Source organism: Scomber japonicus, chromosome 8 (genome assembly GCF_027409825.1).
Source record: "Scomber japonicus isolate fScoJap1 chromosome 8, fScoJap1.pri, whole genome shotgun sequence".
NCBI lineage: Eukaryota > Metazoa > Chordata > Actinopteri > Scombriformes > Scombridae > Scomber > Scomber japonicus.
In genome coordinates, this window is record NC_070585.1 from 12,475,636 (window position 1) to 12,727,960 (window position 252,325).

General features: G+C 40.5%; 13 protein-coding genes and 1 pseudogene across 15 annotated transcripts; 9 read left to right on the top strand and 5 right to left on the bottom strand.

The window, feature by feature from the left end:
- Window positions 1-37,859: 37,859 nt before the first annotated feature.
- Window positions 37,860-40,025, bottom strand: hbegfa (heparin-binding EGF-like growth factor a). Its single transcript, XM_053323509.1, has 6 exons — window positions 39,814-40,025; window positions 38,817-39,068; window positions 38,516-38,711; window positions 38,243-38,398; window positions 38,021-38,107; window positions 37,860-37,910 (listed from the first exon to the last, which is right to left on the bottom strand). Exons 1-5 carry the CDS (start codon window positions 39,854-39,856, stop codon window positions 38,035-38,037), a joined length of 720 nt encoding a protein of 239 aa, XP_053179484.1. The 5' UTR covers window positions 39,857-40,025; the 3' UTR covers window positions 37,860-37,910; window positions 38,021-38,034.
- Window positions 40,026-42,937: 2,912 nt separating this feature from the next.
- Window positions 42,938-44,857, top strand: gdf9 (growth differentiation factor 9). The gene is made up of 2 exons (XM_053323505.1): window positions 42,938-43,313; window positions 43,932-44,857. The coding sequence occupies exons 1-2, from the start codon at window positions 42,938-42,940 to the stop codon at window positions 44,855-44,857; spliced, it is 1,302 nt and encodes a 433-aa protein (XP_053179480.1).
- Window positions 44,858-46,429: 1,572 nt separating this feature from the next.
- Window positions 46,430-50,340, top strand: LOC128362669 (cytochrome b-c1 complex subunit 8). Of its 2 annotated transcripts, none has more exons than XM_053323512.1 (3): window positions 46,430-46,539; window positions 48,396-48,567; window positions 50,152-50,340. In XM_053323512.1, exons 2-3 carry the CDS (start codon window positions 48,414-48,416, stop codon window positions 50,244-50,246), a joined length of 249 nt encoding a protein of 82 aa, XP_053179487.1. In that variant the 5' UTR covers window positions 46,430-46,539; window positions 48,396-48,413; the 3' UTR covers window positions 50,247-50,340. The 2 variants fall into 2 exon arrangements, with proteins under 2 accessions (XP_053179487.1, XP_053179488.1); XM_053323513.1 differs by having other exon boundaries at window positions 46,503-46,539; window positions 48,375-48,567.
- A 2,058-nt stretch (window positions 50,341-52,398) lies between these two features.
- Window positions 52,399-60,385, top strand: hspa4b (heat shock protein 4b). Its single transcript, XM_053323493.1, has 19 exons — window positions 52,399-52,678; window positions 53,332-53,389; window positions 54,089-54,229; window positions 54,804-54,926; window positions 55,266-55,365; window positions 55,802-55,935; window positions 56,051-56,295; window positions 56,412-56,488; window positions 56,598-56,749; window positions 57,012-57,118; window positions 57,226-57,359; window positions 57,528-57,712; window positions 57,843-57,932; window positions 58,323-58,478; window positions 58,604-58,729; window positions 58,863-58,970; window positions 59,066-59,185; window positions 59,308-59,469; window positions 59,837-60,385. Exons 1-19 carry the CDS (start codon window positions 52,572-52,574, stop codon window positions 60,041-60,043), a joined length of 2,532 nt encoding a protein of 843 aa, XP_053179468.1. The 5' UTR covers window positions 52,399-52,571; the 3' UTR covers window positions 60,044-60,385.
- Window positions 60,386-65,325: 4,940 nt separating this feature from the next.
- On the top strand, window positions 65,326-67,409 carry gnpda1 (glucosamine-6-phosphate deaminase 1). Its single transcript, XM_053323508.1, has 6 exons — window positions 65,326-65,732; window positions 66,062-66,163; window positions 66,342-66,524; window positions 66,635-66,819; window positions 66,994-67,168; window positions 67,287-67,409. The coding sequence occupies exons 1-6, from the start codon at window positions 65,609-65,611 to the stop codon at window positions 67,340-67,342; spliced, it is 825 nt and encodes a 274-aa protein (XP_053179483.1). The 5' UTR covers window positions 65,326-65,608; the 3' UTR covers window positions 67,343-67,409.
- A 611-nt stretch (window positions 67,410-68,020) lies between these two features.
- On the top strand, window positions 68,021-74,458 carry LOC128362668 (NEDD4 family-interacting protein 1-like). The gene is made up of 8 exons (XM_053323511.1): window positions 68,021-68,197; window positions 69,499-69,592; window positions 70,811-70,950; window positions 71,080-71,167; window positions 71,503-71,627; window positions 71,742-71,808; window positions 71,917-72,025; window positions 72,704-74,458. Exons 1-7 carry the CDS (start codon window positions 68,162-68,164, stop codon window positions 72,021-72,023), a joined length of 657 nt encoding a protein of 218 aa, XP_053179486.1. The 5' UTR covers window positions 68,021-68,161; the 3' UTR covers window positions 72,024-72,025; window positions 72,704-74,458.
- Window positions 74,459-76,701: 2,243 nt separating this feature from the next.
- On the bottom strand, window positions 76,702-78,670 carry fgf1a (fibroblast growth factor 1a). The gene is made up of 3 exons (XM_053323550.1): window positions 78,505-78,670; window positions 77,297-77,400; window positions 76,702-76,890 (listed from the first exon to the last, which is right to left on the bottom strand). Exons 1-3 carry the CDS (start codon window positions 78,668-78,670, stop codon window positions 76,702-76,704), a joined length of 459 nt encoding a protein of 152 aa, XP_053179525.1.
- Window positions 78,671-80,481: 1,811 nt separating this feature from the next.
- On the bottom strand, window positions 80,482-106,945 carry nr3c1 (nuclear receptor subfamily 3, group C, member 1 (glucocorticoid receptor)). The gene is made up of 9 exons (XM_053323217.1): window positions 106,674-106,945; window positions 104,851-106,055; window positions 89,998-90,158; window positions 89,646-89,762; window positions 89,271-89,552; window positions 88,337-88,481; window positions 87,328-87,458; window positions 86,604-86,761; window positions 80,482-85,711 (listed from the first exon to the last, which is right to left on the bottom strand). The coding sequence occupies exons 2-9, from the start codon at window positions 106,053-106,055 to the stop codon at window positions 85,559-85,561; spliced, it is 2,352 nt and encodes a 783-aa protein (XP_053179192.1). The 5' UTR covers window positions 106,674-106,945; the 3' UTR covers window positions 80,482-85,558.
- A 4,253-nt stretch (window positions 106,946-111,198) lies between these two features.
- On the top strand, window positions 111,199-120,277 carry LOC128363130 (BTB/POZ domain-containing protein KCTD16-like). The gene is made up of 2 exons (XM_053324042.1): window positions 111,199-112,018; window positions 119,826-120,277. Exons 1-2 carry the CDS (start codon window positions 111,199-111,201, stop codon window positions 120,275-120,277), a joined length of 1,272 nt encoding a protein of 423 aa, XP_053180017.1.
- Window positions 120,278-126,983: 6,706 nt separating this feature from the next.
- Window positions 126,984-129,038, bottom strand: LOC128362704 (uncharacterized; annotated as a pseudogene).
- An 11,204-nt stretch (window positions 129,039-140,242) lies between these two features.
- sh3rf2 (SH3 domain containing ring finger 2) lies at window positions 140,243-156,434 on the top strand. The gene is made up of 11 exons (XM_053324045.1): window positions 140,243-140,381; window positions 140,583-141,006; window positions 145,321-145,587; window positions 146,968-147,063; window positions 148,217-148,609; window positions 153,988-154,097; window positions 154,253-154,423; window positions 154,657-154,931; window positions 155,027-155,322; window positions 155,437-155,735; window positions 155,878-156,434. The coding sequence occupies exons 2-11, from the start codon at window positions 140,584-140,586 to the stop codon at window positions 156,056-156,058; spliced, it is 2,511 nt and encodes an 836-aa protein (XP_053180020.1). The 5' UTR covers window positions 140,243-140,381; window position 140,583; the 3' UTR covers window positions 156,059-156,434.
- A 670-nt stretch (window positions 156,435-157,104) lies between these two features.
- kif3a (kinesin family member 3A) lies at window positions 157,105-171,653 on the top strand. Its single transcript, XM_053324104.1, has 17 exons — window positions 157,105-157,242; window positions 158,723-158,996; window positions 159,393-159,537; window positions 160,805-160,889; window positions 161,014-161,119; window positions 161,527-161,666; window positions 162,161-162,358; window positions 162,540-162,714; window positions 162,821-162,919; window positions 166,484-166,640; window positions 166,741-166,921; window positions 167,359-167,469; window positions 167,560-167,685; window positions 169,305-169,358; window positions 169,492-169,560; window positions 169,676-169,806; window positions 170,638-171,653. Exons 1-17 carry the CDS (start codon window positions 157,237-157,239, stop codon window positions 170,684-170,686), a joined length of 2,106 nt encoding a protein of 701 aa, XP_053180079.1. The 5' UTR covers window positions 157,105-157,236; the 3' UTR covers window positions 170,687-171,653.
- A 9,402-nt stretch (window positions 171,654-181,055) lies between these two features.
- atrx (ATRX chromatin remodeler) lies at window positions 181,056-208,961 on the top strand. Of its 2 annotated transcripts, XM_053324097.1 has the most exons (35): window positions 181,056-181,230; window positions 182,487-182,549; window positions 182,688-182,737; window positions 182,821-182,942; window positions 183,030-183,110; window positions 183,270-183,370; window positions 183,494-183,561; window positions 183,909-184,590; window positions 184,972-186,274; window positions 186,363-186,435; window positions 187,055-187,203; window positions 187,295-187,465; window positions 187,593-187,716; window positions 187,825-187,924; window positions 188,214-188,390; window positions 189,363-189,504; window positions 189,617-189,726; window positions 189,999-190,145; window positions 190,263-190,440; window positions 190,769-190,906; window positions 190,989-191,164; window positions 191,261-191,378; window positions 192,656-192,786; window positions 193,050-193,144; window positions 193,276-193,412; window positions 194,415-194,565; window positions 194,665-194,765; window positions 195,556-195,664; window positions 195,911-196,088; window positions 196,253-196,444; window positions 203,546-203,695; window positions 205,365-205,481; window positions 206,200-206,295; window positions 206,474-206,602; window positions 207,353-208,961. In XM_053324097.1, exons 2-35 carry the CDS (start codon window positions 182,529-182,531, stop codon window positions 207,575-207,577), a joined length of 6,042 nt encoding a protein of 2,013 aa, XP_053180072.1. In that variant the 5' UTR covers window positions 181,056-181,230; window positions 182,487-182,528; the 3' UTR covers window positions 207,578-208,961. The 2 variants fall into 2 exon arrangements, with proteins under 2 accessions (XP_053180072.1, XP_053180071.1); XM_053324096.1 differs by lacking the exons at window positions 181,056-181,230; window positions 182,487-182,549; window positions 182,688-182,737; ... (3 more) ...; window positions 183,494-183,561; window positions 183,909-184,590 and having other exon boundaries at window positions 184,927-186,274; window positions 193,276-193,421.
- Window positions 208,962-213,619: 4,658 nt separating this feature from the next.
- Window positions 213,620-219,362, bottom strand: fgf16 (fibroblast growth factor 16). Its single transcript, XM_053324115.1, has 3 exons — window positions 219,059-219,362; window positions 217,398-217,501; window positions 213,620-213,865 (listed from the first exon to the last, which is right to left on the bottom strand). Exons 1-3 carry the CDS (start codon window positions 219,360-219,362, stop codon window positions 213,620-213,622), a joined length of 654 nt encoding a protein of 217 aa, XP_053180090.1.
- Between the last annotated feature and the right edge of the window lie 32,963 nt (window positions 219,363-252,325).

Here is a 252,325-nt window from a genome sequence, read left to right on the forward strand (position 1 = left end):
TGCATATTTGTGCTATAACAAATGTTTTTGCTTTAAATAGTTCTACTGTAGGTTCTCCTTCTTAATCATTTAACATTAATCAACATTTTCCAGACATATCTTTCCTATTATGTGCAACTACGGTGAATTCCAGTCGTACACACACACACAAAACAGGCACCATGACATCACTGGACTCTTTCCAGTATGTCTGTTATTGTTATGGTTCTGTGACCACATTCTACCTCACATTACGATGAAACACACAGAGAACACAAACACACATACACACACACACAATCTGTAGGAGTCCCATCATCCCTGCCACACCCAGCACTGGAGCCACATTTGATGTGGACCCACTAGGGGGTTGATTGGTTAGTGGAAAACTCCTCTCTACATTGTGTTTGTGGTATCATGAATGTAGAAAAGAGTGGGTGGCATGGGCCAGGCAGCTAGATAAGAGGCCGAGTTTTAAGTGACGATAAGACAGTTGTTTGGAATAAAATGTGCAATGTGTTTCCTAACATTTTCCAGTGGGTGCCCTCTGCTTGTGTGGCCAGAGAGGATGTCAATAGTTCATGAAAGTGAAATTGTAAGTATTGATGACTGTATGTCTGACTCGGTGAGATATAAGGAAGCGCTTTGTGTGCCAGTCAGATTGTCCATGACTTGTCTGTGTGTGATGTATTGATCAAAGGGAGAAAACCAGATCATGAGATGAATGTCTGGTCTCTGCCAGACATTGCTATTAGTAACCTCTATCCTTAGGCGGCCTTATTTTGATCATAGAAATATCCACAGAGATAACAGATTAGTCATAAAAGGCAGCCAAAGCCAGCAAGTACACATTTTAAGAATCAAAAACTGACACAACTGTCCTACACACCAGGAGTTCCCAACATTTTTGTTTTATGAAGTCATGTCTACTTGTGATCCATCCTCACTGCTTTCATATGCACATGTTCTCCACCAGAAATCTTCAGTTATCTTATTAGAACAACGTTAGGAACCAGAAAAGGTTAACTATGTTTTACTGAAGAAGACAAAAAACAAGATTCAAGAAAAGTCAGTCAAAATAAATATAAATGATGTGGCTAAATAACTAACCCTAACTTATTAAACACCTTGTGACTAAGATCTATTTTGTGACTCACTGGAGGGGTCTTAGCCCACAAGTTGAAAACCACTGCTATATACCTGCTGTATGCGGTCAAATTGGCTTGATTGGCTTGCTCTGAAAAAATTCAGGTGATGTTTCCTTTCGTATTTGATGGTTGCTATTGGCAGCCTTTATTGCTGCCTTTATTGCTACTTCCTTGCTGTCATTGCTGTCAGCGATATCTGATAATCCCGACTTTATTGAGTATCAGGCCATAAAAAACAGAGAGAAGACTGTCATTTATGAAGAGAGTAAAGAACAATTCACTCTAGGGTTGCCGTACCTGTAGGCCCATACCCATAAAAGGCTTGCTTCCTGGTGGAAGAGGGCAGGGCTATGCACTATGAGTGTGTGTGTACGCGTGTGTGAGTGAGTGAAGCAACAACGGGAGAGATAAGAGAAAGGAGGGCTGTATGAGACGGTAGTGAACACCTGAAGTATTCCGTTGCCTAGCAACCACAGAGCATAATAATGACTCCATGTTGCAAGTCCTCAATTTGTGTGTGGGTGCCCTGTGTGTCATACAGACCTCCCTCTCTCCACCAGGTGGTGTGCCTACCTGTCTGACTGAGCAAGCTGCACGTCATCTCCTGCAATTGCTTCAGCCTGAACTCCTGTAATAATATTAATCAGCCACAAATTACACAAATATTTACTCATTTTTTTTGGACCTGGTAGTGTTATTTCACAACTGCTTATGCCTAAAAAGTATAGAAAAAAGTTTGCCTTTGTGACCAGGACAGTGATATTTTGAAATCCACCTATTTCCAGTGGGGAAAAAGGTGAATACACACATTTTCAATCAAATAAAGTCAGAAAATAATGATGGGAGACTATATTTGATGAAATCTTTTACAGGATAATCATAAATCTCACAAAACAACTAACTTCTTAATCTTTGTGGTCACTTTCTGTAATTTTAGTATAAATACATGATCATTATTATTTGTTGTTTTTTCTGACTTTATGTAAATGAAAATATGCAGATTCACCTGTTTTCCCATTGGTTATGGGTACATTTCAAAATTTCATTGTCCAGGTCACACAGGCAAAGTTGAAGGGAATATTAGTCATTTTCTTTTTAGGCATAAGCAATTAGGAAATAACACTTACTACACAGGAACAAAATGATGTCCTCAAGCTTCATATGACTCACCTGTACAACTGCACAACTGCACAATTGCATTTGTTTCAAATTATTGATTTATGGCCAAATGTTTAGTCACACAGAGAAGCTTTAGACTAATATTACTGTAATATGAGCCACATATAATGGGCTAGAAAAAGGAGCTCTGAAAGAAGATGTTTTCATTCATAGTGGAAATCATTGGTCTAGACTAGTCTAGTCCCTTTAGTGTCCCAGGACCCCTCATGTCTAGGGAGGAAATTATTACTTATAGTATAAGTCTTTCCTTGTCTCCTAGACTGGGGAACACACACACACACACACACACACACACACACACACACACACACACACACACACACACACACACACACACACACACACACACACACATAAACACACTCGCATTATCCCTGCAAAGAATGAGGTAGCCAAAAAATGATGTCATAGCCTGATCACTTTACCCGTCCTCCTCCCAGGACCGAGATGGCAGATCAATGAGGAATGGAAGGAATGAGAGAGAGGAGTCCACGTGCAATTTGTGTGTGTGTGTGTGTGTGTGTGTGTGTGTGTGTGTGTGTGTGTGTGTGTGTGTGTGTGTGTGTGTGTGTGTGTGTGTGTGTGTGTTTAAGTAGTTTGTTAGATCCAGAGACAGAGAGAGACACTGAGAGGGAGGTGAGTTATTGACGGGAACAAGCTCTTTGCTGCCTGTATCCTGAATCACTCAGAGCTGATGACATGACTAATTTCTTATTGATACCATGCCATGTCAGCTATTTGCTACACTGCTTCTTAAAGCTCTACATATTGAGTTGGATAGCACCATCAGCCCACATGGGCCGCAGCCAAGTGTAGCAAGGTCTGACTGATATTAACATGAGGGAATCTCCTGGGAATTAGCCTTTGGTCTCGTTCAGTGGTAAGGTTCATTACGGGGTGGTGTGTATAGGTCACTGGATTCCTCCAGCATGAGGTAAAAGTACTGAGTCATAAAAGGGTGGCCCTGGCCTAACAGACTGTAGACATCAGACATATAATAATACTAGCTTACTATTAGACATTAAAGCAGACACCAATAACAGTAATGTACCAGTCTGCTTGATTTCTCAGGAAACATAGTCATATTTATGAGACCCTGCTCTTAAGTATCTCTATCACCTACTTTATCACTAAGTACAACAAGTACAGAGTGTGGAATCTGAACATGGTCAACAATCCATGCCATAGAGAACTTGAGATCCTGCATCACAACAATATAGGCAACTATGCAGTTTAAAACCAGGGCGGTGTCAAACAGCTGGCAGAGACTTGGGTACAAATATTGGACAGAAGATGACGAATTACCAGACAAGGAAAGGCAGAGAGGTGGACGTCACGCACACTTGGACTTCGTAGTTTCATCATAATATCCACAAGTTAAGTGGGTCAAAGTTAACCAGTAGAAACTGCACTACATGGGTGCCCTTCTGTGAAATGTCTCAGTTCCAAATATAGACATGGGGAAACAACCAGCACATACATAAAGAGGTAGGAGACACATTCATTATATTCACCAAAATAATGACAATAATAGACTGTTTGAAAACACAAATATCTTTTCTTCTCTTATTAAATTTAGTGCAATTTTTCACAGTACTGCATCCCAGTAACACCTGGTATATGATAATTGTATAAACCCTTCAAATATATGCATGCTATTTAGGCAACAACTTATTACTGACGGTAAAGTATCATTAAATCCATAGGAACTCTCTTTTAACAAGATCTCATCACACTACCACTACCACTATCACATGTAATATCATACTGGAATTGCTTTCGGGATGACTTATAATTCCTTATTTTAGCATTGTTTGGCACCCTAGAGACTAAAACACATCTTCATTTTATTGGTTAAATAAATATCCATAGATGCAAATTTAAGAGGTAAGAAGACTAAAGTCGTGGTCTTCATGAGGGAAGGCAAACAGTACTATTGATTTTAATCATTTGCTATTAATACAAATTTTGTTTTTGTTTTGTTTAAATATTAATATGACTCTAGTTGGAAATATGTCTGTTGTGAATTGCACAATGTACTTTGTTGTCATTTTGTTTTACAATGAACATCAAAGATTTAAGATCTAGATTCTTAAACCCGCATTGACTCATTGTTTTTGCCACTTGGGGGCACCATAATCAAGCTGTAAACACAACATTGACATATTATCACCCTTTATGTTGATATGGTGAAATCATTAGCAAACAGTAGCTAACTTACACATCCATCAGACTTGAGGAAACATTAGCATCCATTTGGGGTTGTGTTTTTGGCTAAATTTCCTTTTTCAGTTTCCCTTTACTCAGCTGTTACAGACGCTTTAAATTATATTTATTGTTTTTAAATCTGTAAATCTAGCAATTATTCAATAAATTTGCAGATATTAGTGCTATTTGTGTTAAAATATGTGATGTATCATGCACCATGTATCTTTCACCACCCTTCACGTTAATCTCATACCAACAAGCTTTTCTACATTCCAATTTCAAATGACTACTGCACATAAATTACACAAATGAGTCCTTTAGATTGAGTGTAAAAGGACCATCAGAGTCCTGACCATCCTGAGTACCCATGGAGTAAACAAGACAAGGCAAGCATGGTAAAACTATTTGTGCAGGATTTGACACGATAACTTGTCATGAAGATCTTTGCCCTGGGATTTTTTTGTGGTAAGAATCAGATAAATGTTATATGTGACTTCCCTAAGCAAGGGTGATGTATTGTCTGGCAACATGACATGGTTTGTTAATGTTTTTGTTCTGAAGAACAAACCTAAATGCTTAATATGAGTTTTTAAGCAATTTTCCTCAGAAATCAAACATGGTAGAATGCAAAACATCTCATATCAAACTTTAAACAGCCTAATCTCAGGTTTGTTATTGTGTTAATGGGTGGAGGAACATTGTGATAACAGTTCGATGAGCACTCAGTCATACCTCCCCCTCAGCACTAAGTGGCACTGCGCAGGCTTTTAAAAGACATGATAGAGACAAGACATCCAGCACCAACCATGGAAAAATAAACATCAGCTGTCAATAGGGTATGTTTTGGAAATTATGATGCAGGTTGGTGCACACACAATTTAAGGCAGGACAGCATGATGGCTCAGTGATACACAATAAGCCTTTATCACCAATGACATTTTGACATGACAAATACAGTGCATCCGGAAAGTATTCACACCCCTTCACTTTCCCCAACATTTTGTTATGTTACAGCCTTATTCCAAAATTACTGAGTAGAGACTTCCATCTGGCCACTCTACTATAAAGGCCTGATTGGTGGAGTGCTGCAGATATGGTTGTCCTTCTGGAAGGTTCTCCCATCCCCACAGAGGAACGCTGGAGCTCTGTCAGAGTGACCATCGGGTTCTTGGTCACCTACCTGACTAAGGCCCTTCTCCCCAGATTGCTCAGTTTGTCTGGGCGGCCTGGTGGTTCCAAACTTCCTCCATTTACAAAGACCACTGTGCTCTTCGAGACCCTCAATGCTGCAGAAATGTTTTTGTACCCTTCCCGAGATCTGTGCCTCAATACAATCCTGTCTCGGAGGTCTACAGACAATTCCTTGGCTTGGTTTCTGCTCTGACATGCACTGTCAACAATGGGGCCTTATATAGACAGGTGTGTGCCTTTCCAAATCATGTCCAATCAATTTCATTGTAGAAACATCTCAAGGATGATCAGTAAAAACAGGATGCACCTGAGCTCAATTGTGGGTGTCATAGTAAAGGGTGTGAATACTTATATACATGCAATATTTCAATTTTTTATTTTTAATACATTTGTAAGAACTTTTTTTTCTTTGTTATTATGGGTTATTGTGTGTAATTTGATGATTTAGAAAAATAATAAGGCTGTAACATAACAAAATGTGAGCAAAGTGAAGGGGTGTGAATACTTACTGGATGCACTGTATGTAAATAGTACAATAAATGATAGCAGAATTTCACATATCTGCTCCAGTTTTCAGGGTCCTACTGTTGAGCATACTGGCTCACTGTCACATTGTCATGACTTACTGGGACAAAATAACTAAGCCATCATTAGTATTACTGTAAAGTAATATTGTAGTATTACTGTAAAGTAATACTAATGTATGCTTGAGTAAAAGTATGCTTGAGTAAAAGTATAAGTATAGCAAGTATACTACGGACCATGTACATGTAGTGTACTAGAAAGCATACTAATTTAATACCTCTTCGGACTAAATTGGAACATTTTTAAGTTTATAAAAGTATACTTTAAGTATACTTTATACGCTCATTTTAAGTTTACAAAAGTACACTTTCAATTATACAACAAGTACACTCATCTATATACTACTAGTGTACTAGCCTTTTCTTTATACTTTTCAGTATAAGCCAAGTATACTTCACTATACTATTCTTAAGTATATAAAATATAGTATATAAAAAGTAAACTTCAAGTATACTGCCTCAGTTTTAGTAATAAAATAAGTATACTCGTAATACACTTGAATAAGCTACTTTTTGCTAAGGGAAGTTGAAATGAAAAGGACAGGCTTGTCTTAACAGCAGAAAGTTTGGTGTTTAGTGACTATCATTACGCACTAATCGTCACTGCACTATTTTGGCAATGAGTATAAAATAAATTAATCTATGTTTTGAACTGGCAGCAATATTACAAGTGTGCATGAACAGACATCAGTATCTCTGCAAGTCCAGACATAATTTTGATATTAATTCGATTTTTATTATTGTTGTGAGATGTAATCAGCTTTGTTGCATGATGTCACCATGAAGTCTAGTCAAGTCAATTTTATTTATATACCGCCAAATCACAACAGAAGTTAGCTCAAGGGACTTTTTACATAGAGCAGACCTAGACTGCACTCTTCAATTTACAGCGACCCAACATTCCCCCATGAACAGGCATGTTTATTTTATGTAAAGACCTTTCTAATTTTCTGTTACGCACTGCACAAAGGTCGAAAGAAAATATACAGTGTCTTTTGGTCGGTAACACTACATGTAAACATAACTTTGCTTGAATCGTAGATAAAATTAAGAATGATTCAGATTCAGATTCAGATAATTTATTGTACCCTTAGGTAAATTTGGTTAACAGTGAGTGATTCATGTCATGTTGTTACGCCCACAGACAGACAGTACATACCAAAGCATGCCAATGAGCTATTGGTATACAGGGGATGGTTACAGCTAGTCAAGTTTGCATGCAATCAATCTTTAGCATAAGCTGATTTGAGTTTTGTAAAATGTTGCCATGTCTACACTTTCTCATGCTTTCATCTCCATAGGTGATGATGTAGGACATATGTCGAAATAGCAGCAGAAGGGAAAAACCGGAGACATGTTTGGGTTATTGTAGTGCTGCGAGTCAGCAGGGTGGAAGCAGGCGGAGAAGGCCTTCTATTGTTGTGGAGAAAATGGAAACTCTCACACTGCCAGATTCCATCCTACCAGTGTGGTCACGGTGGCAGCACTCTGATAAGCTTCTTCTGAATTGATCTCAAAGAGCCTGTTGTCCTGATCTACCACATAAAAAATATTTCACTCTTTTGAATACCTCAATGGCCGATTTCCAGACAACAGCCTGCAGGCTTGTGAATGCGTACATTGATGTCTGGTTGATCTGATAAAGCATTTGATTGACAGGTCACCTGTGGGAAGTGCCATTGTTCTTCTGTATGTATCTGCCGATTGAAGCAGATGGGGTCTTGCACCTGGTTGAACTCTTCAGTGCCACACTATTATGATAGGCTCTCTACTTGCGTCAAGTACTGCAGTCACTGCTGGCAGGCTGTCTTCTTTTCTCCACCCACAGCATCCATTCCACAGTATCAGTGGATTTGAACACAGAATCAGAGTTTGGATGGAAACCATGGCAATGACTTCTTACCACAGCAGTGACTGGTCACCACAGTCACCACAGCACTGGGCAAAGCTTCTGTAGACAGTTACAGAACCACAATGTTTTCCTCCACTGGTCTCTAAAAATTATCACTTTATGGCTTCTGAGCTTTTTTTGATACTGCAATCTTGAAGCCTTCTTTACAAAAGATTTTTCTATCTCTTTTTCTGTGTGATATTTACACTGCAGCCTGTCCAAACAACAGTTGAGAATTGAATCTGGAAGTATTTATTTTGGATATATATTTAGCTTATGACCACCGGCTTGGATCATGCCAACCATGCTAACTAGCTGGGGTAGAGCTATATTTACAGAGGGCTGGGCATCCATCATCGCAGTGCAAAAGCACGGACAGCCACAGAGCGAGGAAGGGAAAGTGTGGCCCATCAGTCACCACAGTCCAATCCCAGGGCTTGCCTATTTAAAACACCTCACAATTTGACCACAACAGTGCCACAGGTCACACTGTACTACCAGACCTACAGCGCAGGTTAAACATCTGCATCATTACAACATACCACCTGTAAGCATGCACATGTGCATACCTATACCCATTCTCTAAATGCATGTTTTTTAGCATGCACATATACAGTACATGCATCCTCAGTGAGCCCAGACTGGAAGGTGTCGGGTGACAGAAGAGAGGGGAGGTGAGAAAAAAAAGCTGATGGTGACACCTGGGCTTTCTGCCCTGGCACACTGCACCTGAATGACATCACTCAGACACAGACAAAATAACACATCAACTGTCAAATACAAGCGGGATAGACTGTCTGATACTGCAAATAGACGAGCAGACAGAGAGGCAGGCGCACAGCCTGCAATGACAGATAGTGTTAAAGCAGACAGACAGACGGACAGGCACAAGGTCAAAGAATGGCTGGCAGACATGCTGTGTCACTGCTCAAGACAGAAACTGACTTTCCTGCATTAAGTTGTTGTCTTTGACTTGTAGCACGAGTGTACTTATGTAGTAATGGTACATGACAATATGATACTTTGCAGCAAATGTGTTTGTGCATACAAATGTTTGCTGCTGTATTTTTTATGTTTTTTAAAACATTTTCACTTTAATACATTTTGCTGCAGGTACGGCATAACACTTTAGTAAGGAATGAAAAGGTAAAGGAGGATTAAGACAAAATTTAAGGGATGTAATTACTTTGCGATTTGGCAAGATTAAACTCTAGCTTTTGTGCATTTTTGTTATTCCTGTGGTGGTTTTTCCTTTATTTAGTTAAGGATAGCCAACTTTTTGTGTTTATCAGTAATGCCCTGCCTTAGTAAAGTACAGTGAGGTGCTCGATACAACCACAGTCTTTTGTGCTGACCAGTGAAAAGCCCCAGCGGAGCATTTGGGGCTTACTGTAAGTACCTTGTTTACCACAATAACCATTGTTGAGGTAGATGACAGCAGTTGCTATCCATCCCACACAGATTCTCCCGCCCTCTCTTGGGATTTAAATCACATTCAAAGCAAACTTGTGACCCCCCAGTCACAAGATGGCTTCGTACCCAGCATCAAGTTTGCACCCAGCTTCTGTTCTAAGCTCCATGTGTGGAAGTGTATATGCACTGATAATGTAGGTTGCACTAATGCATTGCAGCATGGTTTCTGATGGGTTGGCATCTTCAGTGTGGGGGCAAAGTCGTTAGCACGTCGGAGTAGCGAAGAGACCTGCCATGTAGGGACATTTGTCTGTGAGCTTAGAAACACTGAAACCCAAGAAGCCTCTCAAATCCCCCCAACTGACTGCCTCTGGGGTATTAATAACACTCTCTCTCTCTCTCTCTCACACACACATACACACACACACACACACAGATAGACACAGACTCCCATCCATCCACTGATCAACAATTATTCTGATGGGGGCTGGAAAAGAGTGTTATCACACGCTTAATCCTTGGATAGTGAAAGTTTAAAAAACATGTACATTCACCCCTCCTCCACAATTCTTACATACTTCCACAGACAAATACACCTCAAACAAAGAGTAAGGGGTTCATGTTAATGTCGGGGTCATGTCTGGGCTGTAATAAGGGTGTGTGTATGTGTCCAGTTTAATGACATCATGTAAATGAACACCCCCAGCTACCCGCCGTCTCCTGACCATGTGAATGCACGAGCCTCCTGGATGGTGAGGTCATGATGGTCTGTAGATCCTTGTCATGCAGGGAGGGTGACTGCTAAATAGAGAGTAAGGGCTGGGGGGTATGCTGGCTATGCACACCCAGTATACTGTGTATACTATGTATGGTTCCCCCACCTTCACCTTTTTACTCAGTGCACCCACTTCCAACACCAGCTGTGTGTGCATTATTCTGCTGCTAGTGGCAAAACTGCTCTGCTTGTTGTATAGTTTTTAGATAGACAGATATAAATGCAACACAAAAAGGCCAAGATTGTCTTGGCAGTAAACTTGAGTCACAGCTGCTCCAGTCGGCAAGAGCTGTGTTTTATGACCTCTGAGCTGAGAACAGGGACTACACATACAGTTGCTCAGATACGTGCTATAAATCGTGTACGTGTTGATAGCTGTAATCTGTGACGTGTGTTTGTGTGGTGTGTGGTGTCACCGGCTCAAGAAACAAAACTAGGGGGAGAATGAAACAGGTGGTGAGAGTAAAAGTGTTTGTATTTATCGCCAAGTGTCATATATAAGGTTTATTGTCATTATTCTATATATTATCATGGCCCTAGTATTACTTTGGAAAAGTACTCCAACAGCGCTTTGGAAAAGTACCACAAACCACAGGGACAGGGAAGCCTGCGCTGCATTCCTGAGTTGTGAGAGTGGTAATCACTCAGTGTGATGTCATCACAGGTTCACAGGTCCTGCTCACATTCATGCCCAGACAGAGCACCGGTGTCAACACACACACACACACACACACACACACACACACACACACACACACACACACAAACACACATTCATCGGGAAGGAATATTTTATTTCCTCTGTGGAGATAAGAAAATGTTCCTCAAGACACATTATAGGAACAAATAAAAACGATGAAGACAAATCACTTTATTACAACATCAATGTATATGTATAGAGATTCATGGTTCCCATATAATGAATTGTCTGAAAGTGTGCAAGCATTACCTGCAGGCATTTTGTGATAGCCTTGCTCCCACATGATGTGTGTATAATTAATCTCCTTCAACTCCCAGACAGTGAATCCTTATAAAGATGCTCTGAGTTTTCTCAACCAGCAGGTTGGCATTTGTGGTCTTGATATATCTCAACAAATTATCATGACATCATTTGATACTCCAATGATTTTTTCGGACTAATCACATTTATGTTCCCCTCAGGATAAATTGTGATTACTTAGGTGAACCCTTAACTTTTCCTCTAGCCACATCATCAGGTTAAATTTTAACCTATAGTTTGACAAAATATCTGAAAACTTATGATATTCCCATCAGCCATGTTTATGCAAACACACTAAACTAAAACGATGAACATGGCAAACATTCTATCTACTAAACATCAGCGTTAGCATGCTAATGTTAGCAATTAGCTAAAATCACTGCCACTATAGTCTCAGAGAGTGGCTAGCTTGTTCAAACTATAACAGTGGCCCAGTTTCCAATCATAAACTTCTCAAAGTTGTATTAACACTGACATTTCTATTGTTGTCCAATAATCTGAAATGTCAGACCCATAAAATTACACTGAACGGACCAATACAATAGCTGATATTATCTGTGATTCAGGTGAACTCTTCTCCCTTGATTCATCACAGTGGTCAGCTTCTGTGTGTCAGCAATGTCATCAGACTGTCTGTCTGCTTGGATTGGGTTTATTTCCAGTATTGTTCATGTCAAACAGAACATAGCTGTCTCCCACACATCCTCTGCATATTTCACGTAATCCATGAGGTGCAGCTGAGACCAATGGAATACTCACTCTGTGGATGTGAGTGTGGTCCATGATAGAAAAATAAACAGGAACTTTTCATCATGGGAGGCGTCGCTCAGTCAAGGAAACCCAGGCAGACAGTCATAGTTGTGACAAATGGTTTTTCTCTCCAAATCAACACACTCCTCTTCTATATATCCATTTCATGCTGGCTTGTGAAAAAGTAAAAGAAACCACACGTTTCCAAAAAAGAGCCTGGAAAGCATGCTTGTGTTGGCAAAATGCACCATTTAACTGCTGGGCTTATAAAAAAAGACTATTTGTCTCAGGGATTCCCCTCACATACTACACACACACACACACAGTAACTGCCTGGCTTGTCTGCAGAGACATTTAGTCTTTCAAAAGCTCAAAAGCAGCATTGTGTAAAGGTCAGGAGAGTCTGTTGAATGGAGATCTATCGTTGTGACATTCTCCCTTCTGTGAGAAAGCCAGATCCTGTTACATAGGCACTAGAGGAGAGCTGGATAAAAGGCATTGAGTGGTGTGTGTGTGTGTGTGTACATGCTGGAGCAACAGAGCACAGACAGTGCTACAGACTACTAAGATTCTGATCTTATTATGACTGTGTATCTTAGAGGCATCAGAGATGAGTCAGTAAATCATAGGGGTATCAATGATAACTTTCGTCAAAGGGTGTCTTCATGAAACAACCCTCCCATGAACACATAACTTATCCTGATACTGGCTCTATTAAATATTAACTGAGGTGGGGTAAGTTACGCTCTCTCTGGGTTGTAAGTGAACTTTCAGGTGCAGAAACAGTGATATGAGCTAATACTGAATAGGCCATTAGGTTAGTTTTATTTTTAAAAAACAACTGTTCTGGTGGTGGAAGAGCCCTTTTCAAAAGTTATCATAGATTTTGTCGGCCTAAAACTAGGAAAAGTAACAAGTTTTTGTTGACCATCATGGATGTGACAAAGGCTGTCCCTTTCAGAAACATTAAAGCTAGAATTATCATAGAGGCATAAGTGGGTTTCTTTTCAGTTTGGGTTACTGTAATAAGTGCAGCATGTCCAGGGAACCATCTTTGTGTCAGGTGTTTTCCGGGATGTCTTATGAGCTTGGTATTTAGCGCGTAGTTTCCTCAACATATTATCCCCATGTCAGGGAGTACTTGAACAGGCTCATCAGACATTGAAAACCATGATCAAAACCTACAGTGTTGAGTTCCCTGGGGATTGGGATGTCACTCTCCAATTTCTGCTTTTTGCTATAAGAGATTCTGTGAGTGAATCTACAGGTTTCAACCCTGACTTTAAAGGCCACATATGGTGCTTTTCCACTACACAGTTCCAGCACTACTCAGCTCAACACGGTTCCAGGAACGACCTTTTCCATTACAAAAAGGTACCTATTCAACGTGGGCAGGGTCGTCATAGCACGGCTCAGCGATACTGCTGTGACTTCCTTTTATACGCGACACAAACACATAAACAATGGAGGACATGCAGGCGATGGTGTACTTGCTGCTGTATGTGGCTGTCACACACAAAGCAAGAAAATTGAGCCGTATGGCTGTAACGCTGTTGCCGGTATTTAAAAATGCCGGGTTTGATTCTTGTGTGGGACGGCTCATGACTCTTCCAGCGACAACTCTTCTGACCAATCAGTGGCCGGCAGTCTGTTGACATCACATTTAGTGTCGGCTCGGCTCGCTTGGAACCTCAGCAGAGCAGGTACTAAAAAAGTACCAGGTACCAGATACTATCCCTAGTGGAAACGCAAAAAAAAACGAGTCGAGTCGAGTTGTGCTGGAACTGTGTAGTGGAAAAGCGCCATTATAGTCTGCATGTCAGGTTGCTAGGGAAAATCTCTAACAAACTGTGACAAAGTGGGTGAGAGCACACCATTTGTGAAGAACGACAGCGTCAGCCTGAACGATGGAGGTGATAATATTGCACCTTTGTTAGCTATTCTAGTGTTCAAAACACTATGCTCAGGCTGATATGTTGCACTTTGTTGTGACTATTCCGTGCTACTTTTACCTCTGGAGCTCCCATCCAACGATTCAGCCAGACTTTTTTTTGGTCCATGTCTAAAAATAAATACGTTCACATGTGATTTTGTTGTTCTGTTTTTTTTTGCCACAATGTTTGGGGATATGTGGTCTTTTACATATTTGAAAAGAAAATATTGTATTGTCACTTTCATAGAACTGGCTTCTTTATTTTTTTGGCTTTTTGCCTTTATTGATTAGTAGAGAGAGACAGGAAACAGGAGGCGGAGAGGGGGAATGACATGCAGGATAGGACCGCTCGGTGCAGGATTAGAACCGGGGTCGCCTGCAGCGAGGACTGTAGCCTCTACACATGGGGCGGGTGCTCTACCCACTGAGCGATGCTCAACCGCGTGTCCAATTCGCTTTCTGTGAAGTTCTTCTTTTTTCCCGTCTTACTCATTCTTTTGTTTTAATTTTCTGATCATGCAGAGAGGGGAATCTCAGGTGCAGGGCCCATTTGAATATGATTTGCGTATTTAAATGGGGGCATGGACAGGGAGGGGTCGGGTACTCCAACACGTGCGCTCAATTCCACGTTGATTGGGATGTACAAAGGAAATGTGCTTGGATTCATGCGTACGCACAGATTCATACATCTGGATGTTTTTGTGCGTACAACATTTTCTGGATTTGAACATACGCCATGTTTCAGTAGGAAATCTAAGGATGTCTTTGTACATGAGGCCCTAGGTCCTTGCTCTTGTGCCACAGCGAGTGTCTGGTCAGAGTGTGTCATTTTGTGATCCGTATACAGTTTTGAAAAAGGTTGGCAACAAAAACTATGTGATCAGCACTCCTGAGGCCCTCAGGCTGAGGGTAGGCAATAAAACAGATTATGGTTATTATCACTATTATTAACCTATTAAAGTAGTACCATCCTCATTCATGTGGACCATCTGTTGCCTATGCAACTATGGGACAGATATCAGATGTGGATATTAGTGGAGAAGTGGACCCTGTTGGGTTCTGTTTGAGGAACTCCAAAGTGTCGAGATCACTTGAGGCTCAGCTGGGGCATTTACCGTCACAGTGGCAGTCTCAATTCAAGGCTCTGATAGCTGAGTTCCTCTCCCTTTTCCAGGATGTCCCAGGGCGTACAACTTATTGACTATAGGAAAGTAAATCAGGTGACCAAAGCTGATGCCTTCCCCATTCGCAGATTGGAAGATTGCACAGACCACATAGGTAGAGCTGAAGTTGTGTCCACATTGGACTTATTGAAGAGTTAATGGCTATCGCCAATGGGCTGAGCTCAGTCGTGATCTATATTAACAATGTGGTTGTGCACAGTAGCACATGGGTGACAGCTCTTTAAGAGGTTGCAAGAGGCAGGGCTTGTTGTAAATTTGCCAAAATGTGAGTTTGGAAAAGGGCAAGTAACCTACCTTGGACATCATGTGGGTCAGGGAAAGATTGATGCCCTGGCATGCAATGGTAGAAGCCATCTTTGATCTTCCCTCACCAAAGAGCAGGCGAGAAGTCATGTAGTACTGGGTATGTATGGTTTCTACAGGAGATTTGTTCCAAACTTTGCTGCGGTTACTGAGCTGTTAACAAACCTCCCTAAGAAAGATGCCAAGTTTGTTAGGACTGAAGCCTGTGACCGTACCTTTGTTCATACACCAATATAGCCGAAAGCTATATTGGCACATTAACCTATGTGGCTTGCACCCAATTTTGATGCACTGTTCAAACTTGCAGTGGAAGCATGTGACATTGGCATGGGAGCAGTGCTCTTGCAAGCAGATGCAGCCAGAATAGACAGACCAGTTGCTTGCTACTCAAAAAAGCTAAATATACATCAGAAAGCTTATTAGACTATTGAGAAGGATGCTCTAGGTCTTGTCTTGGCCTACTGTGTGCTTGGATATCGGGAGCTGGTGTTGGGGGAGTTGTCGGAGTTGGCTTTTGGTGAAATTTGGTTTTGTTGATTGGCAGCAGAAAGGAAAAACACTGAAACTGAGACCTTCCACACACCACCCCTTGCATTTTGTATACACCTCAACAAACTGAAAAAACTAGATCCGAGAGCGGACTGGCCGCAGAGACTGATGAAAACCAAGACAGACATCAAGGGGACTGTCAGGTCGGAGTCACTGCCCTTGGAGCATGTGAATAGATGACTGGGTGAGTCCCAAACCCAAAACCCCTCCAGTTAGGAAAGTGATCACACTAACCCAGGTAATCGAAGGTCTCATATCCACATTCCATGTAGGGATTTGCAGGTGCCTGTTAGGAGCTAGGTTAGCCTTAGTAGGCTAAGTAACAACAAACAAGCCAAGGGTAGCTAAGCAACGGTAACACTTTGTTTATTTTACAATCAGTCAGGAAAAAGCTAGGGAAATAAAACAACAATTATCTGTATGGGTATGACAAAATATGTTGTTTATAATTAAAAATAAATAAATAAATCTCTGAACCAATTATTCAATAATTAGTAGCAGGAGGAAAGCAAATCTCTTAAGAAAGTGAACCACAGGAAGGACAGGGAAATGTTTCATGTAACACACGAAGACCCGCAAATTGGCCTTTTCACATTTACTTAATCTGTATCTTCGTCTTTTTTGTCTTTTTGCCCCTGTATTCTTTTTCACTCTGTCGCCTCTATGTTTCATTAATATGTATTTTCTAGTATGTGTATTTCCAGTTTGGCAGCAAGTCAGCGGCACAGCAAATATTTACTGAGGAATGCCTGAGGAATAAATTACAGGAATGGCAGAAATAACAGAGCTGACAAGCTGGCAGTAACAATCTCTGTTACTGAGCTGCAGTTACACTTTCATTTGGATTTGGAACTATGATGTGATTTTTTTTAAATTCACATCTGTGTTATGGTAACTTCAGGCAGTTTTTTTTTTTGCACATCTAAGAGTAGTGGCATGGCCAGTGGTGTTTCCTGTAGGTGTGTCTGAATCCATTCCACCTACCTGAATCACTAGATCAGCTTAACCAACCCTAAACTGTAAAATATATGAACGCCTTATCTAGACTTTATCTATTGAGCTACCAACCGTTAGAGCCCAGGCCAGTTTTATGGTAGTTCATATAGACATTCACCATTCACTGACTATGACTGAGAGTATAGGTAATAGAACTACATGTGTACTAGATTATGTGACATTTTTGCTTTCATTTGTCCTCTATTCACTGATTAAAAATCATAGGAATGTCTTAACATTCAACTGCTTTAAAGTTTTAAGAGTCTGACTGATTTTCTGCATAGATAATGTTAGATGATTGAATGTTGGGGCACATCCAGGGTTTGGAGAAATGTGAAAAAGTCCTGTTTAAATCATTCATCATTACAAAAGAGTAGGAACGGCATTACAAAATGTGTGTTTAGAAAAAAGAAAATGTGGCAACAACTAATAAAGAGAAAAGTTTGCCATTAAATACTGAACACATCCAACATAACACAATTCAATACAATCCCTGCATGAGACCTGATATGGTTTTTCGTTCTCTTTCATGTGTCTGCATGGCTTAAATGACAATAAAAATCCTTGGTCCATGATCCCAAGTTATTGTTCAGCACGAGTAGAAAAAAAGGGATATGGGTCTGGGTACATCTCACACCCAGTGCAACTTCTCTTATTTCTTGTGCCATGTCACTTTCTCAATTGTCACCACCTTGCATCATACCACTTTCCTGATGTGATGCAATAGCACTGAGTCACTAGTTGAATGAACCCTGGTTCAAGTTGAAGTTTCCTGTGAAAGATTCAGTGATGTGGTTGTTAGAAATGTCAAACATACCTGACATGCATGTGCAAGGCCTGAGACAAACACGTTATGGAAACAATTTAGATAATCCTTGGATTGTTGTGCTACTGTGAGTATTTAGAGGAATGCTGTGCAACCTCGAAAGTATTCCACCCTCTTAAAAGACATTCATGAGTGCTCTGGCTATTGTTATAGTAAATGCATGTGGACATCTCATCCATGCTGTTACCGCATTGTTTTCCCTTCTCAGTTGCCAGCAGCTTCATCGTGAGATCAAACTTCAATAAAGCCTTGTATGACCACAACAAGGTTTTCACCTGGTCTTTGCCACCCTGGAGAGTCAGAACATACAGAGGCGTGTGCGATCAAAGGATTAACCACACTCAAGACTGATGCTCTTTCATGTCAAACAACAGTGTGGCCTCTGACTGAAAGCTGCTGAAAGCATTTCTGAAATATTCTGGGTGAGAAATGTGATATGTTTGTTGGAAAAGGAGCTTTGAAGTTACCTGAGTGCTGCTTCATCATGCATTTACTCAGGTTACAATAGCTGGCATCTGTTCTAAAACAGAGAGAGAAAAAAACACAGCTGTGTAAAACAGTGCAATCTCTGTGAGTCAGGTTTCCTTGTGTAAATCATGTTCCCTTCAGGTCTTACTGGTACAGAGGTGAAAGAAGGTGGCCCGAGGATACACTTGGCACACTTCCTCTGCTCTCCCTCCTTTATTGGCTCTCTTACATCCGGCCACCTTCATCACATTCCGGTGTTTTCGTGTCATAACGTGACTTTCAACTGAGTGTGCGTGTGTGTGTATAAAGTGTGTATGTCAATGTGGTGAGCGATCATCCCACTGAAAAGATAAGTCATCCCCTCTATTACCTCCAGTATTAACTTAAATCAAAAACCCTTTGTTTTCATGGTTGCTAAACCTAAAGCAAACTTAACCCTTAACCCTAACCCTAACCCTTTTTTCCCTTTTTTCCCTTTTTTTCACTTTAAAAAAGGCAGTACACAAGTCCACAGGTTAACCAAATTTATCTGAGAGACAAAATGAACAAAATCTGAGACTAAATTTAACCATAAACTTTACTGTAGATTTGTCCATGCCAGTGGTCCCACAGTGCATTGTTCAGAAACCCCAATTGTTTGACAAACTACAACAAAAACCCACTGCTCCGTCGGCCTGTTGCTCCAAAAATACACACCGTCCCTGGAGCTTTTTTTGGTCTAAATATGTATTTGACTTACAAGTGATCTTTTCAACCCAAACCATGATTTTTCCCTAACCTTAACCAAGTGGTTTATGTGCCTAAACCTATCCAGAGCTTAACCACCATTGTCACACCATAAAACTGTTTAACAAGCGTGTCAAGATATTTCATATATTATATTCATGATATTTCACAGACCATTAACCATTCAGCAGGACTGGGACAGAAGTATGTAGCCTGACATGAAGAGACAGAATACAAGCATCAAATGTAGACAACTGAATCCCAAGAAAACAACACATTTTTTTAGTAGTACACAAGACACAAATCACATCACATCATAAAAAACAACAGTTCAAAATTCAGTGATTAAAAAATGAATAAAATAAAAGGTTAGACATACCAGATACCAAGGAACTCTGAGCTTTGCCTTAAAGCTAAAAGGATTTGACCCATCCTTATTTAAAGTAGGCAACTGACTGAATGACAGAAACAGCAAAATACATGCTTGTTGACATATCATATCTCCACTTACACACTGTTAAATGTCAGCCATGAACTCTGAAAATAAAGTGATAAACTTAAGTCATGAATCAAACAACAATGCGACTTCTAAACTGACAGTGCTTTAATGATCCACATTAAACTTATTTCCATTGGTAAGTCTTTGAAATGACCTTATCTCAGCATGTAAATGCACTACACATTTACCATCACTGCATAATAAATCCAAATTTAAAAGCCTTGGTGCCCCACCGTCTCCTAACATAACAATGTTACATAGTCATGTTGCTTACTAATGTTTGGCATGCCTGCTGTGCGTTGGCTGTGGCAGGAACATACTTTAGAATATAGTAAAGCTGTAACAGGATTTTACACACATACCATAGACACAAAGCAAAGGCTCATAAAGCAAAGTCTCTCTAACGGGAAGCTCAGCTCTCAAAGCAATAAAACTTTTAAGAAATGCTTCCATTTGGAGACCAAGAATGCCAAAAACAACCAGGAAATGTTTCTTTGAGAGCTACTGTATGTGTAAAAATACAGGCATAAAACTGAAATATCAGTTTCGCATTGGTTGTGCCCATACCCAGGGGGATTGTGGGAAAGTACTACCACCATGCCAATGGCTCCCCATTGTGGAATTGTCTGGATGTCTGTGTGTATTGTCTGCCCGCCTTCAAATGCCCAGGCAGTGCTTATTTTTTCCATTTATTCATTTGAAGGTCAAGAGTTCTACAGTAAGACACACAAAGATTTCTTCGATGAGGCAGAAAGCTGGTTGAAAACCCCCTCCTTTTACCCTTTTATCCTCACAACAATCACACTTCCTCACTTCAAAGACTTTGTTATTTCAGCTTTTCCGTGTTTATGGAGCACAGACTGAATATCCAATGTTGTACACGGTTAGCTAGTGAGGCCATATCCTTTTAAACTGTACTCTACCATTAGCTCAAACAATCTATAAACATCAGCTATGTTCTGTTTATAAGTTTTTAGCTCAAAATTATCATCTGCGTGGAGGCCACCAGCATTTCCATGGCATCAGAGTGATCTCACTGGGCCACCCTCTCTTGACGTCTCTTCATTTGTCATTGCTACCAGTGTGGGCCCTCTGCTCTGTTCTCTTCTTTCCCTTCTCCTTTGACAGTACAGTTTCAAGGCGGCACAGGAACTGGTCAGGGAGGAATGTGGTGGCACAGCGGCGTGACACAGACAGAGCACCCACACAGACACAACAGAATTGGAAAGAGGAGGAGGAAAAGAAAAAAGGTGCTGTGTCCATGAGGTGCTGGGACTTTCTGACTGGGGCATTTGAGTGTATTAAAGAGAAAAAACTAATTATCAGTGGGTGACAAAGAAGTAAAGATGTTAAAGTAACCACAATGGTTCAAATAAAGCAAGGAAGCTGTTTGTGTGTGGCCTCCTACATTCCCAGCTGTCATTTTTCTTATGAATAAAAAGTCAGTCTATGACATATTGAATCAATGAACCATGTGTTTTGTTCTTTTTAATTGTATGTGTTTTTACAGTGTGTATGCAGGTGTGTGTATTATTGGTCTGTATCTTAGGCTGTATTCACACCGAATCCAGGAATGTGTGAAAAAATGCAGTCTTTCCACTTATTTGTATGCGCACAGTGTGTTAACACTGCAACCACATAGGGCTCACCAAAAAACCACAGCGGAACAGCAAGAAGTTGATCCAGACCCAAGTTTTGCCAGAATGCAACCTACTTGAATGCACGCGCATACTCTTTGTAATGTGAACGCCGTATTTGACAGTTTGCCTCATGATCATTGCAATGAAAGATATTGCACCATGAAAACTTTACAAAGTTGTAAAATCCTGTGTGAGTGTTACAAACTGCTGCACAGTGTTTTGTATTCTGATAAGTCCTTAAGTGACTTTGACTCCAACATGACATCCTGGATCATATTTCATTGTTCATTCAACACGCCCCCACCACCGAAACTCCCTGCGTCATAGTGCTGGACTGCTGGGTTTGGTCTGAATGCAGCTTTACAGTAACTGAGGAATCCACTTATGGTTTGAGGGCTCATAACAGGCCAAACTATTTTTGAGGGATTAGTTTTTGGATGTGCTTGATTTTGCGTTGTATAATGTGAGCAGGAGTGTGACGATGTCCTGTGTATGTGTGAGACAGTAACCGATATGTTCATGTGATCAAAGTGTACTGACCGCCACGTGTCTCTTAGTTTATCATCTAATTACACCAGGATACATAATCTGTACATGTCTAAATATTTTCAAAGAGGATTTCAGTCACATTGTAATCTCATGACCATGAAGGGAAAAAAACAAAAAAGTGGTATGCTTGCTGGCCACTGAACTTTCTGCACTTTGTGTGAACCATATAATGCTCACAGATGACAACAAGTCAAAGACTTTGGGGCAATTTGTAGCAACTGATTAACCAGTGACTAGCAGTAATGACTTTTCCTTACATCTGCTTTGAAAAGGTGTGAAACCATCAAAAGTAGAAAGCAGCACTCTTTTATCACAGTCTCCAACCACATTAAATCCTGGCCTATATCAAAGGCTTTTTATGGCAGCTACTCTGTGTTTCCACAAGGTAGAGCACACACATCCTTTCTGGTGCAGGATCAAATTAAAGAAGTAGAGTCTGCACTTGATTCATTTTGTTTGCAGTGTGTATGAGAGATCATCAAAGTTAAATCTGTATGTTTGTTTTATGTACCAAAAAAGTGTTTAAAGAGAAGGGAAGGTTGAAAGTGAGTATTAACTGTTATATTTCAGTGAGACTCAACTAAAGCTTTATGCGTAGAATGGTAGTGATGAAAAAGAAATTGTCGCAAATAATGCTGCTAACACCATTGCTTTTTGTGACAGAATGTAGTATGTGCTGTCTTAATATTGAACACTAGTGATGAAAACTGTGGGGTGTGTTGAACAATGTTGAGGCAAAAGCCTTACTTTTAGTCAAATAACCAATCCATACTCACTCCAAATGTAATCTATTTTATTTATTTGTAAAGTTACCAAGCAACTAGCCTTTTAATGAACTAGAAAACAACTTCTGACTAATTTGTGTGCATCACTTAGTCATACAAAGCACACTGAGTGTCCCTGTTGTCAGCTAAACACTTGTGAATAATCACCACCTAATGTTCAGACATGAGTTTCTGTCTCTCCACATCATCTTCTTCCCCCAGTTTCCTCTTTTGTTTATTTTTAAGCCATTTAGAGTTATGTATTTTTAGTGTGTTCGTTGTTACTTTGGGCTACTAACACCCACTTCTAAAGAAAGCCTCTTAAAATAGCACTACTGACAGACAGCTGGAAGAAAACCTAGCTATGTTGGTATGGGACAGGGTACTGGAAAAAAAGGAAAACAAAGAACAATCTTTGTGTTTATGCAAGAGAGGCTTTTTCTTGGGTGTGTAGGGTCAACAGTGTGTCGTCAGTGTGTTTGTGTGTGTGTGTGCGTGTGCGTTTGTGTGTGTGTGTGTGGTGGATGTGTGCCTGTGTGCCCGTCTGTGTTTCCGTTTGTGGTACTTATGACTATGCAGTAATCAGCCAGGAGGAAGAGCCTGTCCAAGTGCAGACAGCGTATCTCCTAGAGCCTGAAGATCCAGCCAGTTTCTCACACAGTCAACACACATGCACGTGAACACACACACACACACATATCTATGACCCCATTTGACAAACTATAGACAACAATATGTTTCAATTACAAAAGCATAAAAAAAACAGGAAGAAGCAAATGAAAATTTTAACCAAATGGAATGGGTAGTGAAGTAAGTGAAACATATGAAACAACAGTACCACAGTGTTTACTGTAACATAAATAGACACACAATGGTCTTGACAGAAGGTTTATTTTTACCAGCTGTAAAGCAAACTTGATATGGTGATAAGAGAATGGAGAACTGTGTCAGAGAGGATAAAATATAAAAATATGCAGGGCATGTGTCAGGGAGGAGTGAGATAAATGTCAGCAAAACAAATACCAAAATAATCTTTGCCCTGTCTTTTATGCCAGTTTGTACCAGCATTTGTGTGTTGCACATAATACTTTGCAAATGGACAGTGCTGATCCCTTTATTAGATTGGACAAAACTGTGTTTATATCTTTGGTATCTAGCCTACCCTTTTGTTTTCATTCAGATCACAAAGTAGATGCTTAACACTTAAAGAAAAATACGTGTGAAAAATTAGATCAAAGGTCACTGAAAATTATTAAACTATTTAAAGCTGCATTAATCATTTTTTGGCCATTTGGGTTAAGAACTCCACAAAAAACTAATATGGCAAAGTGTTGATACCGCTAATGTGTTAGCAAACATTTTTTGTTTACACATTCAACAGAAATGGAGAAGTGCATCAGGATTAATTTGGAGTCATCATACTCCCAATCTGATAACCTGAAGTCCGAGATCCCTTTTTTGTAGCTCTGTTTTGGCCAACACCAACCTGAGAGACAAATCTGGCTCTTAAGTTGCTAAATATTCCGCTTTGTTCACCAGCTAGTTGCTAACTTGAGTCTTTCTTTTTCATCTTCGCTTCCTCCTTTTTAAGTTCAGACAGGCTAAGGCGCAGAGCATTACAAGGTCTGGGGAGCACATTAAACTTGCTATGCAAGGTTCCAGTGGAGATGATACATTTATCAGATATTACTTCTATTAGACCTGACAGACTAAAGTGGGAACTGTAGGATGATGGGAGCGGCATGGTGAGAAGTATTGATCTTTGTAACCTTGTGTTTCAGATGAAAAACATGTATAACATCTGAAGTGTAGTGGCAATAATGCTCATTTTAATATGAAAAAAAGAAGTACTACTAAAAAAAAAAAAACATCACCCTCCTCAGCCATGAGTAAAGATGTGAGTAATATAATAAAAGTGGATGAAACATGAATTATTTGACAATACTCAGCTATCTTGGGAAATTTCACTGCTCAGGAAGTTGACTAACACACTCAATGATAATGATGAAGGAAAATGATGAAGGCAACAAAAAAAAGCCACACAGACAAAAGACTATCTTCTAGATTTCACAAATAGAAAATGATAAGAGACAGACCCAATTGAAAATAGGGTGTGGAGGCTCCTGGAGATGACTGAGTAACCTTGACTATGAAAAGTCTAACCTCATCTTCACTGTCTACTGTAAGCCTATGGTGACACACAAGCACACAAACACTTCTTTCAGTCTCATAAAGAGAGAAACATCTGTAATCAATTACACCCACCCACCCAGCTATACAATCCAATAATGACTGTAAAACGCAAAACAGCAATTTTCTTTTATGATGTTGTTTTCCCTGCCTGGCACTGCTTTCAGTAACTATAGAGATGGACAGCATAGGCTGGCACTGACTCTTGAGAATGGTGTGAGATCCAGTGGTCTTAGTGGAGGAATAAAATCTTCCACTTTGTTCACTGGATGCACAACAGCTGGGTTACCCTGTCAGCTTTCTCTATATAAGGTGGTATAGTGAGGTCTTACACAAACTCACACACACAGGAGTGACAGGAATTTCAGTCCTGGACAGTAGCCAGTACCTACTCATGGTTTCTGCAACAACCACTCTTCAGGCCCGGGGCCCAGCGAGGCTTGATGCAAGTCCAAGGTGAGGCAAGTCTTTTAAACAAAGACTTGTGATGTGGTGATGTCATTTCCTGGCAAGCCATGACTCTTTTTGATGTGGGTGCTTTGCTGGTGGATGAGGGGGCGAGGCGATACCCCACTGGGACGGACGTAGGTCGGAGGGCTGTTAATGAGCACAGAAGCTGGAGGATGTTGTGGTCGGTCACAAAGCGGCTGTTTGGTTTACCAAACTCATTTCCTACTCAGGCCTCTGCAGTGCTGAGATGTAATCCCACAGCTGCTACTGACCTGAATGTTAGGTAAAAAAAATGAATACACAGAGATATGGAGGGAGTGTTTAAGGAAGGACAGACTTCAGTGACAATAAAGATGTCAGTAAGGAGTCTGTAATTAGAGTCAGGGAACTCCCAGAGTTGCAAACACACCTGCAGTCTCAAACAATTGCACCACTGTGTTGAAGGAGCACAGAGGCCTATGGGAGACTGCTCAGCTGTGTGTGTGTATGTTAACACAGAGAGAAAAGAGATAAAGAGAAAATGAAAACAGGTGGGAAGGACTGATTGAATTCCACAGGTGACAGCTCTGAAGCTTAGAGTCAAAAAATAGCATTAAAAACACAAACAATATTTAAAGAAGTATTATTTTAGTGATGTTACCCTCATCCAAGTATACAATCAGGTTAGAAAGGTTCAATTTCACTTAGAGATTAGACGCAGAAGCTGAAGAACCAGCTCCAACAAAGATTCACTGCTGAATGTTTTAATGTTGTCATGTTGTCTCATATCTTTGTTAGTTGCACTTTAACATGCCACAAAGAATAACATTCAGCGGCAGCCAAAAGCTGGCATTCACATACAGTTTGTACCTGAAAGATCAAATATCTAGTCAGTAGTTTTTTCTTTGCTTGGAAAATCTACTGCGAATATACGCAGCTGTCACAAAAGTTCAGCTTTGAGCTGTCGTTGACAGCCAGTGGTTTTTCTTGTCTTATGTTGACATACGTACGTATGAGGTTATTTAATATTGTGAATAAGCCACCTACCACTTTTTCAAACAATGTGTGACTTTGTGACAAGCAGTGTTTAATATTACTGTCTTGGATAAGACAAAGACTGTACAAAAGAGGAATCCCAGAAGATGCAACAATAACTAACTTGTTAGTTGTTTGTTAGCAGGAATTACTACTGAGAAGTTTTTAAAGCTGCATGCGATCCCATAATGCCCTAAAGTAGTGATACAGTCATGTCCCATTGAAAATGAACATCAAAGCATTTGTATCATCACTTGGACAGGGAAGTTCTCATCACCTGCCTGTGTCGCCAGTTCAACATGCTCACTGACCTAATGACAAATAGATAAGTGAACAAAAAATATGGATGATGGTCAGTGACAGACGCTCAACAACTGCTGAACATTATCTGACATTCACCTCTTAGCTTGGTGTGTAGACAAGGCAGTGTCTAAGTGTCTAACATTTTAAGTTCACTTACAATAAAATTGTGACCATTTTGGACAGTTGGGTTGATTCCAACTAATCCAGCTCACAGGGGAAGGATGAGGACATATAAAAACAACAACTGCTCCCACAGGGATGTGTCACATTCTGATGGGGGCCCCATTGTCCCCCGACAAAGCTTTGGTGCTATGTCACATTCCCGAAATCCATGCTGGGGAAGGGGCCTAAGAGAAGCAGAGATATTTTTCACACCAAGGCACAAAGCCTCGGTGGAGACACAAAGCCACAAAGCGTCGGTCTCCGTGACTCACACATGGGGAGGAAAAGAGACTGAGTAATCACAATAATAACCACAATCATCCTGTCGTCTCGACAGTTCCTACTAACTGGGACTCATCACCAAATCAGTACAGTAACGCAGAATCAAATCACTCCTCAAGATGAGACCATATTGCTGTTGAATCAGCTGTCGGTGTGTGCTGAGCATGCTAATTGTAGTGTGTTACTAATCACTTCCATCTCTCAGCTAGTAATGGGGTAGATTTTAGCAGGGCTTTTCACATGGCTGAGCCCACTAAAGTGGCCCTCTGGGGCTTGACTTCACTGCCTTGTGCAAAGCTGGCTGTCGTGTGCGGTTTGTTGATAAAGACAGAGCAATCTGGATTGGGAGATTAGCTGTGGTGTAATGGTCAGAGATGAAAACTAGATGTCATCTCTCTGCCAACCAAGCACTTCCATGGGCTCAGCCCTTTCTCCCTATGTGTGTGTGTGTGTGTGTGTGTGTGTGTGTGTGTGTGTGTGTGTGTGTGTGTGTGTGTGTGCGTGCTGGCAGAGGTCAGGGGCGCGTCTGCCACGAGCTCAGCTCTCGCTCTGAGAGAAGCCATCATCCATGACCTCATCCAAGGAAAAATCCCCCTCTCCTGCCTTCCTCTCCTCCAGCAGCTGAGCTCTGAGCGCTCCCTCTACATTCCTGCTCTCTGAACAGCTCCCACACTGTCTCGAAGCTGCAGGAGGAGAGAGTGAACACACAGAGTAATAGTGGGAGGAAGGATAGATGGAGAACAGCAGAGGGGAAAGTCTTGCTGAGGTCACGGACCCCACTAATAGCCTGTGGGCTGCTTGAGCGGCCTCACACGGGGGAATGTAAATGGAGATGAATACAGTTGAATCAAAAGACTGAAGAGAGGGAAAGTCGTTCCTTCATTGGCTTTACATTTTCCGGATCTTGGTTAGGAGATTTCCATCATACATTGAGCAGAAGGAAACTTGGACCCCAGGACACCTTGCCATGGGGCTGTGCTTATTGACAGTCCAACACATTTAAACACTGTTGGTCAGTCAGACCACCACTGTGGTCTAGACTGAAATACATCAATAACTATTAAATGGATTGCCACATAAATTCATGGTCCCCAGAGGATGAATCCTAATGACATCAAATGGAGTTTCCATTAGATGTATTGGCACAAAATTATGTACAGACAGTCATGGTTCCCAGAAAATGAATTGTAGCTCCAGCAGGTTGACTTATGCTATAGACTTATACTCGAATATTTAACAGTTAATATAATTAACAGTTATAAAAAACACTGTATTCATCTTACAGTGCCTCTTCATGCAGCCCCTCAGTTCAGCATGTCTGAAGCAGACCACTTTAGCTCCTGTCTCTCTTTAGCTCCTCATGAGTCCACTCTGTTCTGATAGGCGGCTGTAAACAGACGTAGTAGGATTTAACTTCCTTTTCTCGTTCTTTACTTGAAACGTCAGCTTCTCAAATACATCCTTATGTTTCAAGGAAACTATAAAAGAAGGAAGGGTCATTACATCACTTTGTAGCGCATGAATAGACATTGGTGCCAAGTCTGAGGACTTTCAGTTCAGCTGACATTGAGATGAGTAGGATTGCCATCTCCCTGTTTATGACCTGAAATTTTAACTGGTTATTAAACCAGATAGCAGAATAATTGGGAATTTGTTGCATTGGTTGATGTATATTTCCTCATTTATTTATTTTTTGGCTTAAAAATGTTAACATAGTTCTGAGAGGTCACCAGTTCAGCCAATCATAACCAGAGCCATTAATAAACTGTTCTGATTATAACTCGTTCTTGATGAATGAAAACATTCTTGGCAAATGCTTTCGCGTTCGTCCGTCTTGCGCCGGTCCAAGAATTTCACCTCTAGCGGCACAATACGAATGCCCCCGGACGTCCCTCTTAATCATGGCCCCAGTTCAGAAAGAAAACCCACAAAATAGAACCGGAGTCCTATTCCATTATTCCTAGCTGCGGTATTCAGGCGACCGGGCCTGCTTTGAACACTCTAATTTTTTCAAAGTAAACGCTTCGGACCCCGCGGGACACTCAGTTAAGAGCATCGAGGGGGCGGCGATAGGCAGGGGCTGGGACAGACGGTAGCTCGCCTCGCGGCGGACCGTCAGCTCGATCCCGAGATCCAACTACGAGCTTTTTAACTGCAGCAACTTTAAGATACGCTATTGGAGCTGGAATTACCGCGGCTGCTGGCACCAGACTTGCCCTCCAATTGATCCTCGTTAACTATTTAAAGTGTACGCATTCCAATTACAGGGCCTCGAAAGAGTCCTGTATTGTTATTTTTCATCATTATTATAATTGGACCTGCTCTGTTTGGTCATGTATCATGATGTAGCTATCTTGGACCAAAAAGTGGAAAACAAACATGCAGATTTAAATAATATCAGGACAACATCATGTATTTATTCATTTATTTTCTGTAGAAGCATTTTTCAGTAATAAAGCATAGATTTGACGGGTTACAGTGGAACTTGCCATGCCCGCCAATTTAACTTCTATAGAAGTGACACCAAAGTCTGACACCAATGCAAAAATCAAATGCTGTCACAGTGGCATAATGAGCCTTTATTTTATAGTATCCATGACATGTTTGAGACCAACTGAGCTCTGAAACACAAACAACAACAGCTTTGCATCAAAGGTTATTGAAAGAAAAGCTGTTTATTGGCATGTTTTGACCTTCAGAGAACTTTTTATGTTCACCTCAAATTTTGAACCTTTGACCACGTTTAACATAGACATGCTACATCATAACAGTATATAAATAACATAAAATCTCCAAAAAGCATATTATGTATGTTTATGAGTACCGCAAATACCTGCTGCATTTTGTCTTTAGTACAGTTAACCGAATACTAAACTCACTGACCAATGATGGTTACCATGGTAACATTATACCTCAGCAATGTTGACATTGTCATTGCATGCATACATGCTGATGTTAGCATTCAGCTCAAAGCACTACTGTGTCTAAGTACAGAGCAGAGCTTGGCTGTAGACACTCAGTGGTAACCCTTATACAGGGTCAAACTTGCTCACTCCCCTTAGAAAGGACAAGGGTCACAAATCAAACATAGGCAGCCGTGATAACCACTAAGCCCCTGTCACCATCACAAAGTCTGCTTACTACAATACAAAATTCCTAGGTTTATCTCTCCGACTGATTGACTGGAGGCATTATTAGGACAGTGAAACCCGTTTTTTAGTGATTATATCTGTCACATTGCATATAAGATAGAAATGGCCATTCTTTTTGTAATTCTTTAGAGGGGCAGAGGATTTTAGAGGATTTCTGCATCAGGGATATTCCTTCACTCTTTCCTAACATTCCTTTTAGGATCAAACTGGAACAATAAAGATTGCTTAAAGTGTTTGTCAAGGGGGGTTGGTGGGTGAGGTGTTTCAGTTTCAACAGCAGCCGACCACAAAAGAAACACTGAAGAGGAATGCGAGCCCACTCCTTGTGGTAACCAGAGCCTGCTGCCGTCTGCTCTGACATCCGTCCGCCTCTCCTTTGTCATAAGCTGTGGTGTCAGCCAGCTCAACTGGCCAGCACGCGTTGGGTTGATCCTCTAAAACCACCATTAGGTGCCTGCTTCTGCACACACACACACACACACACACACACACACACACACACACACACACACACACACACACACACACACACACACGTTGGGCGGATATGGGAGGAGTTTTTTACTTAAAAAAACCGCAGGGCATACTGTAAGGGGTAGAGAAAACAGATGAGTCAAGCATGCAGTCACCCAGTCTTCCTGTCTATTTGCCGGCATGCTGTTGTTTGTGTGAGTTATGTTGTTCTATGTGATTGTGTGTGTATGTGTGTGTGTGGTAATGGTCATTAGGTGAATGGTCAATTACATCCAGTTTCTTCTCTTGCTTTCTCCTCACTCCTTTCTTCCTCCCCTCCTCTCTTCCTTCCTGTCTCCTTTCCTTGTCCCTTCTTAACCCAACGCCAACCCCAACCCCTCTCTTTCTCTCGCTCTTTCTGTCTCTCACTCTCTCCACTCCTCTTACCCAGTAAGTAATGCGATGCCACCATCAGCCTCCTTGGGGCCTAAATAGCCCACAGTGAGGGATTTAATAGTGTGACTATGATACATAACAAGTGTCTGTCCTGCAGGGTGACATCAGCAGCAGGGAATCTGCTGGTATCCCTGCCCAGCTCCTGCTGGCATCAGGAGCAAGTGGAGAGGGGCAGAGCTTAGCCAAGCTGCTTTATCAACACTACTAACATAGAAAGCAGCAGTATTGAACAGGGGTAGGGTTGGTCATTTGGGGGCATTTGACAAAGTCTGGCAAGGGGTGCACTAAATCATGACCTCGACCATATTCAATCCAACTAAATGTAAAGTTATTCTTGAGGTTTTAATGTATGAAAAGGCATTTACGGTATTACAGTACTTATGTTCGGCATTTTTGCTGTAATATTCACTCTGTGTATTTGTATTCTGTAATACAAATACACTATCTGGCCAAAAAAAAAATCTCCACCAAAAAAAAAACGGTCACACACTCTAATATTCTGTTGGACCGCCTTTAGCTTTGATTAGGGCACGCATTCACTGTGGCATTGTTTCAATGAGCTTCTGTCACAAGATTTATTTCCGTCCAGTGTTGCATTAATTTTTCACCAAGATCTTGTATTGATGATGGGAGAGTCGGACCACTGCGCAAAGCCTTCTCCAGCACATCCCAAAGATTCTCAATGGGGTTAAGATCTGGACTCTGTGGTGGATAAGCCATGTGTGAAAATGATGTCTCATGCTCCCTGAACTACTCTTTCACAATTTGAGCCTGATGAATCATGGCATTGTCATCTTAGAATATGCCCGTGCCATCAGGGAAGAAAAAATCCATTAATGGAATAACCTGGTCATTCAGTATATTCAGGTAGTCAGCTGACCTCATTCTTTGGGCACATAATGTTGCTGAACCTAGACCTGACCAACTGCAGCAACCCCAGATCATAGCACTGCCCCCACAGGCTTGTTCAGTAGGCACTAGGCATGATGGGTGCATCACGTCATCTGCCTCTCTTCTTACCCTGATGCGCCCATCATTCAGGAATAGGGTAAATCTGATCATCAGACCACATGACCTTCTTCCATTGCTCCAGAGTCCAATCTTTATGCTCCCTTGAAAATTTAAGCCTTTTTTTTCCGATTAGCCTCACTGATTAGTGGTTTTCTTAAGGCTACATAGCTGTTCAGTCCCAATCCCTTGAGTTCCTTTTCGCATTGTGTGTGGAAATGCTCTTACTTTCACTATTAAACAGAGCCCTGAGTTCTACTGTTGTTTTTCTACGATTTGATTTCACCAAACGTTTAAGTTTGGTGAAATCAAATTGTAGAAAAACAACAGTAGAACTCAGGCCTATGTTTAATACGGGCATGCACGGGCATATTCCAAGATGACAATGCCAGGATTCACCAGGCTTAAATTGTGAAAGAGTGGTTCAGGGAGCATGAGACATCATTTTCACACATGGATTGTCCACCACAGAGTCCAGACCTTCACCCCATTGAGAATCTTTGGGATGTGCTGGAGAAGGCTTTGCGCAGTGGTCCGACTCTCCCATCATCAATACAAGATCTTGGTGAAAAATTAATGCAACACTGGATGGAAATAAATCTTGTGACATTGCAGAAGCTTATAGAAACAATGCCACAGCGAATGCGTGCTGTAATCAAAGCTAAAGGCGGTCCAACGGAGTGTGTGACCTTTTTGTTTTGGTGGCGACTTTTCTTTTGGCCAGGCAGTGTATATTACTCCACCTTTTCTGCGCACCCACACAGAAGAGAAAATACAGTTGTTTATCAAGTTAGTTAGCTTTATTAAGGGTAAAGTATCACTTGGCCTGGCACTCTAGCCAGCTAATTGACTACTAGCTCCATAGTTAATGCTTAGACAAGAGTGATATTGATGTTCTCATCTAACTCACAGCAAGAAAGTGAGTCCTGGAGTAGATGCGTGGGTTAGCTGATGGGAATGCTTGTGCTAGCTCATCTGATTGAGAAAAGTTTATGTTCACAGCAATATATTTATTTTATTTTCATTTCACTTAGCTGTTGGTGCAGTGGTAAAAAAAAATATGTTAGACATTAAGAGAAGCAGCTGAGCTTGATGAAGTAGTGGAGGGAGTGTGCATGACTCAAGAATGACCAATTTCTTCATCTAACAAATGAGGGGTGTTGGTCAGTAAGGAAATATATTCTAAATTAATGAATGAATGAGTTTTCATCACTAAATATTTCTGCCTCTTGTGGGCTGCTCTGGCTGCAGGGACCTAAGCACACAGTCAGGCTCACAAGTAAAAGGAAGAAGAATAAAAATGAGACAGGAAAAGGATGAGGAAATGGAGGAGGGGATAAGGATGTATGCAAGACCGGAATAAAGACTAAATTGGGCAGACGACAGGAACTGAAGGGTAAATCAAAGTAAAGAGCCAGAAAAGGAAGAGTGAGATATAGGCAGTGACATAAAGATGATTCTCCTTTGACTCCTTAATCCTCTTAATCCACCAGCAGACCAAGACAAGTCACCACCTTCCCAAGTAGAAGTTCTCACCTTGACCCATTTTCCATCCAACTCTCCTCATCATGCTCCCACTCTCATGTTACCATGTCGACCTTATCTCACTCCTTCTCTTCATTCCTGTCATCCTCCCCACCCTCCTCCTCTTTGGCTATCATAACTGTGTAACACAGTGTGTACAACACTCTGATCTATTGCAGCCTCTTTTTGTCATCCAACAATGGCTGTGATGTTGTCACCACCTCATCAATCCGGCCAGAGTGGCATGCTGAGGTTGGGTGGGCGCTTCATTTGGACTTTACAGTAGCAGTTGGGGTTTGTAGTTTTTACTACATCATGCTAACAAACACACATTGTCTAGCACATTACAATAATGACAAAATGTACTTTAACATTTAAACCAGACTCTGACACATACACAAACACAAACACTCATTAATTCTGGGTAATAATGAGTTCCTGTTGATTATATCCAGTAAGAGAATGATTATATTTCCAACTGTTGGCGTGCGCACTTCCATTTCAGTGTGGAAACTACCCATTGTTGCTCCTCAGCGGGACAGGAAGCACCTTTCACAACAAACACACCATCCTCACACTGATTCAATCCAATGCAACCACTACATCATCCTATTACTCAAGTCCACTTGAGCAATGTATCAAGATGACAGAGTGGTTTACTTCACTAATGGATTTAGATCTTTTCATAAAAGCTTTAGAGTATTATTAGAAGGCTGAAACTATGCAACAGTATAATTTAGCACACCCACATACTTCACTAATACACAGTAAATATGCCATCAGCAAAGTGAGTGATTCTACTCAATGGACATTTTCATTTGGTGACGTGCATTAGGAAAACAAAATCCAGCAATTACACCTGTAATGTTATCACAACAAATTACAGTTAGTTACTATTGTGTAACACAATATTAGTTAGGGACATTAATATGAGTCTTTTGTGATACCGACAAAGGTACCTAAAATGGATTTTGGTGGGCACACCTTGAAGCAAACAACTGTTTCCAAAGCTGCCTCAAAAACAATAGTGATCTTGATACACAGATAATTCCCAGGAGAGAGTGGTACACAATAAATTCTTCCACTTCCAATGAGTTTTGGCCAACCTGGAAGGAAATGCCTTCCACAACTCTTTGAGTCTCTCTAGGAACATGCAAGAACACTCACACGGCAAGGACACGGGACATGCAGAGTTGGTGTTGAGCTGTTATTCTGACCCTACAAGGAAAATTCAGGAGTGGTGCAGATGGGGCACCATACCGGACATTATTTCCTGGCTGTGGTCCACCAGGCCACTGAGAAACAGAACACAGCGAACTCGCCTCTCTCTCAGCATTCTGGCTCTTTGGTGTCCATCAGCCCGGGAATAGCAGCTATGTGAGCATGACTGCACAGCACTATTTCTGTGTGCTCTGCTACTTGACATTGAGAGGCCAGGATTATGTGGCTCCACTACTGTAAATGACTATCCCCTGTCACACAAACACATATACACATGTGTATGCGTGTGTCTGTGATAGATCTCCATAGGTGCTGCATATAAAATCCTGTGACAAGTAAGTGTAAAATGAGCTACATGTATGTGTTATAAAGAAACAAAAGTCATCAGCATATCCAAACTGTAAAACACAGGCATCATCAAATGTTTGAGGTAAAATGACTTGTTGAGCATTCGCGCAAAAGTGCAAACTGACCAGATACAAATATGTGAATATGTGCATGGTTTGCTTTTTTTCCTGAGAAAGTTAAAAGCTCAATTGCTGCTTTTCGGTTGCTCAACAAGCCTTGAATCAGGTACCACACCCTTATGTTTCAGCTGAACATCTGTCTTTCACTATACCATCCCCCCAATGTGAACATGAGTTCTACAGAATCTTGTTTATTCAGTATATATAGAAAGTATGGGAATCAAACCCACAGGCAGTGTTGAAAATGATCCCATAGTAAACATGTAAACACACGTTTTGCTGTGGATTTTTGCTTGTAATGGTTTGGTTAACCCTTGTAACCCACACGGATGCAGTGCAGAGGCATTACTCTACCACATTCCCACTCACACACAAACACACACACACACAGTGTCAGTGTAACAACATCCGTGTAGGAGGTGACTTCAAGGGGTGACTAACATTTGGCTGGGTCTCAGCCTGCCTTTGAGTCCAGCTGGGTCTTTTGACTGTCCTTACCCTCATTAAACCTGCGTGCGGCATATATGACAGCATTGTTGCATCCTGCTAGTATTTGCCGTGTGGTCTCTCTGAACCCTACGGCATTCAGGGCTGGTTGAGGCCTCTGATGTTATAGTTGTTGGTGCGTCTTTGAACATGACATCTGTTGGCTGTGTGAGTAATAGTGTGTGGTGCTGTGGGCATGATGTGTTGTGGCTGAACATCAGGTGTTCCTGGGCCTATACGCCACACATCTGCTCCCCTGAGGCTCACTACATACACGCAGCGGAAAGTGAGTCCTGACCGCACTCAGTGTGAGTGATCTGTCACTGACGATGATGCTGTTGTCAACACATGAAACTGATAATGTCTTCGTTTTACACATGGTCTAGGGTTAATTTAGCAGTCAAATATTTATATTTATCTCATATTTATAGAAGTGGCAACACTGCTCAATCAAGATAAATTTAATTCCCAACCAGATTTAAACATAAACTGGGAAAACTTTCTACCTCCGTATCTCCAGAGCCCTGACTAAAAATATTTACTTTTTGAGCTCTGAACATAATAGCACTAATGGCCAGGATACAGGTGCTTTGGTTAAAAGAGGCCAGTCAAGGCAGCGACAGAGGAAATAAAAATATTATGTTAACTATTATATTACAGCTCCTGAATGGGCCAAAAGAACACACTGGTGTTATCATTATCCCAACTGGACAGTCCAGACATTTTAAAATATCACATCAGTGTGTGTCCAGACTCAGGAAGTGAAGCAAGGAGCTAAAATAAAACTTGACCTTACAAAACTGATCATCTGAAACTCCTATTAGTGTGAGAAACACTCTGACAGTTGGGGATTTGTACACATATGAGTCATGAAGTAGAAACAACAATATGAGTCGAAAAAATTAAATTTCTTTTTTTTTTATTTTGCTCTGAAAAAAAATCACATGAATAAAAATCACTTCAGAACTGCAGGAAGGTTTTGAAAGGGTGGAACTCTTGAATTCACATTTTTTTAGCTTGACATCTTAACATTGATCTGTGGGTGTTTCTTTTTTAATGGTGGTAAGACAACATGAAAAAACAACATACTTATACCAAATACTACAATTATTTAGCTCGAGGCGCCGCCCCCCACATTTCATATCTGACACCCTTTTTTTAAAATTTCTTAGCCATATAGACACATATAGACCTGTACAGACACAGAATGTGAGTGCACAGTTGTGTTGTCTATTATCAATACACAGTCATGAGAGGAACAGTGCACTGTATTGCAATAATAAACATTGAGCGATCCCCGAACCTGCAGGATAAGTCTGAGTGGGTAGCTCAGATTTGACTGGTTGTACTATATCTGTTGAGTGTAAGCAGTGACTGTTCTTAGTGAAACAACCCTTGGAAAAAAAAAATTCTATATATATATATATATATATGTATATATATATATAGTGTCTTATCAGTGAGTTGATCAATTTATTAATGACAGTGCTATTGATCATCTGCTGAGTGCCAAAATTAAAAGACAGAAAACAGAAATTAACGCTTCATATCTCTTTTCATTAAAATACTTATCTCCAGGTTTGCTATTTCTATTTCATAAATAAATAATGACCAACAAGAAATATAAAAACAACTGTAACATCAGTTTTCAAAAAAAATGTTGAAGGTGGTTAAAAATCTAATCATAAATACAGTTTAAATAAATAAATTAAAATATAAATACAACGTTTTCTGTACACAAAGAAAACAAAAACAAACAAACAAACAAACAAATAAAATAAACAGATGATTGACTTGTGCCGGGAAATATACAATGGTTTCTTTGAGACACAAAAAATCCAGGTGAGTGCTCATTATGGATGATTTAAAAAAATCTTCGTTCAGTTCAGTCTCCGACCTCTCTTCACATAACTGTGAAGCAATACAGATTATGAACATGTTCTTTCTTTTCATTCCTTCGTGCTCATCATCTTAAGTTCGTCACATCTGCAGTCCATCCTGTGGGCCTTTCCATATTCCAGTTTCATGTGGGCGTCCTCTTCCAAGGTCTCCAGGAACACAGTGAGATGCCCATTTTCTTCTGTAGAGGGAGAGGCGGGCACATTCGGTTCCCTCCTTCATGTACGTTCTTTTCCCCTCGGATGTCCTCTCTTTTTTTATTTTGAGGTAGAGTGGCCACATCTTTGCCTAACATAAAAAAAGGAAGTGAGTAAAACCTAATTTCATTCAGGCGACAAAGAGGAAAGAAAAATGTTTTGTCAGTGTTTGTGTTTGTGGCCCTGCTCTTCACTACTCACCCTTCTTTGTCTCTTCAGTGGTTGGACGCTAACCCTAGTTTGACCTTCTCCTCATTCTCTACATCATACGCTCCTCGCTTGTGAAACCTGTAATCAAACCAACAAAAATAAAGGAGCTTGCTCAGACTATTCACCGAGACTATTACTAGTTCCAGCTAAGTCTCTCTTTATCTCTGTGTGTGTGTGTGTGTACAGCTATGCGTGTTTGTGTGTATTACTCACCTGAGCATTAGTAAGAGGCCTATGATGGTGAGGCAGATGGACGACAACACCACAGCCACCACAGCCAAAGCTGTGGTCCGGTTGTAGCCCTCCTGAGGTCTCTCCACGGGCAGAGTGAAGAACTCACACCTTTCCCCAGAGTAGCTCGGGTGGCACCTGCACAAGACACAGAGAGATAATCGTTACAGTGGTTAATAATTCAGTGGAGCATTCTACATTTTTGAAAAGAGGGAGTGGTGGAGATGAACACATAGACATGGACCTGATACTTACACACAAGAAGGGGAACGGAGTGCCCTCAGGTACTGGCAGGTGCCATGAATGCAGAAATCCTTATACTTCCTCAGGCAAGGATTCCTCTTCTTTCCTTTGCCTTTCCCCTTTTTTCTCCCCTTTCCTCTCCTTCTGTTTCCATCAGTGCTTTCCTCCAGGATGGCAGATGGGTCTTGGGGTTTGCTTGACATGGCAACTAAGCAAAAACAAACAAACAACAGTTACATTTCATTGTCTTTGCTCGAGAAGCTTGTGAAAACTGACATTAAAGTAGTGAAAATTTTGAAGAAAACTCCCTTACCTCGTGGCGCCTCTAGTTCAGAATCCCCAGACATGCCATCTTCATATTCATCTCCGTAGTAATCATATTCATCATCGTAGTCCTCTTCGCCTCTCTGATCATACTCCACTGTTGTTGCACCCACACCTCTTCTGTTCTCCTCCTCTGACCTCCTGTCTTTGGTTGTGTCCATAAAGTTGATAACAGCCGTGTGCCGCTGCCTGTCGCTCTCATACCTGTCAACTGCAGCACCATTGGCCAGTCGGGACACCGCTGGAGGAGAAAATGAGAATTAAAGACGTTAAAAATCCATGTAAGTTTGATTTCATACACTCTTTAACCTGAAACACCACAGAAACTCTTCTGTTAGGGGACAAACAGCATGCACAGGTTAGTGTGCCAAGGTGGGTGGACCTCTACAGGCAAGTTGAAACATGTTAGGACGCTCCTGGCTGGTTTCTTGTTTTTTCAGTGTATCCTGGTCTTGGTTAGGTTCCCTTTAACACATATCCAGATACAGAACCGGCACCTCAAGGGGTTGGAAGTTATTTACTGCCTTGCTCAAGGACACTTCAGCAGAGTGAAAACTGACCAACACTGGGGACTTGAACTAGAGAACAGACCCTTTCTATGTGTAAGTTTTGTAAGGGGAATGAATTGGGGGCAGAATAAAAGTTGACATATAACCTCACTGTACACACACACACACGAAATGCATGGACAGACAGTTAGCTAATGTCAGGCAAGAATATGAGTTAAAAATAAATGTATCCAGTTACATAAAGCATGCTCTAAAATAGAGAGATGATCCCACTAGCTCCCGAATAGCCTGGCATCATGAAAATCGTTGCCTTAAAGGTTATGAAGTTTACAAGACATGTTATAGCTTGAGAGGTTTACACTAATAGCCGAGAGGAGGACGGTATCACAGGTAGACACAGAAGTGGAATGCCATAATAAACCATCAACATTGACAGAGGCGGGCTGCTGATATAACGTGAGCGCACATGAAACTTACCCAAGGCGTGAACCAGCAGGAGCACAACACTCAAAATCCTCATGATGCCAAAACTTCCAATGACTTCTTTACAAGATATGTTTAAAGGATGATCTACAAGCTGTATTCCTTCCTCTTGCTCCGGTTTTAAATAATCCCTTTTCGTTTTTTTTCGGTGAGTTTGTGTGATTTTATTCCGCCTGATTACGACCTCTTGGCGTTGTTTTTTCTCAGAGGGCTGATGAGTCTCTGCCGGTACAGCCTGAGAGGAGTGGAAAGAGAGAGCGTCCGTTCAGAGGCTCCGTGGTATTTATGCTCTCCACTCCACCACGCCTACTGCCTAGTGTGGAGGCTGCTGTGCCAATGTATGAACTTGTGCTGAGAGGATATAAACTTCAACTTCAGGATACTGAGAGTTAAAATGTGTTATTGTACAGGCATCCATTATTGCATAAATCTCCTGATCATATGTGTTGCCATATGGAGCCAATCTAAAATCACACTGAAAATTAGGCCTACTACAGACCATCAGGGACTAGTGAAGGTGATATTGCTTACTGGGCTATAAAACACAGTTGTTTATGTTTTAGGGTTATTTGTTCCCATGGAGGTAGATAGAAATGACCTTTATAGGAATATTTTAGTGGAGTATAAAATATGGATATGAACACCTGATACTCTAAGCATTGACTCTCATTTCTGTAAGCCTTCAATCTTCCCCTTTGCCCAATGTGAAACTGCTTCATTCATGTGAATTTCAGAGAATTAACAAAAATAGTCTCAGTATTTGGTAACATGTTCCTCTTCTTTGGCCTGAGGGAAATTACGGTGTTACAGCTCCAAGTCTCACAAGGAACACACACAAAACAAATGCCAATAAAACAAAATAACAGAATAAAGACCAACATTTCCATCATTGTAAGTGTCTTTATTATTTTTTTCTATAATCACTTTTTTTTCTTTTTTTTTTTAACCTCAACTTATTCTTGCAGTCTACACCGTGGATTTAGGGATTCAGTGCTGTTAAATCCAGATGAGTCCAATGCCTGTAATGGTTTACTAAAGATACCCAGATACACAAATGCTTGGCTTTATAAACTAACAAGCACTCAAATTTAAGTAAACCAAACAGAGTAACTTTAGGAACTAGTGACAGCCAAAAAAATGAATAACTGCACAATGAAAATTATAGTTATTATTTTTCTTAATAATAAAATAGTGTGAGGAGTTGGACATGCAATGATACACAGTTTATGTGCGCCACTGTGTGGTCAAACTAGGAACTACAACCTAATTGTTCAGAGAATGTGAGCCTTTGGCTATACGTTCACACAGCAGTGACCTGAATCCGATTTGTTCGCACAAATGTGACCCACATCTGATTTGTTTCTGACAATGTGAACAGCACAAGTCGCATTGAATCTGACATTTCCAAATCCTTCCTTTTTCTTCCTCACCGTCTCTCCCTCTCGTATGTTTTTGTGGGTGTGCTGAGAATACCAAGTGGCTGCTCCATCAGGGTGTGTAATTATCTGGCCTGCTGTGCTGCCATGCTCCTGCTGCCTGCCTGCTTGAGTCCAGCCCGAGCCCTGCAGCCTCAGCCTGGACCAAAGTCCACTGCTGTGCAGCAATTGTGTAGCTTTTGTTCTCTAATGTGTTGCTACAGTTAGGCTACGTTCACACTGCAGTTAAAAGTTACATGAATCCGATTTATTCGCTCAAATGTGACCCATATCTGATTTGTTGACAATGTGAACAGCACAAGTCGCATTGAATCTGACATTTCCAAATCTGATTCAGGCCACTTTCAAATGTAGTACTGAATCAGATACATATCTGAACAGTCAGGTCGCATTTAAACAAAATACATTATTCAGATGATCTAATAATCAGACCAGCAATAGCCTAATGAAATACTGCAGTTAATGATTATCATTATTTCTTTAATTTGGCTCCAATATATTTTGGCAGCTCGGCCAGCAAGATGGGAGGAAATAAGAGCAAGAACATTATAGTGATATGTAAATTGTGCCCAGGTAACAAGAGTCTGTTGCCCTGTTGCAGTGATGTGTTTGAAAAGCCTATAGTCTATGTAGTTTTATAACTTGTATGTGGGCATATGTTTTAGAAACCACTTTAATACAATAAAGAGCTTTAAATGAGACATTGTGTCTCTTATTCCTGCTATAAGTGTAAAGATTTACAGATTATGGGCCAGACTTGGCTGTGTGATGATGGTACACTCATTATATTTAAAGGAGGTCTTGACTAAAACAAGATGCACAAGGAATCATGAAGGGGTTTTCATTTTTGGTATCAAGTTACTTTTCTGGGAAGGTAACTAGGCCTATAACTAGTTACTTTTTATTGTAATTAATTACTTCTTTTTTAAAGTATTTTTATGGCACAGACACCTTTTATTAGTAGTAGAGAGACAGGAAAGAGGGGTGTGTGACATGCAGCGACGGTCCTCCGGCCGGGATTTGAACCGGTGTCTGCTGCGTAGGCTATGTAGCATGCGCTCTTAACCACTCGACCACCTGCGTAATAACCCCATTACATAATATCCTAACTTACTTTAAGAATAATGTGAAACATTAGCTAGCCATTTAGCTGTTTAAGTGTAACAGTGTTAGCTAAGGTTTTTCTTTTTCTTTTTTAAAAATCATGTATTGCAAGTGATCATGACCCGCCCTCCACTGCCTCTGATTGATTACTTTGTTGGTAGGGTTCATTAGGTTAAGGCATGATTGGTTAGAGTTAGGGTAAGAATATCAACGTCAGCCAATCAGAGACAGAGTGGGCAGGTCAAACCTTCGCCACCTTTGCTAAAAAAAAAGGTTAACAACATCACTGCACTTTCATAGTGAGATACATTTCTTCTAAAATTACAAAATTACTAGTTCCTTTAACACAGCACAATGTGAGGGATATTGTCCGTGAAACATAATTTAATACATTATTGCGTGCAAAGTTAAACTGATACTCAGAAACCCTGGTAGTCTCTTTACCTGACATGATAATGAGTCATATGTTGATTGCCAACACCTGTGCGTGTTGATCAGCGACTGCACTTGTGTTGTCCTGTTGACCTCGCGCTCTCAGCGGAGAGTGTCTCTGACTTGGACTGGTTTCGTTGTTTATAATGGAAAAACAAATGCTGATGTCAGCTGTCCTTCGTTATTGTCGCACTGTTATGTTACTGCTGCTGCTAACTTGTGGCTCATCGCTGGTTAGATCTTCTCTTGCCACCTCAAATACGTTGCACAAGCTGGGCGACTTCACCCAGTACCCCTACGGCAGCATCTTCTCCCCGCTGGTCAAAGCCCTGTCAGAGCACGGAGGGTCGAGATGGAACCCAGACTTGAAGAAAAAGATTAAACCTGAGCAAAGTTACATGAAATATTTGACGGAGGTTTACAAGAGGTCACCCAGAGTGCAGAGGAGTTTGGATGGGAATAAAATCTACAACACACTCCGACTGATCAAGCCACAAGATGAATGTCTTGCAAAAAATAAAGGTGAGCAAGTGAAACACAACAGAGCATGAGTTTACATTGACAGTACAATTCAGTGTACATAACATTCACAGCACTGACAGAACTCGAACAGAAAGCTGTTGTTTAGGTCTCTTTAAAATATATATTTTTTTATTAATTATTGATCAAAATATTATTCATATAGACCTTGTAGTTACAGAGATATACTATATTCATTTTGGCTGTCATTTACGAGCAGGACCCTGAGCCAGAGGCCTAGGGAGGAAGAGGTTTAACATGGATACTGCACAAATTTAGTTAAATGAGAATATATTTAAAAACTTTTTTAATTATTACTTATCATGAGACAATATGTTAAATTTGCTACTTTTTTGTGGGGGTTTTTTTGTATAATTTATAATAGTTATTGGAGTCAACAAACATTATTTGACACTTGACTCATTTCAATATCATTGTTAAAAGGGTAATTTTCAACATAGGTTGTCTGTAGGGCATCAGACATCATGCTCTTGAAAAAAGGTATATGCAAGATGGCTGTTTGCTCTGGCTAAATCTTTTTTTTTAATAATGAGTACAAAAGCATTTGTCATGACATACGATGGTGACACGGCACTCTGTGTTTTCTCATATTTCCCTCAGAGAGTTTCATGCAGGATCTTTCGTACAGAATTGATCAAGTAAGAAAAAAAGAGCAACTTCTGAAGTCCGCCCTGCTGTACAACTTGGACAACGTCAACTCTGTATGCTACCTGAGTATCAAAGAGCAGGAGCATTCAAACCAGTGTCCCCTGTGTCCCGGGATCCACCACGCTCTGAACTTCACAGACAGTACGATAAGGAGAAACTGGGTGGAGGTTGACGTCACCTTGTTTCTTCAGCCTATGCTAAGGTTTCAGAAGCAGAATATACACCTTCTCATCAAAGTAACCTGCCCAGAGGAACAAAAAAACAGGGGTGACGGGCATCAAGGCCCGCTGGAGTTCACCATGAGGTCCCCTCCTCTGCTTCTTTATCTCAATGACACCAGCAAAGTTGCCCATCAATATACTGGTGGGTTACAAGCCAACGCTAAAGCAAGTCAAAGGCCATCCACTGCTGCCAACACATTTCACAAGCAGATGTTTCTCAAACCAGAACAGAGGTTTGGGCGCAAGAGGAGATGGAATAGGGAATCTCCAAAGAGCAAACGGGGTGATAAAAGCCTGGATATCCACCTGCCTGAGCTTCTTCCGAGCTCTGAATTCCCAACAAGTGACTGTGCCTTGTATGATTTCAGGGTGCGGTTCAGCCAACTCAAACTGGATCACTGGATTGTTTTCCCACCAAAATACAACCCCAGGTACTGCAGAGGCATCTGCCCGAGGACCATGGGCTTCATCTATGGTTCACCTGTCCACACTATGGTGCAAAACATCATATATGAGAAGCTTGACTCCTCTGTGCCAAGGCCCTCGTGTATTCCCTCCCATTACAGCCCGCTGAGTGTCATGATCTGTGAAGAGGACGGCTCTTATGTCTACAAGGAGTTTGAAGACATGGTTGCGACCAGGTGCACATGTCGCTAAGCCTGCTAGCAATATGTCTTTTTTTTTTTGTTGTTGTTTTGTTTTCCTCTTTTACAAGCTGAATGGAGCATCACGACCAACCTCTTCGACAGTCATCACAGGTGGACGGTATCCAAGTATCACACATTCTGACCAGACTTGGTGATTTCATGAATGTGTAAAATCATTGTACATGAAAGAAGTTTGATCTGGACCAGGTGTGTTAACTTAATCACCTGTGCTTACTTAATCCAAAAGTATTTTATCCTACATAACAGCCAGACATAACATTTATTTTTGTTAAGGCAAAGAAAGGGTGCATTAGCATCCTATTCTTCAATTTACTGTTTGCAATATTGGTATTGAATTTGACACACTTAAAGAAGAAAAAAGTGTGATGTATGATTTTTTTATATTTATTTTTTTTGTTAACTTATTTTGGGTGGGTGGTCTGTCATTATTCTTTAATTTAACACAAATGCCAAGTTTTAAGTAGACCTGTTCTGGACAAGAGATGAAAAAGCTGCCACAAACTGTTATCAAACCTTTTTACATATCGTTTTATTCATGGGGATTACAGACAGTTGTCTGAATGGCGGCTGTCTTCATAATGTCCAGAATGAAAGCTGCCAAGGTTTCAGTGTGTGTGTGTTACTTCTGGTCACTGAGTGACTGCATACTTATGAATTTCTACTAGTTGAATGTGACTAAATGCATGTCATGTCTATTTATGCAAATTGAATGAACTCACTGTGTGTCTGTGCTCAGCTTAAGGATAATCAAAGGAATGAAAATATGTAGACATATTCTCTGAAAAGTTGGAAAATAAATAATAGCATGCACACATTTTGTCTTTGTCTGCATACTGCTTGCTAGAAATGTTGATGCACCAAAGAAATGAGAAATATCATTGCCCCCATAGGAAAGGAGAGTAGTTAAAAAAAATGTCCTGTTAATTAACAGAGGTAGACTGTCGATACTCTTATATACAGATGCCTTCCTAAAATGTCACTTTTGTCTTTGTAAGAACTTGAAGGTCAGATGAAAGAATGTTTTCTTGATGTATCTAGATTTCCTGCACGATCTCTATGGTAGCAGGTGTTGCCCCCCTCTACATTTCTTCTGTGTTGCTGGTGTGAGGAAAGCACAAACAGATAACACGGTGGAATTGCTGTTCAGAATGCTAATCCTAATGAATGGGCATAATGTGAATTTCCTAACTCTTCTCTTATCAAGGTTATTGTGGATTTTGTGTATAGTCTTCTAGACAACAGGTACATTAAGCACTTTTGTGTGAATAAATCCCATATACAGTCTATGATAAATCCTTGGTGAACTGTGAAAACTTAATTTCAGTTTCTTTAGCTTGACTAGACTCCACTCCACTAGATGGCGACAATGCTCTCATTATTGACAGTCAACGTATAAGGGAAGGACGTCGGAAGCCATTTTTACCCTAGGACATGAAGTCATGACCCACCCTACTTTGCCCTATTGGCTAGTACTCGTTGCATTCGTTAATATGATTGGTTAGTTTTATGCATGAGGAATACGATTGGTTAGGGTTAGTGTAAGAGTACCATGGTAAGCCAATCAGAGGCAGAGTAGGGCGGGTGATTATTTCGCCATCCTAGGAAAAAAGGACATCGTACACCGGAATCTATTAGGAAACGGGTGAGTGAGAAGCAGTGAGAAGCAGTAAGGTAAGCTTCAATGTCACGATTTTCTACGTGGTAAATTTACTTTCATTTAGAAGTATTAGATGATTATGTGAACTATTACTGCCCTTTTGTGTTAGGAGTGACTTAGGTGTATAATCTGTCGATGAAACGACGACTGTGTCGTGTAATTGAAGGAAAAGTCTCAAGGTCTGTTTGTACCTTAGCAGCTAGCTAGCGTTAGCCTACTGATGCTAACATTGAGCTCACACGGTTCGTCCTGTGCTCCATTTAGAGTCAATATTTCACAGTGGTGGTATTAAGCTAAAATACAAATACAGCAGCCTAAAAGTATTTTAATTTCATGCAGAATCTTATTTAAGTAAAAGTAGTGGTTTGCTCTCTCTGGCTGTATATTATTATATATATGACATCATTAGATTATTTTTACTAGTTTCAATTACTTTGTATGTTAACTAGTTTGTCCAGTGGTTCCCAACCTATGCGGTCGGACCCCTTCAAAGAGTTTGGAGAGAGAGGGGAAACAAAAAATACAAGTTCCGATACACAAAACCGTTTAAATTTGTGAACATTGTATCTCGAATTTCTGGTGAAATATTGGATCATTTGAAAATGTATTGAAATGAAACCATGTGAGAAGTTTAGAGGGGAAATATCACTATTTGATGGAGCTGTTAACAACTCATTGACATCTGAAATGTGAGCCCGACTACACACTGCTTTTTGTAAGACGTCAAAAGACAAAAAAGTTGGACGCCACTGGTTTCATCATTTAACAATGTGTATTACTCTAAAATCTCGTTATATTATGTGTCAAACCTTCATCTGAACAATAACTAAAACTGTCAAATAAATGTAGTGGAGTAGAAATAACAATATTTCCATCTGAAAAGTAATGAAGTGGAAGCATTAAGTTAACATTGTACTTAAGTACCACATTTGATGTATGTAGTTACTTACCACCACTGTTACTCCACTGTCATGTATCTAACCAATATAACCTTGCAGAATACCAGGTTTCTGCCTCAGTCTTAATCCATGTTGAGCGATTATTAACATAATATTACTTATTTTTTAATGCACATGTTCATGCTAGCAGTCAGGGAAACTAGTGAAAGGGAACTGATATTTTAAGGAGGGAAATATTTTTCATTTTTAACCTTCAACTATCATTAACTAGCTTCATCTTCAAAATGAGACATTAATACCAATGCATATGATTTCAGAATAGCAATCATGCAAAAATGTTAAAGATTAAGAATGATGATTTTTAATCATTGTGATCCCAAAACTACAAGGGGGTTGAATTACTAGTTACATTCAGTGCAAACTAGGAATGCAACTATTATTTTCTCAGATTAATTAGAAATAATCTGACAATAATCAGAAAACTGTGAAAAATACAACTCACCATTCAACAAACCTCAAAGTGGCATCCTCACATCATGTCTTCTTTTGTTTAAGCAAGTCCATAATTAAAGACCTTCTGTTTACTGCCATAGAAAATTCACACTTTGTTGTGGGTTTTTTTGACAGCAAATAATTGCTGTTCAAGAGTTTTATCACACTGAAATGCCTACGTTTTATACTTCAGTAAATGTATTGTTGGTTTTGGACTATGAGTCAAAACAAAAAGGACAAGGACCACCACCACTAGAAGAACATGACTGTGATTTTTCATAATTTCTGACATATCAATGATTAATCCTAAAAGTACATGAGGCGTCTGGTGACTTTCAAATTTGATCAGTGAAGATGGCATTTACCTGTAATTATGAGATTAACCAACTTGTCACATTTCCAGCATTTTATCGGTTGCAAATGTAATTATACATGTATGTATATTTATCTTTTTTTAGGGATTTCTTTTGTCTTTTCAGATCAGCTCTCTGTTAAACATGGGCCTCCACTTTGGAAACTTGGCCAAGGTCAGGCATGTAATCACCTACAGCATATCCCCCTTCGAGCAGAGGGCTTTCCCCAACTACTTCTCCAAGGGAATCCCCAACGCGTGGAGAAGGATCACCGCTTCTTTCTTCAAAATCGCCCCCCGTGAGTTTTTGCTTTTGTATGCCAGTTTTTACATTTACAGCTGGTCAGGAGATTAAGGGCCCCATCTTGCGGTCGGCGCACAGCGGATGGTGCCCGTGGCGCATGTGTCTTTGTTAGTTTCCCCTGGTGCAGTTGTCATTTTCTCGCCCTGTACCCACGTTGTCTAAATAGCAAATGCACTTGCACCAGTCTGTGTACCTATAGGTGTGTTGGTCTCAAATTGAGGTGTGGTCAGGCGCATTGGTGGTGTGTTGCTATTTTGAGGCAGAGGAAAGCGATTGCGCTACTGACAAAAAAAAAAAAAACAGGTCTAAAGTCATTGACGCATATGTTACTCACTGTTAGTTAAGGGGCACATCATCAAGAGTCCAATATGCTCCTTTATAGGCGGGTGCGTAGCGTGCAGACAGTGTGCTTTGTTATACACATACACATACACACACACACACAGGCGTGCAGCAGCACACAAATTTGCAAAACATCACTAATAAAAGGACCACAATGTGAATTCGTATTATGATGTACATCAACATATTAAAAAAGTCACAATGACGTGCCAATATGTATCAGAATCAGTCAATCACAGTAATGATCAATGCAACTGTCAATGTAGTCATGTGACCAATCCTGGTAAATCCGTCATCAAACTTACAGTCAGCCAAGGTGACAGTGCGCCTGCATATTAAAGGGAATGAGAGATGACCCCTCATTAATCACAGGCGTGTTTGGGCGTAAGTCCGACCCTTTTAGACCATGCGCCTGACTCAGTGACTATTTTTCCACCGTTTAAAATAGCAAAAGTGGATTTGGATATGCCCCAAAGGCACTTGTGCCGCACACTTTACACCATGCGCTGTAGATCATTAAAATGGGACCCTAAGTATCATACAGTCACTGAAATCTTAAACGGAACAGTTAAATATTATGATTAAAAAAGGTCATAAGTTTAGGACATAGAAAGTATGCTTAATATATCTAGGATCAAGTAAACTGCAGAAAGCTCTCTGCAACACATTTTTAACCTTTCAGTGAAAAGATTTTGTTTTCATAAAACTATCTCTGCACGTATTTTGACTTGATAGATTCATCAGAAGACACAATTTTGTCTGCACACAGTAGCAGAAATAATTCCTTTTCTTTGAAATGAGCTGGTGATGTAGATGAAATAATAATCATTTAACGTATTCATTTGGTGTTTTTTTTGTTTAGTATAAACAATAGTATAAAATTCCTGTTAAGCAGTCGTGTGTACTCATTTTACAACATTGCAAAGGTCTCATCATCTGCCACTGCTTCCACATGAGTTTATCAATTATCCACTCCCTTTTCTAATCAACATTTAAGTTTTTTGTGCCTAATAGTAAAATGTACAGCTGACTTTCTTTTTTTTTTTCTTTTTTTTTTTTCTTACATTTTTCTTTATGTTGAGTGTCAAATCTTTACGACTGTACTACTTTACTACTTAACTACTGAGCCAGAGATTCTTTCCAGTTCAACATGTAGAAGAAATGGTTTTCATAACAGTCGTAGTTTTATGAGGATAGATCCTGGTGCTAATTTGGTTTTCTGGTCTTCCCTCTGCAGCAATGACTCTCATGTACTTGACATACAGCTGGGGCAACAACACCTACATGCAGGGCAAGAGGAAGAATGCTTCTGACTACCAGACCGAAGAATAAACTCCTGAACTCCTGCCAGCTTTCTGACAGCCTCTCTCTGTTAATTTCAACTCTGTACGTTTGACCAATAAAGATGAAAAATATTTATGTGTAATCACTTCTGACTGAATTAATTCTGCTGACTGCTCTCAGTAAACCTGTGGAGACACATTCACTGTATGTGTGTATTCTGACAATCTGTGTTAGGATTTATGTCTATGTCAAAACATGCTAGTTTTCCAAGCTTTAATACAGTTATTGCTGTAAATGACTTGTCAGGAAATACTTATTTCGATTGACGGCAAATAATTGCTGTTCAAGAGTTTTATCAAACCGAAATGCCAAATATTCACAGTTCTCTATAGGATTTGATGTCTTTTCTACGTTTTATGATTCAGTAAATGTATTGTTGGTTTTGGACTATGAGTCAAAACAAAAGGACAAGGACCACCACCTCTAGGAGAACATGACAATCTCTGACATATCAATGATTAATCCTACAAGTAAATGAGGCGTGTGGTGACTTTCAAATTTGATCAATGAAGATGAAGACCAACTTGTCACATTTCCAGCATTTTATCGGTTGCAAATGTAATAATAATGATAAATAATTTTCAAGGCACTTTTCAGTCATAGTAAAAATCAAATTGTTACAGTATTAATAACAGAACACAACATAAAAAGTAATAGAGTTAAGATATAAAACAAATATGTATGTAAATAACTTTATAAACGCACTATGTTGTGCATTTCTCAGATCACACAAAAGAAACTTTGAATTAGTCATTAAAAGACAAACAGGCATTATTTAGAGTATGTCCTGTATTAAGCATTAGTAGGTTTTGAAATATACAGTACAGTAGGTATTAAGTGTTGAATAGTACGGTGGCCGAATGTGAACATTCTGTTCAGTGTTGAGAGTAGAAGCTAGTTTATTTCATAGACATAGGTTTAATGTCTGATTTATTTAACAGCTGAGTAAACATACTGCTGTACTGGTTATTTTATCACTTGCATGTCTTGTCTGGTATTTTCTACTTTCCCTTTCCAGTTTGTGTCATTTGTAAATTTGTTCATTTGGTTTTCTAAAATGCCAATTTGTTTCGGGACTGGCAAAAGTGTTTTGCTAAGTCATTTTGTTTTATGAAATGTAAAAATATTTTGTGTTCTTCTGGGCTATCATTATAGAGCCAGGGCTTCAAAATTCTTTTTCTTTTTTTTTTCACCAGATAACATCATTAGCTGTATTTTACCTACGGGAGAATACATGCGATTTCCCAGTCTTGCTTGTCACAGCAGGCCACGTTAATTCATCTGAGATACTAATTTAGAGGTTTCAGGATTTGGGCAGTAGGTTTACTTTGTTATTTTCATATATTCACTATTTCAGCACTGCACGCTAATTTGATTGTCTAGTCGGAGTATGTTTTATTTCGTGCACCAAGGAAGGTTTTTATTTCATTTATCTTAGCTGTATTTTCTCCAGCTGTTAGGGAGTCAGTGGGGGTCTGTTGGGTTAGAGTTTTGTTTTGTGTGTTAATGAGTTGGCACCACCTGCAGCCGCTTTCTTTGATAGATACAGGTCTGTCGGTTAGTGTTAAACTAGCCTACTTTTCCCCGACACGGATTTGACACTATGTATGGATTGCAGGCTATAATATGCTTTTAAAATAATACATGTTTTCCAACCTTTCTGTCTTTTGACAGCTCCACCAAATAGTGATTTTTCCCTCTTAACTTCTCACATGCTTTCATTTGAATAAAATGTTTAAATGATCCAATATTTCACCAAAAATCAAAGATTACAGAAAAAGTCCAAAAACTGAAAACAGATATGTGTATTAGAACTTTGTTTTTTGTTTCTTTCCTCTCCCATTAATCATCTCACGACCCCTCAGATTTATTTGGTGACCCTTTTGAGAGTCCCAATCCCTAGGTTGAGAACCACTTGACTAAACTAGCTAATTTTATATAAAGTAGTTAAAAATAGCTCCACAGTAACATGCAGCTTCAGTATTAATAATCTAATGATGTCACATGTAATAGACCAAACCTCTGTTAATCATTAAACTGGTCATGGCACCCTGCGCCGACTGTCCTGGCCGCTGGGGGCGCATTACCGTCTCTGCAGTCGGATGCTATTGGTCGGCGGAGTAGACACGCATCAGCCGGCGTTACCGCACCGCATGCTGCCGCTGCTCAGCTTCATGGAACAAGAACAAGGGTGGATCACCGTCCGCTGACTGAAGCCCACCGTAGCTGCCGCTGTCACCTTGAGCTCTCAGCTGTTTTTCTGAGCTTTCCCTGTAGTTACCGCTCTCCTTGTTGTCCAGTCAGCCAGTGAAGATGTCAGTAGTCGGGTTTGACGTCGGGTTCATGAACTGCTATGTAGCAGTAGCCAGAGCCGGAGGGATTGAAACTGTCGCTAATGAATACAGCGACCGGTGTACTCCGTAAGTACAATTAACCACAGTATTTTTCTATTAGTTTATGTTGAATTACCTGCACTGATAACTAGTGTGCAATTAACCCACTCATGTTCAACCTAATATTAAAGACGGTTTAACATTGCTACCTAGCAAGTAGCATTGCTACATAGTTAGCATGCTAGCGAATTTCACAACAGGAAACGGCATGTGAGAGCTAAAGCTAATGCTAGCTGAGGCGAAACCATTGTGAGTTGAAAGAAATCCCGGTGCCTCCTCATATGATGAAACTTTTCTTTAGGTTGTCCAGCCATAATAAAACCATCGAGATAATGCAGAGAGTTTGGTAATCGACCTGCTCAGTCAGGTGATTGATATAATTTTTTTTACTGCAGGCATGAATGAGCGCATGATGGGAGGAGGCCGGATCCTGGCTGTCAAAACGGCTTCATCAGTTCATTGTATTTCATTTTTAGCTTGGTGACCCATTAGTAGAAACGACAAATGGATCTATAATAGATGTTTACAAAGGCTACGTTTAAATATAACAGCATGAAAAACAACCACCTCAAGAAATTGTCATTGTCACTCCCTATTACCAATATATTGTATTAACCAAATAACGAACTGCTTTATTTAAATTAAAGGACCAATAAATGAATTGTGTTTTCTGTTTGTAGAGCATGTGTTTCTTTTGGACCACGGAATCGATCGATTGGTGCAGCTGCAAAAAGCCAAGTAAGATCCACATGATGAGCCTATCTATAGAGCATTTAATGCCCTGTTTGAGTCTGCACTATATTTAATGTACATCAAAACATGTTTTCACGTCATGAAAGTGCAGTAAACTCCAGAGTTAATCTGCTACTGATACCAGTGTTGGAATTGCCTCCAATACTGCCTAAAATACTGGATCTGGTATCGGTGATGCACTAATCCCATACCACTTAATGTATTAATAAACGTTCACACCCAGATAAAACAACAGTTTTCCTTACAATCAGTTCTTCACCGCTCCAAAACAGCAGCTAACACAGCACTATACAGTCACTGGTGACTACTGAAAAGAAGAACTGATCTCAGCATTTTGGCCATATTTTACACAATTCCCAACAGAAGAAAGGAAGCCTGTACAGTGTCCAAGGCTTTATTTTTGAGGGGTGGCACTAGTGTTGCCAATTTCAACACCAGCAATCTTGCAAAACATTTGAAGACACATCATGCCAAAGATAACGATCACATCACATCCATACAGGGTTAGTAGTATACAGCTGTTAATTCTTTTTTTTGTAATGCAATGGTATCGGATAGGAACTTTCTATCGGCTGATATACAAATTCAAGTATCTGAAACAGTATGGGAAGGAAAATATTGTATCTGAACTTTTCTAGTAAACATAAGTGTACAGTTATTTGATTTTTTTCTTTTGTTAAACAGGTTGTCACAAACTGCAAGAACACAGTTCAAGGATTCAAGAGGTTTCATGGCAGGGCGTTCTCAGATCCATATGTGCAGCGCGTCAAATCCAGTTTGGTCTACGATATTGCACAAATGCCTGTAGGAACAACTGGTATCAAGGTAAGAGAGGAACAAGAAACATTAACTTATAGTCACGTCAATCTGTTATCTTTAGTTAGTAATTATAGCCCAAACACATTGTGTGTGTACATTATCTTTGGAAAACTGATTTATGTTCATTTATAATTTAATTTATATCCACCTGATTGTTTTGGCTTATTTTCTGTTCAGTGACATGTCAGGTTCTTATTAATGCAGTTTTCAACCAAAGTTTAAAATCCAACAAGTACTAAAAGCTCGTAGATGAACAACACTTTATTGCACCTGTGACACAGCATATCTGTGATTGGGGTTATAAAATGTTCACAAGATGTACAATTTGAAACAAAGTCTTGATGATAATAAACTGTGTGAGGGATGTTGGTAACTAAAACATTTGTTTCATATACTGTTACATGAAGCAAAAAGTCAATATGTTTGGAAATATGATTTATTGTTAGATTGTGAAGGTGAAATCATTTTTCTTATTTGTCCAAAGGTTGAGTTAGATAGTTGTGTTTTATTCTTCCCAGTTGTAAACAGACATCCGGAGCAACAGTTATAATCCTTTCTTTATAATTGACTGTACCTAAAGGTTATGTACATGGAGGAGGAGAAGGTGTTCAGCATTGAACAGGTCACTGCCATGCTGCTAACCAAGCTGAAGGAGACAGCAGAAAATGCACTTAAGAAGCCTGTGGCTGACTGTGTTGTCTCTGTAAGTATCACACTGTACCACAGTTATTTTTTTAAATAATGTCTTTGTACATGATGTGCAGAGTTTCCTTTTTGGAGCGTGTAAAAGGTTCAGCCTCCACACACACAAACGCTCCACCCACACAGGTGTTCTCATTTATATTGCCTGTTTAGACCTGTTATCATTAGGATTGGTTCAGTTTGATATAATGGTTACACCCAACTTTAGCATGACCAGAGACCTAATCAGACTGTGATTGAAAACATCTGTGTGTGTGTGTGTGTGTGTGAGTGTGCGAGTGTGCAGGGCCTTTTAAGTTAATACATGAATACATCTCACATGCTCCTTTACTGTAATCAGGTTCCCTGCTACTTCACTGATGCTGAGAGGAGATCAGTAGTAGATGCTGCACAGATTGCTGGACTGAACTGCCTGAGGCTCATGAATGAGACAACTGCAGGTCTGTACACAGGATTTCTGGGCAGGGCTGGGGCAAGGATAACATTAGCAACATGTACTATTATGGGGCTTTACCATTATACAGTTCTAGCACTGCTGGACTCGAGGACAGTACCTGGTACTTTTTTAGTACCTGCTCTGCCAAGGTTCCAAGCGAGCCGAGCTTTAACTAATAAACAGTAGTAGGGCCTGACCTGTACTGGAGTTTTAGTGCTCATTTTTATATATAAAATGTGTGTGTATATGTGTATATATATATATATATATTACACACAAGCAACAAAAACAAAACACACTTTAGCTTCTCCTACTTTGACATGTTAAAAAGGCATAAGCCCTGACTTCCCCTGAGATCAACGTTATTCATAAAATGCACTCTTTGACATTTATTTTGGTTCTTGTTCACTTCATTAATAATGTAATGCTTTTCCTTACAGTGGCGTTAGCATATGGCATCTATAAGCAGGATCTTCCTCCCCCTGAGGAGAAGGCCAGGAATGTGGTGTTTGTGGACCTGGGCCATTCTGGATTCCAGACATCAGTGTGCGCCTTTAACAAGGGCAAACTCAAGGTGAGTAGTCAGTGGAGGATGTAAAAACACATACTGTAGATTCTTTTATTAGAGCTACGACAGGCCTTGTTTTATTCCTACAATGTTCTCTTTGCCTCTATTCTCCATCTCTCAGGTCCTTGCTACAGCCTGTGACCCAGAGTTGGGAGGGAAGGACTTTGATGAGGTCCTGGTCAAGCATTTCTGTGAGGAATTTGGCAAGAAGTACAAGCTTGATGTCATGTCCAAGCCCCGAGCTCTTGTCAGGCTCTACCAGGAGTGCGAGAAACTGAAGAAACTGATGAGTGCAAACTCCTCTGACCTACCGCTCAACATCGAGTGCTTCATGAATGACATTGATGTCACTGGAAAACTGAACAGGTAGGTCCAATGAAAAGTCTTCAGCTGCTTTTAGCCTTCGTGATTTATATCTACTGTGTCTTGCTTTGAGATTTACGCTTAAAGTTGAAGTTGTGTACTTTTTCCTCTTTTACAAGGGCTCAGTTTCTAGAGATGAGTGCTGACATTTTTGCAAGAGTTGAGGCTCCACTGCAGAGTCTGCTGGATCATACCAGTGAGTATTAATTGGACTAATCTTGATTTATTCCATTCTAATCCAGGAGCATAATGTATGGACGTTTATAAAAGTATATTGTAATAAAGCTCTTCTTTCGCTCCATAAGAACTGAAAAAGGAAGACATCTATGCAGTAGAGATAGTGGGAGGAGCCTCCAGGATCCCCGCAGTTAAAGAGAGAATCAGCAAATTCTTCGGGAAGGAACTGAGCACCACACTAAATGCTGATGAAGCAGTGGCCAGAGGATGTGCTTTGCAGGTATATTATCCCACTTCAGTGTCTATAAAGCTGGTCTCCACACTATTGCTCACCAGAAGAGTGTCACTTATCAGCAATGGCAAAGCTTCAGGCTTGAACAAGTAGTGTTGATGTTTGAAAATAATATTAGTGATGATGATTATTGAGTTAACATTTTTGTTGTCAATTACAGCTTCACAAAGACATACACATATGTAAAACTTTATATGTAGATTAACAAAATAGTGTGATTTTATTTTATTTTTTTGTTGTGTCTCCACAGTGTGCAATACTGTCACCTGCCTTCAAAGTGCGTGAATTCTCCATCACAGACATGGTTCCATACCCCATCTCCTTGAAGTGGCACTCTGCTGCCGAGGAGGGTTTGAGGTAAGAAGGGGGAGGGGCATGTTTTGATAATTTCTTTAGTTTTTTCCGCACTGTTTCTTGTCTTTTATTATTGAATGTAATAATTCTGTAATATGTGTTTGTTATAGTGATTGTGAGGTATTTCCCGTGGGCCACGCAGCACCTTTCTCCAAAGTGTTGACCTTCTATCGGAGAGAGCCTTTCTCTTTGGAGGCCTACTACAATTCCCCTAATGAGCTGCCCTACCCTGACCCCACTATTGGTAGGAAACTTAAAACAGCTGTTTTTTGGGGTTTTTTTACTTAAACTCACAGAAACATATCTAATCTCTTAGCAAACAATTGATTGATATAAAATGAACAAAACAAATTACTGACTTCACCTGCAAATTTTTGGTCATAACTTGGTGTTTTTTGTTTGTTCCCTGCAGGTCAGTACCTGATCCAGAAGGTTGTCCCACAGGCGTCTGGTGAGAGCTCCAAGGTGAAGGTCAAGGTACGAGTGAACATCCATGGTATCTTCAGCGTGTCCAGCGCCTCCCTGGTTGAGGTGCAGAAGTCTGATGAGACAGAGGAACCCATGGAAACAGAACCGACCAATGAGAAAGAGGGGGAGGTACTACAGCCTAATAACTATCTGTGATTTGTCACCATAAAATGTCATTTTACATTAGGTAACAAGTGGATTAGTATATGTTCTACTGTTAGAGGCGAAAACATGATTGTTTTTTATTACTTTTCTGCAGAACAAGATGCAAACCGACCAGGAGGAGCAAGGTCAAGGAGATAGTCAGAAAGAAACAGAAGAGAAGCCACGTGAGAATGAAGAGATGGAGGTACTGCTCACTTTTTATATGAAATAAATAGTTACCTATGCATTACACCATCTGTTCAGACAACAAATTTTACCTTTTGTGCTGCTCGTAAAGTTCATATTTTTCCTACTTGTGTATGCAAATGGATTTAGACATTTAAAAGACTCAACAAAACCTTGACATTTTTCAAAGGTTTACTGCATGACTTTTGCATTAGATTACATTAAATTTGTACAGATGTTCTTATTAACTTGTAAGTTAAGACATAGCATGTCTTTATTAATTTTACGTTTTGGTTAATGGATTTCACAGCAGTCATACACTTTACAATAAAGCTGTCTATGTCCGGATTTCTTTCTGCCATGTCAAATTCATTTTTGAATCTTAATGCTAACTGTCCCAATTTTTCAGACCACCACAGAGGAGAACAAAGGCGAGAAGAAGTCCGACCAACCCCCACAAGCCAAAAAGCCCAAAGTCAAAACAAAAGTCCTGGAGCTTCCGATTGAAAACAGTCCACAGTGGCAGCTAGCAGATGACATGCTTAATCTTTTTGTAGAAAATGAGGTAAGAAAACTTTCAGCCCTCCTACATATACACATATTACTAAAACCATCCATCTAATCCATTTGTCATCTTACTATATTACTTTTATGGTGTTCAGCAGTTACAGTTGTTTGATTTCTCCTCAGGGTAAGATGATCATGCAGGACAAACTGGAGAAGGAGAGGAATGACGCCAAGAATAATGTAGAAGAGTATGTGTACGACATGAGGGACAAACTCCATGGGATGCTGGAGAAGTTTGTCAGTGAATCTGTAAGTTAACAATCACTTTTGACTACTTGTAAAGAAAGAATTGAGGTCAAAGTTGGTGCTTTTAATTCCATATGATAATATTATAACAAATTTGGTTCTAATGTCTTACATTGTTATTTTATTCATTTTTCAGGAAAGAGACGCCTTGTCATTAAAGCTGGAGGATACTGAAAACTGGCTGTATGAAGATGGAGAGGACCAACCCAAACAGGTGTACATTGACAGACTGGCAGAGTTAAAGGTAATTTATTGCTAGGATTATTCATTTCAGTACCACCTCTCCATTAAATAGCTGGTTTCTTAATTTAATTGTCTTCAACTGATTGTACTCCACAGAAATTTGGCCAGCCCATCCAGGAGAGGTTTACAGAGGCTGAAGAGAGACCTAAAGCATTTGAAGAGTTGGGAAAACAAATCCAGCAGTACATGAAATTTGTTGAAGCGTACAAAATGAAGGTACAACGATAATATTGGCATTTTATTATTTATTTTTCTTTGGCTTCGTTTATTTATGTATCTCTAAATTTTAAAATTGTCATTATTAAACGCTATTTTTGTCATTTCCCTTTGTTTTCCAGGAGGAGCAGTACGATCATTTGGATGAAGCAGATGTCAGTAAAGTGGACAAACTGGCCAGCGACACAATGATTTGGATGAACAGCGCCATGAACCAGCAGAGCAAACAGAGCCTGATGGTGGATCCCTCTGTCAAAGCAAAAGACATTAAAGCAAAAACAAAGGTGAGAGTCTACTTACAACAATATCATCACGCCATAGAACTGAGACTAGTTTTGTATCAGTTAAAATCAATATGCAAGTTGCTCAAGCGAAGGAGAGGTGGACCAATCATATCAGACTAAATCATGAAGTGAGGTTGCAAAAGAGACATCCCATCTCACGTAGACACTAGATGTTCTTGATGAATTCAAATGGTTACTTTGTTAAATTGGTGTTGGGTTAACAAGTAAATTTAGCCACATACGGCCAAACCATAATTTTGATGTCTAATTTTCCATGGCCAGTTTACCATGGGATCCATCCCATAAACAACAGATTGCTTTAAATCAACTCAGCACTTCACATTGTGTTCTTGATGTAATTTTCCAGGAGCTGTTCTCTGCTTGTAACCCCATTGTGACCAAGCCGAAGCCCAAGGTAGAGCTTCCCAAGGAGGAGACACCTGCAGAGCAGAACGGGCCTGTCAATGGACAGGAGAAAGCCCAGGAAGATGCTGCTGACAAGGGAACGACTGAGAGCACAGGCAACCCCACCTCAGAAACTACAGAGAACAAGCCTGACATGGACCTTGACTAATGCAGCCTAACGCCTCCCTAAGCAAAGCTAAATGGGAGCTGGTTGCTTCAGATTGAGATGCAGCCTGAGTGTATAACAGAGCAGGTGAAGTGTTGCAGGATGTGCACTCCACAGTCAAAAGCAGGCAGCGTGATTAGCACATTGAGCCCAGCTCCTGGTGGTATCTCTGTCTGATGACATAGCATGCATCTCTCTTTCTGGATGACATAAATCAAAAGCCAGCCGCAATAAGCCTGTTTGACAATGAGCGCTGTACACATGATGGTATTTATTTCTGTTGTGTGCCCTGTAAGTGTTCTGGTCTGTGTCACAATATGGTTTTAATAAAGTTACCGAAAATCACTTGAATCATTTTTTTATTATTACTTTGGTTGAAGAAAACAAGCATTTTTCTTCTTGTAAACTGGGGAGATTTACCGTACATGAAGAGGAGTGTGCATTGCATGACACCAAATATATTACATACACGTTTAGTTTTTCAAAGGTGATTCTAAAACAATTTTATACCTTTTAATACCTTTTTAAGATGTACAGTTTGGGCAAAACATATATTTAAAAAAATAAAAACAGGTTTAGTGTTCTAAACCACAATTACATGCAGGGTAGAAAATCATTAGCCCTATAATATCAATAGATAATATTCACATACGTGTTAAATATGTGAAATGTTGGTGGCTTGTCAGCAATTGCAAATGTGAGATTTCATTATTCCAGCTGATCCAATCTACCATTTACTCTGCTAGCAAGGTTATATTATAGCTTATATTAAATATTTCATAAATATAGTGAGTTATTGAATATGTAGATAACTTTCAGAATCAGTAGTTGTCCAAAAAGTGAAGGTTGCTTAATAACCACAATGCTTAAGTTATATTACAGAAATGTTTGATGAATGGCTCAATATAAGGTACTGAAATGTCATTGTCATTTAAAAACAGTAAATCTCATCAATCAAGCAAACTTTTTTCCCCCTACATTGTGGTTAGTGCAGTTCAGTGTTTCACAGATGACAAGCTGATAATAAGACAGCAAGTGTAGATAAGTGGTAGTAGAGGATCCATCTCTAGTTCATCAAAGAGTTTATAAAGTAACAAGATGTTACTATGAATCTTGTTAAGAAGTAACAAATCATCTCCACACTAGCACATCCGATCAGTGACAGTTTTTGGTAAATAACCTGTATCAAACAGATGGCAATGGTGAGTGTTATTGTATTTTGCCTGTTTCATGGTTTCTTCTGAATCCTAACATAAAAACAGAGTCAAAATCCCCCAGCAGATGTCGACATTTAGATTGAATCAAAGTCTTACAAGCAGTGAACCACTTTCAACACCATTTGCTTCAAATTGCCTAAAATGTAACACTGAAGTATGATCAGCATTTTATATGAAACATTTGTAACCTTTGTGTTTGTTTCTATATTGTTTTTGTATAGCTTAAATCAGGGGTTCTTAACCTTTTTGACCTTGAGGCCCAATTTTTAAAGTACAAAGTGGCCCGGGGCCCACTAAATATTAACACTGTATAGGTTTAACTGACCTCACTCTCGGTTTAATTTGTATTCAATAATAAACCAAATCCACTTACTGTTTAACAAGCAAAAACCTTGTAAAATGAAATGAAATGATAAAATGGGATTATCACAAAGACTTTTATTAAACATGTGTATGTAACACATACTGTATCATAACACTGAACAGGCTGATAATTCCTGGACCAAATCAGGAGCATCACAAGAACATTTTCAAGAATCAAGTCAGGCTTTTTAATAATAATTCTAAAAAAAGACCAATATTAGGATTTCACTTTAAATTAATAAAAAAAATCAATAAACAAAATCAATAAAAAAATCAATAAACAAAAGTGATAAAATAAATGCATTCAAATAATATAAATCTATTTTTAAATTAAATAAATAAACTGTAAATAAAATTGAAATAAAGTGCAAATGAAACTATAGCCTTAATCTGCAAAGCCATTTGAAAATTGCTTCAGCAGTCTCCATTTTTTCATGACAGAAGAATCTTTATATCTGTGACAAATGAACAATGACACAAATAATAACAACAATGAACAATGAACAACAACTCCCTTTTTATCTTCACCTCTTAATGAGACACTTGGGCCTGCCTCTGAGACATAATCAGATCCAGTCTGGGCGGAATGGGAGAAAGGCTCACTCTCAGAGTAGCCTCCAGTGTTGCTCTGAGTCTGTTTCGGGCTTTGGTCTTAGTTGTGGCCACAATGGAGAACCCTGATTCACAGAGGTATGTAGTTGTGAATGGGAGCAGGAGTTTCACAGCCCTCAGTGCAAGACATGGGTACTCCTTTGAGACTGCAATCCAGAAGGAGCCCAGGTCCAGTTTGCCCTGCTGCAGCTTTAAAGTGCTGTCAGTGGAAACTTCCAGAAGCTGGGATTCCAGGTGTGAGGGCAAAGCAACATCACTTGCAGTGGGATCCACTGCAAATGGGTCCAAAATCCACATGTTTCCCTCTCTGGGATCCTCAGGAAAGTAGTCACCAAATTTCTCTGCCAGTTGTGAGAGGTGCTGGGAGACGGAGTCACTGATATTGACATGAGGGGAGTTTTCCAAAATGTCAGACAAAAGTGGAAACATGTCCATCCTCTTTTCCTGGGCCCTCTTGGTCCACAAAGCAAGTTTCCTCTTGAAAGCTTCAACTTTGTCTGCAACAAAAAATATGTTGCTGTTTCTTCCTTGAAGTGAGGTGTTCAGTTGGTTCAGCAGTGAAAAAATGTCACAGAGGTAGGCAAGTTTTGCTGTGAACATTGTGTCAGCATAGTAATGTGCAAGATGAGATTTTTTCTCAGTGAGAAAAGAGAAGACCTCATTCCTCAGTTCAAACAAACGATTGAGGACCAGTCCTCTTGAGAGCCATCTCACTTCACTGTGGTATAGCAGCTGGACATGATCTGCTTCTATGTCCTCACAAAGCCTGGCAAAACATCTGGAGTTCACTGCATTGTTTTTAATAAAGTTTATGGTTTTCACACCTACATCCATCACCTGGTGGAGATCTGGTGACATCTTTTTTGCTGCAAGGCTTTCGCGGTGGAGAAAACAGTGTGTCCATTTAGCTTCTGGTGCACGATCAAGTATCTGTCTAATGACACCATGATGCCTGCCAGTCATTGATGCTGCACCGTCGCTGCACACCCCGACGCAGTTCTGCCAGTCCAGGCCGTTCTCAGTGAAGTAGTTATCCATGCAGCGGAAACATTCCTGAGCCGTAGTGCGTGTTGGTAGCTCTCCACAAAACAGTATGTCTTCGTGCAAACTACTGTCCCAGCGATAGCGAACAAAAACTAGCAGCAGTGCAGCATTCGTGACATCCGTGGACTCGTCTAGTTGCAAAGAAAAAAAAGGGCTACTTTTTATTCTTTCCATAAGTTGATGCTGTATGTCTGAGGCCATGTCTGCGATACGGTGACTCACAGTGTCGTTTGAGAGTGGGATGGTCAGCAGCTTTTTTGCAGCGGCCTCTCCGATCATCTCACGGCACATATCAACAGCGGCAGGCAGAACCAACTCCTCTGCTATGGTGAATGCCTTCTTAGTCTGTGCAACACGTCTGGCTACGAGGTAGCTCGCTTTCAATGCACATTTAGAGTTGCTCGTCAGTGACACAACAGACCTTTTCTGCATCTGCAGTCCACTCTCCTTCCTCTTAAAATAATCCACCGGCTTTCCCACGAGCATCGGGTGCTTGGTCTCTAGATGCCGCTGTAGCTTTGAGGGCTTGAGGGCTTCGTTGGACAGCATTAGCCCACACTCCACACACTGGGCTTTAGGCACTGCCTCTGTTCCTCCATTTACGAAACCGTATTTAATGAAGTCGGCATTGTATTTCCGCAAAAACTTTGTCTTTTGGGTGGAGGGGCCAGGATGTTCGTCGTCATGTTTTCTTTTTAAAAACTTATCCATATTTGCCGCCGCCATAGACTGTATAAGAAATGGACGTAACATCCGTGACGTCACCCATTGGTTTGTGGACTGCTGCTCGGAAGCCAATAGAATCGAATCTAGGCAGCGCCATCTTGAAAATTTCAGGTGCATGCTGGGAAAAATAAAAACACGGATTCTACTTATATGGGCATGAGGCGGAGTCATGGACGGACGTATGGGCGGGACCAACGGCGGAGCGGGGAGGCTGCGATTGGTTGCGAGGGATGGATCTCAAGGACATTGGTCAATCAACCTGTCAATCACAACGTAGCCACGTAGCCTGCTTTATCGTCAAATATAAAATCAGAGAGGCCAAAATTTCACAAATGAACACCATACTGCATTGAAGAAGGCTTTAAACTAGCGATTGAGACCATAAACACATTTTCAAAACGTTTACTGAGGTTAGAAATCAAGTGAGAAGTTGGTGAATTCTCCATTGACTTGTATAGTGACGGTCGCCCCCTGGTGGCATTGTCTCATGCATAACATATCTCTGTCTTCACTTGATAATCTACAAAGTCCCGCGGCCCTTGGGGCCCACAGGTGCAAAACTGAAAGTTTTTCGCGGCCCTCTAGGGGGCGCTGGCGGCCCAAGTTTGGGCCGCGGCCCTATGGTTAAGAATCTTTGGCTTAAATCATAGTGAAAGCGTTGCCTATTAGAAGGTAGGGACAGGTATAATAAGCTTATAACTTAATCCTACACCTTTTAAGTCAATATTTTTGTTGTTTTCTTTTAATTGATGGCTGATTATTAAATATGTATATGGACTCTTACGCTACTCTATTTGAAAAGTGCCATAAGATAACTTTTGCAATGATTTGGCAACTTTTACCTATATAGCATAGGTAAAAGTTGATTGATTAAAACAATGGCCATATCACCACTACTATTACTACTTCATATGATTCACTGTTTGCTTCTCCATCTCTATAGTGATGACACTCCTGATCTGATAAACATGATAAGTAATCAAAAAGAGAAGACCATTTTATTCTGATCTGATTATCTTGAGTTAACAAAGCTCATCTTCTCCAGATAACGACATGAATAACTCGTGATCTGCAGATAAGGGCGTTAAAGAAAATGCAAACGCGTCCACTCTCGGCTTCCGTTACATATAAAACAAAGGTAATTGTTTGGGGTTTTTTTGTCCTCTTTTATAATTTTTTGTTTTCTTGTATCCCTGTATTTGTTTAGACTTCTGTGTATGAACATGTGCACAATAAAAGGTGATAAAAATGTTTCCATGAAAACAGGAAAAGTAAAAAAGTCCAGCAGCAGCAGGAGTCACATGACCCGTGCAGACTGCTCTTAAACGCCTCAGTCAGTCCTGGTTGGATGGAATAACTTTTCTTTCCGTTTCATCTACTGTTAAAGTTTTGGTCGCAGTGCACGGTTAAATCAGTGAAAGTCTTGTTCTTTGTTTGCATTTACAGTGATCTCATTTTACTGTAGCTGGATGATAAAACTCCCGCACTGTCTTGATGAGTCTAAAGTCTGATTAAGGTGTGTTTTGTCCTGAAGCAGTTTGAGGCTGAGCGCCGTCAGACAAGCAACCCGTTCCTCTTTTCTACGTTTTTCTTTTTGTTCAGGAACATGAAGCTGATCATCCTCAATGACTACGACCAGGCAAGCGAATGGGCTGCAAAGTACATTAGAAACAAGGTTTTACAGTTTAAACCTAGTCCGGACAGATACTTCACCCTGGGACTCCCCACGGGTAAGTAGAAAGGGGGGGGGGCAGCTGATACAGATGTTGCCGCTTCTGCATGCTAGTGGTGGAAATAACTACAGGAATACATTCAGTACAGTTCAAGGGCATTACATGTTTTGTTTTTACTCTGCATAAATATAACATAGCCATCACTCATCATAAATATATAAAGGACTCATTTTTTTCTCTGGAATGTTGAACAATATAACCAAGGGAAGATGCAAGTACTGCAACCTAAAATAGTACAGTGCTCAAGAAAGGGAACTGTGTTTGTTCCCCCCCCCCCCTTTTTTCTTTTTTTACAGTAATAAGCTTTTTTTTCCACTTGTCTTTAGGAAGCACTCCTTTGGGATGCTACAAAAAACTGATTGAGTACTACAAGAAGGGAGAAATCTCATTCCAGTATGTCAAGACTTTCAACATGGACGAATATGTAGGTAAGTCCTTCTCGGCACATACAGTACCGGGACCTGAGTACTGTGTTTTGATCTCTTTCATATTGCTACATGGCTTGAATGATAATAAACATCCTTGAATCCTTGAAATTGTGACACATTGATGAATTGCGGAAATCATACATCTTATACTGCTGAGCTGTCATAAAATCCTGTGTAGGAATTGCCAGAGATCACCCTGAGAGCTACCACTCCTTCATGTGGAATAACTTCTTCAAGCACATAGACATAAAGGCAGAGAACACACACATCCTAGATGGCAACGCTGCCGACCTGGAAGCAGAATGCGTCGCCTTTGAGGAGAAGATTACAGCCGCTGGAGGCATCCAGCTCTTTGTCGGAGGTCAGGAGGTCACAGCACTAATAATGAATATACTGCAACCAACTACACATTTAAAATTGAGCTCATCCTTGTTCTCAGTAAAATTCATTCTGCTCCTCTTGTCATGGCAGGTATTGGACCGGATGGCCACATTGCCTTTAACGAACCTGGTTCAAGCCTGGTTTCCAGGACCAGGGTGAAGACCCTGGCAAAGGACACTATCATGGCTAACGCCCGATTCTTTGATGGGGATCTGTCAAAGGTGCCCACCATGGCGCTGACTGTAGGAGTGGGCACTGTCATGGATGCAAAAGAGGTTAGAAGTTTATATGAGTGTTAACCTGTTTTTTTTGTTGCTTTATGTTTCTGCACTAATATAAAAAATATACTGAATTTTAGCATAATTTCTGTCAAGTAAATGTATTATTGCTACAGCATTGCTTTCACTCAGTCACAGAGGCCACATATAACATTTTCATTTTCTTTTCAGGTGTTGATTCTCATCACTGGAGCACACAAGGCCTTTGCTTTATACAAAGCTATAGAGGAAGGCGTGAATCACATGTGGACAGTGTCTGCGTTCCAGCAGCACCCACAGACTGTTTTTGTATGTGACGAAGACGCCACCCTGGAACTGCGGGTCAAAACAGTGAAGTACTTCAAAGGTGAGATTAAATCCCAAAGTAAATTCCAGTCACAGTAAACTGCAACCTTTGTGACATAAAGATATTTGCAAGGCATGCATGAATCACAAGAACATGTTGATTGTTGCTCTTTCTGCAGGGATGATGCACGTGCATAACAAGCTGGTGGAACCTCCATCAGGATCCAAGAAGTGAAGAGTTGTCTCCAGACTTTGTTGATTTACGTGGCATTTCAGAAAAGAAATTAATACTCTAATGATTCCTTAGTTGTTGTTTTTTTTTTTGGGGGGGGGGCATATTGGGTTTGATTTCTTGTAGAAATGATCAGGTGCTGATATATTGCAGGCTTTCGGGTGATTGCCAGGCCTTGTTTCTCATTTGTCCTTTGTAATAAAGTACTTTAAATGTGTATCTTGTGTGTGGTGTGTTTGAGATAGTGGTGGCTCCTCTGTCACATGACAACACGGAACAATGCGTGTTGCGTTTAGGTGTTCCTTGTAAACTTCAACATCCAAATATGTGAAGGATCTTTTAATGGTCAATATGAACAGGAGGAATGATAACAGCAAGAAATTTCGATGTTCATTTGGGCACCTGGCTATTGTTTTAAAACAGACTTGGAAAATTGTGAATCTAAAATAGAATACCTATTTTAAAATTGTAATATTTGTACGGTTACTTGTTCCAGTGTTTGTTTTTGCTGATGAGCTATTTCGTTATAATACCGCATAGGTAAAGATATTTCAGTTTGTAGGATAATGTGACTCCGAATTCACACTCATATTTTCCAATTTGTTCTGCTTTATGATGCGCAAACCTACACGCAAGCAAAAATTTCGACGGCACCTGAACATATCGTCAGACCCAGTTAGTACAGGGAGAGACGGAAGGAGATGGCCGACTAGAGGCAACGTTACCTTTGCTACTTCGTCGGCGATATTTGTTTTTACGCGACACATCTTCACAGCTGAAGCGGGAGAGAGGACGTTATAAAAACACAGCTCGTCTTCCACCATGGCAGAACAAAACAGCAACGTCAGATATCAAGAGGTAAGAGGTAACAGTTTGCTGTTTCGGTAAAACGCAGCTAATACCACCGAGTCTTCGTGGTAATGGTAACCCTAGATTTGCAATACTCTCGCGAGAATGGTCGCCTTACAAGGGATTGGTAACTTTAACCCACTCTAAATATCAAGTGTCATTTGCAACCCAGACCATAGCCAAGTGTTTTTTGTGTCTAAACCTGACCAGAGCATAACACAGCGTCGTCACACCCTGAAACAGCGAGACAAGGATGTTGTAAAAGCGGATCGCGAGAGTGTCGCTAATCCAGGGTTACCAGCTGCTGCCCATTGAGCTAACATCACCAGTCAACATTACCCTGTCAGTGAGAGGAAAACAACCAGCTCAACACACTGGGCCTCAGCTGACGATACATATCTACAGCTTACATCTAAAGACATTACTAACACTGATGTAAACCATTATAGGTGTGATTATAAATTCTGTATATATTATTTGTAGCTTGTGTAGCCTGTGTAGCAACTAGTTGGTTATCTGAAGCCAGTGTTGGCCGGCCTGAACAGCAGTCAGCTGAGGGTGGCTCTGATATGAATGTTCATGCTTTGAAATGTGTCCAACATCAAACTCCACTGACACAACAGGATACTAAAGAAAATGCTAACGTAAAACATGCTCATTTATTAACATGGATATGATGTGTGAAGTTTCGATTTCAGCTGTAGCCATTTAGCCATTTAGTTTTACTGGTGTATAACAAGTTGCTGTGTTATAACTTATAACTTATAACTTATAACTAATCAATCAACAAATGCAGATAATCCTTGCTATTTGGAAAAGTAATATTAATATAATATCCATTTGTCATGACCACTTGTTGCACAGTACATTACAGAAGTGCAACATCAGTGCCTCTGCTTTTGTTACTCAGTAATCTGCATTATTTTCCTTTTAAAACCGTCAATGTGTCTGTATTACATTTGGAGGTTATTTGTGTCAATGCTATAAGGTAGTTTCCCTATTTAGATTCCTTTTTAAAACATTTTATGATCCTTGGTCATCATACACAAAAACACACCAAATAAAAAAGACAAAAAGAAAAATCTGATCCCCATCCTTAAAAAAAAAAAAAAAAAGCTAAGTACATAATTGCCAGATAGGAAACACTAAATGAATCCGAGCATGATTTGCAAAAAGACAACTTTATATTAATGTCACTCTTGTGTATTTCTTTTCTTCCCATGTGTGTAGAAAACTTCCACATAGCCAAAATGAAAGCTCTCTGAACACCCTGTAACATGTTGTGATTTCAATTTCTAACATGTATTCAGCTGGTGAATGAGGAGGAGCCGGCCCAGCCATCTCAAGAGGGTCCAGCCCAGGATGCACCTCCCCCCTACAGCAGTATCGCTGCAGCAAATGCAGGTTAGGAAGCTCCACAGTACCGTCACATACAGTCAGACATCTCAGTGAAAACATTTAGAAGTGGGAGAAATAGTTAAATCCATAAGTATCACTGCTGCTACATATTAATCCTCCATTAGAAGTCTGTATCCACAAGCAGGAAGAGTGTAGAGGTAGCTGCAGTAACATATATTTAGGGAACAAAAGGAGCAATTCTTTCCACAGTTTCACATTATTCTTGCAAAATATGTAAATCATATGTATATAGCTGTGACTTGTATGCTATTAACCGCATATACTATTGACTACTATTAAAGCCTTAATCTGCAAAACAAAACGTAACTATAGCGATCAGATTAATATGAAAAATGAATAGATTTGTGAGATTCCTTATGAAAATGCAGCACTTAAGTAACTGTGTATATTTGTGTCGATCCCATGGTCTAATGTGTTTGCTTTAGAATAAATAACAGACGGGAACAGCTTGTATGCAAGACCATTTAGAAAGGTCTGATGTTTCTAATCTCTCTTCTTAAGAGGGCAAAGGTCAACTCGTTGCATAAGTGGGTGTAGCTTTGAGCTTTTCCTGGGTGATTCCATGCATCTGGTTCAGTGCTGTTTGTGTTTCAACAACACAGAGGCGGATTCTGGATAGCAGCCAAATGACCCAGATGAGTCTTGGCTTGCATGAGATAGAATATAAACTGTAATGGACACAAAGAGCACTGATGACTTTCATTCCAGTCTTCTTTAAAAAAAAAAAAAAAAAAAAAAATCATCTGTTGCTTCTTTTCTCTCTGAAGGAAGTGAAAGCAGTTTTTTAAACAAAAAAAATGCCTGTATCAGCTCATCAGAGTGACTTGTATCTGTTACATTGTCTGTCAAAGGGCACACAGCGTGCCCTCAGGAAGCTAAAACTTGACAACTCTATATCCCTACTATAGATATGCTCCAAAATTACAAAAAATGTGCCTCTTTAGGTGAGATTACTTTTAGTACAGGCTTGTCTTTTATTCCTCTGTGCTTTCTGCTCAAATGTGTAATGTTTATCAGAATTGACACTAAAAAGGCACACGCTGTGGTTGCAAAATGCTCCATTTAAAAGTCTTAATCAGGTTTGTTTGGCCTTGTGAAACCTATGTGATAAATCAGCACTTTTGTACTGCGGTCAGCCATGTTCAGGAGTTTGTTTCTTACATTCAGAGGAGTTAATTTTAAAAACCTCTGTTCCGTCCACAGCTTTCTTTGAATACAAGGAAGATGGAGGAAGATTTCCTAACCCTCCGTCCTACAGCGTGGCCACCACTCTGCCCTCCTACGATGAAGCTGAGAGGAGCAAAGCAGAGGCTGCCATCCCCCTCGTCGCTGGAAGAGTCACGGTACGTCTGTCTCATATTCAAACATCATGTAGAAATATTCCTACATACTGCGAGCCTCGTCATGTATTAACACGTCACATGTTCAAACAAAACAGAGTTTGTAATATGTTTGCATATTTCTTGGTGCAGGAGGAAGACTTTGTGGCCAGGGACGACTTTGAAGATGCTGACCAGCTGCGAATAGGAAATGATGGCATCTTCATGCTCACCTTCTTCAGTAAGAACTCTTTCAGCATTTCAACAGAGGAAACTGACTTTCAGTTTCACTTGTGTAGCGTAGGCTCGTAATCATTAATCTGGTAACCTGATGTACCAGATGGTGTTTGAACTGTAATAATAGTTGACTGTAGGGGTGGGAATCTCTCGGCCTTTGTAGTCCGTTCAGTTATTAACATTTAAATAATCGATTCTTGACTTTTGTTAATCGATGCAAAGTCGTCCACGTCATGGTTTTTATTTCTAAATTGAATTTCTAAATTTCTATTTTATATTTATAAATTCTATTACACCAAATCGTGTTTTTAAAATGAATGATTGTCTTTCTGTCATCAGTGGCATTCCTCTTCAACTGGATTGGCTTCTTCCTGTCGTTCTGTTTGACCACATCTGCCGCTGGTCGATACGGGGCCATCTCTGGCTTTGGCCTGTCGCTCATCAAATGGGTTCTTATTGTCAGGGTGAGTTATTTACTGAATGTGCACCACTCTTGCTTTATAGGATTATATCTTGTGGTTTTATTGAATGCAATTAGCGTACTGGTCCTCACAGCTATTATTGTGTATTTCTACTAGTTTTCTACCTACTTCCCCGGTTACTTTGATGGCCAGTACTGGTTGTGGTGGGTGTTCCTGGCTCTGGGTAAGTGACACACATCATTTTAAAAGCAAACACATTTCTCATGATTGTTGATTATTTTTGTTGTGTCGTAATGTTTGTTCATCCTGGCCCCTTTTCTTTGGACTCCAGGCTTCATGCTGTTCATTAGAGGCTTTGTTAATTACTCCAGAGTGCGTAAACTTGCCGATCCCACCTACGCCACTCTTCCCCGCACAAGGGTACTCTTCATCTATTAGAGGTATGTTGTGTTATACAGGTCATACTCATCATCTAAGCCATGTTTCATGTTGCACAAAATTCTCCCATTTACTGTGAGTGATGAGATGAAAGCAAGAGAAACACATACATTTTTGACCTTACTTAATTACAGCAAGGGTCACATACTGCTAGTTTTGATCTTTTTTTAAATTAAATAAGCCGGTGTCACCATCACTGTCTGGCAACCCTTTGAGTCCGTATCAAACTGGTTCAAATGTCTAAGTACTCCGACAACATCTAAACATCATATGTCACTTATTTATTGATGGCTCTGTGCGACATATAAACAAAATAAATTGAGAAAAGACTATAATACTAATAAACACATATTTCACATTACTTGTCGTGGCTGTATTTAAATTTTAAAGGTACCGCACTGATGCAAAAGTTAACTACAGCATCTTAACCACCTGTCATAGTCTGATTATCAGCTGACAGGGACAACATCAAACCTGCCACTTCATAAAAGGCAGGAGATAAAAGAATTCTTACTCATCAACCAGAGGAGACCTGTAAAGTTTCCAACACACTGTCCTCACAGAACCTTCAATACACACATTAATTATTACTACAGAGCATCAACAATGGCTGTAGTTGAGAGTTGAGTATGTAATAGATGACAGTGTATTTTTGACGTGGTTTTTACACCTTCCTACAGCCAGAATTCAAGACGATGGATGTGGAAGAACTGGACATGACCAACACAAGCAGCCAGAAATCCAGAAATCAATGGGAAGAGTTGAAGAATAGATGAAGGCGACCGTCAGCAAAATATTCAGGAATTCTATCACTTTGTTTTATTTTGTTTGAAACTTTATTAACGGAAAACGGTTAACAGAAATTAGTCCCTCAATGTACTCATTAGTGGCGAATGTTAAGTGCTATTTACATCTCTGTCTGTAATGTATAAGTAATGCCTTATATCATTTGATGGTAGCATACGAGCATGCATCTGCTCTCGAGGTCAATAAATAGGGTGAGTATTGTCGGAGTTGGCGACACTTGGCCCCGAAAGCCAACAGGTATTAGTTAATACAGCACTCTGTAGACTTGCCATAAGCATGCAACATACTTTGTAATCCGCACTAATCTCACTTCCATGGGTTTGTTGTGATTCTTATAGGCTGTTATTAGATACCACAAACACTTCAACGGTTGTCATTAGGATGTGAATGACAATGCTGATACACACATGACCACATAACTCGCTCACCTGTTGGCTTTAAGTAGTTGTTGCCCTGATTCTAGCCAGGAGGCGGCAGTGTCGTCTGCTTCTTCAAGGTGGCTAGAAGCTTTTTCTTCTTGTAAGGGCGTCGTCATATTAAAACATAACATGCTTGTGATTCAGATGTTTTTATCTAATTCAAGTGCAGTGTCAGTGGAACACACCAAAATTGTATCCATGTGTCAGAAGTTATGATTTTGCTTGTTAAATGTTGTTTTTTTGGTTTTTTTTTTGGCTGTACATTAAATCAGGGAAAACCATCCACCCTTGAAAATGGAATTTAAGTTTACAGACGTGATCTTAGACAATCCAAAAACAGTAATAAGCTGTAGTTAGAAACCAGGTGAAATGTCAAGTGACCAACCCTCCCTCCCTAACCCCCCCCCCCCAACCAGGAGCGTCTCAGTTAGCAGTGAGGGGACGATGACTTTGAACGGTGAGCAACTAGGAGGGTTTTTATGGGTGTGTAAGCACATTTTCTGGTTCATGTCCTTTAAAAATCCTTTAGATGTTACAACTTGACCTTTTTTCCCCCTGACTCCTTAGTCAGAGTCCTGTTCACTGTCAGGAAAAGCTCAGCGTCTCGCCTGTCTGGACTTCAGCTGGTAATGATTCCACTCAGACATTTGGATCCAGTTATCTAAAAGCATAAAAATAGCTTAAATTCCATTTCCAGGTGGGGGTTTTGCCTTAAGATTTAATTGACAGTTTGGGAAGGGAAATGTTTTCTTTCTTTTTAGAAAATTATTCATAAGGTGTAAGATGTTATTTTGTGGGTGTCAAAACTATATCAAAGAATGTTGTATGCAGGTGCACTTTTAGAAACATAACTAATAAAACCCAGAGGACGTTCCCATCATTGTTTGAAGTCCCAGACGTATGAAACAAGGAATGAATAATGCAACGGTGGTGTTTCTGTTTTATATGCTGGGGAAAGAGCATGTCAGGATAATTCAAATGTTTATAATCTAACCACTGATTGTCAAACGAAAGAGCTAATATGTATTTCAGTCTGGCCCGGCAATCTGAACTGTTTACCTTATCAGTTAAACTCATACGACATGGCTTTGATACAGATCCTTATGCTTATTTCTATGTGATGTAGAGCTGCAGCCTTGGGGTTTTGTTGTTATGAAACTGTACAGAAAGCATTTAGTGTTGAATAAATGTCACTTTTAATGCGTCAGTTATCTGTGTGGTTGACTTCCTGTGGACCAAGATGATGACAAATACTACATTTACATTTTTAGTGGACACTTTCCACAGTCCTATGAAGTTAAGACATTGGAGAAAGGTTGCAACTGAAAATTGCTAGTGTATGTTTAATGCAGTCAACATGACACATTGGCGACACCAAGTGGCAGCTAGATGTAACTGAAATTTGAAAGGATATCCAGAAGTCAGGGGAAGCTGGAACTCTACAGCATTACGTCTCATCACTAAGTATAAATGACCTAATAAATCAGACTAAACAGTTGGATCTGTATTTATTGATGATTTCTTTGGTAGGGACAGACACAGTGTACATAGACAAACTGAAGACAGCTATCTGATGTAAGTATTATTTGTGATACAAGGGCTGTTGTGAAAATAAGATTAAAACTGTTAAATAGATATTAAGTTAAAAAAGAAGGTAAATGGAGTACATCATGATATAATAAAATATACATTTAGTAGTAATATAGCTACAGAAAACTAGACATGAGTGCAGGTTTGTTGCAAAGTGAACTAGGATTTGGTAGTGCTCTTAACCCTCCTGTTGTCCTCAGGTTAAGGAAGGACAGAAGGAAGGAAGGAAAGGAGTAGCTAGGTAGGTAGATGTGTAGGAAGGAAGGAAAAAAGGAACAGTCAAAAGAGAGATGGGGTTAATTTGACCCAGGAGGATGACACAAGGGTTAAAAGGTGAAGTTTGCAGCAAATTTCAAGTGATCAGAAGATGAATTCCAGGACTTTGTTCCTTTCATAGAAAAATCTCTCTGAACACAAGATGTTTGTCAGGAAGACTTTACACATGCAGCCTGAAACTGCTCTGATGGATCTGCTGCGACTTTACAGCCTGAAACTGCTCTGGTGGATCTGCTGCGACTTTACAGCCTGAAACTGCTCTGGTGGATCTGCTGCAGCTGTGCAGTCTGGGTGTATTTGCAGAACAACTGAAGGGTCCATTTGAGCATCACAAGATCACATACAACCATGGACTACATATACAGTATTATATACAGTTTTAGTCAATAAGATGTCTAACTTTTTATCCAGAAATACCATCAGAGAGGCATCTGACTGGTCCCATTTTTATTCTTCAGTGTGACAATGACCCCAAACATGCAGCCAGAGCAACAAGAATCAATGCTGTGTGCTCATACCATTGAACTCTGTGTGAAAGCATCCTCACTTTTAGTGACTTAAACTTTTGCAAAATACTGTAGTTGTTATAGGAACAGAGAAAATATCTGCACTTCTTAAAGACCCAGCAGAGTTTATGCAGAGTTAAGTGTGCAGGTGTTAACTCTCTTCCTATTGATGCTGTTCTTTAATAGCCTTTCACCTACATGATGTGTATATTATTACACTACCACACATAGTTTTTCTAATGCAAACAAGTGCTGTAGTTCATGATACTATAGGGCAGTTTGGAACATTTATTACCAACTGTCCCTTTAAACAATTTCAGGATCTACACAAAAAAAGGCAGCTTTTCACCAAATTTGGTTGAAATCTAACAAACAAACAAACAAACAAACAAACAAACAGGACTACAGACATAATCTCCTTTTTAGAATAAAATTGTAGTGATTTTTTTCTCTTAGACTTGAGAAACAAGAGTGCATCTAACAGAGGTAGTGAAGCGGGTCGACCATTTGTTTTTTTCATTTTTCATGATTTCTTCTCTTCATTTGTTCCATTTGCTCAGAGGATCTAACACTCATAACAGTGCCAACATCAGAATGAATGCTAATGTGGATGAATAAAGGTGATATGAGGTGTTAAATGATACATTCACAACGGTCAGGTCTGCCTCAAAACAACTTATGAAGAACTTTTAAAATGGACTTAAACACCTTTCTATTTTGGAAGGTATTTTATTTATGTTATTTTTTTTAATGCTGTAGCCCTTTTGAGATTCACTACAAATTAAAATTGCAGTAAAAATTAAATTATTATCATCACTAGTCATTTAAAAAGTACCTTCATAAAGCATGTCTAATGGAATAGATGGGTGACAAAATCCACTGTCATCTCTCTCTGCAAAAACAAATGCAAATCTCTGTCTAAAGCTAATATGAAGGCGTCAAAATAAATATACTCAGTCTCCTGAAGCCTCATATTAGCTTCAGATAAACTTTGAGATGCATTTTTTTTTCAGAGCAAGGACTGTGGATTTTTGACTGATGTTGAAATGCATGTAGAGACGTGTGTCTTCACTCTCCAGATTAATCCAGCACTCGGGGGAGGAAGAAGATGGCTTTCTGTCCAATGTGGGTTCTCGGACCCAGTTTAGGTTTTCCGTTCTTTTTCAGTCCTACGTACCAGTTCCTCTCCTGATATTTCTGTGGCTGATATGTGTTGTAGTGGTTCTCCTCCAACTTCTCCAGGAAGTAACACTCATCAGTTACGGTGGGCTGAGAGAGAAAGATGCAAGACAAGCAACAGCTGACTGCATTTCTGGAGGGATTTTGGTTTGAGATGAGTTTAAAAATGCATACAAAAAAAGTTTATATTAGATTGGATAATAATAAATAACTAATGTCAGGTATTAATGCTGGGCAATAAACCAATATTATATCAATATCCTGATATGAGACCAGATAACGTCTTAGAGAGTGGACTTTGTAATATGGCCAAAGTGTTTTCCTGGTTTTAAAGGCTGCATTTGAGTCAAGTGGTGTAATTTTCTGACTGTTTTAGGTGTTCTATCTATTCATCAAAAATCTCATTGTGTAAAAACAATATCTTATTAGTAACTGCACTGATTTACAATCTATTTTGAACACATAAATGATTAAAGTGTATTCTGTAGACACTCACTGAACTATACAAACGCCCCTCGTCGTTCATGGCCAGATATCGCCTGGTTTCTGCTCCCTGGATGACAACGACGCCTTGATCCACAGCTGTGAGCTTTAAAACGGCTGAAAGGAGAAAACGTGACAGGAAACAAAGGATGAAACCTTTAAATACAACTAGAGATATATTCTGATAAGAGAAGCATGGCTGTTTTACTTCAGCTCCACAACAACATTTAAAGTCCTTGCTCTATAGTTGAATATTTAAATGAGTGATGGCCGTCTAAGAGGCTTGGTAAGTGAATATCAGAGCACACTTAAATGTGCGTCAGTTTCACCACAACACAAACTAAAGGCAGACAACACACATTTGGCATGGATTAAAAGTTCTATTTTTTTCTTACCATTTACCAGTTTAACTTTTGTTAACTTTTACTTGTCTGTTAAAACATCCAAGTTATAGGATGCTGGTCATACATCATACATCATATTTTATTAAATATGTTTTGGATTTTTATTAACATGCCTTTATTTACTTATGGCTGACAACAATATTGCTTTCCCTATGGTGGCACATATATAATATTTATATAAAAGTATAGGGCTGCAACAGTTACTTTCAACATCAATTCATCTGTCAATTATTGTCTCGATTAGTCAGTTGTTTTGTCAAAAAATGTCAGAAAGTGTATTAAAAAATCTTGATTTGAAGGGGACATCTTCAAACATCTTGAGATATCCAATTTAGGGTCAGAGGACTACAGAAACCAGAAAATATTCACATTTGAGAAGATGGAATCAGATAATTATCAAAATCTTTGGCGATGAATTTAATAGTTGGAAACTTATCGATTAATCATTGCAGTCCTATACTTTCCATGTCAGGTCTTTCACAGCATGTTTCTATTTTGTTTTTCTCACTCTGATCAGTTTGAGTCTCATTGTGACTTTACACTGTTGTGCAATAAGCTACTTGGATATCTTTTTTCCAAGCTGTTTTTTTGTTTGTGTGTGTGTGTGTGTGTATGTGTGTGTGTGTGTGTGTGTGTGTGTGTGTGTGTATGTGTTTGTGACATTCCCATTCATTACATGTGCCCCCACTTTTCTCCATTTAAAACAATGTGTTGCACATGTGGCTTGTTTCCTGTTCTGTGAACCTGACACACCTGTACTGGAGAAACTGAACGCATCGCATAAAAGACCTGACCTGGATGTGTGCTGCGGTCTTACTGTGAAGGTCCCTGTCATCCCTCTGGCCGTGCACTGTCCCATCGGGGAGGAGCTGAAGGTGGTGTCCGCCATTCATGCAGTACAACCGAGTCAACCGCCTGTAGTCCCGCAGCAGACCGCGGACCACAGTTTGATCCTTTAACGCAAACACGTCTCCATCCGTCATCCTGCTCAGAGTAAAAACTGCCCTGTAGTCAGGAGGTGTTTGAGGTGGAGGCTTTTCTCAGCACAGGTCAGATCAGCTGCTTGTGTCTCCTGCATTGGTCAGGTGTTTGCATGCACGTGACCGAGCGTAGAGACCACACAGGCAGCTGGATGCGCGTCCCCGGGGCCTGGCCTAACTAACCTGTGGTTGCTGCCACTTTTACTTCCTGTTGTGATGAGTTCTATCTGCCCACTGAGAATATGCACGCACCTCGCGGGAGCGCGCATTGATAAAGGGAACACTACAAGATATTGTTGTGACCAAAGTACTGTTTATAAACGATACGACCTTCTTTGTAAGTTTCAACAATGATGACAAATGGAGTCTATAGATTTTAAACGTTTAGATTCACCAATGTTTTATTGAACTCAGTAGTAGTATTAATCGATATTTAAAAGGGTTCCTCTATATTTCTTAGTGCAAACTATTTTAAAACATGGGATGTCTCATCATGGTTAGGGTAAAACTGGGAAAAAATAATATGGGTGTCAAGTTCACGCTGTCAAAGTCAAATAATGTATGTGCTGATAAAACCATTTGATTCCTATCAAGCTCTGATTTAAAGGATCATTACTGAGTGTTAAAGGCTGCCTGCATTATCTGCTAAACTGATTGTTGCTGCTGCTTAAGTAATGGTGTCATTTTGTTTTCTTACTTAAAATCGACTAGTAAAGAAGCTGTATAATCATGAATATTACAATTTCAGTAGCCTATTCCTACAGTAATAATAATACTAATGTGAAGGTCTGGTAGATATTTTACTGATGACTATGTTCACATTTAAAATAAGGTAAAGTTCAAATGTTAAAATGTCAACTCTGACTTCAAGTAATAGCCAGACTACATGAATTGGATGCAACCTCTAGATAAAGCGGTTGATGGCAGATATTTATATGTCTGATCATTTTCATTAGGAACTATTTCCTACACAACACAGGCAACTCTGAGAACACCATAAGTCTTAAAACCTTTGGAAATTAAACCAAAACCATTTCACCAGCTGTAGATGCAAAGTACTTATTGTGTAATCTGTAACCTAAAACCTTTGCACAAATTCTTGACCTAAACTTCAATATTGCTACAGCTTTAGAAGAGTTTAAGTCTCAAGAAATCACTTTGGATTTTTTATTTAATTATTGAGACTTTGTAAGGTTGACAGTAACAATTTAAGACTGTATTTCATGATGTATCCACTATATTTCTTATCACTTGTGCATTATTAATTAATGGTCCCATACCACAAAGAAGTTTTCAAAAAGTCATGAAAATGTAGAATTTTTGTAAAGAAAAGCACAGAAGACGGAGTGATGAATCTTTCTTTTACTCACACTAGCATGGAGAAGGACACACAGTCGTTCTGCCAAGCAACACCCAGTGGAAATTTGAATAAGACAGGGTGACAAAGTAATAAAGTACAACTGAAGTGGTAAAGTAATAAAGGACAGAAACCCTTCAAAGACTACTGGTATCCTGTGCTGACCCCCTATTTGATCACCAGACGGTCAGTTTTGCTTTTGATGTCTTATCTAATTTAACAAAACGCCCACCTGACAGTGTGTCCCTCAAAAAAAACAAGAGATTTTGACTTCATCAGTCAATAAACCAGGTGCCAGAATGGAAAAGCGCATTTATTTGATGAACAAGTGCTTACTGTGATCATGAAAAGTGGCTTACAAAGAGCTTACTATTTCCATTGTTCAGAATCAAGTTAATATGATGTTTACATCCGCACACACTTCCTTGTTTTTGAGAAATAATAATACACAAAGACATACAGTTCGACCTTTAATCAATGGAGAATCAACAGGAGTCACACTACAGAGGAGAAATAATACAGAGTGTATAGAAAAACTAGTATTTGGAGACAAATACACCACATTTTCTTTACAATGGATTATATGTACATATTGAAATTTTTTTTTTAAGCAAAACAAAGCTTTTAGAGAAAGCACATACCAGTGAAACATGATCGGCCCTTGATAATTCTCAAAAGTTAATGTCTGCATATGTTTCATACAAAATAGATTTTCAAACAATATTTGGGTAGTGCAAATCTTTTTTTTAGATTCAAGCTGGTTGATTACTTTCACAAACAGTTTGTGTGTGAAAAAGACTGACTCCTATCCTATTCACAGTATTACACAATTTGACCAAAGCCATCACGTTAGAGTAAAAAATGTGTTTTGTTTTTTTTCCATTTTCTTTTTCTTTTAAAACCAACAAATAACTGTACATTTGTCTTCTAAGAGCTACTAGTTTATGCTGACTCACGTTGATTCTGTCTGTACTTGCTTTGGTCACCTTGTAGTCAAACATCAAATAGGCTTTTTTTGTGCAGTCTGTGTGGACTGATTACTGACTAAGTGTATCTATTCCTGAAAATCTGGCCTGCAGAGATAAAGTTAAATGTGAATCTCCTGTTTGCAAATAGCTTATATCGAGAAAAAAAAAGAGGAAGCAACCACATCTTGTAATGTGATGGTGATAGATTATCTGTTATTTCTATTGCATATTCAGTTGTCCTCCTCAAAAATGTACAAGAGAGTAAGCAAGTATACATTTTTGAGCAAGAAGAGGCAAGTGTGCGGTTTCATATATACCTGTTTAAAATGAGCAGCAGCATCAGAGATTTGGATACACTGAATGTGAAAGTAACCCATGGTTAACCCTTAAAATGCAGTTAATGAAGGAAAGTGGCTTCTGAAGATTCACCAGAAAGAAAGAAAAAAAAAGATGAGAAGTGTCTTTTTCTTTCAGACACTGGAGGACTGAGCCTGGGTATTAATGATGACGGTGGCAGCACATTCCTGATACTTCTGTCAAAGTGAACTTTTTCCTGACAAAAATACACCATAAAGCACAGAAGCAGACAAATATTGGGAATCCAAACTACATGTTTTTGGTTCTTGAAGTCAGAACATAAACGACTAAACATGGAAAACCATTTACTGTATGTACGAGACATCAAATTTCAACAACCTGAGCATGGGAGCGGTTCAAAACTTATCACGAGTGTGTTTAAATTAGATGTTGGGATAGTTAAAGTAATAATCTTGAAGATTTTTTTTTAATGTCTGTAAGTCACGTTTGCTGACTGAGGTAACACAATAATGATTGAGTCTATGGCCCACTGATGAAAGCCCTTGTATTTGCAGTATTATGAACTGGGTGTCGGTGGCAACTTTCACAGGAAAAATCACAAGCAGTGAAAATTTAGTGACACGTTTTCCATCACCCAGCAGTGGTTGGTCCGCCAGACAGGGTAGGCGGAGCTAACGCAACAGACTCGCTCACAAATTGTCAACTGACTGACATCACACAGGCGACACTGTTTTGATCTCTGGGAAGTGAGGTCCAGAAACACAGCTGCAATTACAGTTTATCGCCATTGGTGCCGCCAAAGAGAACGAAACTGATCTTCAGGATTATTACTTCAACAGGAGAAGAATTAGACATTTCCCTTGTTTTAAATGTACCAGTGAGCACTTTGTAGTTTCTCATCTGACAGGGCATCTCCTTTAATCTGTCAAGAGTTTTCAAACTCAATGAATCCCTCTTGAAGATTCACATTCATTTTCAAAACCTGGATTATTTTGTGTAAAAAACACAAATATGACAGGGCTATAAAAAAAACACACTGATGAAAAATTTCCCGCTTACTTAAACCACACACAAAGAAAAAAAAAGTATACTGATAGACCCACATTATTCTGTGGGGTGACACATCTGTGAGCGTCTTGTGTTAAACTCAGTTATCGATCATTAATAGTGACTTCAATCGAGGGGAGAGAAGCTCAGATTATTCACAACTCGGACAAATTTAAAAGCTTCACTGCCAGGACCTGTTCACCCCTTTAGATTACAAACACTGACAAACTTTAAGCATCGCTGATAAACAGACAAAAGGAGTTTGGCACTGAAATAGTTCCCAGAGAATGAAGGATCCATTTTGCCTGCCTCCCCATTCAACGACGCTACACTTTCACTGTGAGACGACTATGAGGTGATGGAAGCTAAGTGCTCTCAAACATTGGGGCTCGACTGACAGACAAATACACGTGCAAATGTACTAAAGATACGAACATTACGACAAGGTGTCTACATGAGGTTTAAGGAGCAGATGGGGTAGTAAAAAGTTATCAGCAGCTGTGGAAGGCTTATACGTTAATAATGCATTTGCTGACGCCTGATCCAAAGCACTGTATACACAAGCTGTCTGTAATACAAACAAATTTTAAAAAGGAGTTGTTTGACCTTTTAGGAAGTATATTTAACGCTTTCTTGCCCAGAGTTAGATGAGAAAATTGGTACCACTCAGTCTGTATGCTAAACATTTAGGTGAAATAAGCAGCTGGTTGTCTTTGCTTAGAAACAGCTAGCCTGGCTATCTGAATGTATAAAAATCTGCCTTCAAGCTCTGCTGAAGCTCACTAACAAACATACTGTATATTATTTATTTAATCTGTACAAAAGTGTAAAAACAACAGTTATGTCAGACTGTTATTTTTTTTGGCTCGGAACTAGTTGCCAGGGAGTTTTGTGGTACCTAAGCTCCACATTCACCATACGAACATGTCAGGAGTATCCATCCTCTCATCTACCTCAAGATAAGGAAGCAAATAAAGATTATTTCCCCAAATGTCAAACTGTTCCTTTAACAAATGTAGCAATGCAAAAAAGAATCTGGCTTTGATAACAAATTATCCAAAGATCATGGATATACTGGATCATTACTGGCTGAATCACAACTGCCAGTTTTTTTTTAGGTTTTTTTCTTTTTTTTCCTTTTTTTTTTTTTTTACAACAGACTGTATGAAGAAGTTAAAAAATGTAGGACGGTTATTTTCCAACCAGTTTGAGGTGAGTTAAAACCACAAAAATTTGCTTTCCTGACAAATTATGAAATGACATAATCTTGCACACACAATAAAACATGCCCTCTCGTTTCTGATTGGTTGACGCAGGTATCTATCACATTCCATCATTAGACTATTGGGGCAGAAGGAGGGGGCTAAAATAAAGATCGAAGCGGGCTATATTCCTAATAGAAAAAGTTCTAACGTCCATCTAACGTCATATATCAAAGACTGGTACAGTATAACAGTCTTTCTTCACAGTCTTTTAAAGCCTTTAGCAGGGTACAAAGTGCTCGAATCGCACTTGAGAAGTTAAAATGTGCGGGAGATAGTGTGAGTGGAAGCAGGCTTTGAGTATTCTGTTTTAACGATAAGGATCATTTCTATGCACAGAGGATGTCTGAGCTGCCACTTCTAAAAGATAAACACAGCCAATGAAAAAAAAGAGGAAAACTTGCAACTGCATGTAATATAAAAGTACAATCAACATATGATGAGGGTAGACCATGATGGGTTAAAGAGAAGCACTCCTTGGACAGGAAGGAAGAGATGGCTAAGATAATATTCGAAGCAAAAAAGGCACATATTTTTTTCCCTTTTATAATAGACTTGTGTAAACCTGGAAGAGGTCAGCTTGTGGGAGAAATCATCCTTTCAATGGCGCACTTCGGTAAACAATCCAGCAGAATTGTTTCCTATGTCCAGAGTATCAAAGCAGTGAAATATGCTTTTTAAATGACTGGAAAACATTTGTATCCCCTCATGTGACTGATAAACATTTTGTTACAACCTCCTATAAAAACTAAAAGAGGAACATACAGTCTAAAAGCATACTTAAGAGCATGTTATTAATTAAGCTGTGTTACCTTCCCAGGTAACAACGACCTGGAAAATTGTATAAACTGTTAGAATTTGAAAATGTAGAAAATACTATCAGAACCTGTACATAGATATTTGTTTTATCTGTTTTAGATATCGTTGTGTATTTGAAGGTAAGAAACCTGAGACGACATGGATGTTAAACCTATTTCTCTCTGTGATTATCTTTTATCTTACAAACAATTCCTACTTGTTATACACTACATCTCACAGTGGGTTCAGACCGGATGTGGAAATGCTGTGGTACGTACAAACTGGATGCACCACCGCGGCTGTCTCACGATCTGCAGACGTACTTTTGGCTTCTGGATTATTTCTCAGCATGCCACAAGGGAATCTGCCGAGAAACACTTATAATCTATTATAAATTATATAGCTCCGCCTAGTCTATTTTTGATGGAAGCCGTAACCGCACAGAACAGATCGAGGAAGTCTATGAGGGATAGAAGTTTGTCCGAAAATATTGATGATGGCACTGGCTGTCGAGCCTCATATGCAGACATAGACATAGACACATACGCACACACATACAAACACACATATTTGTCAGTTATGTTGAAACTAAGAGCAAAAGAGACGAGCAGACACACACACACACACACACACACACACACACACACACACACAAACACACACACACACACACAAACAGACCGACGCAGAGGTGGAGGTGGGGTCGCAATAGGGTAGTCTAGGCTAATCAAATCAAATTGATGAGGTTATTACTTACCCATGATAAAGTTCAGCACTAAATGTGATTAGAAAAGACCAGAATCACTTGTTGACTGGCACAGTGAACAGCCAGACTTCTGCTTATGCGAGATTTGACAGAACGCGGTGTTACGCAAAGCTTCCACATCCGGTCTGAACATGCCGTTAGACTGCTCAACAAAACATGAACTTCTGTGCTCGCTGTCTGGTCCTACGCAAACTCTTCCAGTCTCTCTTTCACTACAGACCCGTAAGCTACTACAAAGTTGCATACTCTCTCCGAAAAACATAATTCACTCATTGTCTCGGATCCTCAGTCCATTTCATCGTCGCTCTTCGGGATGTGGAGGTGGTGAGGTGATGTGGTGGGATTTTAAGGCATTGTGTCTGTTATGGGGCAGAGTCATCTCTGGTGGAACAGGAGTGGTTTGACACTCCCGGCCTTGAATTTTGGTAACTGGTTGCTGATGATTTCTGCCAGCATCTCTGGGAACTCCACACTCAAGGATTTATTCACAAAGGTGTAGAAGCAGAAGCTGAGCAGTCCACCTACCATCTGCAGGCACACAGAGGAGAGAATAGATAAGTGGATAATGTTCACAAAAACAGCAGGGTCTATTGAAATAATTAAAAAATGGGGTCTATCATACAACTTATTCATAAAGTAGCCTCTCCTGAGCAGGTGTCATGCCTAACTAACGGCGCATAAGTTCAGGAGACTAGAGACAAATTATGGACAAATTAAGACAGAGGAAACAGTTCTTTGACATTTTCACCTACCATATTTACATCCACTTCATGGTATATCCAGAAGAGCTACTGTAAGTCACAAGTATCTGTACTCACTTAAGATTCTTAAAGATGTTTTTCCTGTTATCTAAAAGGCAGTTTTGAGTTTGATGATGAAACTGCTTTGCATGCACGGTGTCAGGCTGTACAGATACTTTTCTTTTATAATAGACAATGGCAAACAAATGATGCTGTAGACACTTGACAGTAAACATGTAGTGCATTTGCCTCCCTTTCACACACTCAGCAAGCTGTCATGACTCTGGGGCTTAGTGTCTTGTCTGCAGACAGAAGGCAGCAAAGGATTGAACCACTGACCCTACAAAATCTTCATTTGCAACATTTAATGCAATAATATTTTACACAAAAAAGTTTAAGATATTTAGTGCAATAAGATGTAAAAACTATTCTACATTAAGTAAGGCCAGGTTTCACAAACGCACAATGACCGACTACTGTCTGCATTATTGGTAAAAGTTTCTTTCAATCCCTTAAATGCTTTAAATTAACTCATTCAGATTAATCACTGGCAGTGGAAAACTGATTAAGATTAGTTCACTGAGAAAGCTGCAGACTGCAGGTGGTCAATAACCACTCACTGATAACATAATGCTTGTGTCGGAGGAGGTGTTTTGTGTTTGTATAGCAGATCTCTGTACCTCATGCATGGAGTCTAGCAGCTTGGTGAGCTGGTAGAAACGCTGCCAGTTCTGGCTAGAATTCTCCTCGCGCTTCACGATGGCCTTTCCCAGCTCCTTGATGTACGACATCCGAATCTCTTCGAACACCGCCTGACTCTTCAGGCCGTCCTTTGGCACTGCAGGAGAGGCTCATTGTCAACATGTAGGACAGATACAATGGTAATGTATTGTCCCAAACTACCTTTAAAATGCAAAAGGTGGAGGGAATATTTCATATTTTTGGAAGTGTTTGTCCCATGAAGAATAAAAACAGGCTGAACTCTCTACAACTTTTAGCATCACAAAGCACTATCAGGACACAAAACCATCACATCCTGATATTTTCAAATCAGCTTGAGTATAATTATTTCAATTCTCTTGCAACAGATTAGATGTAGGAGACAGCATGAAGAGGTTTAGTGCATTTCTGTGCTCAATCAGTAAGGGCTCTGGTTGGTAAAATTGTGTGTGTGTGTGTGTGTGTGTGTGTGTGTGTGTGTGTGTGTTTGTGTGTATTTTTTCTGCATCTCACAAGACAGAAAGCACTATTCTTATCTATATTATCTGCATGTCAGTTAATGAATTAGGAAAGTGCTGTGCTGTGATGTTTTGTCCTGTGTATACATCAACTTTAACTTTCAGCATCTGTGGACAGTATTGGATTGGAGTAATGATTGACTTAACACAGCAGCATGTTTCTGACCTGTGCTGAGCAGCAGCAGCACCTTCATGCACAGATACTCGTCGTGGGAAACCTGCAGCCGTACGAACTCGCTGGAAATCTTCAGCATCTGCTCACACTGGTCGGCCATGTAGGGCAGCTTCATCCGCTCCCTTGAATCAGACAGAAACTGTTAAAACGGCACATACTCGTGTCTCCTGAAAGTCACAGCTGATTTATAAGGCTGTCTGTGCAGTCTCTATCAGGGAGATGAAGGAGCATCCTGTAATATATCTGTAGATTAAATATTCAAGGTCTAGCTGCTGACAATTTGTGGGTTCTATTTTAAATCATTCTTCCAGAAATAAGGTTCAGTTTAGTTTGTTGATTGTGTTCAGGATGCAGATTTTAGATGACAGATGAGTGTCAGCTAAGAGATGATGTAATGTTGTGGGACAAACTCAGGCAAAAACTCTTGAAATGTATACAAACTTTTTTCATTTCTTAATTTGAGCCAAAGTGAACAGAAGATTTATTGAAAATGTGCAACACAAAACACTAGGTCCATATGCTTGGCCCGTCATGATATCATAACTCTACTACTCACTACTGAGATTAATTTAGGGTGCCATGTTTATGAAAAATGGGGAACAAGAAAAAGCACTGAGCACGGTAACTTTGCTGACTGCGCACTACACTGTTTACATACAGTCACCACATCTATACGAAGAATGAAACACTGACAACAGTTGACAGTTGATTTTCAAGATACGCTACATAGAGAGCGCAGAGCGGAACAGAGAGCTGCACTGATACATACACCCACACCCCCACACACACACACACACACGTATGAGTTGGCAGACTGCTGGGAAGAAGAAGAAAAAAAAACTTTCCAGGCCAAGTTATTGTCTATTCTTACTTTGACACTTAATGATTAAATACTGAATTCCAGCAATAGTGACACATGATTTCACTGAGAAGACGTGCTGTAGTATGAAATTAAACAACAGTCATACTGGATAGACTATAAAAACTAAACACTACGTACTCATTGATAACGAGGTCCGGTGCGAAACAGAGCATGTCACCGTTGCATTGTTGGTAAGACCTCCAGCCCAGACCGAAAGACATGAGGAAGAGCCAGGAGCACTGCAGAAGGGTCATCTGGTCATCCAGGTGCAGGTTCCTAAAACCTGAGGGGAAGGATGAGGAAATACTTCAATTACTTACTTAATAAGGCCAGTCAAAATTTAGATATTCAATATTAATCTAACTGTAACACCTTAAACTTCATTCTGTGAGCTCAGAAACCAGTAAACAAAAGCCCATGTGAGCACCTGGTATCCAAATGTGCCTGCGTGTCACAGATGGAGCAGCTCCAGATGTTGTGGCAGTTTCCTTCTTTATACAAATCAAATTGACAGGAGACACCCATTTCGTGCTGTGCTAATACATTAGAAACTAGCCTGCTTTTAGCCGACACTTTTCATAAATATTCATACTTCCAACTGTGGTGTGGCCTGTTAAAATGAAACACTTGCAGACAGTATGATTGGCGCAGAGCACCTTCTTCACATTCGATGTGCTCAGTATTTCAGTGATCGCGCAAGATTTCAACGATGTTTACAGCTTTAGCAGTAGCAGCGGAGTAAAATCAGGTAAGTGTTATTGTAATAAACTGGTGTACTTAAAAACTTTCCGATGCATGGATTTATGAGTAAAGACCCTATTTGTACTACTGTAGAAGTTTGATAACAATCCAGGCATTATTAGTGGGGTAATTTGCATTTGCAACCAAATGAAAAAAAAGGGATAAGATGGTGTTCAGATAGATGTAATGGTGCATATGACGCTAGGTCGAAATTACCCCGAACCATCACTTTAATCTCTGTGTCATGTATTTTCGAGTGCAAACTAAGCAATGTAATCTACCTTAGTCTCGCTCTATATAATCTACAACCACTATTGAGTACGCCACTAACCTGGCAGAGCCTTGGCCCACTTGACAGCAGAGATGACTTGTCGGCCACCCAGCCTGTTGAGGGTGGTCATGAGGCGAGTGGAGGTGTCGGGCACGGTACTGTCGTAGCCGGCGTAAAAAGTGTCTGGCTCGATGGCCTTCAGCAGGGACAGCATTGTGGGGACGAGTTGAGGCATGCACTTGGGTACGAGAGAGCGAGCCTCCACTGGTGGAGAGGGATTTGCCTCGGGTGGGTTGCTCGGCTGGACTCCTTTTAAGCGATTCAACTTCTTGGTTTTGCGTGCTTGCAGAGGAGAGAAAATAGGGAAGAGTTAAATTCCACACATACAAAAAGTAAAAGGTGATCTGTTTACATTTATCCACGTGGTTAATATACCTTCCAGGTTCATGCCTGCCATCAGACACTTGCGGAAGCGGCAGGCTGGGCAGTTCTTCCTCCTGATCTTGTCTATGATGCAGTCATTCCTCCCAGCACACAGGTAATTATGCTGACCTGAGACACACAGAGGAGGAAGATTAATCTGTTATCTACCTTCATTATTTTGGTAATCACTCGAGGGGCAAAAACTAAATAGCTGTACCACAGTCAGTTATTTTGCAATGATCCTTGCAAAACCATGACTCCAGCCTTTTAGTAAATGTAAGATGCATATAATGATTATACGATTAGTGACGAATAAGTTTATTACAAGCTACAGGTGTGAATGATCATCACATGGCTTTTGTACCTTCCACTGCTCTCTTAAAGAAGACCTTGCAACTGCCGCAGGTGAGTACGCCATAATGGCATCCTGAAGCTTCATCAGAGCACACCAGGCAGATTTTGTGAGTCCCACTCTTTCCCTGTGACGAGGATGTAGCAGTGCCCCCTTCCTGTCTGGAAGCAGAACTGTAGGGAAAAGACAGAGCAGAAAAATGTTAGACATATTCAGTCTCTTAACCATAAAAGACATGAAAGTGATTATATAATTTTGACGTCATCTAAAAAGTGTTTCTTTAACAGGATTATAAATGTGTCATACCTGCACAAACATTTTAGTCAAATTCATATCATGGCATATACTGTACTATATGCCTGTCTCACCCACTTCAACACCTGAAAGCATCTTTTCAGTTTTGCGAGTTCAGCTTCAGTTCATATTTACATTGCTGCTCTCAATCCTTACACAAATAAACTACACAGATACAGTACACATACATTGCCTCCCGCCTCAGTCAATGTGTTCCTTGTGCTTTTTTTCAAAGTCTCAATTTAGCCTTCCTTCCCCACATCATGAGTGAAGAAAACTAAGTCTCCTTGTGCCCGTTTGGGACTTAAAAGCCTAAATTATCTCAAGATCTGTGTCCACCAGTGGTTGTCATAAAACAGCCCTTCTTTCCTTTGATTGAACCACAAACATCTCCAGACCCAGTCAGCGGTTGTTATGGATGCATCTTTTCAAAACAACCACTAGAGGACGCCGGGCTTTGCTGCATCCATGCGCCAGAGGTCCACACCCCCTTTCTAACCCAGTGGCCACAGCAACAACAACGCCCACAGTGAGAGGATATCGAGCCTGAGCTGTACTACGACTGTGTCTGTCCCTCCTTGTCTCCACACCTTCTCTGCTTCAATGAAAGCAAACAGCTTTATTTGATAAAGGCTGATCTGAACTGTCGCTGCACACTGACACTTTACGCAGAGTGGCTTTTCAGCTGTGAAGCCAAGTTCACTCTTAGTTACACAACATGAGGGTATTAACATGAAAGCAGGCCAAGCTCCAGCAGTCAGTGTGCGTAGCAGGATGGGAAAACCTGAGTGAAACATCAAAGCATGAAGTCCAGAAGCATTCAGCAGCCGGATAAAGAAAAAAAAAACCCATCAGAGATCTCAGAGGAGGCAGGCTCACCATGGCAGGGCTGAGAGCTTTCTGAACACAGCTGACAAACACACTGTGGTCAATTAAGTCCATCCATTTACCTCCAATGACTTGTATTCAATACAACTGAGTGCTGATAGTTTTGTGAGCTTTGGTTTCCAGAGTGTCATTAACCGCACTCAGCGCTGTGTTTTATACACCCTCATACTTTCTGACTGGTTTGGGAGGCGAGGATACCACAAAGTGGGGTGCGCACTAAATAACTCTCTCCACATCCAGCTGTGAGAAGTTCAATCTGGGCCAGATTTAAATGAGAACTGCATTCATGTTCAAATAAAACTCAACTTGATCACACTCTGCTGAGACCCTTTTCACACAAGATTTAGAAGAAGAAAGGGTTTTGATTACATTGTGGTGAAAAAACAGCCAAGATGTATAGTTAGAACAAATCGCGATATTGTGTGAACAATTTATCACAGTTTGAAGTGGACAACCTGAAAAACAGTAATATAAATATTTATAATTGAGGTGAAACTTGAAATTCTCTTCCATACCTGGAAATTTGATTAATTATTTTAACTTGGAGAATGACCGGCCTACACAAGTACTTCTGGCAGAGACAGAACCTTCATTCATCATTTGTTTGTAAAATTGCCAACAGGCCAAAACAACTAAGTAATTTAACAATCACACAAACACATCTAAAAAAATCCACTACATATTATCCTCAGAGCATAATTAGTTCATATATCAATGTTTCCCAGCAAAGTCAGGGCTACCACAGAATCATAAATAATGAAAATCTCACAACAAGCATTTATTAATATAGATCAACTATGTGAGGCATAAAGTAAAGAAACAATAACTTTAAATGCCCGTATCACTTTATCATATAAAATTCAAGAAAAACACAGGTGTGCTTAAAGAAGAAGGTAATTACATAGAAGGAAAAACAAACTTCAGGTATTCATGCGTGAAGCAGGAACAAAAACACCAGGATAAAGTTGAAAAGCCTTTATTCAAATCGTGGATACTTTAATTTTTAATTTTTTTTTTTTTTTAAATCGACTAACACTTTATAAACTTGGCTGTGTGTTACCCAATCCTGATTAATGACTGAATGCAGGTGGGTGAGGGCAATGAATCCCAATGAAAAGCCATGTTTAAGACAGCACAGCAGCATCCTGCACAACAGGAATAAAACCTTCTACAGAGAAATATCGAGCCCCTTTCACATAAAGCTCTGATAATCCCACTGTACACTTCCTGCTCGGCACCAAACTGCAGACGCATTAAGTCACTAATTAGTTGATGAACACTGTGCAGCATTTAGCAGCTAACGAGGCAAAGTAACTAGTGGAGTTGATGGAGAGAAAAAATAACAGTAGGGGTCAAGACCTAAACCACGAACCATAAGGTCGCCAGTTCAAATTCAGCCAGCGACTTGTTGCATCTCTCTCCTATCTCCTGTAATCTATCCAGTATCACTAAATAATAAAAGGCATAAAAAAAACATAATCTAGGAGGAGGGAGAAGATTAATCTGACCATTGACAACTGAAAAAGAAACCGATGTCACTGCGCCTGACAGATGAACCGTTTCTTCGTGTAGTAATCTATGGTGGGTTGCTGCTTTAAGATCAAATATAGGAACCCATCTTATAGTGTGCTGTAATTCAAACTGTGCTGTCTGTGTAGCATCTCACCACATTAATGTACATTAATGTTAATAACGTATCGTGGTTCATAGCTCTCATTTTATACAAAATATTTTGGATTATTAATTCTAATGTTATATTATCTTTACAAATGCATTTCCTAGTTCCTCATCCCACTCAGCCACCACGTCTGAAGGCCTGCCGTACGGCTCACAGCCAACAGTAAAAACAGAAATTGGCAGCCAGGGTGAAGGGCCACACGGTAAATATATTTCATATAAAAGAGCTGAGCCGCTGTGATGATGTTAACAGTGTGCCATCTGTCTCACACGCGGATTTATGTGGGGTTTCCACAACATGCTGCTGTGATAGCGCACACACACAAACAAACAAAGCCCTTCAAGCCCCAAAAGCAGGACGTGGTGACCAGCAGGGTGGGCGGAGGACGCTAATGAGGCCAGTGTGATGATGATGATGATGTCACAGGGTGTGGCGGGGTAACCAGTTTGTCCTTCACTGGCCCACTGGGATTGTGTCAGGAGGACAGCTTTACTCAAAGGCTTTAGGCTACCGGTTCAATCCAATTACAGCAGCCGCTATACGTTTCAACAACAACAAAGTCAGTCAGGAGTAACATCTTCGCTTTCGGGTGTTTTCTCAAAACTCAACGTGAAATCGGTTTATGACTTTCAACAAAGCTGTAAGACAAGTTACAAATCTGTTTTTGTGGATTGTCAGAGACAAACCAATCATAGCTGCAGAGCAATGTGGGGAGACCGAATTTCCTCTTTTTGAAACCATCTGCTGAAGTGCGTGCCTGCCATCGACAGGAAGTTCTTGCATTCCCTCAGAGTTTACTATCGGTCAGAGCTCAGCTGCAGCACAAAAGCACAGACACCCTGAGACGGGCCTCGGCTTCAACAAGAACAGAGCTGAGAAAGTTCAGCGCATACGTTTGTAAAAGTGTGATCAATCAGCTTGAGTTTTAATGAGGTAAACCACTCGACGCACTTAAGACGATGCGGGTGGCCCAGTGCCCTGCTTAACAATTCATAATCCCCTTTCAGCCGCGGGTGTCACGAGTGACTCCTAAGGCCCCTGCCCCATAGACCCCTGCCTCTCCCCTCGTAGTCTCTTCAGACAAACAGCAATATCATTACAAAACCCAGCCATTTATTTTTAGGTGTGATGAATGGCTCTGTGCTTTTATTCCACATATCAGCCTTCATCATCCTACTTGACCTACTTCAGCTTCAGTCACTACAAATGAGTAATCAGGGAGATATGAACAATCATTGTGTTGAACTGGTCTGCTGTGGCAGACGTGGTGAATAACACAGAGTATGATGGCCAAGTTCAGACTGTGTGAAATATTGCTGCCCTCTCATTTGTTTGAATGGGGAAGTCTGGCAGGGCAGCCAGGGGTGTAAACACAGAGCTCAGGATTGATTTGAACTTTGCTCAGTGTTCGCCACGACACAAGGTGATGTCATCCAAAAAGGTGCTGTGAGGGTTAATTACATTCATTCAAGAAGTCATTCCTGATAGATTAGAGAGTGGTTCTCCAAACATATTCCAGCAAAATGCAGCAGAATCAGGTGTTTCCCAGCTCAGAGACAGCAAATTTATTTCCTGGTAGATTATTACATAAAGTGAACTGTTATTGAGTATTTACTGTTTACCTGGCGATGGACGAGATGAAAGATAAAACTGTTGTAAAATCCTCAGTCCGAGTATCATAAACCTCTGGGCAGTGTTTTGGCTTTAAATTCATGGATTTGTTTTTCAAAGTGGACTTCCCGGATCACATTTTATGACTCGCCAGTACCTGAAACTACACACACACCCTCACTGTGTTGTTTTAAGTCTGACTTGATTTTGGTCTGAACGCCTGCTACGATCCACTTCATATCTGACTGATGTGTAACTATAATAATTACAGGGCTGGGCAATTAATCGAAACCGACATTTAGAAACTCTAATTGACTTAATCTTGCTCATGTCAATTAATTGTGGTGTTCACTGTTGCCATGACAGTAAAGGTTGCATATCTTTATGGAATTTGAAAAGTTGTCTCCAGTGATCATTTCATTTTCCAAACCATGATCTTTTCATAGTTTTAATCAAGTAAACTAGACATTAACCACAGCGTCACACCTTAAAACATCATTATTTTCATTCCCTAAAAGTTACTACTCCACCAAAACTTTGTGAGCATGTAAAGAAGAAGAGCGGCGGAGCAGAGGGAAGTGCTCCATCCCCGGGGTAAGAGACACTAAAATAGAAAGGGGAACTGGTCTGCACGCTCTGAATCAATCTCACAACAACCGCCTCTATCAGGGAGTGGAGAGACTGGATGTGTTTGGCCAAAGTCTCTCTGACCTTCAATAAAAACGTTATTGTTTTATTGCACAAACACAAGCAACGCTATAACAGCCATTTAATTAAATGGTGATACACTCACTGGAGGGGTGTATTACATCATATCATTTGTGTTAATGGAAGTATAAACCTTATGAAGTTGTCCTAACACAATTTTGCAACGTGTTGATGTGTTTACATCATGGTTATTTACAGCAGCAACACGCAGTAATTAAGTCATGTTGCTGTCTCCTCACAGTGGAGAAGAGTTTGTTCCAAAAAACAAGTCATGATGACACGAACCTTTAGAGAAAAAGAACAGAGGCGCCGCTTCACACAACAAAGGCCACATATGCAGTCCTCTGGTGACTGAACTGAGAGATCAGTACATTGATCAGTCATCACAGACTATGTTTGTCTTGCAATAATTTATCAGAGAGTGTAACACAATCGAGACAAAATAAAAACCTTGTGGAAAAGAACATTTTGGGAAATATACAGTAATAGCTTAACCGGATGTTTGTGGAAAAACTCACTGCACATCCAGACAAGCACAAGCAGTCAAACAATTGACTGAAATTAGTTTGATAATACAGCTGGACATGTATTCAGTTGTACACACACACGCACACAGACACCTAACAGACAAGAGAGATTTTTATGACCATAGTTTTGGTTCAGGCCATTAAGGGGGTACTCTTACATGTGACACTCTAGAAGATCCCTCAAGTGTCATTGTCTAAAAGGAGGCATTGTCTCTTCCTTCATGTGGTATTAACAAGCTTGTTTAAATAAGAGCTACATTTTGTAGCCCCAAGCAGCAACTAGTGCTTGGCTTCAAACACCAGAGAAGACTTCAACTAACCCAAGAAAAAACAGCCCCAAAGGATTTGAGTTTCCATATTAGTTTCCATTATGGGAGCTGTTAGTGAGTATAGGTGGGAGGTGGCTTCCTGGTCTTTAAAATGAATTAGAGGATTGCTGCTACTGTGTGTACTGCTGTAATACCTTCAGCTGGATACCACTGGATGTAGGAGGAGCCCACTCCTTAAAGTTTGACTTTGCTGACTCGACAAATGTACACAAAAGTAAGAAAAGGAGCACAAACAACACACACTTAGCTATATCTTCTTAACCTCAATACGGGGAATTTTCTATAAGCCTATTCGGTGTCACAACACAACAAAAACTGAACACAAAAAAAGCTAAACTGTGGTAACGGGGGAATGCGGTAATAACGCAAAAGCGACTGGAATGGCTGGCATTTGATCTGCTGCGTTCACATTGGCGCCAGCTGTGGGGAGGCAGGAGGGAAAGTAGGTCAGGAGAGTGAGCTTCACGGCAGCGCTCTGCGGTCTGCCTGCCTGCCACAGCGCTCATGACACGCCCACGTGCACGCACACACAGACACAGCACCTACACACTCATGTATTATACACAAAGCTAACAGACACGAATGTCACGCACACACAAAATCATAAAGGGTTATTTACAGCAGCTGAAAGCTTCTGCTGACAGTCAAGGTCTCTGCCCTTGGTTGCAGGAAACAAGAAGAAGGGACGGACAGACAGAGAGAGAGAGAGAGAGAGAGAGAGAGAGAGAGAAAAAGAAAGAAAGAAAGAAAGAAAGAAAGAAAGAAAGAAAGAAAGAAAGAAAGAAAGAAAGAAAGAAAGAAAGAAAGAAAGAAAGAAAGAAAGAAAGAAAGAAGAGAGAGAGAGAGAGAGAGAGAGAGAGAGAGAGAGAGAGAGAGAGAGAGAGAGAGAGAGAGAGAGAAAAAGAGAGAAAGAGTGAGCGAGAGAGAGAAAGATAGGGTGGGCCAAGCAAGTAAGGCAGACATTTGAGGGGTGTGCCAAAGCAGAACCATAAGTCTCAAAACACAGACCCAACACTATTCATATACTAAACATAAGCTTGTTATATATTTAGCTACATATAAACTGACTGAAGACCAAAAACTACTCGTGTATCACATATGGCAGCAAATCACAGCTGATACCACAGACAGCTGTGACGGACCCCATTTTACTTCACCAACTCTAAAATCAAGGCTGTCGTGGACACGGTTTAACGCTCCAGATTTAAAGCTGATCCTGAATAATTACCCGATAAACACCCACGACTGAGCTCAACCAATTACGAAGAAACTAATTCATTCAACAGGTTGTAACAAAGACTTGCAGGTTGCATCTGTCATCTTAACTGCCTTCAATGCTGAGCTACAGTGCACGTGGCAAAAAGAAAGTTCTTCAATTTGGAGCCCTGAAAAAAGAAATCACAAATCCATTTCATTAATAGAATGTAATGACAGTTTTGTATCTAAAGTATGCTAGTTGTTTATTTATTTGAGATTTTGAGGAAATACAAAGAAGAGATATTCAAAGGTGTTTGCTGCAGCAGAGATGAAGTCAGAAAACTGCTTTAATGTAGAGCTGAGTGGTTTTTCCTCTTAAGCTCTACTCAGCAGTGAGTCACAACCAGTTTCCTAAGTTGACTCAGTATTCCCACATGTGAAATTCTTTGGAGTTTTACTACCTTAGTGAAGATACTGTCAGATGTGCTCTTCAACTTGCCCGGGCACCGCTTCATTCAGCCCGGGATCTGACAGCACAGCGGGCTCTGAGCCAGTGATTCAGAGCTGACAAACTGTACATAAGCCTCATTATACGTCACTCAGATAATATTATGGCGGCAACTAACTGCCGTTTTCGATATAACTCATCTGACCAGTATTTTTCCATTAATTGATTTGTTTGGTCTGTGAGCTCAGAAAGTAATGTAAAATAAAATTATAAAGTCCAAGGAAAGATCTTCAAATTGTTTATTATGTTTGGTCGTTTTATTAATTGCAGCTGTAGTTAATGTGCAGCCATATCTGCCAGGATATGACAGAGAAGTGTGTGGTGTTTACTAAAGGATACTTAATGGTTGATTAATAAATAGAAAAACTAAGAAAATCCATCTCCTTTGAATCTACTTCAATGGACAACCAACTTCTACTCTTGCCAACATGACATGAACCACAAGTTACATGCACACATGCATCAAGAGCAAACTCGCTGCTGAAGCTACACAACACTGCTTTGTCCGCATGTGAGATGTGTGAACGGCTCTATTCAGTGAACTGGTTTTATTACTCCTGCACACAAACGTCCATAAATTACACACAATCAAGTCAAAAGCCTCCAAGAAATTCCACTGACTTACACTGTGCGTTAGCAGTAACGTTTCCATGCAGCAAATGCTCCACAACATTTCCTATTTAGTCAAAAAGGCCCTGAGGAGCAGAATGGGGCACTGAAGTCAGAAGCAGGATATATGGCTAAGTCATTACATCTGACCCACAAAATGAACCCCACTCTATGGGCAGGGCCAATTGCAGGCAGAGGAGGAAATGCCACACTAAAAACAAAGGTTACATAACATGGGCCATACTAAGTGAACTGTTTTGCTATCAGACACAGGAATTATGTTTCAGCATTTTCTATATTACAATGCAGGTATTTCCTGTCAGCGCAACTCAGCGTTAATCAGGTCACGCCACATCAAAACCAGTTATCATATGGCGAGGGTGTGTATTTTCCAAATCAGGAACAAAAAGCAGAGCAGCTCTCAAGGTGAAGCATTCTTCAATGTGTGAGAACTGGAGCACTGAGTCAGATCATATAACCGAGTCCGGCTGCCAAACGGTGATGTTTAAAATGAAACAGACAAGGTTCAGAAAGTGAAGCCGCTGGGGAGGGTGTGAGACGTGGTTAACAGTCCCATCTAGTTGGAAAACAATCCAACTTTATTGCAGCAGGGCATAAACTCTACGGCAGGGCAGGTACTCTGTGCCACCCAAGGTCCTCTGAGCCTCAGCCTCAGCAGGAAGCAGCAGCGCCATTGCGTGAGAAGCTGGAGGAGATGGTGTCCTGATGCCAACAGCCACAGAGCCACCGCAGCCCAGTGATCAGCTAATTTCAAGCCACTAAATGTCACACAGGTTGAGGCGACTCCCACACAACAGAGACACACACACATACACACAGAAATACTAAGCTTAGAAACAGATAAGCCAATACACAAACAGGCACACGCCCACACAAAAAAATGATCAGCGCTCACACGACATAATCCTTGCTCAAACACAGACACACACACCTCTAAAAAACACAAAGACGGAGCGATTAAAGCCACATGTGAAATGAAGATGAGGTATATCTTGTGTCCCTACCCATCTGTTCCTGGTCACCAGACATTAGGACGACTATCAGACAGATGATACCACGCATCATTTGCAATAAAAATACAACCACATCTGTGCCCTCAATGGCATGGCATACTTGTGCGTGCCAGTCTTTGAGACAAGGGGGTGATTACCCTGTCAGATAATCAAGACAGGTGTGAATGAACAAGAGGTGCAAAAAAAAGCCTGAAAGACACAACACAGTGTCAGAGCACTTAGTGAAGAGTTTCTACTGAGCTGCTTCATGACTGGGCCCCAAAGCCACGTTCACAGCTGAACCCATAAAACTCTACAGGGAAGCAAAGCAATAACTGCACAAAAGACACTTTGTGGGGGCTGTGTGGAGTCTGCACACTGTGACTGGACTCTCTACATTCGCCTGAATGAGAGCACACTGGAAAGAAATCCCAGCTGAAATTAAGATTCAGTTGTATCACATGAGTTAGTCAGTAAAGAACAAGTCGCTTTTTTAAAGTTTTCCCTACACAGAAAGAATTTCCGTCTTACTCTACAGGCCTGACCAAACCATGGAGGCCACAAATCATTCATCTCTATTGTTGAATGAAGTCTCTCTGCTACTCCGTGGGGACGCAGCTGCTTCAAGTCAAGACGGAGCACATCTCAGGTTCATTTTTGGCATAATGCAACTGGAGGATCCAAGCGATTTACCCAGATCAACGACATGAGCCCCCAACAGAGCGGGACTGAACTGAAAAGTGAAATAGCTAAAATAAATAGTAATGCCATCTGGTTCACGTACTGGCATCGGGACATGACACATGATGATCAGGCTTGTCCAGTCTGAGAGTAAAAAAAAAAAGTTCAAATGTCTGACTTGGATAAAAGTGGAATTCCCCTGGCTTAACAGCACATCCTTTCTCCACAACTATGTTTATGCCTGCAGCTTTTTCCTGACAGTCCATGAGCTGCTCTTATCAACAGGGATTAGTGGGTTAACTAACTAACGCAGGAGGTTAACCCTGGCATTTTTGTCTCAATGATGGCTTCGTTAAAAAAAAAAAAAAATCAAGCTCTGTTGCTATGGCAACCAACACCACAAACCAAACCTGCGAGGTGCAGTTTTTGTTCTGACTTACTAAAGAATGATTGTTCATTCACTTATATCAGAAATACAGTGAAGTGTTTCACTCTGGATATAAAAACAGATGGGAGACAGTCATTAATGCATATGTAAATGATACATAACATTCGATGCATATTGTTGCATATTAATTGTTGTTTTATAAGTGACAGTGTAGCCCAGGGAAACATGAGGGCATGAAGACAAAGCTATAATATTATATGAACTATAACATAATTATACAGAATTTAAGTGTTTCCTGCTGCGCTCTAATGATTTACACATTTTCTCCAGGACCCTCCTCTTCCTTCTTTCCCATACCAGATCCAAGATTTCCTAGCACTTTCCATTCTTAAATGTATAGATTATTGCTTTTGGTATTTGATGATTGTATTATTTTCTACTCTTCCTATCACCTTTTTATCTATTCTAGTCAGATTATATTTGATTATTTACCTTTTACACTGCAACTTTCTGATTTTTTCCCATAGGGATCAACATTTTCAACATTATTATTTATCCTGCATCTCATCTGATGATATTACATGTAACTGGCTGTTTATTACAAAATCTAACTGCTTCATGTGTCTGAACTCACAGACTGGAAAATCCTGAACCAACACAGCTGTTATTCAGAGTTGCAGTGTTTTCAGTTTGTGAAACCAGAGCATAAAACGAGCTGCAACTTCAAGTTATTTCTGTAGCAACTGATCATTTTGTCATTTGTCATTAATAATGACAAATGTCCATTACAGGTAAATAAAACCCAAAGTTTGATTTAAATCAGGGGCTGATCTATTGTATTAGACTTCCTCATTGTCCAGTCATTTTGATGGACAGGGTCCTAAAAATGTTGTCATAATCTATTACCTGTCATTTTATTTTTTTAATGACAATAAGACATTTAATAGCCTTTGTTTTCATTAGTTAATTTTCTTTTTTTTTTAAATAATTGGCACAGCTGCACCCCTCTGACCCAGAGTGGTCCCAGACTCACTCCTAAGCATCCAGCCTAAGCTCCTCAACATGCTGTCACCACTTGGATAGTGAGATACATTAAGCACAGTGTGGAGGTCAGCAGTGATGCCCACATGCTCTGAAGGGAATCTTTTTTGATAGATTTAGTTACCTCTGCCATGTACTTTATGTTCCAAACTAAAAAGGTTTGCGTGTCTGCCTGCTTGAGCAACTTTCTGTTACTCCACGGACAGTTGTCATCTCCAGAAGTTCTCTGATGACACTGCCATTGTGGGCTGTGTGTCAGACGGGAATGACTGAGTACAGGAAGGTCACCATGGACTTTGTCGACTGGTGTGAGCAGAACCATCTACAAGTAAACGCCAGCAAGACGAGGGAGATGATGGTTGACTTCCCCCGAAAATCCTCCAAAATTGCACTGGTGAACATCCAGGGACTTGACATCGAAAGAGTGAGAACACACAAGTACCTGGGTGTTCACTTCAACAGTAATCTGGTCAGACAACACTGACTCTGTTTACAAGAAGGGTCAGTGTCGTTTACACCTGCTGAGGAGGCTGGCATCGTTTGGTGTGTGCAAGCCACAGCTGAGATCCTTCTTTGACTCTGTGGTGGCATCAGTGGTCTCATATGCAGTGGTGTGCTGGGTAGGGGGATGTTCTGAGCGAGACAAGAACAGACTACACAGACTGATTAAAAGAGCTAGCTCAGTCTGTGGCTGCCCCCTGGACACCATAGAGGTGGTGGGAGAGAGAAGGGTTTTGTCCAAACTGTCCTCCATCATGGACAACACTTCTCACCCTCTGCATATGACTGAGGGCCTTAAGCAGCTCCTTCAGTGACAGACTAATACACCCCAAGTGTAAGAAGGAGCGCTTCCACAGGTCCTTCATTCCAACTGCAGTCAGACTGTATAATGCTGCGCTATAGGCCTGCACGATATCAGCAAAATGTGCGATGTGCGATCACACTGTTCAATATTGCGATGACGATATGACTTGCGATAAATAAGAAAATATTTAAGGTTTGCATACAGTTCCTGTCTCTTTCAGATTTTCAGCTTTAAAAGATTCCCTGCTTTTAGGTACTCTAAAACACTGAATAGCTGATTGTAATTACCGCAAATTCCGGACTACAGAGCGCACCTGATTAAAAGCCGCATGCTCTAATTTTAGAAAGAAAATCAATTTTGTACTTGTACAAGCCGCGCCGGATTTTAAGCCGCAGGTGTCCCACGTTGTAATATGAGATATTAGCTATGGTTGGTCTGGCGATGCCTGACAGCCATCACGCATTTATTGTGTATTATTTTATCATTATTAAGGCAAAAGAACTCAATTTATGTCCATGGACATTGTAATGAATAGGATATATGCTTAATATTAGTTTGCATACAGCGTGCTGCATGGACTTCAATACATCTGCTGCACCGCTGCTATCACAATTATCAAATGCTAAGTTTCTACAGTCTGTGACTGTGACCCTCATAAAAGTAATATTTTACAAATCTGCATTATATAAACTAACGAAATTCGTTAAAGTAAGTAATTTGGCGACTTCTAAGTCATTAAACTAAGTCTTACTTTTACTGGAGTAATCTACCTCGTTGGCACCTGTCATTGTACGTCTTGCTTTGAATTAAAACTTACCTACTGAGCGAACTCTCCCGTTCTCTCCTATGAACGAGTCGGACGACAACGTGTATCAACCATGAAGCAAAGTGAAAAAATAATAAAGTACGTAACAGCCGCATCATATGATTTTCTTCGAGTATTTTCCATGTTGATGAGAGTCAGTACAAATGACTGATTTACAATAATAAAGCGGGCTTGATTTATCACACAATTTCATTGGACCTCTGTGAACTACTCATCAATTTTATTGGTCTACTGTTACAAGGCAAAATGTTTTGGACGCCACGAAAAAAAAAAAAAAGTGTGCGTGGCCAATTTATCGCATTACAGACCAGCTTTTGCGATGGGTTCATCGCGAACGTTCACATCGCGATGACGATGAAAATTCGATTAATCGTGCAGGCCTACTGCGCTATGCACTTTTGTTGTATGTATATATGTATATGTATATATATATATATATATATATATATATATATATATATATACACATACACACACACACACACACACACACACACACACACACACACACATATATGTAGATAGATAAATAAATGTGTCTTATCTTATCTTATGTAAAGCCTCACTGAATTTCGTCTCAGCCTCACCTGAAACATTCATCAAGTCCTTTCTGACAACACCTTATCAGTTGTTTCTTGCATCCTCCACGGCACCAGTCCCACCAGTCAACCCTGTCACAACTACTGGACCTTTATAAGGAAATCAGTTGACATTTTGCTATGCCATGTAGCGATGACTAGAGCCACCTAGACAATGAAGTCATGAATATGAGGCTAGATAATAGCTAATTAATATGCACACTTGCCACCAAGTGACCAGGGGTGTGAAAAGTTATGGTTGATCGTCCTCAGTGTATTCGGTCAAAATGATGGACGGGTTTTTCCGTCACTGTTAAAAAAATTCAGTCAACAAAAGAAAATATTTGGTTAACGTGACCTCTGGGACTGGTCTCACCTATCTATTTCCAATCCTTTGTTCACTGCACCCTGTGTAACGAGCTGTCAAAGACATGTCAATTATAACTCTGGAACTCGTCCCTGAGTCACAAGGTTACGAGCAGGTGGACCACAAAGCTGTGTAAACAAACAATAAGCAGCCAGCAATTTTGAATTAATGATATCCACCCTGTCAACAAGCGTCAGCAAGTCAAAAGCTCTTTGGGCTGACATTACAGTGACATTTCACAGGTGAACTATGTATCTGAAAAGGTGCATTTAAACATCAGCATTGTGTTTAAAGCTGATAATAAAAAAAGGCAGGCCAAATCGCTGACACTCCTCTATCCAAGAATACAATTCAAATTTCTAAAAAGGGCACACTACAAAACAGTAACACATAACAAAAATATAGAAATAAATTATTAAACAGAAGATGGTGCAAGGATATATTTTCTAAGTGTGTTACTATTCATCTGTGCATTATGTCTTAACTGTATGTTAACACTGTAATATGGACTAAATATAAGTATCAGACACAGGACAGCGACCCTGAACAAGAAAAAAAACTTGTAAGGGACTCGAGTGGGAGAACCCAGAGTACCTAGTTTGCAATGATAGGCAGTAACCAGCAAATATTTATTCTGACATGATAAATAATTCAGATGTGAAGGCGAGGCTTATTGTTTTGAATTAAGATACTGGTCATCAACAAATTGATAATCATTTCAGCACAAGGACTGGTCTTTGAGAAAAGACATGACTGAAATTAAAGAAATATGTTGGATTAAGTGAGACTAAATTGATTATGACACAACTTTTCTTACCTGGGAAAACTGGTGGGGTAGGTGGGAGAGCTCGAGAAAGCCTCAGTGACCCTGTGTATTGCCGAGTTGTCCACAAGACTTTGGCCTCTGTTCCACACCCCGCCAATGGTCGTCACTGGGAGATACAGGTTGGTCACAGGCTTTTGATCCTTCTGCTGCTGGTCGTCATTGCAGCTGTTCGGGCTGACTCCGAAGTGGTAGCTCTGTCCTCCTGAAGTGCTGACCCCACAGATGGAGATGGGGCTAGAGCTGGGCAAGTCTGTGGAGGATGCACCGCTCATTTGGCAATAACTCAACCCTGCAGATGTCTTCTCCTGTTTGATCACACCTGGGGTGCAGAGTTGAATGAAGCCAGCATCCTTTTCTTTCTTCACCAACGTAGACAAAGTGGTTGTAGGTGTTAAACTGGCAGTTGTAGATATGCTAGAGCTGGACTGATCTGGACTTGCCATATTGCTGCCATTGAGAGCAACAGAGATTGTGCCACTGCCATTACTGCTCTCAACCATGGCAGGTTTGATGTCCCTTTCCGAGCTCACATCGCCGAGCAGAGAATCATCTGCCAGAGTAGACAGGAAGGCATCATCCCCTACATAAAAATCTGAGGGGGACCCGGTGAGCTCAAAATCATGGAGCAGGTCCAGTGTGTTGTCACTGAACAATTTCTGGTTCACATCCACATCTTTCCCAATGTGCTCCAAGGCATGGTCGAGGTCGATGGGATCCTGGTCTTTATCCATGGAGAAATCTTCTGTTTTCATGGCAAAAAAGTTGGGATCTGATCCCCCAATGAGTGAATCCATGGAGGATTGGGTAATGTCTGCTATACTGGCTTCCAGCTGGGGCAAATTCACCCCCAGGGTTTGACGACCAAATGTGGTAGATGACTGGAGCAACTGCTGCTGGGACCGCTGATCTTTGGTCACGCCCCTGGGCTCTGGGTCTACCTGCAAGGAGCCTACTGTGGCAGTGAAGGAGGCGGAGGTGAGCTCCTCTGGAAGGGGGCTGTTGCTGAGGCCGTTGGGCACCTGTCCTGGCTGCATCAAAGGGCTGGATGGAAGAACGACAGAGGTGGCAGTGATGGACAAGGCGCTGTGAGGAGCCACTTTCAACGGACCTCCCTCCTCAGAGCTTTCAGTGTAGACCAGTTTGCTTAAATGGTCATCTCTTCTATATGTTATCTTCTTCACTCCACCTTTATCCATCTTTTTTTATGGGGGGGGGGGGGGTGTAAACAGACAGAAAGTTAACAAACAAGGCTGAATGGCGTGCATAACAACCAGGTTAAAATACACTAAACGGAAGCTTTACAGACGTGCTTCAAACCTAGTGTTGCAACATTGTGATGCATTTTAAAATTATTTTATGTTGTGCACATTCAAATTCCACTGAACTAACGTGAGGCCGATGTAAGACAGGGGGAAGTTGCCAAGCATGCCCCCCTGCGCGCCCTTGATCGCTAACAGTAACGTTAGCTAAATATAGCTAACAGTAGCTCAGTTAAATATTCCCGTTGGCAAAACGACAACATGGGCGCATGCTGTCAGCCGTGCCGACCTTTGATAGAGCATACTACTTTAGGCGAGCACACATACCACGGGTGCGACCTCAAAACACACAGAGGAACATAAAGTTTACCCACGGCTAATTCATGCTAGCATTAGCATGCTAGGTAGCATTGGGCTAACAGCTACACTGACTACGTGCCTACATTTCGTGTGTGCCAGCCAACACAGCCCATAAAACTGCATATGTAGCTTTAAATTTGTGTTTGTTAGCCAACACACGTATCAATTGGTATCTAAATAAGAGCTCAGACTTACCCTTGAAATGACTGTGTGTTGGTGTGTGTCCACAGGTCGTCTGTCAACATTGTTTTGGTTGAAAGTGTCACTGGCTCAATGTTCGCTAAAGCTGCTCCTCTGTCGTCGTATCCAGACGACATGGCCACTTAACCCCACAACAACACGCCGAGGTGACGCTGCTTAAGCTGCTTTCAGTCTTCCCACTTCGACCTAGCAGTGAATTGCCATGCAAACTGCGTTAAACTGGCTGTGCGGTGCTTATTCTCAGCTAGCCACTTGGGAAAGTAGGCGCTCACCTTCAGGAAAAACATACAAAATGGAGAACAGAGCAAGCTGAGCTGTTTACAACATGCAGCGCCGCCTGCAGGCCGTGCGGGTGCCTGCAGGTTGTTGTGTTATCTGGAGTTCAAGCGCAAACTCAGCACCAGTCTGGGGACTCAAAACAATGTATGCAGAAATAATTTTGAATGCAAAAATATATTGCAGTGAAATTGGTCATGTCGGTTTTTTAAATAATAGGACACAATCAAGAATTAAAAAAAAAAGCATTTGAAGGGAAATCCAGTTATCAAAACGTCAGCATTTGTATTTACTTACATGGATGTTCATGTAGCTTCCCAGCGTTGTTTGCAGCTGTTAATGCTGCAGACAGACAGATCAATCTGATCTCATGGAAATACTGCCTGAAAAGACAGACTGTGGCCGAAGACAGGGGAAGAAATTGTGAATGGACTTTGTGCCATCCACAATGCAGTGATTATGGGCTGAAGGTAGGTTTTATTTCTTAAAAAAACAAACAAACAACAATAACAAATCAAGTTAATAAGGAATGGCCATGCCACGAGGAGCTTTTGTTGGACAATAGACTACCAAATACTAATACCATGTCATAAAATGATGAGGTCTGAATCCACTGCGACTGTCCTACCACACACACATTGCTGAAAGGTCACTCTGATTTCCAAATAAATTAAGAAATCACAGGATTATTCTTACAGATTTATTGCTACAATACACTTCTGTTTATTTTTATGTTTTTACCCTACAGCAAAATGAAGCATCTCACATCTTGTTGCTTTTTAGCTTGTACAATATGTGCTTCTGCTTATGCATTCAGGGTTTTCTTCATTTGTGCAATCTAATTAACATTTATTTACCAAAATGACTTATGTCAGATAGGTTGGGAATTTTTGGCTGAATGCTTACTAGACAAACATAATAATATGAATTGCATATTTTGAGAGTACAGTTTCCTTATGTGCTGCCCTCTAGGGGCTCAAGAGAACACTCATTGTCCCTGAAACAGCTGCATCCTTGAGCAATAAACCATTATTAAATAATTATCAATTAGCACGCTCTAATTACTGTGTGACCTTTTCACCTTACCATTCAAAGGGGCAAAAGAACAGAAAACAGATGTGTCCCCTTTCAAAGATTGCATGAACAAAAATGACTTAATTCAAAAGCGATTTAAAAAAAAACTTATCAAAAAACTGCAACACTGCATAAAAGAAACCCCAAAAACACTGCAAAATCGTTTTTATTTCTCAAGACATGACAGTTCACACTCTGCCTCCCTCATTTGGAAATATGAGTGGCTGAAAGAAGAGGAAATAGTCTAAGACAGGCTATTACATGCACTGGGATAATAACTGCAGAGAGGTTTGAGTCTAGATTATTTTCTGCTCTTAAGGCTACAAAACAGTGCATTAGACAGTTTTTGGTGAGACAGCAAATTCACTGGCTTGTCTATAAAATTACACAGTGCAGGCTCAATGTTTATAGATGTGCACATTTCTTTGTAAACATTTCAGCATAAATCTTAATCATAATCTCAAATTTTCTTTGAAATTATGTAATAATTTTAAAATAATTTATCATTTGACATGTATTTTGCTCATGTTTTCTTCGTATTTTGTGACGTGTTGGTAAACCACCCAGCTGCAGATAGTAGCTAATGCAAGAACTTGCAAAACCCACAATTGCCAATTTAAGGTTACAGCAAATAGAGATTTTCTTACTTCACGCTCAGCTGATTGACTTACATTATTCATGCTGAACTTGTATGAAATTCAACCCTTTCCAAAAGGTAGAATCTAACCTGAGAGTAGAGCATGAACAGAAAATAAAGTGAAGACAGGAGGCAGGGAAATTGGCTCTAATAGAAGGATGAGTGAGATGAATAAGAAACAGGGTTTATAGCACATATGATAAGAGATTCATCCCTAAGCAAAGGAGGAAGGGGGGGTGTTGACTCCAAGTGTTACTATTCTATAATACCAGGGAATTAATCCAATCTATATGGATTTATTAAGGAAATAAAGTAAACAAAAGCATAACCACCTGATTATGTTACACTTTTTTTTTCTATCAGTAGTGATTTTTGCTCTAGTGGTGAGGTCACACAATCCACAAAACATTACAATATTGTGTGTAATGTAAGCAGCAAAAGCCTCACATCACAGAAAAAGAGATCAGTGGTATAGCTCCAAATCCCCACTGTTTGAATCCCACTCAGTCCCTGGTGGCTGCTTAGCAACCCCTCTCCAGCACAATATACTCCGAATTAACAGGGTAAAGCATGACCGCTGCCTCCTCAAAACCACGAGTCAAGGGTGCTCTCCCATCATCAACGCCTTCTCTTAGTACTGCAGCAATAAAAGCCTCTGGTTCATTACAACATGGCTTCAAAAAACAGAAAAAACAAACAAGTTGAGAAGAAAACAAGACATACAAAACAGTCTGAAAACCCAGACCAATGGATATAAGGAACCTTACTTCATATACACAGGGTGTATAAACCAAGTGTAGAAACCTACATATTTATATCCCCTTTTTTCCAGCACATTCAGATTTACAACTAGACTTCCACATGTCTTTTGTTTTATACTTAGCTTGTGACCTATATATAGACGTCATGCATTGTCAAGCCTCTTGCATTTCACTTCATCCAAACTGGATTTTCCACCCTACAGTACTTAGCTTCACTGTGGAATATATTGATGGCCGTATGACAAATTCACTGAGAGCAGGCCCCTAGCAATAATGCACTAATCCTAAACCTCTGTCCTCCTGCTATCATAATCCAGAATAAAATGACTCAGTAATAAGGTTCATATATTCTAGCGCTTTAGCATGCGCATTATGTGAAATTCTGTTACCAAACCGGACCTCATCCTGATGCTTGAAGCTCATTTAGTAACAAAACACAACCTCAAATACAGTGTTATGTTATCAATCAATTTTCAGAGTGATTGGGTGGCTGTGATTTGCAGTATCGACTGAGATCTGTCCGTGGTGGTGAATGAGAAGTCACTCGGTCAAATCGATGAGGAAAGAGTCAGTTTTTAAATTCAGACACAGTGTTCTGGGTGAAGAAGTGATGCTGTTGTCTGAAGGTTTAGTCTGATGCAGAGGAGTGCACCTGTCCTTTTATTTTATTTCATCCAGTTTTTGAGGCATATATTTATGGACAACTGGGTAGAAAAAGGGAGTCAGAGAGACTCTATAGTACCACCTCTGTCACTGCCGATGAGTCTTGGAGCAAGACACTGGGACCTAACCCCTCACCCGTCTCTCGGGATAAGCGCGTCAGCTAAAAGCGCTAAATGTAAATGCAAAAGCCTCTGTGAAGACTCTATGGAGGGATTAAAATCCTCTACACTGGATGTTAAAACTGCATTAGACCTGAATCCTCTCCGCCAGCTGCATGCCGCCCATGGCTAGATCAGAATTTCATGAAAAACAGCACAGATGCACCCACATGTCGATCGTCTGCAAATGTCATATTCCTTTAAGATGATGTAAGACATTACTTCATGGGACGGTTTTCTCTCTCTCTCTCTCTCTCTCTCTCTCTCTCTCTCTCTCTCTCTCTCTCTCTCTCTCTCTCTCTCTCTCCTCACACACACACACACACACAGCTTGGAGCAACATTATCTTAAACCTTCTGCCGGTCCAACCGTTTCTGCACTCAGCAGTTTGGAGAGATGGGTGCGCGCAGGAGTCCCACTAGCATCCACTCCTCTGTGAGTATCTTTGGAGCGGGTTTTAGCATCCCTGTTGTCAAGAGCGACGGTTATTAGCGGGATGATGGGACGCATGCACATTTTTCAGTTTATATTGGACTGTGACTGAACTAAAAGCCAGGCGCAAGACGGCGAACCTTCCCACTACAAACTAGAGCACATATGTTTTTACTTTTTTGATGGTGGGACGTTTCAGAGTGAAGTTAGGATTATATTCCTGTGAAGTCACAGTAATGACCCCTCGCAGAGGATGTCTGTAACATGATGCGCTCACTGGTTATAATAATCGATGCACCGCGAGCAGGCACATTTACGCACGGGGTTAAAGGAAATACTGTAGGCACACCTTGGGATTATTTGTATTGAGACACTGGATGCGAGGACTGCAGCTTGAATCAAGACTGTGCTTTGGGTCTGAGTACATGAACACCATGCAGCTGAACCCCACACCCTGAACTTCTGGGACGTTTACGCTCCGTTATCAAGACTCAGATTTCGTGCAAGATCTGGAAAAAATGGCACTGAGCGAAAACTGCAAAACCCAACCTGCAAAAGAGCAAGGCTCAGTGCAAAATCCTCCATCAGATGTTATAGAACTAAACGTGGGTGGACAGGTGTATTACACTCGTCATGCCACCTTAACAAGCTTTCCAAATTCATTTCTTGGGAAGCTGTTCTCTAACAAGAAAGGGTCTTCAAATGATTTGTCCCGGGACCTTAGAGGACGGTATTTTATTGACAGAGATGGCTTTCTGTTCCGGTATGTATTGGATTACCTCAGAGACAAGCAAGTTGTCCTCCCTGACCACTTCCCCGAGAGAGGAAGGTTGAAACGAGAAGCGGAATACTTTCAGCTGCCAGAATTGGCCAAACTTTTGTCATCTGATGAATCAAAATTATTTCCAGACGACTTGTACTTCAGTGATTTCGACGATGTGTCGCAGGGCAGTGAGAGGTTTTATCCCTCTTACTCCATGGATAGGAGGTATGGCTACATCACCGTCGCTTTCAAAGGCGTTTGCGCCGCGGGCGGCAGAGAGAGCCAGACTGATGTCAAAGCCAAAAAGTTACCGAGGATCTTCATCAGCAGCAGGATTGGCTTGGCCAAAGAGGTATTTGGAGACGCTCTGAATGAGAACAGAGACTCTGACAGGCCACCGGACCGATACACCTGCAGGTTTTACCTCAAGTTCAGGCACCTGGAAAGAGCTTTTGACATGCTGTCAGAGTGCGGCTTCCACATTGTGGCCTGCAATACGTCCCTGACTGCGTCCTCAGTTGGTCATTACGCAGATGACAGGGTCTGGTCCAATTACGCACAGTACATCTTCTACCGTGAGTGAAGATTTATGCTTACACAATAAATTGAGAGAGTCAAATGCGAGAATGTTTCCTCCAGGAGGATTATTTGTTTTGTTTTTTATATTTGTTTTTCTGCATTAAATTGTGTAAAAGTTCTTTCAATATAGCGTTCTCCATGAAAAATAATCAAATGAATGTATAATATCAATAATAATGTTTGTCTGAATTTAGAGTTGTTCTGGAGAAACCGTTGTATGTTAGCTCACACCACCAGGAGGCACGGTCGGGTAACAGCGCATCCCTCCTCAATCTTAGTGGCTGACTTTCAAGTTCTGTTCTGGGTCCGAGATAAGAGTCAAACTTGCCCACGGGCCTCTGGGGAGTTGAGTCACAATGCTGCTACACTTCAGGCACACATGCGTCAAGCGTAAACACGGGTTACTGCTCAGATTCTGCAGGCCGACGGGTTATGAATAATATAGCACCAGTGGGCAGCAACATTTCATATTGATGGTGCTGCTTTCTCTCGAATCAGCTTTTGCTTTTTACTTGAAGATATGCTGCTCATCAGAAAAGGCCTTAATTAGCTGGAAATATGGTTCATTCCACTCTTTGCAGAGAGAGAGAGGGACCAGACCATATGGCCAATTAAAAAGCACTTTGTTCATTATTGTGAATGGTCTCTTTTGGAAGTCCTGAAGAAAACCCATTTGGTGGGTCAAAGTTGGAGGTGCAGGGGCTGGGCCGAGGAAGACATGACATATGGTTCGCTAATGATTTACCAATAGTGTTATTAATACAGGTTAATTGTATCAGAAGGGTCTGCCTTGACCCACACTAACATCTAGCCAGGCAGAATTTTAACAGAGTAATTTAACTTTCTGGAGCATAACATATGGTGCAGGTTCCCATTAAGAGACACTGCCCTAGGACAAAGGCGTGGGACAGTAGGAGGTGAAGGGGGATGGGGTGGGTAGTTTTATGGGAAGGCACAGAGGAGAAACTGCAATAAGAACAGCATGAGCAAGGATGAAAGGAAAGGAGGAGCACAGAGAGTAAGAGGAGCACAGATAGGAAAGGAATAGAGAGAGGGAATTTAAGGAAGCAAGTTCAGAGGGAGAGGGAGGTGAGCAGATGGAGAAGAGAGTGGCTGAGCAGGAGGGATGAGGGAGTAAAAGTTGCATGAGACGAGGCCATGGGGAGAAAGAACTGAGGCAGAAAAAAGGAAAGAGAGAGAGAGCAAGGAGCAAAAAATAGATGAAAGAAAGTATCAGACAGGAAAGTTCATCGTGTCCGAAGGAGCAGAGAGAAGAACATTTTTGGTGGTAAGACACCCATAAAGAAGTAGATGGAAAACATGGATTTTCATTAAGAGAGAGTATACAAGGTGAAACTTAGAGGAAACACACATAGCCAAGCATTAAGAGACAGAGGCCTCGTCAGGATGATGGATAGACACATCAAAGGCAGACAGGCATGAGAGCCCTTGCTTCACAGCAGCACAACGGCCCACATCCACTTTCAAAACTAATACTGTCACCTGATCCTGAATGTGGGACACTCGCTGGCCTAGGGCAGGTAGTCTTAAACTAAGAATACATGTAGACAAGTGCACCTTTGGGGGGGGGGGGGCATAAAACAGATGTGCTTTATTATTGTATTCAGAATAACACTTCACTGCTCTCTTTTAACCCAACCCTCTTCCATCCAATCACAGGGAAATGGTGCTAGGAAAGGCTGGGGTTTTTCAGAGTGTAAAAAGAGCAATCCAGCACAGTAAACAAATTGAGAGACTTTCTTCCGGCCTGTCAGTTCCTTAGCATCATCCATGTTGCGCTTCCTGTTAAATGCGTCAGTTGTTTTCTACAGGCTACACACTCTATCAGTGTGGACTCCAGTTTCCAAAATGCCCACAGTGGATATCCGTCATTTTACTGTGTGGCATCATGCATTATCCAACAATAACTCATCTTTATTAACAGTCAAGGGATTCATTCCCTCATAAAGCGAAGATGCATGCTTTACTCTCAATTACTGTCCTCCACTCCTGCGCTTGGATGCTGTTGACTTCTCCATAGACTAAAACGGATGATACTTGCGGCAAAAAGGTTCTCTCTTCAGGAGACCACAGTGTCTAACCATTCATCATGACCAAGAGTTTTGGCACATGATGGCCGTGATGAATAAATCACATTTAGCCTGGTTTAATTTGTTCACCCTTTAAATAAACAGTTGACCCTGAGAGAAATATATCAAACCTGATTGCCAGGACTAAGATCAGTAGGGGTTTTGGTTAAAATCCAGAGGATAAGATGGTTGCAGCGTCTCGCGTTGCATTGCATCCACAGAGAGACAGGTGATCCTGTCAAGTTATTTGTCAAGCAGAAATGTAGGTCATTTAGCATGATAAGTCTTCCGATTGCAGTGACAATATCATTACTGTAATGATGTTGTTGTCCCAGTTGGGTTTTGGGACCAGTTTCCTTACTGCTAATTATCTCTCGGGAAAGAGGAAAGTGTTGGCTGATTAAAAAGCAATCTGGGATCCCAAAATATTTCCTCGTCTGCAGTCATCCACTGGAAATACAGTTTATAGAGATAAATGGTAACCTATTTTGAAGGCCATTTAAGGCTATAAAGTCAAATTCATAAAAAAGGAAAACTTTCTGACTCTTTCAGTCAATTCACACATGAGAATTAAAAATCATCTTGGACGACCTGCTCCGACATTACTGCCTCCACATCACAGTAGCAGAGCAAATCATCATTGAACACTGGGATCGGTAACATCAGAGACAGTTTCATCTTTCCCACTCTGAAAGAGCTGTGCAGAAGTGTCTTGTCAGAATGGCAGACACGTACAGTATAGATGGAGAATGATTATACTTGCCAGGTGTGCTCTGTTAATATAACTGTGCAGTCTTCATTTGGGCTGTGAATGAGATGATGTGTGGCCATAATGGCTCCTGAACAATGGCCACAAGGCAGCAGGGAGAGAAGACGGAAGGTAATCAATTGCTTGGGTGTAATAGAGGCAGAGATTGGGCCGTCTCAGAGCTCCCAGAGAGCCCGGTTGGAGTCTGGATGGATTGGCAATGCCTAGAAGAGATGGATGGCGCTACCATGAATAACTCATACACCTCTTAAAGAGCACCTGGGCAGAAAAATGGTCAGAAATGAGGCGTGTGTGTGTGTGTGTGTGTGTGTGTGTGTGTGTGTGTGCTTGTGCCATTTTTCTCATAATGGTTGCAGAACCTTCTGCACTATACATCAGTCTAAGTAGACAATCTGGCTCACCTCAGGAGTAAATCTGAGTTTATTGAAAATCTCAGCCTGAAAGGGAAAATATGCTTTATTAAATCAATCATATGAAGGAACATACAGCTGTTTCTTTTATGTTTCACCCTTTTTACCATACACATATTATTCTTCACATTACTGTGACTATGACTGTTCTCTAACTCTTACCATAGCTTTTATTGAATGGTGCTATAGGTATTCTGCCACAATGAACATTTCATTATAAATATATATAACAGTCCTTTCACACAAAGAATAATTCACAGCAATCTTTATATACAAGCTGTCTTCATGTTTATTGATTCTTTTCTGGGTTGGATTTTTTCCAACAATACACTGTATGACTGCTGTTATTACAGATGTTGGGGAGTGTCCTTGAACACACCAGCAAGGAGAGTTTTAAAAACATCCCTGCCGTAAATACATTATAAAGCAATGTTAATGCAATTTTGACAAAGACTAAATAATGATTGATGACCCTTCTCTAGCCATCTTAAATCTAATATTGAAATTAATGGGGATCAGTGCCGACACTGAAGGTAGAAAGTTCATCTAAGCATGGTGCATGTTTTCATGCATGGATGAATGGACTTTTTCAGCCATCATTTAAATATTGTCATTTTTGTCCCTGGTTCCTCTGTAGCTATTAGAGAACAGGTACAACAGCTTCACTATCTGACATCTAACACCTTAATGAGCCCCCCAGAGACGCTTTTAATGGCTTAGTGGACAGTGGAACTCTTTTGTGGGCAGGGCTGCGAGTTTTCTGAAGACAGGGGATCCTCTGTGTTGGAATGCAAGAGGGCAGCTTAATGAGAGAGAGTTTGCTTTGGTGTGTAACTTTCTGTGTGAGCAGTGTAAAAATTAAAGCACGTTGGGAGTCCGCTATAGTATTGAACTGATTAAATTTTGTCCCCAAATGATTGTTGAATCAAGTTGAATCCTCAGGACACCCTCTCACTTTCTTCCTACCTCATCTGGCTGCTGTAGTGGAGGAGAGGGGTGTGGCACTAGGCATTGGACAGGCCTAGGGAGAGGCTAATATAAACATTGCAATTCAATTCTTTGACTCCAGGAGGGGAGGGCACACACGTGTTATTAACAATTAGCCAGGGAAGCTGTCACTGTCCTCATAGAAAGCAGATTATTTGGGGCAGGCCATGGCCAGGTTGATGGGTGAAGAGTGAGAGCTGCTTGGTGTCCTTGGATTAGGTCGTGTAAAGCGCGTAAGGACTCCATGGGTTGCCCCAACATATTCCTCACCAGCTCTTGCTCATCAGTGGTGCTAATGAGGTTTGTTTCAGCAGAGTGGGTCGCTTGAGTGAAGGTGATTAATATTGACAAATTCAAATGAATGCAGATATTACAGACATTATTATACCTGGCAAGAGACAGGCTGTAGCCATCAGTTAGGCTGGGCACAAACTGCTGAAGTGATACTTTTGAAGCAAAAAGGACTATCTTGGTCAAATGGATTTCCCTCTCCCGGTAAGGACGGTCACTGCCTTTGCAAGACAAGCCTTTTTTCTGCTGCAAGGACACGATGGCCTAATTTGTGAGCTAACAAGCATGTATAAACTACACCCTTCCTGAGGCAGTAACAGAGGAGAAAAGATTTGTGTGGATATGGGAGTCGGCGAATATAAGAGTGTGTCAAAGATCAGAGCGTCTCTGCTCGTATAAGCTTAACTCACTGACTGGCTGGATGAATATGCATATTTAACCTGTCAGACAAAATTACTGCTAATACATATAGCTTTTTACACAAAACTGAAAACCAGGGCTCTGGATTCCCCTTGGTTTTGTTTTTTCACTACTAAAATTCTGGCCAAAAATGATTATTATACTAGAACTATGCTGCAACTGAAGCAATTGAAGATGATTCACAGCACTCAGCCTCACAGGATACTGCTGTGTTTGAGCAAATATGAGACAGAAATGAAACTCATGAAGGCATGTTTATTTGAGAAATTCATAATGCAAGTGAATCCTTGTGTGATTCAGACAGCTTGGATCTAAAATGCTGCTTTGTGTTCAGCTCTTGTTTTCATTTATTTAGAGTGAGGGCACAGTTCACATCACATCAATTTGAGAAGCAGACAGCCTTGGGTCACACAAGTTCGAATATGAAATAAAATACCTCCTGGTTATGCGCAATAACAATGTGAAATTGCTGAGTGAATCTTTCTTGTTCCTCTTTTTTTTACTTTTTGCTTCTCAACTTGGAGCATATGATAGCGCTGAGCCTCTCTCAGATTACATGACTGAAGCAAAGAGCTGCTCAGCCATTAAAGCAGTAAGCATCAGACACCCTGATGAGTCAGTTTTGAAGCACTGATATAAAAAAAACACGCTAATGTCTGGCAAGAAACTCAGTGACATTTGCATTTGAGTTTGACAGAGCACTTTGCCTTCAGTCCACATCATGTCCTACTTTCCTGCCATTTCAAACCTTTAAATGGGTAAAACGTGTCATCTGAATTTCCATAAAACTACGACCTCTCAAAAGCACAAATGCAAACATTCCTGCTTTCGTTAAAGATGAAGCAGAGTTTGAGGACACTCCATGTGACATGTCGGTCTCTTTGCTGCAGAAGTAAACTCCCTCTCTCTGTGTTATTTATGAGAAGCGCCGCCACAGCCTGGTCTGAGGACCCAGTCTTTTAATGTGGTTGGAATATGATCTCTTAGACAGGCTATATGGATCTGAGAAAAACACACTGCAATCAATGACTTCCCTGAAAAGAAGTGCGTTATACACACCCACTTGTTTAAATGTACTGGAGTATGACAGTGTTTCCTGACAATAGTCATTTCCTATCTACACTTTGAAGGGGACATCAAAGCTTGACACTACACCAACTGAATTCTTTCACACACACATTTACTTTTGCGTCATTTGGCAACAGTCATCTCCATGTACAGGCTCCATTTAGACAAATTGTTGGATAAAAAAGAATGAAAGCTCAGGTGCTTCTCAGCCTGTCAGCGGCATTAATACAATTCATTCTTCTGCATGGCCTGAAACTTTTATGATGCTATTATTGGGTGTTGGCTAGTTTCCTAAATGGGTTCCCCTCTGGACTACAGCATCCATCCATTTAGAAACAATGCTCAGCCTCCCTCCTCTCCATCCTCGTCACTCGTGCATTTGCACCAGGCAAATGCACTCATGCCTGGTGCTGCTTGTCTGCTGGATTCAGCTAGATTAATTTTATGAAGAGGGGGGGCACTGATTGGCCTCTTTACTCATGGATTAGCCATTAAAAAGCTGTTAGTGACTCTTATACTATCAGCCCATGCAATCATTGCACCAGAGATAAGGTCATTATTACAGTGTGCACATAGAGGTTAAAATCCCCCTTGAACTCTGTTCAGTATAAATTGGTGCTTGCATTAGAAGGAGGTAATGGACAAATTATTGCTCCCTCTGAGATATCATTGCTATTGAGTCTGTATCATCGCAATGGAAAAAGCCATTAAGAGGTTTTTAGAATCTGTGTGCATGGGTTTATATCTCATACACTGTTGTTTATATTACAGGGAGCTGTCAAAACTGTACATTTCTATCTGTACCTGTACATCCAAATGAGACACCAGTTCATGGTTATTTTTGGAGATGAAAGACAGCTACAGTGTTTACTGTCTTTACCTGAATACTTCACAAGCCAGCAGGCAGTACAGTACAGTATTTCTGGTTCATAATTAGCAGTGTAGGAGGATGTGAGATGAGAGAAGAAGTAGGTACATGAGGAGGAAGGAAGACTACTAAAATCTTCTGCTAGTACCAGGCTCATTGCTCATCCAATCCTCATGACAGGTCAGGACACCCAAAAGGCGTCTCTTCACTCCATTATTCACTAACCTGGTTCTTTTACCACCCAAGATAAATCATGCTTTGTGTTTACCTGTTTTTTCTTCCTTGCGGCACTCCCAAAGATAGGAAACACCTTCCTCGACTTATTTGACTGTGTGATCTATAACAGAAAATAATACAGTACCTGCTTAATATAAGGCAGTCGGGTTACAGTTCTAATAAGAAACTGCAAAAGCAAAGCAGATTGCTTTGGCTCAGAGACAAGCTTTGCCTTGGGAAATAAGAAAGGTCTTTTAGGGAGCTGTACTGACTCTACTGAGCTTTGGGGTTCTCCTTATCAGAGGAAGCAATACGCACAGCCCACCAGCTCTTTGAGATTCGGCAATTAAATGTCAAAGGCAATAACTTACATGTTCTTAAATCTGTAGCCCCCTAAATACCCCCCCCCCCCCCCCACACACACACACCACCACACACACACTCATCTGATATTCATTTAAAGATATCTGTATGACGTTGAAATTGCTTTGTAGGCATTTGTCAGCATTTGCTTGATCAGTGCAACTGTTCTTTTTGATTACTGCTGGAATCTGTCACCACACAAACAGCTGGGATATTAGTTTACGGTGCCTTTCTGCATGAAGGAGGTTTTTGCTGCAACAGAAAATGTACTGCATGTGGTCAAAACAACTGAAAACAACTGTGTGCATGTGTGTTTTCTAGGTGGGCCCTCTCGGTGGTCGTCCTCCCACTGTGACTGCTGTTGCAAGAGCCACAAAAGTGAGCGTGAGGGGGAGAGCGGCACTTCTTTCAACGAGCTCTCCACTTCTTGCTCTGAGACCCAGTCGGAGGCCAGCTCCCCTCAAGGAACCGTGATCTGTGGCCCTGTGAGCCGGCACTCCAACATCCACACTCTGGATCGTCCCATGCACAAAGGACCAGCTCACATGCTGCAGCAGGCAGAGATGCGCCGCAAGACTGACATGCTCCGTGTGAGAACCTTTGGGGTCCGGGAGCGAGAGGCTGCAAAGAGGAAAGCAAACAAGGAGAAGATGACTCCTGAACAGGAGCTGGAGAAATGCATCCAGGACTTCCGTCGCATTAGGATTCCTGATCGCTTTCCAGAGAGGAAGTACATGTGGCAATCGGACCTGTTGAGAAAGTACCGTCTCTAAAAATGAGGAGAGGAGAACAGAAGAAAAAAGAGAGAGTTGACAGTATCATGTCACCATCCATGAAAAGTATTAAAGGTGTAGTGTGTAGAATTTAGTGGCATCTAGCAGAACAGACTTGGCAGAAATGGAATATAATATTAATAATGTGTGTTTAATCACCTGAAAATAATAATCATTGTGTTTTCATTACCTTAGAATGAGCCCTTCATATCTACACAGGGAGGGGGTCCTCTTTCACGGAGGGCACCATGTTGCACCACTATGTTTCTATAGTAGTCAAGAACGGACAAACCAAGCACTTTGCGGCCACTGTAGGTTCTCCTACATGCTTGGAAGGGGAGGGGGAGGGCGTATTAATTTGGTTGCAATCTGCAACCACACCACTACATGCCACTAAATTCTACACACTATTCTTTTCAACTGCATAGACAATAGATCGCACCCTCTGAGACACGTAATGTACTAGAAACAAAGCAATGGCCACTTCTTCGCCAGCATGACTAGCGGAGCACACATAGTACAAGGCTGTCATTGGTTTGTAAAGTATGCACAGTGTTGTGTATAATATGCACATGTGTAAACCAGGTTACTCCTGTTGGGGCCTACATCACTAACCTGTTCTCACTTCAGAGAGCTGGGAACCAGACGTGCTAAAGTCTACTGTATCACTAGTTGAAGCAACAAAGCAACCTCAGGGGCAACATTATTTCAATTCATCAACCTGTCACATACTATATGTGCAATTGCCCACAATAGCTGTTTTTAACTAAATGGATGTACCCAGATGATGCTGTGAGTTAACAATGGAATATCACTATACTCCACTGATAACACAAATACTCATAGTAGGCTTTAATAACGGCACTGCATGTCATTTCACCCTTAGCATAATTATGCAATATCAAACAAACTTTCATTTCACTGTTTTGTGTGATGGGTAAAATGGTGTGTTATGACTGAAACTGACGTCTTTGAGGAGAGCACTGCCTAGATCTGTTTGCAATTGTAAAACTTTTTTGTCTAATGTCATAATGTGTTGGACGATGTTGTGTAGGTAGACTATATAATGCCAATGGATATTTGTCTAATCCTTGATTGTAAGTGTGCAAAAAAGCTAATAAATGGGTAAGAATTGTATTTATTCATAATGGTCCTTATTGTGACCTTCAATATATTTTTAAGGGGAAATGCAGGTCCTTTAGCCCAATGATAGCCTAGCAACTATAAACCACAGGGCCAGATCTGTCAAGCTTTGTACTTCACAACATATTGAAGTGGTGCTCATGCAGCAGTAGTAAATAGCAAGCAGTACTCTGCATCTAAAGAGTGTGGTGTCTTTCCTTTATAAAATCAAAACTACAATATCCAAAGTGTAAGAAATGGGTTAAACAGAGTTTATCTGCTCAAATGTAAGCTGCAATATTACTACTAAGGCCAAGGAGCATTTCATTAGCCAACTGCTTTTAATGGGGTTGCAGGTTATGTATAATAATAATAAAAAAAAAAGGTCTCTGTTCACAATAGCACATTCACTGTGCATAGTGTTTCCTCGTTATGTGAAAGCTGGTGAGTGTAGGGTAATGTTTGCAGCTCTGCCTCAACTTCAGCCAAACTCATTATCTGAGATAGCATTACGTTTGCTAACACAATGGTTGGTCTTTATTGTAAAAGCCTGTAATGTCAAGATTGAAAATGTTTGAAAATACAAACAATAAAGCACAAATCTAACCCCTGTCTTGCATATCCAAGTGTGTCCATCAGAGTTATGTTAAAATGCTAATGGGGTGGACAAGATATTATGAATTCTTTTCAATATAATGCACTGCAGCATACATAATTATTACATTTCTGACAACGTAAAAAGACTAGCTCAATAAAACCGCTGAAAAATTGTTGAAAAATACTGGAAGTTTCCTTTTAGTGACAGCAGCATTCAATGGCAAGAAATAATCACAATAGCTTAGTTTGGGAATGATGATTTTGCTTTATGATTTTGCAGATACAGATGCTCCACTGGGCTAGAAACAAAACCATTTTGCCTTGTGGTCACACCACCAGCAGCAAATCTTACACACAAATCTGGCTTAATTTAAGAAGTGAAATAGATCCCTCCTTGTTGACATTTTAATGTGTCTCTCATCCTCTTGAGAGGATCTTATGGAAACAGGAGGAGAAAACCATAGCTGTGCATCACAAGCACCATTTATAGTGAGCACTATTTTTAGTGAACAGTATTTCAGCAGTGTCATCACATCGCATCTGTAAGGAGTGAGACTTGGGGACCATACTGCTGCAACCCCTAAAAAAGCCTGTGTGATGATAGATGAAGAACTACTTTTCTCTTGGGACAGAGAGTGTCCTCCAACACAAGTTCAAAGGAAAAGCTTCATTTGGTGATCTGGTTTGCTCTATATGAGGTTTATAACCTGTCTACCTTCTAACTAAGGCACATATTTTAACTTAAACCATAATCCTGGTCAAAAACACATCAGATCCATATATGAGAAATAGAAAAAATGTAGGTCTTAACATTCTAAGTATAGAATAAAACAACAATAACCTGAAAGGGGACTGTAACATAATGGATTTGTCAGGGTTATAGTGGCTATTGTTCCTCTCCCCCACTCTGCACCCAGACCCATATCTCTTCCTCTCAGCCCACATTGAACAGGAATACAGCATGAAATCTCAGTTCAAAATCCAGTGCCCCTCTCCCCCTCTTTAAAAACCAGATCCACTTTGGATGGCATTTCACCTCACACTTAGCACGCTCTGAATCCTAATAACCCAATGAAAAATCAATTAATCTGTTTTTGCATATCAAATATACACAACGTCAAGGCATAGCCTGGACTGGCCTAGTTGACCTTGGTGGCCTATCCCACAGAACCACCTGAACCTACTTTCCCTACAAATCAATAGTCTCAGATCTTGGCACTGGCCTATAGTCAGCCTTACAGTCCTTATAGACGGTCGATAACCAACATCCTCTTCTAGGATGCAAAGTAACATTAAAACTTCAATCAAAGAACACCACTGCCACCGCTTACCGCCCTCAATTATCCGGCAGGGTTGCCTGCAGGCCCTACATTTCCCACAACAGCTTTCTTTAGCATGAGGCATGCCTGACAGCATAATTACAGCCCTTGTATTAGAAAATTGCTGCAGAGCCTGTGTGGAATCAAAAGTGGGAGAATTACCTAGCTTATCAGATATAAGGTGACAAGAAAAGACTTTTATTCACACATGGAATAATGGAGGCATAATGTAAAACCAAGCAAACAGGATTTCATTTTTCATATAATGCATATAAGGATTACATGGTATTATCTGAGGTTTTTGGAGAGACCTTTAATTCACTTTCCTCTTACTTTATTCATCCAAGGTGATAACTGGTGTTATTGTGTAATGTGGAAGATGTCTGGAACTATACATCAAGGTGCTGGATCATTTCTGCCAAGCTCGACAGCTGGAATGGAAAGATTAAATATGCAATTTATCTCTTTCATCTGAAAAAAAAAACTATCCAAATTCTACTGGGAGAGGTTTTGTTGCCTGCAGCATGTCTCCATAAATATCCAAGACCAACATGTTTTTCTGCTCAGTCATCTAATTTTAGATGACTGACATCTCAGAGTTTAACACACGCGGGAACACTCGCAAATGAATGGAAGTGTGGCTGCCTAACAACGGGTATTACAATCTTTCTCCTGAGGTTCATCTTCTGTGGTTTGCATATTTGTTAATCAGGATGACAAGAAAGGGTATTCACAGGATTATGCTATAGTACACTATCAATTTTGCAAAAAACACAGATTTACAGTGATTTAGAATTGCAGAGATCTTGAGAAATGTCACAACAGCTCAAACAAATTTGTTCATGTGTGTTTGTGTGTGTTTGCGTGTCTGTCTCTGTGTGTGTGTGTGTGTGTGTGTGTGTATGCATTTATTTTTTATTTTTTAAAAGAGAGATGAACAGCACAGGGGCTTTTCGCATTAGTGTCACTTCATTTATATATTTGGTAAAAAATAAAAAATCATAGACATTTATGTTAAAGTGGGCAATTTTCATTTTTCAAACCACATTGTGCTCTGAGCTGTGATTAAACCTACATACTGTGCTCTTTCATGAGGAGCCTGCAGGGACATAGTTAGAGCAATGGGAGTCAATTTACAGCCTCGGAGTACATTTGAGGTCTTACTCTGGCCTAATTCTGCCAAGTCCAGTGTTTGGAAATACCAATGGAACAGATTACAAATGAATCCATGGGGGGAAAAAATGACAAAATCACAGTGAATGTCATTAGCATCAACCCCCGCAGAAAATTGGGAGCCATACCCTGGATGGCGGGACTTCCTCCTTAGAGTGAAACTGCAGGGAGAGGAAGACAAAACCATACATGTGCACACATACAAATGCAGGTACTTTACAGTAACTATAATTATGAAAAGGCGAAATAAACACGTGTTTAATGACCAGTTGTTAGACTTATGCCCTCTTTAAAACATTGCATTTTAGACCCTTACTTGACTAATTGACTACCACTGCACCTATCTGCTCTTTTTCTGTCACTCTAGAGCCAATCAAGCAGCTACTCACCTTGTCCTCAAGCACCTCCAATGACTGAGAGCCCATGCAGATGGGAAGGACCCGTCACTCCCTGGAGAAATGCTGTCATGCATGTAGCACGGAGAATTGTTGCATGTACTACTGCAAGACTCTGGTGCATCTCATCATGTCAGGTAACATCATGAGACTTCGTCATTTCATTTGATTCATGCCCCTCAACTTCCAGAAATTCTTGCTTACATCTGGTTATACATCTGGCATTGTCTCTCTCACTGATCTCATCCACTTTTGAACTGCCCCAAGGTGCCAATGTGTTTACCAAATATGGAAATGTTTACAATTTGGTCTGGTGGAATGGAGACTGTGTCTTTCATCCCAAATGGCCATTATCAATACTTAGTCATGCCCTTCGGGATAACCAATGCTCCTGCAGTCTTCCAAGCCCTTCCAAGCCCTACTGAACCATGTACTCAGGGTCATGTCAGGAGGGTCCTACAGAGATTCCTGGAGAACCACCTGGAAGTGTCATTTTTCGAATTTGTGGTCAGAGGATAAAGCATCCAGTTGGTCCCAGTGAAGGTCCAAGCAGTCACGGAATGGCCTCAGACCATATCACAAACAACTTTATTGTTTCCTCGGATTCTCCAACTTCTACAAATGCTTAATCGAGAATTAAAGCTCCATGGTGGTCTCCCAGTGGATCAGACGGTATCCCTGCACCTTTTTCTTCCAGAAGCTGTCATTTGCAGAAAGGAATAGGCAACCAGGAGCTGCTGGCAGTCAGTTTGGCATTGGAGGAGTGGAGACACTGGCCAGAGGGGGCAAAACTTCTCTTTGAGGTTTGAACAAATCATACAAATCTAGAATATGCATGCACTGCAAAGGGTTCAATTCTCGCTAGGTTTACTAGGCTTTGCTTTTTAATCACTTTCATTCCACTCTCTCCTACTGCCTAGGTTCCAAGAATGTCAAACCGGACACCCTCCTCTGGGTTTCATATGCAGTCCAAAGGTGAATAGAAGAACCAGGAGATGGAAATGGCTCTGTGGTGCATCACCTTTCATACTGTTACCTTCTTGGCCAAACAGCTGTTGTGGGTTGAATACACCCACAATACTGTTCCCTCTTCTGCCACTAGCCTGTCCTCTTTCGAGTGCTCCCAAGGATATCAACCCCAACATTTTCTGGACCTTTAAAGAGAAGCCAGTGTCCTCTGCCTCCAGGCTTTCATCAGATGCTACTACCACTGGTAGTACTGGCTCAGGGTCCACTCAACTCTTGTCTGGAATGGCCAACCGGCAGTGTTCCATCGCACCCCAATACACACCTGGTCAGTGGGTTTGGTTTCCAGTCCAGGATATACCTTTGAGGTTGGAGTCCCAAAAGTTGGCAACCAGATTCATTGACCCCTTCCTTATCTCCAAAGTCATTAACCCTGAAATGGTGCACCTGTGCCCAGGGCTGTCGCAGGAGGGGTGCCAGGTCCTGTGCGAACTTGAAATGCGAGGCCCTGCTCTTTGACATGGATGTGCAATTGCACATGAATAACAGTCACACGGACACAGCTATTGTAGTTCTACTGCACGCATAATCCCACTACAACATGTTTTTATCAAGTAGGATAATACAGCATAATCATACACATAGTCTCAGCTATGACTTTTTGTTATTTATTTCGAAGGGGGAAAAAATCAACTGTGCAATGAGTGGCTTTACATCAAGTCAGCTCAGTCACTTTATTATATTTCATTCATAATATGCGTTCGTTTTCATTACAACTATACACAACTCATTATTTACTGCACTGTAAGTCTAACAAATGAGATGGACTCACCATGCGTACATTGCACATAAACTGATCATGTCAGAGTCACTGTCCTTGCCTTCTTGTCCGCAAACTCAGCAAAAAGATCTTTATGATCCAGTTTGGGTGCAATGTCCTTTTCAATTGAGAGCAGGGGGATGCCCCCACAGTCTATCCTGTGACATGGAGGTGCGCAAATAGTTTTTATTAGTTTCAACTTTGAAAAGCTTCGCTCGCCCGATGCTACCGTTACTGGAAAAGTCAGTAGGATCCTGAGCGCAATCTCACAGTTAGGGAAAGTTCCTTCAATCCCTTTGAGGTAATGAAGTATTTTAAGTGCTGTAGTTGTTCCCTTTGGGATTATCTCTCGAAGGATCCTCAACGAGGTCCGGTGATTTTATATCCTGAGATTTGGACGTGCTCAGAGCATCACTCAGTCTTGTGCACTGTCTTTGCAGGTCAGTCTCCTCCATTTCACACAGTTTCGTCAGATCAAAAAGAAATCCAAACATGTTGCCAAACTCCTGCATTTGTATAAAACGGGTATGGAAAGCAGTGAGGGCCTGGTCCACTATCACATTAAAATAGTCCGTTATATACACCTGCTCTGGGTCTGAAGTATATTAATTTTCATTTTCATCACGCTTGCGTTTCACTCGCCGCGTTGCTTTTATTACAGGTTCAGTGTCCATATCAGAAGCAATCTCTGTTGCAATAGCTTTTGCAGACACAAATCCAGTGTCTCTGTATTTTTGCATGAAGTCAATTAATCCATCTAGCTGTGATAAGGCCAAGTCAAGCTGCATGTCCTTTGACTGGAGTATCTTACTGACGGTGTTCACAGCAAACAAAATATCATACCATATCACCATAGACATGATAATCTCAAAGCTTTGCATTTCATTAGCCAGTGACTTGGCTTCACTTTTAATTTTGGGGTCGTTACAGTTCTCTGACACTCCGAGCAAAGCATCCTTAATATCACTTGTTTTATAGCGTATTGCTTTTACACTCTCTACCAGACATTCCCACCTTGTTTCAGACAGAGGTTTAACCGTGAGATCCGGGACTTTTGCTTTGAGTATTTCCCATCGTTTAGAAGAGCCTGCGAATATGGTATAAAGTTGTTGTATAATACCAAAAAATGACATTGCTTTTGGACAGTATTTTGCCATATCTCCCAGTGTTAAATTCAGGTTGTGGCAACCACATGGCATGAAGTAAACCCGGGGATTGAGACGCAGAATATGAGCTTGGACTTCCTTTCATATTCGCCCCGTATCCATATCCTTGGCCCTGACAGTCATTTATGCTCTAGTTCCGCCAAGAGTGCATTTGATAGTCCCTTTCCAGTTTGGTCGTTCACTGGGATGAAGTCAATGAAATGTTCTTTTATATTCACTTTTAATGATGTCATATTGACAAAACAAAGAATCAGCGACATTTGCACCTGATGGCTCATATCTGATGTGCAACCAAGAAGCACAGAGAAATATTTTGCTCTCTTTGTGTCATTCACAATAGAGTTTTTGACGTTTGTGGCCATAAGCGAAATTAACTCATTTTGGATCTGGGGTCCTAGATAATGTGTATGAGTTTCCTTATTTCTTATGCGTCTGACATGTTCTTGCATAGTGGGATAAAATTTGGCAATCATCTCTATTAATCCCAAAAAGTTACCATTGTTCTCTTCATGAAGCTTTGAATTAGTTCCTCGAAATGCCAAATTATGCTCAGACAAATACTACACAGCTCCTAAAATGCGTGTTAAAACGTCCTGCCAGTGTGCCTCTGTTTATCTCTCTTTGATGTGACTTGTCTATAGCTGTGTGTGTATCTCATCTTCATTTTGTCTCCATCCATTTTGCGTCATGTGTGATATGATCTGATCGTGTTGTTTCAGCAGAGTACTCAAATGTCTCCAATCATTATTGCCATCATTAGTTAATTGTACTGTTGTTAAATAGTTTGCAACAAAAGCAAAATACAGAATCTGTTTTCTTCGAATAAACAGGCAAGTCTCTGCAAGCTTTTTCACCATTGGGCAACTTTCTTACATAGAAGTCATCAGAAAAGTGTATTTTTTCTTGATTCACAGGGAATCAATGCTCTTCATCCGGCGTTAGCAGGACCTCCTCTTCCAGGGCAAACTCTGATAAATTGTAATTTATCATGCGGTCCAGCTCAACTGAATTGGATCAGTATCAAAATGGCACAAGCCTCATTATAAAATATTTGTCAACCACAGCTGGTTATTTTCCTCATCCCTCACCTTTGACATTCCCATCCTGCTGTTGTTGTCCGCTAGGCTCTGCCACAGTGTCGATGTGGGTGATGCCAGTTGTTGCCACCACATTAGCATATTCAGACCCGCTAGCTTTGGGCATCTGCTCAGCCGCATCTCTGGAAGTGCTAATAAATGTATCTGGCCATCTCTGCAGTGACTTATGAAGTTCTTCCTTCTTTTCTCAGAACCCGATTCGTGCTTGCGAAATCGGTCGCGTTCTCTTGCAGCTGACATATTAGCTTTCCCCCTCTTTCTTCGTCAGTGAGGACGCATTACGTAATGACATAGCGACAATGAAAAACCTGCTTAATTTGTTGGATTTGTTTTTTAAAATTTAAAATAAAAAGTTTGTTTTTATGTGACCTTGACAGAGACAGATACATATATAACAAATGTATTTATTTAAAAAATATATATATATATATATATATTTTTTTTTTTAAAACCAGCAGGATTGCAAGTGGCGCGAGGCCCCCTAGTGGCGCGAGGCCCTGTGCAGTTGCACACTTCTCACAGTCCTTGCTATGGCTCTGCCTGTCCCTATCACGCCCCCTTGAGGATCCTTCTCACCTTATACATCTCCAACATTAAACCAGTCAAGGAAAGCTCTGTTTATTGAACTGTAATAACTATATTATGCAACCATCTACTTCAAACTCTTCTTTTTTAAAATATATATCTATTTGGGGCTTTAAGGTCTTCATCTGTATAGTAACAGGCATAGAGGTTGACAGGAAACAAGGAGAGACAGAGAGGCGCTCGAACCACCAGACCACCAGTGCGCGCCTCAAACTCTTCTTTAAACTATCTTTAAACTATCTACAGGGAATCTCCAAACAGCCAAAAAATAGATGCTTACTTATCTTTGGGGATCTCTAGCTATGCACATAGTTTTGGTTTGATTTGTTCCACTTTTTGAGATATCTGCCCCTGAGATTTCTGCACCCATGAGCACAATAAGATGGAGATCAATGGAGCCTCATTTATACTGTTTGCAGCATTGAAAAATGACTCTGTGTCACTTATATCAGATGACCCACAGACCTCACTGTGAAGAGTTTCCTACTGAAGGAATAGCCTCCATGAAATGGTTGACAGTGAGATATGTGGCCTGTTAAGGTTCATGGGCAGACTACTTCTTAAAAGAGACTTCTTATAAGATTATTTTAAATAGTGCTATAGTTTCTCCAAACATCAAAAACATTTATGGTGGGTTAATTCTTCTGTCAGTGCCCTTAACTAAAGGCACTGATATAGATCTGGAGTTGGTCCCTGGGTGCTGTACAGTGGCTGCCCACTGCTACTACATGAGATGGATTAAATGCAGAGATCAAATTTCACTGTACAACTGTTTGTGTGACAAACACCTTTAGGATTTATTGCAAGGTTGGCAACTGAGTGTATTTGTTTATTAATACGTACCTGAAGGCCAAATCTTGATGGGGCTCCCCTCAGTAGGCAGTCCTGAGTAATCAGAAGCCCTATTCTCATCACTACACACACACACACACACACACACACACACACACACACACACACACACACACACACACACACACACACACACACACACAAATACTGCAGTGACAGGTGTCAGTCAATAGTGCTGACTTCAGCAGGCACTGAGTCCACTATGAGTCTACCTTGCACTTTGTTGGCGCCCTTTCTCCTCCCTCAGCTCGCTGCACTGGCGCCTGCACCGAGGTACAGCAACGAACACACAATCATTCACCTCCTCAAAGCGCTCAGACAGCCACTGTCAGCATCGCAGTTAGTTCTCATGTGCAACTCTACACATTCTTGGATATTCTTCCAAACCCCTCTGGTGTCCCATCCAGTCTCCTGCTCTGCAAAAGCAATGTTATGAATCCAGGTGCAAAGCTCCTAATAAGGCAAAATCCTTTCAGGGGTCATGAGTGAGGAATGGAGGAGTGGGAGTCAGGTACTGTATATCTCCATACACATGCTCACCTGTGCTCCCTGTCATACAGTGGGTAAAGAAAGTGAGGAAAATGAGGATGCAAAAGGAAAACCAGTCTCCTGTCTCATTATGAGGTCAGTCTAGTGAACTTGAAGCTCCAACAGCATTCATGCAGTTGTACATACTGTTTTAAAAAAAAAAAAAACGCTTCCTCTCGGCAGCTGTAAAAAGGCTGATTTACAACCAAAGTGTCTTCTACTCGTCATTTTCTCCCTCATTACCTTATCCCTTTCTCAAGGACTGCTCTAGAGAATATACAAGCTCAAATAAGCTGTCCTGACCGGAAATCCCATTGCTCATAAATCACCTCCCAGGGCTACTGATCAGCGCTGCTTCAACACAGCATAAGGAGCATACAGTGGTGTGTGCTGCTGAGCTGGGCAGCGGCTATTATAAATCAAAGGAAGAGTACAGAGTATATTGCACAGGATAAAATACTGCAGGACACCGTGTCATAAATCTGGAAAATAATCACTGATTGTCTGTTAGCTGTGATATCAGACAATGAATATAGTGAAGTTATGGGAGAATAGACAAGGACTTGTTAACCTTCTTGTACAGCCTGAAATTATGGCAAGAACCTTTAATAATTTGAATTTTATAATGGATTTTGTCAGTACAATATTATACAGGAGCAAAGATAGAAGATTTCATACTTCTGTTGAGCCAAATTTTGTACCGTAAAAATGTGCTGTACTCAGCTAATGTGTTGGCCTATTAGATAATCAGGAGGGGAACATTGTCTTAATTCCTACCAACATTTTCCCTGTGCTGTGCAATTAGAATTACATGCCCCAGCCATACCTTCAGGTGTCATTGCTTTATAAAACATCCACAAATAGCTTCAGAGGAATTTTAGTTATATGTAACCCTTTTTGGTGTATAAGCAAGATAAAGACTCGGTTGGCTTTAATTTCCTTCATGCCTTTTAACGAGGGCCTACGGAGAAACCCTGCTCTGAATGCATTACAGAGCTATTACTTTATAAGGGAAATCAGCTCAGTATTAAATTCGAGCATTCAATTTGTCTCCAAGGCGATGGAGGGGGTTCAGGTTTAATTAAAACAAATCCCTAATACAACTTGTGTGATGTGAGCATCTAAGTCACTGATAGAATAAAAATTATTGTTGGAGGATTCGTCTTTTCACAGAATCTGCTGAATTCTTTGTAATTGAATTTGTCATTGAAATTGGTTTCATATTAGAGTGAATAAGTCATCAGTGCCAGGAAGTGACCATGTGGCACACAAACCCACAGTGAGGAAGATTCTCTCTCAGTCTGTCACAATCCTTTGAATGTAATCCAAGCTATTTTCAGTGGTAATCTGTTGTCTTTAAAGGATGGGGTGACATATTAATGCATGATATATCTATTTTCCAGTTACACTTATTAAACAGCCTACTTTTCTTTGGACAAATAATTATCTTACTGCCACCTTCCAATGCAGGGCTGCAGGATGTATTTTTAAAAGGGTATCATATTGTATTTTTTCAAAGATGTGTGCATTATGCATGTTAGAAACCCCTCATATTACACATCGAGTCCCAGATTAATCCTTCCAGAGATTAAACGTTGCACACAGATGGTGGGCAATGTTGTATCGTCAGCTGACCTGCTGTCATTGCTCTGTGATTATAAACAGTGCACCAAACATATCTGCTTGGATTACATAAAAAGCATATCAGGCTCTGAAAATAATAAATTCACAGGGAAAATACTGCACATGAATATTTTAGAGATTTCAGTGTTGAGTGGGGAAAAAAACATGGACAGTTAATAATATAGTGTTTATCCAAAATGTGGATTTTTTTTTAACCATAGTTTTGCAAACAACAGATTTTTTGCCATACTAGTGACTTGGCTCTGAGAGTAGTAGTGATTGTCTCTCAGTCCACCACTTTAGTCCAGACAGACATGCTTACACTAGCATGACTGTAGACTTTTTTCTTACTAACACCACAGACACTAGGCCTTCTAGTAATATGTTGGTTTCAGGTATTGTTCGACAATTGAAATTTACACATTTATTTTAGAGGCTTAGTAGACTGAGGGTTAGGTAATCTTGTGAAGGGGTTTGGGGGGCTGTAGGTTGTCATAGGGGTCCTCAGATTTCTAATATATAACCATCATCTATACTCTGTTATTTTTCCTCAAGACTTGTACAGTGTTGATGCTAATACAATGCAACAATGTAGGGTCAACAAATGGCTGTTTGAAAAGTTTAAAAATGCAAACAACATGAAGCCTAGCAGATCCAGGTTCTCTCTTCTATAGCAGTGGAAGTGTTAAGACCCCTGCTCTCTCATTAATCTCTATTGGCCTGTGTCACCGCTCAGAAAGAAAGGCGAGATTACTCCCATCCCTGGCCTCAGACTCTCATTTAGCCATATACTTCAAACCATTATTTAGCCATCATAGGAAAGCCACAAAACAAATGGTATTTACCTCAAAGGCCATATTACCTCGGGTGGGAGGGGAAGGATGCCAGGAGACAGGAAAAGGAAGTGGGATATAAACAAGAGTGTGAAACTCATCATGGAGAATTCACTTCATGGAAGTATCAGGCTGTCATCTGTCATCCAAGAACATGACAAACGGCTGAAATGAGCTGGAGAAGGATTTGACACAGATGTCTGACATCACCATCTAATCCTTCACCACACTCTGAAAATGCCACGATGGGATGAACTTGATTGCCATGGCAACAAACTCAGAAATAACCCTGCAGACCCTGAAAGCCTGGGTGATTGGTTTTGATTTTGATTGTGGTATTAAATCACCGCCTGCCTCCGCACCAAAGAATGACTGATTCTCAAATTAGGGCGCTGTTAATTAGTCACCCTCATGGAGACGGCCTGCAGTCTATCACAGTCCACAATCAAGAGCTTATACTTGCTTGTGTGGGTTTAACCTACAAGCTTCTTACACAGCTCAGCCAAAGTTTAGCCTCAAAAGTAACACTGATTAAATCTGCTCTAGCCTGCACAGCTCTGTCTATCGTTTGTTTTAGTGTCACAATGTCTCTCTTTGCTGGGTGAAATATCTACATCTGCTTAATGTTTTTTTTTCAGCTACAAGAGGTCCAGTCCAAAAGGGTGAAGTCAAGGTGAAAGGAGGAAAGATGAGTGTGTTAAGGGCTGGGTGCAGGCAGTGGGTGATACTGAGCTGCCCTCGAAGTCTGTGTGTGTGTGTTTGTGTTTGTGTGTGTGTGTGTGTGTGTGTGTGTGTGTGTGTGTGCATGTGCGTGTGTGTGTTGTATGAGTGATAAATCCCCACTTTGGGTGCCAGCCATGAGTCAGGGACATGTGATTAACTTTAGATAAAGGAGACAACAGTCTCCTGGCCAACCTGGATCACATCTCCTCGAGGAAATACAGACACAATTTATAATACAGGATGGAGATAATCCTCTACAGAATTGCTGTTATATTCATGAACACAACATACGACATGTGTTTAGAAATCGCTGTTTCAATATTGGGGTGGATGACTTTTGCAGAACTGTTCCTACAACACAATAAGAAAAAAACAGAATATAAAAACAGAAATTTGTGCAGACTTTGGACCAGTTAATAGGGGATGTGGTTAAAGTTAGGGTTTGGGTAAGTCCTCAGGAAATAAATGTAATTGGGGAGAGAGAGAGAGAGAGAGAGAGAGAGAGAGAGAGAGAGAGAGAGAGAGAGAGAGAGAGAGAGAGAGAGCCTTGAGCAAACGCAGGAACCTTTGTGCTTTATACAGATTATATCCACAGTTTAACAGGAGTCGTGATCTGGCCTCTCGATGCCATTCAGTGTCACCTTAATCACTTCTGACACACTTTTCATCACTGCCATGACTGCTTCCACCACTTATCGAAGAACGTCACAGGGTGGCGAATGTTGATTGACAGAAACTTTTGACATGTATTTTTAATTCAGATATCATTTTCCATATAACTACTCACTTTTCTCTTTTATCTTCAACCCTTCAGCCCTTGTATAGTGGCCCAACAGTTAATTTCCTGAACAGTAATTTAATTGGAGAGCTGTATCACAGATGTGTGTATGTAATATATGCATGAATAATGATGAGGCAAAGAGAGAAAGAATAGGGTTGCGTAACCTATTTTTGAATGCTCGAGTCTGTCTCCAAAACTGATACCAAGCAAACAGTGTGACACATGTATCTGCCTACTGAATGGGAATTAGACACACACAAAAGCACATCAAAGGGTGTGATTGAGGGGGTTTGTTCCACAGGAGATGAGTGAAAGAAACTCAGCCAGTCATTTCAGATGTGAATTACTTTCATCATCCGCACACATACAGCAGGCCATAATAATCATGTTACTGCGTTTACTTAATGGAAGAGAATTTTCCTGTTTACGGAGTCTTCAGGGATGGTAAATAGAGGCCACTTCTTTTCTTATTCATAGGTCGTGCAGCATACGTGGATGTAGGCTTGCTTGATTTTTGTCCTTCATGGAGCAGAGCCAAATCTTTGTCTGTAATGCTGCTTCACCTTTGATTTGATACTCTATAATTCTCACTGGCATTACACATTCCTATGAAAAGACAAACAAAAAAAACCCCAACAATGCTTTAGTCTATCTTCCTAGCCTTGTCTGTGGCATTCAGCCACAAGCTCATTTTCCTACCAGAGACGTAAATCGTAAATCTTTAAAAACAGGCCACAAATAGTTCACTTAATTAATAAAAGGCTCAGTCATTTCCTAAAGCAGCTGGGCGCTGCAGTGTCCAGCAAACATTACACAAATGGGAGTAAGTAATGCATTTGTTGGGGACTATTTTCAACAAAATAAACTAGTACTGAATTTTTTGAAAGAACCAGTATCCTCTCAAATTACAACATTAACTTTTGCACATGCCAATGTCAATAAACCATATGTACATTTAATTCTCTTCTTTTTAATCTTCAACAGCTCTTTTCATTTTAGAGTATATTTTACATATTTGTATTGGAAATTTCTTTTTTCCATTATTCACACTTTACTTGTGTTACTTGTAATTTCTCTTTCTTTGTATATTTTGATGGTTACGCATAACAACACCAATTCCTTGTTAATCAATCAATGTGAGCCGTTTGCACTTTGTGTGGAGACTTGGGTTAATGGATGGGTGTGTGGTGAGATCCTGTCCAACAGATATGCAATTAATGTCCCTGTTCTTATTATCTCTAACTATGATCATTTCCCAACCTCGCCCAAGTGTGTTTGCTGCCTAATAGTAACCACACCCTTACCATACTCCATTTCTCATAAGTACAATCTTTTCCCCTAACCTACTTAAGTTGCCGTGCAGAGATATTACAGAAAGCAAGCAATTTTAAATCGGTGCATTGGATTTAAGAAGAAAAAAGAAGTCTTTATAATGACATTATTGTCTGATGACTTGGAGGGAACATGTCAGCATTTTCTATTGTGCAGAAACATAAATATGGAAAATGACCACTGTCACAGAAGCTTTAAAAGAAAAGAAAAAAAAGAAGAAGCCGAAAACAAATGCTTCAACTGCACCGAGGCACACTTGATGTCCCGCCAACCTTGGAATACAAACTTTTTTTTCTCCTTTTCAGACACATTATTCCTGATATTAATAACCCTTTTAGCACAGATCTTCTTTGTTTATGATGGATATTCATTTCTGTGGGGTTTCACAAATAATTGGATCAGGGAGTCATGGGACACAGACTTCACATTTTCACTATTGTGCCACACTGTTCTAGTTTCCCATCAGGTTGGGTAATGGACCATAGTGAGTGGAAGCGGTGTCCCGTTTCAGGTCTTTCATGCCAACACAGGACCAGCCAGACACACAAGGCCTGATTCAGGGACTAAGAAAAGCAGGAAAATTGAGAGAGAGTGGGAGAACAACAGCCACTTCGAGAGAAGGAGGAGAGCAAGAGGGCTGAAAGAGGAGTGAGGGGAGACGCAAAGGCAGTCCCAAAGGCAGTGAAGAGGCAGCTGGCTCAGAGGTGTGTGTGTCCTATTTTTAGTTTCCCTCATGCACATCTCCAACTCAAACAGCTGCTGGAACATTTGCACACCAAAAGATTTCAGCATGGTCGTTCCTGCAGACAAAAAATAAAATAAAATAAAAAATCCATGCAACAGGAATTAAACTTTAGTCTGGCTCAGGTGTTTCAATTCTAATTGGCGCTCAAGACCCACCCCTCAGCCCTGCTTCCCTCAGGTTGCCTTTTAGTCAGGTTGAGTTACTTTTACACATGAACACAAAGGTGAGGTGTAGCGTAAAGTCACATGACCCAGAGGGCTGCAGATGCATACTGCCTGCAGCCTGACAATACAGCTGTAAATAGCCCACATCCCATGTGAGTAATGTATGGAGGGACACAACTAGCTGAGAGAGCAGTAAGAAGAGGTCATTTATGACGTGATGGGCCAAGGTGTCACCATGCTATCCACAAGAAAGACAGACATGCAATTTACCTTCTTTTGTCGGCTGCTGACAAAAGAGAAATAATATTTTTAGCATTCACTTAAAGAAACACTGAGACACTTTGACACTGCTCTGGTTACAAAATATTGAATTCATGACATGCTTTAGGAAATCTTAAGATCTTTCCCACCTATCTCAATAATGGCTCAAAGTTGAAAAGGAGCACCTACTTTTGAAAATACATTTGTGTTGCAGCAGAATAGAAGCATCCGACATACATTTGAAAAATAAATGAAAATGTCCCTGAGCCAAACCTCATTTAGGCAATGACTGAAACAATGTCAGAACTGCGATAATAAGCTCTTGCATACGTAGGTAGGGGAGCAACTTAGTGTGCTACCCAGAAGTAAAAAAAGAGGTTGTTTCATTTATTTATCAAATGTGAAATATTTATAGGATTCAATCTGCTGGCAGAGGAGGACCAGGCAGAACAAACTGTGGGTGGAAGAATCGCAAAGTTGCTTTATGGATGGATGTTAAAAAAAGCATCTGGTAGAGGGCTGTCGGCTGCTCTGCATACATTTACACCCTAAATTACATTCCCAAGCTTTCAGACAGTCATGACTGAATTAGTTGACCCGCAGTGATGGCACACTGCAAACCATTAACCTATCAACTGGACATTGTCTGTCAGACAATAGGCATGGACACCTGCATAAAAGGTGAGGCGCCTACATACACACACAAGCGAGCACAACTCAAAAAACTGCAGATGTTCCTGTTGAGCCAGTTTAACTGGAGTATGTTTAGACTCAAACACTGAGTGAAGCCTCAACTCATGTTTACTCTGTGTGAGAGAGAGAGCCGGCTTTTACTGAAACTAGTCAGCACGTCTTTCTAAAAAGAAACAGAAACAATAAAAAACAAGTCACCTGATCATCACCTGGGAACTTACTGAAACTGAAAAAAACAAGAAACAATAAAAAAAACTGAAACTGAAACAATAAAAAACAACACCTGATCGTCACCTGGGAACTGCTGAAAACATGACAGCTACTAACTTTTGTGTGGAGGATAGAAGTTAATTAAGTGGCTTTGATGCACTTAAAGCGCTGTTCGATTTGTGGTTAATCCTCATCAAACTGCTGCACAAGGATTATACACTTTGACTGACACCTTGTTAAAATTAAACTGCTGAAACACATCCTCATACACTCATGAGCACATCTGCACGCTCCACAGTTAAATGATCAAACACCGCTGCAGACAGACGGGGAGAAAGGGACCCGAAAAAATTTGAGAGAGGCAATGCTGAGACAGATCACATTCAGTGAGTTAGCAGCACTCTCTGAGTAAGACAGCGTTTTAATAAAACATGAATACTGGAGAAGAAGGCACTCCTACTTATACAGCAACTTGTGACAAGCCATGATATTCTGAGAGACAGCACACCAAGCTAAGAGCAATCCCTGGGGAAACCCTTTCCTCTCCATCAGATAGACTATATATCAGAACCATCAAACATGTTACCCATCCCACAACATATGAGGCTCCTCAGTGGAGGCCAGACTGACCTGTACTGTAAGAAGCTGGTAAGCACTTATACACTGACTTCCTCTGAGCAGGAAAACAACAACACTCCTTCCTCTGAATCTTTGATACACATTGACATACACTGTAGTGTTCCCATCACTCACAGATGGAAACACTATAGTCATCAAGCAGTTCAGTTTCGATCCAGAAAAACATTACCCAGAGCTAAAATCAAGCCCTGTTTAGGCCCCTCTTTACTCTGCTAGAGCCATTAAACTCTAAGAGGCTTGAGAGGAAGGGCCTGTATCAACATTGATATGAACATGTAAATAAGTCATGGCTAATCTCTCTCTCTTTCTGTTGCTCTCTCTCTGTAAAAGCCATATGTACATTTTTAGAATTCCCTGAGTTCTGCTGACGTGAAGAAAGAGATAAAAGATTCATGTTTGTTTAAAAAATTCAAACGTATGTCCTGAACTTTCGGTACATAGCCAATATGGATGAATTATTTAGTCTTAGGATGCAAGAAAAGGAATTTGGAGTTTGCAAATGATAAAACTAGTGATTATGATCATCTTGATGATCATCTGCTGTAACCGCTTTGTATGCTAATATTCTCACATATGTGTGAGAGATGAGTTTGGGTTTATTTGATTTATTTTTACTCTATTGTATCCAGTAGGACTACTTTGGGCTGTGCTGAGCTAGTGCAGGTGATGGAACCAGGCTGAAGAGCTGCAGGGTCAGTGATTAAACCAGCAGAGGGAGACCATGTCACATGATAGTGCTGTGAACATCAATGTGTGTGTTTTACATTCCCTTTTCCTACATTTTTTTAATGAATACAAGTTGGTTTACTCAGTAAACTGATGTCAATGTATTAATAAATGGACTAAATTATCATCAGACTGAATCAAGGGGCAGAATTTCAGCTAAATCAGCTTTTTATTATAGACTTATTTTCAAATTAATTCATGACTAAGAACTAGTTTGGGAATTAATAAAACTTTTGCATTGATATATATAACGTTATTTGATCTATGGGAATTATTTTGATATCATTACTTCATTTTCCTGTCGTCAAATTTAATGATTTATTCAGATCAAGATGATTAAGGGTTAAACTCGGACATGGCAGTGAAATGTGATACAGCTTCTGATGAATTAGCCTTGTTGTAAAAGAGAGCTTGTTGCCACTATGTGTTAGGACTAATACTTCTACAGGTGGGTTTCTGGTCCTGATCGATACGTATTAGCACGAGCCTGTCAGCGACCGCGCAGCTCACGCGCCGCTGCACCTCCCAGTGCTCGACGCACTGCGTCATGGCGACAGCCGGGAAGAAGGAGTTACGCATTTCTTAATCGGAGTTTTGGGGAATATCTCCCGGAGAGTCAGCAGACACATGTGTAAGTCGATTTAAGTCAAACAGATGTCGGAGTATTTCGTCTAATGAGGAAATTTCCTGTCGCTGTCTTACCTGTGCAGCCAGGTGAGCTGACTAGACACCTGTGAGCAAGTAACACCCTCACGTAAGCAGCGTGTAATGTTTACTACAAAGTTTGCTCTATCTTATAATGACACCTTGTCAGACTCTTGGAAGTTATATAGTAGTTAACTTGATTGTATTGGTTTGGACACAGTAGAGAACTTTGGACAGTAATGCTGTACGTCATTCATTGTACTGTAGGATTTATGTCATTGTAACAGCTTTTCATTCTTCTCTCTTCCAGTATGGTGGATTACAGTGTTCCTGGTGTACCAGAAACCCTAGTTACAAAGAGAGGTCCTTCTAAAATGGAGGAGCTGGCTCTCATGGCCTTGCTGGAATGTCCTCTGTGTTTGGAGCAGCTAGATGTGTCAGCCAAGGTACTGCCCTGCCAGCACACTTTCTGTATGTCCTGTTTGCAGAAGCAGGAGGCAGCCCACTCCCAGCTGCTCTGCCCAGAGTGTCGCACCCCTGTCCCAGCCAGGACGGTGGAGGAGCTCCCTGCAAATATTCTGCTAGTGCGGCTACTGGAGGGGCTCCAGGTGTCCACAGGGCCCGGCAGCCAGAAGGCACACAAAGCAGTGCCCGTTGCCAGGGGCAGCTCATCAGTCAGGGAGGGTCAGCAGCAGCAGGAGAGTCAACACAGAGAGCAGCAAGGACACAATGAGGTCAGTGCCCTACTTTGGCCTTATCCTGTGCATAGCTATACACTTGAACACATTTCTAAACCTTTCAATTGATATATTCAGTTGTTTACTGTGAAAATGAGATGTATTGACATTTCATTGTTATAACTGTGTCACTGTTATTAAAACACACTGCAACAAAATATAACACACTATACTGGTGCGCAACTTGCACATCCTGATTTTGCAAAGTTGTCCTCAGATCAACATTTTGTGTGATAGCCCTGGGGACAACAACTGCCTCAGCCAATCAGTGTTGGTGATGTCATCACAAAGAACCCTGCTGCTGATGCCTGCAAAAAAAAATTCTATAAAGGAGGTAAAAACGGATGTGTGTGCAAATTAGGCAAAATAGGTGCTAAGTTCAACATGAAAGTTTTATAATGTTATATTAATGATAGTTTGCACTAGTCTGGTACTACAACCTTATTATTATGATGATATTAAAAACACATATTAGCTTTTTACATTAGCATATTTCCGCCACTTAAGTAAAATAACATTAGCTTGCACAGGTGAGCGAACAGTTCTGGCACAAATTAAAACAGAAAAATGTATATTTATGTTGAAATTATTACAGCTTGCCTATAAAAGAAGAACCTATCAAGTCACTGAGCCAGTACCAACCAAACGTAATGTGTACAGTAAATATAAATAATATTTGCCTCAAAAAGCCATTTGATGTATTCTCATATTTAAAGGGCACTAACAAATTATCTAACTTGTATATTAATGAATAGTCCCCCCAAAATTGCCCAGAGTGTCCCAACAAGAGACAAAGCAATATTATGGGCAACTTCTAATGATGATGATGAAACATCGCCCATGGACTTGCCTCAGTTTATGCTTTGCCAGTTAAAGCAATATTACACATTAAAAGTTTGGTTAGTATTGACTTTTGGCTTGATAGCATGTAAGAAATAGAACATAGGTCAAACAGTCATAGCTGTAGTTGCTTTGGAATATATTTTGTGAATAATATGTAATGAATGTAATGATATTTTTTCAGTATAACTGGATGGTGGAATTACAATGTACAGCATTGACTGACAGTGATATTCGGTGTGACATGTTTCTATGTGATTGCAATGCCACAATAATTAGTAATCCACCTGTCCCCTTTGAATAAGGAACATATCTCGTCATTTGAACACACTGATGAAGGTTGGATGGCCAAAATTGTTCTGTGATAGATTAACAACCAAATCAAGTAAAAGAGAGAGTGACCCTCTATTCACAAAATGGTTGTTTGCTAAGTTTTAGCTTTTTTAGGTAAGCATGTTATGAAAATATCAGCATCTAAATATTACTTTCAGTTTGTTACAAATTGAGTCAGAAATATAGCAAAGCTAATCACTTTTGGCATAGCAACTTGGCTAACTGTTAGCTCACCTTTGTGGCTCACTTCCGTGGTGGTAAGCTGCTAATCTAAAAAGAAAGCAATTTAATATCATCATAATAATAAAGCTTTAGCAGCAGAATACTGTGCATCTTTCTGTTTTAACTCATTTTTAAAAGAAATGTGCAGGCATCAGCAGCAGGGCTCTCTATGATGAGAGTATGACATTGATTGGCTGAGACAGTAGATGTCCAAGAGCTCTCAGGACAATAATCACCTGTATGCAACCTAAAGTCTTGTCACTTAACAGTTAAAAAATAAATATATATATTCATATTAATATTTATTAATGTGCTCATTCTTTCTTACATTTTTTAAAATCACATAATCATGTATGGATTTTAAACATGATCTGCATGATATGGATCAAATCCTCTATCACAGCATGTATATTGTATATCATAATATTGATATATGTGAAGTGAATTTTGTCTAAAATTAATTGAAAACCTGATTATGTAGGTCTATTAAATAACCACACGGGGATGTCTGTTTCTGACTAATCAATCAAATTAAATACCAGGGGAAAAGTACTTAGTCACATTGATGCAAACAATTATATAACATTCCAGAGCAGTGCTGCTCATGGATTTGTAACATTGCTCAGAATGACCTGATACACCCACATATGTTAAAGTGAAGCATACTCTGTATAAACTCCATGGAAACTTTATGTTGCCTCACAGCATTTATCGTCATATTGCCCACCACTATGATGTATCATTAATATATTCCTCCACACTTTCTGAAATTGAGTTGTATGCCTCATCTCTGAACTGTGAATTACTTACTCACCACTAACTGGGATTTTTTACTTATTAACTATCAACAGCTGTATGAGATAATGTGACACATAAAGAGCCTGGAAAGTGATCTGAACTATTAAAATGTTTCTTCTGGTGAAATGTGAGTCAGTATTCTTAGAAGTATATAGTGAGACCATAACCTACCTACTGTATCGAGCAGTAGGTTTAGGATTAATCAAACTAATTATGACTGAACAGTAAGAGTGAGTCATATAAATTAACATAGGAAGATATAGAAGTTAATGTTTGGAAGAAATTTGTTTCTTACACAAAACGGAGAAAGTTATCTAATTAAGGAAAAACACAACCAAGAGAAAATTTTTCCCTTATTTCAAATCTTTTCACTGTCTCTGGTAAAGTTTTTAAAATGCCAGAAAAACCTAACAAAATGTGATAAAATGAGACTAATTTATTTTCATTCCTTCTCATTATTTGAGAATTTTGAGTTTGATGTAATAAAAAATGCGATTCAAAAGAAGATGACAAAATCAAAAGCTATGAATGTTTAAAAATATCTATATAAAGCAGGTCAACTCACACTGTCACCTAATTTAAACACAGCGGAGGTTTGTGGACCATAAAAGTACTTCACAGTGTGTAAATCATTTGATGCTGATCATCAAATTTATTCTGTGAGATGATGAGAAACAAAAACTTTACCTCTCAATAGTGCTATGATCACTATAAACTGTTGAGAGCGTTCAAGAGTTTACTTGTAATACTTTGCTCGAGTTCAGCCAGAGTTAAAAAAGACACTTCAGACAACCTGCAGCTAAGAGCAATGTTGGATGACTTATTCTACCAGTATTCTTCCACTCAGGCCAGGTATAACAAGAGTTAAGTTAGTTTAGTGTGTCCATTTTAGAATAACATCAACATACTGGAGAGATTAAACACAAATTGGACCTGATGAGTGAGAAGTGTGGACAGTTTCTTACTTTTTGTAAATCTCTGCTAATTGATTTGAATTCCTCAAACGTTCCCTTCAAATCAAGGAACCTCTCTTCTTGGGGATCATTTTTTCAGCAGTGTTATTCAGCACCACTTTGGGTTACTGTATAATTTAAGTCACTTTCTTCTTCAGCTTTAATAAACAGCACAAATTGAATTCCCTGACTGACTTTTTGGAAGACAACAACAGTGCTCAGTTACGGCTCAGAAAATTGTTTTATTATATTTTATTTGTTTTTTCCCTTCCCTGATTTCCCTTTAATGACATCAATCACATTTATGGATTGTAATGATGATTAATACAATGTTAATGACACAGGTTGAAATATCATCATACTGTTTAGAATCACACAAACTATAAAATATTCTATATACCTTAAACGGAAACATGATTTAGTGTACGTGCGCTGTTTACACTCTCATCAACCTCACTGATAAAGGGTGGTAGAAAAAAGACATTACCAGTGAAACACTTGATACTTGATAATATGTTCTTAGAAAGGAAAAAGGATGTGACATATGAAACACAGCTCTGTATCTAGATGAAGATATTACACATCAACATTTTTTTTTTGTTTTTTTTTTTACAAATGGTAGTCTCCGGTGTGTAAAGGAGCGATACAGGAGGTATTATTATTATTATTACGATTATTATTATTACTTTGCTCATTGCACACTTGAATATTTGCCTGTATCTGGTGCTAATAATCTTTAGCACTTAATGCCCATATCTTGTATTTGTAACTGGACTATCAGTCTGTATCTTCACTTATCCATTCTTTAGTTTTTCTATTTATTCATCATTGCTGCTGCATTCATGTACTTGCTGTCATCTGTAATTGAATGTATCTGGCTGCCATGATGATTTCATTTCCTTCCATGGATTAATAAAGTCAACTACCCATCTATCTGGTTTTGACTTGTCATAGTAAAGGAGTAGGACAAAATAAATAGCTTCATGTTCGGCATTCTTCTGCAATTACAGTTATATTTATCATCTTTAAAGAAGTCCAGCCTAAAGAGCTTTTGCCACCCAAAATGTATAAAAAAAGTGTAGTTTCACTTTCTTGAGAAATGCATGTTAAACAATGGCCACCATGTTTCTTGAACATACATATTTGATTTTCTTCTGTTCCTCAGGTTGCTGTGCGAGCTTCAGGGCGTTACCAACGAGAAGACTCACCAGTGCTCATGCCTGGTAACAGTATCACCATGAAATACAAGGTGGATGAGGACTGGTGTGATGGAAGCATCGGTGGCAGTAGTAGCACATCTGCTACTGCCAGCATGCCACAGCTACAGCCCCTCCAGCAGTCCCAACCACTGGCTCTCCGCAGAGCGCTGTACGACTTTAATCCTGAAGAGATGAATCTGGAAGACAGTAAATATTGTCTCAGCTTCCTGAAGGTCTGACACTCTAACTTAACTTACTTAACAGAGCAGGAAATGCTCATTTGAGTTGAGTCACTTGTATGTGCACACTATCTTAAATATATAAACATTTTTTAGCAGGGTTTCCTGCAGGGTTGAATAGCAGAGATGGGCCACCATGCCTGAAATAAATAATCTATTCTAGCATCATCATCAGAAAATGAATACACTGTAATTAATACATAACAAACACACATGCAGAAGATTAATATACTTTTATGAAATAAATAAGAAGAAAGAGCAATTACGCTCAGCTTTGATATAATGCACTCAGTAGGTGGAAATGTATTTAGGTCATCATGTAACAATCAAACAATCATTAAACAAGATGCATCTGGATCAGTGTGGTTTACCACCTCTGCTAAACAACTTCCTGTGGGAAGGCAAAGCAAATATACTTGTACCACGCCTTTCAACAGGAGCAACAGAGCAATCTAACATCTAATAAGGCATAGAAAGGAACGAATACAAAAAAAAAGTCAATACACATACAGGGAGTATTCATCAGGTAGAACAACTGCAGACATTAGGCTGTTTCAGTTTCATGCAGTTTGCTCAATTTTTCTGGTTAATACCACTGTAAATAATTTGTTTTCAACTTTAAATATGCATTTTTGAGTATATCTGTTGTGTTCATTTATTGATTGAAACAAACTATAGATCCATCAATTATTGAAAAAACATAAAAACAAACAGTTGCCTTCAGTGACACAAATATTACAATGTCCTTGTGTCTTAATAGATTGTGATTTAATTTCTGCATGCCTCTGGTGTGGCTTATTTGAGCTGGTAGTCTATCTATGTATCATGTACAGCACAGGAAGTCCCCAATTGTACAGATACATAATGGCCAGGGGTAATTGCTTTTTTGTTCTTTTCACTGTTTTGAAAGCCTAAAAACTGAGACTTGTACAACTGGAGGCTGAGACTTCTGCTGCAGTGGTTGTTACTTACCCTCAAGGATTTCTGAGAGGGTTATATAAGGGCCTCCATAGGCCTACTTAGTAGTGTGCTCTCCATTAAGGCACACTTGAGCTTGCCTTTTTTATATATAAATGCAGATGGTCAAATGGTTTTTAGAGGGAGGCTGGCTGCAGAAAGGACTTGGCCTGCAGACACAAAGGGCGTTGATGTCACATGCTAAAGGAGTAACGCTTCGCTCTGAGAGTTTCAGAGCTCTGTGCTCAGTCTCCAATGTCCTGCACACTCTGTTATAAGCAACTGGCAACTTTTTTGGGTTTGTTTTGTTTTCTTTCTTTTTACAGTAGTCTCTCTGCCTTTCACCTTGTTGTCACTTTAGCCATTCTTAAGTTCACTTCTCTCTCTGTGTGTCTGTTACTTATTTCTGGTCTACAGGGAGACATCCTTACTGTCATCAGACGGGTGGATGAACACTGGATTGAAGCCAAGCTAGGGGACAAAGTTGGAATTTGCCCTCTGCAGTTTACTGAGGTTGGTTCTTTGTTTGTTTGTTTGTTTTTTCTTTCTTTCTTTCTTCATTGATGAATGTGGGTTATGGCTTTTTCAGTGTGATGAGGGACACCTGCCGTTTTGACCACTTTGCTCTGATAGTGTAGCTCTTGTAATGAATTGAACCATAGATGTCATCGCTGGATTAATTCCAGGTCACTGCCAGAGTGCTACCTTGATTTCCATTCAAATCTTTGATTCATCCGTAAATGTCATCCTGTACCGGCAGAGAGCAAATCTCTGAAGCCCTGCTGTGTCTGCAGCTTCTCATTAGCGTGTGACTATGTGGCTTACTCAGGTTTGCAAAGCTTGCGTAGCTAGCTGACTGTCATTTGTTTTCCTCTGTGCTTTCTGCCTCCAGGAATTAACTTCATGCATGCTGGGGAAAATTGTATTTGTTCATATGGTGGGGTTAATGTAGTGCCTCATTCGTCTCCTCTTGTTTACTTTCCTCACTTGTCATCTGTTTCCCTAATTTTCTCTAACTCTTCCCCTCCCCTAATTAGTCCTCTCCTCCTCTTACTCCTCCTTTCATATACTGCTCATCATAGTCCTGTGCTAAAGCCCCGCCTCAGCACTGCTCTCCATCGCTTTTCTACCTCTGTGCTCTTACTCTTTCATCCTCCTCTTTTCTCCTCTCCCCTCTCCTTCCTGAGTCTGCCTTTCCTCGAGTGTCGTGCAGCCAGGCGTGAAGACACAGTAATGCTTTCTCTGCTTGGGTGGCATAACAGCACATCACTGTGGGGAGTGAAAGCATTAACCCTGCCATTCCTGTCTGTGTGCCTGCCTGCCTGTCTGTGCAGCTCTATATTTTATGTTGCCTCCTGCTCCTCTCTCAGCACCAGTCAACCTTTCCTGGCTTATTGGCTGGTACTTATCCTGCTGTCTGTCTGTCTGTCTGTCTGCCTCCCTTCCTGCCTGCCTGCCCAACAAGTTGTAGGGGTGAGTGGAGTAGTCATAAGTGGATGTATTTAGACAGCCGTTTCGCTGATCAGCAGGAGCAGAGGTTGACAGGCGCTAGTAGCAGGTAGGAGCGAGTTGGTGAGGATTTTCTCGTTGAAGATTGGCTGTTCTCTTTGTAAGGATTAGTACTGGTTTTCTCTGTGATTTCTCCTCATGCATTCATCTCTCCCAGCCAAACTCAGTGACTGCCAAACTGCTGGAGGGAAAGAGTCGGAGGGGGAGTGACTCAGCAGAATTTCACAATCGGACCGGGAGTGGGGGCAAAGACAAGGCCACTGACGCATCCAACAGGACCACCCATTACCGAATCCCTCAAGTTCCAGCACAGACTCCCATCATCAATGCTTTGCCTCTCTCCAACCAGTGGAAACAGCCCAGAGCCAGCAGCACCAACTTTCATCAGACGATCAAAAGAGAGTCGACCAACATCAGCACCTTCAACCATCAGGGTCAGACACACCGTCTCTCTTTGCCCTCAACCACCCGGGGACACGCTCACCCCTCCAGAGTGAACTATCAGCGAATTAGACGCCACTCTGACAACACAGACAGACACCTGTTACAGGTGAGCCATGTGCCAAAACATCTGTCTTTATGCATGCCACATCGATGTGATAGTTTCATATTTTTATCGATTTCAGATTCTGCTCTCACTATTTGAAAGCTAAACTATGTTTGACTTTGTTTAGTTTGCAGTGATTTGTTATAACAGAAAACATGTGGTTGGCAAAAGGCAGAACAGTTTTCTGTGGAATAATAGACGTTTTTATTTGAGTCACTAAGGTATCAAGTTGTCCTCTGGGGTTCAGGGAGGGAATCATGACACAAAGCTTAGGAATGAATGAAAGAGAGAGTGTTCACCCTTCTGTTGGCCGCTACATGATTAAGTGTCTCTCATTAAGACAACACAGATGTGGTTAAAAAGGTTAGCTATGAAAGATGTGAGGTTAAAGGAATGAGGACTGGAGGTGAGTGGACTGATACTTTCAAAGGTCTTTAATCAAGAGTCCTGGGACATAAGCCAGACTTTCCCCTCAGAGGTGAATAGCAGTTCAGTGTTTTGTGTAATTTTTCTTTTTCCAGCTGAAGTAAATACAGGACTTGAGGGAAGTTGGGCAGAACAATAGAGCTCTAGAAAAAACAAAAATGCTCTTCTGACTTAAATGTCTGATAGAATGATGCCAAATTAGAGAGTACTTCTGTTAACTTTCAGGTAATGTCATCTGAATAACTTATTAGGTGAACACTCAAGTCTCTAAGACTCTTAAAACTGACTTCCAATAGTATTTTTATTATTTTTATTATTAATATTTTATTTATCTTTTGCCATTTTGACTATGTCATTCTTGCATGGAGCTGTTTCTGGCACCAATTAATAACAAAAAACCTCCGGATAATTTAGATCTGAAACTATGAAGACAGTCTGTTCACCAACTCTTTTCATATGACCAACATGATACTCCTTGCATATTTTATGCAGACTATCACATGCCAGGATGATGGATGAATGACAGAGACCTCATTGAGATATTTGTGGATTCTTTTTTTTATTTTTTTCAGACATTATGAAATTCCACAGGCAGCTATTTACATGTGGTAGACAGTAGTGATGTGGTTGAGGGCTCAAAGAGGCAAGTTCACACAAACACTGCATTTCAGTTTTTAGCTGCAAAACATGATAACCAAGCTTGCTGTGAAAATACCTAAGAATAATAAAATATGAACTCATTTAGTCTGACCACCTCACTTGAAAGCTTTTAATGGATACATGTCATATCAACAATGTTATGTAAGTCCTTTCTATCTATTTACATTAGAAACAATGAGGATTTTAAATTGCCCGATAGTGCCTGTGCCAACATAAATGTCTCTGCAAGGTTTAATAATATAACCTGCTGCCAAGTGCCCTGCCCCCTGAGATAATGATTTCCTTTGATTCAGATGAAATTTCACAGCTCTACCCAGCAATTGTACATGTCAGAGCATAAAATGCTAGACCGCATGCAGGTTGGAGAAAAACTAGGAGAGGAACGGAGGTGGAGGAGACTTGATACTTGAGAAAAAAAATCAGGGAATGGTCACTATAAGACAGGAAGAGGAATGGGTGAGGGGAAATACTGAAGGAAAAGAAAGAATGGTGTGGGGCTGGCAGGACAAACAGAAAACAAAATTTTACAAGCTGCAAAAAGGCAAAACACAAGAAGCAGGAAAATGAGGAAAAATAAGAGATAATAAGAGAGTGGGAGGCTTGGAGAGTCCCTCAGTGTGTCTGCTTATCTCTCTCATGCTGCTGCTGATGAGTCACTGGTGGTTTGTTACATAACAGACCCCTCTCTCCCCTGCCTTCAAACTCCTTCCTCTTCACTAAGCAGGTAACACTCACTCTCACATCAGTGGGCCAGTAATAGCAGACAAGGCATGCACTTCCCTTTTTAAAGGAGAGGAGAGCTCCATCCCTAAAGCTGAGGCTGAGCTCCCTACTGACCAAACCAACATACGTATTCTCAGTGTTGCGCCCCATCAGCTCTCACCTCTGGCTCAGCTGTTTGACGAGGATATGTAGCTACCAACTGTGGATGAAACAATTAGTGTGAATAATGTCATGGTTACGTAATAATAACATAATACAGCACGGAAAGGAGCCAAAGGCAGAAACATCATGAAATGTAACACAGGAAAGTTAAATACCATATCATATTTCACTGGTACTTATTTGCGAGAAATGTCCCATAAAGACCCCACCCACTTCCAACTCACATCCTGAGGTAAAGAAATCCAAAACACCAATTAATAGTCAAAATATCCATCTAATCCTTTCCGTTGAATTAATTGATTGTATTCAGCCTCTCTGGGCTCATAAAAGTTGCCTTCAACCACACAACATTCATTGTGTTGACAGAACAAACTTTCATAGTAAAAAATGTGATTAATACAATTCAAGCTCATGTTATTAGTTCATAGAGTTTGGTGACATGATTTCCAGTATAGCTCCATCCAGCATCAGCCTAACTAAAGCTCTAATTAGTTACAGTCATTGAAAGTACTAGTGCAGGACCTTTTAATCAGTAATTAATTCTGACACATTTTCACTTTGTGTTAATCTCACAGCAAAATATCAGTCATCCCATGTGTTCACTTTATTTAGTTACTTACATGTATACGTGTGTATCACATTTTACACACACATATGCAAGTGTTGAGCTTCACAAATAGATTTTTATCAAGTCCTCTTTGCTGGGATTTGGTGTTTTTTCCCTTCATTTCTCATTTAGACATTTTTGCAGGCTTATTTTTTGTGATAAAATGAATTAAAATATCTAATATGGATTTCTGATAATAGATGTTTTTGTTTTCTGTCTAAATTTTGAAGTTTGAAGTTCAGTTTACAGTTAAGACACTTTAGATACATGATTCTCATGCACAGATAAGTTTGCATTTAATATGATTAATAAGGACACAGTACAGTACAGGGTTTTTTTAGCTCATTCAGACTGAACAGCCAATCAGATCATGACAACCTTTCTCGATTGACAAAGACTTTACAAACATTATAAAAACAGGCAGTAACTGGGGAAAAAATCTGTTGTGGCATTAGAATAGGCTTTGGAAAAGAAATGTTCAAATGAAGAGAATAAATTAGATACAAATGATCTGTAATTAAATCTGTTGTTACTGTGAATGATACAGGCTGTTTTTTTTTGTTTAATTATGTATTAGGGTATTTAGCATTTTACAAATCCATGGTTAGTTAGGTTAGGTTTTAGTTATGTGTTTAATTTTCAAAACTGATTTCTATACAAAACTTACTTACTTTGATTATGTGAGGAGAGAGGTTGCATGTTGACCAACCTGGTAGCAGACTAACATGAGGAGAACACACATACAGTATATATTCTGTTAATTGCCTTATTTTTGGCTGCAGGGATTATAGAGGATGTCCTCTGTTTAAACAGAATAAGACTTTATTTACTGTTTGGCCAACAGTTATCCTCTCCATGTAAATATAGCACTGATGCTGCACCTGGCCATTGCGTGACAGCAGCATAACTCAGACAGGCTCTTTGTATCTGATAAAACACAAACCAAGAATAGAAAAAGGACACAGGGAAATGAAAAGAAGTAAATTATTTAAAACATGAAAAAAGTGTTGAGCTTGTTTCTTGTAACATTTAACAACATTTTCAAAAAGATAGCAGCGCTTTGCTGTCACAAGATGAAAATTAATTTGCATTCCTGCTGCTTTTAAGTAACAGTGATGTAGAAAAATCTCAGCAATGACAGGAAGTTCTCACTATCTCGTGGTCATGGCTGTGATGTCATAAAAGCTTTTCACAACACTCAGCATACACATGGACAAAGAAACTATAGATGACAGTGATGAACATCCATCTGCTCTCGTATAAGATAGAGGGCTGGTATGTCTTCAGGACATACTATTCTAACTTTATCTCTTTTTACTTCTGCCTCACAGCACTGCTTTTGACAAGTGATAATGTGGTTATAGCAATGGCTGCTTCTTAATTAAGATTTGCTTTGTGTTTCTCTGAGGTACAGTGTGAATACATTGCATCACTTCAGGATACAGGCACATACTGTATATAGAGAACCTTCGCCTACAGGCCGGCATTAATGCTTTAAGCAGTAGTCGGTAGTGGTAGTGCTTTAAATAGCAGCAATCATCTGCGGACGTCACTGAGGAGATAATAGGCACAGTGAAAGTTATTTCCACCTCTCTGTAATGATTACAAAAAATAAACGTCACGTTTGAGAGATTTGTTTGGTCAGAGGAGAAAATTAGAGGTATATAATAAACCTCTCCCTAAAAGGGAGTTGGTAATTAAATAATTAGGTATTAAGCTTCATACTATGTTGTTAACAGTTGGGAGACACCTCAGTGTCTCTCCCTGCTAGACGCTGCTATGTCTCCAGGCCTGTCAGAGTTTTTTTTAGCTTTCAGCTTCTTGGGTGATGAAATATGGAAGTCTGTCATGCCATGATAAATACACTTTACTGTGAATATGTTACACAGCTTAGAATATATATATACGTTATCATTTCTATATTGATAGAGATGCAGCTGAGCATTTCAAATAATCATATCTAATATATGGACAAATTGAAGAAAGAACCTGAGTAGATGAGTGGACAAACGAATGATCTGATGGGTATGAAATCGTGTGAATCATATGCTTTGTCCTTCACAGTCACAATATCTCAGCCAAATAGAGTTTGGACTGATGTGTTTAGACGGTGTTCCCCACCACCATCTTTTAAATCACCCACCACCTCAGCACAAAACAATGACTTGAATGATGAGCTTAAATACAAGGTCCTTAAGGGGACATGGAGCAGGAATTGGTGTGCACCAGAAACTTTAATGTGCTCATGAGAAAGTTTCAAAGTTTTGTATAACTCGTCATCATCAGTCATAACATCTATGACTTTGATGTTGATTTGATCTGAAAAAATCAGGGCAAATGTCAAAATCGTCTAAAAAACAAAATTACCATAGCTAACTTGTCAGGTAGTAACAGCTAGCAAAATTAGGCTAACGTTATGTAGCTAAAGGTAATTTTATCTTCAGAGCATGCAATGAATTAACAGTGATCATTTACTTTATCATCTTTTAGCTACCCATGAGAAAATCCTGTACCCTAATGGTCTTTGAGATACTTAGACGCACTGTTATTATAGTATGTGTGTGTGTATATATTTATATGTATATATATACTGTGTGGTATTGCTCTTAGTTGTAGGCCTATTTGTATGCTTCTATTTTATTATAACATAATCTGTTTGCCAAAAATGAACCCAACACCATCCAAGAGATAGTTTGTCTTTTAGAGTTTTAGCCTAACATAATTTGAAATAATACTGTTCATTTTTCGTTTTGAATTCCATATGATGATCATTTTGGACCCAAATTCATTACAGAGCGAGAAGAAGATGACCAGTGAGACTCCTAACATCTCTATGGCTCTGTTAAACCCCCAAATATCCTCTGTCCCTGCAGACGGCAGGAACTCCTCCACACAGCAGCTCTCAATCAGTGTGTGAGTTACTGTTTTAAACCTTACATTAACAAAATTAAGGTTCAACATACTGTAGGCAATATAAAAAGAAACACCAACCACTCAAATAAATCATTCTGGATACATTTGCATATGTTTTTGAAATGTTGTAGTCACCCTCCTGTGTGACTCCCCAGGTGTGCTGTCCTGTACTCCTATAAGCCACGACGCCCAGAGGAGCTGGAGCTGAGGAAAGGCGAGATGGTGGGAGTGTATGGCAAGTTCAAAGAAGGTTGGCTGCGTGGGTTATCGCTCAGAACGGGCAAAGTAGGCATTCTGCCCAGCAACTACGTCACTCCTGTGCTCAGGTGAAAGGCTGTGATCTCTGACTGCACAGTGTGGGGGCTAAATGATGTTTAGATTCAGGATATAGTAGTTCTGTGTGGGCACTGGGCAGGAAGACATGTCATCATGCACACATTTATATGATGCATGAATCAGAAATATAAAGCTATATAACAGGGGCTGCAAATAAACTTGCATTACAGTATAACATGTGATACTTCAGTTTATACTCATCTATCTTATTGCCTCATTGCAGAACATCAGCCAGACTTCTGGAGACCAAAGCAGCTAATGCGTCCTTACAGTACAACACAGTCTCTGGAAAGAAACCCACAGCTGCCAAGACTCCTACTGTGGTCCTTGCTCTTGATAGGGTAAACAGTGATGGAGCGATATTCTCAACAGGACAGGTGCCATCTGTGCCAAATGGAGCACAGCATGCAATGACATCTACTGGTGCTGGAAAATCGACCTTCTATGGGGGTTCACAAGGCTGGGACACTGTGAGGCGTATCTTTAACCCACATAGAGGTTAGTAAGCAACCAACTCATCTAAGATCTTGATTGAATTAGAGATTTCAGGAGGTTTTCAAAAATCCCCTTTTCATTTTTAAATGTTTTTTCAGGCTCAAATCCGACCTGCCATTCTTCCAATTTGAATGTCCCGTCCAACTTTGCACAAGTTCAGGCGTCCGGCTACTCACCTGCCCTACAGAGGAAGAAAAACAGCAGCACCCTGTCCAACTCTGGTAGACCAATGCACTTGATGACTGAACCAGCAGCGCCCTCTGCTGCCTCAGTTCTGAAGGACAGGAATTTCATCACTTCTCATGAGGCAGCATTTCACCATGACAGACAGCCCTCCAACCGCCCTCATTCAATTCTAGTCAGACCTGACTCATATAAGAACAATACAGATAAGGTAGCGTAAAACCTTTGTATCTTGCAAGAGGCGTAAGCCTGTATTTGCCTAAAGTTATGCACTATGTATGTAGTCATTATGATGTGCCTTACTGTAAATATTTTATTTCCTAAGCCTGCAAAATCAGTGCGATTCCTCACAGATGAAGACTCCCCTCCTCCAAGACTTCGGACCTCCTCCTGGTCCTCGGGAAGTCAGGTTCCCCCTAACAGTCGTCATGGTCCCCCTCCGCTGGAAGTGTGGGCCCCATCACTCACCCTGGGAAGAGACGGACCAGGAATCATTCTCAAAGAAGGAAAAGCTCCTATTCTTAGGAGAGGCCTTGAAACAGCTGTGACAGATCTGAATTCTAACCCCCCAAAACCAGTATCAGCCCAGCCGTCAGCCATGGCAGCTCAGTTCAGCCCCAGCAGGTATGTTGTATTTGTGGGTTTGCCCTTGAAAACAGAGAGCAGCAATTAATTATCAGACTGATGAAGTAGACTTGAAAAATTGTTATTGAAGTGACTCACAGTGCAGAAATCTCTGCCATCTTTTGCTTGCTTTCCTACACAGACACAGAGTGACCACAACGCATTTAGCCCAGACAGACTCTGAACTCAGTCTGCTCCAAGGGGAGTTTGTCCTCGTCCACAGACCTCGACCTGACGGACGGGTTCTGGTTACTCAGGAGAGCAGTGGCCACACAGGCTTATTTCATAGCAGTGTTCTCCAAGCCCTGGAAAAGCTCAGCTGACTGTGTAGTGTTACTGTAGGAGTATAACTCTATTTTCCCTGTGTTAAAACTGCCAAATGACTTGACTGACCTGTTCAACAACATGATGTGTGTTGAGGTCCAAAAGTTAATACTGCCAAATGACAATCCTATGAAGAAAGTGTTTATTTTTGTCCTGAGTGCATGTGGGAGTGTGATTAAATCTCCAGAGATATATTTTGCGTCCTTCAATGTATGTGCATGTATGTTACACATGTACAATGATAAGATTTTGCACAAAAACCCACCTAATGGCTGTTCCCTGTTTAAACCCATGTTACACAAATTGGTGAGTGCCTTTGTCAAAACCCACAAAGAAAACAAAGTATATTTAGAGAAATAATAAGGTAAAATATCTGTACTGCTTATGTGGTAATAAACTATACTTCCAAAACATTAGTAGTTGGTGTCTTACTTCCAGTTTTTGTACAATGTTTAAAAGTCTTGATCAAATGCACAAGTATTGTGTTAATGTGTAAAGTAAACAACAGAAAGCACATATGTGTATCACAATGTTAAAATTAGGTCTAGTCTTTCGTCCAAAAAGTTAATTCTATTTTATATAATGTTTTGGAATGATGTGTTTGCAAGTCCTTATTCTACAATCTGCAGCTATAGCAGTCAGATTACCTAAAACCCTTGGGGCCCCCACTAGTTCACCATGTGTCAACTGAATTAATGTAATAAATTGACATGTTTGATTGTGGATATACACCGTTCCTATGGTGTGTCCTGTTTTATTTTCTAACCTATGAGGTCTTTTCAGAAGAGGTGAGACTTAGAACATAACGAAAAGTGTATTTTTGAAGCTGATGCACTCATGAATAGGGAACTCTACAAATCTGAAAAAACTGCAGATGACACACGGATTTTAAATAATCTCAAACATGTCTTTGGTATTTCTGAATCTGCTCTAAATTAATATCTGCGGTAATAAGATAGTGTTCCCTAACCTTCTGATGCAGTTACACTAACCGACCTGCGCGCATGCGCACGCCACACCAGAGAGTAGACCTGACAACGAGCTATCGGATGTGATCGTGTTGATGATATGGGCTCTGCGCTGACGTTTAAATTCCTTGGATAACCCTAAGTCAAAGCCTTACAAACACCTCATTGTCACTTTATACATATTTAAATCGCCTTTCAGCAGCCTTGCTATGCCGGTAAGTCGCCACGCCTGTGTGCATTTTTTTGTTTTGTTTGCAAAGGGGTTCCTCCCTTCCTCCGACCTCACTGGTGTGATGCTAACCGGGTTAGCATCGTCGTTCATCTCTGATACTAGGGAATAGCACACCACTCGCAACATTACGTTTTACAAATCACCACACACACACTCAGTATTAGGTGCTATAAACACTGGATACTAATGATTTTGTCTAATTTGCTGAAGGTCCGTCTACCAACGTTTGTGCCTATGGTTAATATAGCAGACGGCTAAGGCTAAGCAAATGACGTTAGTTAACCTTTACAAACCGTTCATCTTCTGACCCGGTTTTATTTCCTTTTATAATGAGTCCCTTTACCAAATGTTAAGCCTCAAATGTATTTTACATCAATAGATATCTTATCAGCCATTAATTAATGGGATGACTGATCCTTCATTAATATTTCAGAGAGCAGACTCAGTGTTTTCTTGAGGTTTGACTCTGCAATTTTATAGAGAAAATACATGAACAGTGACATTATACTATAATTTCATGTTATCTTAAACAATAGAACATGACAGGCATCATTCCTGTTGTTTCTGTTTATTGAAAAATGAAGGATGCAACGACATTTGAATGGTAGGCTTCATTATAACCACTAAACCCAACTAACCCTATGTGCAAAAATATATATCAGTTACACAAACATGAATTGAAATATTTCCATTTTTGTATATTCGGGAAAAGCACAAGTGTCAATTTACAGTGTTTTAATTGTTTTAACAGTGTCAAAATACGTCAAGTATGACCCAAACAGTATGTAAGAGTTAACCAGCTTACTAAGCTTAATGCTGTCTGCACATGAACTGCTCAGTGTTAATTATTTACTAAAAACAGATGGGCAGCAATGTCCTTATGTCCATGTTGAAGAATGTGTATGTAGTTAGTTGAGCAACTAGATAACTTTACCTAAGGTACATTATATTCAGTTCGTTTTATTTGTATGGCACCATCTCATACAAAAGAAGTTCAAAGCACTTTACATAAAAACAAAATAATACCACTAAAAATGTGCTCATAGACAAAAACATCCATGCATATACACACTACACACACACACATAATGTGTGTGTTTGTATATACAGACAGACTGAACAAATACAGTAATTTCATTTAAGAAAATCTTTAATTGGATGAAGGTCTTCAATTTGCTTTTGTCAGAGCAAGTCTCAGATCTGCAGGCAAACTGTGCTTTTCTTTAGGTGCATAAATGCTGAATGCTGACTCATCAGACTTTGAAAATGCTCTAGGCACATGGAGGAGATTTCCACCATGTCATCTCAGAGATCTGCTGGAATTGTAAACTGAAAACATGCCTGATATGTACTTTGAAGCCAAACCATTAAGTGCCTGTCACTTAATGGACCATGTTAGCTTTCACTTCATGCTATTACAATGTCTTCTTCAGTGTGTGTGATTCTTTTTTTCTTTTTTTCAGAGCAATAAGCTTGACAAACCAGAGGTCAGTGATAATGTTAAGGTGGTGGTTAGATGTCGGCCCCTTAACCAGAAAGAGAAGATGATGGGCCACAAACAGTCCGTCATGGTGGACGAGATCCGTGGGACCATAACGGTCAACAAACTGGAGACTCCCCATGAGCCTCCCAAGACCTTTACCTTTGACACTGTGTTTGGACCAGACAGCAAACAGCTGGATGTCTACAATCTCACAGCCCGCCCCATCATTGACTCAGTATTAGAGGGATACAATGGTATACAAAAATAAGTTTAATTTTTATTAATAAACCATTTACATTAGATGGATCTGTCATACCAACATCCATTATTATAGCCTCTTACATAAACACTAGGCTAATTGTAATCTGATTGTCGTCATAGTAGAATTGCTGGTTTCATTATGAATCACTGTGTTGTGTTGACCTACATTAGAGTATATAGCATTCACCTTGGTTACTGGGTTTTCCCCTTTTAAGAGACTGTAGGTACAGGGGTATTTTGGGTAGATGCCGGAAATGTAGTAGACAGGTGGCAAGTGTGTAGCCTAGCTGTTATTATGAATCATAATAATAATTATTATTTATTTTATTTATAATGTACTACATACTGACTCTGATGGTATGATTGTTATGATATGCTGTCCATTTCAGGTACTATTTTTGCATATGGGCAAACTGGCACAGGGAAAACATTCACCATGGAGGGTGTCAGAGCAGTCCCAGAACTCAGAGGGATAATCCCAAACTCCTTTGCCCATGTTTTTGGTCACATTGCCAAGGCAGAGGGTGACACTAGGTAAGAGAGTAATCACTTGGTAAATATCAAAAAACAATTTTCTCTGCACATAAATGAGCCACTTTTTATTTTACTATCAAACATCATCATTTCAATTTATTTATACAACTTGTCAGGAAGGAACTAATGCGTGTACTCCACAACAAGCAGCCTTTTAATAACATGGACCTATAGCACAGTTATCAGTATATTGCCTTGGTTTTACACTGAAGCCACAGTTTTATCTGAATGTACTATACTTCTACTAGTGTTATTCAACTGAGGCAGTGGCTTCTGTTTATCAACCTTCAAGTAACAACATATCCTAATCGTACATGGTTTCATTGAGAACACTACACCACCCAGAAAACAAAGAAGAAAAGAAAAAGTAATGAAGGACATCGTTGCGCACATCTGATTTTTACCCAAGTGAGAGAGCTTGTAGGTATAAAACACTAAGCATTGGGAGAGAAAAAAAAATTAAAGTGGAAATAGACAACTTTTTTCTTTAACTTATCATTATGAAGTAATAGCACAGTTATAATGGCTATAGAATAATGACAACATCAGCTTTTAGATTTGTCCCTTACGAAATATGTTAACCACGAGCAAAAGAGGAGGAGGATAGCGTTTTTGTTTCACTGGTAGCAATCTCCTAATAATTTGTTAGGTGGCAACCTGTTTCTGTTGTGATATGATAAATGTGGAATATTGCACAGGGAAATTAGATCACTGGTGGGTTACATCATACACTATGTTTTTTGTTTTTGGGCTTTTTTGGCTTTATTTAGACAGTAGCTGGCAGAGAGGCTGACAGGAAGCAACGAGAGATGGAGAGGGGAATGACTTGCAGTTTAGGTACCTTGCCAGATTCGAACCAGGGACACTGTGATTATATGGCATGCACGCTCCATATTTTACACTTATGTTTTAGTTGCTTCGAGTTTACTATCGGAATAAATTTGTCTTTTGATTTCTACAGGGCTTTCTTCCTGTTAGTTGGAGTACTATCAGTAATCAGTAATCAGTGAGCTAAGCTACCTGCTCTACAGCCATAGAATAAGGGATCAGTATCCATAATGATGAGTTGAACAGTTGTCTGTTTCCACTGTCAAGAACAAGTTTTCTCCATTAAACTGATTATGAAAGTTTACCCACTGCCTGGAAGAGGAATGGGATTGTTTTTGGTTGTCCTGGTTAGATTGATTATGTATGGGATGTGATGACAGCTCTTGTAAAGGTGTCAATTTCTGCACATATCAGACTGTATGTACACACACTTCCACAGGTTTTTGGTCCGTGTTTCGTACCTGGAGATTTACAATGAGGAAGTGCGAGACTTGTTGGGCAAGGACCAGATGCAGAGGCTGGAGGTAAATTAAAATCTCTAAATCATATTGTTTAATGATTAAAAACAAGACTGTCTGTCATGACAGTCATTTTTTTCAAGCGTGGAAACTATACACATTTTCCTACATCGACTTTCTTTTCTTAAAGGTTAAAGAAAGACCGGATGTTGGTGTGTATATCAAAGACCTGTCTGGTTACGTTGTGAACAATGCTGACGACATGGACAGGATTATGACACTGGGCCACAAAAACCGTAAGCAAAGCAACTAATGGCTCTGAGAAGGAAATGAATGCCCACAGCATTCATCATCACTCGAGCATTGATCTACATCTACATGTTAAGCAGGGCAAAATGTAAAACCACATTAGACTGACTGTGAGAAGCACAAATTAACGTTTGAAGAGGCTTTAGCAATCTTGGAGTCTTACATATAGGATTGTGTCGCTAATTGTTTCTTATTTTAAATCCAGTGCATGTCTGAAATGAACAGAGGCTATCCAGCTATGGGCTTAAAATAAAGTGCTTGCTGTCAATAGGACAAACACCTCAGCAAATTGAATTTCAGCACAAATTGTAAAGTTTGTAAGTATATAAGAGTGTTGTCATAGTAACTTATATCAGTCATGTTGTCATGTCAAACATGATCTCCCTGTGTTTAGGGTCTGTTGGTGCCACAAACATGAATGAACACAGCTCCCGTTCTCACGCCATCTTCACCATCACCATCGAGTGCAGTGAGAAGGGTGTGGATGGAAACCAACATGTCCGCATGGGAAAACTTCATCTGGTTGATCTTGCAGTATGTATCTGCAGCCTGATAAAAACAGAAATGTACCTCTAAATGTCCCCCATAACTGCCTGCATTTGCTCTAGTCTCTCTCTCTCTCTGTGTACTATCACTGTTAACTGTTACAAACTGATAATACATATTCTGAACTGAAGTTATATCTACATTTATTTAATTATTTATTAAGGCCGTTATTGTACATCTACTGATGGCACTGCACCTGACCTGCAACTCTGTTTATTTAGATTCTTTTAGATTGTTTCCTTTTGATCGTTTAGATTGTTATTAGTCAGTTCACGTATATAAGTACACTGGTCAGTAACTTTATTGTTAGGTCTCTGAATAGTCACCTATATTTTACTGTCCTTTTACTGCATCGTGCATGAGAGTGGCAAACTTAATTTCAATGTACAATGATAATAAGATCATATAAGGTGGATATATGCCTTTTAGCTTGTAGTCCATCTGACCCTCATTGTTTTGTCTGCCCTGCTCCCTGCCTACAGGGTTCAGAGAGACAGGGCAAGACTGGAGCCACAGGTCAGCGCTTAAAGGAAGCGACAAAGATCAATCTGTCTCTCTCTACACTGGGTAATGTAATTTCTGCCTTGGTGGATGGCAAGAGCACGCACGTACCCTACAGGAACTCGAAACTAACTCGTCTGCTGCAGGATTCGCTTGGAGGAAACTCCAAGACCATGATGGTACAGTGAATGTTTGAATCAGTAGAAGCATGTATGCTAGAGTTGCACACAAGCTGTTGTGTTTAAAGCACTTCATGCACATTGACTGTTTCCACACATAAAATCTTAGCATTTTGCCATGCTTGATCATGACATTGCAGTTTTTGCCTCACATTTTGAATTACATATTTCTCCCCACCAGTGTGCAAATATAGGCCCTGCAGACTATAATTATGATGAGACCATCAGTACCCTGCGCTATGCTAACAGGGCTAAAAACATCAAGAACAAAGCCAGAATCAATGAGGACCCCAAGGATGCCTTACTGCGTCAGTTTCAGAAGGAGATTGAAGAACTGAAGAAGAAACTGCAGGAAGGTAATGATATAATATTTTGCAGTTCAGCTGTGAACACCGTACAAAGTAATTATTTGAATTACAGTATTTCTTTTGCTGCATGTTTCTTTAAAATGTGCCATTCTAGGTGAGGAAATCTCTGGCTCAGATGGCAGTGGATCAGAAGAGATGGATGAAGGTGATGATGAAGCAGTTGATGCCGGAGATGGCCACAGGAGGAGAAGGGGTAAGAATTTGCAATTAATGCGCACAGGGTGAGCATGCAGCAGCAAAAAACGAAAACAATCAATTGAAGCAATCTTCACACGCCTGTGAGGGATGTTTAGATGCTTTTGGTAAATAATTTGATACATATCTGGTGTTACCTCATATCTGTGTGTTAAACTATGATTAGTCAGCATTACTGCAGTTGAGCGCCAGCTCAGATAACTATCTAGTTCAAGCGGCTTTGGTGTCAGTAGCTTGGCTCCACCTTTTTTTTTCTTTCTTTTTTTAAGAAACTTGCTTACACACAACACACTCATTTAGGACTTCCCCTGGTATTCTCACCCTCTATTATGCTCTTTTTAAGTGGAATTTGTGAAATTCAGATGAATAGGCATAAATAAAGTGATCTAATTATGTTGCAATGCTGATGATCTGTGAGGTCAGATGTATTGGTATCTTTTTATATTTTCCTTTTTTTAAATTAGTCTTCTTTTCAACGTTATAGTATTTGGTTAGTCTGAATTAATAACAACTAAACCATTTAGCCTCTGTGAGTATGGTGCTCACCTGTAACTGCCATTTGCATGTGTGCACCCACAGCTGCCTGATTTTTAGGACATATATAAAGCTCTCATCTCTCCATCTCTACGTGTTTCTCACTTTATTTCAAGGGTTATGGTACTTCATCTGCTTCCCTTTCAGACAGTAGTGACAGCAGCAGTAGCTCAGAAATTGCCCACTAAGGACAAAACTCAGACTAGTGAGTTTGAGCAGCCTCTGCTCTACCAGCCCATCTGCCCACTAACTTTACCCTTTTGACCCATCGCACCTATAAATTTGCTGGTTTAATATTTGATGCAAGGCAGTGATTTTGGCTGTTTATACTGAAAAAATGAACTGTAAGGGGTTTTTTTTTTGCTCATGACCAGTGCAGATTCTCTTCTCAGCATGGTGAAAACACTACTGCAGACTGTCAAGTTGCAGAAAATGAGTGCTCTCAGTTCCCACTAAATACTCAGGATATTTTGTAGCTGAATGCTTTATTTTTCTCCATGTCTTCATTGCTAACCGAAGTCATTGCTTATAGAAGGTCGCCTCCACTTATGCATCCTGAAAAGTTGTCAAAGCATCCTGTAGCTCCTCTTGAGAGATGTTCTTAATCAAGTTGATTCTAAATTAAATAAGACAGATAATCTGCTGACTGTGAAGCACAATCTGACCACGTTGTAAAGTCTCTTTTCAGTTCCTTTTTAGCTTGCATGCTGTTAAATACTTATCCTGTTTAGTTGGAAATAATTTTGAGTAACACTTTTTTAATTCTGATATATTTCACCACATGTCGGGTGTTTTTCTATGGGTATTTCCGGATGCCTTTATGTCATTTCATCAGCTTGACTCATCTCAGTGGTCTGTTTACCCTTGCGGTTGATTGTCAAATAGCTGTCTAGAAAAAGTGTACAGAAGTAGATTTGACATGATGTGCATCATTATAGGACAAGCAAAATAAAATTTGATGTAACATTAGGAAGCCCAGTTTTTAAACTTTGTTGAATTTATGTATTAATTCTTGTTTATTAGCAGAATTTGATGATTTAATTTTAAGTTATTTTGGACATACCAGGAATAAAAGATTGGGTTTTGTTGCAGACTAAAATCAGGAATTTTTTTGAGTGAAGGCATTTTTTCCGTTCTTCATAAATAGGCGGCAGTAGTATGTTGACAGGAAATTAAGTAAGAGAGAGATGGGAAATACCTGAAGACTGTCTGATTCATGATTAGAACCTTAACTGCATCACCATGGTGCCACTTCAAAGACATTTTTTTTCTTTTTTCTATTTGTCCCCTAATCTTCTATTACTAGACATTATAATACTTATGCAGATGAAATATGACCACATGCAGTTTGCCATTGAAATATAATATTTGTGCAAACAAATGATGCTCGCTGAAGTGACATGCAATGCGTCTTCAGTGACCCCAGTTCATCATCAGATTACTTGTGACAGTGGGAGCGGCCCCTTGTTTTCAAACTATCATTTGCCAAAAATTGGCAGAGGTGGGATGTAATGAAGTATTTGTACTTTGTTAGTCTACTGTACTTAAGTAGATATTTCAGGTATCTGTATTTTATTTGAGTATTTTTTTTCGGCTTTTTGCTTTTACCCCCTACATTTGAAAACAAATATCTGGACTTTTTACTCCTTACATTGTCAAAACAGAATCGTTACTTGTTTCAACCTCGTTGACTTTATAAAAATAAGACATAACGTGCAAATAAACAAAACCGATCTTGTTTTTTTCTGTTGGTGTGCGCTACATGTCATCCCCGGTAAGATGCCGCTCTGGGTGACTGCTCATGTGTGTAAATATATATATATATATGTATATGTGCCTATGTCATAGAGGAAAACGAAGAAGATAAACACCAAAATGACCTATGAGTAGTCAGCTCAACTATTACATATTTTGGTTCGTTTAGAAATATGCGTATGTAAAACCAAACCGTACCAAAGTCAGTACGCTACATTATAACAATTTATTGCCTGCTGCGGACCAGACAATCGAACTATAGGCATGAAAACAGCCTTACTGTGTGTTGACGCTTTGTGCAACCTGCATAGTTTAAGAAGGATTGACAAAGTACATTTGAGCTACTCTTTTCATGCATGACCTTATGATCACAGTCGTGTCCACATTTTAGACAGTTTCTGCATGACAGTTAAATATCATCTGCTCCAGCTTAGACCTCTGCCAGGCTTTGTGTAATCTGTAACCCTTTTCACCAAAGGACACTAAACAGGTCTTCACCTAACCTATATCATGTTTCATTATGTGTAATTGGGTTTTTGTTTGTTTGTTCACCTCTGTGTTATTCTTATTATAGAAACTCTTTCTTTAACTCCGTGTCCCTCACATATGTGGTGATTCACTCCGTAGAGTCATGAGACTCTTGAGATCACTCTGTAATGTGTTGCTCTTTGTCTTTCTCTCTTCCTCCTGGTGCAAATGCCGCCTGTCTGACTTGCTTTGCACCTCTTAATTCAAGAAGAAAGAGGTTGGTGTAAGAATCTACATGGTCCTACTGTCCTGTAGCAAAGGTGTCTCTATATAAAATAATATATATGTATATATATATATATATATATATATATATATTATATATAAATTATCCAGACGACAGTCGTGTAGTTTTTTCACTAACTCTGACTAATAGATTACAGGTTTATTGGATCATCACCGCCAACGGTTTTTCTGTCTGTCTGCGTATATTTTCCGCTCAAATTTTGCGCACACTAACAATAATTATTTAATACTGTGCATTAGTGAATAAAAACTTTGTGCAACTGGATCTCACTGCCACTGTTAGGATAAAGGTCCTTTTTTTAAAAAAATGTTTTTGTATAAAAGCAAGTGCACATTTATGAACTAAAACTGCACAGGTTAAATAATACTAATGCTGCTTATCAAATGTATATTTTGCATTTTAATCACTCTAATCTACACAGGTAGTTAAAGAAGGTACATTTTTATAAAAGAATTTCAATTAAAAGCATTGTATGGTACCCTGTGTGTCTCCCTAAAGGGAGAAAGAAGGTCTCCCCTGACAAGATGGTGGAGATGCAGGCAAAGATAGAAGAGGAAAGAAAGGCCCTGGAAGCAAAGCTGGACATGGAGGAAGAGGAGAGGAACAAGGCAAGAGCAGAGCTGGAGAAAAGGGAGAAGGACCTGCTCAAAGCTCAGTGAGTCCGCTGAATGAATTTGTATTTCTATCATCCACAATCTCATCATCACCCATCAGCTCATTGTCTGACACCCTCATCTACCTTTGACCCCCTTTAGGCAGGAGCATCACCTTCTGCTAGAGAAATTGTCTGCCTTAGAGAAGAAGGTGATTGTAGGTGGCGTGGACCTCTTGGCCAAGGCCGAGGAGCAGGAGAAGCTCTTGCAGGAGTCCAACAGTGAACTGGAGGAGCGCCGCAGGAGGGCAGAGCGGCTGAGGAGAGAGCTGGAAGAGAAGGAGGTAAGGACACATGGCAGTTACGTTAGTTCGATCTGCAGAACTGATCCAATGACACAGTACTTATTAAGTGGATCAACTAAAGGCGTTGACATTACAAAGACTTCAATAGTTTTGTGTTAGGTTTGTCACTTGGCCACAGATTGATCACTACAGTTAGATATCGCAGACTCTTCCTTCCTGCTGTCATACTTAACTTTATCAGCCCTGTTCCCAGTAGACCACACACTTAAACAGAAACATTTACTCCCCTGCAATATACCTATTTAATGTCTTGTGCAATAATGTGAATTCAACCAGCCTGTTTATTAAATTATTTACTATATGTTGCTTTTTTACTGATGCTTCTTGCTATTTCGCTGTCCCCTTTGCTCCTGTAACGCTGTTGTGAGATTGATAAAGGTTTATTTTGTCCTACTGATCCCTCTCTCTCTAACCAGCAAGAGCGTTTGGACATTGAGGAGAAGTACACTAGCCTTCAGGAGGAGGCTCAAGGAAAGACCAAGAAGCTGAAGAAAGTGTGGACCATGCTAATGGCTGCCAAATCAGAGGTTAGCATAGCATGGTGGAATGCGTGTAGTTAGTTTTGAATAATGGGTGGAAGAAGGTAAATTGATCCACTGCGGTTGTTGTGTTTTTAGATGGCAGATCTGCAGCAAGAGCATCACAGAGAGATCGAGGGCCTCCTGGAGAACATCCGTCAGCTGAGCCGGGAACTCCGGCTCCAGATGCTCATCATAGACAACTTTATTCCACAGGAGTACCAGGTCTGTCTGTGTGTGAACTTACTTTAGTGGCACTATGGTTCTGTCAGATTTTTTAAATATTTGGCTGAATACCTCACTTCTGTTGTTCGGTCACATCAGTGCACACAAAGAAAAGCCATGAAATAAAAAAAGATCACACATCATTTACCCCCCCCCCCCCCCCCCCCCTTTTTTTTTAACCGTTCTGTCTATAATAACCTGATGGAAGATCCCAGTAGACAAACAACTGACACAGTTGATCCATGATAATTTTTTTTTCACAATCGCCTTGATAAACAGCAAATCATCTGGCAACCCTCCAATATACGATTTGATCGCGGATCGTCCCTGCCCTAATTCAGAGTGAGCGAGTGAGCCTCCAATGCTCACCACTATCGGTGTCACAATCCTGCCGTAATGCAGACAGTATGAGTAATCTATCAAACAGCTGTTGAACAAGCAGATCATTAACTTGAATACAATCATATTTAGTCCACCCTATACTTTTTTTGGTCACATTTTAGTCTGATTTTAGTCAAAAGAAAACCAAAAGTATTTTAGTCTAGTTTTAGTCCATGAAGCTCATTTTAGTCTTTTGATATTATTTTTTAGTCTTTGAAAGCAGATTCATTTTAATTAACATTTCAGTCAATCTAGTCTAACCAAGATATGTAATTTTAGTCTTTTTCTCACTCATCTCCAAATATTTATGTTATCATTACCTGACGAAGCATGTTGAATGATTAGGAATGCAACTTTGCTAAAAGTGTTGGGTCTGATAGTCACAGAAATACATCCAGATATTGTTCTGAGAACATGTTCTGATTTGTATATTTATAAAATGGGACCAAATATGCAGTCTTTTTCTTCCTAGCATACTGTTGCTGTCATCAGAGGATACTTCAAGCTCAACAGAGCAGATCACACTTGACAGGAAGTCAGACACAGAATCAACATAAAACTTCCTGTCAACTTTAAAAATAGAAATAAAACAATCCGGGCAGCCTCTCGATTGTATTTCAGCAACAAACACAAATAAAAAGCATAAATAAATATATAATAATAATGAAAATGACCAAAGCAACTACATTTGAACAAGTTAACAAAATTAGACTGTTTAGTTGCTGCTACTGCAGTAATTACGGTGGCCTATGGTTGCAGGTCGGATTTGATTGGGCTGCCGTAATTACTGTACTAACAGTGCAACTTAATTTAAAAGATGGATCTTCCCCTGACTCACTGTAACGCTGCTGTAATGCTCCCAGTGGAGTAGGAGGACACCGGGCAGAGGACGGAGCAAAACTGTGGTACACACATTGCCCTGGCATGAGCACAGGAAGCTAACTAATTTTATCTTTATATTAATTTAGTGACAGTCAGTGTTTAAGGACATTGGTGCTGTCTCATCATCATCTCGTTTCAGTCATGGAAAAAACTGTTGTTGACGAATATATTTCTTGTCTGACGAAATTAACACTACTACTGTGAAGCTAGCACTAATGGGAGAGAGGATTTCCTGTGATTTCTCATAAAATACAGGTTGTATATTTCTGAATAACGCTGCAGCTCTGCAGATAGATGGTATTATCTGGTTTGTCCTTGTTTCTTACTTTTATACTTTTGCATGTTTTCCCGTACAGGAGATGATAGAGAATTATGTGCACTGGAACGAAGACATTGGAGAATGGCAGCTGGTGAGCCGACTTTGACACACACATGCACGCGCTGTAGTTTGTGATTTGATTAACTTAAATTTAAAGATGCAAACTGAGTTATGGACTACTTTCGTGTAATTTCTGTCTTTTTACTTTATCTGGTATCTTTCAGAAATGTGTGGCGTACACTGGCAACAATATGAGAAAACAGACCCCTGCCCCAGACAAAAAAGAAAAAGATGTGAGTTCTTTCTATGATTTCTGTACCTATTTTTGCTGTTTTTGTGTAATGAGTGATGTTTCTGATATTTTACTTCACAATGCATTCTCTCTTCTTCTGTCTCTGCCTGCTGTAGCCATTTGAGGTGGACCTGTCGCATGTGTATCTGGCCTACACGGAGGAGAGTATGCGGCAGTCACTGATGAAACTGGAGAGGCCCAGGACTTCTAAAAGTAGCAAGAGTGGCCGACCCAAGACTGGACGAAGGTAATTTCAACACAGAACACTGACAGTCAACATCCTGTTGAACATTACCACACAACAGTGTATTTTCTCAGTGTTTGTCATTTCAAGAGCCTTATATCTGGATGTGACTGCATACACTTTCAGCTACAGAAACCACATACTGCCAGAAATGCAAGATGAAGAAGAACTACAATAACAATTAAGGACTTGCAACAATTTGGAAAGGTTTAGCAGGCTAGCTAACAACTGTCTATCAGCTCAGACAAACACATAGAAGACTCATGTGGATGTACTATGATATATCTCTATCTGTAATATCTGCTGCTCCCTAACCCATATAACTAATTCAGTGGTTGCACTGAATGGGGGATCAGAAAAATGCTACAACGCCTTCTGTATGACCTTGCATATTGAAATCATGAGCTGTGTTCTTGCTGTTCCTTATCACATGGCATGAAGGCAGATAGTCGTTTTCAGAGATATTTCAGCTGCCATTACCACATGGGAAGATCTTCCAAAAACTGTTCACTGGTGAAGAAATAGTAAAAATGTATGTATATATGTATCTTAGGATGACAGATGCCTCTTACATTTTTTTTAATTATTAGATAATTGTCTCATTTGCTCTAGATGCATGAAGTTCTGAAGAGCAGAAACCTGATTTTAGGTTATTATTGGTTGTGAACTCAAATGGTTGACCTGTATATTGGACTGTGTCTAGCATGTAGATATGAAGTCTTTGCATGATGCGATTTGCTGTATATCATGATATACAGTTATTCTGAGAACTGAGGATGCTGAAAGCTTCCAGAATCTGTTGATAACCGTTATCATGCACCCATCTTTACACAGGAAAAGATCTGCAAAGCCCGAAGCTGTGATCGAATCGCTTCTGCAGTGAAGAGACATTAGAGGAAAGCTTCATTCTTCAAATTTGACATTACCTTAAAAAAGAAGTCAGTAGTTCAGTCTGAAGAATTTATTGTTTTCAACATTATTTAAAATATTATCTGAATACACTGTATAGTTGACATGGTTTAAAATGTGAAGGAGCTGTTGTTCGGGGAAGAGTAAGACCTCTTGGCCAAGAGGACCTGTTATTTGTATAGTGTAAGATTTCTTTGAGGGTCTCCAACATTGTAATGTTGCTTTGGAACACATTTCAGCAGCAGCAGCCTCTGTTTAATTCTGCACCACAAGCATTAAGGGGGAAATTTCCCATAAACATTTAATTTGCAACATCAATAATTTTGGAAGTGATCAACAATAAAAGATACTACAGAGGGTTGAAAATAGAATTGTGAACATGAACTAAAAACTGGATCCATATCTTCTGAAAATTGTTGCGTGGTGTTACATACTACATAATCCACGATGAACACACACAGGTCAAGTCTCAACTATTGTAATGAATACATTATACCTGAATTCTAATTGGGGTGCACTTTAAATTGAATATTTTACTCAGAGCAAACACTGTAGTATCAGTTTCTTCCACATAAAGGACAAGAAATGATTGTTGGGGACAGAGGAGAGAGCTTGTAGTATCAAGTATGTAACTGCGCTTTGTATTTTTCCCTTTAGATCAGAAGCATAGGGGCATGCATGTCAGCCAGCTCATATGTTAGTGCCATTTGCTTATCTAAGCAAGTCATCTTGTATTTTTAAATGTCAGAACACTTTGTGTTATATTGAGATACATACTGTATGCCTTAGTATAATGCACTAGTATGAAGTTTTTGTTAGCTAATTTAATTTTACAATGTTCTGTAGCAGATGCAAACTGACTTTTTTGTATCATAATGTATGTCAAATGTTTACACTCACCATCCCCTGGATATTTTATTTATTAAATTATTTTACACCTTCTATCTCACATTTTTGTTGCTTTTTCTTTCTGCATGCGAGTGTTAAAGAGTGATATTTTACTGTGAATTCCAATAGTCCACTTGAGGGTCCGGTGAGGCAAATCCTACAGCTGTAACATCTCTAACATCACTAAGTAATTGGGGTCTTAAAAAAAGTTGCCTCATGTTCAAAAGTCTTCTGTGTAAAACAGCTGTTACTGGGTGAAAACAGTTTTTCTTGAATGAGAACAGATTGCTAAATATTAAAACAGTATAGTAATGATAAATAGTGCATTGTATGTCTGAAGAAAATAAGACTTTCACAACAAATGTAATTGTAACATAATTTATTGATGTCAGTACACGTAGAAAAATATCATATGTAGAAAAATAAATACATGCGTGGTATATGACAATAAATATAAATAAATCATGAAATGATGTGTTCCTTAATTTACACAGTCACTATTTACAAGGCCCATGATCTCCCATATGTTTCAAGGCTTTACATACACACTTATGGGTGTCATTCAGCAGACGGTGCAGATGTATTTCTATTTTCTCCGTCGTGGTACAGTTATGATGATGCTGAAATTAAATCATTTTGACAATTTTAATTGTAAGCACACAAAGATTTAGTTAAACACAAAACTGAACAGGTTCAGAAAAATGAACAGTGAATGTTGGTTTCAGAAAGGACTGAAAAGTATGTGAAATAACAATGAATTCATCTTTATCACCTTGATGTACTGATCCAAATGACGCGTGAGATTGTGTAAAGAATTCTCCTTTAGACCCTCCAGAGCATTCTTTGCGTAATAGAAGAAACAGTCCTGCAAGGAGAAAGTCACAATTAGCAGTAGCGACCAAATCATTTAACTTCTCATGTCCCATGCAAAGTGTGTCAAAGACCACTCTGTACAATAGTCACAATGATCATAAAATGTTTGCAACGTACCTCACATGTGTGACCTCGTTTCGATTCTGCCATATGCACCAATGTATTCTTCAACTTCAATGACAAGATAAAAATGTCAGTATATTATAAAACAAGCAAGCAAACAAACATATAACATGTAGTTTTGGTGTTTTCTTACCTTTTTGGCTTTATCCACCTCTGCATTAATGTCTTTCAGCAGAGCTATCTGAACGTCTCTTGGAGATATTGTGATTGATGCTGTATAGGCCATTGAAATCACCATCATCAGTGAGAGACTCTTAACATTCATGTGCTTCATGTCTTTGGAGGAGACTTCGAGCCAGTACTGTCAGCTTGAAAAGTGTTGCTGCTTATATTGACACCAAATGAACACGTGGGAGAGGAAGGGACTCCCCAAATATGGTGATGCATGTATATAGATAAAATCTCGGTGCATCTGAGAAAGTTCTCAAGAATTTCAGGTCATCACCTTGTTAAAGGTAACAACAGTGTGGTAAAGGAGGTCAAATTAATATCCACACATACATTCTCATTTGTAAAGACAGAAAGAAAGAAATACATCTGATGACCAAACACTGTCATTTTAATTTGAAAGCTCATTGAAAGTTTATGATAATAATAATAGTAATAATAATAATATTGATAATAATGATAATAATAATAATAATAATAATAATAATAATAATAATAATAATAATGCATTTTATATAAAGACCCCATGGTGGTGACGATTGATGTTACGTAGATGGAAGTATGCAGACCGAGTAACGTTATTGATGTGGGTTTTGAAAGATAGTGTGCTGTCCAGGATGACACCCAGGCTCTTTACCTGAGGGGATGGAGGAACAGTGGAATTGTTAATGGACATGGAGAAAGTGTTGAGTGTTGCTAAGGTTGATCTGGTACCGATTAGGACGACCTTATGAAGAATAGAATCAGTCCTTTAAAGATTGTAACAGTGAGCCTACATGCAGCTATTATTGATGTAATTATTAAAAGTAACACATTTGTTTCTGTTATGTTGCATCATCACATCTGTGGTGTTTAGGGTTAGGGAATATTTGAGTCAAGCTTTGAGTTGTGAGCGAATGGAAAATGTGACTGTGACCAACTTTAGTCTCAGTTTTACTCAAGATTTAATGTTTTAGCTCTTAGAAACAATCAAAAATTGTGTTGTTTTTATGAAAATAAAACAAATAAAATATTAAGCATGAAGATATATTCTGGATCTTGGAAGCTAGTTTGACAAAAAAAAAAGATATTACTTAAAGATAGACTACAGCTACAATGATTAGCCAATTCATCAATTAGAGGACATTCATATTCATATTAGTACAAATAAAAATCAATCTGCAACTATCTTTATAATCAATTGATTCAGTCACTTCTTAAGCACAAATGCCAAATGTTTGCTGTTTTCAACTTCACAGATGTGAGGACTTCATGCTTCTCTTTGTCATACATGATAATAAACTGAATATCTTTGGGTTCTCAACTATTTGTCAGAGAAAACATCTTCAGATGCCATCTTGAACTCTGATCAATTGTAACAGTCATGTTTCACTATTTTCTGCCATTTTTTTGATCAAGTGATTAATTAAATAATCAAGGAACTGATCAATAGATTAATTGATCATGAACATAATCGTTGTTTACATTCATTGATTAATTTAAAATGTTCTATTATGCCTTATATTTATTTTATTGATATGGACATACCCATGTGTCTGAAATAAAGTGTTCTTCTTCTAAGACAGACCAATTGAGAAGTGCTTAATTAAAGATGCAACAAATTTGATGGACTGATACAACTGGTAATTGGAGAAGTAAGTAGCTAAGTTGTAGATAAGTTAGAACTATTTTGCACTATGGCACCACCAACTGATAACCCTTGAGAAAGAGCACCATCTTCAGGTAATATTTAACGATTGCATAGTTCACAATATTTACACGAAAGCATCTTTTTGGCCAGAGGAAAGGGCTCTCTCACTTATGTGCAAATAGACAGTTCAAAGTTGTGATGTTAAGGGGGGAGGGGGGTTTCAGGGGTCACCAGCAAAAAGGGGAATCATTTGTTTTTTTGTCATAATTACATTCAAATGTAACACAATGACAGAATGTGGCACCATTTCAGTCACAGGTTTTCATGCACTTTCTGTAAAACATCCATCATTTCCCCTGCCTATCTAATAGAACTTAATCGTGAGGGCACAGCATGCATACGCTAGAGTTTTCATGTAATCCTTCAGAAACTGTAGCGGTTGCAAGCATTTTTGATTTAATGACTAAATAATCACCTTTGTGATGTATGTGACATATACTGTGAACTCTCTACTCCATCAGCAACAAACTGTCAAAGACCATTGTGTACAATAATCACAATAATTGTAAAAAATGTTTCCAACTTACCCCACACACGTGAACTTTGTTCCATGGCACCATATGCATGTCTCTATCTTTCTGCTTCAATGGCAAGATGAAAATGTCAGTATGTGTCTCAGTGTTAAAGAGTTTTTTACTGTGAATTCCAATAGTCCACTTGAGGGTCCGGTGAGGCAAATCCTACAGCTGTATCAATCAATCAATCTTTATTTGTATAGCGCCAAATCACAACAAAGTTATCTCAAGGCACTTTACACATAGAGCAGGTTCTAAACCGAACTCTTCAGGTTTTAACTTTAAAGAGATCCAACATTGCCACATGAGCAACAGTGGCAAGAAAAAACTCTCTTTTAACAGGAAGAACCCTCAGAACCAGACTCAGAAGTGGGCAGCCATCTGCCTTGACCGGTTGGGGTTGAGAGGAGAGAAAGGAAGGATAGAGAAGAGAAGCACAATGAAAATCAACAATGAAGCTAGAAGGTCCGGGACTGGAATCTGTCATCCGGACATCTACAGGCCCAGATTACCTGTGAGACGAGAAAGCACAGACAACTCCAGGGAAGAAGTTTAGGTTTAGGTAACATCTCTAACATCACTAAGTAATTGGGGTCTTAAAAAAGTTGCCCAATGTTCAAAAGTCTTCTGTGTAAAACAGCTGTTACTGGGTGAAAACAGTTTTTCTTGAATGAGAACAGATTGCTAAATATTAAAACAGTATAGTAATGATAAATAGTGCATTGTATGTCTGAAGAAAATAAGACTTTCACAACAAATGTAATTGTAACAAATAATTTATTGATTTTAAAATAAAGGTATAAAAAAATTATATGAAGAAAAATAAATACATGTGTGGTATATGACAATAAATATAAATACATCATGTAAATGATGTGTTCCTTAATTAATACATTCACTCCTAATGAGTCAAATGGTCACTCCACTTTCCTCTCAAGGCTTTACATACACACTCATGGGTGTCATTCAGCAGACGGTGCAGATGTATTTCTATTTTCTCCCTCGTAGGACAGTCATGATGATTCTGAAACTAAATCATTTTGACGATTTTAATTATAAGCACACAAAGATTTAGTTAAACACAAAACTGAACAGGTTCAGAAAAATGAACAGTGAAGAGCATTGTTACAACAAACACCTTTTAGAGTCACAGAAACACGTTTGACTTGTTTTTAAATGTTGGTTTCAGAAAGGACTGAAAAGTATGTGAAATAACAATGAATTCATCTTTACCTTCGTACTTTTGATGTACTGATCCAAATGACGCGTGAGATTGAGTAAAGAATTCTTGTTCAGACCCTTCAGAGCATTCTTTGCGTAATAGAAGAAACAGTCCTGCAAGGAGAAAGTCACAATTAGCAGTAGCGACCAAATCATTTAACTTCTCATGTCCCATGCAAAGTGTGTCAAAGACCACTCTGTACAATAGTCACAATGATCATAAAATGTTTGCAACATACCTCACATGTGTGACCTCGCTTCGGTTCTTCCATATGGACCTTTACATCATTCAGCTTCAATGACAAGATAAAAATGTCAGTATATTATAAAACAAGCAAGCAAACAAACATATAACATGTAGTTTTGTTGTTTTCTTACTGTTTTATTGGCTTTATCCACCTCTGCATTAATGTCATTCAGCAGAGCCTCTTGCCGAGCCTTTCTTGGAGATATTGTGATTGATGCTGTATAGGCCATTGAAATCAGCATCATCACTGAGATGTTTTTCATGTCTATGGAGGAGACTGTGAGCCAGTATTGTCAGGTTGAGCTTGAAAAGTCGAATACTCTCTACAGTCAAAGTGTTGCTGCTTATGACACATCAGGAGAGGAACAGACTCAGCAAATATGGTTGATGCGTGTGTCCAGATAAAATCTTGGTGGATCTTTATCAAGAAGTGACTCTCAGAAAGCTCTCAAGAATTTCAGGTCATAACCTTGTTAAAGGTGATCAAATTGATGTCCTACCACACACATTCTAATTTGTAAGGACAGAAAGAAAGAAAGAAATACATCAGATAACCACATACTATCATTTCAATGTGAAAACTCATATTAAAAGTTTATGAAAAATGGAATCAGTGATGACCCCAATCCATTAAAGATTGTAACAGTGAGCCTACATGTAGCTATCATTAATGTAATTATCAGAAGTAACACATTTTGTTTCTTCTCTGTTGGTTGTCTAGGTTTAAGGGATCTTTTAGTTAAGCTTTGAGTTTGTTAGCTGTGACCAACTTTAGTCTCAGTTTTACTCAAGATTAAATGTTTTAGCTCTTAGAAACACTCAATAATCTTGTTGTTTTTATGAAAATAAAACAAATAAAATATTAAGCATGCAGATATATTCTGGATCTTTGAAGATAGACTACAGCTGCAATGATTAGTCAATTCATCGATTAGAGGACATTCATATTCATATTTTTTATTAACTAACAATTTTTTTAAAATATAATTAATCGATTAGTTCACTGACAGAAAATCAATCTGCAACTATCTTTATAATCAATTGATTCAGTCACTTCTTAAGCACAAATGCCAAATGTTTGCTGTTTTCAACTTCACAGATGTGAGGACTTCATGCTTCTCTTTGTCATACATGATAATAAACTGAATATCTTTGGGTTCTCAACTATTTGTCAGAGAAAACATATTCAGATGCCATCTTGAACTCTGATCAATTGTAACAGTCATGTTTCACTATTTTCTGCCATTTTTTTGATCAAGTGATTAATTAAATAATCAAGGAACTGATCAATAGATTAATTGATCATGAAAATAATTGTTGTTTACATTCATTGATTAATTTAAAATGTTTGTAAAATGTGACATATACTGTGAACTCTCTACTCCATCAGCAACAAACTGTCAAAGACCATTGTGTACAATAATCACAATAATTGTAAAATGTTTCCTTTGTTCCATGGCACCATATGCATGTCTCTATCTTTCTGCTTCAATGGCAAGATGAAAATGTCAGTATGTGTCTCAGTGTTAAATTCCAATAGTCCACTTGAGGGTCCGGTGAGGCAAATCCTACAGCTGTAACATCTCTAACATCACTAAGTAATTGGGGTCTTAAAAAAGTTGCCTCATGTTCAAAAGTCTTCTGTGTAAAACAGCCGTTACTGGGTGAAAACAGTTTTTCTTGAATGAGAACAGATTGCTAAATATTAAAACAGTATAGTAATGATAAATAGTGCATTGTATGTCTGAAGAAAATAAGACTTTAACAACAAATGTAATTGTAACAAATAATTTATTGATGTCAGTACACGTAGAAAAATATCATATGTAGAAAAATATCATATGTAGAAAAATAAATACATGTGTGTGACAATAAATATAAATAAATCATGAAATGATGTGTTCCTTAATTTATACAGTCACTGTTTACAAGTCTGATAATCTCCCATATGTTTCAAGGCTTTACATACACACTCATGGGTTTGATTCATTAGACGGTGCAGATGTATTTCTATTTTCTCCCTCGTAGGACAGTCATGATGATTCTGAAACTAAATCATTTTGACAATTTTAATTGTAAGCACACAAAGATTTAGTTAAACACAAAACTGAACAGGTTCAGAAAAATGAACAGTGAAGAGCATTGTTACAACAAACACCTTTTAGAGTCACAGAAACACGTTTGACTTGTTTTTAAATGTTGGTTTCAGAAAGGACTGAAAAGTATGTGAAATAACAATGAATTCATCTTTACCTTCGTACTTTTGATGTACTGATCCAAACGACGCGTGAGATTGTGTAAAGAAATCTCGTTCAGACCCTTCAGAGCATTCTTTGCGTAATAGAAGAAACAGTCCTGCAAGGAGAAAGTCACAATTAGCAGTAGCGACCAAATCATTTAACTTCTCATGTCCCATGCAAAGTGTGTCAAAGACCACTCTGTACAATAGTCACAATGATCATAAAATGTTTGCAACATACCTCACATGTGTGACCTCGCTTCGGTTCTTCCATACGGACCTTTACATCATTCAGCTTCAATGACAAGATAAAAATGTCAGTATATTATAAAACAAGCAAGCAAACAAACATGTAGTTTTGTTGTTTTCTTACTGTTTTATTGACTTTTTTCACATCTTCATAAATGTTTATCAGCCGAGCTTTCTGAATGTCTCTTGGAGATATTGTGATTGATGCTGCATAGGCCATTGAAATCAGCATCATCAGTGAGAGACTCTGAACATTCATGTTCTTCATGTCTTTGGAGGAGACTTCGAGCCAGTACTGTCAGCTTGAAAAGTGTTGCTGCTTATATCGACACCAAATTACACTGGAACACGTGGGAGAGGAAGAGACTCACCAAATATGTGATGCATGTTTATAGATAAAATCTCGGTGCATCTTTTTTTTTATGTTGCATCATCACATCTGTGGTGTTTAGGGTTAGGGAATATTTGAGTCAAGCTTTGAGTTGATTAGCAAATGGAAAATGTGACTGTGACCAACTTTAGTCTCAGTTTTACTCAAGATGAAATGTTTTAGCTCTTCGAAACACTCAATAATTGTGTTGTTTTTATGAAGATAAAACAAATAAAATATTAAGCATGCAGATATATTCTGGATCTTGGAAACCAGTTTGATAAAAAAAGATACAGACTACAGCTGCAATGATTCGTCAATTCATCAATTAGGGGTTTTTTTGTGCAAGAAAAAAGGTGGATACAAAGTAAGAGAAGAAAAAGCAAACACATAAAAAAGCTAAAATAACACATTTGATGAAAACAAAGGGGACAAGAAGCACAAACTCAAAATTTAGATGGATGAGCAGACAGTGGACAAAACAGAGGGCCTAAAAGAACAAAACAATAAAAACACAAAAAAATTAAGAAAATCAAACCAAACAAAAAACAAAAAAGATTATTACCATCATCATTACCATCATAAATTACATATATCTATAGTTAAGGTGGTTAATGATAATAATGGTAGTAATAATAACAATAATAATAATAATAATAATAATGACGATGATGATGATAAAAAATCAATAAAACAAAATAGCACTAGTAATAGTGGTACTTAATAGTATTAATAATGATAACAATAATAGTACCAGAGACATAACATAATAATAATAATAATAATAATATTGGTAATGATAATAATGATGATGATTTCCATAATTAATTCTTAGAATAATAGGTAGGTAATATCTTTACACTATTCATATTAGCATTAACATCTAACTTTTTTTTTTGATTAATCGATTGGATCATTGACAGAAAATGAATATGCAACTATTTTTAGAATCAATTGATTCAGTCACTTCTTAAGCAAAAATGCCAAATGCTTTATCATGTTAAAACTGGCTGTAGAGCCTTTCACAAGTCTTTGAAAGTTTTGTGGCCACATGCTTGGAAGAGGGCAGTGGGGGGTGGGATGGTGTGATATTGTCGGATATCAATTAATAGAAGTGCAACATATACTTTGATGAGTTGACTTTATTTGCAGGACCCATCACGGCATCGTACATGACCAACTTGTTAGTACCATTCTAACATGTCTTACTGCGCATACACACAGACTGCATAATCACAGGATATTCCAATCCAGGAGCGCCCTCTATAGGTATTCAACTGCAACAGAACACAATAGTCACTCTACAACAAATGGGGTGGATATGCAGTGGGTTGCAATCTGCAAACTCACTGCTAGATGCCACTAAATCCTACACACTGGTGCTTTAATTTACATTATATTTTCAACCTTTTGTGCAATGACCACCATCTTTATAATTAATTTCTATAGGCTTTAAAGTCAGCGATTCTGTCAATTCTGTCTAACATATAATTATATTTTTATTTATACTTTGTTATATTTTGTTTTTCGCTGTAATGGAGCCTCCCAGCCAAAGTATTTCACACGATGGCACTTGTACAACCGGAGTGACATAAACCTAAATCTTGAATATGCAATAAAACTTGCACTGTTTTTGCATTGCATTAAAAAAACAAGCAGCAGGGAAAAGCGCGCCTGTCACTGTACCACCTGCAGCAGTCAGCCAATGAAAGAGCGCACTGGGTTTAGGCTAGATGCGCCATTTTACTGCGTCCACAGCCATCCGGCAAGATGGTCCCCTCGCTTTGTCTCCCCTGACCGGAGTTACTTGGGTATTCAGCAGCTATTCTTGTTTCTGCTCCATCGAGAACCCTGTAAGTGAGGCTGAAGTGGACAACCTGAAGTCAGAACAAAACGTGCCTCTGTAAATCGAGAAATGACGACGATGAACAGCAGGTAGGAGCTCAGTTAAATCCGCTTGTTTAGACAAGTTAATTGTGCATTGATTGCTATGCTACCTCCGCCGGCCCATTACTGCCTTTTGCTACCTAGCATACTCCGCTAGCTGTAGCCATTAGCTGCGCAGCCGGCAATGTTCAAGTTGGCACACACGCAGATTTAGATAAAAATGCACGTGTACCCGGGTGGCTATCAGGGTGGCAGGGACATTTAAAATGCACTTAATTGTAAAACAACACAGTTGTCATTATTTATAGGTAGCTTATAATATTACACTGCTACTTTGGCGTAGCATACGTTAGCATGTAGTGCCAGTCGGCGATTAACGCGCTGGTTCCTGCCTCCTCTTCATGCAGAGGAAGGGAAGGAAGGCCTTTGCTTGCATTTTTCGGTGCGTGCCCATGCATTGGACCTTGTATGCACCACCGGAATTGCAAGGTTGCCAGGGAAACGCAGGCTATAGGAAATAAGTAGTTGTGCATGTTTCAACGGCGGCAGCTAAGCTAGTCTCAACTTCAGCATCCCCGGTAAGTGAGGAGGGTAAACAAGCGCCACGGAGCTGCGAACGCAGAGGCGCGCGCTGCTTATTTGCCGAGTGAACTCTTCTTTTCCCACTGACATGGGATTTTTTTTTTTTTTTAATAATTAAGCCTGTTTTTGTTGCTGTCATGGTCAAGTTTATCGCTCGACACATCTCACGGGCATCCAGCGTTAATCAGCACGTTATGATGACGCAAAAGGGCTAAGTAAACAGCCGTATCTCCGCCTCGGGAGTGTTGTGCTCCAAATAATAACCATGCAGGCAGTGTTCATCTTTGAGTTGCATTGCTGTCAATTACACTAATTGTTGAGTTTATTCACGTTGCTCTGGAAATTTCATGTCCAGCGATGTTGGTGTCTTACTCACAGACAACAAAGAAAAACACTGTCTGCAACCTTTAGCAGTGTCTTTAACCATCAGGAGGAAACTAAGCAGTCCTGAACATATTGTATGAATATAACAGTTCACATGGATATGTTCTATTAATGCAAATGTCCTGAAAAAAGTAATAAATCGATACATTAAGAAATGGTCAAATGCTCTTTAAGAAAAGCTGAAATTTCTTCATTTTTGGTGTTTGTTTATGTGCTTAAATCTTCAGTAGCAGCCTTGAGTAACATGCTGTTTGTATTTGTATTTCTGCAATTGCAAAATGCAACATCTTGATTTACCAGATTGTCCAACATGAAACAAATCTTAATTTTCTCTCCAGGTGAAATAAGTCTGGCCTGAATCTGAATCTAACTTAGACCAAATGGCAGAAAACGCAGAGGAGGTAAGTGTGCTGGCTTTTTGGGAGTCACATTTTGTGTTTAGACATTTTGTATATTGAAAAGAAATTAAACCTGATCACCTTGTACAGTTTTTGATTTGTTTTTCACTACTATTAAAATAAATCTTGTATTCTCGTCAGCCTGGTAGCTCAACAGAAACAATGAAGTCCTCCTCTTCTCACAACAAGAGGTGAGAAGCACTTTTCTTATATGTGACATTCAGTGTTTTGCAGCTACATGTTTTTGTGCTCACTTTGTGCCCACACATTTTAGGAAATCCACTACTGTAGCGAAGCACACTGGACTGAATGAATCCGACACCTCAGCAGAGAGTGAAAATGAAGGTGCCACTTCTGGCAATCCTTCAGACAGTAACACGGGCAGTGCATCTAAAGGTATGAACCATACATTTTTTAAAATCAAGATACTGTTGATTAATAGGAAATAGGATTTTGAGACATTTGTACTATTTCTGTCTGAAGGCACTTTAGTGATGAGGCCAGCTGGGAATGAAAACAAAGGCGCCATGAAGCTCAGAGTGGATTTCAAGCAGAAACAAAAAGGTACATTTTCATTATTTGTAACCTAAACATGTTTTGTGTTATGTAAGGTGATGTTCACAACCAAGCAAAATGTACATGTTAATGAACCAGATAGTAATAAATGAATTGTTCAGTGTAAATAAAGTGGGGAAAAAGTCATTTCTTCTGTCTTTATCACAGATGATACCCTGGTAAACTGCACAGCTTGTGGAAAACAAGTAAACCAGTTCCAGCGCAACTCAGTGTATGAGCATCCTGCGCTCAAAGTACTTATTTGTAAGGTAAGAAATTCCACATTTGTATTTGAAATATTTTCACTACCTTTACAGCGAAGGTCCACACATGTTTTTCAGTCTTTCCATTGTTGCTGTATTAGTGTTTCATATTATATCATTTTCCTCCAGTCATGCTACAAGTATTACACAAGTGATGACATCAGCAGAGACTCAGATGGAATGGACGAGCAGTGCAGGTACGAAATTTTGTGCAAGTTTGTTAACCTACTGTGACATGAAGATACACAACAGAGGCAAAATGAATTATAACATTGAAGACATGACTGAACATCTCAAAACATAAGAACATTACACTGATTAACCCAAAATGTTTTTTTAGTAATGTGGAATTCATGTACAAGTTAATTTTTGGTTGTTATTGCCAAGGATTTGAATGCCCATTATTTAATTCTTTGGTGTTCAGTTCATTTAGAAGTTATGTTTTTAGTTTTCTGACATCCGTTTTTCCTGAACAAAAAATTCTGGAAACTTAATGTTGAAGACCTCTTTGCTGTATGTAAAACTCTAAACTTTTCCTCCCCAGGTGGTGTGCTGAAGGGGGCAAGCTCATCTGCTGTGACTACTGCAACAACGCTTTCTGCAAGAAGTGCATCCTGCGCAACCTGGGCAGAAGGGAGTTGTCAACCATTACTGATGAGAACTCAAAGTGGCACTGCTATGTCTGTAGGTCAGATCCCCTTCAGGACCTGGTCTCCAAATGCCACGGCGTCATGGAAAAACAAAATCATGAGAAACACGAGAAACATGAGAAACTCAAGCAACGGAAAACGGATAAAACTGAGGAAAGAGAGAGCAAGAGACACGAGAGCAAAACAGTCAAAGAGCACAAAGCAGTTGTTAATGGGAAAGAGCACACCGAAGGCTCAGGGACCATGACATTCTCCTACAAAAAACTGCAGTTACCCAAAGAACTTATAAAAAAAGCAAAAAACCTTGTTGAAACAACCACAGGTCTGAACAATACGTTCATCCAGTTCATCCAGCAGACAGCCGAGGAGCAGGGAGACAAAGCTATCAGGTATCGGCATTTGAAAGCCTTCAAGGCCGTACTTGCAGATTTGAAAAAAGCCCACACTGCTTTGGAGGCGGCCTTGGAGCCAGAGTTTAAAAACATGGAGTTACAGAATGGCAATGAAGGGCAACATATTGTAAAAAAAAGCACTATTGCTGCGCCACCTGCAGAAAATGACCATGTGGATAATGCGGCTAACAAGGCTGATGCTGATGCCGTCGCTGATGCTGATACCGTCGCTGATGCTGATGCTGATGCCATCGCTGAGGCTGATGCCGCTGCCGTCGCTGAGGCTGATGACGCTGCCGTCTCTGAGGCTGATGCCGCTGCCGTCTCTGAGGCTGATGCCGCTGCCGTCTCTGAGGCTGATGCCGTTGCCGTCTCTGAGGCTGATGCCGTCTCTGAGGCTGATGCCGTCGCCGTCTCTGAGGCTGATGCCGTCGCCGTCTCTGAGGCTGATGCCGCTGCCGTCTCTGAGGCTGATGCCGTCGCCGTCTCTGAGGCTGATGCCGTCGCTGAGGCTGGTGCTTCTGACGAGGCTGACGCACCTGAAGAGGATGATGCAGTCGACGAGGCCAATGCTTTTGATGAGGCTGAAGCAACTGAGGAGGCTGATGCTGCTGTTGGGGAACCGGGAATGAAGCAGGATGTGGACAACAATCAGGTGTCAAATGTGGCTGAAATGAGAGACAGCCAAACAGGAACTGATGTAACCAAAAAGACAATTAAAACTGAAGTCTGTGATGAGCTAATGTCACCTGGTGAAATGTCCCTCGATCACGACATTATGTCTGTTCCTCCTTCGGTTCCAGAGGAGCTTTTTCAGATGGTGGAGAGTCTTGCGGATCCTACCACGCTCTCACAGACTCCAGACACCAATCCAGCAACGGTTGTAGATGCTGATACAAAGTCAAATGGAACCTCATCAAATTCTCCACGTCCGCAGCCCAAGGTGAAGAACCTCATAGTTAAACTGACTCCAGTGCCGGTTGTGACTACATGTGGGTCAAGATCTTCCAGGTCCAAAAACAAAGAAAAAGACGGAGAGATGGTGAAAAAGTGTAAAAAAGAGAAGAAAGACGATGCTTCTGATACATTAGATAGAACAGAGAGCCCACCACCAAGTCGTCGCTCTAGTAGAGTTAAGACCACTCCACTGAGGAAGCAGGCTGAGAATAAGGGCAAAGAAGACTCATCTGAATCTGAGTCAGAAGAAGATCATAAGGGCAAGTCCAAGTCCTCCAAGAAATCCAGCAGCACAAAAAAAGAGGATCGGAAGCAGAGCAAGACATCTTTGTCAGAGAAAAAGACTGAAGACTCTGATTCAGATGAAGTTCCCAACATCTTGCTAAAGAAAGCTGCAGAAGGCCACAGTTCAGATGAGGAACAGGGAAGCACAAGTGCAAAAAAGCGTTTATTCAAAGTAAACAACACATCTTCACATGATACAGACAAAGCATCCAAACGTAAAAGGGATTCTGAAAGCTCTGAGTCAGACAAAGGCAAAAAGTCATCCAAGAAAAAGAAACAGACTGGCTCAGCCTCCTCCAACTCTGACTCTGACCAAGAGAAGGAGACAAAGAGTAAAGTTGGTACAGCGAAGAGGAGATCCAGCCGTGTGAAGAAACAGAATGAAGCAAAAGAGGAAGAGAAAGACTCACCTGAGAGAAAGGGGTCGAGTCGCAAACGGTCTTATGAAAAGAAACGCAAAGGGAAAAGCCCCAAAGGAGTCTCCAAGCTGCAGTCATCCTCCAGCGAGGATGAGGAGGAGCAGCAGGTTGAAGGCGACTCCGGAGAAGACAGTGACGAGCAAAAGATAAAACCCATTGTGGAAGAGAACGTGGCGGGAGGCAACGGGAATTTTCATCAGTCCTCAGGTAAGTTTGTCTCAGCTCATTGGCAAACAACTTGTTAATGACATGCATGTCATCACGTTAACGGAACGTGTGCTGTGTTGTTGTCTAGGAGACGAAATGGATGGCAAAGAAGAAGTTTCTCAAGTTTTTGAAGATGATGACGATGATGATCCTGAGAACAGGTACTTACAAAATAACTTTTTAAAGATACTTTCTAGCTCACTATAAAGACAGCCATTTAAGATGATTTATTATATCATTCAGGATGTGCGCATTTGAATAGTCTTTCAGGTAGAGCTGATTAGCCTAATATACTTTATTAAACCTTTTATTTAAACTCGAAGAATCATTTAAATGAGTTAAAATCACATTAAAATGATGAAATGAAAAAACAAAACTTAGCTGTATGCATGAGTGCTACAACATTTGGCAAACACAGTATGATTGATCTTGAAATACTTAATAATATGGGTCCTCGAGGCAGCATTTCTCTCGTGTATCCCAGTTCACCTGGACTGGTGCCAAATAGTGATAGCATAGCATTCCTCTGGTAAATTGTGTAGTTAAAATAAATTGCATGTGCAGAAAAAGTACTTCCTTTATTTTGTTGTGAGTAAACGTTAACTTTCCAGTTGTCTTCATCTAAAGGGTTATCAATTTTTTTTTTTGATAACATTAATGCATGAAAGGAATAACTTTAAAATGCGAATCTATTGTTGAATGTAAAGTGTTTCCACTGATTTCTTTCATTATGTCATTAATGTGAATGCCATGTGTTTGTCTTTTTTCCATTTTCTTAAGGATTGCGAAGAAAATGCTTCTTGCTCAAATAAAGTCCAACTTTTCCTCCGGAGCAGAGAGTTCCTCTGATAATGAAGATGCAGACAAGGATGACAAGTCCTCCAAGAAAGTTAAAAAAGAGGAAGATGATGAAGACGAGGAGCAGCAAGGTAGCATACATTTGATGAAAAGACACAGTGGTTTCTAGATATGCCTCTCATATTGTGTATTTTGTCAAACTATTTGTTTCTCTTTTTGAAGACGACGATGATTCAGATGACTCTGGTTCTGACGTGGAAGTGAAGAAGCATGGCCGGCGCCACAAGTTGCTAAAACATAAACTCTCACTGAGTGAGGGAGAATCAGGAGATGAGAAAGCTACCAGTAAAGACAAGAAAAACAAGGGTGGCAAGAAGAAGTCAGGGCGTAGAGGTTAATTCTTAATTTTTTGTGTGCTGTATGTGTATACAATAAATCTATACTATATATGGACACAAATTCACAATTCTGTAAGACTGGCAAGTGACTTCTGTTTCCTGGTCTTTTATTTGTCTAGCAGTGGACAGCGATGACTCTGCAGACTCCAACTTTGAGAAGTCAGAGTCCAGTGCAGAATCCAGTGCAGAGTCGGGGATAAGTGAGGAGCTTAGTGAATCAGGCAACGATGGGAAACGAAAGACCAGGTGAGAAGAAAGAGCTGCAATAACTGGCAGTAATGTATTTCACCGCCATTGGATCTGCATTGATCTCCTCCGTGTCTCGCTCTGACAAATTCTAATGTGTGTCTTTAGAGCTGCGAAGAAGAAAGATGAGGAGAAACAGAGAAGTTACAAACAGAAGAAGAAGCGACGCAGGATCAAAGTTCAGGATTCATCCTCCAGCAATGAGAAGGTGGTTAAAATGCAGTGCACACTTGGTGGTAGTTTTGAAGTGTCCAAAGTGGGGTTTTTTTCTCTTCAAGACTGCTACTGTAGGTGCCGAAGATAGACCAACATAACCTTTGCCAGTCAAGTCATGCATGACATATAAAATGTAGTTTGAGCTCACCCCTGGAGTGTGTTATGAGGATTATTGAGGACACAAATTAATCATAGGGTTACTGGGCTACAGATCATAGGAAATAGATTTTTTCCTAAGGGCTGAAGATCAGAGAGCTGAACTTTAATGTTCATTTCCACAGAGTGGACAGGAAGATGACGGTGAAAAAGATGGAGATGAACGCAAAGGACGCAAAAAGATTCGCAAAATCCTGAAGGATGACAAGCTGCGGATGGAGACGAGGGATGCTCTGAAAGAAGAGGAGGAGAGGAGGAAACGTATTGCGGAGAGAGAGGCGCTTAGGAAGAAACTTCGAGAGGTAAAAATGAAATGTCCTGTTAGTCTTCTGAAGTATATATGACTATGTTTAAAGCTCTGAGCTGGGTCAGGTAGTCTCTTGATAATACTGCACACCAGGTAAAATGTTCAAGACCTCATTCAGAACTGGGGTACAATTTCCCACAGAACATTAGTTGGTTGGGGAGATTAACGACTGGCTGTGTGTTTTATTTGTGTACAAGCTGATGAGTAAGGCAAACTAACAGTTTAGTTTGCTGCTGATTGATCAGTGTCTGTCAGATCAAACAGGTGGCCTTGCTTAAAATAATTAAATCTAAAATCTACTTGTGAAGTGTGACAGACAGAAGGGGTGGCCAAGTCAGTGTGATTAGAGCTTTAACATCTGAGCCCTCTGCTCCTAATATGCATGAAACTCTGCAACTACACAGTGCAAACTCAACAATTGAGTATTTACTGAAATATTTCATCTTTTAAAAGCAAGTTGTCATTACGGGCTTGTGTTTGCCAGTAAGGAGAATGAAGTGCATAAAACATTTAGATTGATAGGTTAAAATTATAAACCATCCATTAGTCTCTTTAGGCTTTCTTCATTTTTAATCGAGAACCTCATTGATTGTACAGATAACGTATCTGGCCAGTAGTAAGTAGTCAGCTATCAGAATAAACGATGATCTTGAACATTAAACATATGAGCAAGTATGATATCACAATACATTTCTTTATCACTAATTACACTGTCACTTAACTAACATACCGGAGCTAGGGTAGGACATTTGTGCTCATAGTTCAAAATTAATCTACTTTGGTGTTCATTATCAGAAATTTGTCATATGATTTTGCACTAGTGGTTATGATGAACTTCATGAGGCATTTTTGGACGAAGTTTGCTGTTCAAATGATGACACAAAATTGTATGCATGTAAGTAGTGGGTGAATTTTCTTGTAAAAGTAAGACTGGCATCTTTTCACGTCGCCTGTGATACTTCTTCAGACAATTGTGGTAGAGGAGTCTTCCCAGGTGGCCTGTCCCATCACCACCAAGCTAGTATTGGATGAGGATGAAGAGACTAAGGAGCCACTTGTGCAGGTGCACAGGAACCTCGTCACCAAGCTCAAACCTCACCAGGTTGACGGTAAGGACAAAGTAAATCAATTAGGCTTAACAGCGATTTAGCAGACACAAGGCTGTGTATGAAACGCTGAGATGTTCTGGACTAATGTTGGCCCTTTTGACTTTTGTTTCAGGGGTGCAGTTCATGTGGGACTGCTGCTGTGAATCTGTGAAGAAGATGGAGAAGTCTACTGGCTCCGGCTGCATCCTCGCCCACTGTATGGGACTGGGAAAAACTCTGCAGGTAAGAAGGAGAGAGCTGCATGTTTTTCTGGGGTGTTTAATTTGGTATTTATCAAGATGCAAGGATTAAAAAAAAAAAAAGTTACTTTCTTGTGGATGCTGCATTTGGCCTTTGCAACATGTTAACATGTCACAAACCTGCATAATTGCCTGTTAGAACTGTAAGAATATAGTTTTTTGGATACTGCTGGGTTGATCTTGACAAACTCTTTGTTGCAAAGCTGTGCTGTCACACCGCAGCTGTGTAACTGTATTTCTCTATTTGCCCTGTAGGTGGTGACATTCCTTCACACTTTGCTGCTTTGTGAGAAGCTTGACTTTACCAGGGCCCTGGTGGTTTGTCCCCTGAACACTGTCCTCAATTGGCTCAATGAGTTTGAGAAGTGGCAACAAGGAATGAAAGATGATGAAAGTTTAGAGGTAACGAGTTGTTTTTTTTAATCTTTTGAGCTGTTCATGTTTGACAGCTCCTCATCACATCCCTGACATAAAACTTTCTTGAGAAATTGACATCTTGATCTTTGGTATGTTTCACAGGTGATTGAGCTGGCCACAGTAAAGAGGCCACAAGAGCGAGGGTATGCCCTCCAGCAATGGCACGAGTCAGGGGGTGTTATGATCATCGGCTACGAGATGTACCGAAACCTGACCCAGGGAAGAAACATCAAGAGCAAGAAGCTCAAAGAGTTGTTTCAGAAGACTCTGGTAGATCCAGGTACAGCACTGTACGATTCCTCCATGATTGTGTTCAGAAAAGTTTAAGTTGACAGTCAAAAAATATCCTTTCATGTATGACAAATGTTTTATTCTTGAGTGTGAAAAGAAAAAATCTTCAGAATTAGGCCACTTGAACTCTCTGTTGTCTTAAAATGACCTGATCTGTTCAGACTGATAACTACTATCCACATTCAAATTGGTTTAAAATCTAGTGGGTGTTGACAGAAATCAGAATTGATTACTAAAGCTTGTTGTGTGTCCATAAGACATCTCAAAAGACTAATAATCTTTTTTTGACATATATGCCTGTGTTGTTTTGCTTCCAGGTCCAGACATAGTAATCTGTGATGAAGGTCATATCCTGAAGAACGAGGCGTCTGCTGTGTCCAAAGCAATGAACTCTATCAGGACGAGGAGGAGAGTCGTGCTGACTGGAACGCCTCTGCAAAACAACCTCATCGAATGTGAGAGTGTGATCTTTGTCAGGAAGACTGATAGTTGACATGTTGACATATCTTAAAACTTTTCTGATCTCCCCCCTACCAGACCACTGCATGGTGAACTTCATCAAGGAGAACCTGCTTGGGTCAGTTAAGGAGTTCAGGAATCGCTTCGTCAACCCCATTCAGAATGGTCAGTCTGCCGACTCCACACTACATGATGTCCGCATCATGAAAAAGAGAGCTCACATCCTCTACGAAATGCTGGCTGGCTGCGTCCAGGTAACATGTTGCCTAAAAACAGATGGCTCAGTTTCTCTTTACTATCTTTGGTTGCCATCTGCTAAAAAAATAATGATTTATTTCTGTTTCCCACAGAGGAAAGATTACACGGCACTCACCAAGTTCCTGCCCCCCAAACACGAGTACGTGCTGTCAATCAGAATTACTCCGATCCAGTGTAAACTCTACAGATACTATCTGGAGCACTTCACCGGTGAGAGTCATGCTCTAATGAAACTTCTTGGATTTTTTTGTTGCACAGAAACTGTCAGTGCCACTTGCTTGCTTTTTTCAAATAACTCTGATCTTGTTGGATGTTAGGAGCAGCAGAGCCTCTAGGGTTCTGCTAGCAGGGCTTGTACAGTCTCAGGTCTGATAGTCCAGAAAAGGATTTAGCCCAGTCCAAGACTAAATCAAAATTCAATTGAGAATTCCATTGGAAAACAGGCGTAGTCTCGGATGAGGCTAAATCCTTGTACATGAGTTTTGTTTCTCCTAAAAGTGCTCTCAACTGGATGTCATTTACTCTGACAAGGATTTTTAGATAAGTGGAAGGCCTTTCTGTTCTCACTTTTTTGTGCTGCTTTGTTAAGTCGTTAGTGGACGTTCCTCTCAGAATGTGTCCCAGGGTGTGTGTGAGAGAGAGTGTGAGTCTGTAAGAGTGGCAGCTGGCAGAGTGCCGCAGGCAGGGTTTAAGCCCAGTTTCCCACGTCTACCTAATGAAGAGCTCTGGGAGAAAGGGAACAGAGGGTGGGGGGTAGAAGGGGGGGATGTGGGGGCATAAAGGAAAAGGAACAAAATTTAGAGGGTGGGGGGGCTGCCAGAGGTTTTACACCAAAAGCGAAAACAAAGAGCAGGAGAGCTGGTATGTAAGAAGAGGAGTGATTGGAGGGTGTTAGGTTTGGTGGTATGTGCTGTGGCTCATTAGGCCGGGTTGTCCACAGGGCACAGTGCTGATGTTGTGACTGTGACTCTGGACCTCCACAGTGGGGTCTTTGGACCCAAGACCACCAGTCAGTCTGCAGGGGTTGAATGGAACCAAATGTTCCCTACTTTTTGTGTTGCTTGTATAAACACAAGCAACTTCAGACTTCTCTGGGTCACTGCAGGCCAGCACACACATATACGTTAACATTTTACTTCACACTCACTTCAGTTCATGAAGCTGATTACTGAACCGACTGCAGCTCACATCGACCTTTGTACAAAGGCAAAGTTGTTAATACACGCTTTGGTTGAAACACCTTAATTGACTTTTTCGTCAGTTGCCACTTTGCTGTCAGAGGACTGGGTGACACTTGGTCTAATTTGTTTTGTGTAAATAAAAACTGTCCTAATTACAATTTTCCCACAGTGGGGTGATACAAAGGAGTCTTGCTGCTCTGCATTTTCCACAATAGTCACAGTATATGAAGCGACTGTGGGCACACTGTCAGGTACATAAGGCAAACACATCCATCTTCTTGCTCAAACTCTTTGCCTTGTGTGCAGGTGTGGGGAATGCTTTGGAGGGGGGCCGGGGCCGCGCAGGGACCAAACTCTTCCAGGATTTCCAGATGCTCAGCAGAATCTGGACCCATCCCTGGTGCCTTCAGCTGGACTACATCAGTAAAGAAAACAAGGTAGGTCTGGGAAGACAAGACTGAACCACACTAAACACTAACTCAAAAACTGGGGATACATGAGCGCAAATCAGACACTGCGGGAAAACAATAGAAACCTACTGCTGACAGGTCATGTAGCAGAGGAACACAACATGCATATTGCCGCTGCGGCAGAATTTTTCCCTTATGCAACATTTCTTCTACCCACGATCCAGCACTCAGTGTTTGGTTGACCCATATCACCTAGCAATCGAGCTTCACGCATGTCCACTCTCTTGCAGGGTTTCTTTGACGAGGACAGCATGGAAGAATTCATCGCTTCAGAAACAGAAGAATCCTCCATGAGTCTGAGCTCTGAGGATGAGAAGAAGAAAAAGTAAAAAAGGATTCACGTTTCTTTTCCCCAGTTGTACATTTATAAAAAAGACATTTATTTAACTGCCCGTCTTTCTTCCATCTGTTACTCTCGCTGACCCCATGTCCTCCACCGTTCCTCCTAACTAATAGGAAAAAGAAGCAAGGGAAGGGAAAAAGGAGGGGATCTGATGACTCGGACAGTGATGATGTGGAGGTCATCAAGGAGTGGAACAGCAGCTCTCGGGGCAACGGAGTGGCTCGAAACAGGGCAGAGCCTGTAGAGGAGCGTAAGTCTGGTGTGTTCACTACATGCTTGAGCGAGTTTGCTGGTTATTAGAGAGACCAGAGCTGTATGTATGGTGACCATAGATTTCCTCCACATTTGAAAAATAAGTGATGCCTTCATCTAGACATGTACAGACTGCAATTAATTTGGCTGATTCTGATTTTCTGCCTTTATAAGACTTTAATAGAATATTTACATATTTTCTTTCTTTTAAAGAATAATTGACTGAATACACAAACATTTTTGTAACTTTTCTTCAATGGGATATTGAAATTCAAATGTATGTTCATATAAAATAACTATTTAAAAAGCGCTAGCTGCTTTACTTTTGCTAGCTTCTGGAATATGGGCACGGGGTGACATTTTGTAAGTGTCACCCCGTAGTTGTTTTCTTTGCTCGCATTGAACTTCCACACAGATGATATAGTGTGTGTGTAAATTTGACTGGCAAAAAATCGGATTTGAGACTTTCTTAGTTGGTGGGCGATCCCTACCTTCATCATTTATTTTTATGTATTATAACCAAGAAGTTGACCTCAATGATATGAGCTTAGTTTTATGTTATATCACTTGGAATCACTTAAACCTGATAGCCAAAAGGCACCCAAACCGTGTGGACTTTATATATCCCCTTGAGGGCAATTTTATGCAGCAGCTCGCCACCAAGATCAACAGATACACATACACAGTTGATTGGGAGGAGAGAAATGTTAATCAAAAAGCTGAAAAACTAAGCCAGTATAATATTAAAATGCATATTTATCCCAAAGGTGAACTTAAATCAAGGCTACACGCATTAAGATCTTAATTGAGCGTATAAACATATGAAAAACAGAATAAAAGAGAAATATTTCATGACATTCTTTGGTAGCTAACATCTGTACACGCTGCAGCTGTAATGTAGCAGATAAACATGTAATAGCTTCTGTCTTGGTTACAGTTTTGTTGTTTTTGTGAGACTGCAACAACTGGAGACTGAACGGCATCTTTTTGTCCCAAACAGCTCCACGCACTGGCTCAACACCTGGGAGCCCCACCCCTGACTGGCACAAGGAGTTTGTCGCAGAGGCTGACGCTGAAATCCTGGAACACTCCGGAAAGATGGTGATCCTCTTTGAGATCATGCGCATGGCTGAAGAAGTAGAAGAGAAAGTGTAAGTGTCTGGAAAGAAAGTGTTTTTGGGTTAATCACAGAGTGAGATGAGCTGAGATAAAGTAACACCAATGTATCTTCTCCCCTTGTCTGTCATCAGGTTGGTCTTCAGTCAGTCTCTTATCTCTCTTGACCTGATCGAGGATTTCCTGGAGTTGGCTTGCAGAGCTAAAGATGAAGACAAACCCTCTCCATACAAAGGTACATTTTTGTGGTGCAGTCACACACTTTTTACTCAAGAAGTTCTCACTCAAATGACATCCTTGTAAAATAAGGCTAACAGACCTTATTTTACTGTATGATCCTGCAGTTGCCTATGATCAGCTTCCCATTGAATGTTGCTCTCTAAAATGCTGCTCTTGGTTTCATGATTTGCTAAAATCACTATAGTAGTATATTATAAGCTAGCTACTGACTTATGGAGCTGGAGGAGACACGTTTTCTGTCAAGAAAAGCCTTGAAATGGAGAAAAAAAAGCTTTTTTTGGAAGTATTTTCATGTAGAGATGCAGGTTTCACACTCCGAAGACAGCCCACATGTAACTTGTATGCTTGTACACGCTGGTTTGCTTATTACCCTTAAACACACACAGACATACACACCACTGCTGGTGTAAGGTCATGTTCCTAATTAAACTCCAGCAGCTGTTTTTACTTTCATTTTGAAAATGATTAGACCTTGACTTTTTATTCCACAAAAAAATGTTTGCTCAAGGGTTTGTAATTTGTAATGAAAAGATCACAGTGCTGTAATTGGAAACATACTGAAATGTTGGTTATGAAGGCTGGTAGGGGGGTTGGCCATCTTGAAGGCTAAATGTGGCTGGCCTCTAACCAGCACAACCATCTATCTGCTGCCTGCAGATGTCCAAACTAAATCCTTTTGACAAGGAAAAGGCCTAATTGATGGTGACACATGTGTTATTGAAGGTTTTGTGCAGCATGACATTAAAGTTCATAGCAGATTTCTTAACTGTGATGTGTCTGTGAAGGTGAAGGCAAGTGGTTCAGGAACATTGACTACTATCGCCTGGATGGCTCCACTAATGCCACCAGCAGGAAGAAGTGGGCGGAAGAGTTTAATGACCCCAGTAACCCGAGGTAATGTGCCTTTTTAGGGCTGCAACAATTGTTTTCATTATTGAGTAATCCTTTGGCCTATATGTAGATGTTGGAAAATGGTTAAGAATATTGTTAACGATTTCCAAATCAAAGTTGACAAACAGCTCAGAATATTTAGATGGTCTCATAGTGCATCTCACAGCTAAAGTAATGTTGGACATATATAATCCTGGAATATGTATTTCTTTGTAAACCCCCTCTCTTTTTCCACTCTATTATACTCAGAGGTCGTTTGTTCCTCATTTCGACTCGAGCTGGCTCCCTCGGCATCAACTTGGTGGCAGCTAACCGGGTCATCATCTTTGACGCCTCCTGGAATCCTTCGTATGACATCCAGAGTATCTTCAGGGTCTACCGTTTTGGTCAGGTTAAGACCGTCTTCGTCTACAGATTCCTGGCTCAGGTGAGCTTGTCAGGACATTTTGATCAGTTCTTTTGGCCTGTTGGTGCATCTGTACGAAATTGCTTATATAATCTAATGAAATGCTTATACTACCAAGTCCTATGATTTCTTTCTTGAAGTAAAATGTTTTTTTCTTGGCTTTCCTCGCTCTTTTCTCACTTTAGGGTACAATGGAGGAGAAGATTTATGAGCGGCAGGTAACCAAACAATCTCTGTCATTCCGGGTGGTGGACCAGCAGCAGATTGAGAGGCACTTTACAATGAACGAGCTGGCTGAGCTCTACACCTTTGAGCCGGACATGCTGGACGATCCCTCGGCGAAGAAGAGCAAGAAAGCCACACCTGTGCTCCCTAAGGTAAATATGTATTTAGATTGTTGTAATATGCTTATGTGCCATACAACACTTCATTTAGTAAATTCAATATAGGGTAAATCAGACGTGTAATTGGACTTTGATGAACCATTGACTGAGATTTCATGGCATTCTTTAGACTGATCCCTAAAGGAAATGCAGAAGAGAAGGCTGAAACCCATTAACAGTAGTAAATAGTCTTTTTTTCCCTGAACAAACATGGCACTGAATGCCATTTCAAATGCCAAGCCTGTTTTTCTTAACTTGTACCAAGTAGTATGTTTTTCCTTTTGAAGTTTAGCACTTGGTGATAAACTGTTGTTTAGACACAATGCCAGCTTGTATCCTGCTTGGCCTTTCCGGGATCTATTTATCTTCGTTTCCTCGCATAATCCTTCGCTCGCCTCTTCTCTCCTTAATGCAGGTGCTGTGTCACTGTTTGGGCCCCCCGGGGTTTAATAAGAACACACTGCCCTTACATGGGCCATCCAACCCAGCGCAGCTGCACAGATCTTTCTGTTTACCGCTATTTACTAAATAGTCTTCTCATTGCAACACCGCTGTGGAGCAGAGCTGCTGCCCTGCTATAAACCTGCACTTTTTTATTTCTCATTCATTCTTCATTCCTTACCGTCCTTTACTTCTCTGATCTCTGAATTAGTCCCATAATTTCCCACTCCTTCCCCTTTTTGCAGTCTCTTGGTTTATTCAGATCATCCTAAGTGGTTTTACCTCTTTGTTTTGGTTTGACCTGGGTTTCTTTGCAAAAGTCTGTAAACAGTGTGGATAAAAGAAACAGTATATCCAGCTCGCTGGCTTTTTCACCGGACAGTTGAGAGGCCTTTCACTGCACCTTAATGGAAAATCTGTTTTCCATTTACACTGTCTAAAGATCTTATCACTATTCCCTTCATGGGTATTAACAGGTAGGAGCGCTGCATTAATCCACTCACCCGGCAGCTGCTATCATTGCTCTCACCTTCTATATTCCTCCGACCAGGAAGGAGCCGCCTACATACAGGGCAGCGGAGCACAGTTGGAGATTTGAAGAGGAAAGATGTGTTCATTGAGCCGCGGCCTGTTAGATGTGTATGATCTTTAATGAGCCCAGTGACATTTATGTGACACAGTATTAAAGACAGAGAGGCTGAAAAGCTCTTTAACAAGCCGACCTGTTTTGGCCAGGGGGTTAACTATGATGTGGCAGCAGGACTGCGGTATTACGGAAGGAATTTGCCGTCTGGAATGATGTGAAGATGAGTCAGACACCCTCCATCACTTTGAGCCAACAACACTCTGCGCAGAAGGAGAGAGTGATTCGAGGCACAGCAGAGGGATTTTTTTGCTCTTCTTCTTCTCAGTTCTTCACACGGAGAAGTGTTGTCTTCCTTGCCAGAGAGGACGTATTTACTTTGAAACGTGGGTCAAACAGCTCACAGAGGCGTTGTTTGATTGTGATGGTTTCTCTTCTATTTGTTCTTGTGTAAAGCCTTGTAGGAGGGAAATCATCACTGTAGTTGACTTTTCTCTAATGTCACTCTTTAGATTCTACATGTTTTTGTCCCAATGCTATTATTTCTCTTCCACTTTCCTCCCCCTCGTCCTTAGTGATGCTCTCACACTCTTCCCTGTCTACCGTTAACCAATCCCATCTTGTCCCCATGGCCATCTATTACACTGGCTCGCCACTCTGCCTCTGAATGTTCAAAGCGATCTCCGTAAAGTTGTTTTTCTTTTTTCCCCTCTGGCCTCCCCAGCCTGATGAAGGGTCATTATTTAAGCCCCTCTCTTAAAAGATGTCTCTGTGCTCTTCAGAGAAACTAATTGTAGACAAAGGAAGCAGTCGCACTTCCCCCTTAATGACAAAGAAGGTCTGTGAAACCCAGACATGAGATTTTGACTCCGCACCCATCCAACCTGAGACACCCTCACCCGTTTCCTCTTCATCACACTTCCATCAAGGCAGTGCACATGTTGTATGTTGGACAAATTTTATACAGCTCCTCTGATTTCTCTGAACTTGTTGCTGCATTATATGCCATGGGTCAAGCTGGCAGGCTGTGGGCGTACCTGACTGTATTTACTCTCAGCATGTGATGGCTGCAGTGGTCATTAGGCCCAGTCAGGTACACTGAAAGGCCATGGGGAGGCTGTATTCAAGCCACAGTATAGATAGGAGCAGACTGGAGCAATAAGCCACACCATGCTTGTCTCATTAGAGGTAGGAAATCTCTTTGACCTTAAAGAAAAATGCCCCCTGGAATACTCTTAATGCATTATTCATCGTCAGTCTGTGATGTTCAGTCAATTCCAGGAGTTATGTTAGATGGGAATTTTTCAAGCAATGTTTTTTTTGTTGTACCCAACCTTTGCCCATGTATTTCCACTTGAAGTGATTTCTTACACTTCCCAGAATCCCTTTTTCTGCCAGCCTTCAGAAAACATGCCTGAGCTTGTTGCATTGCAGGTGGAGAGAGCACTAATGACAGTAACAGCAAGAGACAGAGTTGTTGCAGGTGGGAAAAAGCGAGAGCAACCGGTGTTTGCTGCAGTCTGGTCTGTTGAGACCATTGAATGTGTCTCTGCTGCTTACGTGATGAATCTTTTTCTCTTTGTTTGAACTTGAACAGGCAGTATGAGGACTGTAGAGGAAAGATTTCACCTCCACTTTTACCACAACTAATATTTTAGTCCAGTTGTGCTCTCTTGTTGTCCATTAATGGTCAGGAGGAAGTGAAATGCACCACCAGATAACAAAACGAATATAGAAAATGTTGCCACTGGCTGTCTTTTTAAAAATTGCAGAACGACTGTAAACTTGATTCAAGTGCCTTGAATGGTTTTATATCAGGTAAAAAGAAAAAAGCATGTATCGTAAAAGTACCTGCGCAGCCAACTGTCACTCATGTAACAAAGTGAATGACAAACATAGTTACTGTGGGGAAAGTAATTAAAACATTATGTATGATAGATCAGTTTACCTTACTATAAAATCTAAAAAATGTGGTCAGTGGTCACATTTGTTGGATTTGAATAGAGCTTCTCACTTAAGGACTTCCCTAAAATGAATTAATTCAGAAAGCATTTCCATTTTTGGGACCTTTTTTCTCCTCCCAGTACAGTTCTTGCTGACTCCCATCGAATCTCCGCTGACCTGCTCGTCCAGCTTGAGCTCTTATAGAAGTCCCCCCACACGCCCCCCCACTGCTGCTAGCCGAGGCTTGTTTTTATAGGAATGTGGTGTGTTTATTGTCTTTGTTTAGCCCTTTGTGACATGCGTGATTTTATTTCTTTGTTAATTGACTGACAGCGAGATAAACCCTCTGACTCGTACGCTCGCCCCGGAGGGAGTAAAGACAACGTGGTCCTGAGGGCAGGAGTGACGACCTGATTTCAGGCACAGCGCCCGAACTTAAGTGCTTTTCTGCAGAGAAACTGTTTAGAGCAGGCCAGTAGGGTTATGTGTATCATTCGTGTGCAGCTGGGGGAGAGAGAGTTTTGACTGGCTATGTTTGGGTATTACAAATATCTCAGCCACTCGCATTCCTCCTGTAGGGATCCTGTCTTCGCCTCTGTTGCTATGCTTAACGCACCTGTGCGTCAAAAGCAGTTTCTGGCAGACACAGCCACGTCAAATACATATGAAAACTCCCAGACTACTCTTCATTTTTGTCTCTGTATCTTTACTCTAATCACTCTTCTTTTCATGTTGCAATCCATTCAAAAGTCCGTTCTCCCTCGCCGTCTTTCCAACATCGCTAACTTTCATCTCTCCTCCTGCACCTGTGAGGTGTTTTTCCCTGTTAAGTGGAGGTTTATCGTTGTGGCATGCTCAACACAATAAGCGGCTGTTTAGGTGCAGGAAATTGGGTTAACATGTTTGAGAATGTTCTCAGCTCAAGAAAGTATCTGATAACACGGCCAAAAATCCTGCCTTCATAGAACCCGAAGCTATTAATGCAGGCGGGTGTTTAATTGCATCAGACCTTTTACAGTTAAGCGTCACCTAAAGTTTATTGGTAAAGTACGTGTGGGTGCCTGTGCCAAGTTGTAAAGTCTACATGAGGCCCGTTTATGTCGACTCCCAAGTTTTCATCTTTGTGATGTGAGAGCTGCCTGGTTTGAAAACTGCTTTACATCATTTATGGACTGCTGGCAGGTCAGCCATTTTCATAATATACACATGTACAAGAATTTGGCTTAAGGAGAGCATAAATTCTTTTCTCTATTGAAAGAATGGAAAGGCCTTCATACGGTGGTAAATGTCATGCATGTTGGATGCCTTGTTGAATTAGTATACCAATGCTTACACTCTAGTTTTCTTGCTCTCCTGACCCTTTGCTTTGTTGAGCAGTCAGCTGAAGCCAAGACTTCCAACTCCGCTTACTTTGAGCACATTTTCGAGAGCCGTTGTTGAGTTAAAAGCACTTTCTGCTCAAAAATGCCGTTTAGAATCAAGACGGGAGATTATCAGGCCCTTGTTGAGACTGACTTTGTTGAAGGCCTTTAGTCTAAACTGAAGAAAAATCTTGAGCTTTTCAGACATGGCCTGCCACCTCCATCATTACATCTAGACACATAAACACGCTCTCTGATGCCAAATGACCAAATTCCTCCCCAGATTTCACCCTTTAGAAGTATTAACCCAGCTCCCCATATTTTCACGGGGCGGGGGGGGGGGGTTCAGTTGAGTGGGGTAATTTACTTCTTTCTCTCTCTGAGCATCTGCCCACCCAGCCACTCTCGCCTTTTCTGTTCGCCTGCAGTAAAGCGATAGGCTTTACCACGCAGCTCCATGCAGATGACAATAGCCTGGGTCAGGTTACACACAATCATTAGCGCTGGCTCAGGACACACACACATAGTGCAGCAGGATGGGAGATGGACCGGACCACCCCAGAGCCATTGCTGATGGGGATTACTTGGGTATCCCAGAATGCGCTTGGTTCCATGGGGGAGCATCTGTAGAAACAGTAAGCTAGAGCATGAACAGAAACCTTAAATCAAATGATCACGTCTGTTCTTTCAGATGTAGTGAGCGGCCCGGGTGTTTCTCACAGGCAACCAGCTCCTGTCGAGTTCACTTTAGTTATTGACTCAAAAATAATCCTGCACAATCTGTTTTACGTGGGAATCAACAGCAAGCTTTGCAATCACATTCCACAAATTGATTTAGAGCAATCAAAAATCCTGATTCTTTTGTGGAAAATTGAGGAGTCTTGACGAACCTCTCAAATTTGAACCTGAAGCCTGTACAGTGACATACAGTGCAGTGGAGCTGCAACAATTAATCGATTAGTCTTTTATTTTATTGACAGAAAATAAGCAACTATTTTGATAACTGATTGATTCTGTAATTTTTTAAGTAAAAATGCCAGATATTTGCTGATTTCAACTTCTCAAATGTGGATTTGATGCTTGTCTTTGTCATATGATAGTAAACTGAATAATTTCTGGCTTTGGACTGTTCAGATAAAATAAGAGTTAAAAAAATGTCACCTTGACTGATTTAAAAAAAAAAAAAAAAACGTTCTAACACTTGATGGACAAAACGAACAATTGAGAAAACACATTTCTGATTACCTATAATGAAATCATTTTTAGTTACAGCCCTAAAATCATGTATATTTTACCTAATGTACATCAGTGCCAACATAAGTGCCCGTGCTGGCATCCACTGTGACCTCTGTTTGACCTTTTCGTCTCCCCTGTTGGCAAAGTCACCACGATGGATGCCTTTTATCCGAGTCAGGCTAACAGGCTCTTCCGTGCTTTTATGTCCTAATTAGAGAGCAAAGCAGCGGTTGACTCTCTGGCTGCGCTGCTGCTCTGAAACGTCTGGTTGTTCAGGGGTGGCCTGGTTTTTTCCTGATTGAGTGTGATGGCTGGGAAACATAAACATGTGTCAATGAGGAGCACAATCGGGTCCAGCGGTGAGTATGTGGAGCTGTGTGGCTCTTTCTGCTCCTACCTTTCTTCAGTCACCTTATCTGTCACTTTCTGGAGCCCTAAAAATAGGGCCTGTGTGCCTGTCCTGCAGCTCTCCCCTTTGAGGGATCCAGTTTCTCTCCGTCTGGCCTGGTGTTTATTTTCTGTTTATTCAATACAGGTTTGCAATCACTGTCTCATTTCATAGTTTGATGTTTCTTCTTTTTTTCCCTCCTCCCTCCTTAACAGCAGTGACATCTATGATTAATTTTGTTTGCAACTTCACACTCATTGTCACCGTTCAAAGAGAGGGGGAGCAGGGGAGGAGGGAGCCGAGCATAGCCCCTTTGTAAAAATTGGCCCGCGTGGAGGTTAATGATGCAACTTTTGCATGACGTTGTTTCCAGATTGCAAAGTTTCAGTTTAATGTAAAGCTAAGTCGAGACAAAGAAAAGCAAACGTGCCGCAGAGAGAGTAATTTAAACCATGTTTGTGTGAGCAAAGGCTGGCCCCGCTTTCTTAATTTTCCTCAGGTATTGTTTTCAATAACAATGTAGTTATGGCAACCAGAGTCCCAAAGAAAACCTCACATATTTATTTATTTTGTTTGTTTGGTTTTTATGTGTCTTCTAATCCTCTTACATGCAAATCCAAGTTTCTCTCTTTTTCTTTTTTTGTTGAAATCATCAGAGCTTAACTGCTTTTGTAGATGAGGTTGGATTGAGGTTGTATTGAGGCCATGTATTGTTTCCAGCAGTAACACAACAGGTGTGCACGTACTAACTCGCGCTGCTTTATTCTAATGTGAATACGAAGCAGCTAGCAGCAGACCAGATGAATGGAGATTTGTTGTCTTGTTGTTCAAATCAAAGCGATGTCAAACAACAAACATCTGCCTCTAGATGTCATGTCAGTGTTTTGTGTTGCAGACAAACTTTGAAGCTTTGAGCAAGAACAAATCCAGTCTGATTTGCAGTACTTGTTTTCAAGTTATCCAGAGGTTTTTTTTTAGTTATCCAGACTTTATAAAAACAATCTTAATTCCAAAATGCGTCATGTACATAAATCCAGAATATAACCTTCATTACTCAGGTGGCTTCAGAGTAGCGTCTCCCTCCCCTGCAATGACTTTAAATCCACTGTGACCCTATCTGTCTCCCCTCCCGTCTGCTTTAGGATACCTTCCTGGCCGAGCTGCTGCAGTCCAATAAGGAACAGATTGCGTGTTATCACGAACATGACTCCCTGCTGGACCACAAGGAGGAGGAAGCCCTAAGCGAGGAGGAACGCAAGGCTGCCTGGGCCGAGTACGAAGCAGAGAAGAAGGTAGGCAAAGAGAGAGAAAAACACCCCACCCCCACCCCCCCCGCTCACTGGCATGTCCACCAGATCCAAAATTAAAGGCAGACACATAACAGCACTCAGCTCAGGCTGACATCTAAATGGCAAGGTGAGCGCGGTGTTTGTCAGGATGAGTGTTGTATAATCCTCTCATCATTCGGTGAGTAGATGACAGGGCTTCTTTCTCCCCCTGCGATGGTCACTTCACTCCTGCAGCAGACCAGCGATCTCCTGTCCGAATCACAGAGGCTCTCCAAGCAGTGTCAACGCTGCTTACTGTGCGTCCACAGAGGGTTAGCAGCTTGTCTTCTGTCAGTGTTACACTACTTTTGTGTTTTCCCCTCCTCTTCCCTCCTTTTGTATGGAGAAATCAATGGGCAATTAGTGGGGTTTATTTGGAGAAGTATATGGGGGGGTTGATGTTGTAAGAGAGCAGGAGCAGCTCTCCTCTCCCCCCAGTGTAATCCTAGATTCTAATTCACTCTAATGATTATTTTTCCAACACAATTGCCCCCCTCTGCCCTCTGTGCGCCTTAAGAGGCTTTTCCCTCAGAGCTTCTCTGCTTTTCAAGAGAACAGAGGGTTCATAGTCGCAGGGAAAACACAGACGCTGAGGTCGACCGTGAGGATTTCAATTGCGCCCGCATCACTGCAGCCTGTCATACAAAGATGCAGGACTAGCCACTTTGATCTGGGACAGGCTGCTCAGTATCACCTTGTATATACTCTGAGCTTTGCAGGGGAAGCAACTGGAACGTAACCCTGCCTCTGCTAATGTCTTCACAACTTATGGGGTCGGCCAGTGGTGGCCAGGAAAAGCTATGTGTATGAATATCGGATTTGCAACTCAGGAAATGGGAAAAACTGTGAGAACATGATCAGGCGCCCAAAACTAAACTGAACCCAGGAGCCCTCAGTCTCACTGGGATGAATTCAGAGCCATACAGAGCTCAGAGAGGCTCATGTCATAAATTTTGGTTTCAGACGTTGAGTTTTGGAAATGAAGTCAAGTCTCGATTTTGTCTGTCTGTTTGAAGATGTATGAAGTCTGCTGAGTGTCTGAGGATGCTGTTCCAAGAGCGACTGCTTGTTAATAGCAAACCCAAAAGTGTGTGTGCGTGCGTGTGCATTTATGGTTTTGTACTGTTTAGGCTTGCACACCTGTCTCTGACCAGGTCCAAAGACCCCCACGGGCCCCCAACATACACACACAAACACACACACCCCTACATACCGGATGGCCAGATTACAGGGCACAGGGAAAACCATCTGCAGCAGAGGCTCAATTACACACAAACATCGGCATCCTGCTGGCCTTTACTGGGACGGGACTGTTTACTTCAGATCACTACTCACACACACACATGTTTAATAGAAGAGGAGCAGACTAATACCTGGCAATGACTCGTTTGTCTGGAGAGTTGAAAGATTTTTTTTGTTAACTTTGCTCTCTAAACATGAAGTGAAGAGATTGAACCATCACTGTGTGCAGAGGCTGACAAGAAGTGAACCATCATCTATGGTCGACCAGTGATGGCACACAGGCTCTCCCATCATGCCCTTGGTGGCTCTTAACACTCACCTAATTGATATATATTAATCCTGCTCTTCCTCTCTTCCCTCTCATTCCCTGTCTCTGTCTGTTATCTCTCAGGGTCTGACCATGAGGACCAACTACCAGACAGGGTACGGACAGATGGACATGGGCGCCTCGGGCTACATGCCCTACAACATGGCGGCTTTGGCCTCCATGACCAACCAGCAGCTGGAGGTAAGTAATGAGCTCCACATGCCCATGTCCTGCCTCTCCCTCCTTCCCCCCACTGCATGGCGCCCCACATTCCTGAGACCCCACTGCTAATTGTGACAACAGTCTTGTAGCTGACAAGCCCTGCTCTGGTCTGCTCCTACACCAAACAGTTTGCAATACTTCATGTCTGGAGCAGCAGCTATTTATACACTGTGGCACATCTGACTAAGAGAAAGGAAATGTCCAAAGGCAATTTCTGTTTTTCAATAAGGATGACGAATTGTTAGAAATACTGTATGGTGGTTTCAATTCTTGTAATCATGACTAGTCATATATGATTAATTGTGTTACTATGAAGTAAACTTAGAATAGTGATCTGCTAAGTTAGTAACTGATGCATCATCCTGTAGAGGAAATTATGTCATTAGTTTGTGGAGAGGAAAATCGTCAAAATGAGCTAACTTTTTATCAGTATTACCAACTGGTTGTCGCTAACGTGATGCCTGTTTTGAGCACCAGCACACAGAGAGACATTAGCATTATTTTGGAATCACGTCTCTGGAATATAAATCTATTATTTCCACTTATTTTAGCTGTTTTGGTTTCCACTAACTCCACTCCTTAGCAGCTGAGCATGCTCAACCTTTTTCAGGTTGAGCATGCTCAGCCTTGCACTGAAAAGGATCAGAGCTCAGCTGCCTGTTGCCTCAAGTGTTTCTCCATCTTCATTTGTGTGCAGGACCTTATAAACCAGGGGCGGCAGAAAGTCATTGATGCAACAAATGCATTGAAGAGTTTACCGCGGGAGTCACTTGAAGACATTATTGGCAGAGTGGTAAGTGCCCAGTGAAGGTTGTTTTCTTTAGGTTTTTAGTAAAATAATCTTATGCTCCAGTCCAGAGGTGACATGTAAAAACTGTCCATATGAATATGATAGACATGGAGGTGTAACGCTTCTGATGGTGACTAAGATCTAACTGCATGACCTATCCCCCCCCTCCCCCTCCCCATAGTGGGAGGAGAACTCTTCACTCACAGAGACCCAGGTCCAGTCCATGGCTCTGGGACGACAGGCCAGTGTGGAGCTGGAGCTCAAACGTAGGGAGGCCGTTTACAGGGACGTTCTCACCAGGCAGCAGACGGTAAGAACAACACACTGTAGCTGATCACTAATACAACAATATCAGCTGAGATTTTAAACTAGAAATCTACACTTTATATTACATTTTAAATTGTTGATGAAGACGTGTAAACATTAGAAATGTTAAATAAATGGTCAGGAATGTGGACATGATACACTTAGAGATGTTTCATCAAAAGAGTATCATTTCAGAGATTGTAAAAACTAAATGTAATGTAACTTTTAAGACCAGGACAACAATTGTTGTTAGGTTCTAACATAAATCAATATAACATATAACACAAATCTGAGGCGCTGTTTAGTATCAGATTGACTGTCCTGGTTAGAGACACATCAGTACGAGTGACACTGAGGCAGCAATGTGAAATAATTACACACAGGTCAAAGTCTGACCAAAATTGAAAATGTTTCTACATCAGACTCAATGATTTTACACAAGTCATTTTTTTTGTCTGTCATGTTCAGATGAACATTGGATATGTGTTGAGAATCCGTGTATCATTCGTTCTTTCCATTTTTAATTGGCAATCAAAAATCAAATAATGAAAAATTAGCAACAAACGTTAGCTTGCTAGCCGCCACAATCGATCGATCAATCAGGACCAGATAAGCCAGTCAGACATATCAGCCATGGTATTGTTTCGAGGATCAAAGCGTGTGACTCTAGAGAAGGAGCTGAGAATCTGAATGCAAATGATATTAATTTAATTGTAGTTATTTAAATCATCCCTCTCTGTTTGTTCCTGCACAGCTGATGATGTACGTGCAAAAGCTGATCACCAACAGGAAGGTCCAAGAGCAGCAGCTGGCTATGGCTAACCAGGCCACCTACCTGAACCAGTTTGCCCTGCAGAACGGCATGATCGGGGGCAGCGGGCTCAGCCAGATTGACCTGCTGGGGCTTTACCAGCAGCTCCATGGGATGGGCTCCCACCAAGCCATGGGCAAGAATCCTGGGCCCTCCAAGGGCTTGTAGGTCAGAAGGAGGCTCCCTCAACCACCACTCAGCTAGCCAGCTCCCAGCGGCCCAGTCCAAGCAAGGCCCTGATCTCTGACGGCTAAGAACTCAAAGTAAGCCGGCACACCAAGCAGAGAGTGGAGTGGTTTTGAGACTAGGCTGCTGTCCACATGGGGCCTCAAGTGGCGTAGACTCTCAGTCCTTTATATTCTGTAGTTCACTGAGAGACGGTGGAATATAACGTATAAATGACTGTGTGAAAGGGTCTATTAGGATTCTCAACATAAATAAAAATGTATATACCGCCTTAATGTTATTCAAGTTCTATATCTTCATTTTTCATGTATTTAAGGAGAGACGAGTTTTACCCTCAATGCTTTTAAGCATTGTATTGTTTTCCCCTTCAAAGAGGGTTTCCTTATTATTTAACTCAGTTTTTTTATACTGTTTTAAAAGCCTAACTAAACCTGAGTGGGACCAGTGTCGTTGGTGACAGGACTATAATGTAAAGCTCTCAGTAGGTTCCTCCTCCAATATTTAGCAAAACAGACATTTGTTGTTGTTGTTGCAACGTCCTGCTCTTTTTGGGAGTTAGAAGTAAAATTGATCAACAAAAATAGGAAAAAAAAATTTTAAAAGTATGGCCTTATATTCATTTCCTAAAAAAACACAAAAAAACCTCTGTAAAGTTCTGAGAATTGAGATTGTTGAGAATTTTTTCTATTATGCTTTTAAGTGTTGACATTAGTTGTCGCTGAACATGGTAATGGAATGCTTGTGTTGTTCAAAACTGCCTGCCGGTTCCTATGACCTTTTTGTAACATCATTCTCATCATCACGTGTTGTCTAGCATAGCACTGTGCGTCCTGTTCATGTTTATGTTCCACTTGTGTTGATCCCGAGCCTGGGTGAATAACTGGGTCTCACAAAGCACGACCAGTTCAGCCAGGTAAACACAGGGCCCAAACTAATTCCCTTTACTTGTTTGTCGAGGTTTGAAATGTGTGTTTCCAGGATGGATTTGATTGGAAGAGTAAAGAAGGGAAATCTTATTATATCTGACTGACTTGTGTCGTCCGCTTTGTGACACCTGGACTCTCCCCGGGCAGGCTCCCATACTACCTGTTATCTACTTTGGCACATTCTCGCTTCTAAATGCTTAAACTGGTGTAGCTGTTAATCATGAGGGATGTGTTCATTTCTCATGAAGAGACACCTGTTGTCTCCAGTTGGCTCCTGTGTTTGCGCAAGGTGTATTTCATTAATGTAGACAAACTTTTTTGCCCTCCTCTAAGAATGTTCTTATGTTAGCAAATACACCAACATGATTTGCCATCAAATTTGATCTGCGTTTATCTTGATAAGTATTTAATATAACATTTAATAAAGTGACCAAAAGGTTGAGCAACTCCAGTGTTTGAGTCATTTGTTTTTTAAGGAGTGTCTAACAAATGAGTTACTAAGTACTGTCTGAATCTATAAAGGTGAATGTTGGTAGGAGATTTGCTTATTGTGATTAGCTTCTTATTTGTTGTACTTATTTATTCTTATACACCTTCATGATAATGTAATTTTAGATAGATGGATGGATAGATGGATATAAAAAAATAAAAAAACTCTCTCACACTAGAAAGCACTTTTTCACATTTAAGTTCTACACTCAATACCCCATAATGACAAATAGAAAACATGATATTAGAAATGTTTGCAAATTTATTAAAAACAAATGATTGCACTGATGTAAGTATTCTGACATTTTATTTAGTATCTAGTTGAAGTATCTGGCAGCAATTACAGCCTTGAGTCTTCTTGGGTATAACAAAAGATTTGCACACCTGGATTTGGGATTTTCTGCTATTCTTCCCTGCAGGTCCAAGGTAATGTCGATGGGCAGATACTCCTTTAGAGAAGTTTGATTGGGTTCAATCAGGGCTCTGGCTTACCCACTCAAGGACATTCACAGCCACTCCTGCACTGTCCCGGCTGTGTGCTGAGGGTCATTGTCTTGTTGGAAGGTGATCCATCGGCTCAGTCTGAAGTTCTAAGAATTCTGGACCAGGTTTCCATTTAGGGCTATCTCTATGCTTCGCTCTGTTCAGCTTTCCCTCTACCCTGACCAGTCCCCCAGTTCCTGCTGTTGAAAAACACCCCCAGCACGATGCTGCCATCATCAGGCTTCATCATTGGGATAGTATTGGGCAGGTGATGAGCAGTCCGTGGTTTCCTCCAGAAGTGTAGAATTTAGGCTTAACAGTTCTGTCTCGGTTTCATCAGACCAGAGAATCCTGTTTCTTACAGTCAGAGAGTACTTGAGGTGCTTTTTGTAAACTTCAAGCGGGCTTTCTGTGAGAAGAGGTTTCAGTCTGACCTGGTGGAGTGTTGCATTTATGGTTGTTCTTCTGGAAGTTTCTCCCATTTCTACACAGGATCTCTGGAGGTCAGCCAGAGTGACCAACAGGTTCTTGGTTTTGCCAAGGCCCTTCTCCCACGATTGCTCAGCCAGCTCTAGGAAGAGTCGTGGTTGTTCCAAACTTCTTCCACTTAAGATTTATGGAGGCCACTGTACTCTTGGAAACCTTCAAGCAGCAAACATTTTTTGTAACCTTCCCCTGATCTGTGCATCAACACACTCAGCACTGCAGGAAGTTCCTTTGAGCACATGGCTTTGTCAGCTGTGAGATTTTATATAGACAGTTATGTCTTTCCAAGCCATGTCCAATCAGCTGAGTTTACCACAGGTAGAAACATCTCAGATGATTGAGAGAAATGGGAAGTGTTTGAGCTAAATATCAAGTGTCAAATCAAAGGGTAATTTCTAAAAATCTATTTTCAGTTTGTCGTTATGGGGTATTGAGTATAGACTGACGAGGAAAAAAACGATTTTAAACGATTTAACATTAACATTTAATGGGATGCAACATAATAAAATGTGAATAAAGTGAAGGGGTCTGACTACTTTCTTAATGCAGTGTACACTGAGGATGGACTTTTCTGTGAAGTAGGAAACAGTTTGTGTATAGCAGTTCAACTTTTAAAAGTATTTGCATCTTCACAGATGGCATATTCATAAAATATGTAATTTTAGGTTTTTTTTCAAATTGAGTATTTTTTCTTACATTTCTTACAAAAATCTGAAATTGTACATTGGCCAATATACTTATTTTTGACAAAAATATCTCTATATAACATATATGATGGTCTCTGCAGGACTAATCATAAAATTGGGTCATTTATTTTCTACATTAACACATTTCTAAACTGCTATTTCTTGTGATTTATCTGACATACATGATACTGATACAGTATCCCTGCAGATACCGAAAGTCTTATTCAGGTCTCCTGCTACATCTGAGTGATGTAATATGTAATATCTTGTAATAAACAAGAGATGCTGGTTTTTCATTGGAAAGAACAAAGGTGGTACATCCTGATGCAGTGTCCCTGTGTTTCACACTCAGCACTTAGTGCCTTTTGTCCCACTCTCTTCTCCCTTCAATCTTTCATCTATTTTTCCCTCTCCCGGTATTGTTTTCATTTCTCAGTCTGCCAGGGTTTTCCCCTGCATGTCTTTGACTTTTCCATTCCCTCCCCCCAGGGGAGCTTGCTCTCACAGCTCACAGATATCTGCCAGTGGAGAAACATTACAACTATTGCAGATGTTGAAATGTTGATCCCATCCCCTCTTAGCCCCAGATTACCACCACTCCAGGTTTGTGGCACATCCCTGCTGGTTTGCTGTGCAGCAGGCAGCTGTTTCTGTCCATTGAAAAGGCCTTAGTGCAGACTACACTATAGTGGAGTCTGTGAGGCCCCTGCAATGAACAACCAATCACTGCCCTAAATCCATGCTGATGTGTAAAGCCAATTAGGAGTCGGGATCCAGTTGCATAAGGAATCTGATTTTGTACGGTGGATGTAGGCTGACTAAGACCTTATGGAGACAGAGAGGTGCTGTGCACATTACTTGGTAAAGGGTTTATGAGGGCAAATTGGCATGGGATTACATGGGTGTTCTCCTCTGGGGGAAAAAATCTGCTGTATCTTTTTACCTACTTTTCTTCCTGCCTTTTGGACAGTAGGACAAAATGTCTTGTGGCTATGGCTTTTAAAGTTAAAAAAAAAATAATAATAATAAAAGTTAAATAATAATGTCCTTTCAATTCTTACATCAGCAAAGCGCAAATCATTTTTGTCCTCAAAAAGTAAACCACCAGCTTTTTTTTAAAGTTCAAGAAATCTGAGATTAAAGATGTAAAGATAAAGATTTAAACTATAATATACTATATATTTACAATGATCACCACATTAGTTTAATGCATTAGCATGCTCACATTTACTAACAAAATACAAAGTACAACTGAGGCTGATGGGAGTGCCATTAGTGTGGCAGGTATTTGGTCATAAACCAATAAACATCTTGACGTAATAAGTAATTATGACTGAAATTCATGGATATCCTCTAACAGTTGTCAAAATAAAAAAATGTCAACCTCACAGTGGTCACCAAAAAGTCACTAAAATCAGTAAGATCATCCTCTGGGAATCATGAATGTTTCCACCCAACAGTTGTGATTATATTTCAGTCTGGCGATGAAGAAACCAACCAATCAACTGACTGACACAGACACCCCTGAGAAACATTAAAGGAAAGAAATGCAACATTCACTTATATTCTGTATGTGGGTTTAATTGGTACATCAGAATTTCATCCAAGCAAAAATAGTCTCTCACAATGAGTTCTCGATAGCAGGACAATTTTATTGTCATGTTCATTGCAGTTCTTCATGTTTTTTTTGTATGTTTTTTGGTGTAATTTCAGTAGAATCTACAGTTCAGATAACTTCAAGTTCATTACAAAATAAACTCTTTGCAATAAATAAATATATAGATTTATATTTATACTTTATAAGTAGAAAATAAATATATTGTACATCTCATAAATAGGATCACCCATATGTACACCTCAGCTGCTTGCATTTTTAATAATGTTCCTGACACTCTGAACATTACAAGTCACCGTCCTTTTTAAAAAAAACCATCACTTATTCTTTACAACCACAGTCAGAGAAGTGCTTTTGTCCCGAGCTTAATCACTTGTTTTGCATGCAATTCCTACACGACTGCTCGATATTTTATTTAAAAGTGATGAGTGTGATCATTAGACTCATTAGGTGATTACACAGGAGACCAAGTGAGCCCGCAGCTGGGACTGGGGATGTGCAGTAAGTGCTCTTTCATCTATCCCACATTCATCATAGAGATCTGATCCCCTTCTTTTCATCTCTGATTTTGAAGACGACTTCATGAAAGTCCAGCTCCGCTTGCTTGCTCTCTAACTCAACAGACATTTGTCTTAGAAACTCTTCAGTACCTGACTATCTCAATCTATCACTCAACATGTATGTACCATGTAGTTTTTGTGTATCTGATCCTCTTCTTTCTCTGTATGTGGAATGTGTCTCCTCTCTTACATTACCATGACCGTCTGCCGTGCTTTCCATCATTCGGAGCCCCTAAAAGTCTCTTGGTGGTCTCCTTGGCAACCATTCCTTTATTTTTTTCCCACTAGCATAGTGCTACTCAAAACCGCCAAGGGCCATGACTCCATCTGTCATCATGTGTCACTTGGTATCCATGCATTTACCTCTAAAAAAAAAGTGGTTATTGAGAAAACATGGCACCTGATTTGATCGCCCCCAACAGCTGGGCAGTCATTCGGGCCTGAGGAGTCCGGCCCCCTCTCTCCATGTCCACAGTGGTTTTACAGGATAACTTTCTTCTCCTCTCTGAAGTCCGCTGCAGAGGCAATGAAGCGACAACCAGGAACATGCACAATGTTTATATCAGTGCTGTACGTGCTTGGTAGTGAGCCAAGGCGCAAACACAGTGACCTCAGGGGGAGTTGAGGGTAAACAGTTCTGAACCCGGTCCCAAATATCCACAAACTTCTTTTCCTCTTTTTTCTTTTCTTTTCTTTTCTTTTCTTTTCTTTTCTTTCCTTGTCTTGTCTTTTCTTGCTCTCCCTCCACATGTAACCAGTTCTCCAAGTGTAAGCACTGGTCACCTGTACTGGAAAAGGTCCCTGTATGCCTGAGGGATCTTTTCAATCTCCACTGGCCTGGGTAAGAAGTGGGTGAGTTTCTGATGTTTTTTAGTCCTGCCGCCCTCCCTGGGCGAGCCGTCCTTGTTCAAGGCCACGTAGTAGAAGCGTCCCGTGTCTGTGTGCTTGTACAGAGTTGAAGCGTAGGTGTTGTACCAGTTCTCCTCAAACTGCTCCCTGAAAACGCATTCTGCTGTCAGCTTCTTCTGCAGGAGAGAAAAACAACACATTAGTCATGCACTGAAGTCCTGCTCACATGGCACCCACTGAGAAAATATGAGAGAAATTTGGAACAGCAAAAAAGTTTAAAGAGGCTAAGATTGAGATGGATCATCCACTCTTTCTGATATACAAGCATGTGTATGTTATTAACTACTTTGGACTGCACTTGAAAGCTGAAATGAACCAATAGAAACTGATTTAGGCAGGTGCTCATTATGACAGAAGAGGGGAAGTCATTACAAGCGGCTTTTCACTCCTCGGACCTGTTGACCTCTCGCTGTGCACAGAGAATAGTTTCCTTCCCTTCCATGCAACATGAACATCTAGCAGGCTTACAATCTTCCCTCGCTCTCTCACCTTGTTGCACATACACACACATACAGGGCAGCTCTCAAAGCCTCTGCCTTCTCTGACAGCGCAGCATGAGCGATGGCTGCAGGTTCAGCAGGTGAGAGTGTGCTGGCTGAGTTAGTGTGTGAGAACAATTACGAGGCATCGTGGTTGGAGCTGCTTTCCCTGCCAAGACCAGTCAGTCATGCAGACCCTCTGCTGCAACGCCTGCTGTTGGTTTTGCTCTGCGAGAGGCCCGAACCTCAGGAGTGTCTTCTGGGTATCCCCATGAGGACCAAGAGCCAAATATGAGCCCCTTTTGAGATTGAGGTGCATAGTACAGAGATGTGACTCAGATCCCAAACAGTCACTGTTCTCTGTCCTGGACACTCTTTCCCTTTTTGTTTTTAGGCTTTTTTTTTCTTTTTGGCTAAATGTTCATGTTCAGTCAATATCTGCCTTTAACACACTTTGGAGTTCACAAATGTTTGTGTAAGAGAATCAGTTTTTATTCCAGCAGCAATTTTGTTGATTGGCTGTCAGGCTCTGCTTGGCTGCGGCTGTGTGGTGAAGCTGTTGTCTATAAACACAACCCTGAGGGCACATGACTGGGCCAGCTCCATCCTATTACACACATACACGCACACACACACACACACACACACACACAAAATCCTCATCGGATCAAAAGCTTGTTGAGGTCTGGTGGTTGTGGGACGGAAGCACCCTTCTACCTGTTACCCAGTTTTGCTGGCGGGTAGTTCCTCCCCCCTCTTTCTCCACCTCCTGGCCTCTCAGATTCAGACAGACATGTCTACATTGCTCCTTCTGTCAGTCAGGTGACTCAGTCAGGTGTGCAGTTACCCCTTCCCCCCCAATCACTGCATCCCACATCCCACCCTCACCCGCCCCCTCCCCCAGGGTCAAAGCTTCAGGATGCCAGACTCTGATAGCACGCAGTAACTATATCTGCACTTTCAACATAATGACCGTGCTTAAAAGTAGCCTCTGTTCGAAATGTTCAGAGTTGGGGGGGGGGGGTGGTCTGAGCCCTGAGAGGCCCTCAGGTAATGCCCTGGGACACCTGATACATGTAACCCTCGCATATTTCCCCCTCATTGTCTTTATCTCTTTCCTCCCCTCTCTCTGTCTCCAGATACCAGCCCAATGTGAGACAAAGCCTGCCAGGATGAAAACAAAAAGATTCTTTAGGAGCTACATTTACTGTGAAACATGTACACATTTCCTCTATCTAAGTCCAGCTGTGTCCAGAGAGGTAATAGCGGCGCACTTCCAAAGTCACTCCAAACGTTCCTGTCCCTGCTTTGGAAAAATATGTAAATATTTCTGCATATCTCAGAGCTAAATAAGGAGTTTGGTTTGCTTTCTAAAGCAGTGGTTCCCAAAGTGGGTTGTAAGTACGGGCCAAGGCTGAAGTGAGATTTTTCATATCGTTGCTCATCTACTGTGTCTGTTTGATTAGATTTTTTTCAAAATTAACAGTTTACCACAACATTGTTTACATTAACTATGTCTAGTGTTTAGTTTCCGAACAAATCAAGGCAAAATAAGTAAGCAACAAATATCAAAATCACCATATTAAAATCTCTGTTTAAAGTACCAATCTCTGAGGTCTGTTTCGTTCTCTCTGGTGGCACCTATGGCGATAAGTGGGAATTGCAGGTGTGTTTCTGGACCTCACTTCATATCCAAATAGTGTTGCTTGTTGTGATTTTTCCCAGGAATGTCGCCACCAACACCCAGTTCGTAGTACTGCAAATGCACAGGCTTTAATCAGTGGGCCTTAGACTCAATCATCATGGTGCTACCTCATTCATCGACAGATAGTGGCTTAACAGACATTCATTCAGGTGAAAACCTTCGAGATCATTGCTTTAATATGTGACTCACTGTTGCTGGTTGTCATAGTAACACAACACGCTTTTCCCGTTCTGGACTTTTGCAGGAGCTCAGCTGTCAGAAAAAAGTGAGCGCCAGGGCAGTGATACAGAGATTTGAGAAGTTAAACTGAGCACAAAGAAATGCTGAAACATCTCAGCTCTCACCACAGCGACGACTGAATCTGAGCCAACCAACAAAACTACTTAACGGACAGGTTTTGGCTGCTCCTGAAAGATGGATATTCATCATTGCCTGTGCACAGTCACTGTGGTTTTACACGTTCCCAAATTCATAATAGTGTTATCTGGCTCTCTGATCGCTAATATACATGAAAACAAGACAAGAGACGTCCTGTAGTGGAGTCAGACCTGGAGGTTATTCTCTCTCTTCATATCAACAGCCACTCACATGTCGCAGTAAAGTGCCTGCAACCGTTTTTGGGGTTTTGCTTGTTTGTTTTTCCTTGTAGATATTAAATATGAGCGCATTTTAATTGAAGTAGAAGAATTGAAGTAATATTATTTGTTTTCACAGTCTGCACAGCACCTGTTGGCTTTTATTCTGAGTGGTAGAGAATTAGCCTATATTATTTAACTTAATAGCCTAATATGATATAATGTAATAATATCAGATATTGAGAAATTGTTAAAACACTTAAGCTTCTGTGTGCATAAAGTAGTATGTAAGTTAAGTGACTTGGGGCGGCGTGACAAAAAAAATCCTTTGAAGGGTCTAAAAAAGTTTGGTGACTATTGTTCTAAAGCTGCAAACAAGTGTATGGTGGATCTTGGAGCTTTTCCTTTAATCCCATCACAAAGAGAGAACAATTATACAGATCTATTTTCTCTTTTTTTTTTTGCTACTGCAGTGTTGTTTTCGGTCTAAAACTCCACACCGTTAAGTGGACCTGCTGTTTTTATTAATTTATCAGGTCACCGTGCTTGAAGGAAAGCAGCAGGAGAGGGAGATATGAGACGGAGAATGTGAGACTCTGTAGGAGAAACCTGCTTGTTTTGTCTTACTGTGGGTTTTCCCATCTGCTACGTACGGGAACCTTGATAACAAATTGAATCCCATGATGACTACTCTCTCTCTCTCTCTGCTCCTTTTTTTGAGAACTCAATACTGAACAGTAAAAAAAAGAATAATATTCTCTGAGAATGGCTTGAAAATGGTGTGTTCTGCAAAACAAATCAGATGTATGAAGTGCCAGGCTTGTTGTGAATGAGACCCTTGGCTGCATAGAAGGCGGGGTTGTAAATGAAAAGGAGGGGTTTGACTCACCGACCCATAGAGCTCTCCTTTCTCATTCATGCCGAGGTAGAGTCCAGCGTCCACCCCCCTGATGCTGACCAGACCAACTGCCAGACTGATGAACTCCAGGATACCTGAGGTCAAACACACAACTGGTCAGAGAAGCCCCACAAACACAGTGTAAACCCCTCTGTAGGAAACAGCAGCACAGCTGCTACTGGTCTCCATTTATCTGACAGCAGACCAGTCAATCTGTACACTGGTCAGCTGGTTTTGGGAGTGAATGCTTTATTTTTGTTTGTGTTCCTGCTGATTCTGTATTGTCAGTTGTTCATTGTCATCCTGTGTCCAACTTTTGGTATTATTTTTCACTGTTTTATTTCTATATGTTCATATATAGCCCAGTATCTTCTTCCTGTGCCTTTCTACATTTGAAAATAATGCTTTTAAGGCCATTTAGTAACTTCATTTGTTATTGATTACAACAGAAACAAAACAGCACAAGTGAAAGATTTCTTTGATCATAATGGATTGTGGTGTCTATAAATGTGTTGATCCTGTTTTGGGGTGCCCACACTGGCTGCTTATACTTATGAACTGTGGGTAAGATGTTTATAGGACTGCTGACTCACAGGAAGTCAAAGTAAATTGAACATATACTTCAAAGGCCGGGAAACAACCGGTAAAATTAAAAGCCATTGGCTGTTGTGATGCAGAGGTTAGTCAGAGACGATCCAGCTGGCAGAGGCCAGCTTACAGCCACCTGGTCCCCATCTCCTCGACCTCATCCGATGCCAGAGAATGACAGAGAACATCCCTCTAATTTTTGGGGGGTGAAGACAGTGTTTCATATCCCTCTAATCAAAGCCATGTCTTCCTTGCAGCTCTGACAAAGACCTTGCATTTTAAAGCTAAGTGAAGCCAGAAACAAACACGCGGACCACCCATCCCTGTAAACCGGCTTGTTTTGGCTGAAGACTGAACATTAAACCTTCCCTGAATTCCGCAGTGGTCATGCTTTAATTTAGAGTTATTCTGCTCTTTCCGCAGTGAGCGAGGCGGCCTGCACCTGTGAGATGACTGCATGGATATGAGGCGCGAGACATGTGCGTATCTGCCCTCTGACCTCATTTGTTTATCGTTCTCTCGCGAGCCGCACCTCGCTCCATTTACATTAACAGTTACAAATCTCCAGAGCCGCGAGCGCGCGCGCACACGCCTGTGCCGGCCCGGTTGTTTATCTGTGACCGCGAGACTTGCACACGCATGCTTGTTTGCGGCTGATGAGAGACACCTGTGCCCCACGCGCAGCGGGGATTGCCAGAGAAAGGCCAGGTGACGGTGACGCACGAGCGAGTATTCACCGGGGATGTGCGGCAGGAAAAAGCCTCTTAATTAAACTCTCCTCCACAGGTTCAGAGTGACAGCATGTACTCCATAGCCTCGTAAATCACCAAAAACGGTTATTAAGTTTTGTAATACTGATAATTGCTTGCTTGAAGATGATAATTATACCAGAGGCCACAGTTCACCCATCTTCATTCACTTCCTTAGTTATAGTCAATAATTGAGAAGGATAGGCTAAAAACTAAAGTCTAGACCTGTTTCTGTCAGTTGAGCTATTTATTACCAATAATTAAGAACAATTATATTATTTCAACTCACAGCATTGAATAAAGACACACGCTCACCAAATCTGCTGTGGTCCTGTCTTGTCCCATACACAGTCCCATTGGGGAATATCTCCAGCTGAAAGCCGGTCCTGCAGTAGAGCTGCCGCCGCCTCAGGATCCCTTTGAGGTGCCCGAAATCCGTCGGCGACCCCCGCTGCAGCCTCCCTTCAATCTGCCCCAGCCGCTCATTCAACCCCACAGGAGACTCCGGTAAGGGCATATTCCCGAGTGCAGGAAAGCTTTGTAAATCCAAGTCGAGTGCCCCCAGAAAACTCCCGACCTCAGCCATTGTGTGCACAGCTGTCAAATTAAGCGAAGGCATTTAAAATGTAGTCTACGGTGACTCAAGGAGGGGGGAAAAGTTTATACAAGTCCGGTCCATGCACTCACAAAGCGTACCCAGCGCGCCGTGCTCCTCCAAATCAGCGGAGTCCCCTAGTTTATTGATCGTCCTTTGCTATAATCATCAGCTTTGATATCTGTTTATCAGATGGAAAGACTCTATTATATACATACTCCCCACGCATTCTCACATTGGATATTCAAACACAAGCCACGCCTGGCTGGCATCCCTTCTTACGCGCATCAGTTTCCTTATTGAATGTGTACTTTCGATCCAACTTTTACTACCGATGATGCCGCTGTCTGTACGTTTCTGTCACTGCTCTCTTTTAGAAAGCTGTATCTACTCTCTACTCTCAAATCCAAGTCCAGAAGTATCTTCTCATAGCTCCTGCGCTCCTGATTTCGGTCCGAGGCTCTCTGATAAAACCACATAGCCTACCCAGGGGCAGGAAACTCTGGCAACAGTTTGTGGTGCATTAAAATGCGACACAGATGCAGAAGCAAAGACCATCATTGTTAAAACACAAATGGCAGCTGACACAAAGCCGAAAAGCTACATTTATCATAAACTGTAACAACCACTCCACCACAAAGGCAATCCATAATTTATACTGACTGTCTTTTGGTCACACCTCTTCTGGAAACAAAAAAAGAAGGGGAGAAAAAAAAAGGAAAACCGCAAAGCATCGTTTCCCAACAAGATTATCACAATAACCTGTGCATAATCTCAGAGCAATCCAACCTCCTCCAAGTGTCAGTGCCAACCACTGCAGTTGGACGTTTTCATGAGAGCATTTTCTCCACCTCCTTGTTGGAAGCAGGTGCTTCCTCGCCCCTCTGCACAACGTTTGCAATGTGCTCCAACAAACCAGCAGTTTAACCACTTGTACTACTGGCAAGGAAGAAAGGTGGGGGGGTGGGGGGGGGGGGTGAACAAAAATCCAACATGTGATGACGTGCACTATCAAACTTGACTGGTGCAGAAACTCTGTGGACCCCTGGAGTCATCAGGGAAGTGAAGTGTGTTTTTATAGCATAAATCCTCACAATATAAACAAAACAAAATTGGGGTTTGCCAGAATGTTGATTGCTGCCTCTGACTTGCAAAGTTTCTACACACCCACAAGTGTTCAGTTGCTTAGTAATTATGTAAGTACATAAAACAGGAACGTAAGCATCACATGTGAGAAAAGGAAGATATGCAGGTACATATTTAACTGCTTTACCGTCATAGTCCAATAAAAAATGTCCTCTCTGAGTCAGCTCCACTTTTACACCTCTTTCTCACCTGAAGCACCTCCACGGATGTCAAGGATTTTGATGTTTCAGGTGCACAGCGAGCTGTGCCATCATGCACATGAAAGAGAGCCCAGAGTGAGCCACAACAAGAATAATGAATAATAGGTGTAATTTATGATTGAATGGGGATTTTGTATCTCCTCTGTGCACAATGGGGCAACAGGTCCCAACTTGTGGATGCACAGGGGAAAAAAAGAAAAAGGCAGCTGTTTAGTGAAGACTTTACTTCTGTGAGGATCTTAATGAAAACAAACTCCAGGAGTGTTTTAATTAGTTCACTGTTCTTGAGATGTCAGTGACAGCAGGACGGGTGGGAGGGGAGGGCATGATTACATCAATAACACTGTTTAACTATTAGGCATGTTATTTTAGACCTCCTTCGAGCTGTTTTTGGAAACCCCCGTCCTGAGGGGGAGTTCTCACCTCAGAGCTGCTCATCACAAGCAGCAGTTATGGAGAAATGGGGATTTATGACAGTTGCACGCTTCCATGAATGGTGACAAATAGAATGTTGAAATCACACAAAGCATGTATCACTGCTTTTATGTCACTGTCAGGCTTTGATGAATTTGGTTGCTCCTTGTTTTTGGCTAATTTATCAACTTTTGTGGTGGCAGCGCAATCTATTTTGAAGCAGATGTGACTGGGCTTTGAGAGCTCCTCAGAGTGGGATACAGTATGATTGACCCTCCAAAGCACCCAGGCCTTTTTCACTGCTACTAATTATGCCACTATAAATCTTACGGGTGTGTCATGGCTGCATTGAAGTCAGAGGAGGGACAGTGGCTTTCAGCTGGTGTGGGATATGAAAGGTGGTGGGGGTGATGAATGCCCATGGGCCTCCGCTTGATGAATTGGGCAAAGGGGTTGACGAGGAGTCAGGGATGGTCAGGCTTTGTGCGCACAGACACCAGGGCCCTCGCTGCAGAAGAGGATGAAAGGAGGATTCGTCTCAGCTAAAGGGTGGAAGGAGAGAGATTAAAGAAAAGAGAGAGAGAGAGAGAGAGAGAGAGAGAGAGAGAGAGAGAGAGAGAGAGAGAGAGAGAGAGAGAGGGAGAGAGAGAGCAATTGAAGCAGAGTAACAGAAAATTAAAAGGAAACACCCCAACACCCTCTTTCCTTCCCTCTCATGGGCAAGTTCTGAATTTCGTTCACAATCTCCTGCACAAAAAGCTGAAATTAATCTTAATGGCTATTAGGGGTTAGTATAAAAATCTAAAAGGTGGTAAATTTTGATTTCTTTTTTTTTTTGGTAGCTATTAGAACTACATCTGTTGCTGGTCAGCCATATTTTATAGTTGACATGGCAGATTTATGGCTCCACACACACACACACACACACACACACACACACACACACACACACACACACACACACACACACAATCCAGAGTTAAAATGTTCCCATATGCTGAGAACCTGCGGAGGATATAGAAATGAAGATAATGACCTCAAGTGCATGGTTGCAGCTTTGAAGTTGCTCTCCCATGAGTCACACAGAGAGTCCAAATTGAAAATGAAGTTACACTCACAGTCTGAATTGGGGGCTAATAAGTGCCTCACCTGTTTATTTGGATTAGACAGACTTCATATGTGTCCTCTTCAGAGGGGTTAGCAACGGTCCGTGTGGACAAATAAAGCCGGGATGTTCAGACAGATATGTGTTTGGTTCGATTATGGAACATGCTGGAGGTGTGTGTCTGTAGTAAAGGACTTGTTTATCCATCTTCTTACCAAGAGTTCAATAAGAAGATAAATACCACTTTAATATTTGTACAATAATTATGAAACTACAGACAGCAGCTGGTTAGCTTTGTTTCTGTCATTTCTGGTTAGCTGCTTAGTCTGTTTCATTTGGGTTATGTAACCTACTATTTCCTGGACGGGTGCAGTAACTTCCTGGAGACTTGTCATCACTGTTTCAGTCTTTGTGCTAAGCTATAAGCTAAAAGACATGAAAGTGGTATCAATCTTCTCATCTAACTGTTGGCAAGAAGCTGAAAAAGGCACATATGGAACTATTTCTTTAAGCAGAGGAATTTAAGGATGTGCTGTGATGTTGTTACATATGATCTGTGTAAATTCCTCAACATGATGTTCCAAAAAATGCTATCTTCTGCCTCTGAATGTCTTAAAACAAAGCCCTCCGCCCTCTCACTTCTTTCTCAGTGCTGCACTGGTTGAAGTGGAGCCAGTTGCAGCCTCCCTCTCCTGTGATGGATGCCCAGTTTAGAAGAAGGCCTCCTGCTGCTCCTGATGCCTCACACGTAATCATCAGATCTGGGATCAGGTTCCTCAAAACCCTCTTAACCTCAGCCAAGTGAGGGCATGAAAAAAAAATGGCTGACTCAATGTCAGTGGCTGTTAGGAATAAGAGCTTGTATCTCATACCACACAGTGAACAAGGCCACTATATGGGTCAGACCCCTGCGTCTCCCGGCTATCAAAGCAGCACAACAAAGTGAGGACCAAGTGTAGCTGCAGAGTAGAGCTCCAAACTCCCAGAGAGAGAGACAGAGAAGAGAAAGGATATCATCTGTTCTTATTTTACCTTTTGTCAAGCAGCATGTGGAAAATGATCTTCACTGTGAGTTATTTGCAGAGCTGGATTCCGTGTTATTTCATTCCCTAGCAGAGACATAACAGAGAGGGTCTCCTCTTTCACGCAGGTGGTCCTTCGGCCTTGTTCAAGGGCGCTGTGTGCACTGGGGCAGGGGTGGGAGGGTACCGTGGGAGGGTGCGGTGGGGGGGACAGACAGATGCATGCGAATTTAGGTAATGGTGTAACATTTCAGCGCCTGCTTTCCCTGACCACCCCAAGTAAAGATAGTGTTAATTAATTAGTTTGCTTTTTTTTCAAGCACTAACGAATGGAGTCCCCCAGGTTTTGAGAAGCCACTTGTATTAAAGGAACACAGTCTAAAACCAACATTTGTCATACAAATTACTTGCATATGTTCTTGGGAGAAGAAAAAAGATCCTTGTCATGACAACAGAGATGTCCCGTCACTTTTTTTCCTTTTTAACTCAAGGAGAAAGCTTTAGTAGTACTTTTACATCTGTAGTCTAAGCTTGGCTGACTTGAATATGAAATTGGAATGATAAATGCTATATTTCATAGTGTAAATGTACTAATTTTTTATGGTATGAAGTATGGTGTTTGATTATTGTTAAAGACATGCATCAATCAATGAGTGGACTTCATAGGGTTAAACAGGCAGTCATGCCAGTTAATGAGTCTCACTACAGTCTCACATCAGTTTGCTCCAGCTTCATGAATAAAAACTCTATCTGAGTGGTGCTCCACCTGTCCCTCTACACTGATGACTGAGGTGCGGTGTAATAACAGCAATAACAGCTCTGAAGGGCTGCGGTCTGATGTTAGAGCCCAGACTGGAGAGTGTATATGCGTGATCATGATCCTGTCTGATGAGGGAACAGGCCCTCAGAGCGAGACTATTATTCTTACTACAACACAGAGCAGGAATCTACTCTCAAACAGATGTTAGGAGCCCTTTGTAGCGCCTTTGGCACGGAGCCCAACCCTACCTATCTGCACAGCTATTTACATGGCAATCCAGCTGCTCGGTCTCTGTTTTTTTCTTCTGTCTTTCACCCCTCCCTTGCTTTTGCTCTCTCACTCTGCCTGTCTCTATACATTTGCATTCCCCCTCTTTCTCTTCCTCCCTCTCTCCCCATTTACTGTTTGAAATCAAATACCCTTTCTCATATAAACTTTGATCAATCAAATGCACTAATTTGTTTAGCTGAGGAGACAGTGACATACTGGTGCAGGTTCAGTTACAGAGAGATGAAAAAGGCCAGGCATCCTGTATCTCAGAATATCTCCATGCTGACACAAACCTTTACCCCACACTTTATATTTAGTCATTCCTCTTCAAAGAAAAGCCAAATATATCCCTGAAATTTCTACCTGCTACGCTGACTTATTGTCCCCTCCAGTCCAAGCAGATGTGGGAGGGAAGGATTTATAATGATAACCGTTCCTGGAATCTGAGTTTATATTTTCTTTCTCACTAATCTTTTGAGATGATATAAAATGCTTTGCATTTTAGCCAGAATGGCCTTTGATAGCTGCACCGCTTAAGTAAAGTCATTTATAAAAGGAGTTGTTTAATTTTATTTAACTCATTTATCAAGTTCGGAGTGCTTAAGAGCAGGAGTCAAATTGTATTAGCCAGAAACAGTGCATTAAGTTGCACTTTTTTAAGAACATACTCCTGATAATTAAATGTATTGTCATTTTCATAATATTTGCTGTTTAGTAACAGTCGCAGTGACTTAAATGATTCAAAATAGAGCTTGGAGTTTTCAAGCTCAGAGGATGGATCTGGTCCTCATTAGAAGGTGGCTCAGTGGCAGCATTATCATAAGATGATAATTAGACAAGCAACCTTCATGTAAATGAAAGGAAATGAAAGTCCGCTGAGGCCCTGAAGCTGGCCGGCTCGTCAGTAGAGGGTGCTGATGTTTCCTCCTTCCAGAGCTCAGCCAACATCTCAGATTGCCTCAGAATCATGCAATGTCACGCTATGACAAATGGAGATTCATTAGTTAATTAAAGTGGGGAGTTCAGAGCAGGGTGACGCAGGTCGTCCCCCTTTTTTTTGCTTTCATTCTTAAACATTCCTCCGTGTCACGATTCAAAGGCAGAGCCGAATCCAACTCACTGACTCTCCTGGCATGTTTGGATCAGTTCTTTCTCAGTTTCTGTAATCAAGGCCGTTTCAGCTTCTGACGTAGTTTTGCTGTTATTCTCCCCTCTGTTGTTGACTCAAGTGAACACTCAGATCTGGTATATTAGTGGAGGTAATTTACTGTCTAGAGTGATTTACAGCTCAGGGTGATTGTGTGGGCCTGTGCATGAGAATGCTTAAAGTTTGTTTACCAAATAGGATTAACAAAAGGCATGTCTTTTGCGTGCTCATTGACATTAAGCAGCTCCTTTACCAGAGACTATTTAATTGGTTTAAAGTGATTTTTGGCAAATGAGGCAACACCAAACTAACTAATGGGGGCAGTGGGTTCATTGTTGATGATTTGTGTTGGGAGGCAAAAATGGAAAAGAAACCAGAGAAACCTACTGTTTTCATGTGAAGTCTTCAACTTCTCCGTCTTTGATGTTATGGGGGCAAATAGTTGTTAGGTTGAGGCAGTCTCTCCGCTGCCAGAAACAAGGCTGGAGGCTGAGACAGGTGCACTGCGTTCATCACATCCTGATGGAGGAGACTGAGGGCCAAGATGTTGTTCTCAACATATTGGAAGTGTTTGTTAACAGATGGAGACATGTGCTGGCAAACGTTACCTCACTTTGTCCAGAAAGCGGGGAGAGAAAAAGGATGGGGTGGAAAACAATAATTCATTTCCAATGGCACGAATGATATCAAGATAGATAGGAAGACAAAGATAAGGAAAAAAAGAGTTGTTAATCACGATTAAATTTTAATGTCCAACACAGCAGTTGAAGATGATAGTGTGCACTCTTGTGTTTTAACTGTCAATCTAGTCTGAGAAAAAATGGTCGAGACTTTGTTTATTCCGAGGTTTTGACTATAATATCCAGCTGCAAATTGTGCAAAACCACAAGCAGGTTAAAGATTTTCCCTCAGGAAATATTTTTTATTCAACGTCTGTCATACTTTTCAAGCATGTCCTGTCTTAGTCATATATGTTCCTCTCAGTCCACTCCTATATCTGTGTTTGTATTGCAGCTTTATTTCTCTTGTAAGGTCATGCAGCTACAGCTGGCATCAATATGGCAGGGCTTTTTTATGTCTGAGTCCAGCGTTGGAAAGTTATATTCATAGGGCTAATCAGTTTAAAAGATAATGAAAACAGAGATTGTTTACAGAGATTAGGCCCTTGGAAATGGAGTAATCAGTGCTTTGAAAGGGCACTGACAGCGGTAGGCTGGATTACTGTCTATAGAAACCGAGCAACTAACTCTCCATCTCTAACAAGCTCTTGGAGCTCTGATGTCATCACAGATAGAAGATAGAGTACCTTATCCTCAACTCCTCTCCATTTGCTCCTCTTTGTTGGAATGAAATTACTCAACGTTTAACAGACGGGGCACCTGTCAGCCAGATGTGTTTGAGTAATGAACAAAGTGTAGGATGAAGTAAGCGTTTTGACAAAAATGTCCAGAGAAAAATTAATCACAAGCTTAATTTCTTTTCAGCCCCATTGTTTAATATGCTGTATGATGTATGTGGCGAGGGACTGATCTGTTTCAGAGTAGAGATGCTACATCACTATAAGAAAGTCAGCTTTAAAGCTTAACTCCAGCTTTTGAAATATTTGTGACATTTCACGCTTTCATAAGAATAAACTGCTTAAACTAGAGGCCAGATATTGATTTCTTTTTTCTGCTTGAGGGTGGGTTTTGATATGCATGGCTCACATAGTGTTGTTTGTTGGCTGAGCTATTCGATCCGGTTCCCATTTTATTGATTGGAGAGACACATGGGGCCCCAGTTTAATTGGGGAGGGGTTCCCTTATAAGCGCTCACCCCAGAAAAGCCATGAAAGAAGTTATCAGTATCTCAGATCTCATCCAGCGAGGGGGGTAACATATGTTTAGGATTTGGACTGACTGGGTTGCCCTCCGTCACCAGCCAAACACAACTTGTATCCTTTCTCTTGACTGGGCACACAGTGCGAGTATGTATGTAGCAAGATGTCTGCTGACAGAAAAAGTGATCTGGGAGAAAAATAGATGGAGAGGTTGTGTCCAAGAAGATAGTGCGTCTGATGTGCCAGGACAAGAGGTAGAACAGCTCGATTTGGCTCAAGATTTGATGCAACATTTGGCTGTTCTTGGGTCTTTCCTCTAGTTGAGGCAAAAATGCAGGGGATACAGAGAGCCAAATTCCTACTTATACCCTCATATTTTCTATAAATATGCAGTTGTTATAGATAACCTAGGAACAGGCAGAGACTTTAAGTGTATTAGGTGACTTTGTTGGACCTGTGACTGATCACAAATACTTTAGGGAAGGGATTCTTCTGGAAAGAAGAGGATGGGTGTGAATCTTTTGTCTCAGTCTGAGTCCACTTTTGGCGATGAGACACTGTCAGTTGAGCAGCCCAGTGAGGCTAACCCCCGGCCCTCTGCCTCTAACCAAAGGCTCTGGCATCCTCAGCTCTGGCACTGCAAAGTCCTGGGGGAATGTTTAGTCTGATCAGGATACAGGGCAGAAACCTCCTATAAAGTCACACAAAAAAACCTTATTGTTCTCAAGTGTTTTTAATGTGTTTTTAAAACTTTTAAGAGGCTTATTGTCATTATTATTATTATTATTATTATTATTACTTTAAAAATATATATTTTACTATATATTTGGTATTTCTAAATAGATATTCTGTATTTAATTTTTTTTAAATTGTGTTTTTAACTTTAACTGTTGCTTTAACACCTTGAATCTACCTCCTGTGTATGGAACATGCTTTATAAATAAAACTGTCTTGCCTTGCTTTCTGTGCTTCAACAAAGAGCAAAAGGAATACATGTTTTTTGTGTCAGTGCTACTGCTGTCACATCTCAGCCATTTTGAGGCTTACGTAAGGGTTAAGTTTGTAAAGCATTGCATGTATTGCAGTGGTTTCCATTAGTGTAATGCTGTTGTTTTGCTAAATCTGGCCATTTGATTGTGAAGGCGACCCTGACAGTGTATTTGACAAACAGTCGACTGATACATTTCCTTGCCAAAGGAGAATGACAGGGGGCTGCCTTTGCTGCGAGCGGCCCCACTGTACGCCTATAAGAGCGGAGTGTTGGGTGGTCTGTCCATCAACGGCAGATTTGGGGTTAGGCCTGAGAAAAGCAGCTCACCCATATCACTTTCAAAGAGTGAAACCCTAAGCGCAGGCCGTTCTCTGCCCGCTGCAGCCTTATATGCACAAAGACACCTGTTGTTCAACTCTCATACAAAGGCTTAATCAGTCTAGGTGTTTGCAGCCAAACAAACACAAATGCCATCTTGTATTCAGTTTGCTATGTTTCACATAATGAGAAAAAACTATGTTTGTTTTGTATGTACTTGGCCTGTTACAGTGATTGAGTAACAATGCCAAAGCACTGATTACACAGAATTTTTAACATCAGGCCACAGGCCTTGTAGTGTTGTGAAGTGAAACAAATATGATTTGCCCTTCAATGACAATCTGCTACATAAATGAGACAGTCATACAGCGCAAAGCTGTAGGTCTCTTAAAGTAAGGTACTACATTTTCGGAGCAAGAAGAAACTTAAGCCCTGCAGGACACCAGGATGTACTCAATGTCTTTAAAGTTGGTGCAACTTCCACAGAAAAGTATTCTTACCCTGTAGTCCATGCTGAATAAGGCGAAGATGTGTCAAAATTGTGATCGATAACCAAGTTAAAAAATGTCCTTTTCATTGATACTTGGTTCTTTATTTTACAAATACTGAAAAAGCCCCCTGATAATTACACTAAAGTGAAGTAAGCAAGTGAAGCCAAGCTGAGACGAGTGTGTTTGCTTGTTGCTATTGCAGAGACACTGTGGAGCTTGGTTCACGGCTACTTGTCCCGCCTGCTTCTTACTTGTTATAAGAAATGACATGAGCAGTAATTCCATTGATTATCTTTGGACAACATGGGTCGACTGTATTTCGTCACTGGGGAACAGCAACTAGGCGTCGTCAGCTTATGAACGCCAGACGTAGAATTTTCATTCAAAACAAGTTGAACGCAAATTCAATACTGGTTGGCTTAAAAATGTCATGGCATTAATTATGTACAAATTGCAAATGCCAACATTAGTCTTGGGCATCTTGTAGAAGTTTGTTAAGCCTTGCAGGTCTAATATTTGTCCCAACAGCTGGGAAATGGTCTGCTTTGGGAAAGTTGCTATTAAGTTTGCATTAACAGCTTCTTTCTGCTATTTCCATAAGAGACATTTGTCTTGATGTACAGGCAGCTGGAATCCACTCTGAGATCCAAATCTATTTTCCCTGCTTCTGGCTGGTGCCAACAAGCTTCATACAGCACAACTGAAAAGCAGCAATGATAAGGAATTAGGCAGCAATATATAGAGAAAAGGAAATAAAGAAAAGAAAAGAAAAACTTTTCTTTTTGTTCCTGCATAGAATACAGTCAAGGGTGAAATATCAGATAATTTGCACGTTAAGGTTGTTTTATTAGGTGTAGTTTAAATTAAGAGAGCTTTGACGCCTGATCTTGCTCGTGCTGGCTGTGTGTCTGTTGCTATTTAATCCAGTGGTTAAACAGTGGACAATTAAGAGAGACTGAAGATTGTTGAGGAAAGATGGGATTGGTTTCTACCTAAGTCTTTCCAGTAGAAGAATGGCAGATATGAATAGCTGTGGTAATTTGATGAGGTGCTGCCTCTCTTTGGGATCACACACTGAGAGGAGGCTTTGTTTACGTGCCAAACGGATTTATGGAATCAAAAAGAAGTTTTCATTTCCTTGTTTGAGTCGACGTGCGGGGGATTAGAAGGGGAAAAATGTGGGCAAAGATAAACGTAGTTATCAGACACACCATAACGGAACAAAAGGCTCTTTGGTTTACCTGTTGGTTATGCTTTAATTTTCCATTTTGCTTTGAGCAGTGTTTTCATGGTGTGTTTGGTTTAGTGGATAGTTCATGAGTGTTACATTTATTATGGAATTTAGGATTGACTCATGATAAGTCAAAAAAGCTTGTTTGTCTAAACACACACGCACACACACACACACACATACACACACACACACACACACACACAACATGACATATTTTATAAAAGAGAATTATGCTGAGTTTCATTAAGATACCTCACAAAAGACAACTAAAGTTAAACTGATACACAATGAGCACAATCAAAAGATCGCCACGACAATAAATCAGTATTATTTTTTTTATGTTATTTTATATTTTATGTTAAATAAATGTGTTAATGTGTTATATGTTAAAGATCTTTGCCAAAAGTCTGAGAATAATTATATTTATGTAATTCTGATTGCAACGAAATTGTTATATTTAATGTGCCCATGTCCATTCCTTATGCAAGTGTTTAAAATTCTGCTGCAGAGATTTGGCATCTCTATGGTTGTTTTAATGTTTCTGCAGCACAAAAATATTTTTAGACACCAGCAGAACTTGCGACGCATGAATTAGCATTTAATTTGGTCAGTTATTAAATAAATAAGTGAACATTTTGGTAAATACACTGATTCACCTTCTAGTTTAGAAGTAAAGGATTGATACCATGTCTGTATGTTAATATATAGCTATAGTCAGTAGATGGTTAGCTTAGCTTAGCATAGCCTTATGGGTGATCATGTCTTGGATGTTTAATTTTTAAACTGTAGTATGTGTGCACATTCAAGAAACAATCACACTGTTAATTAGTGAGTTGTAGGTGCTAGTTCAATGATTTTGCTATCTTTGGGCAGACGCTGGCATCTGTTTCCAGTCTAAACTAAGCCAGTGCTTTCCTGGCTGTAACCATAAAAATATGACTCTTGTATCTGTTCATCTAGCTGTCGCCAAGAAAGCAAATTAACTTGTTCCCCAAAATGTCAAACTATACTTTGAACATTTCCGTCTTTACAATGACAATAGATCCTAATGGACAAATATTTAAGGCTGTTAAATACTGAATGCATGTTTTAAACCAACCTGATCGTATAGAAATGTTTAAAATGACAACAATCTCTCAACACTGCATTAAATGGTGATGGCATATCATGTATTAAAAATGATGTGCATTAAGAGGTAGTGGTCATTTCATGTATTTTTCTGAGATTAGGCTGCATTTGTCTGTGCTTTCCAAAACCATTATAAATTTCTGTTAAAAATAATTATGTAAATAATTATGCAATAGTAAACACCACGACAATCAGTTACGGTTTGTAAAAGACTATCTCTACTCAAGGGTGGAAACGTAACACTCTTGGTTGTTGACGGTAAACGGACAATGGTAACCATCCACCGAAACCACCTCCTTCAAATATGGACATTTGTCACCTTTTTATAGATGTCATCTGAACGGCACCACTTCTCTGGGTCATATTTTTGTGACTACCAAGACAAAGAATCCTACTTGACTTTCCATTGGCATTGTTCCCATGGTACTGGCACGTAATATGTTAAAATTACGTGCCACCACCTCGTAATGCGATGTTAAGAGGTCATGGTCATTTCACGTATTTCTGAAAGATCAGGCTGTTTTAAGCGGCTCTGCCCTATTGGCCCTTCTCTGTGGCTAACGGACTCTTGTTCACATCTTTAGTCTATTTTACAATCCAGAGTTGGAATCAAACCCTCAGTCTGAATGCCCTTTGTGGTTTCAGGGGGCGCAGGTTCAAATCTGTCACTGGGAAAAGACAGCAGCCAGTCTCTTTGAACAGCTAGTCAGACTCTAATTTAAGACGCAGATGAAGTACATGTGTATGTTTCTCTGCTTTTTTATGCTTGCGTGTATGTGTGCATATTTTGTTTTCTCAAACTTGAAAAGGACACTCAAGTCCACAAGTGATTTGGTCTCTCTCTCCACCCTTGTCACGTTCTGAAAGTCTGACAACATCTCTCTTAAATCATTCTGATATCATCGACTGCATTTCATGTTTCCAGAAAGTTAGAACAAATCAATATCATAGAGTACACAACAACCCCTCGCTGCCAGCCACAGCAGAGACGCTGGCCATCGCAGACCAAAACAGCAACTGAAATATGGAACTATTTTTCATGGTATTGTGTGTATTTTGACTTTAAACATGCTCTTATTGGCTTTTGCGTGTGAGGCACAAGTGAGGTTATTAATTATCACGGTCTCTCAGCTCTAGTAAAGGCAACAGCTGCATTTCATAGAGGACTTGCAGGCAGCATTGTATATAAAGAGAGGGACCAAAAATAGACCTTTGTTCTTCAGAAGGAGGTGTTGCTCACCAACTGCTGTTTCTTCAGAGCCAAAGTGACTGGCAGAATAAATGTTGATGAGGCATCTGTTCGAATAACATTTACTTTTGTGTCTTTTGAAATTTATTGTGCATAACATGCTTCCCAAACAAAATCCAGAGTGACCAAAGCGCTTGGCTTACCCCCTTAGTTACAGCACAGTTTACATTGATAACAGTGGGCAGATATACCGGCCGAAATTCTTAGAAATCTTCTTTACAGTGCGTCCTTGATTTCCGACAGAGGTACACAAATGCAGTCTTATTTTGAAATAACTTGCTGAAAGTTTTATCAGCTATAGTTGGCTAGCTTGTTACGGTAATGTTCTTTTCAGTGTACTGAATCATTAGAACTAAGTCATTAAACACATTCGTTCAAAAGATTTGTTCATTGAATTGTTCAGTGCTTGACTGGAGCTCCACTGGATGGTCCCACTCACTGAACTACAAACATGGCTGAATGTTCAGTACAGCTTGCTAATGATGTCAATCTAGGTAATGTCTATCTGGATTTCAGTCCAAGACCAATGTTGAGTTGTTGCAGCTACATGTATTTGCTGTCTTGAACACACCCCATTCCTCTTGTGAATAAATGACTTGAATCACTCATTCAGTGAATAAGTGTATCCCTGCAAATTAGTCATGTTTGCTTGCAGTTAGTTTGCAGCTGACTGAGAGCTCAAATAAACTGAGAAATGAACAGCTTGTTTCAGAAAGTTCTTTTGAATTAATCATTTGCAAATGAAACAACACTAGAACACACACAGCGGCAGCTTCTTTGGAAGATACAACCTTTGAAGTGACTAGTGACAGTAGTTCATATATCAGCCGATGGTTTTGTCAGGTGGACAGCAGTCCATAAACACATTCCAGAGCCCCAGACATAAGCCATTTTCCAGAGGTGAAGAGCAGTGATGATAAAGTCACAGGCTTGTTTAGGGTTTTGCCGAGTGATCACTGCATTATGAAACTTTACATCTCTGACCCCAGGGTCTGGAAATGCCCACGTGGACACATGGCTTTTTCATTGTCCTCACAAAGCCTGTCTATTGTCTGCCTCCTCTCTGTGTGTCTCAATCAGAGACTCTGACGCTGCTCTGCGGATGCACCTGGCCCATAAGGTTTCACTCATACGTCCTCTGCCTTGGAATATTAAAACGCTGACAAAAAGTTAAACAGAGTGGTGCCGTCGTCTTTTAGCAGACTGTTCTGTGGTGCAATATTAGGTGCTATTGTCTGGACAGAGTGACCAGTCAGTTAGATTTAAAAACAGCATGGTCTTTATTGAGGGATATCATGTTTTGGGGGAATGAATGCTCAATTATTTGAACTGGATCTGGGCTTGGTTGAGGGGGCGAGGTGTGGAAGAAGTCTGAAGGTGGTTCTGACTTTTGCTTTTAGTCTTTGCTCCTGCGTAGGGGCAAAGACTCGGCGTGGACCGGCCCAGTCATGAGCCTAACAGATGTGGTCCTCTCTGTTCCTCATCCAGGCTGCCATGGCAGTCGTTCAGTTATTCTCTGTCAGAGGTTCAGCCCGGGGAGTACAGGTTTGGGCCTTGCGTGCGCCCTCCCCAGTGTTTACCCTTCATCCTGTCAGCATGGCTGGATACTGGCTAAAAACAGCCAGCCGCTGATGATGTCCAGGACTGATAGAGGTATCTGCTTTCATTAAGGAAGACTCTATTAGCTCGTGGTGTGAATTTAACGTTTGTTCTTCGAGGCCAAGCCTCAAATAAATGAAGAGATATCTATAGCTCTCTAATTGGAACCACCTTGAAGTCTTGTTTCTCTCTCTCCTTCCATCTCTCCAGTGAGTGATTTCATGACTTTTGTCCGTTGGCGTCACAAGAAACAGATGTGAGTGAGATTCCTGCTGGTTTCTGTTTTCGATCGAAAAGCTGGTAAATGGTTGGATTGATGACATTTTGTTTGCCTGTGAACATGTTCTTCATTGAATTTATGGAGTGTCTCTCCACTTTCAAAACACCTGCTGCACCGTGGGCTGATGTCAAATCAAAGTTGATACTTTCAGTTGTCTGACATCGCTGAACAAAGGAAAGTCAAACTGAAAAATAAATAATCAGAAAGTAAGTAAAAAAATGACTTACAGTTGACATAACATTTGTAAATGTTTTGTAATGCTTATAAAGATAAATGTGTGTCACAGAGTCTACATTACACATGAAAGAGGAGCAGCATACATCATTGAATTATGGCTTATAAAAAGTATTATCTTGACAAATTATATATCTTCAACATAGTGTATTCAGGGATGAAATACCACTAATACTGTATATTATTGTTCCTTTATTATGGCAACCTTATCCATGAACGCTTTCATCTCTTTATGATTTAGAGAATAAAACAAGCATTCAATTAAATTTGAATGAAGTAAACAATATCAAATACAGTTGCAAATGCATTGACGTTAGCGTTAGATGTGTCATTTTTTACAATATATTCACTGTTAGTATAATATAATACAATGACCAGAGTGGTTATTCAATTACTGTTGAACTTGTCAAGGAGGAAAACAATTAATGTTGGATATAAGTGTTTTCTCTGATTTGTGTTTAACCTGTGGTTAACCTGATAACTCTGGAAAGTAGAATGATCTTCTATTCTTTCCCCGGCTTCAGAGGCCCTGTCACTTCACATTAGTGCGAACAGTCAGCTGTACCCCGGCCTGCTCTGTCTGGCAATCAGCTCGAGAGTCTGAAACACCTGCTCATGTTAGGCAGTTTCCATGGAATAATGTAGTAATTCCACCAGGAATTGATTGGGATTGGGAAAAAAGGAGAGAAGGGAAAACAAATATGCGCCTGCACATACAGTAGACTCGATTGGAAAGAATGCCACTGTTTGTTTTTTTTCCAAGCGAAGGAAAAACCTCTCCCCTTTTTAACCAGAGGAGATCAAAGAGGTTTGGTGATATGAGGAGCGGTCTGCATGCACTGCTCCAAAGTGAATTACGTCCGCCCTTCCCCTGGTGCAGTCTTGAACCCCCTTTGATAATTGTGAAAAAAATATGAGCTGCTATATCTGCTTTGCCATGGGTTTCTGTCTTTATTTATGTGAAATAAGTCAAAGTTCAGACGTAAGGTTTAGCTCTATATTCTGATTAAAAAGCTACTTGCTGTTTGAGATTCCGTACATATCCAAGGGCTTTAAATCAAAAGTGGAACATCGACAGGGAGAGCAAATTATACATGAAGCCTCTCAGCTCCTCACACAACTTTATGTCTTTGCGGTATTTCCTGGATCATGTCAGCTGTTTTTGGAGGACATGATTTTCTTTTAATTCCTCCCAAAGCACAGAGAAGGCTCCCTCCTTCTTCTGACACTTTTACAATCCATCAGGATTTGTTCTGACTTTTCCTTAAACACTAACTGTTTTTCATCAGTGGTATCTTTATTGACACACAGATACACTCATGTCCACAGTTTTAATCTTGACAGTCAAGTTAGTCACTCTAGCTTTAGGTGTTGTAGGAGTGTCTCTCCAAGGTTGTGCCTCAGATCTATGGGAATAATTGTCTCTGTGGCTCCCCTGCTTCCCACCATTTTGACAAATACAATTATTCCCACACCTTCCAGAGGGGAGGATAAGTGTTTGTGTTCTTGCCAGGGTAGAACAAGCCACGGGGAAGACATGATATCAAAGTGCTGGGGAGGATTTTGGAGAGGACTATGGTGAGGTAGCAGATCTCTTGGGCCCTGGAGAACCACAACTCTTGACATTTCCAAAAGAACACCGCTAACATTGCCATTCTTCAACCGACAGAGGACGGAGCATCTCAATCTGGATGTCTGCCTCAGAACATGCAATCTGAATTCCTTCGTTCCTCTCTGAGCGTCCCTCTCATGACCTCGTCCTGTCCAAGTGTTATTTATCTCAACATTTTGTACTTTGGAGCAAACTATGGCCTCTAGTGGTTGCAAGAAAACTCAAAGATCAGGTTTGTTTGTAGCTGTTATTTCCATGCTATGCTTCTTTCACATCAGTGGGAGTGGTAATGACTGAAAAATGTATCTCTTCAGATAGCAAAATTGTGATGAACAATTTGGATGGAAAACCATGCCTCTTTGTGTCTGTGCGCGTGGAACTTTCCGCCTCCCTCTAGGAACAGGTTGTCATGTTCCTGCTGTGCTCACATGCTGTTTACTTTGTCTCCTCAACCTGCTAAGACATGAGATATTGTCTTCCTACTCGCAGGTATTCTACGAGCTGTCTTTCCTGAGCCTTACACACACACACACACTCGCACACACACACACACACACACACACACACACATACATGCACAAACAATTTCCCCCTGTGTTGATGGGTGAGAGAGAAAAACATTCCTCAGTCAGGAGGTGGAGGTGCCCTGAAGGATTCTGTGTATGTGTATGTGTATTTGTGTGTGTGTGCGTGCGTGTGTGTGTGTGTGTGACAGAGCGAGAGAGACAAAGGACTTATTTCACAGCAGGTTTTTTCCCAACAAGACAGTGGATGCAGTCAGCTGTAATCCCTTGTAGTGCAGAGACACTGTCACACACATGTTCGCACACACTGACAACCACAAGAAATAACAGAGAGCTCCTCGTGTTTTTCAGACAGACACACAGGCAGCAGAAACACACTGGCTACTGCAGAGCGAGTCCAGGTGGATTACATCAGGACTTAAGTATTACCTCAGGTGATGCCTTGTCATCTGCAAGGTGTTGGTGTTGTACATGGACTTCTATGGAGCTATAGCTGTGGCAAAACAGCAAAGAAATAAACATGTTGTCAAGGCAATATCAAGCATGTTTCCTCACGCCTGAGACTGGCAGCGGGAGTATTTCCGAAGCCTTGCTGCTGTTTCCATACTCAAACACCTGTGATACAAGTGAAGCCCAGGAACAGGATGGTTGTGGTTCCCTTGTGGAAGCAGGAATATGAAGGTTGGGATATGTGTGAGGCCTTAAGAAGTGTGTGAGTGTGTTCCTGGGGTGTTTGCCATTTAGCCTAGTATGTGGTGCTGAGGGCTGCTGGGGACTCCGGTGTGTGTTCAGCTGGACCTGCAGGATGTTTTTATAAGGGAGGCGTTCCCCTCCTGTACAATGCATGCACATACACACACAAGCAGGCGCAAACACACAGGTGCTTACAAGCTTTAGTTCTAAAGGCGCAGGGTTACGTGGTCAGTGCACAATGCGTCACTGCGCAATATGTTCGGTATGCAGCGGGTCGGTCTCCGAGCAGCGGCAGGGCCTTTCCTGTGGCCTCTGTCTGATGTCTGCATCATGGCAGCCAGTTTTGTACACCTTCTCCTCTCTGCTGTCAGCCTGTCAAAAGGCTTGTTCCAAAATGTAGAGGTTTGGTCTGCCTCGCCAGGCCTCAGAGGGACCTCCACTCACACGTTTCCCACAGGCAGAAGCATAAGAAGGAGGAGGCCTGATGCTCGCAGCCAGTTTTACGTAGTAACAGTAACTGTCTGGCTATTTCCTACCAGGAGGAATAAATAAATAAATAAAGGGAACTCCACTTCATAACATTTTAATTGGCTTTGGAGGCTTAGCTGTGGCTCGCCTGTGGTTACCGCGGTCAGGCAAGTATGGAGCGCAGCAGCCACTGGATGTTTTAGGCTTTCAAACACACAAACGCACTCTAGGAAACACACACACACACACATACACAGTAACTACACTCTCTCTGCCTCTCACTCTCTAAAGGCCAGGAGAGCTGTACCACAGGGGTTGGCATTTCCTTCAATGAAACCACTTGTCGAAATCCAACTCCCTCATTACACCATGTTAGAATTACTGCACGCCGCAGCTAAACATTCCCGTGAACCCACCAATAGCCCAAACTTATCTTCCAAACAAGTCAAATCAGACTGTAAACACACTGAGATTGTTTCTGTTCGACCTCCCGTTCTGCTGCTCTTGTGTGTGAGTGTTTTGATGTGTTTTGACTTTTGAGGCTTTTGCGGTGTGTGTGTGGTTCTCATGTCTATTGGAGAGGCGCTGGATAGGATCCTGTCAGCATGGAGCCTTGCTGTGAACAAGCTTGCAAGTAGCATCTGATGATATCATTGCCTGTAAGAACTTTAGAGTTTCTACATTTGTGCACCTGCATATATGCATGCCGCGTGTCTATTCCTCTGTCTATGTTTGGTTATAACTGGGATTAAGTGGTGTTTCGGTGGCCCCACAGTTCAGATAAGATGTGAGGACCATAGTGTGCACAAGAGGGTCTCTGTGTTTCTTCTGCTTGCCTTTGCAAATGTTCCCTGTACCTCCTGAGTGATAGAAAAGTCTCCAATTAGAGCCTGAGCTCATGTCACACATCTGCTGATCCCATCCACCCTGGTCCAGGAGTTTCCTACCTATTTATGAGAAAGCCATCCATCCGCCTTCACGCCTCCTAATCCCCCAGCCTCCATTATTCCTGGGAAGCGCACTGTCACCATAGAAATCAAGAGTGAGAAACAGAAAAACAAAACAACAGACAGGGAGGAGAGAAAAAAAACTATAATGGGGGGAAAATGTAGTAGAAGAAAACAGGGAGTGAGGCAGGATAAAGGAGGAAACAATTGGGAAAATTCTCCAAAGGTCAAAGCACTGGTAAAATAAAAAATATAAAAAGAGAAAAATGAAGAAACACAGAAAAGAATTGTCCATGAAAGTGTCAATGTGGAGTTTGTGACGCATTGTCGGTGCAGGGTTTGCCTGCTCAGGCGAATGGGTCTCAGGGGCTCTTTATTTTTGAAGCTTGACTGCAATTTGGATAAGAGAGCCAGAGGTCCCAGGGAAGGAGCCGCCAACCCTGACAAGCTGCTGGAGGAGCCCTGTGCGGGGTCACTGAGCGAACCCCATCCTCTATGACTCTGGAAGACAATACACACATGCACTGTGTGTACACGCACACACTCTCTTCATCCTGTGTGGATTAGACAGGCTCATCAGTGTGTTATTATTTGCTGTGTCTTCTTTCCACCATTCCCTTCCAGCCTCTTTACATCTTTGTCTTCTTCCTTCCTCATACACCTAAAAAACAAAGCATGAAGACACTCAGCCACAGCCTTATTACTTTGACAAGAAGTGTTTCAAATAATCTGTGGCCATAGAAACGAAAAAAATAAGAGCAGAGAGCTGTGAGCAAATTGAAGTCTGCAAGACAACATCAAATGACTATAACTATTATCCTGTTCAAGTGCATTCAGACACACACATGAATTGTGCTCCACATACTGTGTATGCATGTGCTAATTTGTCAGACTGGTGTCTGATGTAACGTAATAAGGAAAATGATTGTGAAAGGAGTGCGAGTGGGAGAGAGAGGAACATGACATGTTCCTGTTTTGATCGGGAGAGTCCATTAGAACGGCAAAGGTTAAGCCTCCAGAAGGCTGGCTGCTGACTGTTTGATGGGATCAGAGAATACATAATTGTTCGCCAGTCACATGTGTCATAAAAAGAGACGCCAAAGCCTTTGTAATGAGGATTATGTGTCTTTTCCATGGATTCATTTCTCCACTCTGTGACATTATTGTGTGTTTGGTGAGCTGTGAGGGCCTGTATCTCTCCCATCCTGACTGTCTTTGTCTGATTGCACACACAGGCCAACTACCTTGACTTTCCACTGTGCACTTTGAGATTTTTACTGGTCAGTGTGGATACGGAGAACCATTGGCCAAAGCCCGTAAAACTAGCACAAGCATGTTTCATTGCAGTACAAGGTGTGAACTAATACAGTCTTAGTGTCTGGCAGCAGAGAAAAACTGGAAGTGAATCCTTGGACCTTGACTCAGCAGATAATTGTCTGTAATTTTGCTTTCACTCAGTAGAAGTCAAAGTGCTTTACAAAACCTACCGTTTAGGTATTTTATGTGCTGGACTGATGAGGGACATTGGCGTAGTCCTCTTTTAAATGCCTGTGTGAAGCTGTTTATTGTTCAGTATATTAATTGACTTTAAGTGCTCACACAGGCACCATAAAGTCAAATGAAATAGCCACAGTTGTATAAATCCTCCATCATAAGGTGAATACAAAGATAATAAGAAACCACAGATTCAGGATGTTTTCTTTTTTGGGTTTTGTGTGAGCTAATATGCGAGAGAGACAGACAGACAGGCAGAGAGCAACAGTAAGAGAAGCAGCGAGAAAGAATGATTGGAGTGTTTCCATGAATATATCAATGCTGACGTACGAAAACCCTGTGTGTCCAATTTTAATTATTTTTTACACTTTCAGTTTGATTGAAAAATTTCATGGATCTCGGAGAAATAAGACATGTCTCCAACCATTTAAAAACCATTTGGATAGTGTGCTGATTTTATTATTATCAAACAAAACAAGGCTAGTTGATGTTGAAGATAGAAATTCGTCATATGAGTGGTTCAATATGGGCTAGTTAAGGCCCATTAAGTCCCATGAAAACAAGAATTGTGTTTTCGTTCACTTTTAATGAGCCCTTTACATCTACATAGGTAGCGGGTCCTCTTCTGTGAAGACCATCATGTTGCACCGCCATGTTTCTACAGTAGCCCAGAAAGGACCAACCAAACACTTGTTCTAGAGAGAGTTTTTCACGAAAGGCTCAAGTGTAGGTTCTAATACATACTTGGAAGGGGAAGGTGAGGGGAGGTGTATTCATTTGGTTGCAACCTCACCACTAGATGCTACTAAATCTTACCAGTGGCCCTTTTGTCTGATGTTTGTAGTTGATTGAGTTCCCCATTTGAGTGCTTTCCTCCTTTTCTACCTTTGCTGCAAATATACATTATGTAAGCAGATGGAGTCAGATAAACACATCTGACACATATGATTTTCGATATGTGTCTGTTTATGGCCAAAAGTGCTGCTGAGTGTAAATGCAAAGTGATGCGTGCGCTGAACTAAGGCTTGGCTGTGGGGAAAGGAAACATTAAGTCGTGTGCTGCACAGCAAACATCAGAAACTGCATTAAACATTACAGTCACATTGTAATTTTACAGCCTGTTTTAGGATTGCTCATGACTCTAATGTATGAGTGAGGCAATCAGTGCCCGTGAAGCTCAGGAATCCAAATTAACTTTGAAGTGCAGATTCGTGTAATGTGTTTTCTTGCACGGCAGGCAGTTAAATTGTGGGAACTGGTGGACAGAACATGTCCACCAGTTCTCACTGGGTCTAAGTAGTTGTAGGCTGAGCTACAAGAGGCCTGCTGCACTGTATGGACTGGGGCTGAAGCAGTCATGGAAAAGAAGTGTGTTACTGATCTCTGAAAAGTGATGACAGTAAAAACTGCTGGTTCCTCAACATGTATTATTGGTTGAAATATCATTTTAGAATGTGGTATTTTGGCTAAAGTGGCCATAATCGATGTTTCGTAGCTTGTTGTTCGTAATGATAGATCTACAGAGAATTATCACCTGACTCCCTTCGGCTTTATGTAGCTTTATAAGGACTTTCAGCTCATTGTTTAGCTGTCCGACCTACAACTTTACTGTTTTGGTTCACTCTTACTGCTCTCATAGTTTTGTTTTCGGCCAACAGGCAGCTGTTTTTGGAGACAACATGACTTACTCAGCAACAAATGGTGGGCAGATACAGCTACTTTCTGGTGAGGATAGTGTAGTATTTAACAGCTAAAGAGCCAGATATTTCTCCCAGGAGGAAATGGCTCAGAAACAGGTAAAGGACAGTAATTATTGGACTTAGATTTACCAGGTGGACAGAAACTTGACTACAAATGAATACTACTCCACAACTGCTGGATGTGGGAATAAGCAACCGTTTGATTATTTATAACATATCAGACTAAGAGGTGATGATGTGTCAATGTTTTGTCCACAACTTTTTTCCGCTGCCCCCAAGTGGTCAAAGAAATCAGTTAATGCAGCTGTAATGAGTTAATCTCTCTGACTTCAGACCAAGAAATAGACCAAAAGTCAAGACCAAGTTTTTTTTTTAAAGATTATTTTTCGTGCATTTTTTGCCTTTATTATTATTAGACAGTTAGTGGCATAGAGGCTGACTGGAAACTAGGCGAGAGAGAGAGAGACAGATGGTTATGTCATGCAACAAAGGACCCTTGCCAGACTCAATGATTCAGTGTATGTGAAAGGTGTTTTTTGTAATGATGAGCCTTCAGAGAATTATCACCCAACTCTGCAGTTTCCTTTGCTACTATGTAGTGTATTAGCATCTGTCAAGTCATTTTTTTGGTTTTCCAGCCCACAATTTTACTGTTTCAGTTTTACCACTCTTATCAGTGTTGATTTTTAAATGTAAGGCAATTGTTTTCAGAGAAAAACACTAAACTCACTGAATGCTACATATCCAACACCAGAAACAGATAAACAAACTTGTACTGGGATCAGACTACACAAAGTCAGACAGATTTTAACACGATTTGATCATCACTGACAAATTTCAAGCATAAGGTCTGAATATGACCGCCAGGAGCGATGAACAAGCACTGTTACCCCCTTGTAGTGTGCATATTTAAGAACAGTGTTGTGGCATCAAGGATGCCCCACAACACCCCAACAAAAACTCAAGGCAGCATATTCCTGCCTGGTCTGACAAGTCCTGTGACGAATTCCTTGATGTTGACTCAAGAATGTTTTTTTTTTTTCCTTTTTTTCCTTTTCTTCTCAGAACACAAGACCACCAGTATCACACATAGTGCTTCCGTAGCCATGATTGTCTATGAACTTGCACAAGGTATTGAACAAATGATTGGTCAGGGTCATACTTGTAGTGTTTCTAGTGTTGCGAACAAGACATGGCAAGAATTCACAGCACTATGAGTACTATCATATCTTAGATGGTGACCATTGGGAAATACAAAAATATTGTGTAGTCTGATCCTGACATAAGTCACTAGCTGATGAACACAGTGAAGTATTTAGTAGCTTAACAGCCAGATCATTCCCTCCGGAATTGGTGGAGAGCAATACAGAGAAAGGAGAGTGAATATTGGACTTAATTTTGTTACATGGACATAAACATAACTCCGAATCAAGGCTTATTTTGCATTGTGTAATTTTTGTGTGCACATAAGAAACAAGTACGCCATATCAACTTAATATCAACTTCTTGTATTTATAGCTTGCTTTTGCTTCCCCCAAGTGGCTGAAAATTACTTGTCGATATTAAAGATGAAGTCTGAAATGCTACGTGTCCATCATATGTTTTTGTGCCAGTTCTTTTCTGTCTTTGATTCTTTACGAGCTTAGACAGTGTCTGTGTTTGTGTGAGAAACAAATAGCAAAAGCTGTGAGTGTGTGCGGTCCTGCTAGTGTACTTCCTCAACACCCTGAAAAGCGTAAAATGGCCCTCAGTGGAGCGAGCCTCTACACTACCTATCACTCCATTACCAGCCGCGCCGCTTGACTCAGGCCAATGTGCAAAACAGCTGTGGAAAAGGCCTCATGCCTTTTCTTTAATAGAGTGTCCCCTTAGAAATGTTTTTCCTACTCTCCCCATTTTTATCAGAAGTATAGAAATACCCACCCACTTCTGTCATGTAAGATTGGTTCCCCTCCAAGTATGACATGATGGAGCTCATCTGGATTGAGTTAGGGTGGGGCACCCTGTGGAGATAGAGTGGACGGGAATGTCATTACTGAATCAATAAAGTCTCGTTAGCATGTTTGGGCTCACGGTGATCGACAAATACTCGACTGGATGCAGTCCCCGTGTTCACAGGGAGCTGCTGTACCATGACGGTGCACCATATTGCTCTTGAGAAGTGTCTGCCTCCCCCACCACCCCAACCCCCGCTCCTGTTTCTGGTATGTTACTTGTGAACCACATGTTGCACAAATTTCAGCACCATTAAAGTGCTCTCTGTTGCCATTCGGGCTGTAAAGCACAGATCATTCTGGCAAGAAGCTGCAGATTTGGTCGTCTCCAGTATTTGGGGATTATTAGTTAGATTCAAGATGAGAGAAACTTTCACATGTTTGTAACACTGATTTTACATTGCTTTCTTAACTGATTTAGCATGTGCAACTAAATTAACGTACAACTGTAAAAACAAAGAATAAACACCCACTTCACCCATATGTGAGTTGTATCTGAACATCTAAAAGTCCTCATTGCCCTGTCGGTCTCTATTCACACAAACATGCTCTCCTGTCTCCTTTAGCAAAGTCAATTGGAACACATCATCATGTGTGCTAAGGTAATTCAGTTTAATCGGTTGCACATTACAGAAGCACAATCTCTAAGAGTCTGTGAGAAGTTCAAGGCATGAGAAGAGAGAGTCTTTGGCAAAGGTGATAGTGAGATTGAAAATGTGACAAATATGATCATGTTGAGTAGAAAGGTTTTGATAACCCCACACTGGATTAAAAACTATAAATTGCATGTGTGAAATTATGTGCAGTATCTTAATGTCATAAAAGTGTATTATTATTCTTTTTAGTGCCAGAGTCCATCTTTTTGTTACTTTACTTCCACTGAAGCTCAACAGGGAAACACAAAGAGGGAATTTGATGCTAAAAAGTCTGTAAATGTGGCAGATATCCATTTGATATGACTAATTCAGACTGCTGAAGCCTCATATAAGCTTCAGATAAACTTTTAAATGCATTTTTGTGCAACATGAAATGTGGAATTTGGCCCCCATCACTTGGATTAAAAGGGCATTTGAAGGAGATCTTTTAATAGCCAGTATGAACAGGAGGAATGATTACAGCGAGGAAAACCTGTTTGTGTTAATATGGCCATCTGACTGTTGGTTTAAGACACGCTTGTAAAACTGTGAACCTGTCCTTTTAAGGTGGTATTACATTGTTACTGCTCTTTTGTTGCAATATTTTCCCTAAACAGTAAAACTTTCATCTGTCTTACATTCATTTAAAATGTTCATATTCAAAAGAAAACCTCTCTGTGAGAAGACTCATCAACACATCTCTTGCAATGGCATTAAACACAAACACTTTGTATTCAGACTTATGTTGTTAACTTGCCTGATACACTACAAGGTATGGTAATTCCTTGTAGTGTAATTCTATTTACACGAATCAGTGCAAACTCTTCACTATTATAAAATCAGTCACAAATCTTTTTCTGTCCTCTCAGTACATAGGGAGTATTGTGTTTATACTGTTAATCACCATTGTGTATGTGGAACTCCATTAGCTGGAAAGAGATTTAACTACTGGTGTGTACCTGTATCAGGTGTCCTGGATCAGGTGCGGCTCGGTCAGTGGCTTAGGACAATGTGAAAGCTGAGAGAAGAAGAATGCTGTGTTTGTGGTTCGTTGGTTACTCTTTTCCTGGTTCTGACGCTGATTGTTTCCATTTGTCCTTTTAGCAGCGTCTGAAAATCCCCCTCAGTTGAATGACATTTGCTTTGTGAATGACATTTCCTCATGAGTGATTTAATTATATGAAAAGATTTCCATTCTCCATTTTAATCTCCCTAGCCATTTGATGATGTCTAGCAATCAACCATAGTACATTTGAATTTGCGTAATGAAAGGTGGTTTGTGAAGACACTTGCATTAGCAGCCCTCTCATCCCTCTGTCTCTGTACCTCAGTGTCAGGAAAATCTTTCCTATCTCAACCCCCTGGTGGCTATTTAAGGCAGATTTTAGTCCTTGTAACCATTTATGCAATCAGACTTAAAGCATAGCTGAAATAGCTAACATTTTCCCTAAGTCTTGTTTGATTACGTGAGAAAGGTTCTAATGAGAGACATCAGGCTTGTTTTCCAGGCTTTCTTGTGCATGTCGAACACTCAGCCCAGGACACATCAGGCCCGCTCTCCCAGCCAGTCTTTGATGCCAGCGCAGAGCAATCAGACTAATTGGCCATGGCAACACTGATGAAACATTTCAGAAGGAGAGAGGGAGAAAAACACAGGCTTGGAAAACTGAATCAATATAATTAATCACAGGCAGGAATCTGCTATTAATGGTGTCTGTTTTCTATTAGAGGCTGAACACAGACATGAGCCGTGTGCAGGGATGGTGATGGGGATTATCTGGCCGGTGCTGTGACCCCAGCTGTCCTCAGCACGACCAGACGCTGGAGTTCACAGGAGAGTGTGCAGCAGAGTTCATAGCACCCGTTGTCACCCGCCAAGAAACCAAAACAACACAGCCTCATCTCTTTCAGTATCTGTCAAGGCTACAGTAGATGGTACAACCCATGTCTGCAGGTGAAACTGCAAAGATGAGGGTGTCAGTCACTTAACATAATAACAAAGGGGTGTGACAACCAATTTCTGTACTGTATTATATATTATATATATTATATATCAGGAGAATGTGTTTGTATTTGTGTGTGTGCCTTACTGTGCCTTAGACACAGCAGAAGGGTTAGCTTTTGAAGGGCAGATGATATGAGTATCTATCCTTTTCAAAACATGTGTAGTTATCCTTCCTTTGAGCAAGGCTGTCTGGACAGCTGTCAGTTTTGTGCTTCCTTCCTTCTTCCTCTTTCTTCAATCACTTCACCAAGTTGCATTTGGCCCGCAATAACTGATTTGTTTGGCCACTTGGGGGCAGTGGAAACAAGCTGTAAACGGAACACTGACATATTGTCACCTTTTAAGATGTTGATGTGTTGGAAAAAAGTTGTGAATCCCAAACAGACACAGAGCAACATTAGCATTATCATTAGTTGTGTTTCTGCATGTCCATAATTCACTCTCCTTTTAGCATGATTTTGGTCTCCACCGAATCCTGAGGGTTACTTAGCTTCTAAATGCTCCGCTATGTTCACTTTGTCTTTTTGTCACTGTAGCAGACAAAAAAACCCTGAAAACGGCTGCCTTCTGCGTCCAAAAACAACAGTGATGGAAGCAGTGGGTGTGTAGTTATAGACGGAAACCCAAAACAAGGAGATGAAAGACACTATTAACTTTCATAAGGCTGAAGGTAACTGCAAAATCAACAGTTAATTCTCTGTGGATTCATCAGTACACACCAAAGTCATATGATACATAATTAATATAGAAATATTGATTATAGCAGTAAATATTTTACTGCTGTCAGATTGAGAGTAATGAATTTTAATGTGGTACATTATAAATAAGTTCAATGTCTTGTAGAGCATGGCAGAGGTGTAAAAGAAAAAAAAAGTGAGACTCATGAACATGAAAGATCTTGTGAGCACTGCTCTGAGCCAGGTTACATGAAAGGTCCTTTCACAAGCAGTTGAGACTTTATGAGAGCCCTGTAGGAAAGCAGCTTGGACTCCAGTGACACATACAGACCATAGCGGCTGTCCCATCAGTGGCCATCCATCTACCAGAAAACAGACATTCATCAAAGACCCTGCTAACCAAAGAGAACTGTGAGAGAACTACCTCAAGTGGAAAGTTTGTTATGCTAATGTGTTGAGGGACTGCAGGGAGAAGTGTCGAGCGTGAAGGGTGTATGGCTGTGGAGGCTAAATAGTTAGGCTGCCGTCCCAGCTCATAGCTTCAGTACTGCTGCGCTGAGGCGGTGCGTGCCTGTTACTTGCCAGAGGGCGGGAGGAGGGAGTGGGGTACACAGGAGCAGTATGAACCGTACCCCTCCTCCCTCTCCGTCGCTTTCTCTTTCCCTCTCCTCTCTTTGCAGTCATGACTTTGATGTAGCACTGCTGGTTATGCCATATTTTTCTTGGCTATTGAATCCAAATGGAAAATACAATGTAACAAAGTTCTCATTGCTGCCCAAGTGCATAGATTTAACTTTTTATGTGACTTTAAAAGATGAAGGAACTATTTGGAGGTGACACTGGCACCCTAATTCCCCCCTAATCCTTAACTCAACACAGAGCTCTTTTGCAAATGAGAAGTCTCTTCCACACTCTATTTAATGCTGGAGCGCTCCTTTGTATGGAGGTAGTGACATCATCACTACAAGACATGTCCATTATCAGCCACCTGATGACATGTGGACAAGTTGAATTTGTTGTCATGGAGACAGAAACACTGCAGTATATACAAAACATCTCTTCACCTGTAGAGCTGCAAACATCCATTGGCAGAATAATTTGTACAATTTATTGCAATGTGAATTTTGCACAAATGCATGTTTTTCAATATCAGGTAACTCATTACTGATTATGTAACTAATAGCACACCTCAACAGGCAAGTTGTTCATAAGTTCAAACTTAGCTTAACTAAATTAAAATCAATTGCAATGCACAAGAAATTACTAGTTAGTTACTAAATACATATACCTACTAACTGCAGGTCAAATAGTTGCATTCATTTTTTCCCCCCACCTGCATTATGCAAAGATTACTCTGCCTCCAATTGGCTACTGCATGAATACTATCAATTCTAAAACGCACATTTCTCCAGATATTAAGATAGAAATAAGTTATTAAAATTCACAAAAGATTGGCAGTCAATTTTATTACATTTTGTGGCCCCTATTATTTATAATTATTTTTTAAAATCATGTTACTTCTTTAATGCTTCTTTTAACTTATTTGTTCTCAGGGTTATATTTTTATTATTTTCTCCAAATGTATTTGCAGAATATTGAAATGCACAATACATACAAATAGTACACAAGTTCAAGAAAACCATCACAAAAAACGAAAAAGAAATAAGGAGTAATACTGCTTGTGATGTTACTGTTACAGGTAATTCCTGTTTACATACAGTTGTTGGTTGCTTCTTATTGGACGGCAACCAATTCACACATTAGTCAAGGGTGTACAAGGTTTACAAATCACTAGTTTGAAGAAAGACGTTACACACAAACTTAGTGATGGATTCCCGAACAGCTGGTGCAACCTAATTCTGGAGATTAGCTGAAGCACAACAACAATAATATCATTCTTGTTAACCTGAATTCAACCCAAGCCACAAGTACAGCAGTTGTTCCTAATATTAATCTTACATGACTACCCAAGAGAAACATGTTTCTACCGGTTTAGCTGCTGTTTCCTATCAATGAATCACACACACATTAAGAAGTATTTGTGTTTGCACTCCTTTGACAGTGATTACTTATGTTGTCAAATGTATTATAGTCTGTGGAATGGCATGCCACAGTAGGCACTGGGGTCACTGTAGGTGTTGTCTGCAGACTGTGTGAGTGAATGTATCTGTGCACTGGGAATGTTTGGGAAATCACAGACTGTATGAGGATTTACAGTCACACTTAGACCCGCAGGTTCTGTTTGGACCCACAAGAGCCTCTTTCCAGGCAGCTGTCGGTCTGGCCGGTGGCTCCCGACAGCAGCGGGACTGTAACACTGGATCCAACACAGGGGAGACAAAGTCAGCTGCCAGGGTGTACATGACACTGCCAGTGGAAAGATGGAGCATTTAAAATACATCAGTGGAAAGACCTTCAATGAAACCAGCTTTTCCCTACTGATAAAAGGAGGTGTTGACTGAAAAACAAAACAAAACAAATAACTCTGAGCATATACTGACGACAATGGGATGAAATGTCTCACTTAATAGTTTACAGCTCTCTTGTGGCAATTAAAGACAAGTCGTGGAACTGTTTCCAATATTATTAAATTGATAATCATCCTGTTTTAATGAACTCTTTTGCCTTTTACATATTTTTAGCCATGCTAGAGGCATGATTTTATGGGTTTCTTGCCATGAAATCTGATACTGATTCCTTAACTTTTCATCTGTAAAGTCAAGTCAAATTCATTCAAGTTTCATTCATTCATTTTTAATTTAAACACTTCAACCTGAATGTAGACAATGTTTGCTAATAGTTGCTGTTTGCAATGGCAACAGACATGTTTTTGTTGGGACTAACATCAACTATATCAACTAATACCTCTGGCGTGATTAAGTCTTGTACAAATTGGGAGGGCATTTCCTTACAGCATAAGTAACAACTTGCAAGACACATGGTTTATGAATAACTTACTATTTTTATAAGCAATGTAAGCTAATGAATTGTTCGTGCTGGTGTAGGTAACAATTGGAAATGGCACATGTGCCCTGTTGGTATGGTTGCCTGTCTGTCTATCCACACTTCAAAGGCACGTATGTGTCAGATACATGGACCGGTCAAAGTTTCTTGGGGGTGCAGACAAGGTCAACAACATGTGCTATGACTACCAACCAGCCCCCTGCGGCTCCAGACTGCATCTGTTACATTCCTCGCGAAACAGAACAAAACATGGTCACCCCGTTTGTTTTGGTAACCTGGAGCATGAAAACACATTAGTGCCTACATCAGGGGGCTTTAAATGCAAAGGTTGGAATACATTAATCAGGTTTACGACTCTCTGACTGTGCCACCTTTGGCCACCTTCCCTCACAGTGCTAGGAACTCTAACTGCATTACTAACTCAATAAGCCCCATTCCTCCCCCATGCACTTCACTGCAGCCCGTTATACCTGGTTTTTGCTTTTGTAAGCACCCCCACGCTCTCGTATCTTGCTAATCTCCTTTACCTGCTCTTTGTTTACCCCCCTGTCTGCTCCTCGATCTCATTACTGAACAGCCATCTCGTCGTTTTCTGCATCTGTCTCCCTCCCACATTCATCTCTCTTTGTTCTATTTATTCCACTCTCACAGTCTGATTCTCTGCCCCTGTGTGTGGAAACAGATTCCCTTAAGTACCTGCGTTGGAATCTCCTCTGCAATGATAACTCCAGACCCTTTCCATACAAAGCTGGGAAAACGGTCAACTGAAATTCACATTTTCAGAGGGGGAAAGAAAAAAAAAGAGCCATTAAAATATTTCTGCAACCTTTGAAATGTAAATTATTGTCATTGATGGGGTAACTTCTTTAGTCAAGACGTTCGTCAGAATATTTATGAGCATGTAATCTTGGAAAGCACTCATTTGTGTACAATTCAAATGGGGTGCTCATAAATTACTGTAAGCAGCCATAGCAGGAGACAGATGAACTGTTGTCACCCAGATTTTCTTAATGCCACATTACTGCTAAGCCAGAGCTCACCCCTTTGCATGGTCTGGCTCTGATAGAGTTGCGCACATCTGGTACCGGAGTTTCTGGTGCTGACACTTGAGTTAACCTCCGTTCTCCTGCCAACCAGTGCCAAGTCCTCAGGTGAGTGTGGTGTGCTCAACATGGCAGGACACACAAATTCAAAGGCAGATAAAAGAGACAGTTTGCTGACTAAATGCAACCTGGATTCTACATTTCATACAGTAGGCAATAAGTCTTTAAAGTTTATGTATGCTTAAATAGTTCCACATCATTAATTGAGAGAGCGACTGACTGATATATAGAGGTCATTCTGTGTGTGTTTATAGGCACAGGAGTGTGCAGTCTGTGAAGGTGATTGACAGACACCCATGGCAGAAGAAGACCGATTTGGTCCCGAGTGAACTTGACGTGGTTGCGTCAGTAGGACTGGATCATCAGAACCCAATGAGGCCTTCCACTGTCTACCTCAGCCTATTCCCTGCTGCACCATCAGTGAGTAATTTGTTTTCTGAGGCAGTATGGGAAAAGGGAATTTTCACATATTTGTGATCTAGTTATTGCTGTTGTATGTTCTCACTGGTGGCTCTGTCTGGGCTGAGTTTGAAGCAAGCAGCAGAGAGAAAAGTTTTTCCTCTCATACTGAAAATCATAACAAGCAGCAAAACATCCTAAGGGTGGGGGTGAGGGGTGAGGGTTGTATTCATCAGTACATTTTCCTTGTGTGTGGTATTGTGTATGTTGTGACTGTGTCTGTGTTTTGTGGAAAGAGTGCAGCGCCATAGATAAGCGTCCTGAGGGAACACTGGAGGCTGACGTACAATACAAGGCAAACAGCA

What these genes read in the sequence shown, in the direction of transcription:
- fgf1a (XM_053323550.1), bottom strand. Translation starts at nt 78,670, where the DNA reads ATGACGGATGGAGACGTGTTTGCGTTAAAGGATCAAACTGTGGTCCGC. An exon ending in GGATGACAGGGACCTTCACA is followed by an intron (nt 77,401 to 78,504) that starts GTAAGACCGCAG and finishes TTCTCCTTTCAG; the next exon opens with CCGTTTTAAAGCTCACAGCT. An exon ending in AGGGGCGTTTGTATAGTTCA is followed by an intron (nt 76,891 to 77,296) that starts GTGAGTGTCTAC and finishes TTTCTCTCTCAG; the next exon opens with CCCACCGTAACTGATGAGTG.
- LOC128363130 (XM_053324042.1), top strand. Translation starts at nt 111,199, where the DNA reads ATGGCACTGAGCGAAAACTGCAAAACCCAACCTGCAAAAGAGCAAGGC. An exon ending in CGCACAGTACATCTTCTACC is followed by an intron (nt 112,019 to 119,825) that starts GTGAGTGAAGAT and finishes TGTGTTTTCTAG; the next exon opens with GTGGGCCCTCTCGGTGGTCG.
- kif3a (XM_053324104.1), top strand. An exon ending in GACACTGGGCCACAAAAACC is followed by an intron (nt 161,120 to 161,526) that starts GTAAGCAAAGCA and finishes CCCTGTGTTTAG; the next exon opens with GGTCTGTTGGTGCCACAAAC. An exon ending in GAAGAAGAAACTGCAGGAAG is followed by an intron (nt 162,715 to 162,820) that starts GTAATGATATAA and finishes GTGCCATTCTAG; the next exon opens with GTGAGGAAATCTCTGGCTCA.
- hbegfa (XM_053323509.1), bottom strand. Translation starts at nt 39,856, where the DNA reads ATGAGGATTTTGAGTGTTGTGCTCCTGCTGGTTCACGCCTTGG. An exon ending in CCTGCTGGTTCACGCCTTGG is followed by an intron (nt 39,069 to 39,813) that starts GTAAGTTTCATG and finishes TTTCTCCTCCAG; the next exon opens with CGGTGTCCCGACTGGCCAAT. An exon ending in CTCCGTTCCCCTTCTTGTGT is followed by an intron (nt 38,399 to 38,515) that starts GTAAGTATCAGG and finishes TGTCTTGTGCAG; the next exon opens with GTGCCACCCGAGCTACTCTG.
- hspa4b (XM_053323493.1), top strand. Translation starts at nt 52,572, where the DNA reads ATGTCAGTAGTCGGGTTTGACGTCGGGTTCATGAACTGCTATGTAGCA. An exon ending in GTGCAGCTGCAAAAAGCCAA is followed by an intron (nt 53,390 to 54,088) that starts GTAAGATCCACA and finishes TTTGTTAAACAG; the next exon opens with GTTGTCACAAACTGCAAGAA. An exon ending in ACAGACTGGCAGAGTTAAAG is followed by an intron (nt 58,971 to 59,065) that starts GTAATTTATTGC and finishes TGTACTCCACAG; the next exon opens with AAATTTGGCCAGCCCATCCA.
- LOC128362669 (XM_053323512.1), top strand. Translation starts at nt 48,414, where the DNA reads ATGGGCCTCCACTTTGGAAACTTGGCCAAGGTCAGGCATGTAATCACC. An exon ending in TTTCTTCAAAATCGCCCCCC is followed by an intron (nt 48,568 to 50,151) that starts GTGAGTTTTTGC and finishes TTCCCTCTGCAG; the next exon opens with CAATGACTCTCATGTACTTG.
- fgf16 (XM_053324115.1), bottom strand. Translation starts at nt 219,362, where the DNA reads ATGCCTTCGCTTAATTTGACAGCTGTGCACACAATGGCTGAGGTCGGG. An exon ending in ACAGGACCACAGCAGATTTG is followed by an intron (nt 217,502 to 219,058) that starts GTGAGCGTGTGT and finishes GTTTGACCTCAG; the next exon opens with GTATCCTGGAGTTCATCAGT. An exon ending in AAGGAGAGCTCTATGGGTCG is followed by an intron (nt 213,866 to 217,397) that starts GTGAGTCAAACC and finishes TCTCTCCTGCAG; the next exon opens with AAGAAGCTGACAGCAGAATG.
- LOC128362668 (XM_053323511.1), top strand. Translation starts at nt 68,162, where the DNA reads ATGGCAGAACAAAACAGCAACGTCAGATATCAAGAG. An exon ending in TCGTCGCTGGAAGAGTCACG is followed by an intron (nt 70,951 to 71,079) that starts GTACGTCTGTCT and finishes TTCTTGGTGCAG; the next exon opens with GAGGAAGACTTTGTGGCCAG. An exon ending in GTGGGTGTTCCTGGCTCTGG is followed by an intron (nt 71,809 to 71,916) that starts GTAAGTGACACA and finishes TTTGGACTCCAG; the next exon opens with GCTTCATGCTGTTCATTAGA.
- sh3rf2 (XM_053324045.1), top strand. Translation starts at nt 140,584, where the DNA reads ATGGTGGATTACAGTGTTCCTGGTGTACCAGAAACCCTAGTTACAAAG. An exon ending in AGCAGCAAGGACACAATGAG is followed by an intron (nt 141,007 to 145,320) that starts GTCAGTGCCCTA and finishes TCTGTTCCTCAG; the next exon opens with GTTGCTGTGCGAGCTTCAGG. An exon ending in ATTGTCTCAGCTTCCTGAAG is followed by an intron (nt 145,588 to 146,967) that starts GTCTGACACTCT and finishes TCTGGTCTACAG; the next exon opens with GGAGACATCCTTACTGTCAT.
- atrx (XM_053324097.1), top strand. Translation starts at nt 182,529, where the DNA reads ATGGCAGAAAACGCAGAGGAG. An exon ending in TGGCAGAAAACGCAGAGGAG is followed by an intron (nt 182,550 to 182,687) that starts GTAAGTGTGCTG and finishes TATTCTCGTCAG; the next exon opens with CCTGGTAGCTCAACAGAAAC. An exon ending in GATGGGAAACGAAAGACCAG is followed by an intron (nt 187,717 to 187,824) that starts GTGAGAAGAAAG and finishes GTGTGTCTTTAG; the next exon opens with AGCTGCGAAGAAGAAAGATG.
- gdf9 (XM_053323505.1), top strand. Translation starts at nt 42,938, where the DNA reads ATGGAAAAACAAATGCTGATGTCAGCTGTCCTTCGTTATTGTCGCACT. An exon ending in ATGTCTTGCAAAAAATAAAG is followed by an intron (nt 43,314 to 43,931) that starts GTGAGCAAGTGA and finishes TATTTCCCTCAG; the next exon opens with AGAGTTTCATGCAGGATCTT.
- nr3c1 (XM_053323217.1), bottom strand. Translation starts at nt 106,055, where the DNA reads ATGGATAAAGGTGGAGTGAAGAAGATAACATATAGAAGAGATGACCAT. An exon ending in GGCAGGCATGAACCTGGAAG is followed by an intron (nt 89,553 to 89,645) that starts GTATATTAACCA and finishes CTCCTCTGCAAG; the next exon opens with CACGCAAAACCAAGAAGTTG. An exon ending in GCTGCTGCTGCTCAGCACAG is followed by an intron (nt 86,762 to 87,327) that starts GTCAGAAACATG and finishes CCTCTCCTGCAG; the next exon opens with TGCCAAAGGACGGCCTGAAG.
- gnpda1 (XM_053323508.1), top strand. Translation starts at nt 65,609, where the DNA reads ATGAAGCTGATCATCCTCAATGACTACGACCAGGCAAGCGAATGGGCT. An exon ending in CACCCTGGGACTCCCCACGG is followed by an intron (nt 65,733 to 66,061) that starts GTAAGTAGAAAG and finishes ACTTGTCTTTAG; the next exon opens with GAAGCACTCCTTTGGGATGC. An exon ending in CAACATGGACGAATATGTAG is followed by an intron (nt 66,164 to 66,341) that starts GTAAGTCCTTCT and finishes AATCCTGTGTAG; the next exon opens with GAATTGCCAGAGATCACCCT.